This window comes from Microcebus murinus, chromosome 6 (assembly GCF_040939455.1).
Source record: "Microcebus murinus isolate Inina chromosome 6, M.murinus_Inina_mat1.0, whole genome shotgun sequence".
In the NCBI taxonomy this organism is placed as follows: Eukaryota; Metazoa; Chordata; class Mammalia; order Primates; family Cheirogaleidae; genus Microcebus; species Microcebus murinus.
The window spans coordinates 94005367-94216262 of record NC_134109.1 but is presented as its reverse complement, the minus strand read 5'-3'; the positions used below and the strand labels follow the sequence as shown (position 1 = coordinate 94216262).

Here is a 210896-nt window from a genome sequence, read left to right as displayed (position 1 = left end):
TTTAGCAGCTCATTGGGACCACATCATCTGTTAGAGACATCTGTGTGTGCCTGTCCCCTTTCCTTCTGGAGGGCAGTTTGGACCTCACCCTTCTCTGACTGCCTAGTGTGGCACCAACAAGGAAGATGCTGAAGAAATGGTGCTGAACAGAATTGCAAATGATCCTGTGGAACCCGCTCCTTTTGCAGATGAGGAAACTGAGGCCGGTGTATATAAGTGACTTTCCTAACGTTGTAGAGCCTGCTCTTCCCCATCCCCATCATCATCCTCCCTGCAACTGTGCCTGTGCTCTAAGCATTTTATATGCATTTTCTCATCCAATTCTCACGATTACCCTACAAGGTGATGCTGTTACCACCCCCATTTTGCAAATGAGGAAACTAAGGCCAGAGGCATTAGGGAAAGTGGTGAACAGCCAGGACCAGCTGTCTAGTCTTCTAACTTCAGGCCTGCTGCTTTTCACTACATCTGTCTCTGCATCCTTCCATCCACCCACCCCTTCCAAAAAGAGGTCATTCCTGAGAGGTTCCTTCCCATTCGACTTCCACACAGCCCCCTACTATTGGGGGAGTTTTGTAAGACTAAAAACTGGGTCTGCCTTTCCATAGAAAGTGGTCACAATGTGACTGTTGAAAGCCACCCTGGGTTAGAGACATCTGCCTGGTTACCTCAGTAGAGAGAGGCTAATGATTGTTGCTGTTTTGTTTTGTTGGCCTGAGGAGAAAGGAAATGGGCTGTTGTTTAGACAAAGTCAAAAGAACATGCCATGATCAATGTTTGTTTATGTCAGGGTGACCACCCAAGATGGAGTAAACATTTGAGAGGAAGGGTGGTCCATGGATTCATTTTCCTTCCATCCACCCAAGACTTTTTCATGTTGTTCACATAATCGTTTTCACACTGTGTTATAGTTCCTCACAAAAGCAGCAGCCTGCTCACCAGCTTGGGAGCCCTTGTCTCTGCCTGCCCACTACCTAGAGCAGGTAATCGACATGTGGTAGGTACCCAGTAAATGTTGAATGAGAGAAGAAACCGTATTGCACAGCAAGCTGTCAATGTACTTGTGGTCAAAACAGAAACTAAGATCCCTGCCAACCCAGCTTCCAGGGCGGGCCCAGGTCTCCAAGCAATTTGTCAGCTGAAGCAGCCAGAGCCCCAAGACTGTCCCAGCCAGGTCGGTTCCCCAAAACTGGCTGTCAGTCGCCAAGGGCTGTGGGTGGTGTGACCTTATGCCACTGCCCCTCCCTACCTGGCCAACTCTGAGTAGCTGAGGTCACAAGGAACTGCAAGAGAGAGGCGTGTGGGGACCCCCCGAAAGAAAGAAAGAGAGGAGAGAAGGAGAGAAGGAGAGAAAGAAAGAAAGAAAGAAAGAAAGAAAGAAAGAAAGAAAGAAAGAAAGAAAGAAAGAAAGAAAGAAAGAACGAACGAACATGGGGACACAAGTAAGATTGAGAAATCAATGGGAAGGTGGATCTGGAATGGAGAGAATAAAGTCAAAAATGAAATGACAGTCACTTGTTTCTATTAATATGAATAGTTCTGGGAGAAGAAAGTAAAAATGAAGGATTGACACTTTTTGAAAGAGGAATCAAAGGCTAAAAACATCTGCCCCAGCAAGAAGTCCTCCAGAGTCAGAGAGTGGGGAAGAGGTCCGAGAGAGAAGGACAGGGGTAGGGCTCTGGTGGAAAAGGTCACTGGGTTCCCTTTAAATGTGCCACATTTGCTCTGGGCCCTCCCTGAACATTGGTAATGAAGGGTTGCCACAGTGTGGGCTGGAAAGAATAGGAGCTATGACAAAACTGTCTTAGTTGTCATCTTTTCCTATCCATGATAATAGCCACATAGGCCTAAGAGCTGTCCTAAATTTCTCTGATGAAGCACAGGAGTGTAGAAAATTCCAGATGTCTGTATAAACACCCTTCATTTTCTTGTGATCAATTACTGTATAGTAACCCCTTCTCCCATCCGAATTCCTGGAATTCCCTTTCATATCCTACAGTCATCTGCTTTCTGAATTGTCTTTGTTGCTTTCTGCTAAATCCCCTCCAGACTCTACTGGCATCTGTAGTTGAGGGGCTTATGATGGGACTCATTTGTCCAGCAAAGCCCTGAGCAGCAAAGATTGTCACTATTTCTTGGCAGAAATAATCAGGAGCTGAATCGCTGGATGAGAGCACAGGGTAGGTGAGCCCAAGCCATGCCAGGCTTCCTGATATTTTGTGCCCTCTTCACTCTTACGTCTCTGAATCTTCCCTTTCTTCCTCTTCCATTCAGCTGTGACCACACCCCAATGTCCTGGCATGTTCCCCCATTCTGAATGCCAAGCAGACCCAAACATTCACAATGGAGAAAGGACACATTTCTAACCAAGGACAAGGGTATTGAATTACAAAGCCCCTTTGGGTAAAGTAGAACAAGAAACACCCCGCATTCACAGAGCATCTGAGAAAAACAAGGAACAAGGCCCAGAGATAAGGAAGGCAGACTGAGAGGAACCCAATACCCCAGCCAAGTTACCCAGATACACAGCATTTATAAGCCTGTCTAGACTCAGGAGCTGGAACATGCTGCCAACCCAACCTGGGGAATACAAGCTCTTTGAAAATAATTGTTAGCTCATCATTTAACCCAAATGAACAAACAAGCAACTGGCAGAGTTGCAATAAGCCAATTCATTGAATAAGTATGCACCAAGCACCTACTGGGGACACAGAGATGAGTCAGACAGTCCCTGTTTCCTAGAAGTTCACAATCAAATTGGAAAGAGAGACGTGCACTTAGCAAGTAAAATAATAATAGCTAACACTTATATGGCACCTAGCGCGTTCAAAAAGCTTAAAATGCATCAACACATTTAATCATCACAGCAACTCAATGACAAAGTTAGGTACTATTTTGTCCCCTAGTTTGCAAACAAGAAAACAGAGTCACAGGGAGGTAAAGTGACTTGCCCATGGTACCAACTCTAGCAAGTGGCGGAGCTAAGTTTCCACCCCAGGCAAGATGGCTCCAGCATCTGTGTACTTGACCAGTCAACTTCCATACTGGGCTGGGGCCAGACTTGAGGCATGTCCAGAGCATTATGGTGGGCAGAGGACAAGCTGCTGCTGCTGTTGCTGCAGACAGGATAAACAGGAAAGGCTTCACCCAGATGGTGGCATGGGATCTGGCCATGAAAAATGAGGAGGAAAAGGTAAGGAGCTAGGGGACCCAGGAGCTAGGGGAAACAGTGGGGTCGGAGTAGCTGGGAAACACCAGTTCAGTTTGAGCTCCAGGGCAGAAGGGAATGGCAAGACATAAAATAGGGTGGAGTTAGAGTGCAAACAGGCTTGAATAAAGTTGAGACTTGGTTGTAGATGATGGGCTATTGAAGGTTTGCAAGCAGTCAGTGACATGATCAAGTTTGTATTAAGAGTGATGGCAGGTGGCAGAGACAGCCATCCGTGTGGAAGGCAGGAACTGCAGGGCGAGTACTTTGGAATGTACTGGAATAGCGTTGATGTGACATAAAGAGGCTCTGAACTAGGGCAGAGCGTGGCTGTGAAATGGAAAGGAGAGGAGAGATTCAAAAGGCAGAAAATCAACAGATCTTAGTGATCAACTAAAAGCTGGAGGATTTTTGTGAATTGTAGGTCATCCCAGTAAATAGTTGACCAATACCTCTATAGATCTTGAGGGAAGGGGAATCAGTGGAGAAAATAAATGAAGTAAAGGATGAGCGATTACTTTATCAACCTTGGGGCTTCACCAAGCATCAAACACAGAGGGACAAATCATGAAGAAGAAGATCTAAAAGATCATTCTGACTTCTCCAAGTAGCTGCTACGATGAGCTTATAACAGAAAACCCTTAGATGCAAAGGCAGAGATTTTATGTATTTATTTTCTCAGGAAGACATCCTGGTGACTGTCTTTAAGAGGAAGCAGGCTCCACCCAATGTCGAAAAATAATAATAACAAAAGGAAAGGAGTAAGTCAGGTGAGAAATGTCAAAGGAATTAGGGACCTTCCTGAACAGTATGATTCAAAGATCAACTCGTTTTGTGGCCCATGTGCTTCCTTGAGTAATTTAGGAGACTTGCCCCCAAAGCTACTAAATTGTTGACTAATCAGTAATTGTCATTTGGACAAATTAAAATATGAGTTTGAATCTATACCAAAAATGAAAATAGGTAATCTATAAAGGGGAAAATTTTTATTTTAAAATAAAATAAAAATATTTTTCCTTTTCCTTTAAAAATGTAAAGCCCCGAAATGTTTATGTGTTCATATTCATGCAGAGCATCTGATATGTCTATATATGCTATGACTCTCATCTTAGATCAGTTTTTCCTAGAAGCAGACTCCAAGCCAAGGACTCACCTGCATCATACGTGTGATGGATATGTGATCACTCGCATGTGATCACTAAGGCGATGCTCTCAGGAGAAACCAGGAAGGGCGTGGCGGACACAGGAAGGGGAAGAAATAAGCAAGAGAGCAGGTTTACGTAAAGTTCCAGATTCTGCCTGATCCCTTGGAAAGCTCTGGACTGTAAATTGCACCTCAGAGCTAGTCCTGCCTTAAGATGAAAGAGCTGAGGCACTTATACTCCTACACTAGTCTGTCGCTGGCCGAGGATCCCTGGGTAGGGGGGTGAAGGTGAACTCCCAAGCCATTGCAGCACTCCTAGGGACAAGGAACCTGTATGTCCATAGCAAATCCTCTGGGAGGGAAAAAAAAAAAAGACAATCCTCTGGCAGTCATAGGTATAGACAATTAGCATCAAAGAACACAAAAGGTAGGAAACAGACACACAGAGCAGGTAACAGGGGGGATAAGGAGATTTGAGTGGTGCCCACTGTGTCTACTATGTCTATATCAGGGGTCCTCAAACTTAACAGGGGGCCAGTTCACTGTCCCTCAGACCATTGGAGGGCCAGACTATAGTTTAAAAAAAACTATAAACAAATTCCTATGCACACTGCACATATCTTATTTTGAAGTAAACAAACGGACAACAATAACTGCATGTGGCCCACGGGCCGTAGTTTGAGGACTCCTGGACTATATATTATATCTGTACACAAATATATCTCTATATAAATTTAGGTACCAATGGGTATGTAATGCGTCACTACTCAGAGTAAAATCCCTGGGGTAACAATGACCATCACCCAGGCTGCAGAGGCTGGTACTAAAGAGTGAGGACACAGACAGCCTGAAAGACTCAGAGGAAAGAACACTGCATCTATAGAAAAGGATGCAAGAGGCAGGATCCAAGAAATGAAGAGGCTGGAGCAGGAGCAGGACCTGACAAGATGAAATCTGGCAGAAATGAATGTACCATCCCAACCTTGGATCCGAAGTCAACAGTAGCACAGCATTGGACTTAGGAGACCCAGCTCAGCAGGATCACGTGCTAAAGATGCCTGTGAAGTCAGCATGGCCAGTAGCTCCAGAGAAACCCACCCTTCTGTGCACCAGAACATCTTATCTAACTTCACGTTGGATTCAGGGGAAGGCAGAGTCTAGAACCAGAAGGGAAGCAGTCCCTACTGTGGGGTGCTGGTCCAACTGTGCCCAGGCCTGGGTGCCACACTTTAAAGGAACATGGAACACCCAAATAATTTCAGAAAAAACATGACCCAGACGGTATAAGAACCTGACACTAAATAATGGGAGATGCCAATGACAGAACGGGGAATATTGTCCCTAGAGAAGAAAACACTGGGAGACATATTAGGTGACTTCGATTCTTGAACAGCTGTCACTGTGGCAGAGAGGTTGGACTTGTTTTGTGCAATTCAAAGCGTAGGAAAAGGGCCAGTAGGTAAAAGCTGCAGGGAGACGGAGTTCAACACAATCTAAGGAGCAACTTTAAGGCCAGGGCTAGCCAAGGAGAGGGGACAAAGGAAAGAAGTTGGGAAGCATGAGAATGATGGGCAGGGCCACCATGAGAGCAGGCAGGGCATTCCCCATCCCCCCTCGGCCAGGTTCCCAGGCCAGATTGCACACCAAAGCCACGTGAGGCCTTGTTCACAACACATCCTGGGCTCTGACCCACAGATATTCCAATTTAGTGGATAACACCCAGAAATATATATTCTAATAAGCCTCCCCAATTTTTTCTGATGCCGTCACCCAACACTTGCACTAGGCCCAGGGTCTGAGACCACAGGTGAAGATATCTCACCAAAGATGACTAGAGAGGACTTGGGCACCAGGTGGGGAAGGGAGCATACGGTAGATGCATTTATTCCCTTCCAATTCCAGAAGTCTGTAGCCCTGGGATTATAGGATTCTAGGTCTCACATCAGAGGAGCCAATCGGACAAACACTGTTTAACAGAGAGCCCAGGCTTTGGAGCTCAACTAACCTGGTCTCCATAGAGGCTCTGCCACATATTAACCGAGGGGTCTTGGGCAAGTTATTTCCATTCTCCAAGTCAGAATCTTCTCACTTGTAAAATGGAAAATAATAGTAGCAGTTCCCAGGGGTGTTGTGAGGCTCGAATGAGATCATAAAACATAAACTGTGTGACTGCAGTTGTCATAGCCCTCAAGAAGAGTGAAGCCCCTTCTAAGGAAAACCAGGAATTGCCTGCTCCCTTTTCGGTAGCAGCGAGTGTGAGAGAGGACAACATACTCTTTTCGATCTGGAACAATTTCTTCAAAGCGAGAATATAGAGTGTTCCGTACCAGTGCCAATGTAAGACATTTAGGAAAGAATGAAAGCCTTTCTATTCCTCTATTTGATTTGCTCCATTAAGACAGATTAAAATAGAGAATGCATCTATTCTTAGCCTGTAAGAAGAGAACCATGTAACTTCAAAACTTCAAACAGCATTCATGTTTTAATCCTAAGAAGACTATTTATACTCCCTAACATTATTTTTCTGTCTTTATGCCTCGAATGGACTCATGCAAACAGGCTTCCATGATAGCTGCCAAGGCATGCATGAAGCTGACCATAAAACACAGGATATGAACAATGGTTCTTTAAGCTCAGCTTGCTCTCCCCAAGTCCCCACCTGGTCCTGCCCTGGCTGGCAGGGGTCTTTCTGAGCTGCCAGTGGTCACTTCGGGCAGGGGCTCTGCACGGCGTGGTGGAGGTTGTTCACAGCACAAAGGCTTCAGGCTGGAAGAGCTAAGGTTCCTTCTGATAGCTGTGTCCCCAGCATGAGGCTGTGTCCACCAGAGGAAGTGGTGCCATTTCTCATCTACACAAAGCCTCATGGGCTGGTGGTGCTCCTGCTCTGGACGTGGGGGCTCTGTTATTTTTGTGCAAGATCCCTGCCCCCCATAAAAAAAACAAAACAAAAAAAAAAAACATCCTGTTCCTGCCACAGCCTTCCCCAGCTCAGTTAATGCAGATGACTTTCTTCTTGTAGCTCAGGCCAAAACCCCCGGAGTCATCTTTGCTTCCTGCCCTTACTCTCATACCCCACATGTTATCTACCTGGCTTTACCTTCAAACCACAAACCTTCAAACCAGAATCTAGGCCCTTTTTGTCTCCAGGGTTTAAGCCTCCATCGCCTCTCCCCTGGATCCTCGAAACAGCCTCCTAACTGGTCTCCCTGCTCTTGCCCTGGCCACCTCTGAATGAAATTCGTTTCCAGAACAGAGGATAGCCACACACAGCTCTGCCCAGACTCCTCTAATGGCTCTACAGCTCTTCAGATAAAAGCCCAAGTCTCGGGCTTTTGGTTTGTGTCCATATTCCCTAACTGAGAATCAAGGTCTGTGAGGCAGGGGTGTTAAAGTCTGTTTTGTTCATGACACTAATGCCAGCATCTACAACAGAGCCTGGCACAGAATAGACATCCAGTAGATCACTCCTGAATGAATGAGTCAGTGGTCTTTTGCCATGTCCCCAGGGCTACAGCAGGTTCAAATCGGTCCATCCAAAGTCCCAGCACCTCTGCACAGGGGACGGTGTGGGCTCCATTACTCACCAGACCTGAAAAAAACATCTACTTCTGGGCCAGACTTCCCTCTTGTCTGGCTACATCTGCCTCCCGCTACTCAACAGTAGGTCATCCCATCCCTCCTCTTCAAAAGCAAATGTCACCAATCTCTCAATAAGTCAGGACTTTAAAAAACAAAAGGAATTGCTGCCTTGAGACCTACACAAAAGGCCCTGGAGCAAAGGAACAGAAGGCTTGGGGAAAGGAGGAGGAGTAAGGAAACAGGCGTATGGTAGTAAAAACAAGGGACAAATCAATCACTCCATCAATTGTGCTGCGACACACCTTAGCGCTTTATTGCCCTCATTTGTTCCCATGTCACCCTCCTCAACCACGAGTGAGCCCTTGACGTCAGAGACTGCTCATTCATCACAGCAGACACCTGTGTGGCCCAGAGATGGGCAGTCACGATGCCAGGTGCCAATCCCCAAAGCTGGTCTCATTGCAACCGCAGGAGGAGGTGGGGGAGGGGCTGGGAGGCCGCAGGCTTCTGTCTCCTGGACAGGTGTATGCGCTCTCTCTCTCTCTCTCTCTCTCTCTCTCTCTCCCTTCTGCACAGACATGCCCCTTCAGCACCCTCTCAGCTGGGATCACCTCACCGTCACCTCTCCTGATGGCCACTTAGCTCCCTTGTGCCTGTCAGACTGAGAAGATCCCCTGGTGCTGTGGTTACTCGCGATGACTTGGGCAGATGGGGTGGGGCCAGGGGCTGCTCAGAGGGGCAGGAAGGGAACTTCAGGGTCTGCCCCAGCTGCGAGGGCCGATGAGGAGATTGGGTTTAACTGGAGAACAGGGGGGAAGTATCTAAGCAACTCCTGGTCACAGCCCCGACCATCAACCAGGAACAGGGAGTTTGAGATTAAATAGCTGCAAATTCCAACCGGCAGGCTGGGCCCTGCAAGAGGGCTGGAAGACAGGCCAAGGAGGCCAAGGAAGTACCAGCGTGCGCTGCCAGGCATGGAGCAGGGGGCAGGATAGAAAGACCGTGATGGCCTGGTTTGCCTGGATTCTCTGTTTTAACACTTTGCAGTCCCATGTCCTGGGAAAGCCCATTGGTCCCAGGAAAACCGGGATGGTTGGTCACTCCACAGCAGGAAGCAAAGCCACAAGAGCAAGGCCAGACTCTGATGTGAGGAAGGGACATTAGGAACACTTACAGAACAGTGACTCCAGAAGAGTGACCTAGACAGAAAGTCCGGGAGTAAGAACCAGGACGGCGGAGAGAAACCAGGCTTAGAAGGAGGTGAGGGTGAGTCCCTTCAAGGCGGTTAAAAGGTGTTCCATTAAAAAACAACCACGAAGTTTCTGTAGTCAAATAAAATCAGGAAAATATAGGTTATACAAAAGTAGGCAGGTTTAAGACAGGACTTACTGCCCCAACGTGCACAGAGCATCTTCAGAGGAAGAAAGCTACGCAGTTTCTCCAACTTAGCTGACGACAGGGCCCTCCCCAACCTCACACAATTTTTTTGGCACCAGGGACTGTTTTCATGAAAGACAATTTTTCCACGGGCTGAGGAGTGGGGGTGGTTTCAGGATGATTCCAGAGCATTACATTCATTGTGCACTTTCTTTCTATTATCATTACATGGTAATATATAATGAAATAATCATACCACTCACCATAGGCTGGGGACCCCTGCTACCGCATAGAATAGAACGCACTGCGAGCCTACCGGGGAGACGCTGCTCTAAGGCCACTTTTCAGGAAGGTGCCTAATCTGGAAGGAGAAGTTCACACGGAGTCTGATTGCGTGAGTTAATAATTATCAAGCTCAGAGAGCCAACTAGAGGGACAAAGTCTCAGCTTTAGACCTCATGGCCCAGTTGGAGCACTGCAGCGTTTATCTGGGGTGAAAGTACTGTGGATAAGGACTGTCCCTGGTAATACCAAGCGACCCAACTGAAGGTCAGCCTACCCGGTAACCCTCTCCGCAGAGAAGGGAGGGACCCAACGAGCCCAGGGCATGGGACGAAGAGACGCAACTCCCCGCACCCAGCACCAGCCCTAACTCTGAGCCGTGCCAGAGCAGGGAGAGCTGCCCCGATTGTGATTTCCTCTGTGGCTTCTGCACTTAGCTTGATCTTGGCTGGGGGGAAGCAGCTGGATTTGATCTGGGGTTAGGGGCTGAGTAGCAGAGGAAGTGCAGAGGGTTCTGGAACAACACGGAGCCTTGCTGTGCGTGGCACTGGCAACGTGGGCTCCCTGGGTGCACGGCCTGGTGGAGAATTGCTGGAACCTCTGGGGGAAGCTGGGCAGTAGTCTTCTTCAAGAGCAGGTTTGTGCTCCTAGGGACAAGTGCCCAGGGGAGAACAAAGGTGAGTAAGGTCATCAAGGGCTTACAGTCCTTGGTAGGTAGGATGTGCAGACCTGTCCCCGGAGTGGTGGAAAGACCACGGCATTGAGGCCAGGGAAGCTGGGTTCAGGGTTGGGGGCGTGCTCTGCCACTATTGGTGTTGACCTGAAGTCATGCCACCTCTCTGGGGCTTCACCCTTCCACATGATAACTGAGGTCCTTTAGACGGGATGCGCCCTAAGACTCTTTTTAGCTCTGACATTCCGAAAGCATCAATAAAAGAAATGATTCCCAAACAATTTCTTTGTTGTGTATTCGGGTGATTGACTGTCATTTCCTCTAAATCTTAAAGCAGTTTGCTCTGATAACAGGTCAAGTCTCTGTGCCACCGGGCAGAGTCGCAGGCTAGGTTGTCAAGAAAACTAGATATAGGTCCTGCATGGGGTGTTCAGATCAAACTGCAGGAGGAACTAACTGGACACAGCCTACAACGCAAGGCCTGGCCAACCTCGGACTATTTTGTCTTTCTGGAATATGCTATGTGCCTCCATGCCTGTCTTAGCTTGGATTCCCCGAGACACAGACTCTGGGGCAGGGACTTGAGTGAGAAGGGGTCTTGGGGAGCTCTTAGGAGTGTCCTGGAGGGAGGGAAGCAGGACTGGCAGAGGGACCGGCTGACCTGTGAGGCAGCCACACCCGGGGGCTCGGCCATCCCACGGGGCGCTCTGGAGCTGGGCGGCTCTTCAGAGTTGTCCTCAATGCACCAAAGGGGGCTGAGACTTTGTACCCACCTATTGACCAGTCCCTGGGTTCCAGCCTGCCCTGGGAGGGGACCTAACACTGGGTGAGGCAGCTCCCTCCAGTCAAGGGCAGTTCCGTGAGCCAGCGACATGCACCACTCCCTGCGGCGGGGAGAGTCACGGGATGTGGACACGGCAGATCTGCCGCAGGGCCTTTGCTCATGCCCCTTCCTCCGCAGAGCACCTTTGCTGAGACACCCACCGCTCCTGTTGTCGTTGTGCTTCTTCCGGCCTTTCCTTGCTTTCTGTGTAACCAGGAACTCCTCACGGCTAGGACTGCCTTCCACGTCACTGTTGCATCAGGCATTCACATGTCTGGCAAGTAGCAGGAAGAAAACAGAATATACTGAACAAGAGTGAGGCCTCTGCATCAGACTATGGGTTCAAATCCCACAGCTTCCCATTGTGAGAATAATCAATCTCCTTCCCTCAGCCCCAGTGTCTGGATCTGTAAAATGAGGGAAATAGTCACTATCACTGCCTTTTATTAGAATTAAATAAATGTTAGGATTAAATAAATGATATAAGTAAGACACCTGGTACACAGTAAGTGCTTAATTAAGGAGAGGAGCAGAGAGGCTGTCTCCTGTGGCCTTTCTTCCATGGCCTATTAGTGAAGATCTGATTATTCCATTTCAGGAGGGGAAAGGAGAGAAAGAGCCAAGGTTAAGAAGCTGTGGGTAGGCCGGGCGCGGTGGCTCACGCCTGTAATCCTAGCACTCTGGGAGGCCGAGGCGGGAGGATCACTCAAGGTCAGGGATTCGAAACCAGCCTGAGCAAGAGCGAGACCCCGTCTCTACTAAAAAAAAAAAACAAGAAAGAAAGAAATCACCCAACTAAAAATATATAGAAAAAATTAGCCGGGCATGGTGGCACATGCCTGTAGTCCCAGCCACTCAGGAGGCTGAGGCAGGAGGGTCAATTAAGCCCAGGAGTTTGAGGTTGCTGTGAGCTAGGCTGACACCACGGCACTCTAGCCTGGGCAACAGAGTGAGACTCTGACTCAAAAAAAAAAAACAAGAAGCTGTGAGTAGCTGCGACCCGTGAGTGGGCGTACTGGGGTCGCCATGGGCTCTTAGCAGTGCAGGGGCCTGGGGGAGAAGCGAGGCCAGTCTCACGGGGACCTCGGGCTGGGCATGCGGCAGCCTGGACAGCTGGAGGATGCTGAAATGGAAGGCAGGGACTCGAGCTCCGCCCTGGCGTGAGCTGGCTGCATCCTGTGTCATCAACGTCTCAGCCCTTCATCTGGCCGTTATCGTCACAGCGATCCCCGAAAACACTCTCTCCACAGTGTTTATTAGCTCCCGCAAATAGCATGCTCAGTGAATAAGCAGACAGGCATATCATAAATGCCAGGCGTTTCCTCCCTCTGCAGTTTAGATCTCAGGACAATGCGTTTATCACTGTTGCATCATGTGGGCCACCACATATACTTTTGAAAACAGAAAACAGCTGCATTCGACGGGAGCCTGGCCTGCCTGCATCCTGTCTCCCACGGCGCAGGCCAGACCGGATGCCCCACGGCAAGCAAGCCCACTTCCGCCCCTCCATCCCATCCCTGGGCAAAGCTATCCAGGAGAGAGGCAGTTTCCTGTCCTGAGTGGAGAGAGACCTCTGTCCTGCCTATAAGCAGGTGAAAGGGGAAGGCACACCATGACCAGACACTTGTCACTGCCCAGCCCTCCTTGAACATTGCCATATGAGCCCCTCAACGTGACTGTTTAACATGCTCATGTTTATTTATTTTTTATTTGTTTATTTATTTTCGAGACAGAGTCTCACCTTGTTGCCCAGGCTAGAGTGAGTGCCGTGGCGTCAGCCTAGCTCACAGCAACCTCAAACTCCTGGGCTCAAGCAGTCCTCCTGCCTCAGCCTCCTGAGTGGCTGGGACTACAGGCATGCACCACCATGCCCGGCTGATTTTTTCTATATGTATTAGTTGGCCAATTAATTTCTTTCTATTTGTAATAGAGATGGGGTCTCGCTCTTGCTCAGGCTGGTTTCGAACTCCTGACCTCGAGCAATCCGCCCGCCTCGGCCTCCCAGAGTGCTAGGATTACAGGCGTGAGCCACCGTGCCCGGCCCCATGCTCATATTTTTATTGTGGGGGTCTGATCTTAAATGTTATGTTATTTTTGCTAAAATTCTACAGAGTACAAACAGACACAAACATGGGTCAAAACCCCTTGGAGCAGTAGCATTTGTCATAAATACTCGACTAAAGTCAAACTTCCTCCATTCAGCTGGCTCAGCATGTATAACATTCTGGTTGGACAGTCTGAAATGAGGATCAGAGTAGAGTCTAACTTCAGCCAACTAGAAACTAAAATAAATTACGTTACTTGGCAGAACCACATGCCTTCGTTCATTTGTTTATTTGGCCATCTATTCATTTGCTGATTCGGTGGACATCCAGTTATTGAGCACTTTCGATGTTCCGAGCATTGTCCTAGGGCTGCAGGAAGTGCAAGGGTCCACAAGAGCCATCCCCTGTCATGGAGAAGCTTGCAGTTGGGAGGGGGTGGTGGAGAAGAGGAGCAGGGCTGCATGATAGAATTATTCATTTGCAGACCTAAGAGGGTAGTAGAGGATGTGAGGGAGGGAGAATGGCAGGGAAGGAGGCTGGCTGGCCCAGCGCTCATGGTTTTCATGGTTGCCATGACTTTTGCTGTGAAATTTTATCCCAAAGGCACTGGGAAGCCACTGAAGCATTTTAAGCAGAGGAATCCCCTGGTTCAAGGCTATAAGTGGCATCACCAGACCATGCACAAATGACGGGTGAAGGCAAAGATCATGGCCTATTCAGTTGTATGTCCCAGGCAGCAATGCATGCCACAAAACAGAGGCTCAATAAATATTTGTCGAAGAATGAAAGAATGCGTAAAGATGTTTCAGAATGGCAGGGGAGATGCAATTTCTGGAGATGAGAAGATGGGAGGGATTGGGACCTTTTGAAACCTGGAAAAGTTTTTTAATACCCACAATGGGTATTACAAGAGATAATAAGAAAATGATGAATAAATGATTGCCAATCTGCTCAACATTAAGCCATCAGGGACATGCAAATCAAAACCACAATATGGGCCGGGTGCGGTGGCTCACACCTGTAATCCTAGCACTCTGGGAGGCCGAGGCAGGAGGATTGCTCGAGGTCAGGAGTTTAAAACCAGGCTGAGCAAGAGTGAGACCCTGTCTCTACTATAAATAGAAAGAAAATTAATCAAACACTAAAAATAGAAAAAAGTAGCTGGGCACGGTGGTGAGTTCCTGTAGTCCCAGCTGCTTGGGAGGCTGAGGCAGGAGGATCGCTTGAGCCCAGGAGTTGGAGGTTGCTGTGAGCTAGGCTGACGCCAGGGCACTCTAGTAGGGGCGACAGAGTGAGACTGTGTCTCAAAAATAAAATAAAATAAAATAAAATAAAATAAAATAAAATAAAATAAAATAAACCACAATATGATATCACTTCACATATGCTAAAGTAGCTATAACCATAAGTTAATTACGGGTGCTGGCAAGATACGAAGAAATCAGAATCCTCCTGTGCTGCTGGTGAGAATGGAAAATAGTGCAGCTACTTTGGAAAGCAGTCTGGCAGTATATAGGACCCAGCAGTTCCACTCCTAGGTATACACCCAAAAGAAGGTCCCATAGGTCCACTCAAAAATGTGTACACAAATGCTCATGGTATCATTATTGATAATGGCCAAAAAGTGGAAACAACCCAAACGTCCATCAACTTTAATCCCTGAATAAGCAGAATGTGGCATATTCATACCATGACATGTTATTTAGTCCTGGCAGGGAAACAAGTGGTGATGCGTTGCACAACATGGGTGAACCTCAAAAACATTTTGCTAAGTAAAAAAAGCCAGTCATGAAAGACTATATATTTGCATGGTTCCATTTGTACGAAATGTCCAGAATAGGCAGATCCAAAGAGAAAAAACGTATATTCGTGGTTGCCCGGGTGTGGAGGGACTTGGGAAGAAATGGGAAGTGATTCCTAAAGAGAATAGGGGTTCTTTGTTAAAGTCATGAATATGTTCAGAAATTGATTGTGACGATGGTTACACAACTCTGTCAATATTCTATAATCCGTTGAGTTGTATACTTTAAATGGGTGAATATTACAGCATATGAATTATAGCTCAATAAAGCCATTACCAGCAAAAAAAAAAAAAAAAAGAAAAACAAAAGACACAGTGACACATATATTTGGGGATAAAACTTTTACACACACACACTATACACAGTGATTGTCGGGTCATGGGGAATCCCAGGGTGGGGCTGGGGGTGGGGGGACGGGTAATAAGTATCATACTTTGTGGCAGAGCCGATCAGACTGATTTTCTGACATTCTCTGAGCAGTCCCAATGGCCAAGGGAAGAAAGCAAGTGGAAAGAGTGAATCAATAATAACTAATAATAGGTAACACTTGCTGAGAAATTCCACGGACCAGGCACTATACAAAGCTTGGCCCACATTATCTCTCAGTATGTATCATATATGTATATGTGCATGTGCACATATATATCGTACCCTTCACAATGAAGTAGGTGCTCTCATAAACCCTGGTTTACACATAAGAAAATTGAGTTCCAGAAAGATCTAATAACGCGAGTATGGTCTCACAGCCAGCAAGGAAGGTGTATGGATGCGACACAGGTACCCTGCTCTGGATCAAGGCACTCACTCCTTCGCTTCAATGCCGCCTTCCCCGAGTGGGGGCGCTGGAGCCATAGGCTCAGGTGGAGGTCCAGGACAAGTGGGGTATTGATGCACTGGGCGGGGCCCAAGCACCTGTAGTCTCAGTGAGGATGAAGAACTAGTTCTGTGAGTGTGACAGTGGCTTGCAGCACTGCACATAGACTAAGGAATTTGTGGTTACCACTCTGAGTTCCCAGAGACGGGATGATTTAAAGCTTGGTTCATTCCGAGGTGTGGAGGAAGTAGGGCTGAACAAAAAGTGTGGCGGTTGGTCGTGGGGCTTTGAGAGCCGTGACAGGTTGCTCATCGTCCCAGATGGCGAAATGACCGAAGCCTTCCAAATCTCAAAATGCAGTGAATTTCGGAGGGGTGCCAAGGACACATCCCTGGGAGAACTCTATCACCCCTACCAACCAAACGTGGAAACAGCACACTGAAGAACCAAGACCCGGCAGAATACGATTGCTTCTGTTCATGGTTCCCAAACTCCCCGTTGCCAAGGGCATCTTTAATAACACTGCCTAAGAATAGCACATTCGGGGAGATTTTGCCTATCCAATTACATTTTAGTGAGTAATTAATTTGTTTTCAACATTTCCATTAATCAGGGAGATTCACAATCACCGACTAGAGCTTCTGATAAGCTGAGACCACTGATCTTGCTGGTTGGGTTGCCATTAGCCCCAAGCCAAGGAACAAGTGTATTTGTTCCAAGCTGTGTATTTTCTGTCCAGCAAGTTTTTCAGGGTAGTGGAATGACTGCAGTTCCCCATAAGAACATCTCCAGGCCCAGAAAGGTACATAGGGCCTTTTGTCAGGAGCCACTGTCCTCATCTTGTCTGCCACAGCGAGGCCTGGCCTGGGAGAGTGGCAGGGCAGAGTGTGGGTGGCACTCCGGTTTGGCGCCCTGGGGGACAAGGTGGTAAATAACATTAAATGTAAAGTAAGGCATTGAAATTGCATATGCATCTTTCCTTTCTAAGGTGGTGCCGAGCCCGTGGGATTTCGCTCTTTTCAATAAAGGCGATCCATTAGGTTTAGAGTCTAGACTGGTGATATCCAACAGAAATATAATGCAAGCCATTTTTGTAATTTTAATTTTTCTAGTAGCCGCCTTTTTTAAAAGTAAAAGGAAACACACGAAATTAATTTTACTAATATATTTTATTTAACCCAATATGTCCAAAAATATTATCATTTAGCATTAACACTAATAATGTTGCTATGAATAATATTAAAATTAGTGAGATATTTTACATTTCTTTCTACTAAGTCTTCAAAATTCAGTGTATATTTTACACTCACAAGTCATCACGGCTTGGACTAGCTACATGTCAAGCACTCAATAGCCACGTGGATCGAGGAGCTGCACAGCTAAGAAGAGCTGGATTCGGGACCCCCAAGAGGGAATGGGGACCCTCCTCAGACCTCCAAGTCAGTGCCATCCCCACTGCTGCACAAGCTCTGTTTTTGTTCCAACGCAAGTAAATGGCTTCTCAGAAGAGTCCCTTAAAGGCCACCCCACCCAGCCAGCCTGGAGTCTGCAGGGACCTCAACTCAGGAGACAAACTCCCTCAGGGAAGCCAGGACGCAAGAACCTAAACTCCAACTCAATGAGATGAATGCTAGCCCTACACGCAGCGTACATTTCCCATTGGGATCGCCCCTCTGACCTTCTAGAACTTGGCGCTCAAGCCAGGTTTGCGTATTCCCTCCCCACGCGTCTGTCTGCCTGGCTGCCCTATTCAGGTGCAATCTTGGGCTATTTTCCGCCATGCAGACCAGGATTCTGAGGGGCAAAGCTGACACGGGCAGGGGAAGCAAAAGAAGCAAGGGAGAGAAGGAACTTGCAGGGTTCCGACACACTCCGTCCCCGGTTCAAGTTCCCTGCCCTTGGGCTCTGTGAGACATCCCTCCAACTGCAGAACAAGTTGCCAGCTGAGCCTAACAGCCGAGACTCACCCAGAGGCCTTGGAGCACATTCCTGCGTCTAAGTTGGGCAGGAGTCTGTGGCCTTATATCTGTTTCCTCTTTGAGGTGGCAGTGGGGCCACTCCAGTTTGCCCTCACATCCCATCTGCGTTTCCTAGGACTTTAAGACTCATTGCGAGCCTGGTGCAGGGAGAAGGGCAGAGACTGACAGATAGATATGCAGCGCCCACCTCCCACCCAATGGTCTTCGGTAAGCGCAGGGTTTTATGTTCTGGGTCCTCCCACTCCCAGAGCCCTGGCTTTCTTCCTGTGAGCCCCAAGCTGCCCGTCACGGCGTCCCCGACCCCCAGCTGGTATTACACACTTTTTCCTCCCCACTCTCACACCCCTGAACATCCCGCAGGTTTAGCTGTTTAGCGCTTATTTCCTTCCTCCCTGGCCTCACTGGGAAGCTGATTGCATGCCCAGCTCCCTGCCCTGGTTACGGGCTTGTCCAAGGCAAGGACAACGTGAATCACCTTTTATTATCTCAGGTTTCTTCCCACCCACCTCCCCGGTGGTGGGAAGTAAGTTGTAGGGGCCCGATACATGCTCATTGCAGGATGGAAGGAGAAAGGCAGTGAGGAAGGAAGGAAAGGAAGGATCCTTAGGCCAGTGACTGAAAGTGTAAGATAACATCTAGTCAAGTTAAATTCTGGACCAGACTCTGCCTCCAGCAGGACCTCACCTACGAGAGCCAGCCAGCAAATGAACTGTAGCCAGCAGGGTACAGTCAGGGCTGCCGAGTGACGCATCTTTTTCAGGGAAATCAAGAGGCTTAAGCAGCGAAGTCCCACCATTCAGATCCTGAATTCTCTAGTCCGGGGGATCTCGCCAGTCCAGTTCACTTCTGCAGGTGCATCTGCCGTGGTGCTTGCATCCGTGTGCAGCACAGCCTGTAAGAGGAAACCAGCACATCGAGAGATTTAGAGAATGGATCTAATGCCCGGTAAATGTTTTTCCGAGAGGCTGGTCGTGTCCAGGTGCTCCACTGGGCACTGGGAGTACAATGCTCAGCAAAATCAGCACAGACCAGGCACTCAATGGAGTTTGTAGATTGTTGAGTCAATTGCACAAATCAGAAATTGACCAAAGAAAATCGAAGTCTAAAGGCAAATAAATATTAAACAATTTTTTTTTTTTTTTTTTTTTTTTTTTACTTTTTTTTTTTACTTTTTTTTTTTTTTGAGACAGAGTCTCCCTTTGCTGTCCAGGCTAGAGTGAGTGCCGTGGTGTCAGGCTAGCTCACAGCAACCTCAAACTGCTGGGCTCGAGCGATCCTTCTGCCTCAGCCTCCCGAGTAGCTGGGACTACAGGCATGCGCCACCATGCCCGGCTAATTTTTTGTATATATATTTTTAGTTGGTCAATTAATTTCTTTCTATTTTTGGTAGAGACGGGGTCTCGCTCAGGCTGGTTTCGAACTCCTGACCTTGAGCAATCCGCCCGCCTCGGCCTCCCAGAGAGCTAGGATTACAGGCGTGAGCCACCGCGCCCGGCCTAAACAATTATTTTGAGAGGTAAAATTGAGATCATCGAAAGGGGTTTGGATTCAGACAAGCATTGAGTTCAAACACTGATTCTGCAACTACCAGCTGCTAAATTTATTAAAAAGAGGCCGGGTGCGGTGGCTCACGCCTGTAATCCCAGCACTCTGGGAGGCCGAGGCGGGTGGATCGCTCAAGGGCAGGAGTTTGGAACCAGCCTGAGCAAGAGCGAGATCCCGTCTCTACTAAAAATAGAAAGAAATTAATTGGCCAACTAAAAATACATAGAAAAAATTAGCCAGGCATGGTGGTGCATGCCTATAGTCCCAGCTACTCGAGAGGCTGAGGCAGAAGGATTGCTTGAGCCCCAGAGTTCAAGGTTGCTGTGAGCTAGGCTGACACCATGGCACTCTAGCTGGGGCAACAGAGTGAGACTCTGCCTCAAGAAAAAAGAAACCAAAGTGAGTTATACGTATCCACAGTTTGAGAAGTCCAATGGTTCTACAAGCTTTACAATGCAAATTAGCATCCTCCTGCCCTGTGGTTCTCACTCTCTGAACACAGCCACTTTGAACTCTGCTAGCTATTTCTTCTGGTACTTATCATCATGTATTTAACCAACACACATATGCCTATACCTAGATCTTGTTTAAATTTTAGATCTTATCTATTGACCCTCCATTTGGAAGTTGGGGTTTTGGTCTCTTCAACTTCCCTGCCCACTTCCTCTCTCCCATTCTCCAAATTGAGCTATATTATGATTTTGGTTAACTCAATATTCAGTGCTTATACCTATGACCATGTGATTACTGTTCACGATTAGGCCATGAGGTACATTACATAATAGTCTTTTCTTTCTTATACAATTGTTTGTCCTGGAGCTAACAATTATCATCTTTTCTTCATTTATGTAGCTTGTTATGCATTTATTACTAACTCATCACTAGCTTTCCTTTAAAAGTGGCAATCTCTCAATATGACCAAACTCATCCAGTCATGCATGGATGGCATCTTTTCTCTGGAGACAGCCCCTGCCCCACTTCCTGTTAGGGCCCTCCAGACCCCTGCCCCAGCCTGGCCCCTGGTTCTCCAGCCAGCCCCAAGGGGCTGCCATGGGGCCTCCCTTGCATCACCCTGTGGATTCTCTGGGCCATCTCCTCCAATGGATCACCTGCTTCCTTTACCCTATGCCTTCTTCTTTCTTCAATAATTCCCTATTTTGGAGAAACACACCCAAGGGTAGATAAAAGTTAAAATTTTCAAGACTTTGCAATTCTGGAACTTTCTTGATTGATGGTTTGGATGTGCATAGAATTCTAGGTGTAGAGAAATAACTCTCTCTCAGAACGGTGAGACATTGCTCCATGGATTTTAGCATCTAATGTTGCTTTCCTCAAGGAGTCTGATGCCATACTGATTCCTGACATCTCCTTGCCTTCCCCTCGAAGCTTTTAGGGTCTCCTCTTTGTCCCTAGTGGTCTGAAGTTTCACAAATACGGCAGTTCCCCCTTATTCACAGTTTCACTTTTGCGGTTTCAGTTACACTTGGTCAACCACAGTCAGAAAATATTAAATGGAAAATTCTAGAGATAAACTATTCATAAGTTTTAAATTGTACATGGTTCCAAGTAGCACGATGAAATCTTGCACCACCCCGCTCCATCCCAGCCCAGATGTGAATCATTCCTTTGATCAGAGTATCCACACTGTAGACACTACCTGCCCAGCCGTCACTGACTTATCTAGGTTATCAGATCCTACGTATTGCAGTGCTTGTGTTGAAGGAACTTTATCTTGCTTAACAATAGCCCCAAGGCATAAGAGTAGTAATGCTGGCATATTGTTATAATTGTTTTATTTTGTTACTAGTTATTGTTAATCTCTCATTGTGCCTAATTTATAAGTTAAATTTTATCATAGGTATGTATGCATAGGAAAAGCATAGTATATACAGGTCTCAGTACTATCCTCGGTTTCAGGCACTCATTGAGGGCCTTGAAACATGTCTCCCAAAGATGAGGTGACACTACTCTCCCTGCATGGCTGTGAACCTAGTTCGCCAATTGTGCTTGTCACTCTGTGGGCCTTTTCCATCTCACATTCATGTTATGGAGAAATTTCTTGAATTACATCTTCCTCCCTCCACGTTCTCTGCTCCCTCGCTATGGAACTACTCTTATTTGGATGCTAAGCTCCCTGGACTGATCCTCTAATGTATTATGTTTTCTATCTTGTTTTCCATCTCATTTATGTTTTTATTATTCAACTCTCTGAGTGATTTCCTTAATTAACTTCATTTTCTAATTTTTTATTTAGTTTTTCTTTCTGCTTTCCAGCTTTCAAGTTCCAAGCATTATTTTTGTTCAATGAATGGTCCCTTATTATAACCTCCTGTGTTTGGGTGTGTTTTCTTTGAGGATCAATCTTAGGACTTTGTTGTTGTTGCTCTGATGGTTGTTTCCTTCCACTGCCTAGATTGCTTGTTTCTCCCCAAGTTCCTCTCGTTTTTTGCTTTTTCTTTGCTTTGGTCTATATCTTTGATATTAGGGGTTTCTCTCAAATGCCTGATGACCCTTGGCTGTCCACTCACAGTTGAGAGGGAGGGAGGCATTAAATAGCTGATGGGCAGCCCTTTGTGTGGCCAGCATTCATTGACTATGGAATTCACCAGAGGGTAAATGACTGGGCACTGTCACTGGGATATTCCTGGCCCTCAACACCTTTAAGTTCTGTGTCCTGAGCCAGCCATCTTGCCCAGAAAGGAATCCTCCAGGCTCCCACCTGGAAGATATTGACCCAGCTGCCAATACTCTTGGAGCTGGATTGCGGAGGGGGCCAGTGGTCTCACCATCCGGTGTATTATCACTCTCTCTCTCAGCCCCTGGTGTGGCATAGTCTTCTGTCCTCAGTTCTGCTGCTGCCCAAAGCCAGAAGCTCCGGGAAAGAAATGCCTAGTCTCCTACTAGGATGAGGAAGAGGAGCTAGGGGCATCAAATTGTTTTATACACAAACTTTTCACAAAACCTACTTTTAGCCCCACCTGTAGCCCCATTTTCACAGGACTCTGCCTACTTCAAGCTTCAGCCCATCTAGATAGTTTACACTGTTCTCTGGCCTGTTAAATTGACACTTGTCCATCTTTTTCCAGCTGCCCAGATTCCATTACTGTTGTTTACTCTGCTATTTTCTTTTATCATTGTCGTTTTATGGCTGTAAAAAATCCCTTTTAGTGTCATTTTAGTGGGGTTTCAGGAAAGAGCAGTGGCAAACAAATATGTTCAACTTGCCATGATTAACCAAAAGTCTATGACATCTTGCTGAGCTAGTTCATGTCTCTAGGCCTCCTATTCCTCATCTGGAAAAGGCTGCCAATAATACATACCTCACAGGACTGTCTTGAGAATAAAGTGAAGTATTTTTTGTAAAGCACTATGTATTAATATACGGTTTCTGGCATGCAAGACATAATGACTATTATTTTCAGTTACCAGATCCACTCTGAGAAAATGGCATGCAATGCAGCAAAAAACAACCATGTTATGATGAGGTAGAACTTCCAAAATTCATAAAAATTATAATAGACATTGCAAGTAATTATTTATCAAAGGTGTCATCTTGCCACACCCACACAATTTCAAGAATATGATGGGCAGTCACACCCTGGGCTACTTTATATATAATCCTTCCTGGAAGCAGGGGACTGGATGAGACGACCTCTGAAATTACAAAGTAGCATCCGTCTCTGATGAATAAACATCACAGGGAAATAGGGCAGTGGTAATATGGCAGCCCATTGTTCCTGGATATTAGAATTGCTTTATTTTCCAGGCTGGATGCTTGTTGGAATACATTAGAACTCTCTGAGTGATATAATACTAGGACAAGAAGCATGCAGATGGACTACACCAAAAAGCGCTGTAGGGTAGTATTGCAAGTATATATTTGCATTAGGGCTGGGAAATAAATTTGAATTTAACTGAGGAACACCCAGCCCTTAGATTGACCACAAGTCTTCATGAACCAGGATTCTGGACTGTTTGGGCTTGGAAAACACACAGCTGTCCTAGGAGTTGAGGTTTGAAGGAAGGTCATCCACAGAATCTGGTATCTTTTTTTATCTAGAATGAGTTGACACAATAAAAAGTTGGGAATTTATAAGCTTTGGCAGGGGGAGACAGAGAGAGAGAGAGAGAGAGAGAGAGAAAGAAAACACTTCTCTAAGGAGCTATCATGCCTGACGATTTTCGGAGGAAATTAATATACACATTGATGTTAATGTTAGGGGAAAACAGTTGTATGTAATTTATAGATGATGAAAAAACATTTGACAAGAGTCTTTTGCATAGGCTATGCTTTTAAAGGAGCAATGTTGTGGGGAATGTTCTCTCAGGCACAGAGATATGGTTTATAGACAAGAAGGAGTGCTCATAAATTGCAGCTGCTTTTGTGGAAGGACTGTAAACCCCAGAGGCTTCTAACTCCCTGGCTTAGCACCAATCCTTTGCTTCTTTTAAAAATTTTTAGTTATTATATGTTTATTCTTAAGAAAAACTGAATAACACAAGCAAAAAGAAAAATTGCTTAAAATCTGCCACCAATCTTAGCTTTTTCACAAATGGTCTTTGTATAGGAAGAAAGATCTAGAAAACCTTGTGGCTTGAGCAAAGTACTAAGTTCCTACAACAATGCCAAGCTTAGGCCTGTACACACAGGGGGAGTCCTTTGGGGCCAGATTTGAACAGGACCTAAAAACCCATCCTGCTCTATTGTAGGGCCTCTCATTCTCATCATTACAGGTTCGTTTACACTAGGCTCATATTAGGACGCACTGAGTGCCCTAATGAAACGCCAATATGTTACTGGCCATTAATACACCTCTGCAGGGATTACTTTGCTATAGTAAGGCCAACACCTTGAGAAGCAAAGGTGTTTCCTGAAGGAAAGAGAAGTGACACAGCGCTTTGTAAATTGCGAAGACCTGTACAGGGTGCTATTATTGTTGGTTCTAAGCAATGGGATTGTCAGTAAAAGTGTGATAGAGATTCTGCACTGAAGACATCCAACTCATAGATCAACATTGCCAAAAAAAAGTCGGGTAACAGTAGGGAAACCGAGTCACCAAACAAAGACAATTGTCTAAGCAAAGTATGCAACCAAGAGACATGAAGACTAGTCTATATACCTGCAAAGAGGGCTACACTTGTGCTGAGGACTTCCTCTGCACTGTGGGATTGTGAGCTGGACAGCCATTGGGCCAGTCAGCTTGTGACTGCCTGGCCTTCAGAGACTTCACAGTAACTCCAATTAAAAATGCAAGAAACCCTTATACACTGCTGGTGGCACTGATGCATGATGGAGCCACTTCGGAAAACAGTTTGACAGTTTCTCAAAAGGTTACACATAGTGTTACCTTATGGCCCAGCAATTCTATTCCCAGGATATACCCAAGAATATTGAAAACATATGTGCAAACAAAAACTTATGCACAAATGATCACAGCAGCATTAGTCATAACAGTTAAAATGTGGAAACAACCCAAATATCCATTGACTGATGGATGAATAAACAAAATGTGGTATCTTTTATACAATGGAATATTATTAGACCTTAAAAAGTAAGGAAGTGCTGATACATACTACCACATGGATGACCCTTGAAAACATGCTAAGTGAAAGAAGTCAGGTATAAAAGGCCACATAATGTATGATTTCGATTATATGGAATGTCTACAATAGGCAAATCCATAGAGACAGAAAGCGGATGAGTGGTTGGCAGCCGCTGGGGGAAGGGGGGAATGAGAATTGACAATAAGTATGAGGTTTCTCTTTGGGGTAATGAAAATGTTCTGAAATTACATAGTGGTGAAGGCTATACAACTCTGTGACTGTATTAAAAACCAATGTCTTGTACACTCTAAGTGGGAGAATAATATGTGAACTATTACTTACTAAAGTTACTATGAAAAATAATGCATGAAAACCCAGAGACTGCTTATTCTCTCCTACTTGGTGCCCAGAGAGGTTCTAGTATTCCCCGCAGTGTACTGAACGTACATCAGCAAACAGCCTGCAAGAAAGGGTACTACGGCCTGGGTAGGGGACCATTGCATTATAAAGCAGCCAATGCCATTATTCTTTAATAATTGACAATGAACACATCTAGGCATTTTCATTATTAGTGAGAACACCGGTTAGAACACACAGCAGAATCAGAGGTGCAGGACCAGCCCCCAAAGTTACACCTCTGGCTTTGGTTGTCTGATTCCAGAAGGAAATAGGCCAAGGCCACAAGGCCCCACCCTGGCAGGTGTGCAGAGCAGGAGTGGGGTGAGGAAGAGGAGCCCGGAGATATTGCTACTGATGGAAGAGCTAGAACCATGTCCACCCAGGTGCAGCCTTGAGTTCTCTCAGCTACGTGAGGAAGCAGAACAGAGAGATCATGGGCAGATGCCGGGATCCTTCCAAACAGGCCCCTTTCTCAGCCCAGCCCAGCCCACCGGCTGCTGACGGTGCCCCCTTATATGCATGGCTTCTAGCAAAACACCTGGCATAGAGTGGAAGTGCAAGGAATATTTGTTTCATGAATTAATAACAACATCACTTATGACAACAAACAAAAAAGCAACAACTTAAATGTTCTACAGTGGCCTGTTGGTTCATGCATATTTATGGTATGCCCATAATTAAGTTATTTACTATATCTACGCATGCATTTTTCTTTTTGCTAAAATGGAGAGAGTAACAGTACCTATCTCTAGAGTTGTTATGAGGATTAAAGAAGTTTAGGTGTGTCAAACATCTCAAATACTCTCTAGCATATTACAAAAATTACAAAATAAATGTTAACTATTTTTATTGTTATTCTATGGAATACCGTGCAGTTGTTAAAATTGTGTTGAGGAAATATATTTTTATACATGAAAAAATTCATGATAATTCAAAAAAACAGGTTATGTCATACTATAAACAATACAATTCCAAATTTTGTAAAATAAACATGCATATATAGGAAAAACCTAGACAAATATACATAAAAACATTCACAGCAGTTATTTCTAAATAGGGAAACCAAGAGTGACTTTCCCTATCATTATTATTATTAATTGCTTACCTGTATTTTTTAAAAATTGAGTATAAATTATTTGAGTAAGTTAAAACATTAAAAATCCATTTGAATGTAAAAAAAAAAAAGCATCCACCCTTTTATATAATAATTCCCATTTGGGAATACTATTCAAATAAAATAATCCCAAATTCCAAAGAAAATATTGCCAATAAGAATTAGGTAAGATGTGATTTTTCTATACATGATAGAATAATATGAGCCCTGAGCCCTGAGCACTTTCATAAGTGAGTTAGAAAGATTGACGTTTGGCCAGGAGAGGTGGCTCACACCTGTAATCCCAGCACTCTGGGAAGCCAAAGCCAATGGATTTCTTGAGGTTAGGAATTGGAGACCAGCCTGAGCAAGAGTGAGACCCCATCTCTACGAAAAATAGAAAAAATTAGGTGGGCGTGGTGGCTCACACCTGTAGTCCCAGCTACACGGGAGGCTGAAGCTGGAGGATCGCTTGAGCCCAGGAGTTTGAGGTTGCTGCGAGCTAGGCTGATGCCACAGCACTCTAGCCTGGGCAACAAAGCAAGACTCGGTCTCAAAAAACAAACAAAAAATTGATGTTTAAAAAAGACGTTCCAAAGTGTTCAAAAAACAGATTAATGTTTTAAAATATTAGAAAATGCTATTTAAATTAAATTAATTAGCTGGGATAAAAATAACTTATCTGATCTTAAGCATACAATAAAAGCGAATAAATATATACACAGAACACAGGAGGAAAAACTGGAGAACAATATTAACAGGGAAAATGAAGAGTCATTAGCAGAAAGAATGTTTGACTCCCTGCCCTTTGTTGATTCAAGTTAACCACATTCGTCACCTTTCGACCAGAACAAGGTAGATTCTTTCTCGGTGATTCACAAATGGACCAGAAACCCCTAGACTTATTAGAACCTCAGTTCTTCTAGAGGTGGAAGTTTGTCCTATGATATAAAACTAAAATCATTAAATCTATTCGGTCTAGGAGGAGAAAAGCCCAGAGGAAATATGCTTTCTATTTATGAAATCATAAAGTGTAGGTAAATATAGCCCCGTTCGTTTATCAAAATGGGAGGCAAATAAAAGTTACTTGAACTCTGTCAATATTTATCAGGTACCTCCTGCAAACAAAGATGAATAATGAGACACAGGCTTTGCCCTGGAGGAGCCCAGCGCCTAATGGTGTAGGAAAAAATAACTATTCATATATTCAACTAACTACAATCCGGGAGGGGATTGGAACAAAGGGCCAGGGAAGCCCAGGGAAGGGAGCAATTTGGATTTGAAGGGTCAGGGAAGGCTTCCCATGAGAGGCAATCTTTGCTCTAAGCCCTGAAGCATGAGTGCAGTTTTGGCCACTGGCGGGTTGAAAGGTCAAATCCCAAGGAGGGATGACATCCCTCATTGAACAGCTGAAGGCAGTAGACAGTGGGTGTAGCTGAGCACCCTTAGGACTCTGTGTTGGTGGCTGAAAGGGTCCATGTCGACCACAGAGCAAGTGTGTAGAGGCGGCCTCAAAGCTTCCTTATGAGCCCTGAGCACTTTCATAACCCGTCGGCTGTTCGAGTTGACAGCTTCTCGAGAAGTTGAGGCTATGACATGGAAGAAGATCTCAATAGCCCGGACCTAAGAAGCAGATATTTAAGAGAGCTGTAATATTAAAAAGCCAGCTATAGGCCGGGCCGGGTGGCTCACGCCTGTAATCCTAGCACTCTGAGAGGCCGAGGCGGGAGGATTGCTCGAGGTCAGGAGTTCGAAACCAGCCTGAGCAAGAGCGAGACCCCGTCTCTACTATAAATAGAAAGAAATTAATTGGCCAACTAATATATGGAGAAAAAATTAGCCGGGCATGGTGGCACATGCCTGTAGTCTCAGCTACTCGGGAGGCTGAGGCAGGAGGATTGCTTGAGCTCAGGAGATTGAGGTTGCTGTGAGCTAGGCTGATGCCACAGCACTCACTCTAGCCTGTGCAACAGAGTGAGACTCTGTCTCAAAAAAATAAAATAATAAAATAAAATAAAAAGCCAGCTATAGAAGTACAAGTGAGTGGGCCAGACTAAAAAAATGGCCCATTTAAAATGTTCTGATTGCACATGTGTAATAAGCCTGAACCAAGAGATAGACAAACCAGCTAACACAAGCCACCTCACCTTGCATTTATAAAGGAGGGGACCGGAATGCACACGTCCTGATAATTGAGCCAGTGAGAAGTGCCGACTATGTGGCAGGAGCTGTGCTGAGTGTGCAATTCAGAGAGCTCCACCCTGGGGTGGGAGCCACAGTGCACACTGTGGGCAGTGTGGCAGGACCCTTCCTGCCCAGGACAGCGCTGGCTGGCTTCAGCATCAGGTCCAGTCCCTGTCTGCGGAGACTCTGAGCAGCGGTGCCCTGTGAGACTGGTTTGAGGATGTCAGGAGGACCCTGGACCCCTGTGCCCTGGACCCCGTGGTTCCCTTTCCAAGCTCTGATCTACCCCAGCGCTGCTCAGGGCTCTTCCTCTAGACCCCACTGTCCACATAGGACCTTTAACCCCAAATCTCGTAGTACATAGCTCATTAGTGGAAACTAACTTCTGGAACTTAAAAATCAACCAACGGGCCGGGCGTGGTGGCTCACACCTGTAATACTAGCACTCTGGGAGGCCGAGGCGAGAGAATCTCTCAAGGTCAGGAGTTCAAGACCAGCCTGAACCTGAGCTAGACCCTGTCTCTACTAAAAATAGAAAGAAATTAACTGGCCAACTAAAAATATATATGTAAAAAATTAGCCAGGCATGGTGGCACATGCCTATAGTCCCAGCTACTGGGGAGGCTGAGGCAAAAGGATTGCTTGAGCCCAGGAGTTTGAGTTTGCTGTGAGCTAGGCTGACGCCACGGCACTCACTCTAACCCAGGCAACAGAGTGAGACTCTGTCTCAAAAAAAAAAAAAAAAAAAAAAAAATCAACCAACGAATTCTTCCCCCTGCCCCCGCCAAAAAAAAGCCCTTACATGGTGCATAACCTTCCCAACTCTCTCCAAGCCTGGGCTCAAAACGTGTTTCTTTTCTCTTTCTCTCTTTGAGGAAGTAGGGCTGTGCGGTCCTCCCAATCTCCTGGCCTCTTGTGTGCAGTTTCTGAACCTGCTCTGAGCAGTGATTGGACGCTTCCTCTTTGTCCTTGGAAAAACGTGCCTGCAATTTCCCAATCTGACCCGGACAATCTGCTGGCCATGCGGTTTCTTGCCAGTTTTACAGCCATGACATTACCCAGACAGAAACTTTGCCGCAAGTGACCTTGAAGGTTATCAAAGCTGCTCCCCCCTCCCTTCCTAAAGGAGGCCTGGCAGAGGGTGTCTGGACTGGGGCTGGGGTAATGACACCCTGGAGAAGGAACAAGATCCAAGCCACCAATCAGCCTTGCGTTTGGAAGAGCTTGATGTTGTGGCTGGTTTGTGTTGTCCTTGACTCACAGAAACAGCCAGGTCTCCAGCTTTGGCCACAGCGCAGAGCCCGGTGCTCTCTGCTGCCTCCCAGTGGATGTATTGAGAAATGTCAGGTGGGATGTTTAACCAGAGGTTCTCACCGTGGTCCCCTGAACAGCAGCATCAAATTCTTGGCTGTCCTGAAAAGTCTGGGAGTGGGCTCAACAGCCCACGTTGTAACAAGCCCTCAAAGTTACTCTGATGCACACTCACGTTTGAGAAGCCCTGTTTTATATTAGGTAGTAATTTGTACCCTGGGATGCATGAAATGGATCATCAGAGATTTCGCAATTGCGAGAAGCTGGTTATTTATTATTTATTTTGTTATTGAGACAGAGTCTCACTCTGTTGCCTGGGCTAGAGTGCCGTGGCGTCAGCCTAGCTCACAGCAACCTCACTTTCCCAGGCTCAAGAAATCCTCCTGCCTCAGCCTCCCGAGTAGCTGGGACTACAGGCATACGCCACCATGCCCGGCTATTTTTTTCTATATATATTTAGTTGTCAAATTAATTTCTTTCTATTTTTAGTAGAGATGGGGTCTCGCTCTTGCTCAGGCTGGTCTTGAACTCCTGAACTCCCATAATCCGCCTGCCTTGGCCTCTCATAGTGCTAGCATTACAGGCGTGAGCCACTGCGCCCAGTCAGCTGGTTCTTATTGATGATCAAGGAGCAAACCTTGACTAGGCGAGGTGGCTCACGCCTATAATCCCAATCCTGGGAGGCTGAGGCGGGAGGATTGCTCAAGGTCAGGAGTTTGAAACCAGCCTGAGAGAGACCCCATCTCTACTATAAATAGAAAGAAATTAATTGACCAACTAAAAATACATATACAAAAAATTATCCAGGCATGGTGGTGCATGCCTGTAGTCCCAGCTACTTGGGAGGCTGAGGTAGGAGGATTGCTTGAGCCCAGGAGTTTGAGGTTGCTGTGAGCTAGGCTGACGCCACGGCACTCACTCTAGCCTGGGCAACAAAGCGAGACTCTGTCTCAAAAAAAAAAAAGGAGCATACCTTTTTAAGAACTAATTTTCACCAGACACTTTAAAAAAATCATTCAACTCCTTCTCAGAAATGACAGGAAGGCATCGAACCCCCCTCCTCTGCTTTTTACCCGAATCTCCTGCATATAAACACCCACTGCTTCACTGTCATTGAGAATGGTATTTAAGGTCCTCCAAAAATACAGCCCTAAACCTGTTTTCCAGTCTCTCCGCCAATCATTCTTCACTTATCCTGGATGCTTTATTATTATTTTGTTGTTGTTGTTGAGATACAGTCTCACTCTGTCACCCAGGTAGAGTGCAGTGGCATCATCGTAGCTCACTGCAACCTCAAACTCCTGGGCTCAAGCGATCCTCCTGCCTCAGCCTCCCACGTAGCTGGGACTACAGGAGCATGCCACCACCATGCCTGGCTAATTTTTATATTTTCACAGCGATGGGGGTACCACTATGTTGATCAGTCTGGTCTTGAACTCCTGGCCTCAAGCGATCCTCCCACCTCAGCCTCCCAAAGTGTTAGGATTACAGGTGTGAGCCACAGTGCCCGGCCTATCCTAGATTCTAATGCAACTGGCTGGTTCTCTGAGTCCAGCTTTTATCCCTGTGTTCACTCTGTCCTTTCCTCCAGTCAAAGATGCACCCATCTGAAAGATCAAAATTTCAAAATAAAAAGTTCCAAAATATTGCACCACTTTTAAGGCCCTCTCAAATACCATTTCCTCCAGGAAGCCTTCCCTGATTGCCTCAGCAAATGATGACCTTTCCCATCATGAACCACCATCACGCTTCATCTGTACCTCTTTTCAAGCGCTTTAGATTCTACCCCTTGTTTTTTAATTCTTAGTAGATATTTCTTTTTTTTTGAATCATCAAAAATTTTAATTGTACAAATTAAGGTTATATTAATTTTTCCATTGTGTAAATAGCATTCTAATTTTTTTCCAGCATATTATGGGGCTTAGTAGATATTTCTGATCCCTTTGAGTCCAGGGACTGAACCTGTCTCATCTCAGCATAAGCCACTGCACAGCAGTGCAAGCTAATGCTCTTTGAAAGGTAAAAATGAATAACTTTGGTCCCACAAAATAGCAGCTAACAATACCTGTTGAAATTAAAATCATTGCAGTGCAAACATTGGGACAGGAGAACTGACATAAAGGTAACACTAACTAACTAACATAAAGGTGCACCAGATAACCTGGGCACCTTTATGCAGGTGGGAAGGCAAACCTCGGTATTGTCCAAAGTCCTCTTTGGAACTTCCGCACTGACGGGTGGGGCCCAGGAATCACAGGACCCACTAATCCACTGTGTCACATCTGGGCCAGAAGTGGCCGACAGCTCCCTCTGCTGGCCACTACAGCTGTTGCACCCAAGCTTTACAGGTAACCCTGTGAAGCCTGCCTGCCATCCCATAACCTCTTAGCCCCTTCAAGAGCCCCGCGGTGGTTTACACCTGTAATCCTAGCACTCTGAGGTGGGAGGATCGCTCAAGGTCAGGAGTTGGAAACCAGCCTGAGCAAGAGCAAGACTCTATCTCTACTAAAAATAGAAAGAAATTAATTGACCAACTAAAAATATATAGAAAAAATTATCCGGGCATGGTGGCGCATGCCTGTGGTCCCAGCTACTCGGGAGGCTGAGGCAGGAGGATTGCTTGAGCCCAGGAGTTTGAGGTTGCTATGAGCTAGGCTGACACCACAACACTCTAGCTCAGGCAACAGAGTTAGACTGTGTGTCTCAAAATAAATAAATAAATAAATAAGAGCCCACCTGAGAACCCAGGAGCCCTCAGAAAACTCCCCCCTGCAGCACCCCCAATACCTGGTTAGGAATGCTGCCTCCCACAGACCCTGAGCCTCCGGCCTAAATCTCCTGTTGTCATCTCAGGAATATGGGGTTGACCTTGCGATATCTCTCCTCCTGGGCCATTTCCCCACTGGTCCCCATCCTCACTGCCCTCCCCAGGAAGTGTCCATAGGTTCATGACTTCGACCACTGTGGGCCTGTTAGGGAAGAAAGACACACGTGGATCTGACACTGGAGCTGGCGCAGAGGGTACCCCTTAAAGAGAACCTGAAACGCAGGGGGAAGTCAGAGTAGGGACGCCAAAAGTATGTAGAAGCAGATGACCAGCAAACCAGGCAGCAAGACTTATTGAAGCCTGGAAGAGCACTTGGAAAAGGACAATCCACCAAGTAGTCCGGGGCTCACGGTGACAGCCTGGAGCTCATCATACACAGTCCCAGGCATGCCCAGGCACAAGGATTTTGGGGTGCAGTCCCAAACTGGGACATCCCAACTCAGCCAGACCTTAGCCCTGACTCTATCTGGGTCCACCCTCCCAATAATGCAGTTCAGTCATTGTGACATTTAGTCAAGATTGCCCTTGGGGGGTCTCACCACTCCCCAGTGTAGCTATTAAGGTACTGACTTCCTTTAAATGATTTTTTTTAAAAAACAACGTTCACTCCTAATTACATGCCCAGTGATATTTTAGTGTCTTGGTGGAATCCGAGCCCCCTGCAGTGTAGCTCCCAGCTGGGCCTGCACCCAGCTCCGCTCCACGGCATCACTCTGGGAGCCTTCCCGAGCCCACGGTCCCCACGGTCTGAATTCCACTATGTTCACTTTCAATTTCCAACTGCACCAGTGGATCTTTTGTTTTTAGAAATTGCTGAGTGTTTGGTCTTCTGTGTCTTGGTTGTTCTTCAATGTCTTCAAACAGTTGTTTTTAAATTTTTTTTTTTTTTTGTCCACCTTTTATAGTTGTTCTCAGTGTGAGCATTCAGTTTGATGCTGGCTACCATACCATGCCTGGAACAGAACTCAAATCCTTTTTGAAAGTGGATGGCATGTAAAGCAATCAGTATTTTAAAAAGCCAACATTCAGGCCAGCCATGGTGGCTCATGCCTGTAATTCCAGCACTTTGGGAGGCTGAGGCAGGAGGATCTCTTGAGTCTGGGAGTTTGAGGTTGCAGAGAGCTATGATTGCACCACTGCACTCCAGCCTGGGTGATGAGTGAGACCCTGTCTCAAAAACAAAACAAAACAAAAATTCCCTCAATATTCAGCATTTAATTTACCAAGAAAGTTACCATCCAAAAATAAAACAAAATGAAATGACTAAATAACTACATCAACAGGTCTCAAAAAACAATTTTGAATGTAAAAGGTTAGAGTAATATATACAAGGTGCTAAGACATATATAAAATTTTTAAAAACACAAAATGATACTATTTGATGTTCCTGGGTACCTATATGTAAAAATATTAAAATTTGAATGAAGAACACACCAGATTTGAAAATAGTGGTTGCCTTTGGGGAGTGAAAAAGGAAAGAGGCAGGGAGTGAGGGACAACTTTCTCTGTAATATTTGATTTATTTAAAAATGTAAAGCAGGCTGGGTGAGGTCTGTAATCCTAGCACTCTGGGAGGCCAAGAGTGGCCTGGGTGGATCGTTTGAGCTCAGGAGTTCGAGACCAGCCTGAGCAAGAGCGAGACCCTCGTCTCTACCAAAAAGTAGAAAAATTAGCCGGGCATGGTGGCACATGCCTGTACTCCCAGCTACTCGGGAGGCTGAGGCAGGAGGATCACCTGAGCCCAGGAGTTTGAGGTTGCTGTGAGCTAGGCTGACACCACGGCACTCTAGCCCGGGCAACAGAGCAAGACACTGTCTCAAAAAAAAAAAAAAAAAAAATGTAAAGCACGGATGGGTATGACCAATGCTTCAACAAAACAAACCAAAAGTCCTCACTTGGAAATTTTCGGAGCTCTGATGTCACACTCTGTCACCTTGCCTATTTCTGTCTTCCCCATGCTTGGTGCTCCCTAATGGTTCATGTTACTGATGTTGGCAGCAACGTCACAGGAACTAAGTCCACAGTGGCCTCTTAACATGTGGGAAGCAAGCTCTGGATACAGGTTCGCACTTTGCAGCAAAGCACGCGCCCACGTGACGACCGGCCTGCACAGGGGATGCACAGGGGATGGCCCACCCTGGTCACCTTGGGCACACCTAACCTTTCCACAGGACCTGGGAAGGCCACATGACTTTAGTAAGCCCAGAAGCATACTGCACCTTGATGTTAGAATCCAGCAGCAAGGATACACAGGCAAAAAAAAAAAAAAAAAAAAAAAAAATTGCCATGAAGAGGAAGTGGTAGTAGAGTGAGTTTTTAATTTCCTCTAATACTCTGTTTCAGAGAAAACGAGGCTGGTTTAGAAAGCGATCCGTGTGCAAGTCAGGAATGAGCACTGCCAGGAGGGCGGGAGCTTTGGAGGATGCCTAGGCCGGAGGAGGCGGCTGCAGGCAGGCTGGATGGAGGCCAGTTGTTTCCTAGTTCTTCATTATCTAACCACCAGGAGACGTGTCCCCAGGGAGAGCAGACAGGCCACAGAGAAGCCAGTAGCCCTGGAGGGAGATCCTTGTCTAGCTCTGCAGAGAGCCGGAGCCTGTCTCCCAAGAGCCCCAGGATTCAGGCCCGGTGATAGCAGGGGCTAGCAGGGACGGTGACAGGCAAGGTGGCCCCAGCCACTAAGCCCAGGAGCTGGACTGGCAGGCTTATCTGCGGCCCTTTCAAAGGCAGGAGGGCCTTAAACTGGAGGCACCTGGTTTATCTTAATCTCCAAGCCCTTTGCTGGAACTCAAGCCAGTCTTGGAAGGGCCAGAAGGCCCAAAGGTGGCTGGCAGCAGTGAGCGGGGGCTGGCAGCACGCCACAGGCAGGAGGGGATTTGGCAGACAGGAGACGCAGGCAACGGAGCAGGCCTCAGGCTCCAAGCGCAGACTTGCAGACTGGCCATCCCGAGGCCCCGCCTTTGTGCCTAGTGTCCTCAGCTAGGGAAGTCAGCAGTGACTGTTTTGGAGGGGCGGCAGGGTGAGAATGGCCAAGGTAAGGTACAGGGACACTCTGGGATGTTTACAGCAGCAGACCTGGGACCTTATCCCAACCCCACTATTTACTAGTTGGGTGACCTTGGGCCAGTTACTGATCTTTCTGCGTAGTCCACAACATGTGAAAGGGGGTAACACCACCCACCTCATGGGGTGCCGATTAAATCAGAGAAAGTGCAAAGACTCCAGTTGAGTTTAAAAAACACTTTGTAACTAGACTGTAAACTCCTGAAATTCCCAGACTGTGGCCGAAACCTTGTTCGCTGCAGCACCTGGCCCAGGCCGGCAGGTGCCACTCGTGGGCTGGCTACTTATTCCGTGTGTGACCGACAGCAAAATCCTCCACTTCCCCAAGTCTCAGCTTCCTTACCGATCAAAAAGGCCAGCATTTCTGCCTTTCTCTTAATACTGTTTAATTGTGTTGACCCAGCAAACCTCTGGAATCACACTTCACATCCCCAGGAGCTGTTGACATCCATTGTGAGACCAAGCGAGATCCTGCACCATGAGGTCTTTCTGCATTGCCCCAGAGCAGGCGTCCTCAAACTACGGCCCGCGGGCCACATGCGGGTGCTTTTGCCCGTTTGTTTTTTTACTTCAAAATAAGATATGTGCAGTGTGCATGGGAATTTGTTCATAGTTTTTTTTTAAACTATAGTCCAGCCCTCCAACAGTCTGAGGGACAGTGAACTGGGCCCCCTGTTTAAAAAGTTTGAGGACCCCTGGTGTAGAGCTTTCTCTGCCTTGATAACCCAGCCAGGGGCACACACTCCAGTGCTTCGTGGACGGAACCTCGGGTGGCGACACTCTCCAGCGAGGTGCATCTCGCTGCTGATCCCTCTGCAAAGAATGGAATTTCTGGATTTGGGGCTGTTAAGTCCCTGATAGGAACTTGCTGTGGAGCCAGAGCGCTTTCTATCATTTGCAAACTCAGAAGAGAAACTTTCTGGCTAAAGGAGAGTCTTTCAACAAAGACAGGCTCTCTCTTAACTATCCACAAGTTCAAAGGAGGAATGCCGGGAATGTGGAGGACACCAGCTGCAGGCCTGGGCCGGCTTCTTCCCTTTGGCCCGGGGCCTCCCCCACATTCCTCCCTGGCGGCTGGGAAGGTAGCCTCTCAGCAGCTCCTATTCCCAAGAGGACCCTGGCACAGAGGCAAGATAAGGAAGCCTAGTTTCCAAGCAAATGATACTAAACATGGAGACTTGTACTACAAATTATTAAATTACGCCTCAATATACCTGACTTTAAGAAAAAAAGCAAACCAATTTATGCAAAGACTTTGGGGATTTATTAAGATTGGAAAACCTCATTTACATTTGGGATGCGCCTGCTGGTTAGATGAGGGCAGAACAGCGGGATGGAGGGGATGTTGGCATCAGCCTGGACAGGGCTCTGGCCGGGAAACAGCAGTGAGCCGCAGCGGCTCAGCCAAGGGCTCGCGGGCAGGAGGGCAGCGTGGCAGGGACCCACCTCTGCAGGGACCCAGAGGAACAGAAGGGGGCAGCCGGTGCCTTCAGCACTGGAGGCTCGAGGAGAGGAGGGCCCCCATCGAGTGCTGGGCAGCCCACCTGAAAGTGCCCCACAGAGCAGGGAGTGACGGACAAATGCCCAGAGTGGCCATTGGTCCCTGAGGGAACCTGGGGCCATTACACAGCAGCCTCCAGGGGGCAGGGTGAAGGACACACCTGAGGACAAACAGAATGATCACAGCGTGTCCCTTCCCTGGAGAAGTTGCTTTGTTTCCCACAGATGGCACCCATGGTGCCTGCCTGCTGTGAGACCCAGAGAGACTGCATGCCACTGGAATTTAGGAGGAAAGGGCGGAACAGGTGCCTGTTTAGTCTGTCATTAGCATTGAACATGCTTCCTCTTTTGCCATTTTCCCCAGTGGGCAGTTTGGATTTCTCAGAACATTTACAGGCCAGGCGCAGTGGCTCATGCCTGTGATCCTAGCACTCTGGGCGGGCAGATTGCTCAAGATCAGGAGTTTGAAACCAGCCTGAGCAAAAGCAAGACCCTATCTCTACTAAAAACAGAAAGAAATTAATTGGCCAACTAAAAATATATAGAAAAAATTGGCCAGGCATGGTGGCACATGCCTGTAATCCCAGCTACTCGGGAGACTGAGGCAGGAGGATTGCTTGAGCCCAGGAGTTTGAGGTAGCTGTGAGCTAGGCTCACTCTAGCCATGTCACTCTAGCCCAGGCAACAGTGTAAGACTCTGTCTCAAAAAACAACAACAACAACAACAAACATTTACAAGCACCCAGGGCCACTGCTCCCTCAGCAGTCTCACCTCTGACCGCTTTGCACCCTTCCCTTTGAGAAAGTGTCCCCAGCCTGGCATGCCGGCCACCAAGTTCCACTTCCTCCAGAAGCTCCCAGCCACTCACCTGCACAGTTCCTTGGAGGACACAGAGCCAAGCTCTGGAGAAAACAAGGAAGTCAAAATAATGGAAGAGTTGAGATGCTCGTTGGGTGACAGCGTTTATTGAAAGTAAATCTTGCTTTATCCAGGAATTCACTCACATGGAGGTAGCTGCAACAAGAATGTCTCTTCCCCATGACAACGCAAAGCCACCAGACCATTCCCAAAAGCAGAAACCCAACAGAATAAGCCAACTGGCATTGCAGAATGATACTCAGAAGAGGGGGGGGGGGGTTGGGGGCGGAAATTATAAAAGATATATGATGATTGTCTTCTCAGCATTGCATTTGGCCACATATGTGTTTGTACATAAAATAATTTTTTTTCTTTTTAAACTAAAGAAAACACTCTTGAGCAGGGTTAGTTCTTAAAGCAATAAACAGGAAAAAAAAGGTACATATATTAATAATAAAATCAAAGAAGGATATCGCGTTAGATGTGGAAAGGACCTCTGGCCCTAATCCTCACCTCGTCCCAGGCAACCCATGGCTCTGAGCGTGAGCGAGCACCCCGTCAAGGTCACCAGGGAGGGGAGACCCGAGGGGACTTGAAAACCCCTCTCTAGGGACTTCCAGGCCAGTGTCCTTCCCGCCTGCCGCACTGCACGATCCAGCTCGCTTGCAGTGCAGGATAGCACTATCGTTGGAATTTACAGCAGCCTATTTTCAGGGTGATGACACAAGTGTTTTGAAAGGTGACCCACTCTTCTCTTTGCACAGATGGTTCCGCTTCCTGCAGCCAGGCTCACGGCTACCAGAATTGGCCGGATTGGGGGGCAGCTGCCTCCTCACCCAGCAGATGCTCATCCCAAAGTCCTGGACCTGCAGTGTCGCACATGTCTGTCTGCTTAGGGGCGGGGCTGAGGCATTTCCAGGCAGGGTTATTGGCAGACACACAATGACAGTGGGAGCTGCAGGCAAATAAAGAACATATTGGGAGAGGGGGTGTCAAAGAATCTCAGTGAGTTCCAGTGAGCCAGGCTTGTCGTTCGTGTCCCCAAGAGAACAGAGGGGCTCCAGGGCTGGGCACAGAGGTGCTGGGCCCGTGTCGATGTCTTTGATTGACATTGGGGTGATTCCTTCGCTATCACCCCGTCCCAGATGCAGCTCCAGGAGGGGGGCGTTTTTACTATTTTATTCACTGCCGTATTCCCAGTGCCTGACACATCATAGGTTCCAAAAAATACTTGCTAAATGAATGAATGGCTACAGGGAGGAATCTCTCCACACCTCCAGCAAGCGAGCAGAGGAAGAATCGTCCTCCGCTGTGGTCAGGGTGACCCTGGCCGAGGTGGAGCAGGGACTGGCTCTCGGGCTCCAGGCGCCCACCCTGAAACTGGGCTGGCCTCTCTGAATCCTGCGGGTGGGCTCTGTGACCCGGGCTAGGTGGGACCACATGGCAACTGTCATGGAGTTCTCTGGTCCACAGGCCTCGTGTCTACTGGGATGCTTGGGGACACTGTGACACAGCCATCTCTGCTCCATATGTGGAACCAACCCACAGGGTCCTCTCCCTGGCCACTTCCCTACTGAGCTGCCTGCCCCCTGCCCTGACCTGTGGAGGCCCAGCTGTGACCTGGCCTGTAACCAGGCCTGGGGACTGTCCTGCTGCAAGGTGACACAGGAAGGCCAGGAGGAAGTGCCAGGATGCCCCGCATCCTCCTAATGCCCACGGTCCCCAGCCTCCTGGCCTTGCCCCCAGACCACGCCCCTTCCCCCAGTCACATTGCCGCTGCTGGCGATGTCCCTTGGTCCCAGGAAGCTGGAAGGGGTCCCTCCCGTTTGCACAGACACACCTCTGCCTGACGTCTGTTTCTTTCCCTCCCTGCCTTGACAGAAACCCGAGATCCCACTAAACCCACCTCTTGCCCACACATCCTCCCCCAGCTTTCAGGAACTTCTCTGGCTTCCTTCTCACGCCCGGCCCCACACCCACACCTGCCTGCCTGCCCCCTCTCTCATCTCCCTTCCCCGTGACCTGCCCCATGACCCTCACCCCCCAAACGCTCCTAGCCCCCCATCCCGCCACCACCTCGCCAGGGGCCCCAGGACTGTAGCCGGGAGGCCTGCTGCGGGGAGGACAGGGCCAGCAAGACACGGCAAGAGGGCCTTGTCCTTCCAGGAACCACAGCATCGGACAAACCGAAACTGACAAGTCTCCCCGCTCCCCACCCCACTGTGCAACTGGTGACTGGGAATTGGTCTCAGCATCGTCTAGAAGTTATAACAAAACTCAGGATAAAATAAGCAACCGAGGCCATGGCGACAGCCAGCAGACAAGAGTGACCTTCATGCCTTCCTCTCCAGCTCTGCCAGCGAGTCGTGTTTGCCCGACCATCTGAACGTCTATCCTCGGTGTTAATTGTCCATTTTCACTACAATTCCTTCTCTCCAACTCCAGTTTCCAAAGCGATCTTAGCTCTCTCTGTCTCACCTCTGCTCCTTAATACTTAAAATCTAGTAGCTTTATCGTATTTTAAAAAAGAATACTTGATACAGACGCGTGAACTTTACAAACAAGCCACCCCGCGAAGCCTCTGTAACACTGCAAACGAACGGCAGCCGTCCGCGAGAGGGGCCGGTCTGAAATGTGTACAACCTCTGCACCCCTCGCTCCCCCCCCTGCAGCGGCTGCTCAGTCACGAGCTTTTTGGACCCTCTTTCCTGGCAGGAGGAGGGAGGAGGGGAGCAGGAGAAGCAATGCAAACAGTGACGCCAGACAGCCGTGCAGAACCAAAGCATGTTTTCCAGAACACCCCAACGGGGCAGCGGCCCCGCTGCTCAGACATCCGACCACTTTAAACTGCAGCAGCTCCGTGAGCCCCGCTGAGAGACGCCCCAGGAGGAAGGCGTCGAGGAGGACCCGGGAAGCTGCGTGAACAAAGAGGCGGTGAGTCTCCAGTCTCTGCAGCCAGTTGGTCGCTCCCTTCCTTGCCTCCTGCCCCGGCGGCTGCGGAGCTCCTGCCAGGAATGACGGCCACTTCAACGGCCCTGGAAGTAGTCTCAGATCTGGCTGATGGCGGCGCTGTCCTTGGGGAAGGTGTAGCTCAGTGGGGCCTCATAGAGGCTCCCCCCGTCTGTGCTGAGGTCATCGTCATCGTCCATGTCATCCAGCACTTTGCTGGGCAGCTTCTTAAGTCTGCGGAGACAAGAAGGGGTGCGTTTTGGCCCTGGGCTGGAGCTCAGCCCTGGTTTGCAGATGAAGCAAGTGTCTGTCCCTCTGCCCCTCCCAGGGGCATATAAACACATGGACTTCACAGGTGGCATCCCATGGTTGCTTCAGCCACAAGGAGCCAACTGCCCCCTCCAGCTGGTGTGGACAGGGTGGGCTGGGCCAGGACAGCATCAGATTCCTGCCTTCCTCTTTTGCCCAAGCTCCTTATGGCTCATTAGGCTGCTGTTTTTGATCATGCCAATTTAAAATTTTGATATCTTGCTCACTGTGGACTGGATGCATTCATATTTTTTTTAAGTATTGCATTAAAATGTTATCTATTTAGATTACTACTGCTGATCTTGGGGCCAGTTTCCCCATAGACAGGCCTGTTTTACCGAATTTTCAATGGGCTGAAGTTCCAGGTCACGGCTGGATGCCAAGAAAGGCTCAGCTCTCCGGGCATGAACCCCCTTGCTCTCTGGGAATCTTCACCCCCTCGCCTCAATGCCCCCAGGCCGTGGCCCTGGGCAGAGAAAGCAACCCACGCAACCCCCCCCACCCAATCCTCAGGACCATAGTAGAGGAGCTCTGGGGAGCTGTGGTCTCCTGAAACCAGGCTTGGGATATCCTAGTTCTCATGGGGATAAAAGCAAAACCACACCTTATTTCCCCTTAAGTCAGACAAAAGCAGGCTGGTCCAGGAACTGCCCCACCATGGTGGTGTGAGTTAGTTTTACCTGCTCCGAGCCTCAGTTTCCTCTTATCATTAATAGGGATAACACCAGCTCAGATGACACTGGGGCATTGGTACAAGGATGGCACGCGGGCTGACTGCGGTGGACACAGCCAGCTTCATCTCACTTTAGGGATGAGATGACCCCAAAAGCAACAACAGGAACTGGCCTGGGACAACAGGAGTGAGCCTGCTCTGAAAGCATGCAGCACGGCCCAGATGCCAGGTTACGCGCCCCTGAGGGGCCGTTGCGTGTGCCCACCTCAAGTCCTTCTTCATGGAGTTGAGCTGCCCCTGCAGCTGCTCGTTCACATCCATCTGCTCCTCCAGCTCCCTCTGCAGCTTCTTCTTAGAACTTTCCAGTCTGTCAATTTCCTCCTCGGCCTCCTCCACCTGCCGCTTCATGGCCTTCAAGCGCAGGCTCAGCTGCACGGGGAGGGGGGACGCCTGTGAGTGCCGGCTGCTGGCCCGGCATGCAGGTGCCCCCAGCCAGCCCCCTCCCCCCCAGGCAACCGAGACGGGGGCAACTAAGCAACCACGCCCAGGTGACTGTCTAAAGGCCAAATTCAGGGTTTAAAGTTTGCTGAAGTCCCCTACATAGGTAGGCTAGACAGCCCCAGTTCTACAACGTGACAGGTAAGTAGAAAGGGAGGAATCGGCCTCCCTGACTCCACTGCCTGCCAGGCAGGCCTGGACCCCCCCCCTTGCGTCCCCAGCCTGGGACACACACTGTCGTCTGGGAACGCACAGGGAAGCCCCACCTGGTCCTTCTGATCCGTCAGCGACAGGTGCTCGTCGTCCACCTGCATCACCAGCTCCTTCACTTTCCGCTCCAGCCGCCGGTTGTTGAGCTGCAGGTTGGCCCGGTCCCTGGAAGGCGGGGGAGGCAGAAGCGAGGACCCTTTCTCATCCCCAGCCTGCGATGGCCCAGCCCCAGCTGCGGAGGAGGGGAAGCTCCGGCCAGCTCACGGCTCAGGGCCAGAGAAACACAACAGCTGTGCAGGAGGACAGGGGCTCTGAGACCAGGACTGACTTGCCCAGGGCTGCAGAGCCAGCGAGGGACCGAGCCGGGACTAGAACCACCCTGAGTCTACTCCAGGCGGCTCTGGTCTATCTAAAAGTCCTACTAAAAAAATAAATGACGTGAAGTGCTACACGCACGCGCACACACACACCTCTCCTAGGAAGGCGAGCTGCCATGATGGTCAAGTTCAACCTGGTGCTGGCCTGTAGAGTTAGCTGCAGAGAATCAAGTGTTGGAAAGGACTGTGACCACCTGACTCCACACCCCTCTTCCTCGCTGTGGGGGGACCTGCCCCTCCTCTGACAGCAGCCAATCAGCCTCTGCTTAAATACACCTGGCCCCCAGGCAGAGTCGGCCTATCCTATTTAGGGGAAAGGAGCAGCAGGTCGAGTGGAAAAGCTATGGACTGAGGAGTGGGAGTCCAGTATGCAGCCAGACTCCAGTCACTTATTTTGATGGGTCTCAGTTTTCTCATCTGTAAAATGGACCCAAGAACAGCAAGGCCGTGCTTGCTGTGGCTTCCCCACAGGCTTATGACAGGTGAGAAGAGACACCAAACGCGAAAGCACTTTGTAACCTGGTTTCCCACAGCCTGCCGGGGCCTCTGCACTGCAGGCGGCCGGCTCACCTCTCCTCGCTCTCGAGACGGTCCTCCAGCTCCGCGATCCTGGCCTCCATCTGCACCACCAGCCCCTCTTTGCTGGATCTGTAGGAACCTTCCAGGTGGACAATGCGGCTCTTCAAGTCCTTGTTCTGGAATCAGACAAGGAGACTGTGAGGAGCTGGGTGTCTGCCGCACTCTCTGTGCAGAGCGGAGCAGAACAGAACACGGGGTGGAGCCAGGAGTCTGGGTGGTGCTGGTGACAAGGCTCTGTCCACACCAGGATGCATGGTCTGGGGACGTGGGGACGCCAGAGACGTTTCCAGGGGCAACCCGTGAACTGAGGTCCTTGCAGGCAAAAAGAAGAGATCCTATCGCATTCCCTCATAGGCCTGAATGAAATCTTTGGCATGTCCTAAGACTCCGGAACCCCAAATGGGTTTGGCCGCTGTCTTTTTACAGCGGACAGGAGAAACAGGCTCCTTCCCCGATCACATTCGGTGAAACATTGACGCGAACAGTATGTAAACGAAATACTGATCCAGTTAAGCTTCCTTAGCCACTCTTTTTCATTCTCTTCACATTAGAATTTAGCTTTCTTTAGGTTCTAGAACACGTGCAATTCCTCTTGCCTGCAGCTGCCAAACTTCCAAGCAGAATTAGTACCACTGGGAGAAACCTCTCTGGAAAAGGCCTTCGCCTCTCTCTCTCAGGTAAGTTACACCCCAGGGGTGTCAGGTAAAGGAGGCACCTCCAAGGGGTTTTGGTCTAAAGCCACAGGTGGGGGGCCGAGGAGTAGGGTGGAGCTTGAGGGCGGAGACCCTCACCTGTCGCTCCAAGGAAATCTTGTCGCACTCCAGGTCTTGCCTCACAGCTCTCTCCTGAAGCAGCTCGTTTCTCACCTGCTCCACCTGCAGCAAGAACAAGAGCCCAGAGGTTAGAGGGGTTGTTCCTACACCCTCCGTACTGAAATGGTTCCCAGGAACTGAACTCCAACCACCAAGTCAACTCCTCTCCATGAAGGGGGCCACCAGACAGGGTCTGTAGTACCAACTGTTCTTGGGTACAGGACCCGCTTCTTAGTTCTTTCTTGGTTTCTAGATGATTCTAAAGATAGTGACACACGGCCGGGCGCGGTGGCTCACGCCTGTAATCCTAGCAGTCTGGGAGGCCGAGGCGGGCGGATTGCTTGAGCTCAGGAGTTCGAAACCAGCCTGAGTGAGACCCTGTCTCTAATATAAATAGAAAGAAATAAATTGGCCAACTAATATATATAGAGAAAAAATTATCCGGGCATGGTCATGTATGCCTGTAGTCCCAGCTACTTGGGAGGCTGAGGCAGAAGGATCGCTTGAGCCCAGGAGTCTGAGGTTGCTGTGAGCTAGGCTGATGCCACGGCACTCACTCTAGCCTGGGCAACAAAGTGAGACTCTGTCTCAAAAAATAAAATAAAAAAAAATAAAGATAGTGACACAAGTAACAGTAATAGCCATAGCTAACCCTGCTCTTATAGGTTGACTTGTGTGTCTCCACAAAGAGTAATGCTGACATCCTAACCCCTATGCCTCCAGGGTGACCTTATTTGGAGACAAGGTCTTTACAGTGGTAATCAAGTTAAAACGAGGCCATTATGGGCCCTAATCCACTATGACTGCTATCCTTATGAAAGAAGGGGGGGATATCTAGTCTCAGAAAGAGACACACACAGAGGGGAGATCACCACGTGACAAGAGACACAGAAAGAACGCCCTGGGAAGATGGGGATTAGCGTGTGTGTAGGAGCCCAGAACACCGCAGATTGCCGGCAAACCCCCAGAAGCCAGGAAGAGGCACGCAAGGACTCCCCTGCAGGTGTCAGAGGCAGTAAGGCTCTGCCAGCACTTTGGTTTCAGATTTCTAGCCTCCAGAATGATGAGACAATACATTTCTGTAGTTTGAAGACATTCAGCTCGTGGTAACTTTGTTATGGCAGCTCTAGGAAACTGATATACCTGCTTAGACTCCACAAACACCTATGACACCCCTGGAACAACCCCAAGAAGCAGGTAATGTTGTCTCTGCTGAGGACATTAAGGCTTGGAGAAGTTGGCTGGGTGTGGTGGCTCATGCCGGTAACCCTAGCACTCTGGGAGGCAGAGGCGGGAGGATCACTTAAGCTGAGGAGTTTAAAACCAGCCTGAGCAAGAGCGAGAGCCTGTCTCTACTAAATTAGCCAGGAGTCATGTCACGTGCCTGAGGTCCCAGCTACCCAGGAGGCTGAGGCAGGAGGATCACTTGAGCCCACTTGAGTTTGAGGTTGCTGTGAGCTACAATGATACCACTGCACTGTAGCCTGGATGACAGAGCAAGACTCTGTCTCAAAAGGAAAAAAAAAAAAAAAGGCTTGGAGAAGTTAATCAAGTTAGCTCAATGCTAACACCAGGCAGATAACTTTCCAGGTTGAGATGGTCCCCCAGCTCGCCTGAGATCTGCATAACTTGGAATAGGAGAGCTAGGAGTCGCCGAGCTTCTGACCGCTGCATTACAAGTTCAAACTCCAGAAAGGGCTTCCCAGTGGGCATATCTCAGATACGGGTTGATTTCCCCCTTCTTATGCCAGAAACAGAAGCCACGAGAACACTGGGCCGCCTCGGGTGACCTGACTAAGGCTAAGCATTACTAAGGATTTCTGTGCTGGGGACAGGAGCCTAGCAGGCAGCGTGGGGAGGAAATCCCACCGCCCGGCTGCAGGCGGCTCCTTTTGCCGTCCCAGCGGGCTTGCGCCGGAGCCAGCACCGTCCAGCAGAGGGCGGCCTGGAGAAGCCAGGAGAATGAAGGAAGCCGGTGAAATAAAACCACGCTTTCTTTCTTAAAGATGAGAGAAACAAAGCCCGGGGTCCCTGGACGCCGGGGCCTTGGGAGCATTTGACACAGGCTCTCCTAGCCTGGCCTCCAAGTTGCATCTCGCCACCTGTATGAGCATCCTCGTTCTCCACCGTTCCCCTTGGAGAGCGAGAACAGGGGTCGCGGGGACAGTAAGAGGAGACTTCTCGCCAGCACATCGGGCCAGCCTGTGTTTGCCCCTTGGCTCCCGTGGTCCCGGTGTGCGCGGAATGACATCCAGCACAGCGCGGCTGGTGGCACTGCCGGGAGGAAGCTGGGCCTCTGCCTCCAGGTGAGGGGCAAAATGTGTGATCAAAAAAAAAAAAAAAAAAAGACCTGCTCGAATTTTTGAATTTCTGCCTGGCAGGCTTCCGAGGAGTCATGGAGGTTCCGAACTGTCAGCAGAGGAAACAGCAGCCTAAGGCGTCACGGAAGCCACCGGAGGGAGTCGTGCTAGAACCCAGGCAGAGCCTGCTCTGTCTCTGGAGCAACTAGGTGAAAAGGGTTCAAACAGGCCTTAGAGTTCGCACACAGCTGTGACACAAAAGCCACAGAGGGCAGGCCAGTCTGCACGGGGCGCCCCTGCGCAGGGTGAGCAGGCGGAGCGCGTGAACTCTGCCCGTGGCCACTTCCACCCTGCCGGCCGAGCCCGCCCAGATCACATGCTGCCAAGAGGGCACCGAATGATTCCTGTAAGTGTTAGGTAAGCACAAAGTGCAAGGGTAACGAATGCGGGCTCATAGCCCCGATCAGAGCACGGCTTGCCAACCAGCCACCGCCGCCCACGCAAGGAGGTCATCAGGATGCAGGGCCACGGGACAGGGACGCGCCTCCCAGGGAAGCTGGCCTGTTCCCACCCCTGGGGCAGAGGCCAGCACTCTGCTGAGGACTCCGTTAAACTTTCACTACTTTCACTATGACGGGAAGCAATTATAGGGACAAGCAGCAGCGGCCAGGCTCCTCTTGCTGGCTCTGCCATTCACTCGCCGGTGACCTTGTTCATCTCACCTCTGGGACGCAGGCTCCTTGTCCCTGAGCAAGGGACTTGAATGAGACACCTGTGAGGGCCTTCGAGCTGGCCTCTGACACAATGAAGACACATTCTGGTGTCTACACTCCAGGGCAAACCAGAGGCCCCTGCCTCTATCCCTGGGCAGAGTGGCCACCCCACCTCTCCAGCTGTTAGGGGTTTCCCCTGGAAAAACACACTTTACAAGGCGAGAGTATGCTTGTAAAGGTCAGACTGTATCATCAGTCCTATGCTGGACACTGTGATAAAGCAACTCAAACAGTGTCCTCCTGGCAGGAGACACACGAACAAGCCTGTACATGTGGCCAGTGTCACCACAATTGGGAGGGACAGTGTGCCGTGGCAGGGCATGCTGGGTTACAGCCCAGACTGGGAAGGCCAGCAAAAGCTTCCCCAAGAGAGAGCGGCACTAAGCTCAGATCCAAATGTGAGGCCAGCTGAAGCCGCAGGGCAGAGGAGCTCACCACGGAGAAATGGATGAAGAAGGAAGAGGATCCAGGACGGTGCCCTGCCCCTGTCAGGGGAGGCAGGGAGAAAACCAGGACGCTGACCTACGCCCAAGCCAAGGAGGGTGAGGACTGAGGATGGTCAGGCAGAGGGAGGACTGCGGGGAGGCATCTGGGCCGGGCGAGAGCAAGTTTGCTTGGGAAGACTCAGCAGAGAGGGGAGCCCACCTCTGGAGCTCGGGGGGCGGGAGGCAAAGGCGTCACAGGGCTGGAAGAGCTGCAGAGGGATGTTGTGCAAGAGAGAAGCCCCGCCCCCGACAGCAGGTGACAATGGGGCCACCGGGCAAGGGATCCATGCCGGTGCCTGAGAGCAGGTTGAAAACCTCTTTCTCTGAGCTGAGGAGAAAGGACACCCCAGGGCTGGCGGGGAGGCAAGCTCCTGCAGCTCAGAGCGAGGAAGGGAGGCCTCCAGAAGACAATAAAAGGCCAGCAGAGCCGAGCAAGCCTCTCGTCACAGGTGTGCTCCGGGCCTCGGGACCCAGTGGGGACATCCAAGACTCAAGAGCCTCCTCGAGCCAGGCAGTGAGCAGGAACTCTGAGGCGGACGGGATCCCGTTAGGAAACGTGCCTGCGTCAGAGTGAGTGGGCGCAGCTTTGGGATTCCACCCCAGGTTTTTTGAAAAATCATACATGCTTTTTCCCCTCGCCACTGCCTCTCAGCAAACCTGTGGCACCCAGGTCTGTCAGTGGAAAGGCAAACCCTACAAGGAGGGAGAGTTAGGCAGGGACTTCGGAGCCCAAGGGAGGAGGCACCTGCAACCGCGTGAGGCAGAGACGTTGAGAGCGGCCCTGGGCCCAGGTGGGGTTTCAGGACAAAGCCCACAACTTAAAGGAGGAGCCACTGGCCACAGTCTTGCACCCTCAGTGGTGCCACCGGCTGAAAAATCCGGATCCCACCAGGATACAGACCTCCCTGTGCGGAGGAAGCACTCAACATGGCAACATCCCCAGGGGCCCCTGCAGGTCCGAGACCTCCCTAGAGAGCCCCAGACAAACGGTGACTCTCCAAAGGAAGAAAAAGTTATTACTTAGACCCTACACCCCCTCAGAATGTGGCTATTAAAATGTAAGTGTACAATGAATCAGAGTGAAGAACAGGAAGGAATAACTGTGTAACCATAAAACTGAACAGTTACTGTGACCGGGAAGTCAATTTTTCTGGAGTCTTTGGAAATCAAGGCTTTTGGCAAACATAATAGGCTTCCTTTAGTACTTCCAAAGGGGCAGCCTGACACTAAATTTTGAAATTAATCCACCACAAGGAGCCTTACATAAGGAATACTACATGGCGTTATTATGGACCGTGAACAAGGCAGCCAGGTTTCACCGTAAGCCCCGAAGTATTGTACGTGTGCTGCCATTAGCTGATCTCAACACAGTCATCCCTAAGACTGGGCCCACTGACTTGGGAATATTCCCGATGAAATTCCTCTTATCTGGAGCCCACACTGGCAAGAAAAGAAACGAAAAAGAAAAGCCGCTGGCCTGGCTTGGCCAGCCTCATTTTCTGGACCAAGGAAGTAAACTTGAGGCTGGGAAAATATTTCTTTATATACGCTTAGTGCTCTATGTGCTGTTTATTTTTCAACTATATTAAATAGCCTGAACAAAAACTTTCCAGTCGAATTAAAAACAGCACAGGAGCTAAAGGCAAAAGTGTATCACACAGCTGGATTGGAAGAATGCTAAGCCCTGGGCATTTTGATCGGAAATAACAGGATCGGGTTCCAGTGGGTTTCATGTCAGAGATACCCATGACCCGAGCCAGCTCTCAGGATTAGAAGCAGCTGCCTTTTGGATTAATGAAAAGCCAGAGATATTTATGATGGCTAATAACAATATTTCACCCATCACCTGTGTTTATCATTGGGCTGCAAAGAGTCTGGCAAGCCTACCCTCCTGGCTGGCATTAAGAATGATACTTAATCACAAGAAAGGAAAATTATTTATCAATCAACTGTATACACTGGGTGTTTGAGCAGCCAATACAAGAGGAGGCAGTCCTTAGATCAGGATCATTTTAATTAAAAAAAAAAAAAAAAAGAAAAAAAGGAAAGAAAGAAGACGCCCTCCTTTGATCTTTCATGCGCTGGCTTGCACCTTCTCATTTACTGGCACCCTCGTCCCCCCCCCCCCATGCTGACAGAGGAGCAGGTGTGAGCCGGCCACTGAGGAGCAGTTCCCAAAAGTGACTGTAGGAGCCTGCAACTTTATCTCTGGGATTTATCCTGCAGTTGCCAAGGCAACAACAAGGCAGCTTTGCTTAGCCCCTGGCAAGACTGAAGCCACCCAAAGCTCAAGTTGGTATTTTTCCTGCTGCCTGCCAGCTGCCCAGGCTGGATGAATCATCTCTGCACGGGGCTGGGCCGTCGTGGCCTCCCTGTCCAAGAGAACGCCTCTCCGGTCAGGCCCGGCTCTGTTGTTAACTGTTTGCTCCCAGCCACCAGCCGTGACGAAGCAGTGCCCACTGGGCCGGAACACCAGCCTGCTGGGCACGTTTAGGACACACCAAGCCAGACCTCTGTTTGCCTATTTGAATTCTGTACTCTTGGGGAGCCAGGAAAGGATCAGGTGGACTTGAATCCTCACCCATTCTAAGAAACAACATGACATCATTTTTAACTTGAGAGCAGAGGCTCAAAGAAAGGTTCTTGGAGGGGTGGGCTTAAGACCCCTACATAGTCTGATGGGAGGCAGGGGACTTTGGGGTCAGACTGTGGCTCCACCTCTTACAAGCCGTGTGACCCTAGGATGTCACTTTACCTGACAACAACACAAAAGTACGTCAGGCACGCGGCACAGCGCCTAGCATTTAGGGCATCCCTGGTAAGGATGGCAGTTGTCATAAATAAAAGGAGAGGAAAAGGACTTCTCTGGATTTAAAAGCCAGTAAAATAGCCACTATTTAATTAAATTTTTCTTCAGCTTACAAGTCAATCAGAAACCATTCTGTATATGGTGAAACTATATTTGGGTGAGAAAACAAATACGCCTGACCTCTGTTTTATAAAAGAAGGTATCACTTTATCAAACCCAAACCCATCCCTTCTCCTTCATATTGGCCAGGGCTGGTACCCAAGACCAAGCATCCAAGAGGTCTGAAAAACTTTCCTCTCAATTAGAATTCCCTGAATAATAAACTATCCTGAACATGGATGCGGGGGGGGGGGGGAGCCTTAGAAAGGCTGGGAACTTATGAATAACGTGGTTGGCATTTGGTGAGTGTCAAAAAATGTATAAATGAGAAAGAGAAAGAAAAACCAGAGGCATGAATGCTCTATTTCACACTGCCTTTCCTATCCCCTGGGCCTGGGACAGCCCCCTGGAAGCCTCCTCCCGGTCTTACCTTTTCCAGTCCTTACCCCCGAGCCACCTTCGTCTTCTAGAACACTGTGTGTGCTTCACCGTTCTGCTCAACCTCTTCAATGGCTTCCCACTGCCTTCAGGATAGGGCCACTCAAAACTCTCAATCCGTCCCTCCAAACCCACCTCCTTTTGTTGATCCCTTGTGCAAAACCAGAAACTCAACTGAGCCACGCTCGTTCATTCACTGCTCTTCAAAATGCTGCCTATATTCCTACCTCCCAGGCTCTGTTCACAACATTCCTTCTATCTAGGCTTCCGTTGCCCACTCCTCGTAGTTTGTCCAAATCTAACTGTTTCTTCAAAGCAGACTCCAGGTCCATCTTCCTCTAGAAACTCTCCCATGGTTACTCTTGCTATTAATACTAATTATTAGTATTAATATTAATATGAGGCTTTCCCTCATACATTGCCTAAATCCTTCACTTGGCATTTAGTATCTGGTAAGTTTTGTTGTTAGTTACCCATTTTTGAGGTCTGGCCCAACTCCCCAAATAAACCATAGCGCTTCAAGAACAGAGAACACTTTGATCATTTTGTAGCTTACGGCAATGCCACGCACACAGCGGGTATTCATTATATTTTGCAAGCACTGGTAGACAGAGCACTGTCTTGGGAACCCAAGGCCAGCGCCGCAGCTAAACCACCAGGTGGCTGTGGGCCTCAAATCTCCCATCTATTCCCAGAAGTCTGAAGAGTTGAACCCTGAGGTCCTCGCCGGATCTGCAAATCCAGTGACGGGGTTGGCCATCTGCTAACATGGCTGGGACACCTTTTTTCCTGCCACCTGCACTTAAGCCCTATCACTAAGACTAGGAAAAAGAAGGGGACATGTTTGAAGGAACCAAAGATTCAGAAGAGGAGCTTGTGACACAATTCTGAGTTTAAAGTAGAGAGCGGTGAATTTAAATTTTTAACTTAAAGAGACCAAGATCCAGAAAACAAAATTCCCCCTGCCTTCCCTTTTCAGTGGTTAGCAGCAGTCTGCTAGGGATTCAGGACCGACACTATTAATCCGGTTGGAGATAAAAGTCGCTATTTCCTGTTCTTTAGGGGACATCCTTGTTCAGGAGGTGTCACAAGGTCAGCATTCCAGGGGGGCAGAGGAAAAAAAGGTCTTAAGCCTGGAATTTTCTCACTCTGATTCTGGCAGGAAAGCAACAGGCACGTGGTGGACTAAATGGTCCACTAAGTGGACTGAAATGGCTTCAGGATCAGGGCCCATCTGTCTACACCCAAGGTCCTCTCCGTAGAGCCTGCACTTTAAAAGGCAGGAAATTAAGTCTTGCACCAACCCCAACGATGAATGAGAATTAAATGCTTCCCAGGGAGGCAGGTATTGGGTCAATCCATTTCTTTGACCTCCCTTACAAACCAGGAGGCAGCAGAGGCCAGAGGAGAAATCAGGAGACATCATTTTATCTCAGGGTTTTTGTTCTTTTTTTTTTTTTAATTTTTAAATTTTTATGCTATTTTTTATTTATTTATTTTATAGAACTTTGCAAGCTGGACCATCTTAGGGTTTTTGTTTCATGGTTTTACCAATTCCTACGTCCATTTGAACATGATGCTTGATTTCTCCACTTACAGCAAAAACACCAGGCTTTACCCTCCCTATGCCAGATCACGCAGTGAGAAGAAAATAGAAGAGTTGGAAAGAAAACTAGTAAAGCAAAGAGGCTGTCGACATTTGTGGGACTCACACTTACAGGCATATAACGCAGATACAGAGAGAGAACAGAAGAAATGAAAGGCCGAATCAGACACTGTTGGTTGAAATCCTTCTCATAGCATTTCAGTGTTAGAGTTTAGAAAAGTCTCCAGAAATCCCCTAGAACAATAGCCTCATTTTGGTAGATTTTACAGACCGAGCTCAGGAAGGCTGGGGCCATCCCTGAGCTCCACGGGGCTAGTGCGGGAGCCAGGACTGGGGCTCCCAGCCCAGCGCTTGTTCCAACAGATCATGTGAGTTCCCTTAACTTCCTCCCTAAACTTACTTCAAGTTCTTGGCTCAGTGGAAATATTTTCAAGCTTGACCACATCACAGGCAGCAGCTCTATTCCCCCATGATCCAAGTGCTCAGTTGAGAGGAAAAAGAAAGGCCCCAAACAATTGTGGGACCAGCTATCTAAGTGATCAGTTCTCAGTGTTGGGCCGTCGGCCGAGCCGAGGGAGGCCAGCGCGTTCTGGTTCAGTGTGTCTGTGTTTTGTTTTTGGTGTAAAACGTGGGACTGAAAGTCTGTTTTAACTGCCCGATTACTGACAGGATAACATACTTTCCCACCATTCCTTTCTGCGTAAGTCACAAGAAACGCCAGCAAAACAAATCCACGGTCACTTATTCTGTCATTGTGAATGCTTAGCAGGTCCTGAAACGTCCTGTGGTAATGCAGCTACTTGGCCAAGCTGGCAGGAACTCATAACAAAACAGCTTTTATTCCGGTGAGAGAAGTTATTAGCAAACACACACTTTGGGGAGGACCTTGGCGGGGGTGCGGGTGGAAATGTCAAGGTTGAGTGCTCCTTGTGGACTTCTGGTTTTCAGGAAGGGCCCTTTCTAAACCTCTGCAGCTCAGCCTGCCACCCCTCCAGGGGAATGCCATTAGCACGGCCCCGGAACACGCAGACAGAACCCAGACTGGGGCGGGGAAGGCGGATAGAGCCTGGGGTTGCAATTTCCTTCACTCTCGGGAGCTCAGTGGCAGCGTGAGGATCACACTTGTTTGCAAAGAAAACTGGCAACGAGATACACAAGATACGGAAAGGACACCAGCAATTCACATTCAACTCTGGGTGGGGACTGCCAGCTCACATGGTGTTGTCCCTGTGCACTGGGATTTCTAGTTCTTGGTCACCCTGAGCAGAGGGAAACACAGTTCAGTGAGAAAGCAGAACGGAGACAAGGGGAAAGAGCCCTCGTGATTAGGGAAGATTTTGCCCAAATTACTTGTATTCCAGATTTTACATTTGAACCCTCCATCGGATGATTTCCTAATCTATACTCAGCAGCATTCCAAGGTTTTTAGGTTTTGTTTTCATTTTTTTAACTGGGAAAGTGCCAACTTGGTCAAGGAAGATGTGAAGGGTTTTTTAAATGTCAATGTACCATTCCTCAGGCACCCTTTTAAGGCCCTAGACGTCCACCTGAGTCAGTTGCCATTGAAAGCACATCCTCTCAGAAGTTTCTACAGGTGTCCACAGGCATCGTGTGTCAATGAAGGGCTGAGATTAGAGAATACAAATTAATTCTCTTCAAAACTACCACTGAGTGCTCTGAATTCTTGTCCCCAGATGTTTCCATATTTTATCTGTCAAGTGGCTTGGGCACGCACTGGGGACACGGAAACGAATTAACAGTGCCACCACTTTCCAGCAAAACGACCACTCTCCCCACCCTTGCCACTCCCAGCACATCAATCACATAGCCGCTCGGAACCTTCACTTAATTAAAAAGTGGAAACAAAATCCAAACACCTTGGGATGATAATGCACGTAGCTTGGGAAATCTGTTCTGTCATCTACGATGGGAGAACGAGAACTCTCCGACCGCCTCACGGTGGCGCCATAAAGATCAAACATAAGTTGAAACTCCTTTCGAAACTGCAAAATGCACTCTCTTGGAGGGTAAATCTGTCATATTGTGAATGCTCCATAGGTGTATGTATTGCTCAATAGCTTGTAAAGTTCTTAAAGGAAAAGGCTGTATCTGAGAGTTTACTTTCTGTCCATCGAATACAGTGCCGGCTAACCAAATTTGGCACGATTTCCTGTCGAACTAATGATTCTTGAGCCTCAGCTCTAAAAGCACTTTGCCTATTATTATGGCTAACGGTTATTCACAACCACTCCGGAAACTTCCACTTTCTGCTTCATGTTATTTATTATACCTCTCTCCTAGTGGCTCATTATGGTGAAAACTAGCCAATCTTCCATCCATTTCCGCAGTGCCTGAGCTTTCTCTTCCTGCTCTGACTGAATCCTCAGGTTTCCCCTCTCACGTCTCCTTTCCTCACAGGACAATCCGCTCATGGCCCAGCGACAGGACAGTACCTGTTCCCTGCTCCTGGAGATCCTCTCCGACAGCAAATCCGAGTTGTTTCTTTCTTCCTCCAGTTCCATCTCCAGCTGAGACACCTTGTCCTGGGGAAAAGGTCACAAACACAACCTATTTCACTTGCGCAGAGCCGGACTGGGGGCAAGGACAGCCCTAGGAAAGGAAAACCCCACGGACAAATGAGAGCTGAGTATCATCAGGGTCTGGAAAAATGATCTATCTGTTTCTTCTACTGCCCAAAGCAGATCTTTAAAAAACTGTGTGTTTTATATGACTTTTGCAATGTAAAATATAACCATCTGTGTCGAAAAACACATAAAAGAAGAAACAATATTACCCCAAACCCTGACACAAGCACTAAGGATATTTTAGCATGTTTCCTTCAGGTGTTTTTTTCTTTCTGTGAATCAGTAACTTCAAACAGATCCACCTATGCCTGTTAAAAGACAACGTGGAAAAAAAAATTTTAAAGTAAAACAAATATAGGACAGTGTGGGAGCTGAGACACCATGCAAGGGACATTTCTCTACATATGTCATGCTCAGGACACTGTTTGGCCGCTCTCCTGCTCAGGATTTCCAAGAGCCTTGCAGGAGCAGAGTCTACAGCAGCCTTTGGCACTTGCCTCTCTCTTCTAGGGAACACCATGCACTTCGCACTGTGAACTCCCAAATCTGCACTGGATTCACACACAGACAGGCTGACCAATTCTGCTAAACTCATCATTACATAAGAATAATAATTTGCGCCTTCCTCGATGGCTCCTAATGTAAAATAATTAAGTGTTAAGAGAAAAGTATTTTAAAGTAGTCTGGTATATGGAAAAAAAAGGCTTCTAACACAAACCACCTAACATAGAACTAGAGGGTTGTGGGGTTTGTGCATGTATTTCTCCTGTCATCAGCCAATTTGTCCTATGTCTGGGTAAACTCAGAGCCACTGATGCTAAAAAAGCAACTGGCATTCTGAGTTTTAAACATGCCCTTGCAGCATTTGTGTATAAATATTGTCTCTGCAATTGCCAAAGTCGGTTGACAATCAATGGATGCCCCTGCGAGCACCAAAAATAAAATGCACAGAACTCAGGTGAATGAGTGAATGTCTGTGAATGGCCTCCCTGGTCGTGATCGAAATCTATAGGGATGCTGCCAAGCTCTCTCCCGGGAGCCAAGCATCCCAAAGACCAACTTTGAACAGAGCCGGGTCCTGCACTGAAGCCTCCTATCTGTTCAGTGGTTCCCGATTCCTCCAAGGCCAATTCTACTATAGTCAGAAATCACAAGAGCTGCATTTACATATAACAGCCTCCCGAGTTTCTGAGTTTACAGAAAATGTCCATCCTTGGGAGACCTCTTGAGTCTTGAGAATTAATTTAAGTGCTGGGGAAGGAACAGGCTAGACCTTAGTCACAGCAAGGCAGCCCTGCCAGCTGCCTCTCAGGGGAGGAAGAAGACCCCTCAGGTGTGGCTGAGCCTTGAGAGCTATTCATTTTGTAATTCATGGAGGAATATCTGAAATATTGCAGAGGTGCAGATAAAGCTTAGCTAGGCTACTGCTTATAGACCTTAAGTCAGCCAAAGGAAATGTTTCTTTTAGTCAGGATATTCTAGAGGGAGATGATCTGACAACTCAGTCTTCTTCAGCTAATGGCAACTCTTCACAGGGCTCTCTTCCTGCCTAAAATCCGTACACACAGAACCCAACAGGAGCATTCAGGGGCCTGGCCAGAGCCCATTTGCCTGAAGCAGCTTTAGCTTGTTTTTAACTAAGCTGTTCAGGCTCCCAGAATCAGTCAGTTCCTAGTTAACTGGGCTGACCTTGGCTTGCCTTAAAATTACCTCCCCTTAAGAGATCAGAACAAGGACATCAGCAAAATATACAGCAATCTTGCAAAAGAGTAATAAAACTGTAATCAGGTTATTCCAGTCTCTAAAAGAGGCCCATCTAATAAAATCTTCAATGACTGAAACAGCACTCCCTAGATATAAACTGCTACTAAGTCCCCTCGAGGTTTTAAGAAGTTATTCTGTTTATTTGCAAAGTTGAATCAGGAATTCCATTGATTTTGAAAGCAGTCATCTCTCCCTGGCCTTGAGCACTATCTGTCTTTTATCAAATCCTTGACAATTTTAACTTCTCTCAAAAGCTGAAGGCTTATTTTTTAGTGTCTCTGTCTCTAAATTCCACTCTGTGTGCGCGCGTGCGTGTGTGTTTGTTTCTGGTTTGGAGCTAGTTTTGTTCCTGAAAATCGTTCTTTTTAAAAGTTGAAGTGGACATATTTTAAGGATCTTCCTGTCATTCTCAGCGGATTGTTCATACTTAGATTCTATTACTTCATTTACGTTTTTCCAGTACGTTGTGTTTTCAGTTTGTGAACAAATCACCCCCATCCAGTAACTGCACTGAGCCCTTTCCAATATACCGTCCCGGACTGTGTACGTATTGTATACACAACAACACACTGAGCCACACAGTTTGCTGCCAGCTCAGAGAAAGCCAGACAACCTGCAAGGGAAAATGGACCAGAAACAGGAAACGAGAATGGAGTATGCGCACCAGAGGGCTGATGACCGCTAGGAGGCAGGCGGTTGGCGACCAAGGCTCATCTCTGCCCCTCTCTGGACATGCGGCAGTCTTGTCGGAAGCACTGCTCCCAAAGAACAAGTGGAAAAGGAACCATCTCTGTGTCCTTATGCAAAATCCTAACCTCTCTGGGCATCTGTCCCATTCCCTCTTCATGACAAGGAGGACATCAGACTAAGTTATGTCCATCACTCCTTCCAACTCCCATGGCCTGCGAGTCTAGGAACTACCCACTTCTTCCTCCAATCAAGAAATCGCCTCCCTAACACCTGGCTGCTGGACAGAACAAAAACCCAGGATGCCCAAAGGCTGAGGTATGAGCAGAGAGGCCGCCTCCCCGGCGTCCCGGACTCGCTCTGCACTGGCCCCCCGGCTCACGCTGTGCAGCCCACAGACCTCCATCTGCTTGACGAGTCTGCCGCGGTCATCCTTGACGTGACTCTTGGCCTCCAGCTCGTACTCCAGGTCCTTCAGCGTCTGCTCCAGGAGCTGCCTTTTCGTGAGCGCTTCATCCTGCGCTCGCTGGTGGTCCCGCAACTCTTCCTCCATCAGACGCATCTAGGATGAGACAGAGTTGGGGGGGTTTTCTGGGGTACATCAGGAGCACAGGACCTCCACAGGCAGTGCAGAGGCTGACCCTGAAGAAGACCCAGGGGACCCCCACTATACGGGAGATCAGAAAACCCTGAGCAAGTCCCACCTCCTTCTGTGCCTCTTTCTTTCTGTAAAAAGAGTGGGTTTTCCAGCTACAGGTAGCAACCCATTAGGTTATAAATTCTACTTAATACATGTTGATCAGCATTTTTTTAATTAAATATAGAACAGGAAAAAAAATCAGAGCAGAGTATGAGCGAATATTGTTTTATGACTCTCTTATACTAGATATTCATATATTTGTGTGGATGTTTGTATTCCTGGGTTGCAACGCAAGATAGAATTCCTACTACGAGTCAGGCCAAAAACACTTGAAAGCCACTGAACCAGATAAGTGCTTCCCACCTGTATCACTATCACCTCGAAAGAGGTTTAAAGTTAGGGTGTAATAAAAAGTTAAAAAAAAAAAAAAGAAGCAAAACCTAAATTAATGACCCCAAAGCAACTTACAGGCACAAAATCTAACAATATAAAGATGCACATTAGGGGAAAACCACTGCTTTGTATAACCACAGTGAGCAAAATTTACAGTGTTTTTTTTTCATCCACAAGGTGGCACTGAACTAACAACTTTGAGGAAAGTGCACAGGACCAAACCACTCTATTCACAAGGGCTGGTCTCTGTTTAGAAGCCCTCTGGAATCTCCCCAGGGAGAAGAGCCACCTCTGTACTCCTTAAACACCTGTGTGGACTGATCCAGTGATGCCCAAGGCTGTCTGTTTTGTCCCCAATGTCCTCCCCTCCTGGAAATGGCCCAGCAGTCTTAGGAACAGAATACACCGGGGGTTTATTTCCTTCAGAGAGTATATGGAAGTGTGTGGCAAACTCCACTACAGAATATCACCCTCTGGGGGTGTTTGTCGCAGAAGAGTTGGGGAAGCCCCAACAGGTGAGGCTAGTTCAAGGAAGACCAGAGGGAAATTTCAGGCAACGTGCTCTTCTCTTGGAGGAGGCTGCAGGGAACACCTCACATTTCTGTGAGAGCAGCCCAGCCTTGAAGGTGACATCTGGAGATAAAGACTCTCGTCTGGTTTGGGTGTTCACCATTGGAGAAACCGTGCATGAAAGCACGGAGTGAAAACCATCCCGTGGAAAGAGGATGCTGGGGCATCCTCTGAATACAGAAGATTCGCTATATACTCCAGAGCATTAACTCTCTCCGTGACTCAGTTTCCTCATTTGCAACATTGGGATGATTATAAAACCAAACTCTTAAAGCTAGCATGAGAATCAAATGAGATGAAACTCTAAAATTTTTTAGAAAGTGGGTTTCAGAGTCAAAAGAATGACCAGCAAACAGACAGCCTGCGTTTCCTTCTTGGTATCCTTCCTACACCTGCCATGTCTCTCCCCACGCCTAGCTGCCCCTCACCCCACTGCTCAGTAGGTCCCTCCCAGCACCTAGCAAGGGCTCTGCCACACTGTGAGCACTTGGTAAGGACATGCAGAAGAGGATAACTAGTACAGTGTCTCAGATCAACTTCTCCCGAATCAAAAGCAAGCAAACAACTTTTGACCCTGCAAGTGCTACTTTCCAAGTAGTTAAAACCACCCTTGGCTATGCAAGATTTAGAAAACAAACTGAACAATGATGAACTCGAAGTCTCAATTCTCTAAACATTATCTCCAGCAGAGGCAGAATAGGTAAAAATGCCATAGCACTTAGAATGGACCCTGGTAGCTTTCTTTCTTTTTACTGAGAGCTTTAACTCAGCTCAACCAAAACACAGGCTGCGGGGGGCAGCGAAGAGCTGAGCTTGAGTTTTTTAAGCATCCAGAGTGATCTTGGCTTATCAATTCACTTTTGTTTTAAATAACTCCAAGACCTCAGCATCTGAATCATGGGTGGTCAATCTCACTGTACTTTCCTTCTAGCATAAATGAGGTATATAAGTCTGTTGTTCAAATGGAAACAGCATCTCACAGGGCTATACCAGTGAGAAAATCTGGGCTATCTTTATTTTCATTGTATGGAATCTTCTTTATTATTATTATTATTATTATTATTATTGGCCTTTTAAAAAAATACCGGTCTCCATCTGGCCTTAACTAATCACTATGGAGCTCAGTTTCCTTATCTAACTAGAAGATCTCTAAGTTTCCTTCCAACCCAAAGACTCTAGCATAAAAACCACATACAAAAAGCAGGGGGAAGTACTCTGCAGGAGTCAGTGTGACACTGACCTTTTGAAATCAAAACAGACCAGGTGTTTGTTGGTGTTCTGGCAAATATCTGAATTATTTTCAGATTTTGCCTCTGCTGTAGAAATGAACATGACTTTTTTTTTTTTAATGCCAAAGAGAATTGTAACATTAGTGTGTGATTTCAGTTCTTACTTGGAACCCTGTATGCTATGACCCTGAGCCAGAGGGGGGGGTCTGTTATCTGGGTCCTTTCACAAGTGTTCCAGAGGTCTGTAATAAATATCCATTGTTCTTTTACACAGTTTCAGCACTGACTCATGGGCGACGTTTTCTTTGATCATCAAAGAAATTAAAAGTTTGTTTTTTAAAGAAAAACTTGTTTTCCTGTGGAATCTTAGTGCTCTTGGCATTGTACACGAAAACAAAATAAGCCTTAAAATTAAAGAAAGGGAAACTGACATTTATTAAGTGGCCAGAATGTACAGACCCTCTGTGACTCAGTCTCACATGTTCCCTTGTTTAATTAAAGTCACTAATATTTCATGTGTGTTTTTTTTTTTTTTTGTTGCCCTAGTGGTTAGTATCATGTGTGTTTTTAAAGAGGTAGAAACAGATGCTCAGAAAACTGGGATAATGTTCAAAATCACCCGGCTGGCCAGAGGCGTAGCCCCAAATCAGCATACACTGTACTTGTATTTTAGAGCCTCCAGCTTTTCATTAAAACAATCAAAAACAGTCCCTTTATTTTTCTCAGTTCTTTAGAGGTCACGACTAAAGGCAGCTAAGATTTGGGTTTCTTTGCTCTATTATTCTTAAATATAAAACCAAAAATATGTTTTAATAGTTTCAGTCCTCATAAATTCCTGAGGATTTCTTTTAGTCTCCATTACTGTTCTGAAACTCTTATCCACCACTCCCACTTATAAAGTCTGTATTTTCTAAAATAAATGGCAAAAAAAAAAACCCCAAAACAGTCGGTTCCTATAATCCTTGTTGTAGCATTAAATTAAAACATGAAAGCAGATAAATCACTTGGATGCCACTGGCCACATCACTGCTGCTATATAAACGGCTGCTAAATTTTTTAGGCAGAAAATTTTTGATTAATCAAGAAAATGGTCAAGTTAAAATTGTGTCCATTTCACCTTAGAGTCGGTGAAGTCCTTTGTGTCTTAGAATGTCACCTGGCCGGGTAGCCCTCCTGAGGGTTAAAAGGAAAGGATCACACTCACACAAAAGCTGTCTTACAAACACCCCAAGTCCCTTCCAGAAGAGCTTCCAAGCCCGCTGGAAGGACACCGGGAATGAATGACAGAGGAGGGACTTATCTGGCCGGGCATTACCTCCTCCTGCATTTTCACGGCTGTCAGTCGGGACTTCTCTGCCTCTAGGGTTTTCTCCTTCAGCTGCCTTTGCATCTCCGCGAGCTCCCTGCGATTCTTCTCCTTGTACTCATCCAGCTGGTTCTGCAGCTCCAGAGTGGATGCCCGGGACGCTTCGACAATGTCGGCCATCTGGAAGGAGTGACAGGGACGTGAGCCCACCCCGCCACGCTCCGTCTCAGACCACGGAGCTGGGTTCGGGTCCCATTTCGACACGGAACGCAGCCCCTCTTCTCCAGTCTTCCACAGCCCCCGAGAAGACTGCCAGCCACCTGGTCCTGGGCTGGGTGGGGCTGGTCCCCTCTGACTTGGAAGCAGCGTGGAGGACTGAGCAGGCATAGCCTTTGGAGCCAGATGCACAGCCCTGCGGCGATGTATCCGCTTTGCTACTTGCCAGTATACGACTGGGCATGTTTTTTTTTTGTTTTTTGAGACAGAGCCTCACTTTGTTGCCCTGGCTAGAGTGAGTGCCGTGGCGTCAGCCTAGTTCACAGCAACCTCAAACTCCTGGGCTCAAGCGATCCTCCTGCCTCAGCCTCCTGAATAGCTGGGACTATAGGCATGCACCACCACACCCAGCTAATTTTTTCTATATATGTTAGTTGGCCAATTAATTTATTTCTATTTGTAGTAGAGACAGGGTCTCGCTCTTGCTCAGGCTGGTTTCGAACTCCTGACCTTGAGCGATCCGCCTGCCTCGGGACTGGGGCACGTTTTTAACTCTTCTGGGCCTCAGCATTGTCCTCATTGAAAATAACTGAAACCATATCTACTTTACAGGGTTGTTTGTCAAAACTAAAACAATACATAGATACAGACTGAATTCTAGGGAGAAACAAAAGCAGGTAGTAAAGCGCCTGGCCCATAATAGTGTCAGAAAATGAGCCACTCATGTCAGCTCCCAAGATACAGGGATCCCCCTGACCCCGTGTCTCTTCCCTTCTGGGTATTCAGGGAGAGGGGAGCAGAGGAACGGCAGTGACTGGGCTTTGAAACTGCCTTCCACACTCCTGGACAATAAATTGATACAAACGCACAGAGACATAGATTCTGAGTCAGGGGACACGGTGAAGTCTACATTTACACACCAGGCTTCTTCTGCTATTTGTTAGGAGGTGATTATGGTGCCCAGACTCCAGAGGCTACTGGCATTTGCTTTTCAGTTTCTCTACATCCGGGATTCTCGTCAAATCTAAAGAGCTGCTTCAGGGGGGTCTGCAAATCCCTGACACGTTTGTGCTTGGACCAAAGTGCAGCTTCCCTGGTTTCCACCAGACCCTCTTCTTCTCTGGCTCCCTCACCTCCTTTTGCAGTTTCTCGATGGTCTTGTCAAGGTGCCACCGCTCGCTCTCCATCTCATTCTTCAGCCTTCTCAGCTGCTCCTTCTGCTCAGCCTCATCTTTCAGCTTCTCTGACAACTGCTTCTGCTCCTGGGTGGTCCGAATCAGGTTCTTCTGCAAGGGCAGAAAAGGACAGGGGAGTCACCTACCTGCCAGGTAGCTGAAGTAACAGGTGGGGGGGGGGGCGGAAGGGGATTTCCTGGCCACACCACACAGCAACCAGACCTGTCACAGCCGTGGTAAGGAAAAAGATCAAAATAAAAGCCATGACAGGGACACAAGGACATTGCTGGTTTTGAAATTCAGGGACTGAAAAGGAAAGCTCATGTAATCAAAAACATCCACAGGCAGGAAGGGACACAGCATGTATTATAGAAACATGTGGGCAAGGCTGCTAGTGGTGTGAATTCAGGATAGTGTCTGAAAGCCTGAATGTTTGTGCTTGAAAACTGAGGTAAAGTTATATATTAGACCAACCTAAACCTACCTGGCAATTTATATGCTGTGATATCAGCATTGCGACTAATATTCTAGAATCTACTCTGCTGTGGAAATGGTTCTTACAGTTAGAATAGCTAAAAATGAACCAGGCACGGAGGCTCATGCCTGTAATCCTAGCACTCTGGGAGGCCGAGACAGGTGGATCATTTGAGCTCAGGAGTTCGAGACCAACCTGAGCAAGAGCAAGACCCCAACTCTACTGGAAAAAAAATAAATAAATAATAGAAAGAAATTAGCTGGACAACTAAAAATATATTAGCCGGGCATGGTGGCGCATGCCTGTAGTCCCAGCTGCTGGGGAGGCTGGGGCAGAAGGATTGCCTGAGCCCAGGAGTCTGAGGTTGCTGTGAGGTAGGTTGATGCCACGGCACTCTAGTCTGGGCAACAGAGTGAGAAAGAAAACACTGTCCCACAGGAAAAAGGTTCACTTGAGAGAGGGAGTTGCAATCAATAGCATCCATTTGCAAACATAGACAAAAAGGAAACCCACTGGTTGATGAACTGAATGAATAGAAGGCGTTAAACGGAAGAGACACTAGTGAGAAAAAGTACGTAACAGTGGTTCTTTAGTGACTCAGCACCAAATACTAGTGCCTATTATATAATAAAATACAACCCATCTTGGGTACAATACTCTCCCTGGTTCCCCTGAGGCTCTCATCTCACATAGTCACACAGACTTATGTCCTTTATGTAAAAAACACGCAATTCCAAAACAAAATCCTAAAAGATCTTAGGAAGGTTACAGTGGCTTCTTTAAATGGCCAGGTGTTAGGCCATCATTGTGGGGCTAACAGGAAGGGGCACAGCTCAGAAGAGAGTGACATGACCCGAACAGAGACTGGATCACCTGGGAAATGCCAGCAGGTGCCCAGGGCTGAGTGTGAGTGAGTACAGGAACAACTGAGGGCCTACGGGGTCTTGTGTCCCTACCGAGGCTGCGTGAGAACAATGGTTAGCATTTGTACAGTGCTTAACATTTACAAGCAGCTGTCACGTGCGGTAACTCAGGATCTTGAAAACACTCCAGATCACTTCGGGCTCTCCTGGTTTGCAGAGCACGGAACAGCTCTGGGCTGCCAACCACATGACGCGGGGCCGAGAAACCGCCCGTGGTGGCCTTCCGGCCCCCGGGCTCCGCTGGGCTAGCCACGCTTTGAGAAGCAGCCAACAAGGCCGGGCTGCTGGAGTTAATTGCTGCAGGGAACCAAGGCCACAAAAGCTCTTGGGGAAAAGGTGGCAAAAGGAAGGTAATCAGGGGTTCAGCGTGGGGGCAATTAGCAGGCATGGTCCCCACCACAGCCACAGCTGGGCATACACCCGACGCAGGGTCGAACCCTGGGGCTTCTGTTTATGGTTTATTTAGTGGTGTTAGGGGCAAAGAGTAAGAAGAAAGAGTTATGGCACCGGCGAGGAATGGTTCCACTATATGAGAGAAAGCTCAGAATGTGCATCTCAAAAACTTAAATTTGAGAACACAACAAATACAGATACAGAGGGCCAGCAATGGCTTCCTGCAGAACCTTCAGGGTCCAACTCAGCCTCCTGCCCCCCTACAGGTGCCCCCATCTCTCTTTCTCCTCCTCTGGGACCCCAACCCCACAAAAGCTCCAGGCCCACAGCCAAGCTAGCCCCAACTCCATTCAACCTACATACAGCGCGTTCATTGCTGCTTCACTCTGCTTAGACAAGGCTGCCCGCTCCTGTCCTCCTATGCCCCTAGAGATACCATGGACTCACCGTTCTGCACCCGGGGCCTGCCAACACCCCCCACATCCCCAAACATGCACTGCCTGGAAAGAGAGTTTCGCTAAATTATTCCTAACATATTCTCGTATGCTTGCCTCTACTGCCAGGTAGTAAGATCTGTAAAGGCAAGGAATAGATTTTCTATCTATCTGGGTATGTTCACTATTAGGTATATGTAAAAAACTTAGTGGTTTTACCTATTCCCTAAAGTGATCTGAAGACTTCCTATATCAGAATCACCATGCAAGGGTGGCGTACCCATTACTTAAAATGTATCATAGATTCTAGGTCTTTCTGATGGAGTTACAATTTTTCTTAGCCTGGGGCCCACAAATTTGTGTTTGAAAGTTCCCCAGATGATTCCAATATCTCCTAAGTTTTGAACATTGTTTCAAACAATATTCTGCCCCTTCAGCTATTCAAGAAATGTGTTCCAATGAGTCACTGCTGAGAAAACATGTCCCAAATTCACATGAAAAGAAGCTAACTTGGCAACTTTGCCCTTTTTTAACCCTTCAACGTGAACCACATTAGGAGTGAAATGCTCTCTAGCTACAGTGACTAAATGCCCAAGACCAGCAATACCAGCCCACTGACCAATAATGGGGCAGAAATTTGGAGAAAATGTATGGGGTCCGAGAATCTCAGACACAAGGTTGGTGGATGTATAGTTGAGTCATCCTGTCATGGACGCAGAGCCTTTTACTATATGACTAAATAAGGCCCCAGTTAGCCCATGTTAGCAATAACCAAGGTACAAGTGAGCCTACCAGGTTCAAGGCATGAGTAGCTTGACCAAAGGGAAGGTGGCCTTCTCAGAGCCCTTGCCGCACGGTATCTATGGGCCGCCACGGTGGAAACACTGGGCCTTTTTCCCTTTGTTGTCTCCATACACTAAAGTCCAATAGGGTGGGTGGTCAAGAAATGGAGAATGTGTACCATTATCCCTCCCCGAAGGAAAGAACTGTGGCTTCTCCAGAAAAGACTTCTTCACCTCCCCATCTGCACAAGGCACTTGTAAACGCCACCATAGGTGTCTTTGCCCTGAACGCAGTTCCGGCAGGCACGGACGGCAGCGTGGTCCTGGACCAACTGAGTCCGGGGTCAGCACACCAAGACTGGCGTCTTCATGACCCTCGGCCACGCTCTGACTGAGTCACGGTAAACCAGATGTAAGTTCAACTCGGTCTTCAGCTACTGTGTAAAGAAGTATATTTATCATGCATGCAGAGGCAACCGATTGCTGCAGGCAGAAAGATTTTGAAACCTATGATGTTTGTGTGAGAAAAACACCAGTTACTTTCTCTTCTTCCTCCGGGGCCGAGTTCCCTGCGGGTTGCCAGCTTCCAGGCCGACAGGCATGCGCAAAGAGACCCGACAAAAGGAGCTGACTCTCTGGTTCCCAGTTTTAGAGAAAGCACAGTATTGTAGAGTGATGGTGCACTTTTCCTGGCACCCCTTTTTGAGACCAGGCCACACGCCCCATGAGGCGTCCTGCCCTTCTCCATACCACTGGGAAAACCAGCTCAACAGAAGTACTTCCAAACAAGGCTAGAGATGGGGAGGTGGGGTGGGTGGGGATTACATTTAGATCTTTTGGCCTCGAGGCCATCATCTGTTCTATATGCTGAATTAACCAGGAGCTGCAGATTCCCAGCCGGGAAACTATTTCCATATGTGCAAAAAAAATTCTTGTTCGACCAAAGGAAAAGTCCTGAGAGACTTTCTCTGAGTCTGCTCCCAGCTGCACCCTGTGTTAGCTGCGGACATGACACGAAGGGGCAGATGTCTGTCCCTATAGAGTACCCATGTCCTTCCTCTCTGTCTGCCCCCCACTGGCTCACAAATTTAAACCCGACGCCTTGGCAGCTGGCTTAGGTAACAGTAGCCACCCCCGGCCTTAAATAACAGCATGGGGAAATTGCCATCTGCACCAAATCAACCCAACACGGTTTTGTAACAAAGATCTAGAGCTAAAGAAAGAAAAACATAGAAAGAAAAAGAAAAATCTAAGGGAAGGCAGTCAGACACAGAACTCAGAAAAAAACTTGACTATAAACAAAAACAACTTCCTTCCAAAGCCAGGGAGAAGGCACAGGCCTCTCTGATTTGGGGACGAGAGTCCCTGAGCTGTGGCTGATCTGTGTGACTCCCATCTGTCCTCTACACCCTGAGGAGACCAAGCCCTGCACCCTTAAGGGAAGGTGCACAGAGACCTGTACGAATCCGTGTCCTAACTCAGCTCCGTGCTTTTAATGTGCCCTCCCCCACCTATCCTAGTACAAATGGGTCCCTAATGAAACTTCGACAGCCTTCCTCTTAGACAACAGGCAGAAACGCTGGGCTTTTACCTCCTCAGAAACTCGCCTTGGGGTGCTTGGGTGCTGGTTCTTTAGAACCTGAGAGGCAGCGGCAGGAAGCACACACCTGGATGACACAGGGTCACTGTGTAAAGTCAGTTTAGCACTTCAGTGCAGGCTTTTCTTTATTTTCTTTATTTATTTTTGAGACAGAGTCCCGCTCTGTTGCCCGGGCTACAGTGCTGTGATGTCAGCCTAGCTCACAGCAACCTCAAACTCCTGGGCTCAAGTGATCCTCCTGCCTCAGCTTCCCGAGTAGCTGGGACTACAGGCATGCACCACCATGCCAGGCTAATTTTTTTTCTATATATTTTTAGTTGGCCAATTAATTTCTATTTTTTTTTTTTTTTAGTAGAGACGGGGGGGGGGGGGTCTCGCTCTTGCTCAGGCTGGTTTCGAACTCCTGACCTCGAGCAATCTGCCCGCCTCGGCCTGCCAGAGTGCTAAGATTGTGGGCATGAGCCACCGCGCCCGACCCAGGCTTTTCTTTACACTGTACTTCAAGTAATCTTTCTAACCTGCAAATAGGAAAATCTAATTCTCTAAGAACCTCCTGATTTTGAATAGAGATAGCTATCCAGTTTCAAGGGTTGACTTCCTCCTGCCCCTTCTCATAGCCGCCTTGAAGGACTGCACTCTGCGGGTGCATCTGCCCAGAGGAGAAGGGAAATTGGCTTCTGCCAGAAAGCCACCTCCATACTGCCTTGGGGACCAATCCTGCCGGCCTTTCACACAATTCGTATTTTTTATCTTTGGAAGGCTGTCAAGCTCTTTAATGTCAACGTCTCTCAACCTTGGCACTCCTGACATCCGTGGCCAGACAAATCTCTGTTGTGGGGCTGTCCTGTGTTTTGTAGGATTTTTGGCAGCATCCCTGGCCTCCACTGGCTACCTGCCAGTAGCACCTCCCTAGTGTGACAACCAAAAGTGTCTTCAGACGTTACCAAATGTCCCTTAGTTGAGAATCACAGTCTAAATGGACAGTTTGAAGGCCAGGGCGGTTACTATGGGTGAAAGGGAGGTACCTGGGAAAACAGGACCAATGACAATTTCTGCATGTCCCTCCAATTTTGCTTCTCTGGGTTTCCTTTATAACAGGATAAGGACAACAACCCTCAGTGTTACCTGAGCATCCTCCAATTCGCTCTCCAGGCCCCTCCTGGCTGACGCAGCTTCTTTTCCTTCCTTTCTGGCATGCACAAGGGCCTCTTCTAATTGTCGTATTTCTCCCTACGACAAAACGCAGGGTCAGTGTGCACTATGGTGTGTGCTGCCACCTTGAAGACGACTGACTGGATGGAATGAAATGAATGCAGAAGACACCCACAGACACGACAGTGGCTACAGTCACGACATGACTGTCATGGGCCAAGATGACACAACAGCTGTGTTCTTGGATGCGTGTGCCTGTCCTGCAGTTTCAGTGCTTAGTCAGATGTGAACATCCAGATACCTGGGGTGGTTTTATAAAACTGCAAATACCCAGCCTTACCCCTGGAGATCCGGAAACAGCAGGTATGGAATGGACCCAGGCGTGTACGGTTTTGCAAAAGGTATCCAGGTGATTCTGACGGATGACTGCTATACTTTGAATGTGTCCCCCAAAAGCTATGTATTGGAAACTTAACCACCACTGTAACAGTATTAAAAGGTGGGACCTTGAAGAGGTGATTAGGCTGAGAGAGCTCTGTCCTCATGAATAGATTAATGCCATCATGGAGCCAATGGGTTCCTTTTAAAGGCTGAGTTCAGCCCCCTTTGGTCAGTCCCTCTCCCTCTCCCTGCCCTTTCACCATGTGATACCTTTCACGTTAGGACACGGCAAGAACACCCTTGCCAGATGCCAGCACCATGATATTAGACGTCCCAGCTTCCAGAAGCGTGAGAAATAAATTTCTATTGTTTGTAAATTACCCAGTCTGTGGTCTTGCGTTATAGCAGCAGCAGATGGTCTAAGACAACAACCATGTTTGTCCCCCTCTTTTGTCATCAGCTGCCCTTTGTTACTGCCATCAGTGTGCATCTCTCCCTAACAGCTTCCCACTTCTAGAGGTCTAGCTAACCAGATAATGGGTTTGTTAAAACCTGTGTAACTTCAAAGATATCACCTATGTGCAAAAAAAGAATAAATAGCCTCGAGTGAGAATCGGTCTAATGTGGTGTCAACATACCCTTGTGTCAGGTGTTTGGAGGCCTCTGGGAAGGCTCAGAAGACTGAAGGGTCCTGACACCTGGGGGAGTGGGGCTGTGTTTCCCACCTGACTTCTTCGCCCCTGTCCCCCTCCCAGAGGAACAAAAGCAGTGGCTTGCACAGGGGATATATTCACTATAGCCCTGACCCTTCCTACTAAATTATGGTGCGAAATCCCTTCCCCACTTCTGAAACCATCTACACAGGAAAGAAGGATCTGCAGCTGCCAGGCCTGGGCTTGGGCCCGGCGAGCCTTACCTCGTACTTCTTGAGCGTTTCCTTCGCTTTGGCTTCCTCTCCTTTCGTGTCATTGATCTGCCTCTGAAGCTGGGCAACTCTTCGCTCCAGCTCTCCAATCCTTCCCTGCAGCTTCTCGTTCTCCTCCTGCAGAAGCTTCACGTGCGTTTCAGCCCCCACCTGGTTCTGCTCTGAAGCGTGGCTCCGGCTGGCCAGGACCTCGACATTCTGTAAACACACAGAGTGTGTGAGTAAGGGGCAGAGTCTGCAAGCTGGGAGAATGGCTGACGTGTATGAAAAACCCTCTACGTGTCAGGCCCTGTGCTAAGCCAGGGGTCGGCAAATGACAGCCTGCAGGCCAAATCCAGCCCGGCACCTGTCTTTTAAAAATGCAGCGTTATTGGAACACAGCCACACCCATCTGTTTGCAGATTGCCTATGGCTGCTTTCAAACTACAACAGCACAGCTGAGTGGTTGTGGCAGAGACCACAAGGCTTATGATGGGTCACAAAGCCTAAAAGGTTTACTGTCTGGGGCTTTATAGAAAAAGTTAGCCAAAACTTGCCTGTGTTAAGTTCTTTACAAGGGATTTCCACCTTGCAACAATTCTAGAAGGTGGTGCTGTTCTCATCACCATCTTAAATATGAGGAAACTGAGACATGGGTAGATTAAACAACTTATCCAAGACCACTGAAGAGGAGCCATGTTCACGCAGACTGAATCCAGAACCTGCCCTCCCAACCCTTGCCTTAGATATGGTCACTTCCCTGCCCCCTTTGCGAAGGCATGGCCTTTAATAGAAGCTCTTGATGAAGGGCGTCTACTGCGTACAGATTTTTTAACGTCCACATTAAAACTGGCTTAAATTGCAATACATAGAGTTCATAGTGTCAGCTCTAGGCACTATCATCTGAAAATGAGCTTATGCAGCACACCATTCACAACAGAAAAACGGCAACAATCACAGGATGGTTATTGTTAATTCTAGATGTCACATAGGCTTTGTATTCTTTGGTTCAGCAACTTAAAGTGCTAATAAGTGGTCCTGTCTAGAGGACCAACACTTTGGGCAGATCTCTTGCCTGTCCTCTATTTATTCACTGATACTTCTGCCAATATCAGCAGATCCCATGCCCACGAAACAACACTGCAGATGCTGCTGGGAAGGAAAGGCCCAGGGAGGGCAGGAATAGGCTTTGAAAAGCTATATCCCAGACCACTGTATCCCAGGGAGAGCTACCTGTTGAAATGGCTTACATAGCCTTTTGGGAAGATCTTTAAATCTTTTAACAGTACACTAAGTTTATCCTGAACTTAATCAGCAACTGAGTTAGAATGAGGTTGGGGGCACTGCTAGCAGAAAACTAAGGTGTCAGGCAGCTGGAATTTCTTAAACTACTTGAATATCCATCTCTGAATGAGACCGACAAGAGGATGCATCATGAAGATGAACAGAGGAGAAATAAAGTGTGGTTGAAAGCCTGAAGAGGAATTTAAAGATTCCAATAACTGGTCAGAGCAGGGAAAGAAGAGAAAAGTCTAGATTGCCCATTCCTGCTATTATCTTTTCCATTCAAATATAAGACGAGGCTAAAGTTATCAAGAAGGGTAGAAGTGGCATCAGGATAACCATATAAATCAATGGAACAGAATTGAGAGTCCAGAAATAAACTCTCACATTTATAGAGAATTGATTTTCAACAAGGGTGCCTAGACGATTCAATGGGGAAAGAACAGCCTTTAACTAACGGTGCTGGGGCTAGATATCCACATGCAAAAGAATGAAGTGAGACCCCTTACCTAGACCGCACACAGAAGTTAACTCAAAGTGGGTCACAGACCCAAATGGAATATCTAAAACTAAAACACTTTTAAAACATAGGAGTAAATGTTTGTGACCTTGGGTTAGGCAAAGCCTTCTTTGCTATAACACCAAAAGCCCAAGTAACAAACGAACAGATATAATAAATATGACTTCTTCAAAATGTAACCCTTTTGTGCATCAAAGCAAGTGAAAAGACAACCCACAGAACAAGAGAAAATATTTACAAATCATATATCTGACAAAGAACTCATACAGATCCAGAATATATAAGGAATTCTTTAACTCAGTAATAAAAAGATAAACAGCCCATTTAAAAAGGGGGCAAAGGATCTGAATATTCATATTTTTTCAAAGAAGATACACAAAACTCCAATAAGCACATCAAAAGATGCTTGACATCATTAGTCATTGGGGAAATGCAAACTAAAACTGTAAGGAGATACTACTTCACACATGCTAGGATGGCTATAATCAGAGACAGAGAGTACAAGTGTTGGGGAGGATGTAGATGAATTGGAATCTTCATAGATAGCTGGTGGGAATATGTTAATATGATGATTTAAAATTCGCAGTCCAAAACCGAAATTACTTTTGGACAAACTTAATAAAAGGGTATAGCCACTTTGGAAAATAGTTTGGGGTTCCTCAAAATCTTAAACAGACTTAACCTATGACCCAGCCATTTCATTCCTTGGTATATACCTAAGAGAAATACAAATATACAGAAATTTTGCACAAATGTTTATAGCAGCATCATTCATAGTATCCAAAAGGTGGAAACAATCCAAATGTCCATCAACCAGCGAACGGGTAAACAAAGTGTGGCAAGTCTATACAATGGAATATTTGGCCATAAAAAGGAACAAAATACTGGTGCATGCTGCAACATGGATGAACTCAGAAAACATTATTTTAAATGAAAGGAGCCAATCACACATGCAAAAATTCACATTGACATTTACATGAAATGTCTGGAATAGCAAATCTACAGAGACAGAAAGTAGATTAGTGGGTGCCTGGGGCTAGAGGGCAGGGCTTGGGGAAAGGGGAGTAGCTGCTAATGGGTATAGGATTTCTTTTGGGATGTGACGAAAATGTTCTATCACTGACTGTAGTGGTGGTTGTACAACTCTGCGAACATAGTAAAAAACCACTGCATTATATACTTTAAATCAGGGGTCCTCAAACTACGGCCCGCGGGCCACATGGGGCCTGCCAAGGATATTTATCCGGCCTTCTGGGTGTTTTTGCCGCTGCTGCCTGTCCTGCTTAGCAGCCGACTCATCCCAGGCCCACAGTGCACACTCTCCAACGGTCTGAGGGACAGTGAACTGGCCCCCTGTTTAAAAAGTTTGAGGACCCCTGCTTTAAATAGTTGAATTATATGTTATAGGAATTGTATCTTAATACAGCTGTTTCAAAAAGAGGGCGGGGGAAAGAGCCAGGGAAGCTGGGGGCTGGAGTTGGGATGGTGGGGAGAGAGGATGGGCGCACCCTGGTGGTCTGGGGTCTGGAGGCTCGCTGCGGTGTTAGCGAGCGGAAGAGGAGACTCAAGATATCCACCCAAACCTTTCAGTCAAGCAAAGAACACTTATACATGTGTGGTCAATGCTCTTTTTTGTTCACCCAGAAATCTCAGGAAGAACAAGGATACTGAAAACCAGGCCTGGCTCAGCCTGGACTTGTGCCTGACTGGCACGCTGGCACGCAAGATGAGGGAACTGGACCGTGGGGGACGGTCAGAATGTGATGTGCGGGCGCACTGCCTGGCTTACGGCTGGCAGGGGTCAACGCCAATCCTAACTTTCCCGTGGCAGAGGCCACTGTGACTGCAGGGGAGCTTGCTTCTGTGTGCTGAGGCACTGGGGCCTGCTTCGATTATTTGTAAAATGATCGCATGTTCTTCTCTGGGTCTTCACAGTGTGGTAGACCACATCATGTTTACAAATAATTCAACATAAGGCTCTGCTGGCAAATCCTCCCCAAAGCCCTCTTCCAGGTCCACGCCCACCCCCCCTTCCTCCCAACACCCAGCTCACCATTTTATATAAAGCCCACAACACAAACTTTCCTTTCCTGACACCATACCTAATTCCCCTGCAGCAGTCCTGGAATCTACAACATAAAATAAAAATCATATCCCTTTGTTCAAGGCAAGTACTACACACGCAAGTTCTACGTTATGACTTCCCGGGAAGAAAAGAAGATTGGTGGAGAGGACCTCTAAAGTCCTCCCACCTCTGCAGGGCTTTGGTGCTTGGATCTTTGCATCGTCTTTTCCAAATGCTTAAGTTTGTGTCTCGTGAATGCGGCAAGGGCAGCACAAACCACAGAAACAGAGGCGTTGAAGGAATACTCAGACGGGAGGTCAGTGGGGACAAACACTGCTGACCTCACTTAAGTTGCTGGTGCCATGCTTCTGCGAGCCTTTGATCTTAAGTCCCATAGGTCATAACAAGATTAGAGAGGATGCGCCATCATAAATAATACCAGGGCACACCACTTTTAATGATTCGCTTAGCCATTTCATACCACCTACGTAATGTCTATTGTTTCAAGGATTATATGGATTTGTTTTTTCAATGTTTTAACCATTATTTACTCACGCAGGCAGCCCCAGGTGGTCAAAGATCAAGTCCAATTCCTCTGCCACTATAAAAAGCTGGAAATGCCACACGAGATCATCACCCCAAAGGCAAAAGTAGCAGATGTGCTATTTTCTATTGTTTTTCAAGATTGGACCATCACTAAAAATTACACTGAGATTTTTTTTTTTTTTTTAAATCTATGAGGCAGCCAAGGTCAAAAGGTTTGATGATACAGTGCGTGGGCAGTGTGAGGAAACAGGCATTCCCATCCACCGCTGATAGGGCTAGAAATTGGTATGAGTTCCTGGAGGTCAATTTGGGAGTATCTAGCAAAGTTATAATGTACATTCCTTTCAACCCAGCAACTTCTCTTCTAGCACTTTATCCTACATGTGTGAAAGATGACATACAAATGAGATTATTCGTTTCAGCACTGTAATAGCAAAAGACTGCAAACAACTAAATGCCAATGAATTGGGCACTAGTTAAATAAATTACATCAGTTCAATGGTATCCTGTGCAGCTGGGGTAAAAAAAAAAAGATTGAGAAAGTAAGGGAAAAGCAAGTGACAGAATAGTACTCATAGCATGCCTCTGTGAGTATAAAAAGGTGAGGGGGGATAAAGATGTATTTATGGGCCACACAAGAAACTGGTAACACTGCCTGGCTATAAGGAAGGGAACTGGGGCTGTGGACAACAGTGGAGGGAAGTTTTCAATTGCAAACCTTCCTGTAATTTTTAAAATTTTGAACCATGGAAATGTACCATGTATTAAGAGTTTTAAAATAAATGTACGTTTGCTTTGAAAAGACTGACCATCAATGGTCATAGGCACTTGGAGGACAACTCACCTCCTTGGCCAAGTTCTCGCCTCCTCCAACCTCTAGAAACCCTTCCCCTGCCTGTTCACGGATACTTCTGGGCCATGCGAGATAGCGAAGCAGGAGCCCCAAGAGCAGCTGTACAAACAGAGCACGGGGCCAACTCTCCCACGCTGGTTTACATAGTTAAGCAATTCCTTTTCACCACATATAGCTGGGAGAGTGGAAAAGGCCCAGATGGCCCGGGACTTGCAACTTCAGGAACGCTTCCCCTACTTTTCCACTCCAGCAACACTGAGGCGGAGAAGTCCAATGTGGGGTGATGAGAGACATCCCCGGGACAGCAAAGAACTGCCTTCAAGGCTTAGGTTGATCAGTTAATAATGTGTGTAAATTTTGCATTCGACACCATAACATTTTTGATTCTGCAATCTCTGTTTTTATATTAAGGATACTGTGGTCTTGGTATTCTGGGAAGAGCTGTTGCTTTGCCCTGTGACTATGCCAAGCACTCTCCACCCCACATGAACATATATCTTATCCTGAGTAATAAAGACATAAATCACCGTAAGATTGGAATTCTCATTTTTACTTCTACAAATGCTACCCTAACCGTGCAGAGGAAAGAGCAGGGGCTCTGCAGCCAGCCAGATCACATCCAAATGCAAACTGTGCCTCTTGCTGGGGCCTTTTACTTGCCCTGGGCCCACAGAGCCTCAGTTTCCTCATCTGTAAAAGGGGGATGGACTTACCTACCTCATACATTATTGTGAATATCCAGTTAAGCGAGAATACAGCTCTTGAGGTAGCCGTAGTTATTACTAGGCCAACTGAACCTGCATCTGTTTCCTCATGGGCAGGACTTTGCGAGCCCACACTGTGGTTCTAAATCACCACACTTGGCTTCAGACCACAACCTGCAGATTTTTACCAGCTAAAAGTCAAGCCTAGACTTTTCAAAAGAGAGAATAAGATCTTCTAACAATCTTCCAGAGTGACTGCACTATTCAAATAAGATGACCTCCCCCACCCCATCTTATTTTAAGGGCAAGTCAGATTTCTTGGTTGGCTGATTTATTAAAAATTTAGCCCCATTTCCCAACCAAGGGCAGTCTAGTAAACTGATGGCAACTAACCAAAAATTCTTCTAAATCAGAGAAACAGGATGTTTGCTAAATTTCTACTACCTTTAAAACAGTTGACTTTTAACCATATGCTCCTATTATCAAATTTTTTTTTTAAGCCAGAGTCTTGTTCTGTCATCCTGACTAGCGCTAGAGTGCAGTGGCGTGATCACAGCTCACAGCCACCTCAGGCTCCTGGGCTCAAGCGATCCTCCTGCCTCTGCCTCCCGAGTAGCTGGGATGACAGGCACTTGTCACCATGCCCGGCTAATTTTTTCTATTTTTAGTAGAGATGGAGTCTCGCTCTTGCTCAGGCTGGTCTTGAACTCCTGAGCTCAAGGGAGTCTCCTGGCTCCCACAATGCTAGGATTACAGGCGTGAGCCACCGTGCCTGGCCCAATTATCAATTTAAAAGGAGGAGGAAAAAAAGGAATGTGCAATTGTATCACACACACACACACACACACACACACACGCTCAAAGAGCAAAATCCCAGTCTTTCACGGTACCACCATTCATTGCGAATAATGACTTGCTTACAAGCTGGCATGTTTTCATGATTTAACACCCACATTTAGAAACGTTCCCAATGGCCCCTAGAGCTAAAGGATTTAAATCAGTTGCAAGCACAAACCCCCAAACACGACCCCAACTGATCATGTCTGAGGGTTCTGTCTTATCAAAGGGGCTGACACCTGGGCCTGGCTTGCTCCCGATGGATAACAAGCCACCGACCCGCACAGGGCCAGGGCCTCCTGGCTTGTCCTGGTGCTGACCCAACACACAGACGCATCAGGTTTTACTAATTAACAAGGCCTCTGCCACCGCCGGCTTTGTTTCCTTTCTGTCTCCCTTTTTTGCTGAATGAGTGAAAACAGCTGAGGCGTGGACGCAGGGGCGTCCAGGGAATGGAATGTCAGTGTGTCAGTTCCACCTCGCTGGCCACCCCCACGCTCCAGGATGTGTGGAGGCTGCAGGATCCCAGCTGAGAGGCACCCAAAGTGTCCCCCAGGTCAGCTCATCTGCTGGGAAGTTTCCATCTTCTCGCCATCATGGCTGCCGACGTCCACTTTCACTTGCACAATGAAGGCCTGGGTCACAAATCACAAATGAGTGCCTCACTCTTGAGTGTGTAGAAAACCAAGTCTCCTGTATTGTGTCTTCAGCTTCCCCCTTGCCTGAGCAACTATTTAGGTCCAGAAACAGGATGTATTTTAGTCTTAAGTAGCTTGCTTCCTCCCTTACCCCAGCTATCTGTGAATTTCCCTAACATGAGGTCTTGACTCCAGGCTTCTCAAGTTTGAGTGAGCATAGAAATCACCTGGAGATCTCAGTAAAATCCTCATGCAGACTCAGGTTGGCTGGAGAGGGACCTGGGACTCTGCATTTCAAACAAGCCCCCAGGTGACGCCGATGATGCCGTCTGTGGACCCCACTTTGAGCAGTGAGGTCTGGGCTGATGAGATGCTGCTCAGTGCCTGGGACTAGGAAGCATCAGGCGCTTGGGTACCACTGCAGGCTTCCCCATGCAAGCTCTTGACTTCTCACTTCAATTCATATCCTTAAACAGAATGTAACAGGGTAATACTTGCCCTAAATGAGTCAGAATGGCAAAAAAGGAACAAAAGCTTTAAAAAGTTGAAATTCATATAAGGTAAAGTGATGGGTTCCTTCCTTCCTCCTTTTTTAACTCTACCTGCTTACCATTCTTTGGTCAAGATGGGGTTGAGCCATTAACAAACATCATTTTAAATCCCACGCTGCAAGACCTACATCAGAGCTTCCAGATTTTCTCTCATGGTATTTGCCAAACGCCAATACCGTTCCCTCCCCACATATTTGCAGTTCAGAACTCAATTAGTTATACAGTGATAAGCTCTCTTTGTTTGTTTGGTTTTGGGCAAAGGAACAGTATGTGGGGGAGACGGGGAACATGTGGCAAAGGAAGGGACAAAGAAATCGAGGTGCTCGTTACCAAGACCCCAGATATTTCCAAGGACGAGTGGGCTCCAAAGCCAAGAATAGTGGAGGTCAATGTTCAATCTCCTTTTGTTAGATGATGTGGTTTCTAGACCAGACCCCGCTAATAATTTACTATATGACGACGTTAGGCAAGTCACTTAACTTCCATCTGCTTTCAGTTTCCTTCTCTGTCACATGAAAGGGTCAGTCTGGCTCATCTCAATGTCCCTGGCCAGCACTAATGGTCTGGAATTCTAGAATGAACTTGAAGAAATCAGGCAGTCGTGGAACTGAATAAACTTTAAGACTTCTAGAGCTATTACTCGTACCATGTTTACATTATATTTTCATTACATTATATGACATTACATTATATCATGTTTACATTATATTCTCACATGCTGTCAGCTAAGCCAGATCATTTGTACCAGTGCTCAAGCCAGAGCCTCTAGAGCTGAGGGTCGTGCCTAAAGACAGGCAACTTCCTGCCACTGAGGCAGAACAAAGTGTCACTAGCTCATCCCTCCCTACGGTCACAACTTGCCATCCTCAAGGAGTTTAAATATAGCGTGCATAATGAAGACTGTCTTTACATCCTGTGTTTTCCTTGCCCTGGTGGTAATTTTCTTGCTTATAGAATCACCTAAAAGACATTCTCTTTTAATCATATTCAATCACCCAGTTTCTCCTTTAGAAACTCAAGTGATTATGTAGGTTAAAAATATCATTGGTTTTCTTCACCATTTCTCCTGTGAAATAAATTAATATGCTTCCTTTTAAATAGTCAAGAAACCAGAAAGATTTGCTCTCAGAGTGGCGCGTCACTCAGACATTGGTTCAAGTCAAAAGTCGTGGCAATAAAACTCTCACACTTGCTCACAGAATGCATTTGACACACAGGAAGTCTACACAGGCACCCAAAGATGGTGATAAAAATACCTACGACAGACAAAAATGCTCTGTACCTAAACAGGTACAGAGCAATTTAGTGATTTTCCCAAAAGGCAACATGTTCAGGCCTTGACATACAGTATGATTCTGTTTACAAGAAATGCCCAGAACGGGCAAATCCACAGAGATAGAAAGTAGACTAGTGGTTGACAAAGGATGGGAGAAAGGGAAAATTCAGATGAAAGGGGATTCATTTGGGGGTGATGGAATTAGACAGTAGGGATGGTTAAAATGGTGAATTCTGTGTTATGTGAATGTTATCTCAATAAAAACAAACAAACAAAAAAACAGATTCAGGCCTTGGGGTCAGCAGACCTGAATTGGTCCTGTTTGTTCTTCTGTAAACCTCAGATTCTCATTATTCTAAAAATGAAGTGAGATGTCACACGAAGCACTTAGCAATGTCTCAGGTGCACAGTAAGAACTCAGTGGACAACAGCTACATGTTAAGACCAGGTAGCTGAAAGTCACACAACCAAGACTTGAACCCAGCTCTCTGGCTCCTTGTCTGTGATCTCAGCTAGTTGCTAGTAGGTTCTTCCAAGAGGGGCGACAGCTGCAGGGGAAATTCCCCACAGAGAGTCAGAGAAGGGGAAAGGCAGATCCAAACCTGAAAACTCAGGGCTTTGGCTACATACATCCACACACTCATCTAACTGCATCTCGTGGGCTTCTCTGAAACACGGGCCCCGGTTACAGACTTTCAATTATGCTTCATTTTTGTTAACACCACTCCTTAAAAAAAATTCTTGCCAAATGTTTCCCAGTTTCCCTGGGTCCTCTCGGGTTCCAGGAGATAAAAAGAGCCCCATATCCATATTTATGACACCATTTCCCTATGAGAGCCACAGTCTAAACTAACCTTGTAACCAGCGTGTAAAAGTCCTGTTTATAGAACCCAACATCCCCCTGCTGTGTCGTTAGCCTTCAAGGAGCTGCTGGCTGGAGGAAGGGACTCCACCCAGCTGATGCCATGCTTCCAGAGCTCTGCGTCACCAGGAAAATATTGGGGGTTGGAACAGGAAAAATGTGGGGGTTAGTCTCCCAGTTGGATTCGCGACCACATGGCTTTGCAAATGGTTCCAGATTAGTCTGCTGTCAGCACACACATGTGCCCAACAGGTTCAACAGGAATTTTGAAGAAAGAAGATAAACAAGCAGGTTCTCCAGAGCACTGCCTCCCGGGGAGGCGTGGGGACCCCTCCAAAGTAAACCAAAGGCTCGGTCTGGAAGCCAACAAGACCTAATCGAGTCCACAGCTCTACACTGCTCCCCTGCCCAGAAATCGTGTTATTTGTGAAAGCTGATCCTTCGACTTTTCCATTTTGCTGCTACCATATGTCCATAAATGCTGAGCGGATCGACCCTGAATGGTAGAAATCATGCCGTTTTAAAAACTTAAATCAAAATGCTTAGACCAAGAACTCTTGACCCGATGTTCATTCTCACTATTGGTTCATTCTCATTATCTCATTGGGGGTGCCTCTTTGCATCCCCAAACAAGACCAAGTATCTGGGCAGACAACTGTCATTTTTCTCCCTTCGCCCCCCACCTCTGTGGCTACAGGAACAAAGCTAGCGGGGACTACAGAAGGAAAAGGAGGGCTGACACCACCTTGGCAGGCAAGAGGCCAGGCCGAGACTTACCAAGTTTTGAGGCTGACTCCCCCCAGCCCCCGGGTTAAGACACACAAGGGCGACCTTTATTTATTTCCTCCTTCAAAGCACTTGGCTGTTCCCCGAGACAGAGCGGAGCAGATCGGGCACCTACAAAGCCCACAGTTCCCAGGCCCCTCCTCTCGGGCCCGCCTGATGGGGTTAACAGCCAGTTCTAACTGACCAGCAAAGGGAACGGGGCCAGAATAGAAATCCTGGTACCGTCACCTGTCCATTCTGAGGTTTTGCCCAATTACAACTTCTCTGAATCGTGGTTTGGTTTTCTTAAAAACAAGGGCGGCTTTATGGATCCATTCACTGCACGGATCAAGAAAAATGAAAGCTAATAGTGCCAAATGTCAAAGCACTAGTCACTGTATAAATAGCAGTGTTCAGGAAGGAATTACTATGTACCACCCAGAAGTTATAAGACATAAATCACAGATTTCCTTCTAGACAGAGGCCTTAAAGGAGGCGTGGTGACTTTTTGGCCCCCGGCCCCTTGGACCAATTGTTCCCCAGCCCTGCTGCTGGCAGGACTCTCACTCACTCCCTCCTTTTCTAAATGAAGAGGAAAATGTCACCTTCCCCTCTGAAAAGCTGGGAGAGACAGAGGGTAAGGGATGGAGAAACCAAGTCTAATTAAGATCTACCCCAGGGACTGCTCTAGAACCAGCTCCCACCCGTTTTAAAAAGAAGCCATCGGCCTGGTGCAGGGGCTCACGCCTGTAATCCTAGCACTCTGGGAGGCTGAGGTGGGAGGATCACTCAAGGTCAGGAGTTCAAAAACAGCCTGCGCAAGAGCGAGACCCCGTCTATACTAAAAATAGAAAGAAATTAATTGGCCAACTAAAAATTTATAGGAAAAAATTAGCCGGGCATGGTGGCGCATGCCTGTAGTCCCAGCTGCTCGGGAGGCTGAGGCAGAAGGATTGTCTGAGCCCAGGAGTTGGAGGTTGCTGTGAGCTAAGGGGACACCACGGCACTCTAGCCCAGGCAGCAGAGTGAGACTCTGTCTCAAAAAAAAAGAAGAAGAAAAAGCCATCGTGGTGCCGACTAGAGAGGCCCCATGAATCACTGTGGTGGTCATTAGTGCTGCTCACCTAATATTTCCAGGTCTTCTCCCTTCCAGGTACCTGCAATGTGCTTCCCTGTCCCCTTGAAATCAGGGGTGGCCATGTAACTAGCTTTGGCCCATGAAATGTAGGAGGTGGCATGTGTATATCCGGGTACAAGCTCCAAGAGCCCAGCATATCTTCCCTCTACCCTGCTGCAGAGATCGCCAACACCTGGGTCCCCCAGGGACTCCCATGAGCAAAGTGACCCACCCCCACCTGCCATGACCCACACTGGAAATGCAGAGTGAGCAAGAAATAGGCTTTCCTTCATTAGGCTATTGAGGTTTGGGGGGCTGTTATTGTTGAGCATCATCTAACCTATCACATCCCATAAAGACCTACTACTTGCAGATTCAGCCCACCCACCTCAAATGCACAGAGAAACCTGGAGTACAGCACAAGCTTCGTCCCCAAGAGCCAGTGGGGCTGTAACAAGGAAAGAGCATGGGCTTCCAGAGTCCAACAGACATGAGTTCAAATCCTGATTCTGTCACCCACTAGCCATGTGACTCTGAGTCAATCAATTGCTCTTTATTGAGCCACAATCTCCTCCACCTTGAAATGGCAATGATGGCCAGGCGTAGTCGTTCACATATGTAATCCTAGTGCCATGGGAGGCTGAGGTAGGAGGATTGCTTGAGGCCAAGAGTTTGAGACCAACCTGGGAAACACAGTGAGACCCCATCTCTACGAAAAGTTTTTTTGAAAATTAGCTGAATGTGGTGGTGCACACCTGTAGTCCCAGCTACTAGGGAGTCTGATGTTGGAGGATCACTTGAGCCCAGAAAATCAAGGCTGCAGTGAGCCAGGATCATTTCACTACGCTCCAGCATTGGTGACAAAGCAAGACCCTATCTCTTAAAAAGAGATAAAAAGCCAAAAAAGATAAAGGAATGGCAATGATATCACCCACCACCTACCATACAGGGTCACAGTGTGCATGAATTGCAATGTGTGGAAAGCATGTAGCACCTGGCCAGGCATGTAGGGTGCACTAAATAGACAGGAGTGATTACAGTCACCCTCATCATTATCATCACCTTGCTTCTGTCACTGACCAGCCATGGAACCGTGGCCTCTGTTTCCTGCTCTGTAAACTGGGGAGGTAATGCCGTGCCCACTCGCAGGGTGGCTACCAGGGCTCAGCGTCAGAGTGTCTATGGAAGCACCCGGCTCAATGCCAGCACCGGTGGCAGCTGCTCAGTAAGCATGAATACCCCACACTACCCCTTCTACTCTAAGCCCTTACCCAGCCTGCCCTGGGAGCCCTAGAACACCCCAGGGCTCACAAAGCTGCAGCACCCACCCCATGGATGTGGAGGGCCCAGTTCTCAACTGGCATTCTGCCCTGGGCTTCAGATTGGCTTCCAGGCCCCGTATAATGAGAGCCCTACTCCCCAGTCCCCAGCCACATCACTGGCTGCCACTTACTGACCACTGCATCTGCTAAGGGACTCTGACTTTGGGGACCCTGCACACCAGCCTGACCCCTAAGATGCCCACACCAACCCAGGTGACCTATGAGTTTGACAAGCCCTCTTTGGTGTTATTCACAGAGACCCAGCTCATCCCCGGGCCCAGCTCTGCAGGAGTGGGGGGAGGTCCCCTGCCGGGGCTCCTATGAACCTATAGTTAAAGATCAGAGAGCCTGGCAGCCCTCCCAGCCCCAGCTTGGACAATTACGCTGCTACAGTGACTCTCTGAGGAACAAAAGAACTCACACCTAGGAAAATCTGCCATTTAAGACAAAATCCTTGGTCAAACGCTAAAAACCCAAACTAAGTGTCCCCTTAGGTGGTAGCTTAATGAAACGCTATCACTGGTGCTGAAATATCTCAAATGCAGGAAACCTCTGACAATGGCCTAAACGCAAGGAACCCTGGAGGCTGAATAGAAACCGGTGTCCTAGTCCCAGGGGAAACCCTGGCACTGTGAGGTCTGAGGCAGGCACAACTTTTCTGAGCCTCATTGCTATGACTATAAAACATCAGTGAAGGAGGGACTCCAATTAAGGACTGACGTGCCCACCATGGACTGTCTACACTCAATGAACATGCAGGCTGAACCAGATACAGGGCCACTCTTAAATAATTTAAAGTCCCAAAGTTTAAAGTTTAAACACATTCACAATAAAATGTAAACAATCAGTGCTTAAAGAAAGATTCATGAGCACAACTGTCTAAGAGTCTGCAAGGGCCATCTCTGTGATTGAGAATATGGTGTCCGCATGGCAAGTAGAGGTGATTTCCTCCCTCTGACCTACCAAAGTTTCCACTTCTCCAGATAAATTAAAACAGATCTCATTTATATCTCACTCACTCATAAAATCATAGAATGACTATTATTTGAGACAGCAAATTTCTCAGGTTCAAATTTGAACATCCAATACTCCCTTCCACCTCCCCCCATATCTCTGACAGAGAAACAGCCATCCAGCCCCAAGACACACCGCCTCTCAAAACGAGCCTTTCCACGTTCCCACCACTCTAGTCATGGAAACTTCTCCTTCCTGCTGAGATGACATCTGCATGCCTATGTCGTCACTGGGACTAACCAAGGATGGTACAATCCTTCTTCCAAATGATAGCCTTCCAAACATTTGGAGCCTACCCTCATACCATCTTACTTTGTTTTGTCTTCTTTAGGATAAACTTTCCAAGTCCTTCCTCACTCACTGGGATGTAGCCTCAAGTATTCTCGCAAAGTGTAGGGGCCAAAACCAAAACAATACTCCCTAAAAGCATCCAGCCTTGACCACCAACTACTCCAGGCCCCCCAGCCAAAGTTTCCAAGTAAATAAAACAGATCCCTCACAGATATGTGTCTGCACAGAGGTCAAAGACAAAACCCAGGGCTTGAACCAAAGCCCACCAACCGGAAAAGCTTGAGCCACGTGTAGACACACAATGTCCATTAGACCCTTCCCAGGAACACTCCCAGTGCCCCGTGAGCGATACTGCAGGATCCATGCATGGTGCATGTCAGGCATCGCTGCTGGGGTCCTACTCCAGCTTCATTCCCTTCTTTGGCTGCCACTCCCCTTCTTCCTCCCTCCCCATTCAGGTCCCTCCAGTGCCCTCTGGCTCCTTTGTATTTCTCACATAGCTCCTGGAGGTCACCTCTTGCTCCAACCCCATCTCTTGTGCTGGGGAGCTGTACCTTGACTTCTGGGGAAAAATAAGACAATGCCCTCTCCCCTTAGCCTCCTTCCCCAATACTTCTTCTCTCCCTTTATGGCCAACACCCCCCCTCCCCACATCCTCCCTACCCCATCCCTCCCCAGGGCTATGCCTGGGGAACCGGACAAAGAACCCAACTCCCCCGTGGCCCCAGGTGAGCTGCTGGCTCCCCCACCCGACAACAAGGTTCCAGACCAGGCAGGTATAACTACATCTACTGAAGACGCTCAGTCTACACAAGGCATCGTGCTAAGTGCTTTCCATGCGTCATCTCCTTGAATTATTAGGTCCTCCCCCCAGGAGGAAGACACAATTAATAACTACTATTATTCTTTGCCTATAAGTCAGGAAATGGAAACACGGAGACATATGTCACTTGCTTAATGTCTCATAGCTAGTAAGCAGTAGGAGCCAGGATACAGCGCAGACAGCCTTCCTCGAGAGCCACGGGCTGAAAACCAGATGCTGAGCTCTTCTGGGCAGGGGCTGCACCTCACTCTGCCCCGCCTAGCTCAGGCCCTGGACACAGAGCACTCACAATCCAAGTGTATTGAATCAATCAGCTTGCTATACGTTTTCAAGTGTCCAAGTATACTTTAAAGTATCCAGTGATATTCACCAGACACACACACACTCCCCTACCATATATTTATTTTTTTTATATATTTTAAAATAGCCAACACACACCATTTCAGCTGTGTCATGGGCTAAATCAACTTTTGTTACCTGGCCCCAGAACCTAAACCCAATTTGTAACTACGTCTCTAAGACAAAATTCTTTAGACTTCCAAACACACCCTACATAAAAATAAATTTAAATATTCCTAAATTGAGCACCCGATTAGCAGATTCCTTCATTAGGGGGCTGTTTACTGTTGCATGACTAAAAAGTTTGTCCTTCCTTGTTTTGCTGCGTCTTTGCCTCAGAAAAGATGCCTGATTTTCAGGGGAATGTGTGAATTAGACACTCTGCACATTTTTCTTTTACAAAGGCTCCATTCTCAATCAAAATTTCTTACAAAATTGATAGTTCTCTGGGAGGCACAGGGTCTTCTTACCCTGATAAATGACGGCCCCAATTCATGAACGCTCAGTTCTCTAACATGGCTGGAATTTTCAGCTGGGTGGGGCAGGGGTTTGCATTTGTTATAGCCTCTCATTTTCCAGATGAGCAAACTGGGGCCTGCACAGGTTAAGTGGCTTCCTCAAAGTCATACAGTGAAATTTCAGCCCTGGTGGAAACTTGATGGCCTTAACTCCGACTTAACACCCTCATTAGGCACTATCTATTAACCTGAGTAGTACCTGCTCCCTGACAATGGCAATGCCCTTCTGAACGCACATCCTCTCCTCCCTCCCGCACTGCCTGGGAACCCAAGGGCTCCAAGGGAGTCCTTAGCTTATCTGGCCTCAGAAAAACACAGATGAGTCTCTCCTGTTGTTCTGGGCTGCTCATGGTGGCCGCCTGCCAAGGGGAAAGGGTGTGAAGAAAAACATCTCACACTTCCCTCTCGGCCCCAAAGACGCATTCCCTGTTCCCACTCCCCCAAGTTCAGGCTCTCATCTACTTACTTCTAGAAAGCCAGGCTACATACAACAAATTGAATCCAAACTCCTCCTGGCCTGGCCTCCAAAACCTTCCTAAATTGACCTCAGCCTACATATTCGCCCTGACCTTGCCCAAGTCTTCTATGCAAACCCCACGTCAAACAGACTCCTCTTTGTCCTGTACGTGAGGCTCATTCCCAGTCACAGACCTTTGAACAGTACCCAGAACCCTCCGTGGAAAGCAGCCAAAGAAAGAAATTACGTAATGCAGTATTTCCCCAAGAATATTCCACAGAACAAAAGTATTGTGGAAGATTCTTTGAAAAAAAAAAAGGTTTGAGGTCTGATCATACACTTCTGAAAAATGGCTGAGTCCTTTCTTGGAGAATCACAATCCACATCTAGCCCACACGGTAAAGGCTCTGAGAAGTCCACCAATAAGAAAAGCCACTTAACTTTGTCTCAGGAGTTCCCAAATGTATCTCAGATCTACCCTCCTTCACCCACCTCCACTGTCCCCGTGCCAGTCCCAGCTGCCAACATCTCCTTCTTAGACGAGAACCTCCAGGCTGGTTGGCGCCCATCCCCTCTCCTGTCTTCTCCAGTCCCTTCCCCACACTCTGGAGCAGGAGAGAGTATTTGGAATCCCAAATCATATCACGTCATCTCCAGCTTACACGCCTCAGTGGCTTTCCTGCGCTCTTCAGCAGAGAGAAAACCCAAACGGCAAACCTCCTTCACTCCGTCCACGGGCCTACATGGTCTACCTACCTGTCCAGCCCCATGTCGCACCACACCACCCTTCCGCTGGCCTTTTTAAGTCCCCTCCCGCCACAGGGCCTGTGCACAGCTGCCTGGAAGACTCTGGCCCTGCTTGTCCACCACTGCTCACCTCCTCAAGGAAATGGTCCCCGGCCGCCCAGACAGGGCCAAATCCTTATCCAAAGCCATGAGCTTAGTCACAGTCGCAATTTTTATTTACTTGTATGATTATGATTTTTTTTCTTATATTTTCTTCCACCAGACTGTAAGCTTAGGTGCATGTGTCCATTTTTTTTGCTCACTAGGCTTAACACGGCATCTACTGGCCCCAACTGAATACTCAAGGGAAAAAAAAAAAAGGTTGTGCCAATCCATCTAAAGCAGGAGCAACCGATGGGAAAAAAAGACAGTACAACATAGTGCAATATACTCCACAATGGAGACAGGAACCACCTGCTATATGGGAGAAGCGGTGAAGGAGCCTTAACTCTACCATCTACCAGGTGACATGGGTATAGCTGCAAAGTGCTTGGTGCCATGCACAGAAAGGAAAGTCACCGCAGACGGAAGAAAACATAGCATGCCAGGGGACTCAAGCTGGCGAGGGCCGGCTGCTTTCTGGATGACTCCCTTTTACGTCTAGACCATCCCCACCTCCGGTTCCCAAGGGCAGGAAGAAGGGCTTTTACACTCTTCTCTCTAGCTTGAGGCTGAGGGCACCAGGAAGACAGAAGTGCCACTTAAGTTAGCAGGAAACTCGTCCCCAGACCACAGCCTTGCTTCTTCCCAACTGTGATGCTGAAGGCGCCGCCCCGCGCATGCGCATGGGCGCTAACCCGCATCTTGCCTGCACGGCGCGCACACGCTCACTCACCACGGCCTTGAGATTAAAACCTGTTTTTGCAAATTTCGCGGGCGGGCCTGCCCCTCTGCCTGGCCCACTCGCACCTACCATTCCTGTGGAACCACCCCATTTCTGAAAGCTACACCTTTCTTTGACCCCACTCTGTGGTTAGCGGCTGTCCCCAATAATTTCTCTATTTACGCCAAATAAGAAGCCTAGAGTCAAGAGGTTCAGGCCACTCGTGATTCTTGCCTATGGGCTTTTACTTTGCCGGATCATAGCTTAAACATGTGAATGTGTCTTTATGCTTTTTCCCCATCTGAAACTGGGGGACGCATGCCAGACGCCCGTCCTAGAGAGTGTTCTAACCAAGAGGAACCGTCCTGCCCCTCCCCCGCCACCCCCCAGCCCCTACTCCAATCTAACCAGGCCTGTTCTTTGTTCTGCAAAACAAACAGCAAGTTCCGCCTGCCAGGGCAGACAAGGTGCACACACAGGGGAGCAAACAAAGAGGCCCTCTTGCCCAAGGCTTTCTTTCCTGTTGCACTGAGGCTGTCCCCGGTGCCTTTTGTTTGAAGTCACCAGATGCACCAGGCACCCAGAGCGACCTGCCAGAAGATCCCTGGGCCTGCAGCAGCTGGGAATATCACTCCCTGGCCTTCTAATTTCCACTGCCACGGCTACACCACCAACACAGTAGGATATGGGGCCCCAGAGGCCACAGGGCCTCCTATGCTTGGGGTCTGCTGCTCCCTTCGGATTGCTCGTGTGCTACTTCCACAGAACATAAGCCCCACTTCCCCCACAAATACAAACACCCTGCTCACTCAGCGCTGCCCAGCAGTGGCTGTGCCTGGCCGCCCACCCTTCTCTCCTCCCTGACCCTAAGAGCACCCATCTGTTGGTACCTGCAGCATGCCAGATACTGCAGCGACCAACAGTGGGGAATCTACCGGCTTGTGTCTCCCCTCACCAAGCTCTGCTACCACCCCCATCTTAACTGATGAGAAAACTGGGGCTCAGACCTATTATAAGCCTCAAATCTCACAGCCAGGATTCAAGCTGAGTCTGACTGACTCCGGAGAGCACATGCTTTTACCCTCTGTAATATGCAGCCTAACAACCCAACTATTAGCTAAAAAACCACCAACCTCCTTTTAGCGGGTCTTGATAATTCCTTTATTAAACAGACTTGGAACGGAGTCCGAGGCAGTACTCGACCCCAACAGTAGGTCAAGCACAACTCTCGATCTGCTCAGTAGGCAATTCTGTTGAAAATTATGAGGATTTTCTTAGAAATGGTCGCACTTATTTTTAAGACCCTACAAAGAAGGAAAAAAGGCTGCCTGGGTTTTGTTTTTATTTTTTTTTAACATTTTTGTTGCCTCTGTGAGCCCATCCAGTTGAGCTTTAGAACAATCCTGTGAAGTTTTTCCTGAAAACACACACTTCCCTCCCCTTGTCTTTCACTCATTTATCTTATCTGGGAGTTCAGGAGGCTCCATTCCACAGTCATTCCTGGTTATCAGTTTTGCTTTTTCAAACGTTTATCTGGATTGCTAAGACATTCTTGGCCTTCTGGAAACATGCTTTCATTTTTCTTGTCAATTAGTTGCTTTATGTGCTTCCAAAGTTATGCTTTCATATGAAAATAGATGCCTCCCCAATCCCTCACCCTTCATTTGACATTAGCTGAAGTTACAATGGAACCAGAACACTAATACTTTATTCAAATGTCAATTTGTATCAGGGAATTGGTGCTGGTCATAATCAAAATCATGGCAAACATTTCCCTACATGATGTGGATTGGTTTAATGCTCTTTCTTGGTGTTTATAAGCAGCCCCCCCCCCCAAAAAAAACCTATTCATCAATACTTTCATATGTAGAACCCCCAAATAGTAGAGTGGCTACACCTTTGCATTTTCCTGGACAGACTGAGACTCCCTAGGGCTGATATTTACCCGCATCCTTTCTTTCTCTCCTTAAAGGGGTGTTCCTGGGTCAAAAGGGCAAAGCAAGGCTGTTTTTGAGAGTCATCACAGGTATGAAACCAGAAATTCAGGTTTTACAAGAAGTTAGATTTTAAAGAAGCCAGCTGGTGGTAAGCGTGAGGAATTCTTGACATAGAAGAGAGGCCTTCCCCCAAGTCAGGTTGAAGCAACCTCCAGGTCTGAGAACTGACAGGGGTTTGCGAGTCACCACATCTTGTAATTCATGAAGAAGCTGGTAAGGAGACCAACCCCAACTGGAAGGCCTGGTGGCAAATGAGCTAACTGAGAAAGCAAGAAGGACACTGATGACATAACGCAAATGAAACAGCTGGTTTCTGGGTTACACATGCGAGCTATTTCAGTGACTTCACGGGAAAAATTTCCTGTGCAAACTACAGGAAACATCCATGGTTTAAGGACCCACAGGGTATGGCCAAGTTACATGAACTGATCCTCTACCCTGCAGTAAAAAGCCCCAAAAAGGATGTAAAGAAAAAAATTTTTAAAGAGACCTGCCTTCGAGCAGTTTCTAGGAGAGGTGATGACAACCATCTTCACAGTTCCTGTGATACAAGGAACGGGTGACAAATCCCTAAGAAAGGAGCAAAGAGAAAGCTATTGCACGCAGAGAAGGCGAGCTACCTTCTGGCGCTACATCTGCATTACACACGAAGCACATGGAGATATTTAGAGGGATGGCAGACGGGCCAGTGTCTGAGCTCATGCCTAGACGCTCAAGTTTCCAGGGAACACCCTTGGCCAAAATCTGCGGTATGGGATGCCAGGTGAACAGTGCGCCCCAGCGCAAGCAGCTGGCGTTCAGGCATGAGCAAAAAGCCATAATCCGGTTGTTCTGGGATGGAAAATGTAACACACACCAGTAACCAATTAGTCTAAAATGAAGAATCAGGACCATTTAGCCCCAAACAGAAAGAACAGAAAGTTCAAGGGGTTGGGTCCTTTCCCAAAATAAAACCCATCCATCTTCATGCCTTTTTTTTTTTTTCCTATTTCTATTTTTAATGGCCTGATCGTATATGAGTAGTTTATTGTAAGCCGCTCACAAGTGAAGGGTGTTAAATGCCGAATCCAGGTGCAGAGGAGGAAAAAAAAGAACAAAGAGGAAGGGTGGTGGCAGAGGGGGACTCTTTCACACGCTGGATTTCAGCAGAACCGCAGCAGGGACCCAGAGGGAGCGCAGAAGAAAGAGAATTCCACCTTTGTATTTCCATCAGAAATACAGCTTTTTGGCGTCCATTTCCAAACACAGATCCTTCTCAACCCCTCCTCACTGACACGCTATCTGGTTACAAATATGCATTTCATGGCTACGCCTTGAAAACAAAAGTCACTAGATGAGCCTATAAATGTAAAATTTTTAAATTGGCAAGAGCACAGGCATATAAAAATGGTGGTCTTCAGAGCCTACATTCCCTGCCTTGAAGATTTATGTTTTTATGTGATTTTCAGGTTTATATCGCCAGTTCGTGTTCTCACACACCTCTGAGTGATTTTTGTTTATCTCATTCTTCTAAGTGCTGTGGGTTGCAACGGTGGCAGAGAACTTCCTCCTTCCCCCACACATATTTAGGAGAGAATCCTGGGTCTCTTCGGGATCCGGACCTTGTCTCATTTATCTTCTGAGCTACAGTGCCTGGACTAGAGTCTTGTATACAACTGGAGCTCAATAGATATTTACTATCTGTTGAATACCTTTGAGTGTGGAAAGCTACCAAGTACCTACTCTTATAGCCACAGCAGATAGAAATAACAGTATAGAATTTGAGAAAATGCAATCTCACTGAAGCTGTTAAATGGTAGTTCAGAGGTTGCTAAAATTCGGGAGCATGTGTACTTATGCACATGAGCACATCTGTGCTCCTGCCAGGACATGGAGCTTTTGGTCATCCCAAAGTCCTACTAAAGCCATGGGTCTGCCATCTACACTCCATCCCTAAAAATGAAAGAAAATAAGAGAGATCGTGTACCTCTTTTCAGTTTAACCAAGTTGGTTTTAATTCATTGTTTCTGCCCATTGAGATCATTTTGAATCATGGGTCTGCCATTCCAGGCTCTCTCTGCCTGCTGCGGGTCACCTACAGACAGGATAAGTGTGCGTTCTGTGTCTTTACGTCATGAAAAACAAGTTCCTGGGGCAGGACCAAGAGTCCTGGCACCTATCACTGCTCTGAGTCTCTCTGTGACTCCAATCTCCTTACCTAGTCACCCCCGAACAAGGAAGCAGCATGATTTGGGTGGTTTGGAATGAGGTTTTGCTGACTTCTAGGGATCAACTCTCTTCCTTCAGCTCTTACTTGAACTTTATTGTTCTCAAAAGAGTAAGACGAAAAGGACAAGACGATCGATATGATTGCAATTTATCACCATTAACTTCACTGCAAATGGGAAATCATGAACTCATTATTAAAAACATTAATTCTGGTCTAATATATTTATTCTCCCTGCCGTGTTCACTCCTGGCATCAAACCAGACCTCAGAATCACAGATGCTCATAGTCACAAATGGCTGATGTAACCTCATAGCTCACAATAAGGAAGTAAAATTTGGAAATACAGTTGTTCAAGACTGTGACACAACTGATTTGTTTCTCCCCCAGTGACACGTGAGCCTGAGGCATGTACAGATGACAGTGGCATGTCTGGATCTTAGCATGGACCTCCTCTCTCAGCTCCTGGGGTCCCCATACCTGAAACTAGGAGAGAAACTTGGGCATAACTTCCAAAACTATATGTCAAGAAAAGCTTTACTTCCCCTGAGGAAATGTTTTGGTTTTTCTCTTATGGACAAGAAAAATCCTGACGTTGATTATGTTTCCTTTTTCACTTTGATGGCCGGAAGTCTCGGAACCACATGTCTAATGCAGGGCCACTGGACTATATGACTAGGCTCTATTTTGCCCCCCCCCCACTATCCCCAAAATTTATTCTATTTAAATTTATGTCTTACATGATCTTTTGTAAATATATATATTTTATTATATGTGCTTTTGTGAGTGCTCTCAGATTCAACCTATGAAAAATGTCAAGGTATAAATGAAGTTGCAAAGCTACTGCTCACAGAAAATTCCCCTCCAAAGGAGAACCCAGCACCCCTCAATCTTTGCCCTGTGCAAGAGGGTAGAATGGGAGTGTAACTCTGAAACGTGTGTGATGCCTCTGAGGAAGCATAACTGAGGAAGTTAGGTCCGCCTCAGCTTTTGAACTTCAATTTCTGGGGGCACTGAGTGGACCAGACCCTCTAGCCTTCCTCCATTAGAGGTCCTGCTTTACTGCCCGGGGTCCTGGGGCAGCCTTCATCAGTGTGAGGAAACTTAAGGCTTTAACTGGTAAATCAAGTGTACCCCTCCAGGCCAGGCAAGGTGTCTCATGCCTGTAATCCTAGCACTCTGGGAGACTCAGGCAGGAGAATTGCTTGGGGTTGGGAGTTCGAGACCAGCCTAAACAAGAGCGAGACCCCATTTCTATTTTTTTTTTTTTTTAAAAGTATACTCCTCCAGATTAATCATCCTAACTGAGGCTGTCAAAGAGTAAACACCGTAAATGAAGAAATAAAGTCTCTAACTTGGCCGGGCGCGGTGGCTCACGCCTGTAATCCTAGCACTCTGGGAGGCCGAGGCGGGCGGATTGCTCGAGGTTGGGAGTTCGAAACCATCCTGAGCGAGACCCTGTCTCTACTAAAAATAGAAAGAAATTAAATGATCAACTAAAAATATATATACAAAAAATTAGCCGGGTATGGTGGCACATGCCTGTAGTCCCAGCTACTTGGGAGGCTGAGGCAGGAGGATCACTTGAGCCCAGGAGATTGAGGTTGCTGTGAGCTAGGCTGACGCCACGGCACTCACTCTAGCCTGGGCAACAAAAGTGAGACTCTGTCTCAAAAAAAAAAAAAGTCTCTAACTTTATACCTGGAAGTAAAGTTGATGGGGAGTGAAGTTGGTAGAGGAGTGGAGTTGGTCCCACCTATACCATTTGAATCCCACATGGGATAAACATATTTTTCGAGCACTTTTCTGACATAATCTCATTGAATTTCATACTGCTCTCTAAAGTAGACAGAGGAGGCATTTCTTTCTCTCACTGCATCATGGGCATCACTATTCCATTACTATGCTGCTTCCTAGCTACGTGAGCATCTGTGAACAGCAGGATCATAACAGCAAAAGTGGTATATGTGGTACATTTATGAAATACATGTTCTTGTGCTCATTCCTTCATTGCATCAGTTAACAAACATGTGAGCCCCTCCCTGTGCCAGATCCTGTGCATAAAGATGAATGAGGAGCTCACAGTCCTGCAGGTCAGATAAGAGAGTAAGTTAAGTGCCACACAAGTGATACAACAGAGGTGCAAGTGGTGCAGGGGAGAAAACAGTGGCACCGGAGCAGGAGGCTGCTCAGGGCTAACTTTGCAGAAGAGGAACCAAATTAGGTGTTAGGATTATTTCACCAGGTAGGTTTTTTTTTTTAACTGTAATTTATTTTTAGAATGGTTTTAGATTACAGAAAAATCGCTAATACACAATTCCCATATATCCCACACTCAGCTTCCCCTATGACTACATCTTACATGAATATGGCACATTTGTCATGATTAAGGAACTAATACTGATACATTATCATTAACTAGAGTTCATACTTTATTCAGCTCTCCTTAGTTTTTTTTGTGTTTTTTTTTTTTTTTTTACCTAATGTCCTTTTTCTGTTCCTGATCCAGGATGTCCTGACTCGGGATACCACGTTACACGTGGTCATCACACCTCCTCAGGGTCCCCTTGGCTGTGACAGTTCCTCAGACTTTCCCTGGTCTTGTGACCTTAACAGTTTGAGGAGTACTCAGTCAGCTATTTGGTAGAATGTCTCTTAATTGGGATTTGTCTGACGTTTTTCTCATGATTAGACTGGGGCCATGGGCTTGGGGAAGAAAGACCCCAGAGGTGAAGTGCTATTTATCCTATGATATCAAGGGTATATACTCTCAGTGTGATTGATCACCATTGACAATGAGCTTGATCACCCAGCTGAGGAACTGTTTGTCAGGTTTCACCGTGACCAAAACAAAACAAAACACAATTGCTCTATTTCCCCTCGTTCCATACTGTACCCTCTGGAAGAAAGTCCCTTAAGGAGTGGAGAGTTAACCTTTACCCACTTGAGGGCAACAGACTTAAATAGTTTGTGACTCTTCTGGAAGGGAGATTTTTCTATTTTTCCCCATTTATATATTTATTCAATTACTTGTTACATCAGTGTCCGCCCATGGGTATTTATTTTATTTCTGGGTTCTAATTCAATACCGCTCTATTGTGTTTCCCAGACTGCTCCACCTTTGGTCACTGGGAGCTTCTGCCTTCTACGTCCTGTGTCCTTTCACCAGACCTGTGTGTTTCTCTAGAGCACTTCCTCGCTTTCTGGCACTACTAGGTAAGTTTTCGTAATGTGGTTTCTAAACATCAAAGCCTGACCACGTTGACAACGTCTTCAAATACAGCAACATCATGGAACTTTAATGTCAAGAGAGGAGGCCCCAAAGGTCGTAAATCCAGGTCCCTCACTTGGCAAGGTTGAAGCAGTGTGTCTGACTGACCCACAGTTTTTTAATAACAGAGTAACAGAGCCCATATGAGAACCCCTGTTTTTTGTTGCTTAAGTTCATTTCCTTTTTTTTCCCACTATTTCATGTATCCAGTGTTGCACATGTGTGAAAGTCCAGCCTGCAAAAGAGAAACAGTGCCCACCACTGAATCTCTCCAGGTGACCAGGTTGCCATCAGTAAGGCTGCAGGCACAGCAGGGTTGAACATATGCTCATACGACCTTCAGACATCCAAGGGTAATGGCACTGTTTTTATCTTCTAGCAACTTCTAATTTTCCTCACTATCTCTCTAATTTTTCTCAAACTGCCTCACCCACCTAGGATGGCAGTTACCCTAACTTCAACTTAGTAGTTAGCAGTATCTTGATTCCTCCTCTTTTGGGTAAATGCTCTGATTCCCTAACATCCAGGCCTTAGCACCAAACCTAAAGTCTGGGAAACAACTTGGATGGTGAGGGGCCCGGGAAACATACTTTAAGAGGAACAGAACATACTAAGAAAATTAAATGAAGCAAAAATAGTTTCTTCAGCAAGTAGTAATAGGACAACCGATATCTACATGCAGAAGAATAAAATGGACCCCTATATGTCACACTATGTTAAAAAATTAACTCAAAATGAATCATAGTCTTAAATGTAAGGGCCAAAACTATTCAACTCTTATAAGTGTAAATCCAGGCCAGGCAAGGTGGCTCACACCTGTAATCTTAGCAATCCCAGAAGGCAAGGTGAGAGGATCGCCTGAGGTTAGGAGTTCCAAACCAGCCTGAGCAAGAGTAAGACCCAATCTCTACTAAAATAGAAAAAAATTAGCTGGGCATGGTGGTGCATGCCTGTAGTCCCAGCTACTCAGGAGGCTGAGGCAGCAGGACAGCTTGAGCCCAGGAGTTTTAGGTTGCAGTAGGCTAGGCTGATGCCACAACACTCTAGCTGGGGCAACAGAGTGGGACTCCGTCTCAAAAAAAAAAAAGGGTAAATCTTCATGACCTTAGATGAGGCAATGGTTTCTTAGATATGGCACAAGTAACAAAAGAAAAAATAAATAAACTGAACCTTATGAAAATCTTTGTGCTTCAAAGGACAGCAATAAGAAAGCTAAAAGACAACCTAAAGAATGGGAGAAAAAGTTTGCAAATTAAATATGTGATAAGAGACTTGTATCTAGAACATATAAAGAACTATTACAACTCAGTAATAAAAAGACAACCCAATTTAAAAATGCACAAAAGATCTGAAAATACAGTTCTCCAAAGAAGACATACAAATGGCCAATAAGCACATGAAAAGATATTATTATTACCCATCAGGGAAGTGCAAATCAAAACCACAATGAAATGCCACTTCACATCCATTATGATGACTATCATAAAAAAAGGCAGATAATAACAAGTGTTGCCCAGGATGTGGAGAAATTAGAACCCTCGTACATTACTGGTGGGAACGTGAAATGGTGCTATCACTTTGGAAAATGGTTTGGCAGTTCCTCTAACAGTTAAACCATATGACCTAGTGATTCTACTCGTGCGTATATACCCCAAAGAAATGAAAACATCTGTCCATGCATAACCTTATCACTCTGTATACTCTGAAACTATACTCAGAGACTGTAGAATACTGAAGACTCTTTTTGAGAATGGTTATCTAAAGCTCTTTTGCTTCCCATTTAGCATGACTGACGGCATTTGAACTTGAATAGCAACTCTGTTTCATAGACCAGCATATTATGAGACATAACAAAGCCAGTGAAGCCAAGATTCTCAATAACAGCACTATCTACAACGCTAGCAACTAACCCCAATTCTAATCACCCATATAAATAACTGCATCAACATGGGCCTTTTTAAAATATAAAATAACCTGAGCAAAAAGAAAATCTTAATATATATATTCATTTGGTAACAACCAATAATGCTTATATTATTACCAATATCAGAGAATGCCAACCCTTAAAAATTCCTGAAAATGCTTATGAGAAAAACATGTATTCTAATTCAGTATATCAATTTGGGCCAAATGTTCTCACCAACTATCATTCTTGCCCAGAAAAACAAAAATAAACCAACACTCCTCTTTAATAACTTTTTTTTCTTTTGTTAGCTCTGTACACCTGGAAATAAGTAATGTTGACTCAAAGTAAAATAAGTTAAGAAGGTAGAAGAAACTCAAGAAGAGAAAGAAAAAGTTGCTTTGGAACCCACTTACCATCTTGGAAGAATTCATCTCCCAAGAAGGACTCTTATTCTTCATAATAAATTTCAATTTGCAAAAATACTCACCCTCTATTCACCCTCACCAAAATACACACATATAATACAGTATCTAATGTTAGTCTTTCTACCAGCTGTGCAATTAGAGTGAGTGTGATTGTGCTTATATAAAGGCATTTTAAACCTGTCCATTAAAAAAGCTTTCCTCTACTAAAAGCTTAGCTTGCTTCAGGAAACAGTGGAACTGGGCTGGGAAAACTAGCACCAAAGAAGTGAATTATCTCCACAGTACCTCAAGCATGACTGGTAGGGCCGGGTGTACAATTACTGTGACATCTATTAAGAAGTTCTAGAACCCATTCTCCTAGTGGGAAAATAAAACTAGCACAGCCTCTTCCTTAGGACTATTTAACAATTGTAAGTGCCCTTTGGGGCAACCAAAATTTGTGGCTCCAGGCCAGCCTCTGTCTTGTGCCAGAGGCCCACCTTGGATGTCTCATAGACCCCTCACACTCAACACAGTCAGATTCAATGTGAATAAAACAGAAGTCCTCGTCCCACTGACCACTCCAAGACATGGACCTCCTCTGGTCCTTCTCACTGCCTCTAGAACTCACCCAGTCACTTAGTGTCAAAGCTGAAGGTCACTGTTGACCATTCTCCCTCCCTCAAGTCATATGATGGTTGTGAGCAGGGACCCCAGTTAAAAGGCTAAGATGTTGGGAATGAGATGGAGGAAGAGTGGAAAGACTTACCTGAGTGACAGAATCAACCAGACTTGGTGACAATTCTTGCAGAAGAGCCCAGTATCTGTCTTGCTTTGCAGCCCTGTTTCTCTCTTCCTCACTGTGACTTATTGGCCTCCCTCTTCCTTGCCCTCCACTACCTTCTCCCCGACCCTTTGCAAAGACAGCATTCCCATTTCCATAAAAAGAAACAAAGTCATAGGCACCCCTAAAGTTTGCTTTACATTTTTATGACAGGTAACCTAACACAGGAGAGGTGAGGAAGCTTGACCTGGGCCAAATTCCTCCGCCACATCTATCAGCTGAGCCCTGTGAGAGATGAGGTTTCTGGCTTCAACACAGTTGAGCCTAACCCTGCCCTGGAGCACCAGGAAGGCAGCTGATTCACCAAGGTCACTACCTCTGCTGTCTGAGTCAGCCTGGGCCCTGGTCTTGACTCACCCTCACTTCTGATTCCAGTCCCCTGACTCAGCTGCTCACGAATTCCTGCATTTTTGGCCCTTGACTGGTTTGCTGACTTACCTTGGCAGACTTTGATTTCTCTAGAAGGCATGAATGCTAGACTACAAGGAGAGCTTAGGGGCAGGTGGCTAAACTCCTCTTAAATCATTGTCCAATGAGCTGTGCTCCTGCCATTACAGAGTATGGGGTTAGTCTACATATGTTTACCTAAAAAGACCATCCAAATATATTGTGAGAGTGGAGAAATATGTGTTGTTAAAAGTGTGATCCAAAATACATATGTTTTCTACCTTATACGCTAATGCATTATTCAATTTAATTTAAAACAAGCTTTTTCTATCATTTATTTTTACTAAAGCAACTACAAAACAGAATAATTCTACAAGGTTACAATTTCAATGGAAAAAACTCTCAGTGGCAAATAATATGATCCTTCACATATCCTCTTACCACCAAATTTTAACATGCAAACAGAATTGGATTTGTAAACCACCAAAAAGGATGTATTCCCGTTTTTATATTATACAACTAAGGCTGGGAGTGGTTAAAGATGACTTATTCGACTATTAACAATATTTCTATTGCCAAACGTGAAAAAAAAAAATCTTTTTTATCCCTGAGGTGGATCTTAACTGTTTTTAAAGTCCCTTTCTAGCAAAATACACAATATTTTCAAGGTCTCAGGGAATATATACCAAGATAAACCTTATTTTGAGCCATAAAACAAAGCTCAGCAAATATAAAAGAAATCATACAGAGTGGTTCTCTGACCAAAATGGAATCAAACTAGAAATCAACAAAAGAAAGATACCAGGAAAATACCCAAACACTTACAAATTTTAAAAACATACTTCTAAATAATCTATGGGTCAAAGCCTCAAGGAAAAAATTTTAAAAACATATTAACTTGAATGAAAATTGTAATAAAATTTATAATACTAAATGTTTATTTTTTTTGGGGGGAAGTCTGAGTTCAATAATCTAAGCTCCCACCTCAAGAACCTGGAAAAGAGAAATATAAACCCAAAACAAACAGAAGGAAGGAAATAATAAAGAGAACAAAAAAAAATCAATGAAATTGAAATGAAAAACAATAGGAAAAAATCAATGAAACAAAAAGCTGATTCTTTTAAAAGGTTAATAAGATTGACAAACCTCTGGCAAGACTGACAAAGGGAAAAAGACATAAACTACAAATTACTGATATTGGGAATGAAAAAAGATATATCACTACAGACCCTGCAGATATCAAAAGGATAATAAACCAATATTACAAACAACTCTACACACATAAATTTGACAACATAGATAAAATGGACCACTTTCTCAGAAAGCACAAACTATCACAACATATGCAATATGAAATAGATAATCTGGGCTGGTCTGATGGTAGTGGGTTATCAGAATTTATTAACATTAGTGTCACTAAAGTTGGTATTCAACCCCCCACTGCTAAATTTGACTGCATTAAAAAAAAAAATAAGAAAGAAATAGATAATCTGAATGATCCCATAACTAAGGAAATTGAATTCATATTTTGAAACTCCCAAAAAAACGAATTTCCAGGTCTAAATGGCTTCACTAGAGAATCATACCAAACACTTATAAAAGAATAAACACCCAATTCTACAAAATCTTTTCCATAAAATAGAATAGGAAGAAATAATTTTCAATCCATTTAATGATCTCATTATTACCGTGATGCCAAAACCAGATAGACAGTACCCTCCCAAAAGTAAGAAAAAAGAAAAAATAACTACAGACCACTATCTCTTATGAATATAGACACAAAAACTCTTAACAAAATATTAGATAGTAGAATTTAGCAATATTTAAAAGAATCGCACAGTATGATCAAGTGAAATTTATTCCAGGGATGCTAGGCTGGCTTGATATTTAAAAACTACGAGGAAAACTGAGACTGATTGGGCAATTAATCAATCAATTGGGGGGGATCACATGATTATATCAACAGATGCAGGGACAGCCCTTGGCAAAACTTAAAATCCATTCATAATTTAAAAAACAAACAAACAACAATAATAAAAAACCCTCTCAAAACACTATGAGTGGCCGGGCGCTGTGGCTCACGCCTGTAATCCTAGCTCTTGGGAGGCCGAGGTGGGCGGATTGCTCAAGGTCAGGAGTTCGAAACCAGCCTGAGCAAGAGCGAGACCCCGTCTCTACTATAAATAGAAAGAAATTAATTGGCCAACTGATATATATATAAAAAATTAGCCGGGCATGGTGGCACATGCCTGTAGTCCCAGCTACCCGGGAGGCTGAGGCAGAAGGATCACTCGAGCCCAGGAGTTTGAGGTTGCTGTGAGCTAGGCTGACGCCACGGCACTCACTCTAGCCTGGGCAACAAAGCGAGACTCTGTCTCAAAAAAAAAAAAAAAAAAAAAAAAAAAAAAAAAAAACACTATGAGTAGAGGGGAACATTCTCAACTTGATTAAGAGCATCTACAAAAGATCTACAACTAGGCCGGGCTTGGTGGCTCACGCCTGTAATCCTAGCACTCTGGGAGGCTGAGGCGGGCGGATTGCTCGAGGTCAGGAGTTCAAAAACAGCCTGATCAAGAGCGAGACCCCCATCTCTACTAAAAATAGAAAGAAATTAATTGACCAACTAAAAATATATATACAAAAAATTAGCTGGGCGTGGTGGTACATGCCTGTAGTCCCAGCTACTTGGGAAGCTGAGGCAGAAGGATTGATTGCCTGAGCCCAGGAGTTTGAGGTTGCTGTGAGCTAGGCTGACGCCACAGCACTCAGTCTAGCCAGGGCAGCAAAGTGAGACTCTGTCTCAAAAAAAAAAAAAAAAAAAAAAAAAAAGATCTACAACTAACATTATACTTAGTGGTAAGAGACTAAATGCTTTCCTCCTAAGATTGGGAATAAGGCAAAGGTGTCTGTTGTCACCACTCTGATTCAACATAGTATTGGAAGTTCTAGCCCACAAATAAGGCAGGAAAAAGTAGCATAAGGCATACAGATAAGAAAGGAAGAAATAAAACTAGCCCTATGTGCATATAACATGACTGTTTATGTATAAAATCCCAAGGAATCTCCCCAAAACAAAAAATAAAAACTAATAAGTAACTTCAGCAAGGTAAATAAAGGTCCTGATACAAAATAAACATAGCAATACCATACATTTGTATCTCTGCACACTAGTAATGAATACGAGGATACTGAAATTTAGTTTAATAACAATTACAATCACTCAAAAAAAAATTAAACAAATAAATGCTGGCGTGGTTGCGGAGAGAGAGGAACACTCCTACACTGCTGGTGGGACTGCAAACTAGTTCAACCTCTGTGGAAAGCAATATGGAGATACCTTAAAGCGATACAAGTGAATCTACCATTTGATCCAGCAATCCCATTGCTGGGCATCTACCCAAATGATCCAGTGACACTCTACAAAAAAGACACCTGCACTCGAATGTTTATAGCAGCACAATTCATAATTGCAAGGCTGTGGAAACAGCCCAAGTGCCCATCAATCCAAGAATGGATTAATAAAATGTGGTATATGTATACCATGGAGTACTATTCAGCTCTAAGAAACAATGGTGATATAGCACATCTTATATTTTCCTGGTTAGAGCTGGAACCCATACTACTAAGTGAAGTATCCCAAGAATGGAAAAACAAGCACCAGATATATTCTCCAGCAAACTGGTATTAACTGAGTAGCACCTAAGTGGACACATAGGTGCTACAGTAATAGGGTATTGGGCAGGTGGGAGGGGGGAGGGGGGCGGGTATATACATACATAATGAGTGAGATGTGCACCATCTGGGGGATGGTCATGATGGAGACTCAGACTTTTGGGGGGAGGGGGGAAATGGGCATTTATTGAAACCTTAAAATCTGTACCCCCATAATATGCCAAAAAAAAAAAATTAAACAGATATAAATCTAAAATAACATAGGGCTTGTATGGTTAAAAATACAAAGTCAAATGATGAACAATGTGAAATAAAGCATAACAGAGCTAAGTAAATGGAGAGACATACAATGTTCATGGATAGGAAGACAACATAGTAAAGATGTCGATTGCCAAACATTTATATAAAAAGGTAAAGTAACTAGAATAGCTAAAACAATTTTGGAGAATAAAGGAGTAGGAACAAGTATACCAGATTTCAAGAGATTATATAGCCACAGTAATCAAGACTATGTGATATTGGCAAAGGGACAGAAACACAAGTCAATGAAATAGGATGGAGAACCAAGAAACAGATCAACATAAATATGACCAACTCTTTTTTGTTTCGAGACAGAATATTGCTCTGTCGCCTTAGGTGGAGTGCAGTGGCATCATCGTAGTTCACTGCAACCTCAAACTCCTGGTTCAAGCAATCTTTCTGCCTCAGCCTCCTGACTACAAGCATGTACCATGATGCCCAGCTAATTTTTCTATTTTTAGTAGAGACAGGGCCTTGCTCTTGCTCAGGCTGGTCTTGAACTCCTGAGCTCCAGCAATCCTCCCACCTCGGCCTCCCACGTGCCCAACTCATTTTTGACAAAGGTTCAAAAGCAATTCAACATAGGAAGAATAGCCATTTCACTAAATGGTGCTGGAACAATTGGATGTCCACAGGCAAAATAACTGAAGCTTGACCTTATACAAAATTCCACCTTATACAAAACTTCCACCTTATACAAAACTTATACAAAATTTCCACCTTATACAAACTTCCACCTTATACAAAATTTAACTCAAAATGGATCATGAACTTAAATGTAAAATTACAAAAACCTTAAGAAAAAAAACATAGGAGAAAAATCTCAGTGATCTAAAGTAGACAAAGAGTTCTTAGACTTTACACCAAAAGCACACAATCCATAGGAGGAAAAAGTTAGACTATCAAAATTAAAGACTTTTTCTCTTCAAAAGACCCTGTTTAAAGGATAAAAAGACAAACTACAGACTAGGAGAATAGATTTACAAACCACATATTTGACAAAGTTCTCATATCTAGAATATATAAAGAACATTAAAAACTCAACAGTGAAAAAAACCCCAAACAATTGAATTAGAAAATGAGCAAAAGACCTCTGACTTGAGGGGGGAGGGAGGGCATGGGCAATATACGTAACCTTAATATTTGTACCCCCATAATATGCTGAAATAAAAAAGAAAAGAAAATTAGCAAAAGACACAAATAAATATTTCACTGAAGAAGATACACATGACGAAGATGACAAATGAGCACAAGAAAAGATGTTCAATATTATTAACTATTAGGAAACTGTATTAAAGCCATAATAATATATCACTGCATACTTATCACAGTGGCTAAATAAAAAATATTGACATGGCCAAATGCTGGCAAAGATTTGGAGAATTTGGATCACTCATAAATTGCCATGGGGAATATAAAATGGTGCAGCCACTCTGGAAAATAATCTCGTAGTTTCTTTAAAAACTAAACATGTAACTACCAATCAAGATAACAATTGTACTCCTAGACATTTATCCCAGAAAAATTAAAACGTATTTGCACAAAAACATGTTCATAGAAGTTTTATAACAGCATAAAACTAGAAGCATCCCAGATGTCCTTCAGTGGGTGAATGATTAAACAAACTGTGGTACATCTCTACTGTGGAATACTACTCAGCAATGAACAGGAAAGAACTGCTTGATACAAGTAACAGCTTAGATGGACTCCAAAGAACCATGCTTAATGAAAAAAGCCAATCCCAAAAAGTTATATGCTGTATGATTCCATCTATATATTATCCTTGAAATAGTAAAATCTAAAATCTGGAGAAGAGATTAGTAGTTGGTTTAAGGGGAAAGGGGAAGGGACAGGAAGGAAGTAGGCATGGCTACCAAAGGACAACAGGAGGAATCGGGGCGATGTATATGCTCTATATCTTGACTGTACCAACGTCAATATCCTGGCATATTATAATAACAGTGTTATTATAGTATACATTAACCGTTTGTAATACATTACCTTTGGGGGAGATGGCATAAAGGGTACACTGGATCTATCTGTATTATTTCTTACAAATGTGTGTGAATTTACAATGATCTCAAAACAAAACATTTAATAAAAAAATTCATTCTTAAACTTTGCCCTCTACTTAAAAAAAAACAAATAAGTATTTCCTGATCACTGGCTCAGCTAACAAATACACTATTGGTTGAGCTGATGTTGTCTGGATGCTAACAGAAGGTTTTTAAAGTATACAAGTCATTGAGGAATGATTTGGGGGAAAATAATAGAAAATCTATGATGACATACCAAAGAAAGTTGGTTTCAGCAACACTTTGGATAGAATGGGAGACCATTGTCCTAAGTGAAGTATGTAAAGAATGGAAAAACAAATACCACACAGGCTCACTATTAAATTGGAACTAACCAATGAGCACGCATGCGCACAGAGGGAAGTAAAACTCAGTGGAAATCAAGCCAGGGGGAGAGGAGAGGAGGGAATGAGTGAAAACCTACCTAATGGGTACAGAGAACACTATCTGAGTGATGGGCACACTTATAACCCTGACTCGAGCATAACAAAATCAATACATGTAACCAAAAACATTTATACCCCAGTAATATTTTGAAATAAGGTAATATGAAAAAGGTAATATTTTAAAAACCGTGCAATGTTACTTCAAAATAAAATATATATAAACATTTGTAAAAAAAGAAAGAAAGAAAGAAATGTTGGTTTCAAAAGGAAAGGGGGTAGCCCCAAGCCAGGTGATAGGAATAACAAGGTCTCAGACCCACTAATAGCGCAAAAGTTCATGGATGGATCACTGGAAACCAAAAATGTACCTATCTTCTTTTTAGAAGGCTGTATACATTCTCAGCTACAACATACAATTTTCTTCATGAATATTAATTTCACTCTTAAGGATGGGATCTGGGTCACTTAAATTCTTCTATCAATGTCTTTCCAATGGTGTCTCTTCAAACTCCTCCTCAAAGACCAGAAGAAACTACTACAACTTATTAGACTAGGGTATTTTTGCCATAGACAAATAAATGATACTCATAACACTTTTTTTTTTTTTTTTTGAGACAGAGTCTCACTTTGTTGTCCAGGCTAGAGTGAGTGCCGTGGTGTCAGCCTAGCTCACAGCAATCTCAAAATCCTGAGCTCAAGCGATCCTCCTGCCTCAGCCTCCCAAGTAGCTGGGACTACAGGCATGCGCCACCATGCCCGGCTAATTTTTTCTATATATTTATATATTAGTTGGCCAATTAATTTCTTTCTATTTATAGTAGAGACGGGGTCTCACTCTTGCTCAGGCTGGTCTCGAACTCCTGACCTCAAGCAATCCACCTGCCTCAGCCTCCCAGAGTGCTAGGATTACAGGCGTGAGCCACCGCGCCCGGCCTCATAACTCTTTTTTTTTTTTTTTTTTTTTTTTGAGACAGAGTCTCACTTTGTTGCCCAGGCTAGAGTGAGTGCCGTGGCGTCTGCCTAGCTCACAGCAACCTGAAACTCCTGGGCTCAAGCAATCCTGCTGCCTCAGCCTCCCGAGTAGCTGGGACTACAGGCATGTGCCACCATGCCCGGCTAATTTTTTCTATATATATTAGTTGGCCAATTAATTTCTTTCTATTTATAGTAGAGACGGGGTCTCGCTCTTGCTCAGGCTGGTTTCAAACTCCTGACCTCGAGCAATCCGCCCGCCTCGGCCTCCCAGAGAGCTAGGATTACAGGCGTGAGCCACCGCGCCCGGCCTCATAACTCTTTTAAGTATTAAATTCAATGCATATTTTCATGCCCACGCTCAATGTTTTGGACAGAGAGGCCCTAGAAATAAGAGGCATAAAAATTCCCCATCTCAGGTGATGAAAGGTTCATTTATCCTCTTCTGGTCATATTTTATTTTAAAAAATTATCTAGTAACTAGAGCATATAGCTCTGATATTGCAATAAAATCAACACTGGCTGATTTGGGATAACTGCGGGCTGATATTCCTGGAGAAAAAAATCCCACCCAGCTTAATATGCAAGGCTTGTGGCTTATCCTCCACCCTTTCCTGTCCCCCTCTATACCTTTCAGACCCATCTTTTCTCCCTTGACCCTCTAGATCTTTGGCTCTAAGTCCTGCCTTTCCCCTCTGGGTACTGCCAGCTTCCCCGCTTCCTTCCACACCAGCCCGCACCCTGCTCACGATGTCCATCACACTTCAAACCGCTCCGTCCCTTCCACCCGTCTCTAATGCTGATTGCTCCTGTAGCTGGGCCTGGTTGGCCCCCAGCCCACTCCCTTCCAGCTCCCATCCTTCCTTTCCCACATCCCCCTTTTCCTGGCTGGCTCCCTCTTCTTCACTCCCACCCTCCGCACTCTCATCTCGGGCCAACCGCCTTCTCCAAAAGCACATGTGTGTTTACAGAGCGTGTATGTGTTGGCTGGATCAAGGTGCCGGCCGGTGTGATGGAAAAAGCAGTAGACCAGGAACCCAAAAGCTGGATGTTAGACCCACCCCCGACCAAGTCACTGCACCTTCCTGGAGGACGGGGGGGGGGGGGGGCAGGTGGACTTCTGCATGCTCTGCAGATCTGGACCGGCACTAACTGCATTCCCACTTCAGAGATCAACAAACACATTAATTTAGATAACTCCCTAACGAGACTAGAACTTTTTTTTTTTTCCCAGCATATTATGGGGATATAAATGTTTAGGTTACGTATATACTGCCTTGCCCCACCCCCCAGTCAGAGCTCAAGCGTGTCCATCCCCCAGATGGTGCGTGTCGCACTCGTTATGTTGTATATATACCCATCCCCGCCTTACCCCTCCCATCTGCCTGACACCCGATAAACGTCATTCCTATATGTCCACGTAGGTGTTGATCGGTGAAACCAATTTGCTGGTGAGTACACGTGGTACTTATTTTTCCATTCTTGGGATACTTCACTTAGTAGTAAGGGTTCCAGCTCTATCCAGGAAAATACAAGAGGAGCTATATCACCATTGTTTCTTATAGCTGAGTAGTACTCCATGGTATACATACACCACATTTTATTAATCCACTCGTGTATTGATGGCCACTTGGGTTGTTTCCACATCTTTGCAATTGTGAATTGTGCTGCTGAGACTAGAGCTTTTAAGCTAGCTTTCCACAACACACCACCAGGCAACTACTGCCCTGGGCTGGTTTCATTTCGGGGAAGGGAGGAGCCAAGTCTACAGCGAGAGTACCTCCTCCAGTTAAAGTGCCTTCCAGAGCAGCAGTGCTGTTGACTGTACCTACACCCCAGGAAGTTTCATCAGTTTAACCTGCTGGTAGCACCAGAGGGAAAAGATTCAGAACTGCTCAGGCAAAAGGGCTATGAATTTAAAATAAAAGGAGACTGGGGGACTGGGGCACCTCTTTCACCTACAACACCTACCAGGCCCAGACGTCGCTCTACTGCCTCTCCTACAGGACATCTTGATCACTGTGGCCTTCGTGTTCCCAACATGATGTGAAGCCAGGCCCCTGACCCTGTGTGACATCTTTGTCCCCTGAACCCCGTGGACAGCACGAGCAAACAGTTCTGGCTGCTGCATGCAGATGACTGAATGTGTAGGAATGTCAGCCGCAAACTCAGAGACAGGCTTAACCTTGAAACAAGAAGTTATTTCTGGGCCATATTATCCTGCTGGTTGAATGCCAGGCCAGGTTCTGACTAATTTCTACCAGTTTTGTCAAGGTTAACACCAGTGGCTGCACAGGGGGAGAGTAAATTATTAAGCCTGGTTCTCCACTGGGCCTGCACGGGCCACAGAGTTCACCAGCTGCCAGTCACGTTTTCCCTCCAGTTCAGCAGCAGGAAGCACACGGTACACAGCACAGGCATCTGCTTCTGGCTTGAAGGGTCACTAAGTCAGCTGCATTGAGTTGGACACTGAGTTGGGCCTGCAAGGGAAACTGTTCCCGACAGGATTGGTAGAAGGAACCACAGCAGGAGCCTGGCGTCCCAGCATCTCAGAAACCAAGTATCAAAGGAGCCATGGGAACCTTCTCGTGCAGGCTCACAGGCTTAGAGACATGGAAGAAAACAGCCTTGACCAGTCCCTGCAAATCAGAGAGCACATGGAGTCCAAACAGCAGACTGTTCCTCTGGACTTGGCACATGCTGGACTCAAGTTCAAGGTCATAGTTATAAACTCCCCAACTGGCTCAAAAGACTTCCCCATATGGACTCTACCAAACAATCCCACTACCTATTTTCCAAAGCTTATTGATGCCTTGGTTCTTGCTCCAAAGAGATGAAGAACTCAGTGTTTTCCAACAAGATTTGCCAGCCTCTAAGTCTTCCTGGCACTGTTATCCAGCCAACACTTTCCCTGGTGCAGAGCAGACACCTTCAAGCTCTTGGACAATTAGAGATGGACATGACAAGGTTTTAACAGCCCCCTATGCCACATCTGCCCGTGTGCTTTCAGACCCATCTCTACTGCCACCTTCTTTGGGCTCTGTCATTTATTTGCTTGACTTCTTTATCCCCAGCCTTGTTCCAAAAAGTCTTTGAAGCGCATCCAGCCTTTTATTTCTAACTGTAAGTGGACTCAAAGTTTCCCTAAAATCCAGACACCGCCAGTATTTCTTCCCTCTGGACCACACACTTAAGAAACATGTGCAGAAATTTAGCAAATAAAACACAAAGAAAGGAAAAAAGGGGAAGTGTTAAAAGGAGAAATATGTGTGCTTGGCCATATTCACTCCTTCATCTGCAAGGCCCCCAAGGATAAGGCCCATCCATGACTTTGGAATTTCCTGAGGAAAGGAACAAGCCTCTCCCAGTCCCCAACTCCTACTCACTGCTGACAAAATAGCATTACTTTATTCGTTACTGTGAAAACTGCTGCAATCGCCCTGCAGGAACTAAACACCTTGCCCTTCATTTTGTCTTTCATGAAACGAGACTAATGAAGCTGGCTCTGACAAATTCCGTCCCCTAGTCATGACTGGGGCAGAGGGATTTTCCATTGCATCTCACCCTCACTTGTCCCTACATGCATTTCCAGAATACTAATGTGTGGTCACCATAAACACATGACTTATTCTAGCCAAAACCTCACTAAACCACACTTAATCACTTCAGAGGCCACCTACCACTCTAATGGTTTCTATTGCAATCCATCCCCCACCAGCGATATGCCTAACTCCATTTATATCAGCCCAGTACCAGAAACAGACAAGCACTCAGAAATATTTGTTGAATGAATAAATACATGAACCCAAACAAAATGATTAACTGCCTGGGGGTAAGTCTATGGAAAGTACAAAAATGAATGTGGAAAATGGCTACCCCTAAAGAGGTGTTCGAGTCTCGGCAGAGAACAATACATACTTTGGCGCGTGAAGCTCCCTCTGCCTGGAATGCCCTTTCCCACCCAAAAGTCACCTGGCTAATTCCCACTGCCCCCAAGACTCAATCCAAGCCTCACTTTCTCTTAGGAACCTGCCCTGGCCCGCCTGCACTGAGCAACCACTGCTGAACAGTTAGTTAGCCCCTTCCTGAGCTATTCTATACATGCAAAAGCATATATGCGTGTGTAGCCATTTCTGGCTTGTTTTTTATAACACAAATAGCACCCGTTTCGAACAGAGGAAACAAAAACAGGGAAAGGCTAGGAGACTTCTATAAAGTCAATGGCCAAGCCAGGTTTAAAACCCTGCCATCTCCTTAAATGATGCTAGTGTTCTTTGTGCACACTCCAATTCATTCATACAGCAAATACTGTGCACTCTGCAAAGTATCAGGGAGACAAAGGACAAGACACTCCTTCTTGAAGACGGGGAGCATGACATTTCACCTGCTAGGTACAGCCCAGCATAACAAGGACTAGACCGAGGGCATGGCAGGATGCCGTGATTCCTGCTGCAGTTGATGGCTATCAGAAAATGCAGCATAAAAGATGGTTTTGTCAAAATGCTGTATCGGATATCTATTGCTGTATAACAAATTGCCCCAAAACTTAGCAGCTTAAAATAACTACCATTATCTCACCGAGTTTCTGAGGGTACGGAATCTAGAAGCAACTCCGTTGGGTGGTTCTGGCTGAGGGTTTCTTGTGCAGTCACAGTCCAGCCGCAGTCATCTGAAGGCTTGACTGGGGCTGGGGCATCTGCCTCCAAGATGGCGCACTCCTACGGCCACCGGTAGGTGGCCTCAGTCCCCCACCCCATAGGCCTTTTTCAAAGGCTGCTTGAGTACCCCCACAACATGGTGGCTGGCCTCCCCAACAGCAATAGATCCAAGAGGAAGCAAGGAGGGAGCTCCAATGACTTTTACGACCTAGCAACGGAAGTCCCACCCCATCATTTCCATGATGCCCTATTGGTTACCACAGATCGGCCTCTTCAACAAGGGAAGGGACAACCATGGAGCAAGAGTACCATGAGGCGTGGCTCCCTGGGGACCATCTGAGAGCCTGGCTGCCACAAATGCCTTAAATACCCTGATTTACTTTGCCATTATAGACATTCCTGTTTCCTTACTGCTTCTTATCCAATGGATTTAGAGCTCATGACATGTTCCATTTTCTGCTTAAAGTGATCAAATAATAATGCCAAAATTTTCCACTGAGTAAAGATCTACTTAATGATCTTGGCAAGTCTTTAGAAAAATAACCATCAGGCAGAGTTTAGAGGGTCAGAGCGCATATAATACAGATTGAATAGGATTTCCAATAATAAAATTAAAGCTTTTTCCCTTTCAGATGGTAAGGATTCAGCTGCTCGCAATATTACGGTGGCTGTGATTGTCTATTGGCTATTTAAAGTAGCTCCTCTCACTGCACTGCCCAGTTCTTGTGATCTGACCATACCCACATCTGGAAACACATCTGGTCTGGGGACCTCAGTGACTGGCCACAGCCACTTCCTCGCTCACACTCCTAGACGCTGGGCCATGTCCATGGATGGTTCAGAGATGTCAGAACCACTCCACTTGGGGAGACAGGAGAGCACCCCACTGCGTTATTTATTCTTGCTCTATAAACGTTCAAAGGTGTTTTCAGCACTGACCCATCATAACAGCCTTATTAGACAAGAAACAAATGAAAACCTACCTCCTACAAACTTCACCACCGACACACCGAACTTTTCCCTTCATCCACAAGCCCTATCGACTCTCATCCTCCTGCTCACAGGCGCATTTTACAAATTTGGACAACTGGCACTTAACAAACAAAGGGCAAAACCTCACCAAGAAAATGGGGGGCCCTACGTGATCCTATGCCCTTCCCTTGCTCCACAGGAACCAGCAGAGGGAGGGGCGAGCACTGATCCCAATAAAACTGAAACGGATTGCTGAAGAGACCTCAGAGAGCCTGTCCCTCCACCTTAAGCGGCAGCATGAGCAAACTATCCCAGGACGGGCCATCTCACCCGTAAACCCAGAGCAGGCTCATTTTCACAGAAGGAATCCGCCGGCGTCAAACACTCCCATGCAGTCTCTCTCTCTCTCTCTCTCTCTGTCTCTCTGAAAGTCTTCGGCAATTTCTAGTGCTCTCAGGAAAAAGAACAGAACCCTCAAGAGGCTCCCACGGGCTGCACGAGCCTCCGCACTTGCCTCTACTTCGCCTCACAGCACAGTGGCCATCGCCCTCCACAGCCCAGCCGTACTGGCCATCGTTCCGCACTGTGGACAGAACACGCTCCCTCCTGCCACAGGCCCTTTGCACATGCTGCTTCCTCTGCTTGGGCCATTCTGTGGGTTTGCTTTTTGTCTATCTAGTTAATTCCTATTCATCCGTCATACCTCCATCTTCCTCTTCCTCAAGGAAGCTTTCCTCCCCTCCCTCGCTCCCTCCCTCCCACTCTCCCTCCCTCCCTCACTTTTGAAGCACTCACCACGACCAAACTACACATTTACACATGTGATTATCTGAGTAACGTCTGTCTCACCCCTTTTGTCCATCTCATTCCTCCAACTCAGCACAGTGCCAGGCATAAATATAAATGGAGGTCTCCTTAGATATTTGCCTAATTAATCAATGACTATGAATGAACTATTTACTAAATGGAGACTCCAATGTAGCAATAATCCATTCCCAAGAATTAGAAATTGACGCTTTTTTTTTTTTTTGAGACAGAGTCTCACTTTGTTGCCCAGGCTAGAGTGAGTGCCGTGGCGGCAGCCTAGCTCACAGCAACCTCAAACTCCTGGGCTCAGGCAATCCTCCTGCCTCAGCCTCCTGAGTAGCTAGGACTACAGACATGCACCACCATGCCCAGTTAAATTTTTATGTTATATATATATATTTTTTTAAGTTGTCCAGCTAATTTCTTTCTATTTTTTAGTAGAGACGCGGTCTCCCTCTTGCTCAGGCTGGTCTCGAACTCCTGAGCTCAAACGATCTGCCCACTTCAGCCTCGCAGAGTGCTAGGATTACAGGCGTGAGCCACCGCACCCAGCCTGACGTTGACTACTGAACATCAAATCTGCTCGGTGGTTTAATCCGGTTCCCCTCATCACTCGTGATCTTGGGTGGGCAGCCTCAGGCAAGGGGTCTCCCCACTCCGCCCTGCGAGCAGGACCCCGGCGAGGCAAGGCACAGACAGCAAGACTCGACGACAGACCCCATCTGTGAGCTTCACGGCCCCCGCCTCACAGTTAAGTCTCAGCACATCCTCTTCACGCTGCATGAGAATCTGCTGTGATTTTCTGGGTCATCCGGGTGCTCGGGGGGGTCTTGGAAGCCCTGCCTTCAGCCCCCCCCATTGGAACTGCTGGAAAACGCCAGCTGCTAAAACGTGGTCACGAGGCTTCAAGGTAGGGTCATTAAAAACTACCCAGTTTTTCCCTGTGTGGGGAAAATTCCTAATGGAATTCTTCATAGCTCTTCTTGCACTGTGAGGGTAAAGCCAAAAAATCCTCTCCACCAAACAACAGTGGCCAAGTCTACTTGCCAAAGTCCTAATAGGAGACCTGGAAGGAGAGGTCCTTCTGTCATCCTAGCCAAGAAAGCCGGAGCCCTCCCATAAATATTTTATTAGCTCCTACGCTCTAGAAATCTTAACTGTAACCAGAATCTGATTTTTTCTAAATAAGTGAAATATATTTTAACTCATCCAATATTCTTTCGTTGTCTTGCATTTAGATGCAATTTAAACTTTTTGGCCACCCTATTAACCCTGAGTTTTATTAAAAAGAGGTGGGTACAAAGACAGCAGGTTCAAGGTGTGCTGGTGTCCCAAAACTCTTGGTTGGAGAGGTTCTTGGAAAAGGACGGTTCTTTTTCAGTTCTAACTCTTAAGTGCTTGGTACATAAAAGGGACTTAAGGTGTCAAATTACAGAACCAATATGGTACTTCGTTCCTGAATTTTGCCATCGAAAGCAGTAAGCCTGTCCAGATCTCCTACCTTGCACGTACCACAGCTATGGTACCTATAACTTGGTTGTCATTTTAGTTGCATACCTTTCTGCCCACAAGACCATAAAAGATCAGTGAAGCTAGAGACCACAGCTTACCTGCCTTTATATTCTTGGTGACTAGCATTGTGTGGCACGTAAAACACATTCAGGCATTTGATGACAAATGAATCGGCACATATGGGACACTCTTACTCTGTCTTCTATAACCCACAGCAAGTGACCGTGGGCAGCTCAGTTAAAATGCCGGGAAAGACTGGCAGGGACGCTCTGTTTACTGTTCACGGAGGTCCCCATCGAAGAGACTAATCTGTCACCTGACCCCTGGGGTTTTCACATGGCAGGCATGGACCCTCGGGACACAGGAGGTGCCTGGGATCAGAGCCACAGCACGGGCACCAGGGCCGTGAGGGAGCCTTCAAACAGACAAATCGGGACACCACGCCAGGCCTTTCATTTCTGTACTGTTTAATCAACACGGAATGCAGAAGAGCATTGCAATTATTAAAGAGCCATTTCTGGGGGAAGGAAAGAGAGAGAAATAAAAGAGATTTTTTTTTTAACCTTAAATCTTACCCACTTTACTTTCGCCTACGTAAAGTTCCATGTCATGGCACGTTTGAGTCTTTGCAAAAGATGTTTTCCTTTTCCTGGGTACCTGATTCTAATGCCTGCTGCTTGTTTCGCGTACACTAGCTGGCATGCACGGTAAGTTGACTATCTGAAGTTAAAATGCTGCGGAAATGAGGAATTTTTACAGTTTTCTTGGCTAACCTGGCTCGCCTGGAGAAGACAGAAATGAGATTTTACACCGAATTAGCCATGTCTTCTGGGAGGCAATTCCACTGATCCTGAGATTAGCACTGGTTTTACCACCTGACCCTCTGCTGACCTTACGCTTTGAAAAAAACCCATCCAGAGATTGGTGGGAAGGAACAAATCTAGAAGCATGTTTTTCCCTTCTACAGGACTGAGTGACGTTTCCAAAGTATTGGGTGGTAAACACACACCCAGCCAAAATTGGAGGGTGGTACTGGGGGGGCGGGGAGGGGGGGAGAAGCTTTCAACATTATTGAATTTGAATAAAATTCCTAGAGGGGTTATCGAATATAAAATGTGGGCAGAAAGAATTTATCATACAGAGACTCAGTATATAAATATATCGTGCAAAAATAATCTGCTTTTAGAAATTCCTAAAACATATTGATAATTAAGCCAAATGAAGTGTTCTTCCTCTGGCCCTCCTGTCACTGGACTTGGCTGCTTCTCCTCACGTCTCTGGGTCTTTGTCCCCACTTTCTCCTCTGGTCCTCAGCCCCTTTCTGGATCACCTTCCACTCCCCCCACCATGATGGCCAGATGGGCAGAGTAGCCCTGCCTGTCCCTAACCGTGTCCTCAAGATCCACTCATGGGCTTTCCCATCCCCCAAGCCACCTTCCAGACACCCAGAGGCGTCACCTCCTGCAGTCAGCTCTGTCCCTTCTTTCTTCCTCACACCAGTCAACACCCAGCTGTGGGGTCTCTTGACCCAGCCCCCACTTGCAACTCTCCCTCCTCACTCCTTACTTCTAACCATGCTCCGGCCTCGGGCCTCTGCTATCTCCAGGTTGCTCCACCACAAAGTGAAGTCCCTATTAGGTTCCTGATAAAAGTTGTCCCCTCGCTGGCCACCCATTAAAAACAGCCTCCACAATCTCACTTCACCCCACCTGTTCTATCTTAACTGTTCTCATGTTCTTCTTTAAAATACACACACACACCCCCACATACACATACAAAACGTTTCACTATAGAAAAACATCAAACATTTGTAAAAGATGGTGCAATTAACTCTAACTACCCATCATCCATACCGCACTCGCTCCCCCCGGACCACCACCACCAAAATGGGTTGTTTTAAAGCAAATTCCAGACAGCCTATCATTTCATCCATAAATCCTCCAATGTGTCTCTTCAAAAGACAAAGACTCTTAACAGTAACACTACTAACACCCCTAAAAAATTGTTTAAATAATTTCTTAATATTGGTAATTTAGAGAGTGTTAAGATGGTCCCAATGACTTGAGATGGTTTTTTTTGTTTTTGTTTTTCACAGCTGGTTTGTTTGAAATGGGATGCAAACCCAGCCCATGCACTGGATCTGGGCCCCAGTTCCTTTAGCCTCCTCTACTCTGCAGACACCTTAACCTCTGTTCTCCACGAGACCTAGCCCACACGTTTCACTTTCCCATCTGCAAGGTGCTGCTCGTGCTGCACTCAATACCAAGATGCCCTCGTGCCCAAATGCTGCTCCAAGTCCAACTCAAAGCATTGCCCCCTGCACAAAATCTTTCCTGACTGTCACCAGCCCTCCTCTCGGGGGATGACAGCCATGAGCTCTCCTGGAGCACTTGACCCCCACCTCACGTGGGGCATTTACTGTTTCCTATAATCAGCTTGGGAGCTCTATCTGATTTGTCTTTATAGCCTTCATAGAACCTAGCACAATACCCTGCACTTGGCAACTGCTCAGTAAATCAATTTGTAAGTGCTGTATTTAGAAATAATATAAACAGACTGGTGCAGTGGCTCGTGCCTGTAATGCCAGTACTCTGGGAGGCCGAGGTAGGAGGAGTTCAACACCAGCCTGGACCTGAGCAACACAGCAAGACCCCATCTCTCTAAAAAATAAGAAAAATTAGCCAGGTGTGGAGGCACGCACCTATAGTCCCAGCTACTTGAGAGGCTGAGGTGGGAGGATCGCTTGAACCCAGGAATCCAAGGTGAGCTACGATCATACCATTGCATTCCAGCCTGGGCAACAAAGTGAGACCCTGTCAAAAATACTACTACTACTACTACTACTAATAATAATAATAATAATAATACAAGCAGAGAAGTCAAGGATGGTAAGAGTATCTCACATGTCTTCATCCTCCCTCTTCTCCCTCATCCATTCCCTTGCCTAACTGCTGTATGTTGGGCACTCTGAAAGTGCCTAATGGCCCCAAAATCATATCACTTGGCACAAAAATAAAAGTGGCCCTTTCGCACCATCATCAAACTACCTGTAGCTTTTAGAGGCAAAATTAGTCCTTCCAAGATTAACATTTACATTATGACATTGCTCCTGACAGATGATATTCGTTCATTTTCAGAAGAAATAATTTTAATTTATAAATGAAAAGTAAAAACAGTCTAATGTCTGGGCTTGGGATGGTCAGGGACTGTAAGGGCATCTCCCCCTTTGTGTATCATTCCTCTAATCCACAAACATTTTTACTGAATGTCTATTAAATACCAAGCACAATGGGATACGCCACGTGGAAAATGAGGACAGTCCCCAGCACAGCAGGGAAGATAAAACCAAGAACAAATTTTCCAACAACACCAGGTCTCTGGAAAGTGTAAGGTCCAAGAAGCAACCAGGGAAATTCTTGGAGGAGCTGGAATATGAACTGACCCTACTCACTAAGAAATCTTAAGAAACTACACTGTGCTTCTCTCTTGCATGAGAGTGGACGATAGGAAGAGTTGTGTTTGGAAAAAGCAAACAGCTGTGCACAGTCTTCATTGCACTCACGTCCCCATTAAGCATCAATTTCCTCTAATGGGTTCCAGCCACAGCCACAAACCCAAGGAGAAAGAAGACATTTCCTTCTCAAAACTAGAAAAAGGAGAAAAGGACAAATAAAAGAAAAATGCATGTTATGAAATAAGGTGCCGAAGTACTTAACCATCTTTAAGAATGTTTGATACACAGAATCCCTTTCCTAACAAACTACGAAGATCTATTCCTTATAAGAAGAGAATTTAACTAGTTCACATCATAACCTACCCACCATGGCTCTGCGAGGTATAATTCATTCTACTAAGTGAGCGAACCCCACATCACTCAGGCATTCGTGAATTCTTGTCCATTTAAGCAATCACAATCTGGTCCTAAAAAGTTGTGGCTGTTTGAAATGTACAAAAACGCTATTGCAGAGTTATCTGTTCGGAATACCTGTATCATGTCCTTAATAAAATCTGACAGCTTTTACCAAATGTTCTAGTCATTTAAAACTCTTAGTGCTCAAGCTCAGGCCAGGATGAAGTGCTTGTTATTTGACAATGATAAAATAGCACTTTAGTGGTTTTTGGCCCCGGGGCAGTTACAAAAATAAGAGAAACTTATGAGATGAGGTTGGGCTGTCTCTCCTAAGACCGATCGGAAATTTTAATGCAATACAATTCCTTAAAGAAATGTCAACTTTTAGTCACAGTGGTAGGTGGGTCCTTCTTCTGGGGCAGGAAAAAGATAAATGCTGGTACACAAATTTAAGAAACACTCCTAACCAGATTTTAAAAAAAAAATTGTATTTAATTCACTCTCCTCCAAATATTTAATAGAGATAATCTTAAAATTCTATTCTCTAAATACCAACATGTAAATTATGTAACAAAAACTGTCTATTAAATTGACACTTTTTTTTCCATAAAATATGATGCTATCACATTTGTTCGACAGCCAGCTTAAGAAACAAAAGCTAATGAGGTGTGAAAGCACAATTATGATCCTCTTTAAGAAAATACAGAGAAACTCAAAGGCAAGGAACAGAAATACACGCAACAGCAGAGTTCCCTAAAAGACTCCCCACCATCACCACTGGAGAAAATCCAACAGGAAACACACAGCAGGGACTCAAAACCCAGCTAGGAGGAGGGACTTGTCCTCAACTGACTTTCACTCACCAGACAGATGTGACTTTGTGCCAGGCGCTGTGCTGAGCTCAAGGGGCTACTGAGATCACAGACTGCTGACCTGCAGCTTGGTTATGTTCTATCTGATTTTTTTTTTTTTTTGAAGCAAGTTTAATTTAAAAGTTGGGAGACCTCATAGAAACATCTAGGCATTGGGCTTCTCTTGAAAAATGGAAAGATCTAGCACCACAAGGCCCAGTATTCCCTCACTGGCCACTTTCAGCCAGAGCAGAGAAGCCACTGACCCCAAGAGCAAAGGGCATGCTCTCCAGCTTGCCACAGTCCCCCCATCATACCCGACTGTCACCCAACAACACACTCAGCGCTTCACGGATTTCCACTCCCTGCCTGTCCTCGGAGGTACTTGGGCTTATCATTACCCACTCTAGGAAAAAGAAAAGGGATAAAAATGCTCCCTGGGCTTAGGAAGTGCAAAGTCTAACAGAGGAGGCAGACGTGAAGCTAAATTACAACAGGTGCAAACTACAGCACAGGGACGGCGAGGGTTCAACAGAAACCCTAAGGAAGGTGCGAGTAACTCCACCAACAGCAGTGGAGCTACCTAGGGCACATTCGCAGGTGGGAGGACATTCGGGGGCAATCTTGAAGGAGGAGAGGAGGTTGGTCAGGTGGAAGAGTGGGAGCAAGTCACACTGCATGTGCAAAGAAGTGAGAGGTCTAAAGGAACGTGGAGTTTTCTGGAGATGGGGCTGGGTAGAGAAGGGCCTTCTACTCTCTACCATGTAAACAATTTTGAACTTCAATCTGGGGCAACAGGGAGCCAAGCAAGTTATTTAAGCAGAGGCTGATGTGGTCAGATTTGTTTTTATAGGGAAAGATGCTGGCAGCACTGTAGCACACCACCTGGAGCAAAGAGCCCTTGCTGGCTCACACCCCAAGGGGTACTAAGATGCAACCCCCTTTGTGTCCAGAAGCCTCAACTTCTCTGCCAGTGGTACATGTTTTGACTAACCCACCTGTTGTTTCTTTCTTAGACTGATGCGGGTCAATGCAGTTATCTTTCTTGAATTGGCATAATGAAAATTCAACGCAGACCTTCGACAGGGGCAGAATGCAGTGACTTAAGTCTCTACTGATGATCTCAATTCCATGCAACAAAGACATCCTCTCTCACCTGCCACATTTCCTTTCCCTACTTAAGTGTCTGTGGCAGTCCGGAACCTAGAAGCTTCCAATAAAATATCTCCCGTGCTCCATGTGTGGCACGAGTTTGATTTTCCTTACGGACAAATCACTACACACATACATATATGCCCAAACACTGTTCTCAACTCCCCTTCAGTGAGCCACCCAGACTATACCATGTTAACCTTGAACTTCAAGACAAGGTCTGAGGGTGATAAGGAAGTAAACGAGAGAACAAAGGAGAACCCTTTCACGCAGAGCCTGTTGGCATTAACCTGACGAAGCAACAGCACAGGGGTCAACGGCAAGGACACTGGGCTGTTGCACAGAAATGAAATGAGATGCAAAAAAACGCGCATGTCCCCTCAGAGCAATGCAAATCAAATCAGTTTCGCTTTTCTCTCTCAGATTCAATCAAATCTCAATAAAAGCTAAGATAGGCAAATCGACAAGAGGCTTTTTAAAACCGTCTCAAAGTTGTAATAACCCCAAACAGACTATTTCCCAGACTTTTTATTGTTATAACAAACAAACCCATCTTTCACTCCTTGTCATTTGCAATTACTGTGCCATAATTGAAAATCCGTGAATCACCATGGGGCTTCGGGGAGAGGGCCTACTATCTCTGAGCTGTCGCTGTAATCGTCACAGAATAAACAAACAATACCAAGAGTACATTTTTTCACCTATAGATTGAAGAGACTCTGAAAAACTTGTGCTCTGTAATTCCCCTCTTTCCCTAAAGATGGCATGATATTTCAAAGCATTTTCCCCTTCGAAATATTGTTTTTCTCTTCTTCAACAGCCAACAGGCCTGCACCAAAAGGCTCCAACATAATTTTCGAATCTATTTGTAGGAGCCAAGAATTCAATTAAGAGTAAAATTATCTTGTTAGGGTTTGGGCAATTCAGCCAATTAACCCTCTTGTGACTCTGTTGAAAAAAAGAACTCGAATTGTCTAACAAAAGGCTGCACAAAATCAAAAGGAACAGACTGGGGGCAAGGGTAAAGGGTTCCAGAAATCTGCATCCGGTCTGCAACTCTCCCCATCAGCAAAGTCACACGATGCCTTAAGCCTGTGACCTTTAGGAATGCCTGAGAGAGCGCAGCTCCTCACTGCAAGGGGCTGCAGAACTTCAAAAATTCGTTCGAGGGCCGCTAAATCTCCCGTCCTGCCATGGATGCAACCAACGTCTTTAACTATGTTGAAGTCTACAGACTTTGAAAGTCTACGGCAGAACCACTGAGCTCATTCCTCGTGAACAAGCTCTGTTTCCATGACTGGATGAAAGTGAGTTTCACTCTGCGACTAAAAGGAAGGAAGACACCCAGCAACAGGGTGGGAGAGGTGGTCCTACCCTCTCGCCTGCCCCAGGCCGGAGTCTCCCCCGTGCTCACCTTGGTGGCTTCCTCCACGCTCTCCCTCAGGACCTGCAGCTCCGCGTCGTACTGCTCCTTCAGTTTGTCCATCTCGCGATCGTGGCTGGACACCTCCTCTTTCAGGGCTCCCTTCAGGGCAGTGAGTTCGCGCTCCCGCTTCCTCAAGAGGTCTTCTTGCTCCTCCTTGGCGATCAGCAGGTCTCGAAGATCCTGCTTCGCCTGTAAGAGCTCCTATCGCGGGAAACATGAAGAAGGGAGGCGAAGATTAAACATCTCCCCTCCAGAGCGGCCGCCCGATGTACGGCCACCTCCCCTGTCCCCGCTGCTCTTCCTTCCTCGGCCCACACACCTGTGCAGACCATCTCTTCCTCTCCCCCCTGCACCTCTCAGAGACCATCATCCCCTTGGATATGTCTGTCTTGGCTTCTTGGAGATGCCATTGAATGTGAGGGGGAAAAAGGGAAACGGACGTAACTGTCACTGCCTTGGGGGGAACCATCTCGTCTCATTTCTACGTAACGGTCTGTCACCCTTGCTGTTGCCCTGCACCTGCTGCTGCTTCCCGGGGGACACGCTGACTCGCTGGCCCTACTTGCTTCCTGCCCCTGCGTGCGGGCAAACCCCAATCCACGCTCCTCGAGCTCAGGAAGACTTGGCGCATTTTCCCCCTATCTCATTTGTCCATCTGAGCAGAGCACAATATTCACCTTTTCTCCTCCTCAACTGCCAAGAGTTCATAAGGAAAGTCTTACAAAACTGGGGCAACAAGTTCCACTGCAAATCACTTTGCCTGAACCCAAGTGTGTCCTGCCAAAGGCTCAGCATTCCCCCCACTTCAACACCTTTGCCCGAGACTTTCCTGGGGCCCCAGCAGCCCAGGGCTCACCCCCACCTGCAGACTTGGTGGAGGCCTGGGCTGTCCAGCAGAGCCCTCATCTTCCTCCCACCTCCACGCTGCGCTCCGGCCCTCTCCCCACCCGGGTCACCGCCCCTGCCGGCCCACTCCCAGTCTCCACTCCACCCGTCAATTCCTCTCGCTGCCATTTGGGTCTTTTCTGTTTTCTTCAATCTTGGCTCCCCTGTAAGCGTTACCACCAAACTTTTTGAAAGCGTGATTTTTCTTTTACGTGGGCACTAAAGCCTTCGTTTTTAAATTTTCTTTTGCTTATTTGTTTAGAGATGAGGACTTGCTACGTTGCCCAGGCTAGAGTACAAAGGCCATTCACAGGAATGATCACAGCTCACTGCAGCCTCCAACTCCCAGGCTCAAGCGATCCTCCCACCTCGGCCTCCTGAGTGGCGGGGACCACAGGCATGCGCGCCAGCTTAGGTTCACTGTCTTGACTTCGTCACTACGTATTTACTCCTTAACCTCTTGCTATCTTTATGTCCCTACTCTACTAAGACAGCTCCCTCTCCAAGGTCATTGTGACCTCCGAGTCGCCACAACCAGGGGCCCTTTCTCAGTCCTCAACGTTCCTGAGCCCTCTTTGATCCTCTCTGCCCATCTCCTTAAGAGTCTCTTCTTCCTTTTAATATAAAGACGACACACTCTCCCGTTTTCTCCGACAGGCCACTTTTTCTGTGATAATCTTTTCTGGCTTTTCTCTCCCTCTTCCTAAAAGCTACAATGATCCCCAAGAATGCAACTCAGCATTCTTTATTCTCTTTCGGCAGACTCCTCTATTTTTCTCCAACTACTAATTCTATGTAACAGACTCCCAAACCTTTACGTCCAGCCTTTCTCTGAGTTCAGACCTGCGCTAACATTCAATGACCCCCCACACGAATCCACCTGGATTTCCCGCAGGAACCTCGGACTCGGTAGGATGACACTTTTAAGTGAATTCTGCAGTGAATTCCTTCCTTTCCTCTCCCTTTGTTCATTATTCCTGTCAACAGCACTACCTGCCCCCTAAGCACCTACGATCAGAAACTTGGCAACAACTTGGACTTCTCTCACCCACGCCCCTCACAACCGAAAAGTTCTGAGAAATCGTAGAACCTTTTCCTCACTTCCCTGGGTTGGGCCCTCCTCACCTCCTGTGCAGCCAACCTGAATGCTCCCTGCAGCCTCTATGACAACATCCACTCAGCATCCTCTGCCTGGAGTGGCCTTCTCCCCCCTCTCAGGCCCTCCTGGCCCTGCCTTTCAGAAGTTCTTTGAAGACTCAGAAACAATACGCCTCCTCCAAGAAGTCTTCCTTGAGGTCCCTTCCTGAATACCCATCTCATTTTAGCCACTCTTCTCACAGCATTTAACATTTGTATCTTGCATTCTATATATTTCGATCATTCTTCTTATCTCCCCTACTAGACTGTCAGCCTCTTGAAAGGAGGATATAGCTCTGATTCATGTGTTTGATGCATGGATCAATGATATTGATCATGATATTAATCAATGACATTGAGAGCGCTTGTCTGTTCTGGATGTAAATAAGTTAGCATGTGCAGAACAGCAGGAGTCTGGAGATGTCAGCATTCTAAACTACCATATTCCTTCACTTGTGGCTTCTGAATAAGAACAAATCCTCTTCTTTTGGAGATCCCGGGGAAGCGGAAGAATGGCTGCCACTTAGGGACCCGGGGCCTCGGAGGAGGTAAGCTAGTTTCCATTCAAGAATGGTGTCGCTGAAGAAGGGATGAAAACATTTGTGTTGATTTAAGAATAACTGACAATGAAATCTCTTTTTCTATAGGACATGCACCTCCATTGAACCAGGGAACGTCTACAATCCCAGGGTGGAGCTGCACTGCATAGACCAAGACCTTCCCCATCAAAAATCTCACTAGCAGGCATCAGCGAGCTCGAATGAAACAGCAAGAGGCCCATCCAGGTAACAAAGGAAGCTCTGGCTCTTTCAAAGCAGCAAACACAGAGATTTTGCGAAAATGCATCATGTCCTGCTATTTATCGACGGGGACACACTGCTACCCCTGCCCAGCCTCTCCCCAGGGAGGATCAGAGCCTCCCCCCCCCCCCACTGCTGCTACCGGCTACCCCTTTAAGGCTTCCTGGAGCCTCCCGCCAGCGTCTTCCCTTGATTCTGACCCCTGTTTCCTGCTTTTACTCTCCCACATTTCTCAATTGTTTTCACGATAAGATAGTTCCTCTTCGCACACTTATCTTTTCCAGGATATATCTGTGTTTTGTGTTGCCTTTCGTGTACTGCCGCCAATGCATGTCAAGAAGTGAGGTTTTTAGGGTCCATTCTACACCGACATGCTGTTATCTGTGGCTGGGGCTATTGCCTAAGTGGACCGTGGCGCGCAAATCCAATCAGATTACACCTCGCCGTGTCGCTTAGGAGCGCCTGAAGTTTTCCAGAGTGGAGACCAAAAGGTACACGAGGTTTCAGAAACTTCACTCCACCACCCCAAGTTTAATTGCAACAAGAAGGGAGGGAAAAAATACATAAACTTCAAAATATAAGTAAACATCCAGAGGGGTGAACATGCCTCTCTGTAGACCCCAGTGAGAAAGAAAACAAGGGAAAATGTTGGCTATTTAGAATCGGTGCTTTTAAAACCTTTCGGCATTCAGAATTACTGCCTAGATGGAACAAGTAGCCAAGAGATAAAAAACAAGTGCGTAAATGTGTGTGTGTCGGGACCAGGGGAAGTAGAAAGGCTGACTGTGTTTGGCACTTAATGCATAACAAGAATTGCTCTAAGCATTTCCAAAAAATATTCGTGAATATTTGGTGAATATTCGAAAAGATGAATAATATTATTCTCGTTCATAAATGAAAAGAAGTCAGAGCTCTGAGAGGCTAACATGCCTAAGATGATCACACAGCTTCCAAGCAGTAGAGCCAAGACTGGGGCCCAGATCGGATCCCAACACCCTCCGTCTTTTCACCATACGGTCACCACACACCTGACCTCAAAACCACACACATGCGTGAAGGCTGAAGAGCAAATAATAATTACACTGCAACCGCCTGCTAGATGCAAACGGAACGGAGCACTGTATGGCTGGAAGTACCTGGAAGGAGGTCCACTTTTTTAAACTAAAGCAAAGAAACCTAACCAGAGCCTGAAAAGACAAGAAAGAAGGAAAGCTGAGAGCAAAAGGAAGTATACAGCCCGGGACTGGCTCTTACCAGCAGCAGCAGGTGGCTGCTCCCACAGCACGGGCGGGGACCTTTTCTGACAGGCACCAGAGTGTCCCGAGTGGCAACTTATTTGCCCACAGAAAGCTCTGTGTCACCTGCCACCTCTTGACAGGTGCTCCACATCAACAACGAGGAAGACACTGCCCCAGGCCCTCATCTGCATTCACACTTCGAGAAAGTTCTATAGGGTCCCTATCTCTGGCCCAAGCTCACTGACAGGGTGAAAGGTTTTCCATCAAAACTATAAGGTTTTATATCAAACTCTGTAATTTTTTTCCCATAAGGACTGCCTAGGAAGCATCACACAGCTGAGTAAGAACCATGATATTTTTAGTTGCTGTTTAAATTGAAATTTGCAGAATGTTCAGTAACATCACTACAAAAGAAGTTGTGGAGACCCAACTTCTAAGCACAGTCCATCCTCAGATCACTGCAGTTTTATAACCTGGGTATTTCAGCGTGACTGAAGTACACGCATCTTGGCAAGAGCCAGGAATAAACCACCGCCCGACTACGTTGGAGTGAAGTCCTTATCTCAGCACCTCGGGCTCCCATCAAAGGACACATCTGATAATTAGAAAACGAATGCCAGTATCCTGGCAACTTGAGAGCTGTCTCACGTTGACTCGTCACCCTCAAAACAAAGGGACAAAGGAGCTGAAAATTTGTTCTACGATCATTTTTGCAATTTGAGTTTTAAAAAAATTTCAAAATCCTCAATTTAACTAAGAATAACAACAAAGTCGGCCGGGCCCAGTGGCTCATGCCTGTAATCCTAGCACTCTGGGAGGCCGAGGCAGGTGGATTGCTCAAGGTCAGGAGTTCGAAACCAGCCTGAGCAAGAGTGAGACCCCGTCTCTACTATAAATAGAAAGAAATTAATTGGCCAACTAATAGATACAGAAAAAATTAGCCGGGCATGGTGGCGCATGCCTGTAGTCCCAGCTACTCGGGAGGCTGAGGCAGCAGGATTGCTTGAGCCCAGGAGTGTGAGGTTGCTGTAAGCTAGGCTGCCACCACAGCACTCACTCTAGCCTGGGCAAGAAAGCGAGATTCTGTCTCAAAAATAAAAAAGAATAACAAAGTCATCCTATTGTTGGTCAATTATATGGCTCATCCTAAGAAAACAAAGTATTTTCTACTATTTCTTCCTTTCCTTCATTTCTTTTTTTAACTATTTTATTCTCTCTTAACTTTACCAATTGCAAACAGGAATCTGATGTTATTTAACGCAATGTGAAATGTTAACAGAGATTTCATGAAAAATCTGGTCTGTCCTGCAGGTTTTACAAAACTTGGGCCTTTAACCTTTTTCAAACATTCAAAAGCTGGAGTGTTTAACGTTCATGGAGTTTAAGAGCCTGTTCTAGGCTGGGCACCGTGGCTCAAGCATGTAATCCTAGCTCTCTGGGAGGCCAAGGCAGGAGGATCGCTCAAGGTCAGAAGTTCGAAACCAGCCTGAGCAAGAGAAAGACCCCATCTCTACTAAAAATAGAAAAGAAATTAAGTGACCAATTAAAAATATATATCCAGGCCGGGCGCGGTGGCTCACGCTTGTAATCCTAGCACTCTGGGAGGCCGAGGCGGGCGGATTGCTCAAGGTCAGGAGTTCAAAACCAGCCTGAGCGAGACCCCGTCTCTACTATAAAAATGGAAAGAAATTAATTGGCCAACTAATATATATATATATATATATATATATATATATATATATATATATATATATATATATATATATATAAAATTAGCCAGGCATGGTGGCTCGTGCCTGTAGTCCCAGCAACTCGGGAGGCTGAGGCAGGAGGATTGCTTAAGCCCAGGAGTTTGAGGTTGCTGTGAGCTAGGCTGATGCCATGGCACTCACTCTAGCCCAGGCAACAAAGTGAGACTCTGTCTCAAACAAACAAACAAAGGGTCTGTTCTAAGCCAGACGCCACAGTAAATTTGGCCACAACTATAATCTTTTATCAACTCCCCCCAGGCCACTTTTTATTAAGATATGAAGAATAAATTGAAAGTGACAGGAGATAGGGTCTATTTTATTAGTGATGTAGAAACCATGGATCACGTTTTAAATGTTGCTGACACACCAAAGGAAGCTGATAAAAACAGAGGATGATTTTTCTGGAGGGAAAGAAACCCACTTGGGCAGAGAGAAGCTAATTGTGCCCTAACTCATCCTGCAGAAAGGCAGCAGTAAATGATATAGTTCCTGTTATAAGAAAGGAGCCATTCACCAGAAAGACAGCAATATCAGGAATGTTCTTAAGAAAATACATGCTGTGTCGTGTTCTGGTATCTCTCATTATCCACTCAACACACATCATCAAAACTGAGGCTCACGTCCTTATCCTATTTACCAATGGCAAAAAAAAGAAAAGGAAACTATTTAATTAGTTTGATTTATGATAATAAATAATTAGTTTATTAATGATAATTAGTTTATTGATCTGATAATTAATTTATTAATAATTTGATTAATAGTGCTATACTTTTAATATATGCACAGCAGAGTGTATTTAAAGGGGCAAAGACATATGCACTTCATTTTTTTTTTTTTTTTTTTTTTTTTTTTTGAGACAGAGTCTCACTTTGTTGCCCAGGCTAGAGTGAGTGCCGTGGCATCAGCCTAGCTCACAGCAACCTCAAACTCCTGGCTCAAGCAATCCTCCTGCCTCAGCCTCCCGAGTAGCTGGGACTACAGGCATGTGCCACCATGCCCGGCTACTTTTTTGTATATATATTTTTAGTTGGTCAATTAATTTATTTCTATTTTTAGTAGAGACGGGGTCTCTCTCAGGCTGGTTTCGAACTCCTGACCTTGAGCAATCCGCCCACCTCGGCCTCCCAAAGTGCTAGGATTACAGGCGTGAGCCACCACGCCCGGCCTGCACTTCATTTTTGAATTACTCCTTTTTCAAAATGGTGACATTTTAAAAATAATTTTAATACTAAAAAGTATTTAGTCCTTTGCTCTGTTGCTTGGCACTGTGCTAAGCATAAAATGGGGGAAGAAGCAAAGATGATATGTCTTGAATTAACTAGCTAGTAGAAGAAAGAGATAGGTACAAAAATAGTGCAAGGTCAAGTGTGTTAGTTAACATAGAGAATCTAGAAGGACAGAGGGTATCAGGGAAAGGGAAACTAACAACTAACAAGTTTCAGTTACTAGGGGGAAATCAGTAACTCAAGAGATTCCCAAGGACTAAAGTAACATCTTTCCCTTTTAGAACCAATAAAATGTCCACACAAGGAATCACAGAATATGACAAAGTCACATCTTCTACTCAAATTTGTTTTGTGAAGCTACTCTTTTATTAAAAGCCATAAGCTGCTCAGTGACATTTCTGGGAACTTATCTTTAAGAAATTTTTTTAAAGTAGTAAAAATTTATATGTAAAAAATGTTCACATTTGTTCATAATTTCAAAAAAAGAGAAACAAATATACCAAAATGGTTAAATATATTACGGTTTATCTCCTTAAAAAAAAAAAGAAAGATGAAGACTATAAAGCATAATAAGGAAAAATTTTTCTGACATATCAACTTTTAATAGCAGGTAACAGACTGTAAAGACACTATGATTTTGTCCCCGTACCACTTATAAATGGGTGGATAAAACCCATCGATGGGCCGGGCGAGGTGGCTCAAGCCTGTAATCCTAGCACTCTGGGAGGCCGAGGCGGGCGGATTGCTCGAGGTCAGGAGTTCGAAACCAGCCTGAGCAAGAGCAAGACCCCGTCTCTACTATAAATAGAAAGAAATTAATTGGCCAACTAATATATATATAAAATTAGCCGGGCGTGGTGGCGCATACCTGTAGTCCCAGCTACTCGGGAGGCTGAGGCAGAAGGATTGCTTGAGCCCAGGAGTTTGAGGTTGCTGTGAGCTAGGCTGATGCCACGGCACTCACTCTAGCCTGGGCAACAAAGCGAGACTCTGTCTCAAAAAAAAAAAAAAAACCCCATCAATGCATAGGGCGGCAAACAGAAAATACAGAAATAAAAATGGTTGTTTTTTGGGTTTTTTTTTTTTTTTGAGTCAGAGTCTCGCTTTGTTTCCTAGGCTAGAGTGAGTGCTGTGGCATCAGCCTAGCTCACAGCAACCTCCAACTCCTGGGCTCAAGCAATCCTCCTGCCTCAGCCTCCCGAGTAGCTGGGACTACAGGCGTGCGCCACCATGCCTGGCTAATTTTTTGTATATATTAGTTGGCCAATTAATTTCTTTCTATTTTCTATAGTAGAGAAAGGGTCTCGCTCTTGCTCAGGCTGGTTTCAAACTCCTGACCTCTAGCAATCCACCCACCTCGGCCTCCCAGAGTGCTAGGATTACAGGCGTGAGCCACCGCACCCAGCCCAGAAATAAAAATGGTTTTTCAGGCATTAGGAAAATGTGTGTGTGTCCTCATTTTAAAATTTCATTTTATATTGCTTTAATATTATTTCTGTGATAAATACAATCATTTTCAAAGCCCCATTCTAATGTACCTTGTCTTTGCAACTCTGAGCCCTAAGAGAAGGCAGAGTCATGAGAAGCGGCGTAATTCCAAGAACAGGGTGGTTTTTAAGGAATCGTTTGATAAAAAGAGAAATACTAAAAAAGAACAGGCTTAGGCTTTCTCAGGAGAAAAGGTCTAAAGAGGGACAAAGAGGGTCATGTGGGCAGAAGAGCAAAGTGCTCTACTCTGCCCATGTAAAAATCGAATTCATGAGAACTCCCATGCTAGGTTGCCACACTCTCCTCTCAGCTCTGCCCAAGTCCTGGGGAAGAGAGAGGCGAAGTTCTAAAAAGCAGGAACTAAAATCCTTCCTGGGCAATTATTTCAAAACTAAAGGAGGGCTGGGCGAGGTGGCTCACGCCTGTAATCCTAGCACTCTGGGAGGCCGAGGCGGGCGGATTGCTCAAGGTCAGGAGTTCGAAGCCAGCTTGAGCAAGAGCAAGACCCCGCCTCTACTATAAATAGAAAGAAATTAATTGGCCAACTAATATATATAGAAAAAATTAGCCGGGCATGGTGGCGCATGCCTGTAGTCCCAGCTACTTGGGAGGCTGAGGCAGAAGGATTGCTTGAGCCCAGGACTCTGAGGTTGCTGTGAGCTACGCTGCCGCCATGGCACTCACTCTAGCCTGGGCAACAAAGCAAGACTCTGTCTCACAAAAAAAAAAAAAAAAAAACTAAAGGAGGAAGGGAGTGAGAAAATACTTTACACAACTGAGACTTAAAGAGAGCCCCAGAGATGTAAGAGCCAGAAGCTTCCAACCCCAAACAAGGGACAAAGAAAACACTTAAGCCTAAGGGGATGAAGTAAAAAATTAAAACTAGCAAAGTACCTTTATTTTTTGACTTTTTTTTTTTTTAGCTTTCTTTTAAATGGTGTATCATGTATTTTTCAGGCTGTTCCCATAAACCAAAGCATATAAAGAAATAAATTTCAAAACTATTCCCAAAATACAGGTGTTGATAATGTTATAGCAAGTATATCAAACATCTAAACAGGTACAAGAGATAAAAGTTCTTTTTCTGACCCTCGATTATATTTATTTCTAACAACAACAAAAAATGATGTTCAAAACCAACATTCTTGCTTTCTAAACATTTCACACATGTGTACGTGACATCTCAACAGGATATAACCGGATTCAGGGACCAGATAGTAACAGTCTATGAAAAACCCCATCATAGTTAACAAATGCTAAGCAGAGAGGAAAGAGTCCAGCTTATCCACTGACTCATAGATTAATAAGAGTGAAATATTCAGTGACTCTTATGGGCAGAAACCAGACAGGCAGCCTGGGTATACAGCAAGTCGAGTATTTTCCTTTATTCATTGACTCATCCTTGATCCATTCAATAGTCCACCAAATATTTCCCGACTGCTACACCTCCCAGGCATTGCGATAGCCCCTGCACATACAAGCACTGAGCCAACTCTGCATTTATGGAGCTTATGGTCACGTGGGAGCCTTAAACAAGTAAAACTTAACCTGCAGTAAGTGCTTGCTGCTTGAGCAATAATATAATCGTCATGTCTCTAAAATGTTTTTCCATAAACAGCATACTTACAAACTAGTTTTGTCCAAAGTTTACCTCGAATCTATTAGTGTTTAGATCTAATTTCCAATTTACTAGAATTACAGGGAATAGTAGAACTAGTTAGTGGACACCATAAGGGAACAATCAGATAAACCCAGAATGTGCGGCCCTGTTCCGGTCTCGTCAGAAGGTCGGTGGGGTGGGAAAAGGAGCATGAAATGGGATGGGGGTACATACTATGCTAAATGAACTCAGAGAGGGAACAATGACAGCACTGTGCCATTCCTGATTGGATCCTGGCTTGGGGAGAAAAAAAATCAACTAATAAATACACAGGGCGGGGGGAGCCAGAAAACTGGGAAATTCCGAATAAGAACTGAGTATAAGAATTATTATTGGCCGGGCGCGGTGGCTCACGCCTGTAATCCTAGCACTCTGGGAGGCCGAGGCGGGCGGATTGCTTGAGCTCAGGAGTTCGAAACCAGCCTGAGCAAGAGTGAGACCCTGTCTCTACTATAAATATAAAGAAATTAATTGGCCAAGTAACATATATAGAAAAAATTAGCCGGGCATGGTGGCGCATGCCTGTAGTCCCAGCTACTCAGGAGGCTGAGGCAAAAGGATCGCTTGAGCCCAGGAGTTTGAGGTTGCTGTGAGCTAGGCTGACGCCATGGCACTCACTCTAGCCTGGGCAACAGAGCGAGACTCTGTCTCAAAAAAAAATTATTATTATAGAAATTATTAATTTTTAGGTGTGATAATGGTCTTGCAGCTAGGTAAGAAAATTCTCTAATTTTTCAAAGAAATATGTAAAAAAAACTTAGGAGTGAGGTATGCTGCTATGCGTAATTGACTTTGAAATGGTTCAGTAGTAAACAACAACAAAAATAACAGAAGGATGAATGGAAGGACAAATGAGAAAAACAGAGTAAATATGGCAAAATATTGACAACTGTTGGATCTACATTGGGGGTCTATGGGTGTTAATGTGGTATTCTTTATCCTTTTCTGTATGGTTGAAATTTTTCCTACGACAACGTTTAAAAACTACATGCGACACACTCACAGAATCTAATCACAGGCACGGGTGGGGCAAATGCACACAACAGAAAATGGCTCGTAGTAACTCAATCCCCTGACCCCTCCTCCCTCCCCATGCAGGTGGGCCTCGCTGGCCCCCTGCCCCCACAGCCCCTCACCTCGATCAGAGCCCCCTTCTCCCTGTCCTCAGATCGCTTCGCGCTGTCCAGTTCGTCGTGCATCTCTGAGAGCTGGTCCTGGAGGTCGCGGATCTCGGTCTGGTGCTGTTCCCGCTCCATCTTCACCTGGAACAGCCTGGCAGGGAGGAAAGCCCGTCAGAGAGGCTCTCCTGGGCTCTGCTCTTCTTCATCCAGTCTGATTTCAGACCCTCAGCAGAGTCGTCTAAAGCCCCCAGGAGCCTCCCACCCTCTGTTCTGCACTGAACAAGGAATCGCCAACCGGAAAAGACACCTGGTAAGAACTCACAGCTTCGGTCCAACTCGCTCTAACAAGAGGACGAGTGAGGACTCCAACCAATGAACTGGAGGAGGTTATATAGGACGTTTTATCCCCAAAAGGATACCATAGGGTGCTAGAATTTGGACAAAGAAGAAGAAGAAATGACAAAAACCAACACTGTTGATTTTTTTTTTTCCACTAAAGCCACCTCACCCATCCACCCTCCACGAGCCCTGTCTTCCAGACAAGGACAGTCAGCAAATTACGAACTCTGGGCCAGTTCAGCCCACTGCCTGGTTTTGCAAATCAAGTTGTCCTGGAACACAGTCATGCTCATTCATTTGTGAGTGGCATGTCCACAACAGAGTGGCAGAACTAAGCGGTTGCGACAAAGACTACCTGGACTGCAAACCCTAAAATTATCACTGACAAGAAAAAGGTTGTGAAACTCTCCTCTAAACCAAACTCACAACTCTAAATTTTCTAACTTTTTCCCTTACTAACCTTTCTCAAAGAAACCTCTATGAATGTTTTAAAAGCAAAAATTCCAACACCACAATCACAAGGGCAATTGAACGCCCTATTTTTCGAGAACTTCCCTCTAGATTTCACTCCTGCTTACCCTTCCACTGCAGGCTTCTGTTTTTTTTTGTTTTTTTTTGTTTTTTTTGGAGACAGAGTCTCACTCTTGTTGCCCCATCTAGAGTGCTATGGCATCAACCTAGTTCACAGCAACCTCAAACTCCTGGGCTCAAGCGATCCTCCTGCCTAAGCCTCCCAATTACTTGGAACTGCAGATGCGTGGTCACCATGCCCGGCTAACTTTTTCTATTTTTAGTTGCCCGGATGATTTTTTTTTTTCCTTCCATTTTCAATAGAGACAGAGTCCCACTCTTGCCCAGGCTGGTCTCGAACTCCTGACCTCAAGCAACCCTCCCTCCTCGGCCTCCCAGAGTGCCAGGATTACAGGCCTCTTGAGCCACCGCGCCCGGCTGACCCCTGCTTTTTAGAAGCTGGGCCCAGGCTCCTTGAAATCTATCTTTCGATATTACCACTCAGCGTTCCCCGCTTCCCACTTACCTGCTATGAGATCCACGTCAAGGGCTGAAACTTTGTAAGACACCCTTCGAGGTGTACAAGGAATTTTAATAATTATTAACCTTTCTGCTTATCATCGGTCTACACCCGTTGCCAGCCTCACGGTTTTACAAGGATAAGAAGGGTGGGCAGCCTCTACAAATATCTGGAAAGCTGGGTAGTGTTAAAAGGGCAAAAGCGCTCTGGCTACCGACGACAGGAGAAGCCAGGCGGGGTAACGGGCTCTGGGCCCAGAACTCACTCCTCCAGGCTCTTGCGGAGCTCCCCTTCGCTCTCCTCCAGTCGCTGCTGCAACTCGGAGTTCTCTTCCAGCTTGGAGTCGTGTTGGCCTCGGAGCGCCTCCAGGCTTGCTCTCATTCTCTCCCTCTCTTCTTTGATGTTCTGTTGATTCTGTAACGTGAATCAGCGTGATTTTTAAAGCACCTCGGCTGGTCGTTCGCCTACTCCCACAGAAGCCCATTCCAGTCTCCACTGGACGCCGTGTCTTTGCACTTACATGTTATTAAACAACTTAATCAAAGTACATCGTTAAGGCGCAGGAGTTTGTAACTGGAAAGAGTATTAAATATTTATATTGAATGAACTGTAATCGTGTAAAAGGAAAAAAAAAACACAGACACAGCTAAACCTCATTCTGCTGTGTCTATTATTTAGTTCGGATATGTTTTATGCACATTTCGTTTCCTATTGGCCTGCCTGAATGCAGCAGCATTTCTTATACTATGTAAACGCTGTGGTGACTTAAAAATAAAATTTGTTTAGATAGCAGCAGCCAAACACAGAGGAATGTACTCAGTGATGAGAGGAATGTTTCTTTTGGAAAATGGCTTTCCCTTCACCTGAGGCCATTCAGGTGAATGAGGCCCTTCCCTTCACCTGAGCCATTCCTCATGGGCATAAAATATTCTTTATCAACCAAGACAGAAATGGATAAAATAGCATAAAGGAAAAACCAGATACCTTGACTTCTAGTTGAAGCTGTTGCTGAAGCTCAGCCACTTCTACAGTCAACTTGTTTTTCTGTTCCAATAGATCTTTGATTTCAGATGAGGAATTAGAAGCCTATAATTAATTGCAAAAAATATCCTAATTTAAATGTTCATCAGGATGCTTTATTTTAATTCTCTTCTCTCCCCAAATATAATCCATGCAGTAACAGATGAGGCATAACATTAAACATCCTAAGACCCAATTCAAATGTCAACCGCTACAGAGAACCTTCCCTGACTTTATAGGCAGAGCTAATCATGCCGGCCGGCCCCCCTGTGACTCCACCGAACTTTATTTTACAGCATTTACCACAGCCACAAGAATTATTTCATCAGATATCTCAACACTAGTCCAATGTGACTAAAACTTGCATAGGTAGCATATTTATTAGAAGTCCTTAATGTGTTCTTTAGAATATTATAAAATATTAACGTATTAAATTTAGGATAAGTAAAACTTCAAAAGCTTCTCCACAATAACTTCTAGATTCCAGTCCATAGAAATCAGCGGTTAACAAAAAATCAGCAACAAAACCTTCCTGTAAGTAAGCTGGGGAAAGACATTCCTTTTTCTATTTTAATGATAGAACACAATTTAGCTTCAGTGTTTCTCAGGAGTAGTTTGAGACTCACTACGTAAGATTATGAACTTTTGGAGGGCAGGGACCATGTCTTATGCCCAACTCTGACTCTGACTCTACAGAACCCAACACTTCTCCTACATTTAATCAAATGTTAATAAATGATTGTTGGGATTCCGGTTTTGTCATGATACAGTAGCTAATATCAGATTTACCCTCCCAGCAAAAACTACAAAAGCCAGATAAAATACATAAAACAATTATTTGCAGGCACTAAAAAACAACCAATGCAGGGCTATAATCTTTAAAAGGGAAACATGTGAGGTAGTCCCCCATTCATCCTGGGTTTTCCCTGACTGCATTTCCAAACCACAGCACAGTAAAATTTTAAATGCCCAAACAATGTCATGAGGGAATTGCAAACTATAACAATGAGATAACGCTACATACCTATTAAAATGGCCAAAATCCAAAACACTGAAACACCAAATGCTGGTGTTTTCATTCATTCATTATTTGTGGAAATGCAAAATGGTACAGCTACCTTGGAAGACAGTGTGGCAGTCGCTTACAAAACTAAAAACATACTCTTACCATATGACCCAGCATTTGTGCTCCTTGGTATTTGCCCAAATGAGCTGAACACTTACGTCCTCACAAAAAATCTATTCATGGATGTTTTATAGCAGCTTTATTCATAACTGACAAAACTTGGAAGCAACCAAGGTGTCCTTAGCAGGTGAACGGATAAACTGGGACATCAGGTAATGGAATATTACCCAACACTAAAAAGAAATAAACTATCAAGCCATTGAAAGGTATGGAAAAGAACTTAAATACATATAACTATGTGAAATAAGCCAATATGAAAAGGCGACATACTATATGATTCCACATATATGACAAACTGGAAAAGACAAAACAATGGAGACCATAAAAAGATTACGTGTTCCAGCTCAGCCAAAACAGAAAAACCTGGATGGGCATCCTGGCATTCATTTGAAACCCCAAAAAGGAATATGAGTCATGCTGTAGAAGTAAGGCAAAAATTTAAAAAGACCCACCTTAACAATGCCAAAAACAACCAAGCATGCAGAATCAAGGTGGTCTATCAGTAATTTATAATAACTGACTGCCAAAACAAAGCTCAACATTCTTCAAGGGGAGATAGCGCAATCCAAAACAGCTATAACTCGTCATTCACTATGTCTAGCATACAATAAAAAGAAAATTCTAGACATGCAAAGAAGTAGGAAAAACACTGATCAAGGGATGAAATAGACAATAGAGGCAGAGATGACCCAGAGATTGGAGTTATCAGATAAGGACTATCAGAATAACAAATATTATTTTTTTAAATAGAGAAAATGATGGACGGACAAAATGGATTTTAAAAATGGAGTTCCACAGATAACTAGATTCTGTAAAAATATAATCAAGTAGCCATTCTTGAGTAGCAACACAAAATATCTGAAATTTAAGATCTCACTCTTTTAAGAACTGCCTTTAAAGAAGGATGAAGAAAAAGGTTCTTTTAAGGACATCTTAAAAGAGCAAATCTTAAAAGAAGGCTGATATAGCCAGAAAAGAAGATTAATGAATTTGAAAAATCAATAGAAAACATCCAGAATACCTGATATACCAAAACACATACACACACACACACACACACACACACACACACACACACACAGAATAGAGCCCAAGAGATATAAACAACATCATCAAAGTTTCCAAAGTACATGTAATGGGAATCTGAGGAGAGAATGTGAAAAAAGCAATATTCAAAGAAAGAACAGCCAAGAATTTTTCAACGTTGATAAACTTCAGCAACCTGTTGATTCAAGAGTTCCATGAACCCCAAGTAGGATGAATACAAGAAAAAAACATGTTTAGGCACATCATAATCAAAATTCTAAAAACTTAAAAATAAAGATAAAATATTAAAAGCAGACAGAGAGAAAAGACACATTGCTTTCAGGAGAAACACACTAAGGATGATGGCTATCTTCCCAATGGAGTCCATGGGATCAAAAGACAGTATCTTTAAAGTTATGAAACAGAACAATACTCACCAAACTAGAGTTCCTCACAAATGAGAGTGAATAAAGGACATTCTCAGACAAACGACACTGACAGAATGCACTGCCAATACAAAAATACTACAGGATATAACAGAAAAGTTCTTGAGGCTGGAAGAAAACAGTCCTAATAGAAATGCAGAGGTACAAAAAGGAATGGACAATACTAGAAAAGGAATAAATCTAAATGAAAGATGTGCAAGACCTATACAACAAAAATCACAGAATATTGCCGGGAGAAGTTGAAGATGTAAATAAATGGGGGGAAAGTTCCTGTCCACGAATAAAAATACCAATGATGTTAAGATGTCAGGTTCACCAAACTTACATATACAGTCAGTATAATTCCAATCAAAATGCCTGGAGAATTTTTCTTGGTGGAAATTGATAAGCCAATTCTATAGTCTACATGGAAAAGCAGAAGACTTAGCATAGCGAAGACAATCTTAAAGAGGAATAAAGTTGGAGGACATATATTACCAGATTTCAAGGCTTACTACAAAGTTTCAGGAATTAAAACTAAATGGTATTAACGCAAGGAGAGACAAGCAGACCAATGAAACAGACAGTCTAACTTTCACAGAAGATATCACAACTGGAATTGGTATGCATTGCTGTTGGGAGCATAAATCATTTCAACCACTTTGTAAAATCATTTGGCAATATTTAAGACCTAAACATATGCCTACTTTACAACCAAGCAATTTTATTCCTAGGCATAGTCTCAAGAGAAATGAGTGAATGTGTTTACAAAAAAAAAAAAAAAAATGTACAATAATGTTCATAGAAGCTTTATCCCTAATAGCCAAAAACTGGAAATGTCCACCAAGAGTATGTACTATGGTATATTCATATAAAGGAAAGCTATATGTCAATACAAAATAGCTACTGATACATGTAACATTAATGAATCTTGCTGACATATGTTAAGGAAATGAAGAATGAAGCTAAACATACAAGAGTACATATTGTAAAATTTTATTTGTACAAAATTCAAGAAAGATAAAACTAATGTAGATGATAGAAGTCAGGATGTAATTGCCTCCAAAAGGAGGGGGTATAATTAATTGGGAAGAAGCACAGGAAACCTTCTAGGTGATGGGAGTGTTCTGTATCTTAATCTGGGTGGTGTTTGCATGGAAGCAAACCTATATTAAAAATCCAGTGAACTATACAGTTGAGATTTGTGCAACTTTACTGTAAGTTATATCCTAATAAAACAATATAAAAAATAAATATTTGTTGAAGATTTATCTGTTGCACGAAGTTATACCCAAAGCCCACATCTCTGTGTTCTCTTTGTATGTACATTTGGTACAGAATTTTCATTACTTGGAGACTATTGATCCATAATCACCAATGGGATGTTTATCCCTCGTTCTCTGCACAACCTGTATGCTAAATTCGCTTTCTTCTTTTAGATGTTACATTTCCATAATGAAGAGGGACCTGATTAAAGAGAATCTATTAGGAAATAGCATCTCTGATCTGAGTATGAATATTAATGGATCTCTTATTTTTTTCTTCCATGGAAGTAACAGGATGATGCTCTCAAAAGGATTTGGCTAAAACCCTACAGAAACGTGATTCCAAAACCACAAATAGCTGAGGGGAAGAGATAAAAGCAGGAGTCAGAGCTGGAAAAAGCAGCATGTTGGCTCACATGCCCCTGAATCCAGGTGTGAGTTGCATGTGATGAACTTGGAACAAGGTACTTCCCCACCTACTGCTAAGAAGGAGACTGGAACCCAACTGCACAAACACAGGACTTCCAGTTTTCTTGGGCAAAATGAAAACATTCCATTTAGAAACTGAAATCTAACCCCATGGGGGACTTGTACATTGTTCCTTCGCAAACAAAAACTCTACCTGCCTTGCGGTTTTCCAACACCGTCTCAGTCCGTAAGGCAGAGGGGTCTCACATCCTCTGCTAAGTAGTCACTTAACTGACACCAAGACGATAAAACTTCAAAACTTTTGCCAGCAAATAATCAGATTCAGAACATAAGAGGGAGGAAAATGTGGGCAATTAAACAGCAACAGCACTGTGATTGGAGCCAGACGACTAGAGTCTTAATTCACCTTCTCATCATCTCTTGCCTGATTCGTCCACAGCTTCTTAATTAGTCTCTTGTTCTCTAATCCTACCTCTCTCCAAAAGCTCCAAAAGGAATAAACTTTTACAAATACAGTGGTATGCTCCAAAAGGAATAGGCTTTTACAAGTACAACGGTATGTGTGCTGTATAAAACCCATCAATGGTAGCCCATGCCCTTCAGCCTGAAATGGAAACTGCTTATGTGATTCCTTCCTCCCCACAGCCTGGCTCTGTGTTCCAGCTATACCGACATACCTCCAGTTCCCTAAACCCGGCAAACCCACACCTCTTACATTTGTTTGTGCCGTTCCCTTGACCTGAACACCCTTCTTCTCACAGCGAATTCTATGATCTCTTCTTTAATCCTTTAACAAATCTCTCCATATCCCTCCCTTCACCCTACCCTCCCCAGCCTCTGGTATCCTCTGTTCTACTTTTTACTACAATTTTTTTAGCTTCCACATGTGAGTAAGAACACGCGGTGTTCAACACTCTGTGCCTGGCTTGTTTCACTTAACAACCTCCAGCTCCATCCACGTCACTGCAAATGACATGGTCTCATTCTTTTTTATGGCTGAAGGGTATTCCACGGTGTATACAGACCACATTTTCTTTACCCATTCATCTGTTGTTGGACACCTAGGCTAATTCCATATCTTGGCTACTGTGAATAGTGCTGCAATAAACATGGGGTGCAGATGTCTCTCTGATATAATGGTTTCCTTTCCTTTGGATAAATTCCCAGTAGTGGGATTGCTGGATCATATGGTAGTTCCATTTGTAAGTTTTTGAGGGACCCCCACACTGTTCTCCATAGTGAGAGTACTAGCTTGGATTCCCACCAACAGAGAATAAGAGTCCCCCTTTTTTTGCATCCTTACCAGCATTTGTTATTTTTTTTCTCTTTTTCATAATGGCCTTCAGTACTAGGGTGAGATGATTCCTCATTGTGGTTTTCATTTATGTCTTCCTGATGATATAGTGACATTGAGCATTTCTGCCTATATTTATTGGCTATCTGTATGTCTTCTTTTGAGAAATGTATTTTTAGACTGTGATCTTTTGGGACACCATTAGTGTCACTGTCTCCAGAAGGACTATTCTGACTTCCCCAGTTTGGGCTAGTTGTCCCCAGTCTGTGACCCACAGTGACCATCTTAACATCAAGGCCAATGGCTGGGTTCTTCTTAAGAATATGAAGGTAAACAAAAAGCAAGAATCATGATGATAATTTAGATTTAAGAGTTTTAGCATAAAATATTGAACTAATTTTAAAAACTATGGAGAGCTCCTAAAGGCTGCCTATAAAGCAAGGTGCGTGATTTAAAGATTCCCCAGTGGGAATTGTGTGTGTCTGTGTACACACACACACACACACACACACACACACAGCATTGTTCTATCTAAAACCAGAGTAGCAGTCATGGGTCAGCTAAGTGCTGGAATACTAAGTAGTAAAGAGAAAAGAGGGTAGTTGATGCCTAAAAATACTCTCTATACATATGTTTCCAAAGTTGGGACAAAGCTATAGACAAGCTTGGGGTTACCTGCCTCTGGGTATCTTCTCTTTGCTGCCCAGGCAGAATTCCCCTGGGAGGTGAAGGAAGTACACAAGCAAGAAATGAGTCCTAATACAAGGTGGTGTAGAGTTGAGGAGCAAGTGTTTCTCAACATCCTTTTAAGTGCTACTTCCTTTCAGGGCACGAGTTATGTCTAGCATATAGTAGATGTTTATCCAATATGAGATGATTCCTTCTTTAGCCAAAAAAATCTCTAAGTACCAACTCAAATTCAGCACAATCAATGACACAAGCAGTTTTTAAACAATAACCTGGCACCAGTCCACTCCTTCCTTCCCCTGCACCAATGCTGGTCGGCTTCACCAGTCTCTAGTCCTCATTCTCTTTCACACCTGAAGTCCCAGAGCTGGGGTCTAAGCCTATAACAGTGCTAGAGTTTTCCATCCACGATGTCATTTCAGTCTTCCTATTCTTATTTACCCCTTGTAAATCTCACCACCTATTTATATCACTTGTTATAGTGTATGTATTTTTAAATAAAATATCTTAAAACCTTTCTCAACGAAAGGCCTGATGCAAATGAACAATATTTAAAACATGATTAGTACTGTTCACTATTTAGGAAACTTCCCACCAAATATAAACAAACAGACTGAAGAAACAGCAAGTTTTTTTTTTTTTACCATATTCCCTGCTCAATATACTCTGCAAAACACAAAACTTCAATTTACTTGGTTATTTCCTTGGGCATTCCCTGCTGCTCGAGACTTTAAAGTCTGGATTTTCTCAAAGACCAAGTTGACCTTCCTTTTAGTAGCATCATCATTATCGGTGCTTCTGAAAAAGAAGCAGCAGAGAAAACAATGAGGGACGTGACCATTGGGCTCCGAGTATTTTTTTATGCCATGACACATATACAAGCCCTTTAAGAAGACAGATTGCAAGAGGTATGAATTAATTAAGGCTGCAAACAAAACCAGTGTGAGAGGAGCAGGCTGGATGGTATATTTTTCTTCAAATATATTGTTATATGTTACTGCTCAATTTGGAACAAGGGTTTCATTTTCAAATATGTGAGAGACATACCACATTCTAAATAAACTTGGGGAAAACATACAGTGAAAATTTAGTATTTGCTATTTGACTCAAATGCCTCATGTTCATCCTAAAAGGAATCTTCTTTTGTTTGTTGTATGTGTCTCTCTCTCACTTCCACACGTACATACTTTGCTTTAAACCTTATACTAAGGTGATCTGCAGTATTCTTCACTTGTTTAGCTTCTGTTTAAAAAATAAAACCCCTGAGCCAAGACTGTCCACATGGCAGCCCTTTGTCTGGACTTCCACAGGTAACAATCAGATAAAAGTTTTATTAACGTCTACCACATGCCCAGCAATTAGAAGAAAAAGATTGAAAATAAATTTTTTAAACAGGCAACTCCCACTATAGTCATGTGCCAAAAATGTAAAAATAAAATAAATAAAAGAGTTTAAAGAATTTTAAAAGCTAAAAGTTCTTCCACCTTAATCCCTTCACAGAGAGATACTAGTAACTGTTAATAGTTCTTAGCTAGAAGAAGTTTTTTGGTTATAATACTGGCAAATATTAATAATTCTAAGGCAAGATACAAAAATATAAAATGTTTTCATACTACTAATGAGTATTTGCCAAGAGGCAGGTTTTCACTCATGTCAGGCTATAAAGGTTTTTCTCTTCTTCTTAATCATATCTGATGAGAGAAGTGAAACAGAAACTTCAAATTCCTCGCCTTAGAATTCCAGCACAGTATCTAAGTAAGGACTGAAACCAAGATTATTCCAACAGCAACCCCCAAGATAAGTATGGAAAGTGCTGCTTTTAAATGACTCACACATGCTTTAGAAATAATGGAAGCAGGGGCTCCTGGCCAGTGTTCACTCTGAGGAGGGGAGGGGGGTGTTTTCACTGGCAACTTCTAATTAGGGTTGGTTGAGAACTACTGTGCACAAAAGAACTCAAGGTGATGGTAGACTGTGATATTCAAGCCTGAACAGCAGACATTCTTCTTATCTTTGAATTTGCTTTGGAAACAGTAAAGAGTTGTTTAAAAAATATAATCATTTTTAATCCTAGCACTCTGGGAGGCTGAGGCGGGAGGATTGCTTGAGCTCAGGAGTTCGAGACCAGCCTGAGCAAGAGCGAGACCCCGTCTCTACTATAAATAGAAAGAAATTAGCCAAACAACTAAAAAATAGAAAAAATTAGCCGGGTACGGTGGCACATGCCTGTATTTCCAGCTACGCAGGAGGCTGAGGCAGGAGGATTGCTTGAGCCCAGGAGTTTGAGGTTGCCGTGAGCTGGGCTGACGCAATGGCACTCTAGCCCGGGCAACAGAGTTGAGACTCTGTCCCCCCCAAAAATAATAATAAAAAATATAATCATTTTTAGCTTGTAATGTATGATGCCTTTTACTACACTCCCCTCCCCCAGCCCCTACCACCCAAGACTTGAATGCTGTCATGAAAACTTCACCCACGGAGTCTTTACCCTCCAATGGCTCACACAGGGCAGAAGGAAAGGTAAAATATACAAGGCCTCAGAAAAGGAAATTAAGAGTCCCACTAGAAATGGCAATGCTTTGCTCTTTAAGGAAAATCACTAACCCTTCTTTGAGGTAATTGTAAAGTATCTGCTTGGCCGTCTCTTCATTGGTTTGCTGAGTGAGCTCTTGTTGGCCCTTTAAGAGATCCGGTGTGGCCTGGAACAGAACATCTGCTATTAGATCACTAGACATTTCCGGGAAGGCGGCAGAACCCCCGAAGCAGAGGCTTCTAAACACATTCCTACTTTCCAAAAACAATGCCCCAGGTAAGCATCCTCATTATAGCCAGTAACAACACTTAGCTCTGTCACCTTAGGTGAGTCCCTTAACTTCTCTCCTCATCTCAATTTTCTCACCTGTAAATGGAGGTTAATAGTACCTATCTTCATAGGGCTGATGTAATCCTATAATACACAACAAATAGTGCCTGGCCCTTAACCAACCTCGTTATCATTTTTATCAATATCATTATTTTTTATTGTGACTACCCAAACACTAAAGGTGCCACTTACATTCCATCGCTTTACATACAATTAACCTAAATTAGGATTAACCTAATTTCTCAGGCTAGAAATTAACCCGGTCCCCTCAATTTCATGAGGAAAATTAATACATCTACATAAACCTAACCGTTCAAGCTCTGTGCGGAAACAGTTTCTGCATACTTTCAGATTTCACACACACACAAACAGAAAACTGAAGCCTCTCTGGAGAGTTTGACAAGCTACTTCACAGAAAGACCACACAGGGAATCCAGCTGTGCTTAAAAGAACCCAGAAAACTACACAACTGGCAATAGGACATCGTTGGTAGGGCATAAACTGATCCTAAAAAAAAATCAGATGTGCAATTCCTGATTCAAGACTGAAATCCCTATGACCTCCTCCTGCAGCACGAGTACATGATTTAGATCACTCAGAAAGAAAAAAAGCAAAACAAGACAGGAACCACACTAGTGTTTGTTACCTGAGTGCTTGAGGTGGACGAAAATGTCTTCACAGAAATTTTCTTGGCACCAGAATCAGGTGAGGTGGTTGGTACGGCCCGATTCTGTAACAGCAACGTAGCGGTGGCTGTTTTTATTTCCTCCTCCTTTTTACTCTGTGCCGGGAGGGAAGACGCACCAGTCGATGTGCTTTCCTGACTACCTCTGGTTTCCGGAACTTTCCCACTTTTGTTCTGCTGGGGAGGCCTGGGGTGGGCAGCCCCCTGCGCCGCCCCCTGCAGCTTGGCAAAGGCGCGGCCCGCGCTCTGCCTCCCGCCGCGGTGCTCCCGACAGGGCGCCCGCTGGGGACACACCTGGGACGGCCGGAGCAGGTGCTCGCTCGACTTGCCCAGGTTCCTGCTGAATTCCGTCAGGTACTCCGAGTTCCCCTGCAGACCAAACGGAAAGGCGCTATCCACGCTTCTGGACCTTTTCCTGTCGTCTGGGCTGATTCTGTTCCGCTTCCCAGACCTTCCTCTCCTCTGAAGTCCGGGTTTTTGGTCGAATTTTTCAATTAGCTGATCCACACCCGGAATGGGTCCCGTGTCGATGTCCCGCCCGGTTCCCGGCAAGAAGGGGATATACCTTCTGTTTTCATGACGGTTGACGTTGTCGGCATGGATGGCGCAGTCCTGGTCGTCCAGCAAAAACCTGTACAGAGAGGTGGCTGAGGTGGGGGTTGTCGATGACGAGGACGACCTCCGGGACCGGGCTCCGTCCAGGACCGGCCCTGCGGAATCCTGTCGCCGGAAGGGAAGAACGTCCGGCCTGGTTCTCTTGGCTTCGGGGTGGGCGTGTGGGCTGTGGGCAGCCAGGGGCCTCCCGCCAGGGCAAAGGGCCTCTTCTCCCGCGCCCTCCTTGGTGCAGCTCTGAACGTTCACGCACACCGAGGTCTGCTTTTTGGGGTCATCGATGACCACGGAGCTGCACAAACGAATGGCCGTCACGCTGGATCTGGCCAGGTCTTCCGAGGCAGGGCTGGTAGGCTGGGAAGTGCTAGGTTTGGGAAAGCAAGTCCAGGGCTTCTTGTTGTTGGTATTTTCTTCCGTTAAAGTTTTTAGCCAATGACTCTCAGGAGGTCGGTGGTTTTGTAAGCTCAACTCACTCTTTTCGGGGTCGTAAGGCTGCAAAAGCTCTGGGTGTTTCTGAAAGTTCAGCACGTGGGATGTCTTCACTGGCCCATCTTTGCCATCTAGAACTCCATTCTTGCCCTCGTGGAGAGAGGGAGGCTTCGGGTTTTTTATTTGGCTGGGTTGGGCGTATGGGTTTTCTGGGAGCTGCAATTCTGCGCTGTTCCCGGTTAGCACGGGACCGTTGCTGGAATGTAGAGGAAGGTTATTTGTCACTGGAGGTGGAAATGGTGGCCCATTTTCAGAAAAAGATGTGCCTGCTAGACACCGCTCCGTGTTATTCAGGACTATGTAGGGGTGGCCGTCGATGCCCTGGACCCTAATACTGACGCCATAGGAGCCCGCCTTAGCGTGCTGCGAATTCCTCGACCTTTTGGTCTCATCACTTGCAAGTCTCAGGTGGACCCCGTATTCCTGCTGCACGTGTTGATATTCTCCAAAATACAGCTCCATGGTTCACTGTTCCAGCTACCAGGGGGAAATGGAGACATTAAGTTAGAATTACATCTATTTAAATCAAGATTGGAATAATCATGAGGGGGAAACTTCAAAGTTCAAGGAAGACAAGACACTTTAAACAGCAAAGACACTTCAGAACCAAATGCTGAGCTGCCACCCTCCCCTGACTCAGCCACACAGGCTCTTCTGGTCACCCTCGAGCCCACGTGACCACTGTGTTTTGTCAACTGTGAGCTTGAACCCTGGCCTGAGGGTAGACAACTGGTGTAATGACCTGACGCCTTTGGCATAACTTCATTATTCTGTTTCCAGCTTGTGGCTGATTCAGTTGCTTTCTTTCCCCCTTAGTTGGTTTCCTCACCCTTTGTGCTATTTATTTTTAACCAATAGGACGTTCCACTTACCAGCATTTGAGAATTAGGTAATTTTCCATGAAAATAATTAAGAGGTAAGGAATTCTGATGCTCACCATTCTTCTCTTTTTCCTATTCTGTTCATTTTCCTCTCAAAACACTTTTAGGCCTTTTTTAATGGACAATCCTGCTTTGGAAGTTTAACCCCCTAGTTATTTAAATACAATGTTTAAAACATTTTGACTCTAAGGAATCAGTTCAAGTAGCATATTGATCTGAAAAGTGTTTAAAAAAAAAAAAAAAAAGAACACAACTCAGAGCTCTCCATGTTGTGATAGGTCCTGATGCCACCTTCACCTTTCTGGCGTGCGGCCAGCCTTGTCAGATGACCGCAGACAGCTCACCAAGCAGGATGTCCACCCTACCCACGCTCTGAGGTCCTCCCAGCAGAAATTTACCTCTATACTCTGAAATACTCCAACAGCAAAGGAGACCCAGGAGCAACAACTGGTCAAGATAACAGCTGTCTCATTTCTTTGACTTTTAGGAGCCTTTTAGAGTTTTCTTTCTATTCTGGACTCAATCTGGTGGCATATTTTCCAAGAAAATCAACTGTTTCATCTACATTTTCCAATTTATTTGCACAATAAATTTGTGCAAAGTATAAATCATTTAATTTCTTCTACATATATTTCTCATTATCTAATTTTGTGCTTTCTTCAATTTCTTGATTAGACTAGTAGAATACATGTATATATTCTTTTAATTGCTGTTTGTCTTAAGAACTAGCTCTTAGATTTATCATTCTTTTTTAATTTTCTATGTCACTGAGTTCTGGTTTGATCTTTATGATTTCCTCCTGCTTTCCTTCATCTTATTCTGTTGTTCTATTTCCAACTTCTTGACTTGGATGCTTCATTTGTTTATTTGCTTTCTTTAATGTAGTCACATAAATTGTGGTATGTAACTGTGTTACTTGGGAATTATATCAGCTCCAACTAACAAAGAGACCCAAAAGAGCAGCTTAAGACTGAAGTTAGGATTTTTTGCTTAGAGGTAGGAAGTCCAGGGCTGGAACAGATCCCAGGATATTTACGAGGAACACCTCTTCTATCTTTCCACTCATCTTTGACATATATTAGACACCTTATGATTACAAGATGGCTGAGCCAGGAACACATATACCACCAAAGGCCAGATGAGCCAACTTCCTTTTCAAGGAGCTTTCCTGGAAGCCCACCCACCAATAACTCCTTACATCTTATTGGTAAGAACTTTTTTTTTTTTTTGAGACAGAGTCTCACTGTGTTGCCTGGGCTAGAGTGAGTGCCGTGGCGTCAGCCTAGCTCACAGCAACCTCAAACCCCTGGGCTCAAGTGATCCTCCTGCCTCAGCCTCCCAAGTGGCTGGGACTACAGGCATGTACCACCATGCCTGGCTAATTTTTTCTATATATTTTTAGTTGGCCAAGTAATATCTTTCTATTTTTAGTAGAGACAGGGTCTCTGCCTTGCTCAGGCTGGTCTCAAACTCTTGACCTTGAGCAATCCTCCCGCCTCAGCCTCCCAGAGTGCTAGGATTACAGATGGGAGCCACCGTGCCGGTGAGAACTTAATCACACAACCATCCTCAGCTGAAGGGAGGCTGGGAAATAGGGTTTTTTAGATGGTTTTTGATGCACCAAACAAAATCAATATTCTATTAGTAAAAAGAGAAAGGAGAATGGATACTGGGGAGGCGGCCAACAGTTTCCGCCACAGTAATGTTTCTATTACTATTTTATAGATAGTTTCCATTTGGGGTTTTGATTTCTTCTTTGATCCAAGAGTTGGTTTTGAGAAAGTTTTTTCATAGCCAGTATTTCGTGTTTTGGCTTGGAGAGTCTTTATTTCTAAATGTTGTTAATTTCCACTTGCACTGTAGTCAGAAAATGAAGTCTCTACTATTTCTTCCTTTTACAATTTACTGAGGTTTCCTTTGTGGGCAAATATATGGACAATTTTTGTCAATGTTTCACAGGTTCTGGGTGTACTTTCCATTTTAAGTTACAGCATTCAAAATCTATCCATTAGGATAACCGCAATAATTATTTACTGCAACTATACCCATGTCATTACCTATTTTGCTTCTCGGCTTTGTCTGGGGTCTTTCCGGATACATTCAGTCTCCTACTACTAGCATGGTGCTGTCAGTCTTGCTTGGTGATTTTTCTTTTAAATATAAAACATATCACCTCCTGTTCCACAAATAAGAACAACTTGGAGGGGTACGTTCATCTGCAATATTTATCATCTCAGCAATTCCAAATATTTCGCTACGTCTACTTTCACTTTCATCAAAGTTATACTAATATTTGTAAATAATTGGATTTTTTTTTTTTTTTTTGAGACAGAGTCTCGCTTTGTTGCCCAGGCTAGAGTGAGTGCCGTGGCGTCAGCCTAGCTCACAGCAACCTCAAACTCCTGGGCTCAAGCAATCCTACTGCCTCAGCCTCCCAAGTTGCTGGGACTACAGGCACGAGCCACCATGCCCGGCTAATTTTATATATATATATATTAGTTGGCCAATTAATTTCTTTCTATTTTTATAGTAGAGACAGGGTCTCGCTCAGGCTGGTTTTGAACTCCTGACCTTGAGCAATCCGCCCGCCTCGGCCTCCCAGAGTGCTAGGATTACAGGCTTGAGCCACCGCGCCCGGCCAATAATTGGATTTTTAGTTAGAGTAAAACAAGATATAATGAAAACCCGTACTCTCCAGCTTCCCTTCCCCAATCTCAAACACATTCCCCAGGAAAAAAAATAATAACTGCAAATTTTAGCTGTTTCTTCTGGTACTTACCTCCATGTTGCTAAAGAATACTCCTATTTCTTATCAGTTTTACATGTGATAGGTGACGCACCATACATGTAAATTTCTCATTCTGCTAGCTTCCCAACAATAAAATCAAGAACCAATTGTTTACATTATTATGTTATATAAATATTATTCACTAAAGAGCCAAGTTGTATGCTATGGTCATCTTTCCTTTCTCACAAAACTTTTGCTGGCGTTAATAACTTGTCTTGTTCTCTATATACCTATTCTTAAATCCTTCCATCAGCTACATCATATCTATTAGATGCTCACTGGCATTCATTTCCAAATGATCAAAACATCAGATAATGTGCTAATCTTCCCCCCTACTGACCTCCCATCCTCCTGCCCTATATTAGGGTCTCTGCTCTCTTCCTTTCGTGCTAATGTTGTTTCCTGAGTTTCATGGCTTCCTCTTCCTCAGTTTACCCAACTGATCCGACAGAACATACTTCCAACAGAGTTCCAAGTAAAGTAAATTTTTTGAGCCCTTGTATTTTGAAAAATGTCTTTATCCTATGCTTACTTTTAAGTGATAGTCTAGCTAGATTTAGAGTCCAGATTCGAAATCATTTCCCTCATATTTTTTATTCCATTACGTTCTAGCTTCCAGGGATGCTGTTAGAAATTCTGCAGCTTTTATGAAATCCTTTCCTTTGTGTATGACCCACTTTCTTTTCTCTGAAAGTGTTTAGGACCTTTTCTTTATCACTGGTGTTCTGAAACTTCACGATGACATACCCAGGTATGCCTTTTATAAAATTGGGTACTTTTATAAAACATAGGCACGTAACATATTCTTTCCATTTGGAAATTCATGTCTTTAGTTCTTTCTACAACATGTGCTTGCATTCTTTCTGTGACAATGTTCAAAGAACCATTTTATTCCATTCTTGGTTTTTCCATCTACTATAATATTAATAGTAATGTTGAATCTTTTAGACCAAATTTCAATTTTTTTCTTTTCTACTTTTTAACTCCATCTTTTCTACTCTTTTTGAGAGAGACATCCTAAACATTTTTTTAAATTCAAGCATTTAATTGGTAATTTCCAATAGCTCTTTCTTGTTCTTTAATTGTTTCTCTTTCATAAATGCTATTCTTATTTTAGATATGAAAAAGCTTCTCTCTCCCTCTGAAGATAACTATAACTTTTTCCAAAAAAACATGTTTTCTCTGCTTTCTGCAATACTTCCACCTTCTGCAAGATTTTGCTTTTTCTATTTGTTTTGGTCCCTGCCTTTCATATGGAAGGCTTTCCTACTGTGAGTGGTAATCCTTGGCAGCCAGATCCTATTTAAGAATGAAGTACCAAAGCAGACTGGAGGCTCTGCAAGTGTGCAGAAAGAAATTAATGGGGGGTGGGGAGCTTTCCACTAAAGAACCCACAAATTTCAGTATCTGGGGGCATTATTCTCTGGAGCCATTCACTGTCTTAAGACCCCTGGATCCCTTGCTGGGGCTATACATGCCTGGCTGCTAGGACTTTTGGGACAGGGCAGAAGGGCCACGAGAGGCCCCAGCTGCCATCAATGACCCTATTTTCCATTATTCACCATGTGCCTTCAACACCTTCCCAGTTCCATGTCTCCAGAGAACAGACCTCCAGGTCGCTGTTGGGGTGGGAGAGAGGGACAGGGCCAGGGTGCAGAGAAGAATGTAGACATCTAGTTACTCCAGTCTCAAGGCTCTTAAACAACTCCCTGGATTCCAGCCTGTCTCCCCAGTCTTCCACAGTGACAGATGCCCTAGCGCCTTGGTTCAGTGCCGCAGGCACCTGCGGTATGGGTCCCTCTCTCCCCAGCCCAGTGGTCATGCTTCGATGGGCTGGGGAACTCTCCACTCATCTCCACTACCATTCTGTGCCCCGTGTAGGTTTAAACATCTTGTATTCCTTTACTACTGACTGGGATTTTGAAAAGGAGATCAACTTTTAAACTCATCTAGCTTGACAAGGCTAATGATACTGTAAAACACCTTAGTCCCAAGGACAAGTCTGGCCGGCGTGCACAGATGGAGTGATGCCCAAGGCTGAGACTAAAACGACCGGGCGTCCTGACCTCTTTTCTCTGAGCACGGCTGCCTTGTTATATTCTCGATCTCTGGAAGTGTTTGTGTTTATTAAAGTTTATAACGATTTTTTTTTAAAACAGAAGTGCTTCTTTTTGTGTGGGAGGGGATTTACTAAATGGAGTTGTTTTGCTCACCAATAATCTTGTTCTTGTGCTGACAGCTTTTCAATGAAAATATTTCCTCTAATATTTATTAATAAAATTCTTCTCTAGGGTTTTATAGTCCTTTTCAATAGCTGCTGCTACTACAGTCAACACTAATTACATTTCAATCTTTGAATAAGGCCACCTTGGCTTATTATAATCTTAGCTCCCTGTTGGTAAATTAATCCGCATATTTGAATTTCATGAAATGTCCACAATTTACATTTCCTTGACAACAAACCTCAATCCAGTATTCTCAGGGAACAATATTTCTCAGCTGGGCACTGGTGTCTTAAGCAAATGTGGATTTCCTTCCCAATCAAAGTGTAAACACTGAATTAATTAATGAATTTAAGGACAGCTGTTCCTCACTTCCAGGCACTGGGCCACGTTTACAATCCTAATGCACAGCACAGACACGCTTGGCATTGGGGACTAAGCCCAACCAAGGGCTTAGATAATTTGGCAGTAAATGCTGATCAATTGCCAGGATGCAACATTGTGGCGCTTGGCAAATAAAAGTGGTGTTTTGGAGTGGAAATAATACTTTATGAAAAGACTGCTAAATGATGATAATTGCTTTAGTTAGCGAGATCAATGAGTGTGTTTATAAGAACAAAGAGCTTAGCTCTTGCAAGAACTACGAACATATGCCCGATAAAAACATTTCCTCTCTCTGGGCCATCACATGTTATCAGCTGAGCATGGAGATTAGTCACGTAATGCTGGTCCACACACACCCACCTCACTACTAATTCTCAGTGGCACCTCCTGGCCCTGTGTGCATATTCACCAGCCATTCCAGGGCCCTCATGGCTACTAAGGAATGCAACCAGGCAATCTGAAACTTTTATGCCATGGCTTGCCCCTCCCTCCAAAAGAAGATGGTCCACAACAGCCAAGCCAGGCTGGCCCAAGCACCCAGCAAAGTACTCCACGTACATTTGCTTTCAGGAAATCACTCTGTTTTATCACACCAGTCATTTAAAAGAGCATCTAAAGCAGGTGCAGGAAGCTAATGAGCTTCAGCACAGTCTTGAGCTTAATTCCAGGAAATAGGTGAGCCACCATCCAAAAAGTAATTTTCCCAAGTGGGACCCTGTGGCTGCCTCCTGCAGAGGGAAGCCACTGCTAGTCTGATGACAAACACAAGTTCAAACCTCTAAACAGTGGACAAAACATTTAATTCTAAAGGATTTGTCTATAGGGCCAGTGGGAAGACAGGATTTCATGTGGGAAATGCACAGAACCTCAACTAGATAAATGTGAAAGATCAGCGTGGAAAACCCAAGATAAGCAAAATGCACACCGGTTTCAATGTATTCCTTGACAGAAAGAGGCAGCCTTATGTTCTACCTGTCTCTCTCTTTCTCTATTTATATGTTTAGTAGCACAAATGTTGGAAACTGATCAAACTTTTAAGATTTCAAAGGAAGTGTCTTTGCACACAAACTTTCAGAACTCCCTGGGAAGGAAAACAGTTTCAAAAATAAACCTGAAGTTTGAAAATGAAAGCAGAGCTGCTGTCTACTTTGCACAGTCTGAATCTCTTTAAATGAGCCTGATAACCAAAACTTTCCTATTTTGGGGAAAAATAAATAAATGTTTAATATTGAGTGCTGCAGATTCTCCTTAAACTCAGTTTGTACAACAAAGGATGGTGGCAAAAAATAAAAGCCAAGCCTGTAGAAAGGCTCCTTTTGCTACGGTTGGAGACCTAGGAGAATCATCCAGGCATCTGAAGATTAGGAGTCACTGGGACTTTCTCATCTGACCATGTGTGGCTGAGCCCTGGGAGCACAGACACTGAGCTGGCTTTCCTCCCAGGACCCCCCACTTCCCTCTCGAAGTTTGCCTTCCTCCCTTCCCCAGCGGTGGGTCTCCAGCCATCCCACTTCACCCGACCCCATGTCTCTTAATTGGTTAGCAAGTATATCACCACTTAATTTATGGTGCTCATGTGTTCCTAATTTAATGTATATTTTAATAATTTATATTATTTTAATAAATCAATGATTAATATTAATTAATATTTTATATTCCTCACAGTCCCTGAAAAAAATGCAGAATTTACATCCAAAAATAGAATGTAAGATATGTCATTCATCCTTTTCATCTCTTGACCCTTGAAATGATTTCTCCCAGCAATATAAAGCTAAGCAGCATTCGTTTACAGTTCTGAGGATAAATAATAGAGATGTAGGGAGGGAAACATTGTAACATTTGACTCAAGTCAAATACCGGCTCTGGACAAGTTCTTTAATTTCTCTTGAGGGTTTTCCTATCTCTAGAGTCAGATTATCAATGATGACCTCATGAGGTAATGGGGAAAATTAAATCATACATTGTATTCTAAAGGAAATGACAGGGATCTGGAACCGAAAAAAGAAATTCAATGTGGCATTTATGGCCACATGAAAACTGACTTTGTTGATAAAATGTTTTTAAAAATTTACCAGGCAGGCCGGGCGTGGTGGCTCACGCCTGTAATCCTAGCACTCTGGGAGGCCGAGGCGGGAGGATTGCTCGAGGTCAGGAGTTTGAAACCAGCCTGAGCAAGAGCGAGACCCTGTCTCTACTATAAATAGAAATTAATTGGCCAACTAATATATATAGAAAAACTTAGCCGGGCATGGTGGCGCATGCCTGTAGTCCCAGCTACTCGGGAGGCTGAGGCAGAAGGATCACTTGAGCCCAGGAGTTTGAGGTTGCTGTGAGCTAGGCTGACGCCACAGCACTCACTCTAGCCTGGGCAACAAAGCGAGACTCTGTCTCAAAAAAAAAAAAAAAAAACTAGAACCAAACCCACAGCTTCGCTGTGGCTTTTCTTCCCACCTCCAGTCTCCACATCACAAGGTGTGTATGTTCCAAGAGCAAAAAATAGGCCCTGGGGTTATCAAGCATCTCGTAGAGAAGGGAAGGGACATTGTGGAATTCCAGCAAAGCTGGCTGTAACAAGCCTGGTTCTCAGAACATCCTCCAAGAAGACCTTTGCAAAGTGAATTCCAAAGCTAAATGTTCTCCCCTGGAATATGTTGTGCTTTCTGCAAAATATCTCTGTTCTTGGTCACTTGTAAAACAAGAGATCCAAACAAGGAAGCCTGTCTCTCTGTCCTCATCAGGGAAAAGGATGAGGGAATTTGCATCATAAGTGAACTGGGTCAAATGAATGCAAAATCCAGAACACCCCCCCACCACCACACCAAGCACCCACACGATGCAGTCCTCCCAGTTCCCTGCACATGTCGTCCCAGAGAGATGACACTATAAATGACAGGCACCTGGATTTGTTCACAGAAACCTACTAAATATCATGTAGTGTGTGGCCCTTAAATAGAACGTAACTCTATGTAGTCACCCAAAATACTAAAAAATAAAATTAAAATAAGCCTTCTAAAACAGAAACCTACATGTGCAAATTCAGGTTCTCTATTGCACGAGACAGTTATTACCCCAAAGTTGATGATACCAGGGACCTCACTCCCCAGTAAGATCTTCCTCCCCAGAATCCTCTCTGGTGGGTGGCCGGGGAAGGGACTACCCAAACACAGACCTCAAAGTCACCCCAAACTCACTGCACCTTGTTCTTGCAAGTCACTCAGGGAACTGAAGAACTGGCCATGCATTCAGATACTGCAAGCATTTCCATGGTCCCTTGCCCCCTTTCTCCTTCCTAAGTAACCCCACCCCAGCCCAGCCATCTTCTTCTGCCCCAGGGCCCCCCGGGATCATAGGTCTATATAGCTGGGCGGGCTAGCCTCAAACTGTATCTGGAAATGACCAGGGGGAGAAACAAACACATACAGTCAAATGAAATGTGTGAAGGAGAAGGAGCACTCAAGTCTCCTTTCAAAGCAACAATATGGGCTGGGAGAGGTGGCTCACGCCTGTAATCCTAGCTCTCTGGGAGGCCGAGGCAGGCGTATTGCTCGAGGTCAGGAGTTCGAAACCAGCCTGAGTAAGAGCGAGACCCCCGTCTCTATTATAAATAGAAAGAAATTAATTGGCCAACTAATATATATAGAAAAAATTAGCCAGGCATGGTGGCATGCCTGTAGTCCCAGCTACTCAGGAGGCTGAGGCAGGAGGATCGCTTGAGCCCAGGAGTTTGAGGTTGCTGTGAGCTAGGCTGACACCATGGCACTCACTCTAGCCTGGGCAACAAGCGAGTCTCAAAAACAACAACAACAACAACAAAAGCGCAAAGCAACAATATGTCTCCCACTCCAGCCCCATTTCCCAAGCACAGAATCCCTTCCTCCCTGATGTCTAGGAGCCGGGAAGGCAGGGCCTGGTGCACGAATCAGCATTGGGGGTCCCAGCCTACACACCTCCCTGACCCACGCCCTAGAATTGGTGGGTAAAAGCCATCCACTCTATTATTTTTATTTTAGATTTAAATATCATTATCTTATATATCTATATATCCTCAGCCACACCTTCAATATTGCTTAATTCCTATTTTAGTCTTTCACAGACTTGCATAATGTACAGATGCCTTTAAAGAAAAAGATTCTCAAAGACCTTCAGCGTTCATTTCATGTTTCTCATACAATGTACAAACATAAAACTATTCTAGTTGTGATGTTACCATAAAACCAAAACATATCTGCACATTAAATATAAATACAACTATAAAACCAATACAACTCAAACTCACAACACTAATTTCAGATGCAGGGCAATGACATTGCAACTGTATCACCACATGGTGTGAACAGGACCTGCTACAGCACAAGTTCTCACCAGGTGTCTCCAGCAAGGAAGTTTCACAATACATGATGCTTTTCAATAATGAGAAATTAAATCAGCTGGGTGTGGTGGCTCACACCTGTAATCCCAGCACGTTGGGAGGTCAAAGTAGGAGAATCACTTGAGGCCAGGAGTTTGAGACCAGCCTGGGCCCTACCTCTACAAAAAAATTTAAAAATTAGCCAGGCTCGGTGGTCTGTGCCTATTAGTCCCAGTACTCAGGAGGCTGTGGTGGGAGGATCATTCAAGCCCAGGAGTTCGGGGTTACAGTGAGCTAGGGTGGCTCCACTGCACTCCAGCCTGGGCTACAGAGTGAGACCCCATCTTTAAAATAAAAATAAAAGAAAAACAGAAATTAAATCAGTAGTCCAAAATCGAAGTGTCAATTATGTAAACAAATGAAACAAGGAATTAAACATTTTAGCCTTTTAAGGTTTGTCAGTATATTCTTTTGAATTCATATGAACATGGATATTTTTAAATTTTACTCTTAAAAAGCATGCTAAAACTTAATAGCCCACTCAGAGCCTATATTATCCTCATTTTGTTAAAAATAGCTTTTCACAAGTGCTTTTGGAATTTAAGGCCTTTTCCTTTCCCTGTCCTCAGCCACACCTTCAATATTGCTTAATTCCTATTTTAGTCTTTCACAGACTTGCATAATGTACAGATGCCTTTGAAGAAAAAGATTCTCAAAGACCGTCAGCGTTCATTTCATGTTTCTCATACAATGTACAAACATAAAACTATTCTAGTTGTGATGTTACCATAAAACCAAAACATATCCACACATTAAATATAAATACAACTATAAAACCAATACAACTCAAATTCACAACACTAATTTCAGATGCAGGGCAATGACATTGCAACTGTATCACCACATGGTGTGAACAGGACCTGCTACAGCACAAGTTCTCACCATTTCCTCGCACCTGTGTTCCCTCGTGCAATGGGATGCCTCTATTTCTGCCACCTTTTTTTATTCAAACGACTATGAAACCTTCATTTGTCCAGTCTGCCATAATACTACTGGGCCTTCACATGGTGTGAAAGCATGTTTATGTGTTGTATACGAGTCAGTTCTATCCAATAGTTCACCATAATTAAAATACCATAATATACTCTGATACCCCAGCCATTATAAACTCGGACACTGGATTTGAGTGGCAGTGTTGGCGGTCCTCAGCTGCTTCAGGATGTGCTGATACTAATGTTTTATTGAATTACTAACAAGTTCTTACCAAGAGCCTATTACTGTGCTGGGCACTCTTGGAGAGACAAGGTCCTTGTCCCCGCAGAATTCACACCGCAGCATGGAGAGAGGATGAACGAGGAACTCATTAGACTGGTGAGTGTTCGGAAGAAACGGAAGTGGGGGAGGTGACAGGGAGCAGTGGGAGTGGTGGTGAAGAAAACCCTCTCTGGGAAGAAAACCTTTAATTTGAAAGAGACGATAAGACCTCTGCAAACTGTGTGTTCACCCAGTGCCCGGTAGTAAGAAGAGCAAGTCTAGGCCAGGCACCATGGCTCACACCTGTAATCCTAGCACTCTGGGAGGCCGAGGCAGGCAGATCACCCAAGGTCAGGAGTTCGAACCCAGCCTGAGCAAGAGCAAGACCCCATCTCTACTATAAATAGAAAGAAGTTAATTGGCCAACTGAAAATATATATAGAAAAAATGAGCCGGGCATGGTGGCGCATGTCTGTATTCCCAGCTACTCGGGAGGCTGAGGCAGGAGGATTGCTTGAGCCCAGGGGTTTGAGGTTGCTGTGAGCTAGGCTGACGCCACGGCACTCACTCTAGCCTGGGCAACACAGTGAGACTCTGTCTCCAAAAAAAAAAAAAGAAGAAGAAGAGCAAGTCTAGAGCTCCCGAGGGAGGGCGAGGCAAGGCAGAGGATGGCAAGAAAGCCGCCCCAGCCCGGGCATCCCGGGAGACGCAAAGGGCAGGAACAGTTGGGGTCAGAGAAGCGAGTGGGAGCCAAAGCGCAGGGTGTCATGGGCCTCAGGGAGACTCTGGGGTGCTGAGAGCTCACCCGTAAGAGGAGCTCCTCTGAGAAATAAGTGGACAGAGAGGCTGAGCCGCACGGGTCACACCAGCAGTGACAGCTTCACCTGACAGCGTGTTAGAAACACAAAACACTGAGCCCCACCCAGACCCACTGAATCCTTGTCTGCCTTTAACACAATCAACCCCAACAGCATCTACGCTCCAGCACTCCAGCGAGGAAGAGTCAAGCAAAAGAGTAGAGCGGGCACAGACATCTGAGAAGGGGCAGCCAGTGCAACGGGAGGACACCAGGGGACCAGAGAGTGGCGTGGCCTGGAAGCCGAGAGAAGCTGGTGCCTTGGGAAGGAAGGAGGGGTCAGCCCGGGCAGCAAGCACTGTGTTAAGGCAGGATGGGAGAGAGTGATGGTGACCTTGGTGAGAACTTTGACCCTGGGGTGGAAGGCAGAGAAGTTCCATCAGACACCAAAATAAAAGGCTGTCACAGAAAACTGAGATGTCTCCCCTGGCCACCCCACAATCTCCCCTGCACACCCATATGAAATCTCTGCTATATTTGTTTCTTCTCTCCAGGGATGTGTTTGCAGCCTGGGGGGGGGGGGGGGGCACAAATAAAAAGGCGTAACCTAATCCTAGCACTCTGGGAGGCTGAGGCGGGTGGATTGCTCGAGGTCATGAGTTCAAAACCAGCCTGAGCGAGACCTCGTCTCTACCAAAAATAGAAAGAAATTAATTGACCAACGAAAATATATATATACAAAAAAAATTAGCCGGGCATGGTGGCGCGTGCCTGTAGTCCCAGCTACTCGGGAGGCTGAGGCAGCAGGATCGCTTGAGCCCAGGAGTTTGAAGTTGCTGTGAGCTAGGCTGATGCCATGGCACTCACTCTAGCCTGGACAACAAAGTGAGACTCTGTCTCAAAAAAAAAAAAAAAAAAAAAAATTAAAAAATAAAATAAAAAGGCGTAACCTGCTCAAAGAATTCTGAGCTGAGCCGTTACCTGATTTTATAGAATAGTACTGTTTTCCTCCCTCTGGCAGTTGCCTGTCTTCCTGAGTTATAGTTAACAAAAACAAATTGTAGAAGCACATAGAAATGCTTTTTTTTTACCATGGGAATACCTTAAAGAAAAAACACACTGCTAAGAGAATCCAAACAGAAAAAAAAGACTCACTCCTGTTCCTTCTACGCTACATGACCCCTTGAGCTATCAATACCCATTCCTGCCCCATCCTACTCCAAGTGGATGGGAACCTCCATACAATCACATTCCAAAGGCAAAAAGGCTTTCAGGGACCACCGAACACACCCCTGACTTCCGTTGGATGAGCCATTATCAAGATCCCTAGTTCCAAGTTTTTAGACCCAAACCTCGGCTCCGGGATCCATTTCCGTCCCTGTCATCACTTTTCTTGTACCAGTAACACACAGTCACAATTCCAGTTTATTTTCCTCCACCTAAACCCAAAACTGACAGTCCATCCCTCATCTTTACCTTACTAGCCCACAACATGCAGCATGGGAGCAATTCTTTAGTTTGCAATAATAACAATAATAGCATAATTAACTCTTAAATACCTTTACTAGGTACTATGTACCAAGTACTCATCTAAGTGCTTTTTCCATTGAACATTAACCTACTCTGAACTGTAATGTCCCAAACAATCCTCTGGACATTAACCCAGTGTTGAACATTAACGCACACACTTCATTTTGGGTGGTTAACACACAGCAAATTGCAAAGAGAGAGAAAGCATTTCAATGTCTTCGTTTTCTCCTAGGGCCTCAACTTAGGGAGGTCCTTGTATTAAAAACCAAAGTGCAATTTATTTTCCTGGATATATCTCTCCGCTGGGAGACTCTGTGAGTCACTTCGGTGGAAATCGTGGGGTGAAGCCCCAGACAAATTTACCCTGTTCTCTGACTGTCCTGGGGGTGGCAGGACGCAGACACTGCTACCAAAACAGGTGCCAGAGTTGTGAAACGAAAAAGGCAACAAAAGACAGGGAAAAAAATCACTACAAAGAAAAGAGAAAAAACTAAAGAGGAAAAAGGAAGAAACACAAAAGGGAAACAATGAAAGGAAGTTCCTCCCTAGCAGTTAATAGTTTTGGGTTTTGTTTGTTTTTTTAATCACCCATCTATAGGGTATAGGGCCTGAGCTGGGCTTCATTTTGTCACCTAGGTGGATTACAGCTCTAGCTACTTCTCTACTTGTAAAATATGAGCTGACAGTTGTGGGCAGAAGACATGATGATCAATCTAAACACTGAGCAAGAAAAGGAGAAACATTAAAAACCCACAATGGGCATCCCAGAGGAGAATCTGCCTCTAGGAAGCCTCGAACTCAGACCTTTGAACAATCACTCACCCACTCACATCCATATCCAGGATCCCCGCTGGGTCCCCACTCCTGGCCACACAGGAGCACCTGCTGCCTGGTGGCTGGGCACGCTGAAGAGCCAGGACCTGATCCAAAGCCGTGGCAGCCCTTGTCACAGCCCTCACCTACCTTTCTCAGCGTGCTTCCTGCTTTAAAGCCAGGCTCTTGGCCGTCTGCGGTGGCTCACGCCTGTAATCCTAGCACTCTGGGAGGCCAAGGCGGGCGGATTGCTCAAGGTCAGGAGTTTGAGACCAGCCTGAGCAAGAACGAAACCCTGTCTCTACTATAAATAGAAAGAAATTAATTGGCCAACTAATATATATATAGAAAAAATTAGCCGGGCATGGTGGCGCATGCCTGTAGTCCCAGCTACTCGGGAGGCTGAGGCAGGAGGATTGCTTAAGCCCAGGAGTTTGAGGTTGCTGTGAGCTAGGCTGACGCCACGGCACTCACTCTAGCCTGGGCAACAAAGCGAGACTCTGTCTCAAAAAAAATAAATTAATTAATTAAAAAAAATAAAGCCAGGCTCTCCTGCTCTTACACAGGCTCAGAGTATTTAGGAAAAGGGTTGGTTTTTCCCTTCACGCAGATGATGATCTTTCCACTGAGAGACATCCTCCCCTGATCCTCATGCTTGTTTTAGCTAAAAGTGTCTCCTCAGACCCTTAACCTGGTGCTCTCGCCTCTAAATACACCACTGAGAACATTGCTTGGACCTGTCTCCTACCCCAGGTGCACAAGAATAAAGGGGAGGCAGGCGCTTGTGTTGTTTAAAGGTAGAAAGAGGATTCGGGAATTTGCTTTAGGAAAGGGCCCCTCAACAGTCCACAGGTGCCTGTGCTTTTTCTATGTACAATGGTATATTAAGTCACAGCTCGGGCTTCCATACCAAAATACCACAGATGGAGTTGCTGAAACAATAGAAATTTATTTCTCATGGTTTTAGAGGCTAGAAGTCCAAGATCAAGGTGCTAGCCAATTCAGTTCCTGGTGAGGGCTTTCTTCTTGGCTTGCAGACAGCTGTCTTCTTGCTATATCCTCACATGGCCTTTCCTTGGTGAGAGCACATAGATTCTCTCCCCTCCTTTCCTTATAAAGTCAATAATCCCAGCAAAAGGGTCCCCATCCTTATGACCTAATCTAACCCTCATTACCTCCCAAAGATCCCACCTCTGAATACCATCATTTGGGAGATAGGACTTCAACCTCCAACATGAATCTTGGGGGACACAAACATTTGGTCCACAGCAGATGGGTGAGAACAGAGACAAGCAGAGGAGTGACGATCACAAGAACCCTGCCGTCCAGCCTCAGGGAGCCACCACTCATTCGGTAGCTACAAGAAAGTGAACTGTTCATAGGCTTTTTCTAACTTAGGTCCCTAATGCCTGAGTCTTCGTTTTCCCACTCATGTCTATTAAACAGCCATGAGAGGCCGGGCGCGGTGGTTCACGCCTGTAATCCTAGCACTCTGGGAGGCCGAGGTAGGAAGGACTGCTTGAGGTCAGAAGTTCGAGACCAGCCCGAGCAAGAGCGAGACCCTGTCTCTACTAAATAAGGAAAAAATGAGCCGGGTGTGATGACACACACCTGTAGAACCAGCTACTCGGGAGGCAGAGGCAGGAAGATCACTTGAGCCCAGGAGTTTGAGGTTGCTGTGAGCCAGGCTGATGCCATAGCACTCTAGCCAGGGCAACAGAGTGAGACTCTGTCTAAAAAAAAAAAAAAAAGAAAAGAAGAGAAGAGAAGAGAAGAGAAGAGAAGAGAAGAGAAGAGAAGAGAAGAGAAGAGAAGAGAAGAGAAGAGAAGAGAAGAGAAGAAGAGGAGAAAAGAAAAATATGAGATAAATTCTGTCAAGGTCATCAAAAACAAATAACATCTCAAACCATCACAGCCCAGAGGAGCTTGAGAGATGACAACTAAATGTCATGTGGTATCTGGATGAGATCCCAGAACAGAAAAAAAGACATTAGATGAAAACTAAGAAAATCGGGATGAAGTATGGACTCTAGCTAATAATACCTCATCACAATGTTTTCATTAATGTGCCAAACCAAATGTATGATGTTGATGACAGGGGATACTGGGTGTGGGGTATATGGGAACTTTCTGTACTTACCATCTTTGCAATTTTCTTGCAAATCTAAAACTATTCTAAAATAAGAAAAACATAAAATAAAACATTTGTGTTTTTAAATGGTCACCGGGCGGTCAGTCCCACTGCTGTGGGCAGTGTGGTCACTCCAGGGTTGCGACTCCTGACAGGCCCTCCACCTCCGGCACGTTGGGCGGCCAGGAGAGATCTTCATGCCCTTCAACTGCTCACCTGGCACACACGCTAGTTAACTCTCAGAACACTGCTCCTAAGGCCGGGCGCGGTGGCTCACGCCTGTAATCCTAGCTCTCTGGGAGGCCAAGGCGGGCGGATTGCTCGAGGTCAGGAGTTCGAAACCAGCCTGAGCAAGAGCGAGACCCTTTCTCTACTATAAATAGAAAGAAATTAATTGGCCAACTAATATATACAAAAAAAAATTAGCCGGGCATGGTGGCGCATGCCTGTAGTCCCAGCTACTTGGGAGGCTGAGGCAGGAGGATCGCTTGAGCCAGGAGATTGAGGTTGCTGTGAGCTAGGCTGACACCATGGCACTCACTCTAGCCTGGGCAACAAAGCGAGACTCTGTCTCAAAAAAAAACAAAACACTGCTCCTGGATCGCACCTCCGCCAGGAAGAGCAGGACAAACGTCTCCCAGGGCCAGTGAACGCAGAGCATCACATCACACTTCCCCGAAGAGAAGCCCAGCAAGTCCCCGAGCTCAGGGTTTGGGGTGTGCACAAGGTGGGGTGTCAGCATGAGCATCGTGGTGATAATTTATGAGCTGCGGACAGTCTCTCACTAGCCAAAGAGCAGAACTAAATGACTAAAAACCTGCAAACTGCATCCGATGGAAGGAAGAAGGGACAGGCAGAGAGCTGGGCTCACACAGAAGACGGACGTTGCTCCCCAGAGAAGGTGACATGGGAGCTTCTACGAGACAGCCCCTGCCATGTCCTCCTCCATCTCAGCGCCAAGGAAAGACACGAAAATTGGACGAAAAGCAGAAGAGCGGATTTCACTGAGCAGAACAGGAGAAACCAAACAGGAGGGAAAAAAAATAAATAGAAAGGGATTGAGGGCAAGAAAAGAATAGCAAAAAATGAGAGATGAGGTGGAGGCAACTCTACGGAGCAAGATATTAATTACTCTTGCTTGGCCACAGGAAGCCACGGTGGGAGGAAACACGGACTGGAGTGTTATTGTGGCTGAATACAAGGGGTGGCCAAGTTCAAACGTCCCTAATAAGCACCCCCTCCCCCCCGAGAGCCGGCTTCTCTGACCTGAATGCAGCCGCCTCCTTCCCTCCCAAGCAACGCCCCTTCCCAGCTATTCCCCTCTTGTACATGCTTCCTCCCTAACCAGCCACCCAGGTGTCTCTGATGGTGTCCCCAATGTCACAGACAACTTAAACTGTCACTTGCTGGAACCCAGGCCACCACCACCACCAGCCCCTAAAGGCTCAGGCTACCCCTGCCCCTTTTGGATGTGAACCCACTGCTATCACAGCCCCAAGCCACTTAGCTAAGGACAGTGTCTGCCACCCAATGACACAGACGCAAGCCAGAGGCCCACCAAATACCCGAGCAACTCTTCCCTAGATGCCCTGCCAGCACTGCTCCTTCACAGCTGCAGTATTCTTGCATTTATATGATTTTTTTGTTTGTTTTAATTAATGTAATTACATCCCACTGTAAGATCCATGAGAACAGGGACTATATTGGTTTCTGCTCACCATTTTGCCCCCAGTACTGCACAGTATATACTGCGTGATGCAATTGTTTATGAATTGAATAAACGAATGAATGAGAGAGACTCCTTTCCCCCAGCAATTTGAGAGCCCCAGAAGGAAAAAAAGAACATTTCTTTTTTTTTTTTTTTTGAGACAGAGTCTCACTTTGTTGTCTGGGCTAGAGTGAGTGCCGTGGCGTCAGCCTAGCTCACAGCAACCTCAAACTCCTGGACTCCAGCAATCCTCCTGCCTCAGCCTCCCGAGTAACTAGGACTACAGGCATGCGCCACCATGCCCGGCTAATTTTTTCTATATATATTAGTTGGCCAATTAATTTCTTTCTATTTCTAGTAGAGACAGGGTCTCGCTCTTGCTCAGGCTGGTTTTGAACTCCTGACCTTGAGCAATCTGCCCACCTCGGCCTCCCAGAGTGCTAGGATTACAGGCGTGAGCCACCGCGCCCGGCCAAAAAGAACATTTCAATTCTGAGTGACTAGTACAGAGTTTGACCTCGAATCAGTGTACCCATAAAAATGGCAATATAAATAGTAATTAGGTGCCTGGTACTATTAAATCAACTAGACACATATTAATAGTGCAGTAATTAACAATACCAAGCATTTACTGAGCGTTTATCAAGGGCTAAGTACTATGTGGAACACCTTATATACATTATTCAGCAACCCTGCCATGTTGGGAGGCAATGAGCTCCCCATCAGTGGAGGAATGCAAACAGGGCTTGGCTGCCTGGTCACAGGCACGTGTGAAAGGATTACATATCACGATTTTGCAGGTTAGGCAGCTGAGGCTCAGAGGGGTTCCCTCACTCGCCCAAGGTCACCCAGAGAGCTGCAGCAGCACCAGAAGTCACCTAGGCGTGTCTGACTCCACAGCCCATTCACTTCATGACTCCAGAGAGCAGCTACACAATAGGTGCAAGAGACGCTGTTTGGGGGCCTTGGAACCTAACCACCGTTTATGACACCAAACCCCCAGGCAGATGCATCCTAGCTCCAATCAACTTAGTGCAAAGTAAGGTTTTGTAACTCATCTGGACTGTAGGTTGGGGACCCCCTGCAGAGGATCATGCAGAGAGAGGAGGCTGAGGATGTGGCTGCCAGAAAACCGGCCACCCAGCGCTGACTGCGCATGTGTGTGTGCATCCCGGCTGGAGAGATGGGACAAGCTCCCAGAACACCCTGATACCAAGTGCCTTGTGAGAGCAGCATGCCCATCTGGGAGGCTTCCTGGAGCATCTCAAATCCAAAACAGAAGAAAGACAGCCAGCGGTAGGCCCGTACAGTAAGTAAGCTATCTTGAAAGCAGGGATAGAGGGGTCACAAGAAGATGCTGGCTTAATCAAAAGAAAGAACAGGACGCCAAGGCTTAGCCAGGATTCTAAGGGGAAAAGGAGAATGTTCCCGATAACTTAGAAAAGGTGGTGAGCTGTGGTTGAACAGTGCTGGAAACAGAAACATCTTCTGTCTACACAAGCGGTGAGACTTTGAGCAAGTTACCACCCTGCAACTCTGACCCATAAAAAGGGGGATGGTAGGTTTCTGGCCCCCTAATGTAAATAGCTCGAAGGTCAGGTCATCACTCCCAGCCTCATAAGAAAAAGCCAAACAAGTTCAAAGGGGGTGGCCACTTCAAGGGACTAAATGAGGATGCAGAAGCATTTTTCCAACTGCAGTACATTCGAAAAATAGAAGGTATCGAAATTGTATTTCTGCAGTTTTTCAATCCAACCTCTGAAGAGCATAGATACGTAGCAACAGTTCAGAGAGCAGGTGAACTTCCCACACACAGGCTCTAGAGCAGGGTCCCAAGAGAGGTGGACGGAAACTCAGGGAAGTGGCGGCCACCTCTTATCCCACTTGAGGTTCGCTGGGAGGAAACCACAAGGGACCGGCCTCATTCCCTTTTCCAGCAGGGCTACCAGATAGGGAGGACAAAGAACTGTAAGTGAAGGCCGGGCGCGGTGGCTCACGCCTGTAATCCTAGCACTTTGGGAGGCCGAGGCGGGCGGATTGCTCAAGGTCAGGAGTTCGAAACCAGCCTGAGCGAGACCCCATCTCTACCAAAAATAGAAAGATATTAATTGACCAACTAAAAATATATATACAAAAAATTGGCCGGGCATGGTGGCGCATGCCTGTAGTCCCAGCTACTCGGGAGGCTGAGGCAGGAGGATCGCTTGAGCCCAGGAGATTGAGGTTGCTGTGAGCGAGGCTGACGCCACGGCACTCACTCTAGCCTGGGCAACAAAGTGAGACTCTGTCTCAAAAAAAAAAAAAAAAAAAAAACTGTAAGTGAGCAGCTGGATCCCTGAGAGGCGTCACCAGGTTTCTCTGGGGGTCTGCGGTTCCATGGAGACTCACGAAGAGCACAGGGCATGGAGGGCCTGAGCTGGGCACGGAGGGAGACGAAGGAGGAAGTGGGAAGGCAGAACACACAACCCTACCTCCAACGGGGCACAGAGGTCGCTGGGGAGCTCATTCCTGCAAGAGGGTGGGTGAAATCTGAAGACAGGAAGGGAAGAAGTCCTTTGCAATTTGGTGACTTAAAATGATATGAACAATCAAGGGGGCAACAGCTGCATTCCTTGTTTTGGGGAAAATCTGGAGGCCACCCGCACTTCTTCGCTCTTGGTCCCTTCCTCTGTCTTCAAAGCCGGCAGCATCACACCTTCTCTGACTTTGCTTCCGTCACCACATCTCCTCCTCTGATTCCGACTCTCCCGCCTCCCTCTCTCGCTTGTAAGGACTTTTGTGGTCGTGCTGGGCCCCCCTGAATAATCCAGGATAATCTCCCCAGCTCCAGGTCCTCAATTCAATCATGTCCCTTTTGCAATGCAAAAGGGAAATCCACAGGTTCCAGGATTGGGCCGTAGACATCTTAGGGGGACAGGAGGAGCCAGCCTCCAGAAAGAAAAAGAGGGCGTGAATGTTCAGAGAGAAGCAGGTGAGGAGATCGTTCTGTTGTCAGCTTTCCCGGTCCTCACTTCCCCAGGCTGCTGCTTCCTGCCCGTGGGTTCCATGGGACACCACCACTCGTCCGGTCCATCAATTGCCCCAGGACATGCTTCGCTGTGCCATGGTCCAAAACCATTATGACCAGAAAGTGCTCGAACTGGGATTTATACCCATGTCTCTCTCACCATGAAACCTGTGCCTTTAACCACTGGAACCCAGGAAACACACAATGCATTATGTGAGCCACACAGATGAGCAGACTGGAATGACCGGTCAAGTCTAACAAAATGAAGTTCAGTGGGCAGACTCAAAGGCCCCAGACCTGGGCCTAAGAAACCCACTATTTGACTGCAGTATGCTCGAGGCATGGAAGCCTAGTTTTGGGGGTTTTGGTTTTTTAAAAGGCATGAAAAAATCATAGCTGCCAAGTTGGCCGTGAGATGGCTGTCAAAGACCACTACGGTCCCTGGAGGTGACATACCCCGTGTCACCAGGGCAGCACAGCAAACCACACCGCAGACTCTCCTTGGATCAAGAACAGCTGCCCCAACTACTTTTAAGTGGCGCATCTTTTCACCCCAGCACACGGCCTCAGAAGAACCAAAGTGTGAGACGCAAATCTACCCCTCACTGTTACTGTCGTCAGGGTCAAGACAGACCCGCAATGTCTGTTCTGTTCTGATGACTCGAGAGGGCTGGGGGAAGAAATCTAATTAGCTATGTTTAGCCTCTAAATAAAATTTGCTTTGATTAATAAAACGGAAAAAAGCAAGAGTGCCCAGGATGGTTTGAGGACTCAGCTGCTGAGGAGGCACCGGGTACAGAGGGGAGCAGGGTTAGGAACACCACAAACTCTCGCCGCAGACACATACCAGAAGGGCTGTCATGTGCAAAGGAGATTAAACTCGGTCTGTGTGACTCCAAAGGACAGAACAGGAAACAATGGGTGGATGTGCCAGGGACACAAATTCCAATTCAATCGAAGCAGGCTGGGCAGGGGAGCTTTCTAAGAGAGATGTCTAAAGATAAAACAGGCTGTTTGGGGAGGCAATGAGCTCCCCATCAGTGGAGGAATGCAAACAGGGCTTGGCTGCCTGGCACCTGTGAAAAGGGAATCTAGTGTTGGCCCCTCTATACAGGCAGGTTCTTTCCAAGTCTCAGAGTCCTGGCTCCATCTCATATTTACTCAGTAACAATCATCCCCTTACATACACGGAGAACATCAAGATAATCACACCAAAGATAAGCACAGAGGTGAGCTCAGGGAGCAGTATTTAAGAAGGAAGTATGGCCAGGTGTGGGCGTGGTGGCTTACGCCTGTAATCCCAGCACCTTGGGAGGCCAAGGTGGGAGGACCACTTGAGACTAGGAGTTCAAGACCAGCCCGAGCAACAGAGCAAGACCCTGTCTCTACCAAAAATTTCTAAAATTAGCCAGGCATGGTGGTGCACCTGTAGTCCCAGCTAGTGGGGAGGTTGAGTACTCCAGCCTGGGAGGGAGAGAAGGGAGGAAGGGAGGGAGGGAGGGAGGGAGGGAGGGAGGGAGGGAGGGAGGAAGGAAGGAAGGAAGGAAGGAAGGAAGGAAGGAAGGAAGGAAGGAAGGAAGGAAGGAAGGAAGGAAGGAAGGAAGGAAGGAAGGAGAAAGAGAGAAAGAGAAAGAGAGAGAGAGGGAGAAAGAGAGAGAGAGGGAGAAAGAGAGAAAGAGAGAAAGAGAGAAAGAAAGAAGAAAGAAAGAAAGAAAGAAAGAAAGAAAGAAAGAAAGAAAGAGAAAAAAGAAAAGAAAAGAAGAAAAGAAAAGAAAAGAAAAGAAAAGAAAAGAAAAGAAAAGAAAAGAAAAGAAAAGAAAAGAAAAGAAAAGGAGAAACAGACAGACAGAACAACCAAAGGACAAAGAGTTTTCTCCAGATCTTATCCTGAGTCTTTGATGTGACTGGTGATTTTTTTTTTTTTTTTTTTTTTTTTTTTGAGACAGAGTCTCGCTTTGTTGCCCTGGCTAGAGTGAGTGCTGTGGAGTCAGCCTAGCTCACAGCAACCTCAAACTCCTGGGCTCAAGCAATCCTGCTGCCTCAGCCTCCCAAGTAGCTGGAACTACAGGCATGTGTCACCATGCCCGGCTAATTTTTTGTATATATATTAGTTGGCCAATTAATTTTTTTTTTCTATTTATAGTAGAGATGGGGTCTCACTCTTGCTCAGGCTGGTTTCGAACTCCTGACCTTGAGCAATCCGCCCACCTCGGCCTCCCAGAGTGCTAGGATTACAGGCGTGAGCCACCGCGCCCAGCCGTGACTGGTGTGATTATCTGTGTTTTTGTCTGTACAGAAATCTGACTTGAGAGTAGGTCCTCAGGTGAAGTCGCTCTTGCCTGCAGGTAGGCTGAGGGTGGTTCTGGCCCACCCACCAATAGACTGCCTAGGAAACTCCGGCCTGGACCAGAAATAAATGAGAATCTGGACAATCCCTTCAGGCACATCACCAACATCTATCTTATCCAGACACAAACTCCCAAAACTGTCATCAGCTGGCTGCCCTCTTGGCAGAAGAAGGAAGTCAAGTCAAGGAAAGCTGGGAATGTCACAAAAAAGGGTGTGAACACTGGTGGGGCTTTGGACGCTAGCTGGGCAACCGACGGAGAACACAGAAGATAGGAGCCTTGGTGGAAGTTTCCAGAAGCATTTGATGCCCTTGGTTTAAAACACATAACCTTTCAGTACTAGGGAAAAAAAGGGTGGAAAACAGCCTGTAGACTCTCAGTGAGGTTTTGAAAGATATCAAGAAGCTCCTTACAGAGGCTGAGCCAAAGGCCAATGAAATCATCCACATCACAACAGAGAATGAAGAGAACTAGCAGGACCTGAGCAGTCCATGGCAGAAATGCCAGAATAGCTAAACTGTAAGTTCCCTCAGGGCAAGGACAAGCAGATCTAGTTTTGGCCTCCCAGAGACACACAGAGAGAAGGTGTGAGTGAACACGGTCTGGCGAACAGGCAGCCTCTAGACAGCTTTGATGATCTGGGACTCTTGATTCTGGAGAAAATAAGTTCATATTCTAAAAAGGAACACTGAGAAACTGGCTCGTGTCAGAAAAGTATCTGTGCCTACAGACGGAGCCCTCATAGAATACTCTTCAGTAGTATTTTGATACTGAGAAAACAGTGCCAATGTCACCATTGAACAGGGCATAAATCTGATAAATTTTAGTAAGATCCTTCAAAAGTTGGGTTTTCTAAAAACCTGGTCTTTGTGGTACAATAATAATTATGTTCACTAAGCTGGTATAGTTTATTTTCAGACTCTTATATTAAAATGCAAACACCACACATTATCTTGTTTTTAAGCAAATCTGATTTTTTTTCCTCCACTGAATCTGATAAGACATAAGCATGATAAACTTCACTCCCCTATTAAGCATTGCATTTTATCCTTTTAGCAAAAGAGAAAAGAAGCTGAAGTGACATAGACACATCCTATTTAACACAAGATTTGAAGCGTACCCCCTATAAGCCATGATAAAAATTAGGGGGCAGAGGTTTAGGAAGTTGAAAAAGGAGTTTGCTACGTTCTATTTGCAGCTTCACCAATAGTTAGCATAAGACTTTTTATAGGTCTTTAGCAAATAACATAGTCTCAGCTATATGTAGCCTGGATTTGTTTTTTCTCTTTCAATTGTTCTTGAGCCTCTTCATACTTCCTGCCCACCCTATACACACATGTACACATCTTGGGACCACGCAGACACAATCAGAGTCCCGTCCGGAGAGGGAGAGAGGTGATGGAGGACTCCAGGGTACTCCTACCAAGCTAACCAGCAGCCTGGAGTAGCGAGAGAAGATGGCAATCTGCCCAAGGGTCAGGCTGCACTCAGGTCATAAGCAGAAAGCCGGGGACAGGAAAGAAAGCCAAGGTTGCTATCCAGTGGCAGCATGAACTGCCCTCCGCATTAACTGAGGGAAAGGGACTATTAATACAATTTACTGAGGACCATGGGTCAGGTACTGTTTCGTGCACGCTGCCTAGGTTCACGTTGAATCTTCCTAACCACCTTGTAAAACAGGAAAACTGAAAGACATGTAGTGTGTAAGTGATATGGACTGGACGAGGTTACAAAGCTCACAGGGGGTCATGATGGAGTCTGTCCCGTGGCACGGTCCTTGCTCGGCCACTTTACGAGGCTAGGTCACCTCCCGAGCTCAGTCCCACACTGCAGGCAAAGAACCCCTTCCCCAGCTAACACAGGATCGCCCTCACTCAAAGCCGTGAGTTCTCACTGGCCAGAACCCAGAGCCGCTGGGCTGCAATACCTTCTGGGCTGATGATTTGCGCCTTGAACCTTCCAGAGTGGAAAGGATCGTTGCCACCTGTCAAGCGCAGAAAGGGCCAGGACTTAACGCAGGCATCACGCAATAAAGATAATCTGAAGGGAACTTTCTGTTCATAATTCCCTTCTGGTTTGGTTTTTTCCAAACCAAACAGACGTCTTATTGGACTTATTTCTCTACACTTTTCTTATAAGAAAAACAACTCCCTGCTTAGAACCACACCTACTCTTGCTTCCAACTGTCTAAAAGCCCTAACAGCTCCAGGCCCACCGGACTCTTCGGGGAACTCCTGGCTTCCCAGGACTGTGTGGCATCAGTGTCAACCCCATCCCCTCTCTGCGACCTGCAGGCGTCCTAGGCTCTCGTCTCCCTCACGTGCCACGCCAGTCAGCGCTGCTCCTGGGCGACCCTGCCTCCTGCCACCTCTCGGTCCCTCTCCGTCCCACACCGGCACCCTAATTTGGGACATGTGCATCTCTCACCCAGATTCCCACGGGACCTTCTAAGTTGTCCCTCGGCCTCCAGGCTTGTGTTCCTCCAACCTGTTCTCCCGGTGACCAGCGTGGTCTTTTCAAATGTGTCTGCTACATGTGTACTTCAGCTTAAAAAGTATTCAGTGGTTTCTTCCTGGGCTCTCAGAACGAAAGCACGAGCTCCTCGGTGTGGTGTACAAGACCAGACCCTGACAATCCCCAGCCCCAGTGCCTCCCCGCACAGGCTCTGCGCCTACTGCGGGTCTCTGAGTGCTCCCCTTTGCTCCCGAGAGCTTGCCTGGCCGATACCATGTCCCGTCCCACTGTCCTCGGGCCCCACCGTCCCCTGACTCTCCCCCTCGACCACATGTGGTACCTTCTGTCCCTCTCCACTCCCAGCCACACACACATACACCACCCCCTAGCGCCGGCCTCTGCCCAACCACACACTGAGATTGTCCTCTTACTTACTGACGTCCCCGTTACAGATGCCACCTCCCGCAGGCAGAGCCCTTGCTCATCTCTACGACCTTTAGTTCCTGGTGGTCCTCAATGAACACACACGTGAGTGGGGAAGGAAGTCAAAAGGCAACGTTAAGAGGATAGCCCCTCACAAAAACGGAGTCTGAGAAGGTCTCTGGCTATTTCTATGCTGACGGATAGAAAAGTGCGTTAATATCCAGAGATTTAGCTATGGGAAAACCATCCAAATTTTGCTTTGGGACTTGAAAGTCACTTCCTGCATAATTGATCCTGTGACTCCACAGGGAACAACTGGGCGTGCCCATTCGAGAAAAGAGACCCATCTCCCAGTGAGGCATTCAGGACGAGGGCCTCTATCAAAGGAAATGATTTCAGTTCATGAAAGTGTGTGTTCATCCTCCTTGATGTCTAGAGCCCTAGAGAAACCGAACTCTGCTGCCGCTCTTCCAAGATAAACAAAACAGGGAGTGTTCTGCCCTCCGCTGCTTGTGGGAAACGGCTTCTTGGGATTTTCTTCCTGAGCCCCCCACTTGCTGTAGGAAGTCAGCGGGACATGTTTTTGTTTTTTTGTTTCTTATGTTTTTTTGAGACAGAATCTCTCTTTGTTGCCGGGGCTAGAGTGCCGAGGCATCGGCCTAGCTCACAGCAACCTCAATCTCCTGGGCTTGAGCGATCCTCCTGCCTCAGCCTCCCGAGTAGCTGGGACTACAGGCATGCGCCACCATGCCCGGCTACTTTTTTCTATATATTTTAGTTGGCCAATTAATTTTCTTTTCTATTTTTAGTAGAGACAGGGTCTTGCTCTTGCTCGGGCTGGTTTCGAACTCCTGACCTTAAGCGATCCTCCCACCTCAGCCTCCCAGAGTGCTAGGATTACAGGCGTGAGCCACGGCCCCCCCAGCCAGGGACGTTGATTTTGAGACAGGTCTCCATCACTCCTAACGTGCAACTCCACTCACTCATAAACATGCCCGCTTAAGATACCAGGCTAAATACTTTCAGACAAGGAACGAACTATCAAAACCTTTTTCGAACTTAAAAATGTGACTGTCATCAAGAAAGAAGGGGCATTTTGTTTTCCAGCAGCAAAAAGGCTCAACATTATTCTAATGAGCTTTCTGATAAGAAATCTTATCTATGTGAGGCCCATAAATCTTATCCACATGAGGCCTATTTTTCACAATTATATCTTTACACATCTCTGGGGGTGGTAGGAATAGAAGCAATTCAGAAAAAGAAACAGATGAGTCTTTTTTCGCATTCTATTTAACTAAAAACAAACAAACAGAGGCCGACACCTGAGGTTGCTGTAAGTTACAGAATGTCAGGCAAGACCTCCTGTAAATACTAAAACTCAGTTTTCATAGCCTTAGCGGGATGCCTTGAAACTCTTTACTCACACAAAGCCATTCCGGAAGGCCACCTCCCAAGAGCAGGAGCAAATGGCTAGACCTCTGTCTACAATAATCGGATGATCCAACAGCCACCAACTCTACCCACATCAGACAGAAGGAAAACTCATGTCAAAGGGACAGATGGCCCAACCTTCCACTGGCCTGTGGCAATCGTCATAAATCTAAGTTAGTATCAACAAGTACAATAAACTCATATTTGGTAAGCACTCAATATTTGGATAAATAAATGAATGCAAGAAAAAAATTATTTGTTTCAGAACATATTCACAGCCCAGCACTATGGATCATTCTGGCAACTAATTTAGTATATACACTAATAATTTTTTAGATTCGCACAGCACTTTCAAGTGAGTTTGATTACTGTGCTCTCGTGTGTCTGACATTTTTAGACACAGTTTTGAAATGAGGAGCCTTTGGACCAGGCGGGCATCTGGTTTCCTGAGATAGTCACTCCAGGCTTTCAGTTCCCAACCTCAGGGACCAGTAGGCACCACTAACCCGGCTCCTCCTCTATGTCACGGCCACCTTGCCAGACTGCAGAACAAGGGCCACAGAAAGTCCTGGGTTACTTACTCCCGTAGGCTCCTGGCTGGCTGCTCACCTCCACCCTTCCCGGAATGCTTAACTGGCATCAGAATAAAACCTTTAGGATGGCCTGGGAAGTCCAGCAAGCTCTGCCCCCATCCCCACCCTCCTCTTAGAATACTCCCCCTCCTACCCTCCCTTCCCTCCCTCCAGCTACTCTGGCCTCCTGGCTGTTCCCAGAACACACCCTCCTGCCCTTATACCTAATGCCTCAGGGTCTTGACCTGTCCCCTCTTCCCAAGGCCTTTCCCCCAGGTAGCCAGCTCCAGCTGCTCCTTCAGCTCTCAACTTCCTGTTGATTATCAGAAAAACTCTCCCAGACCATCTCTTGGAAAAGGCCAAGCTGAGAAGGGAGGATTCTCCAGGCCCCTCTTCACAGCGAACCTTATCTCACCTCTTAGCTCTTATCACACACTGTAGTGCCTTCCTCTGTCCTGTGTTTATCCCTTTGATCTGCTTACTGCCATATCCCTAGGGCTAAAGTAAGGCCTGGCACTTAGTAAATGTCTGTATTAAATGAATGAATGAATAAAAAGCATTTGTAGGCCTGGCACAATGGCTCATGCCTGTAATCCTAGCACTCTGGGAGGCCGAGGAGGGTGGATTGCCCGAGGTCAGGAGTTCGAAACCAGCCTGAGTAAGAGCGAGACCCCATCTCTACTATAAACAGAAAGAAATTAATTGGCCAACTAATATATAGAGAAAAAATTAGCCGGGCATGGTGGCGCATGCCTGTAGTCCCAGCTACTCAGGACGCTGAGGCAGCAGGATTGCTTGAGCCCAGGAGTTTGAGGTTGCTGTGAGCTAGGCTGACGCCACGGCACAAACTCTAGCCTGGGCAACAAAGTGAGACTCTGTCTCAAAAAAAAAAAAAAAGCATTTGTATTAAATCTAAGTTGTATTCTCACTGGGTAAAAAACAGGTCACCTTCTAAGAGCTTTTCTGTCTTCTTCGAGCCCTAAGGAGAGGCTGAGCATCGGGCCAAGGAAGGTGAACACAGGAGGACACAGAAAGTCCTATTAATGACCAGCCTTCTCAAGGGGCTCCCTGCTCACTGACCTCACCACACACCTTGGACAAGGTAAGGACAAGCGGAAGATTGCACATGACAAAGCAAAGAATGCTACAGAAATTAGGAAACTTAGGGTCAGAGCAGAAAGATTTGGAAAGAGAAAATCTTACCTGAGGGCAGAAAGAGGGAAAACTCCTGAATCAGGAACAGCAGGTAGCAATGACACAGAGGCACCATCAACAGGAGGGCTCAGACACACCGCAGGCCAGAGTGAGAGACAAGGAGCAGCCCGTCCCAGAGGAGAGAGCAATGTCACCACTGACGATGGGGGCAACGGAATGAATGAAGTGAAAAAAGGAGCCATCATCTCAATGGCTAATGTGGACACAGCCCTTACAGTTCAGAAAGCACCACGACAGGCTCAATTCCACAGCACAGATACTAAGACTGGAGCAATACGGAGAAGATGAGCACAGCCCTTGCATAAGGATGACATACAAACATGCAAATTCGGGAAGCATCCCATATTTTTAAAAGAGAGAGGAATAGTACAGGAAAAGTGTCGATACAAATGTGACTTTATGGATTCACATAAGACGACAATAGGGTGGGCAGTACAATGATTAGCATGTCCATTCTACAGGTAAGGAAACCAAGGCTCAGGAAGGTCAAGGGATTTCTTGCCCAAGATCACAGAGCACACAAGTAGCAGAGTTGGCATTTCAGGGGTCTTGTGGGTTTCAAGTACTCCCTTCCCTTCTGACGCTGAAATTCCACATGAACTTGATTCCTGAGTCCCTGCTAGATGTTATTAATGGGGCTTTGGCCATGGTATGCTAATAACTACCCAAAAGCAGGCTGCCCCTCCTGAGTACCTCCAGGGATTTATTCCATGACCTCTTTACTTGGATAAAATTTGGTGTTCTCTAAGCCTTCCTAGGGTGCTTAAAAGCCAAAGTGACCAAAGAGAAAGTCAAACTTAGGCCTTTAAAAAAGTTGCCGCAGGGCTCTGTAAAACCACAGCCAAGTAGCTGCAGAATAACTGAACAAAAGTGCTACTAAAAGCATTTTTACATGAAAATGCACCCTTTGCAAAAACATTCGCTATAAGGGCCCATATTTTTCAATAAGTTCCTCCAAAATGTCCTTAGCATAGCTTTTTATAGAAACCTGGCTTCAGAAAATCCATGATAGCTTCATTGGATTTATTACAATTGCATTCTTCACTTGAAAATATCTTATATGCTATAAAAAAGAAAAAAAAAATGGACTCATAAATCCATGGAGATGCTGTTCTGCTTTTCTCACCAGTGAGTAGATGCAAAATTGAAGAGGGGATAAAAGGCAAGACTAGCCCTGGTGTTGCAGGACGTCCAAAGCTGAACCCTTCCAAGCTCAGCAGGGGGAAGGGAGTACAAGAGATAAGCCACTTCCCTGGAAAACACTGCTGGGCTTCCAGCTCCCTGGACCTCTGAGCACGGTTAATAAGAACAAGCACACAGGAGGGAGGCTGCCTTGGGAAAGGGCTGCGGGGGAAAGACATCTCTAACAGTCTAAATCAACACCTCCAACCGCACTGGAAGCAGATAGGAAGTTAAGGCTGATACCCCAGGCAGCAAACACATCTCAGCTCTGGGGGCCAGCCAGTGCTGTGGGAGGCCCCTTTTCCTCCAGGGAAGTCTTGGAGGGGGGTCAGGGGAGATAACTGGGTTCTGGGGCAGTGCATATGGCTTCTAGAAAGGTGGGGCAACCCCCAGCTCTGGGGATGGGGCAGCGGTGCCTCTCTGGACACAGCTACCACCAGATCTCACCGGCCATTCCCTCGGGGTAGTTCTTTCCTTCTGCACAACGTCAGAACTCCATCTATTTAGACTGAGCATTTGCCAGCCTGCCTCCAGCCAGCCAGATGTTGCCTTTCAAGGATTGCGTATTTCTCTAATTATTTCCAGGAGAGGCAAACACTCCTGAGCCACTGAGGTTTGCCATGGAATTCACTGTTCCCCGCAAAGGGCGGCAGGTTGGCCCCTGCCCGTTGCTTCGAGCGGGCGCACTATGGGGTGGCCCATCCAAATCCCTGCCGTCAATCAAACTGCTTTAGCATAAACTCCTTGGCCCCAGAGAAGAGTTAATTCACCTCCTAGGTTTTGCTTTCTGCTTTTTGGATTGGGGAGTGGTTAGCCCCGTATTTCTTTGCAAGGAGCGTCACTGATGAGGAGGAAAGCATTTTAAACACACTCCCATACTTGCAAAAACAGTATCATTTTCTTAGCAGCAGAGTCTTGGCCTAAACGCTTCCAGGAAACCAGCATGTTGTCCTGGGCCCCAAAGAGGGGCGTTTGGCCTGGCTGACAAATCTCAGCATGAGTCAGGGGCGGGCTGGCCTGGCCAAGACCACCTCGGAGGTTGCCACTGAGGAGACAGACCCCTTCGTCAACAGCTGGCAATCAAGGCTCCTTAATAGTCACTTTCGCAAGACTCCCCTGGCATCAAGTTCCTGGCAGGCACTGTGGAAAGTACAGCCTCGAAACGATAGCAAAGGGTTCGATGGTGGCCTTTTCTGACATCATTCGAATCACCACCTCCAATCTCTTGAGCAGACTCAGAAAAGGGCCCACCCCTTAGATTTTCATTTGAAAATATTGCATGCATGCACTTGGAAGCTTGAATGCCTACTGCCCTCTGCCTTGTCAAAATGCTTGAGCCTGTAGCCCTCAAACTCTGCACAAAGAACTGGGAAACCTTCCTGGGGTTTGGGGTAGCAAAAAACAAAAGGTCCCAATCAGCCTTTGCCCTCTCAACCACTATGCCATTGGGTATTTAACCTGTCAAATGCTTACCAAGCACCTACTATGTGCAAGTGGCTGCACCTTCAAGGTGGTGCTGAAGACACATTGTGAAACCAACACACAGCAGGGGTGTCAGCTGGGTTAGGTTCAGCTGCATGTAATGGAAAACCCCCAAATAACTTTGGCTTAACCAATAGGAAAGAAGTGTGGAGTAAACACAGTCTGGGGCTGGTATCATGGGTCGTTATGGATCCAGGCTCCTCCTTTCTTTGTGCTCCACTTACTTAGAGCACGGCTTCCATCTTCACGGTTACCTCACAATCCAAGAAGGCTGCTGGACTTCAGCCATTGTGTCCATGTTCCAACCAGTAGGTAGAAGAATAGAGAAAAAGCAAAAAGGGTACATTGCCCATATAAGTCAGTCCCTGGAACCTTCCCGCAAGACCTACACATGACACTTCACCTTTTCTTATTAGAGCTTAAATCACTAGCCCATACCCAGAGGAAGAGGCAGCTGTAAAATACAGTCTTTTAGTTTGGCATATTGTACTCCCTCAAAAAAATCAGGCTTTTGCTGACTGAGGAAGAAGGGGAGAAGGAGAACAGATACTGGATATAAATTAGCAGGCTCTGCCACAGAATGCATAAGAAATGTGGACAAGCCAATTTGGAACTCTGCTAAGTTCAGAAGAGCTGGTAGTAGAAAAAAGAATAGTTATGGAGGGATGAGGCCTCAAATGACATTCTTCAGGGACAACTAAAAACTTTATGAAGTTGAAGGTGTTTTGAACAATTTTCCAGAATGATCCACCTTTGAATTAAACATATGTCATGAAATATTAAAACTGGTAAGGAAATTTCTCAGGTGTCCTACAACTAGGGCTCGATCAGAATCAGTTGGAAACTTTTTAAAAATACAAATCCCTGAAACCCATTCTTGAAAATTCTGATCGATGGTTTTAGATTGAGGCCTAAAATTCTGCATGTTAAAAAACAAACAAACAGGCCGGGCGCAGTGGCTCACGCCTGTAATCCTAGCTCTCTGGGAGGCCAAGGCGGGCGGATTGCTCAAGGTCAGGAGTTCAAAACCAGCCTGAGCAAGAGCGAGACCCCGTCTCTACTATAAATAGAAAGAAATTAATTGGCCAACTGATATATATATAAAAAAAAAATTAGCAGGGCATGGTGGCACATGCCTGTAGTCCCAGCTACTCGGGAGGCTGAGGCAGAAGGATCGCTGGAGCCCAGGAGTTTGAGGTTGCTGTGAGCTAGGCTGACGCCACGGCACTCACTCTAGCCTGGACAACAAAGCGAGACTCTGTCTCAAAAAAAACAAACAAACAAACAAACAAACAAACAAAAAAACAACAGGTAATTCTCCTGATGGGTGGTTTGATTTAAAAGAGACACTTCATCCCACCCTTTATCATTTAAGTCATGTGACTTATCCAGGCTCCCATTAGATGTTAGGCAGAACGAAGACTAGAATATAAATCTCTTCACTCATAATCTAGTAATCTATTTCCTAAAATCACCTCTCTGTGAAATCTGAATTTGGGTTTCCAGGCTGCCAAACACAATGATTCAGACCATCTGACCATCCCACCCAAGTCTTCCAGCTGAAGGGTCTTTATCAGTTTCCAGGCAACATCAGTCTCCAAATAAACTATACTTCCCTAGCCGCCAGCAAACACGGTACAATCAACCGTCTGCTCGAATCCCAACCCTTGCAGTTAGACCCAACACCTTCAGGAAAGTGTGCCTCGGTGCTACAATGCCACCTGGAGTTGGGGACATAAAGGGGTGACTCAGAATTGGGCATGTAAGTATAAATATGTGCGCACACATCTGCGTCTATACACCGACATCTACAGCCCCCTCCCCTGAGATCTCAGAGACCCTGGTGGGGAGACAAGAGGGATCTTCCAGGGACCAATGAAAGAGAGAGATGATCCACATCTTAGTCAGCATCTGATTAAAATTCCTTCCAGCGCCAAGGAATTCTCCATAGTACACAGGAGTTTCAAAGTGAGGCAGCGTCCACCATCGGCGGGTAGAAAGGAAAAGGCCAAATTCTCACCTCTGCTCCCAGAAGCTAGGGTGTGGGCCTAAGTCCTGAGCACAGCGTGGTCCCTGGCACCCTGGCAGCATGCCCCACGCAGAGAGTGACCTTGGTGGGACCAGGCTGTGGTCAGACCTACCCAGCTTCCCTTTGTCCCTGCCTGGTCCCAGAACCCGGTCCCAACCCTACCCAGCAATCCTACGAGCCTTACGACATCCTCACGGGGTATTCTCTCCGCATAGATCCACTAAAAACTGACATCAGGCCGGGCGTGGTGGCTCACGCCTGTAATCCTAGCACTCTGGGAGGCCGAGGCGGGGGGATTACTCAAGGTCAGGAGTTCGAAACCAGCCTGAGCAAGAGCAAGACCCCGTCTATACTATAAATAGAAATAAAGTAATTGGCCAACTAATATATATAGAAAAAATTAGCCGGGCATGGTGGCGCATGCCTGTAGTCCCAGCTACTCTGGAGGCTGAGGCAGCAGGATCGCTTGAGCCCAGCAGTTTGAGGTTGCTGTGAGCTAGGCTGACGCCACGGCACTCACTCTAGCCTGGGCAACAAAGCGAGATTCTGTCTCAAAAAAAAAAATTAAAAAATTAAAAAAACTGAAAATCAAAAATATCTCATTTCTGACTCTCAATTTGTGCTTTGAAAGCACCAGGAAACATGCAGAAACAGCCTTTGATAAGGGTGGAGGAAACGGAAGTGCAAATTAGTGCATTTACAGCAGATAATATAAAATTTTAAATGTACACACCTCCAACCCAACAATTCTTTTTTTGTTTGTATAACTTATATGTATAAAGATACAGAAAAATCTAAAACAAAATGTACCAAATTCTTAAAGAGTAGTCATTACTAGGGATGATAAAACAGGGTGCTTTCCATTTAAACCATGCATTTCTATAATGCTTCGATTTTGATTACAAACATATATTATTTTTATAATAAGAAAAAAGTAAATGGACGTCAAAATGATCTTTGAGCACCCAAAACTGTGCGTGCTGTGACACCCACGGTTTTCTTTCCAAGTAACAGGCAGCCTGAAGCCTGGCACTCGGCACAGAGCACAATTCTACACCAGCTTCCTTCTTCCTTTTCTTCTTACACACAACTCCACACGGGTGGAAGTTACGAGCCCCAGCCCCAAGCCAGGTAGAAGCAATAAAACAAAAGCATGAACTGCTACAAAAGCAAACAAGGCAGTTACAGAAAATGGCTGCAGAGGCCAGGGCGGTGGCTCACGCCTATAATCCTAGCACTCTGGGAGGCCGAGGTGGGTGGATCCCTCAATGGCAGGAGTTCGAAACCAGCCTGAGCAAGTGTGTAGACCCCCGTCTTTACTAAAAATAGAAAGAAATTAATTGGCCAACTAAAAATATATAGAAAAAATTAGCCAGGCATGGTGGCACATGCCTGTAGTCCCAGCTACTTGGGAGGCTGAGGCAGCAGGATTGCTTGAGCCCAGGAGTTTGAGGTTGCTGTGAGCCAGGCTGACGCCACGGCACTCACTCTAGCCTGGGCAACAAAGTGAGACTCTGTCTTAAAAAAAAAAAAACACGAAAAAGAAAATGGGTTCAGAACCATAAAAAGCAGTCATAAGAATTAGAAGCGCAGCAATTTCCACAACTATTTAGTGTAATGCCAAGGAAACTTACACACATAGAGTCTCTAAGGAGATCTCCCAGTGATAAATAAGAATGAAAATGGTAAATTTTATTTAGTGCCTTGAGTTTTACTAATGCAAGGAAATGTGTTCCTATTTAAAACTGCAATTAAAAAGCTAAAGGTTTAACCTTTCCATTTGAAGAAATTAGCTTCAGAAATCAGGAAAATGAAGTAAGAATAAAAACCCTAATTGCCTGACATGCTCTATAATTAACCTATTATTTTTCTTTTGGCTGTATTTACTAAAGTTTTATGAATTCTGGCTTTATGTTTAGGAGCCATGAGATTAAGTATTTATAATTCTCAAAAGAAATTCCCCCAGACTCCCCAAATTAACATTTTACTCATGAGAATGTTGTCCTAGAATAGCCATCCTCAGTAGAAAGATAACAATACTCTTTCTTTGCTCTTAGGACAAAACCCAGAGATCTCCACTGATTGTCATGAATATGCAAAGTCAGGACTGTAGAATTGTTTATTTCCTGTGTCTTTCTTACAGATTTTTTGTTTTGTTTTGTTTTCTACTTTCGCCCACAGGAATTTTATTGGCAGCAAAAATAAGTCCTGGGTCTTCAAGAGATGACACCTGGCTTCAAAAAATAAGATTCCACTTTTCAGAAAATAACCAAAATTTTGGTCAGTAATGCACATTATTCAAATATAAATTACAGGGAGGGGGGGAAAGGGCATTTATTGAAACCTTAAAATCTGTACCCCCACAATATGCTGAAATTTAAAAAAAAATAAATAAATCTAAAAAAAAAAACAAATATAAATTACAATTAGGATTTTTGAGATTAAATTCAATGTTAAAGAAGTAGAGAGTAAAATCAGAATCTGGGAAGGATGGGAAGGGGAGGAAAGAGTTAACAGATACAGAATTACAGCCAGATGGAGGAATGGGGTCTATTGTCCTATACCATGTAGGCAACTGTAGAGAACAGTATTGATTGTATATTTTCTAAAAGCTAAAAGAGAGGATTTTGAATGTTCACAACAGAAAGAAATAAATGTTTGCAGTGATGGATATGCTAATTATCCTGATTGGATCATTATACATTGCATACGTGCATCGAAATATCACTCTGTATTTCATAAATATGCACAATCGTTACATGCCAACTAACAATAAAAGGGGAAAAAAGAATTGTGAGAGCAAAATAAAAGTGTGCCTAGATTTTCAGAGAAATAAAAGATAAATTCAATGTTGAACAACAATAAAAGCATACTGAATGCATTTAAAGGAAACATGGGGCAATTGTAGTTAAAAATATGAGGCCAATGCACTTTAGTACTGTACTCTCCATTCAAAATATTGTTCCCACCTGTTACCATTCAAGTGGGTTAAAACAATAGAGGTGCATGTGCCTTCGCAACTGGGAAAACAACCTGCCGGTTTGAGCAAACTCAATTTATACCATGACGCCAGCCTGGTTTTCCAACATGCTCAGTTACTAGGTTTGAAATAAGACTGGATTTTCAAACACCATGCTGCCGCACTTCCCATGGTGCTATCGACCCTGGGAGCAGAGTGCACAGCACTTCACAGTGCCAGGCCAGGTGCAAACAAGGCAGGAGCACAATAAGTTCTGGTCCCCTTTCCCTCTTCCTCCAAATAGAGCAGGAAAGTGCTGAGATGATGCAAACCTGGAATATCACCAAGTCTTTATTCCTGGGCATTCCGTTCATGGCTTTCCTATTTCATTGGATTGGCCACCCAAAAGACCCCATTAACAGTATCTTGCTTGCACAAAAGCACCCCAATTTTGTATTCAAAAAACAAAAAAGGAACGGAAGGCATGCTCAGACATAAATAAATGTGGGGGGAGAGGAAATACACTCAAATATCAATACTTCTTTATCTTGATAGTAGAACTGAAATTTTTAATTTTCACCTTATACTTTTCTGTATATTCCAGATATTTGACAGTAAGCATCAATTGTTTTTTTCAACAATACAAAAATGAAAAAAGAGCAAAATTTAAATGGTACAAGGTGTTCTGGTTTATGGTCTACAAATAGCAAAAAAAAAAAAGTCATGCAGACTATGTACCCCCAAAAAAGCTCATGACATATTAAGTGACCCAGGTATAAAACACAAAGAATCTACACCCCCACAATTAAAACCCTGTGGGAATAAAATGTTCATGGGGGTTTGTTCTCCATTTTCTGTAAGATGGTTCTATTACTTTTATAAGCTAAAATTTAGCTTATAAAACATTACAAAAGTTAATTTATAAAATAAATAAGACCTCTTAAGAACCCTCTCTTAGTAACTTGCAGGAAGAGAAATCAAGAGAGTTGTGGTCAGGGGCCTCCTAGTTCCAGGGTCAGCGATACCATTTCTCCAACACAGCCGCTGCAGCAAACGGGGGTAACCGCCACAAAGGCCTATGGTCCCCTCTGGGTCATAGGCTGAGGGCAGAGGAGAACACGGCTCTGCTTCCAAGCCATTGGTGGTGACAAATGCCATGGACTCCAGGGTTCTCTGGCCTCTGCCCCCATCACCTGCTCACCTCCTTTCTGAAGCTTCACTGGTCAGTTCCTCCCCACATGCCTACCTTTGCCTCCCCCTTGGTGTCAGGTTAATGTCACCTTCCCAGAGAGGCCTCCCCTAAAAAGTTCACCTTCCATCACACCTCCTCCTCTTTATCCCACTGAGCCTCTCTCACAGCCGACCTCTGATCTCCCCATTGTTGAAGATCGGTCCCCAAACCCTCTCCCAAAACCCCCCTCCCTCTTCTCACCGCTCTGGGCATTGCTCATACCAAGGCACGAGCTGGTCACCAGCCCAGGGTTCTACACTCCGCTCTGCCAGGCCTTAGCCACCTGACTTTGAACAAGTCTCTCCAAGGCCTGGTGCCTGCTTCCTCACCTGTAGAACAGACGGCTGGACTAGCTGAGCTTGAAAACCCATCCTAGTTCCAACATTTCCACACTTCATGATTCAGAAAATATCATGGTGCATGTAAGCATATACACTTTTAGATCACAGAGAAAATAATTTATTAAGTCATAACATAGCAGTAATGCTTAAATTTTTAAATAGAAGTTTCCTAAGTACGTCACAGCCAGCAATGCATTATCTCAGTTTCCTGCTAAATCGAGTTAAGGTATGTTCAAATGGCACATTTGAATGGCAGAAGTGTAAATTCCAGACAAAGAGATAACACAGCAGGGATAAGGGTAGAGACTTCCTTCCCACTGCTGGCCCAGTGGACTCCACTTCCCCCCCTCCTCTCTAGGCAAAGGACAATGGGCTCCTTGCCCCATTACAGGGGCTGTTCTAGCCAAGCTTCTCCCCTCCCCCAACAGGCCACACTCAGAGCCTTTGTGATAGCTCCTTCCGTGTGTTCCCAGAAGCCATAAGAATATGGCCATCTCTGCCCAGTGGACTAATGGTTTGTGCAGCCAGGATTTGAGTTCACATCCCAGAAACCTGACTTCTTCCTCCAAGACTTTATGGAACCCTGACCTGAACCCACAGATTGAAGCAGTCTCTCTTAGTCTTCCAGAGGTGCTCTGTGCATGGCTTCTCCATTAGACTAAAATTGTGTGATTTCTGGGTCCTTCTCCTCCACTGCACTGTGTAACCTGCCACTCCCTGAGGACAGAAGTTGTGTTCACTATTATATATCCAGCACAGCGTCTTCCATATAGCAAGTGCACTATAATAACCATTAAAGTGGCTATCATCAGGGTTAAGCACACAGGATATAGAGTCAAAACCAAGTTTGATACAACACAGTTCTACCACACACTCACCAGAACAACCAAGGTGCAGGTGACAGGCAATGCAAAGCAGTGACAACTGGAACTCACATACTGCTAGGTGGGAGAGTAAATTGGTAAAACCACATTGGAGCCTGGGCGCGGTGGCTCACGCCTGTAATCCTAGCACTCTGGGAGGCCGAGGTGGGTGGATCCCTCAACGTCAGGAGTTCGAAACCAGCCTGAGCAAGAGCAAGACTCTGTCTCTACTATAAAAATAGAAAGAAATTAATTGGCCAACTAAAAATATATAGAAAAAATTAGCCAGGCATGGTGGCACATGCCTATAGTCCCAGCTACTCGGGAGGCTGAGGCAGTAGGATTGCTTAAGCCCAGGAGTTTGAGGTTGCTGTGAGCTAGGCTGACGCCACAGCACTCACTGTAGCCTGGGCAACAAAGTGAGACTCTGTCTCAAAACAAACAAACAAACAAAAAAAACACATTGGAAAACAGTTTCACAGTATTGACGGTAGCTCCACCATAGTAAGACTCAGCAATTCTGATCCTAGATATATACCAAAGAGCTACACATATACAAGGCATGCATGTACAAAAATGTAACATGACTAACAGCCAAAAACTACAACCAACCAAAAGCCTGGCAACAAAACAGAGAGATAAATTACTGAGGCATGTTTACACTATGAACTATACAATGAGAAATGCAGCAATACTTTTAGCAATGAGAATTACTGCTACATGCAAATCCATGGATGAATTTCACAAACATAATATTATGTGAAAAATGCCAGATACTAAAGAGAATATACGGTATGAATACGATTACATTTTTATGAAGTTCAAGTCAAAACTTATCTATGGTGATGGAAATAGAATGGTAGTTACCTTTGTTGAGGAATAATGACTGGGAGGAAGCACAAGAAATCTTCTAGAAGATTCTGTACAATTATGATTTGTGTACTTCTTACTTTAAGAAAACAACAACAACTAGGTTTGTGCCATAACTCTGCCCGCTTACTGGATGTATGGCCTTGAGCAAGTTTCTACTTTTTTTTTTTTTAATATTTTTTCATTTCATAAAAGCCAGTCAAATTTAGCAGTGGGGGGTTGAATACCAACTTTAGTGACACTAATGTTAATAAGTTCTGATAGGCCGGGTGTGGTAGCCCACACCTGTAATCCTAGCACTCTGGGAGGCTGAGGCAGGAGGATCATTTGAGCTCAGGAGTTCGAGACCAGGCTGAGCAAGAGTGAGACCCCATCTCTACTTAAAAAAAAGTAGAAAGAAATTAGCTGGACAACTAAAATAAATAAAATATATACATATACACACACACACATATATATGTATGTATATATATAAATTAGCCGGGCATGGTGGCACATGCCTGTAGTTCCAGCTACTCGGGAGGCTGAGGCAGGAGGATCGCTTGTGCCTGGGAGTTGGAGGTTGCTGTGAGCTAGGCTGATGCGCACAGCACTCTAGCCGAGGTGACAGAGTGAGACTCTGTCTCAAAAAAAGAAAAAGTTCTGATCACCCACTACCATCGGACCAGCCATTGAGCAAATTTCTTAACCTATCTAAGCTTCAGTTTCTGTATCTGAAAATGAGGATTAAAAACAAAAACATCACCCACTTCATGGGAATGTGATGAGAATTAGGCGATACATGTAAAGTACTTACTTAACACAGTGCCCGGCACATGGTGAGCCCAACACATGACGACACTCGGCGGCAACCATCTACTGAGTCTTGCTTGGTGCCAGACACTGCTCTAAGCTGTAAGCTCTCAACCACTGTGCGATAGCATCTCTCCCCGTTCCTGCTCTTATCTGGTGCTCAAGGCCAGAAGCAAAGGCTGTGACCTGGGCACTCAGGAGTCCTCCGTGCGTACTACCAACCACAGCATTTATTTCTAGGAGGAGGAGGAATCACTAGTTATGTCACTGCTGAGATTTCAAAGGAAAAAAAAAAAAAAAACTGGCAGGAGGCACACATCAAGATTAATTTCAGACCATTGAAGAGAAAAACAACTTTAGCTTCTGAAAGCAGCAGCTGCTTCTTGCGAGAGCAGAAAGAGTATTTTATTCTGGTGAAATAATTCATGTTAAATCGAGGAGTCATTTGGGAACTGAAAGAGCTCATCCTTCTTGCCTAAGGAAAGACAGGAGACAACTAGCTCTCTGTTAAAAGTTTTTCACGTTGACTAGCTAAATTTACTGTCCTTTAATGAATTGCAGATTTACAACCAAAGTAATTTTTTAAAGTACACGCTTGCTGTGTAAAGTAATGTAAAATGCTGGTCATGAAGCGAGGGACTCAGACTATATAAGGTCATTTTAGTGAAATGAAACGCCATCGAAACGGATACAATAGTCTCCAATGCACCCTGTGAACCTGCTGATTTGGGAATGACTCCCTTCTCATGAATTTTGGCTTCAACCAAGGAAAGGCAGACTGCCTGGGTTCGAACCTAGCCCCACCATTTACTAGTTGTATCACCGTGGGCAAATTCCTTAATCCCGCTGTATCTCAGTTTCTTCAGTAAAATGGGATAATAATAGGGTTATTAAAAGAACTAAATGGGTTAATACATGTTAAGTACTTAGAACAGTATCAAGCACTGTTGAAGTGACACAGAAATGTTAGTATCATGAAGTTTTTATATTTTCCGACGTAGACGCAGAAAACGACACGATTTAATCACAAAATTTGCAGACATAACATAGACCATCTGAAAACCAGGGGAGGATGTATACCAAGATTATGTCGAGTTAGCGTGAACACTTGGTTTTATAGGTGTAAACATGCACACACACAAACATGGACTTTCTCTCTTGCTCTCTTAAAAAATTTAAATCAAGTCAATTCTAGAACATAACGTACCAATGATCTCAGGTTCTTTGGATCCCAAAACGATCTCCAGAAAGATGTGAAATATTACTCTTCTTCCAGATAGTTCTAAGGACTCATTAAAAACACACACACACACACACACACCAAAGAGGTATATTCACTTTTTGTACTTCAAAAATATGCTGGAACCTTTCCATCGCACATTTGAGGAGCAAAGTGGATGATGTTCAAACATGGACTCTTTTCATCCTGTAGCAGAAGAGACCTACAAAACTTTTACATTTTCCTCCAATTGTAAATGCTTGAAAGCTTTTCATTTTGTTCCAAAGGAAATGATCTTACCACAGCTCGACGATATCATCATTGTCTGAGTAGAGCGGGTATCCGGTAGCCATTACTGAAGGGCTAAATGCTAAAACCCAAGGGTATAAAAGTTAAAAGCAACTCAATGGAAATGTCAGCTACAACATTCTCTCTCTTGATTTACAGGAGTCAAACTCAGAAAGAGAGAACTCTCCAGCAAGGGAGTTATGAAGAATACGAGCACGACATAAAGGGTCATACTCTACTTCCCCTTCCCCCAGCCTCACCAGTGAAAAGGCTTTCAATACCCACACGCCTTTGCTTTTCTATGTGAAAGAGAATTATATTTGACAACACTACTACAAATAATTCTTTCATCTGACCAATAGGCACGTTTACACTTTTCTACTAACACTGGCCAATCAGGTTGAAAATCCCTACCTCACGACTATTATCTGTGGGGCTTCCCTGTTATCAAAGTGACATCATTAAGATGGCAATTTTTGATGTATTAGTCCAAGAGTATCAAAGAACTTTATTTTGCTTTAAAAAAAAAAAATGCTCGGCCAGGTGCGGTGGCTCACGCCTGTAATCCTAGCACTCTGGGAGGCCGAGGCAGGAAGGAATGGTTGAAGTCAGGAGTTCAAGATCAGCCCGAGCAACAGTGAGACCCTGTCTCTACTATAAATAGAAAGGAATTAATTGGCCAACTAATATATATAGAAAAAATTAGCCGGGCATGGTGGCGCATGCCTGTAGTCCCAGCTACTCGGGAGGCTGAGGCAGGAGGATTGCTTTAGCCCAGGAGTTTGAGGTTGCTGTGAGCTAAGCTGACGCCACGGCACTCCCTCTAGCATGGGCAAAAAAGGGAGACTCTGTCTCAAAAAAAAAAAATGCTCATTCTATACTTAACAGACTTTAAAACATCTAGATATGTCTCCCTTGAAGCCACACACTACAAACACAGCTAACACCCAACAGTGGTTCTTGCCTTTGCTCTACCCTCCGTTGTAGAAACCTCATGCAGCTTTATTATCCAGAACTTGGCATGGTACGACGCTTCAGTGGGAGATGGATGATGAACAGAAAGTTTCACACTCAGACTGATTCCTTAGCAATTAATTAGAGTTGGGGAGCTCAAGGAGAAAGTAGGAAATGGCAGCCGTATTTTTTTTAAGATAAATTTCCAGCAGAGTCTACTTTCTTGCTTGACTTGAGCTACTTGGTTGGGTTTTAACAATTCATAGCGCTGCTTTGAGTCTTGACCTAAACATTCATTCACTCTCCAAACATGTATTTGACTCCACTAGGTGTAAGACACTGTGCCAGAGACCAAGCAGGACAAAAAAAAAAAAAAATTTTTTTTTTAAAGAGCTTATTTCACTGCTGGACTTTTTCTTTTCTGCAACCTCCCTGCACACCAATCCCTTGCAGCTCAACGGCACTGTGTCCTCTCCAACCACGTTTCTGATAAGGCCCATGTGCGGGCCCTGCTTCTCCTCTCCTGACCCTCCCCCTCGCCCACCCTTACCCCCACTCCCCACTAGGAAAGCACCTAGCACTTTTCTATTAGAAAGGTGATACATACAGTGATTTTTTTAATAAAATCCGACAGTCAAGAAGGGCATGAAGTGAAAAACAACATTTCCCTCCCAGCTATAACACTAATCTCAGGGCCCAGAAATAACTGTTTCTTGGGACTTCTTTTAGAAATCCATATTCACAAGAAAAAATTAAGACTTTTTTAAAATAAAAATGGGATCTCAGAATACATACTGATTGCCTCTTGCCTGTTTTTAAAAAAAAGTCCTTAATAGTATATTTTGTGAATTTCTCTGTATCGGTACTTACAGAATTGCCCAATTCCATAAGGCGAGTATACATGAATTTATACCATATTTTATTTATACCATAATTTGTTTACCCTGTCCCTTGTTGAAAGGCATTTAGTTTATTTCCTGTGTTTGACTACCATAATGTTGCAACGAATATCTTCCCATATTTGCCAGTACACTTGTACAAGTGTAGGCAGAAGATAAATGCCTAACTGCACAAGAGCCAAGTCAAAGTACATACATTTTTAATTTTGAAAGACAATCCTGTGGATGACACCGGTAGTTACCCACCCACAACCACTGCCCCTCTCCTCCTGGCCACAAAACCCTAGTTTTGACCCCTCTCCTCCCAATGCCCATGCTCTTCATGGAAGACTGGGCCCCTATCTAGCCGTGAAACTGGCCTAGGTAAGCTGCTGGACCCCTATTTCCCCCATGGCAGTCATTGGTTTAGGTATGAGCATCTGACCCAGTTCTGCCAAAGAGGCATAAAGAGTTGTTCTGCCTTTGTCTCAATTGTTGGATATAATAAAAAATAAAAATAAAATAAAAAAAAGAGTTGTTCTGCCGGGAGCTCCTAGCAAACATTTTCTCTGCTGTCCTCTTTTCCTGCCTCTGGACATCACATTTAATGAGGATATGATGGTTGGAGCAACTGCAGCCACCTTGGGACTATGAAAAAACAAACTTGAGGACAAACATCAAACACTGAGGCTGAGAAAGGACATACCCCTGAGTCTCCAATTAACCACCAAAACTGCCCTAACTGTGGACTTCTTGTTCACATGAGGTAACAAATGTCCTTTTTAAATGTCCTATTGAAACCACTTTTAACTGAGTTCTGTTTCCTTGCAGGTAAAAGGAACCCCACTGCCAAACTGCTCTCCAAACAGAAGCCTGCTGAATCTGTAATCCCATCCACCGCCCGTGTGAGAGCACCTGTCTCCTCACCCCCTAGCCTTCACGAGGCTTCAGTCCCCATCCATCCTCGGTGCATCTTCACCAACGGCCAGAGCCTCTTCTTCCTAAGGGAGTCTCACAGCTCTTCTCTAAAGAAAGGACACGTTGCAAAATGGTAACAGAAAGGCTGCTTATCCTCGGCCAGTACTTCGTTCTCCTTCCCCCCATCCTGCTATGTGAGGCGCAGGAAAGCAGATGCTGTCCGTCATCATGGGGCCAGGATACGCTGCAGGGCCCAACACCAGTCACCACTCTCTGCCTAGGCTGAGACCATCTCGAGGTGCAGAAAGGCAAACTCGGCTGGGAAGCGGGTGGCCTGGTTGCCATCTGCTACTTATGAGCTGGTTGGCTGAAGAGAAGTCACCTAACCTCCGGAAGCCTGTTTCTTTGGATGTAAAGGGAGGGGTCTGGAAGCCAAGGCCCGGGGTCCTTATGAGGATTGGGACATGGTGCACCAAGGCCCTGATGGTAACTGTCACTGGCTATTACAGGTGGGATTTAGGCGGACTTCCCCTCGGACCCAAGCCCCTGGCCTCCTTAAACACTTTGGTCCTTCTTTGTCCTCTGTGCCCCTCCCAACTTGTCACACTCCTGCCACCACACAGTGGGCAGCCTGTCAGGTCATGATGCTGACCAGAAGAAAATCAAGCCCATCGTTCTGTTGCTCCCACAGATAAGCGGCAGTCCCAGGAGCACCATCGCAGGGAATGAACGTGAAACCATGTCCTGCCAGCTGAGGGTCAGAGCAGGCCAGGCCAACTTACAGTAACTGTCAAGGCCTGGGCTGATGCCCGCACAAAACACGTAGGATTTCTCGCCCAGCCGGCCTCACTTTAGCAAGCTCCCGAAAGGCTGGTTTGGCCCATAATTCCCTCCTCCCTCTCATCCATTCTCTGCCATTGTGGTGAACTGAATCATTGTGCCCAGTGCTTCACTCCTCTGTCCCCATCCACTTGCTCTGCCATGTGACTACATTACCACCTACTAGAATGAGCCAAGTGGACGTCCCCACCCTACTGACATTGGCTATGTGATCTGTGCTGGCCAATGGAATGGCAGAACTGTCAGCGGCCCGTTGTGAGCCAAAGCCTTAAAGAGGCATGGAGCATTTCCACTTGCCTGCCTGTGCTTCTGTGATCTGCCAAGATGTGAGCATGCCACGCCCTGCATATCTGCTGTCCCTTCAGCCTGGGCTCTACACAAATACACGTGGAATAGACCTAAACCTAAATGGAAGCCTAGAGTCTGGCTTGGCCCAGCCAAGCCCAGCCTAGATCAACAGAACCACACCCAGCCCACAGCCAAGTGGTGGGAAATAAATATTTGTGGTTATAAAACGTTGAGATTTGGGATTGCTTCTTACACAGCAATATTATGCAGCAAAATCCAACACAACCATCATAAGAACATAGATGATTAAGATTGCCTGGCACATAATAGACACACAGTGATAAAATATGTATGCTTATTTTAAGGAAATCTGAATGCATTTATCATTCTAACACATATTGAGCACTCCTACACATGAGGCACACAGGAAGCTGAGTGAAAAAAAAAAAAAATACACTTGGAAGGCTGAGGCATGAGGATCGCTTGAGCCCCAGGAGTTCGAGATCAGCCTGGGCAATATAGCGAGACTCCATCTGTAAAAAAAAATTTTGTAAATAAAAAATACAAAGGCAACTAATTCCTGCATGTATGTGTTTTTTGGGGAGGGCAAGGAGAACAAGCAAAATTCTAAGCTCCCTAAATCCTCCTGGGGGAGAGAGAAGGGTCTGTGTTCACAAAGCTACTTCTCATTTCATTCATTCATTTAGTTCCTATTCCCACATAAATCACAAAAGGAATGAAATTCAGCATCTGTGCACCTAAGTGATCTGATTCTTACCTTTAATGATGGTGGAATCTACCTCTTTCTACAAATGTACTATTCGCTTAACAGACAGCTGGGAACTAGAAGTTATTTTCTAAAGGACAGAAAAAACTTGAATTATTTTTCATGAACTCCTTGGTTCTACTAACCTTCACTCAACATCCATTTCTTGAGCACCTATGACGCCCCAGGCATGCGATTCGTGGCTGTGCTGGAGAGCAGTACCCACAAATTCCCAGTCCCAGCTTATTTAAAAGTATAGTTGGCCGGGGACAGTGGCTCACGCCTGGAATCCTAGCACTCTGGGAGGCCGAGGTGGGTGGATCGCTCAAGGTCAGGAGTTCAAAACCAGCCTGAGCAAGAACAAGACCCCGTCTCTACTATAAAATAGAAATTAATTGGCCAACTAATTATATAGAAAAATATTAGGCGGGCATGGTGGCGCATGCCTATAGTCCCAGCTACTCAGGAGGCTGAGGCAGTAGGATTGCTCCAGCCCAGGAGTTGGAGGTTGCTGTGAGCTAGGCTGACGCCACAGCACTCACTCTAGCCTGGGCAACAACGCAAGATACTGTCTCAAAAAAACTAAATATATAAAAGTATAGTTGACATGTATAGTTGACAAATATATAAAAGTACAGTTGACAAGTAGTGTCTAAAATTTAAATTTAAAAAAACAAAAACAGGCTGAGTGCAGTGGCTCACGCCTGTAATCCTAGCACTCTGGGAGGCCAAGGCGGGAGGTCTGCTCAAGGTCAGGAGTTCGAAATTAGCCTGAGCAAGAGTGAGACCCCGTCTCTACTATAAATAGAAAGAAATTAATTGGCCAACTAAAAATATATAGAAACAAAATTAAAATCAGCCAGTCACAGTGGTGCATGCCTGTAGTCCCAGCTACTCAGGAGGCTGAGGCAGGAGAATCACTTAAGGCCAGGATGTTTGAGGTTGCTGTGAGCTAGGCTGATGCCACGGCACTCTAGCCCAGGCAACAGAGTGAGACCCTGTCTCAAATAAATAAATAAATAAAATTTAAATTAAAAAAAGCTTCCTTCCAATGTCTTCCCATTTTACTTTCAGAGGAATTCCGTTTCATCTGCAAATGTGAAGGTTTCTCCATGCATTCTCCTCCTCGGCAGGACACTACCAGTTTGGCCATACTCCTTCTTACATTCCCCTACACTCAGAAAGCTGAGATGCACACATTGAATAACCAAAGCCAGGAAGTCCAGAAGTGTCCAGAAAAATCTACATCCACTGGTTGGCCCTTCTCACATTTATTTTCTCCCTCCTAGAACTCAGATTTGTCAAGCGTAATTTCTCCATCTGCCGGTCAGGTTTTCTTCGGGGCCCAGTGACATCAGCCTGTCCCACGGATTGGACACTCTTGCTGGGAGTGGAGAATTAGCTCTGATAACAAGCAGCATGGCTGTGATCTTAATTGGGAATTCACCAAAGTGAAGTGCCAGTCTGGTAATAAGAGCGAACACATACAGCTCGGTCCCCAGACAGGGTCCCAAGCACCCTATCTGTAGGAACCCACATAATGGAACCCCAGAGCGGGGATCTGGACCCCGCAGGCCAGGCTCAGAATCTGGGCTCTTCTGCAGCCTCTGTCAAACCCCAACCTGGGCCAGCAACTCTGGACTGCCCTTACCCTCCTGTCCTCGTCCCGCACAATGAGGGTCCCCAGAAAAGCAGCACAAAGAAAAGACCCTCCCAGAACTTCCTTTATTTCAGGACACAGCTTTTCCCCGGACACTCCTCTATGACAAATCTGAAAGTTTTCCACAGAGCTACCAGCAGCCTGCTTCCTCTTCGCAGCAGCGCCGACTCACCCTCTAGAAGTCAGAGACAAAAGGAGAGCTTCCTCCGGCCATCAGGGCACCCCGCAACACAGGCACAGCTCAGAAGACTGGCCCTGCTCTCCTGATGCCTTCCTCTCTGCCCACTGACCCCTGCCCAGAGGGTCAGAAGGCAGGAGGAGAAGGGAAGTGGGGAACTGCCCTTCCCAGGTAGGGAAATGCTCCCCAGGTCCGGTGAGCTGGTTTTACATGTCTATGCAGCTTTAGCTAAGAAGGGCAGGATACAGTCAAGAATGTCCTCCACCCCCTGGCCCCACCCCCCTCTCTGCGTCCAGTCTGGGTCAAAGACAAGCTACGATCTGGCCCAGGCCTCCACCTGGAAAGCTAAAGCAAAGGATATTATTAAAGTCACAGGTTAAGGATCACTCACTCCACAGCTCCTCATTTAGAAGCCTGCAGTGGCGTTAAATGTAAACACTTCCCAAGAATGCTTTAAAACAGAGGGAGGTTTTTATTAAAGGACTTAATTGAGGGCCACTTCTCATTGTGGAAAGCTCTTAAACCCATGAATAAAAGGGGCCTGGTGGGTGTTTTCCAGACACTTGTTTTTTAAAATCTGCCACGCTGTCATGGGGAAATGAAGCACACAGCTCAGGCCCCTGTGTGTGCTCCTGCTGCTAAGTCTTCGGCAGAAATAAAATACCCAATAAGACCTATTCCCCGGCGGCAGCAAGAACCTGGCATGAGAGCTTCATTCCAATATTCATTTCAAGGGTCATTAGAAGCACTGGGTGGGAAAAGTGGAAAACATAAGGCTGGCCACAAAGGACCGAAATAAATGGAGAAAGGCATGCATTTTAAAGTTTGAAAATAAAACACAACTTGGGACAACAACAGGCCTAATGAAACTGAGGCTTGGAGAGCTCTGCAAAAAGACACCGAGTAACAAGCAGCGAAGTGCTGACACAGGCTGTTATACAACGCACAGACGAACCTTGAAAACCTCAGGCTACGTGAAAGAAGCCAGATGCAAACAGTCACCTATTGCATGAAATTCACTGATATGAAATACCCAAAAAAGGTAGTTCTAGAGAGTCAGAAAATGGACGAGTGGTTTCCAGGGGCAGGGGGAGAGAGGAATGTGCAGTAACTGCTTTAAGGGGTACAGGGTTTCTGTCTGGGGGGAGGGGAGGGCATAAAAAGTGTTGGAATTAGATAGTGGTGATGGTTGCACAACACTGTGAATGTACTTAATAGCAAGCACTGTGCACTTTAGATTGGTGAAAATGGAAATTTTACATTGTGTGTATTTTACTGCCAAAAAAAAAAAAAAAAAGACCAGGAACTCCAGAAAGATCCTTTTTCAGCTCCTGAACCCAAGTACAAATACACATGCTACAGGCCAAAATATTGATGAAATAAATGGTATTTTACTAACAACTCGTGTATTGAGCTTTTACCTTCACCGTGCACTTCACAAGGACAAGTCACTAAATCTTCACACCAATCTTCAGATGGACATCACTGTTGTCTTTATCATTATGTTTATTTTACAGGTGAGGAAACCGAGGCACAACGAGGTCAAGTATCTTGCCCAGGGTCACACAACAAATACCAAAGAAGCCAAAGGTTGAATCTAGACACGTAGGGTAGCCAGGTACCTTACGCCATACTTCCTGCTGCCAACCACTGGGCCACACTGCTACCGAGTCACACTCGCTGCTACAGGAACTGTCTTGGGGGCCTAGTTTACCACTTTGCCCACGACCCAGATATTCTTTCACCATTGAGCCCTTATCATTTGTTAGTGGCCCTGAGTGATCACCTATGAGCTGGGCCCTCTAAAACACACCTTCAAAAGGCATGCCTTAGGAATCACGCTAACACCTTCACGTGTGTAGAGCTATTTTCATATGTGCAGAGTCATTTTATGTAGTCCTAGGCACAACAGGAGATGGGAGGGTCAAACGATTGCCTGTCCCTTCACAGAGGAGAAAAGCTAGAGACTTGCAGAGGCTGTCACTGGCCCCAGACCTGGGACACCCTGCTGGAGGCTTCCTCAAGGGCTGGGAGTGACTACCAGAGCTGTTAAGGGACTCACAGGTTTTAGCACGGTTATTTACATGTGAATGACGAAAACAATTGCAAATGCAGTTAAGGCACACTTAATGGAGAATAAAGTGGCTGGTCTCACTTCAGGGGCACCTATGGGGCAACCCAGAAGCATCAATAAAAGGTTAAATTCCATTCTTCCCACCCTACTTAAGAAAGGAGGGATCTTTGTCACTGGCCTGTAGCTCCCTTTGATCAGAGACCTTTAGAAGAGCTACCACTGTTTGAGGTTCCACCTTGCCAGGGTTTCTCAGCCTTGGCACTACTGACGTCTTAAGCTGGATGACGCTTTGTCATGGGGGACTGTCCTGGGAATTGTAAGAGAGTTAGCAGCATCCCTTGCCTCTACTCGCTAGATGCCAGTAGCCACCACCACCACCCCCACACACCCACCAAGAATACCTCCAAATATTGTCAAACTTGTTTGAGAACCACCAGGCTATGTCAAAGAGATGTGGCCCTGACAACGTCACACTCCCATTTTGCAGATGAGGAAATAAACCCGAAATGGAAGAGGACCTTGCCCAGAACCACACTCCCGGGGACAGGCACACGGGGCTTCCCATCCATGTAGGGGAGACCCACGGTGAGGAGGAGGAGGAATGAAAATACCACGGAACTACTTTCTCCTGGTTCGTGTATTTAAATGTGAAACTGTACCCTCACCCTGGGAAAACGGATGGTGGGCTTGAACCTTACCAGTGTGTTTGTCCTCGACTCCAAAGAAAAAATACATCCGCAGGGCCCGAGGGCAATGCCCTCCAAATAACAATGCCTTAAGCAAACACTGGCAGAAAACATTGGCCATCAGAACTTGAAACGCAAACAAGAACTCTCTTATTTTTGTGAAACAGTCCCCACCCTTCTCAGCACCCCCAGTCCCCAAAGTTTACAGATGGCCCAGGGCAGCACAGATAGTTAGGGCTGAGCTGGTCTGGCCACATCTGGGCACAAAGGTGCTCAAGCTCCAAACCTGAAACTCACAGGTAAAAGAAACCTTAAGTTTGGTAAACTCTACCCTGCAGTCCCTTGGCAAACTATTCTCTCCCCCTCTTATCTCTCCCTCCATTCGTTATCAGTTCCTCTCTAGCTCCTAAAGCTTTCACAGTAATCACTACTGGAAGTAAACTTTCCAGGTTTTGATACTTGATTAGGGCAAGGAGAAAGGCTAATCAACTTTTAAGCTGCTGCTGTAATTCTGAGTAAGTCACTGTTTTTAGAAAACAGAATAAAAAGCACATAAGCCCAAAATGGTGGGGAATCAAACCTTTTTTTTTTTTTTTCTTAAGCTATCAAGACAGCTTCAATGAAGTTCAAGGATATATAGTAGTTCATAGGATATACCAGAACTTCTTCATGACTTTGAACACTGGGCCAATTTCTCTTTCTTTAGTAATCAGGTCAAAGGACCCCAGATGTTGAGCGTCCGACAGTGCACGCTGGAATCCTCAAATTCCCACTCGGTACCTGTCTCCCAACCTCATGGAGCCAGCTTCCTTACCGGGAAAATGGGGTTCTGGGGAGCAATGATCACAGCAGTTCCTCTGCCCCGTATGCGCTATAAATTTGCAAGAGGAAACAAAGAAACCGTTTCAAATGCAATCAAACATGAGGATAGAAAACTAAGGGAAGAGGTCAAAACCAAGAGAATTAAACATTGAGGCCAAAACTAGAAAATCATGGTCACCTTACCCCAATCCTCTAGCAAAGAGATAAATAACAGTGAAAGATATTTTAATAATAAAGAGGCTTTACAGACCTAAAAAGAAGTACCAAGCAGTGACCTGAACCATTACATACTCTACCTAAGGCAAGCAGAAATCCCTGTGATTGGGCCGCAGGGAGTAAACTCCACCCTGTCAACAAAGAGGCTTCCGGCCAGGCTGGCAGAAATATTTCATGTTCATAACAAATGCCCTGTGCTCTAATCCCAAACATTCTAACTCCATGACGACCCTCCACTAAGTACCTGGAAATGGTCCCTAGCTGATCCTTGCCAGGTTGAAACAGGCTACGGCCCACTGTAGTAATGGACACTCATTCACTGCGTGAAACTCATCGTCACTAATGATATAGCTCCATATGGCCTCTAAGCCCCTACCACCTGTAATTTTGAGAGCTCAAGGTAATTACCATGCAGCAAAGTTTTGTTTTTGCCAGGAGTACCACACAAACAGGACTTGGATGTGCACAGCTTCGTTTTGCTCCAGAATGTCTAACGCTGAATTTTGTTTTTAATCTCTTACCCAACAACCGGTTATCTACAGAAACTCAGAAAGTTTGCAGAACATGAAGAAATGTGGAGATAACATATCTCTAACCTAGAATATGCGACTCATCCAGAGCCTTTCCGAACAGCCTGACTGACCACCGTCTCCTTTAAATTACCTAGAAAAGTGGGATTCCATAAAATTCCCCTTGGAATCACACGGCCGCAGAATGGTTTTTAGTCTACTGTTACACCTCATCTGGTAGAGGAAAACAATAAATCAGCCCAGATCTAAGGAGACCTTGATGTTAAAAAAAAAATAAACAAAGCACTGAGAACACAATTTCCTAATCAGCTCTGCTTAAGAGGCACAAGAAACAGTGGAAGGAACTTAGTTTTGTGTTCGGACAGACCAGAACACTGTTGAACCTCAAACTCTGCCTCTTTCCAGCACTGTGAGCCTCTGCAGGATCCAGCGCTTCTTTGAGCCTCAGTTTCCCTACCTGTAAAATGCAGTCATTGCCACCTGCCACGCAGGAATCTAAGCGTTCAGAGCAATGGAAGAGAAGTGCTGAGCCTACTACTTGGCACTGGTATGGCGGTCAATAAACAAATCGTAACTATTCTTACAACTCTGGGGTTATTGGCCCTATGGCTCAGCTCTTTGGAAACCACCTTCCCTCTCCCCAGTAAGAAATGTATCCAAAATCAGTCATTTAAAAGTTGATGTGGGCCGGGCGCAGTGGCTCACGTCTATAATCCTAGCACTCTGGGAGGCCAAGGCCAGAGGATCGCTCAAGGTCAGGAGTTCGAAACCAGCCTGAGCAAGAGCGAGACCCCATCTCTACTAAAAATAGAAAGAAATTAATTGGACAACTAAAAATATATATAGAAAAAATTAGCCGGGCATGGCAGCGCATGCCTGTAGTCCCAGCTACTCAAAAGGCTGAGGCAGAAGGATCATCTGAGCCCAGGAGATTGAGGTTGCTGTGAGCTAGGCTGGCGCCACGGCACTCACTCTAGCCTGGGCAACAGAGTGAGACTCTGTCTCAAAAAAAATAAAAGTTGATGTAAGGACTTAATACGCTGTAATTTAAACCCAAGTAAAGTGTTTCTTATGGCTACTGTGCCAATGAATGGAGGCATCTACCCAGGTGAGGTCAGCCAGGTGCCCCACAGCACCTATGGTCTCTGCGTTTATCTCAATTATAGAAATTCCTAACTTACTGCCACCCACAGTCCCCATCCCCACCTGACTGCGGGCTCCTTACTCAGGGACTGTAGCCTCAGCAACTCAGTGGGTAACACAGAGCTTTGCCAGCTGTAGAGGCTTCATAAGTATTTGCTCAATGAGTGGATAACGAGGAAAAAAACACCCTCAGCATGAATTGAAGGTGAAGTACTCTCTCTCCCAAGGCTACTGGTTTCGGGGGTGGAGAAGGGGGGTGAGGGAAAGGGGTTTGGAACCGGAATGTTTGACAGAAAAACTCCAGCAAGCTTTCCCTCCTCCGTGAAAGCCAGTCAACCCTGGAGCTACTCCCATCAAGTCCCCCTCCCTGTTTCTTTTTCTTTTCCATTTTTAGGGTTTTCATGTCATAATTTGTTTCTTGATAAGAGCAATGTCACATGCCGGCATAAAGTAAGCACTTGGTCATCCTGGGAAAAGTTACCCAATTTTCAATTCCCCTTGAACTTTGTTTTCCTGCTCCGATGCCAACTTCTCAGCCATTTCACTGCCCTTAAGTGCCAGGATCAGAGGAGGAAAAGAAAGGAAAAGCACAAAATTGGTTGGCTTTTTAAAAAATATCAATGGCATCTCTAAATGGGTTTCAAGGGGGAAAGTTAAAGAGGTCATTGAATTTCTCTCACCATCCCTCACCCCATCAGTACAGAAAATTAATTAAAAAAAAAAAAGAGGAAGCCGACAGGGCAGTCAATTCTGAACACGAATCAAAGGTCTCTTCTGGATGCTGTATACCCTCTCCCTAAATGAAGAAGCCCCTCACTAACTCTTCATATTTTTCTTAACTTTCTTCTAATCACTTTAGAATATTAGAGCTGCTACTGCAAAGTGAGAAATTTCAATAAATCTGTTTAGGTCCATATTTACATATACTTTTTCTTTTCCTTTTCTTTTTTTGGGGGGAGGATCCAGAATGTATTATTAATATTATATTCCCAGGCCGGGCGTAGTGGCTCACGCCTGTAATCCTAGCACTCTGGAAGGCCTAGGCGGGCAGATTGCTCAAAGGTCAGGAGTTCGAAACCAGCCTGAGCAAGAGCAAGACCCCATCTCTACTAAAAATAGAAAGAAATTGGCCAACTAAATATATATAGAGAAAAAATTAGCCGGGCATGGTGGCACATGCCTGTAGTCCCAGCTACTTGGGAGGCTGAGGCAAAGGATCGCTTGAGCCCAGGAGTTTAAGTTTGCTGTGAGCTAGGTTGACACCACGGCACTCTAGCCCGGGCAACAGAGTGAGACTGTCTCAAAAATATATATATATTATATTCCCAGTATAACTATTGCTGTTCAGGTGCAACTTTTCAGACACCAAGAGTTCAACAGCAGCCTCAAAGAAACATTTTTTTTCCCAAAATTGAGACAAGATTTTCAAGTTAACAAACTATGCAATAATATGGCTTTATTTTGTTGGCATGGTCCAAAAAAAAAAGTACTAAAATACTTTCCATATGGTCTTGTTCCCCAAAGGGTGAGGACTGGGGTCAGAGGCCACCCTGCGAGACCATGCACTCCATGTAACCTCCATTCTCCAGCCAGAGCCAAGACAATTAAGACGTCTCCCAGAGTGGGCACACTTCCAGCAAGTGAGTACAGCGATAGGAGCAGAGCACAGTAAAGAGAAAAACCAAGTGGGCAAAATTATATAATTTTTTTTATTTTTCTAAATGAACATTCTTTTGACTCATGTTAGGAGATAGAAATGAGCACAAACATTCCTTCACCTCTGGAGGGCATGAAAGTATGTTACCCCCTGCTAATAACAGGGCCAGCACCTAAGAAAAAAATTAAATCCACTGATGTGTGGCCAGGTAGCAACATTCAGGTTGGAATCTTATACAAATATCATACTTGGGGCACAATGGTAAATTAACCAAGCTCCCCGGGGACTATCATGTTAATAACAAGGACAGTGAAAACACACTTTCTTAATAGGATCTAATTCAGGCAATATACACTTAAGTTCAAAGTTTCCCTAGTCCCATTTCCCTATCATTTTTAAGATCATTTCACAGGAGTTTTGAGATGTGCCATTCCATTGTAAGGCACTAATTCCCTAACTCAGATATTATTCTGTCAAAAAGAAATATACACTGTGTTACATCTGCAGGGCTTGATCACACATCAAGAATTTAACCTATTAACAAATGCACACACATTAACACAAATATCAACCACAAAACCTAAAAGAGCTTGTTAACTTTGCTTCTCAAAGGAAAATTCCCCACATTTATGCAAAACCATTCTCTCTGTATGGAGGGGCGGGTAATCCAAGAGCTAACCAATTCCTCAAGTATTTGCACTCCTTTTAAAGCTGAAATCCTTTCCAAATATGACAAGTCAAACTATCACCTGGTTTTCCCTGAATAAGACAACCTTATCTTATAACCTTGACCCTCACAAGGACTCCCTGGTCCTAATACCTACAACTCCCAACTCCTTGGCAGAAAGTGCCTGGCAATACTTACTGTAAACAGAGAGGTAGAAACAAAGGGAACTTCAAAAAGGCACCATCTGCAGCCTAAGGTCGGAAAGCACCAACCAACAAGGTGTCCAGGTGGAGAGGTGGATTATAGAAGACTCTGGGGTGCCTGACATGTGTTCTATATCAGGATTGATCTTTAGTGGTTCAAAAAGCGGCCAGTGGGAGCAATCCCTAAAGCAGAGGTTCTCTAACTCGGTTGCACGTTAAAATCACCTGGGGGGGGGGAAGCTTTTAAAAATTCCATTGTCTTGGCGGCAACCCCCACCAACGGAATCGGGATCTCTGGAGGTGGAACACAGGCACCAGTATTTTTAAAAACTCTCCAGATGTCCCCAAAAGAATTTCCAGCGTGCTTTGGGGAGCACAAGCAGCGTTGGAAGGGTACTGCTTCCTTGCGGGGGCGGGGGGTGGGACACACGCATAGCAAATACACAAAGTTTCTAAAATCCTGTGCAACTAACTCCAACATGACAGCCAAGCTACCTGTCTGGAAGCCAAACAGTGATGCAACTTGGAAAAGTCCCTCTGAAAGCTAGGATACTCGCTCTCAGTGAGTCAGGGGCTTTTAGGGATGACCTGCCCGGCCGGTGCAGCGGTGGACACGGCCGGGGACAGAGAGGAGGTCACAAGCCCCTTTCTTTTCATGGGACGAGCATGCCGAAGAATTAAGTACAAGACAGGACAGGGACTGCGGTGCTCCGCGAGGGTCGCTCCCAGCTGTCGCCGAAGCCCGAGGGTGCAAGTAGGGGTGCGAAGGCAGCCAACCCCTCTCCACTAAGGGAAGGTCCTGGAGACGCTCCTCCCTGCCCCGCACCGACGCGAGTCCCCCAGGAGTCGCCCTGGTGCTGCACGTCTCCGGGCAGGGCGCGGCGCGGCGCGGGGGCAGGAGCGCACCTTCCAGCCCCGGGACCCGCGGGCGCCGCGCCGCTCCGAGGGCGGACGCGCGGGCTGGGCGCAGCGCACCTGGCGGAGCCCGCGCCTCGCGGGGTCCCGCCGCCCTGGGTGGCTCCTCGGCCCCGGGGCCCGCTCCCCTCGCACGCACGCACTCCCGCTCTCGCCCCGACCCACTCACCGCCGCCGCCACCTCGGGGTCCCGCTCCCGCCACAGCCCCGGAGCCCGGCCGGAGTGCAGGGCCCGCGCCGCCGCCGGGAGGCCGGGCGAGCCCGCGCCCCGCCCCGCAGCCGCGCGCCCGCCCCCCGGGGGAGGGGCAGGCCCAGAGCCGCGCAGACGCCCCTCCCCGGCGGCCGGCCCTCCCGCGCCCAGCCTGGCCCCTCCGGACAGATTTCCCGGACTCCGCCCGCACTCGGCCTCGGGTCCCCGGCGCGCCCTCCCTCCGCCACCACCGGGCATTTTCCTTCTGCCAGCCTCGACCTTTCCCAATCCCCCGTCTGCGGGAAGCCCTCTCTGTTCCGCGCCCCGCACTGCCCGGACTCAGTTTCCCCCTTGCCCTCCGTGCCGCCTTTTCCTCCCCAACTAGTCAGAAACTTAAGGTGTAGTCCTTTTCTTCTACCACATGGAACCTACGTGTATTTATTGAGCACCTACTATGTCTAGACGCTCGTGGGGTGGTACAAGATTACGGTCGCCTCGCCTGGTATGGTGGCGAGTGCGCCTGTAAGTCCCAGCCACTCAGGAGGCTGAGCCAAGAGGATCGCTTGAGCCCAGGAGTTCAAGTCCAGCCTGGGCAACATAGTAAGACCACGTTTGTGGAAAAGAAAAAAGACCAATGTAAATCTCTGTCAGAGAGGCAGAAAAGTGACTTGCCTACGGTTACAGAGCTGACAGTAGCAGGGCTGGGACTAGAAGCCATTTTTCAGGTTCTAGTCTAGGCCCATCCCAGGGGAAACTGTGACATGCTGCTCACTAGTTGAGAACTTGGGCAAAAACGTTATCATTTCTTTTTCTCTCTTTTTTTTTTTTTTGAATTGTTCCTCTCCACGGAAATCTTTAATAAAAGGCGAAAGATGTATACGATCTGAAGAGAAACCAGAGTATACGTTATCATTTCTGAGCCTCAGTTTCCTCATCTGTAAAGTGAGGGGCAGGCTACTCCACCGGGTTGTGAGAATTCCCTGAGAAAATAGATACAAAAATGCAACACAACCTGTTGCATTTAACAAGTAACTGTTTGCTGACGTAAGAAATGAAATAGACACTTGGAAATTCAATAATTCAAAATAACAATATGAAAGGACTTCAGAAAGTAATAGTGATTCATGGACAATAAAGAAAAATAAAAGGTGCTAGGTAAAAGTCCGAAGGAAGGAGCATGGCCCAGGGAGCCTTTCTGGAGGAAGTGGGATTGAGCTATTCTGGAGATAATGGGGCTCAAGGCAGTTGAGCTGATGAAGACAGGAGGAAGGTGCCTGGGGCATGGACCCCATGCTAGAAGGCGGGAGGAGGCATATCAGAGAGCAAGAATGGGGCCCCATGGTGGAAAAGGCTTCAAATACCAAAGTGAGGTGGCTCAAGTCAACCACACAGTTCCGGGAACCTCAAAAGGGTTGGAATGGAACCTGCATTCAACAGAGAGCTCCTAAACAGCCCTGGAAACGTGGGATGGCAGAAACCCGCAGCCTAGGAACCAGCAAGGTAACAAGGGGGGATGATAGTAAGGAGGGGCAGGAAAGAGAAATTTCCAAAGAAGGCTTCTAAGACTTGATGACCAGATGGGTGCAGTGAGGGAGTGGAAATGGCAGAGACAAAGCTGGTTCCGGGGTGGGTGGCTTGGAGCACCGGAAAGAGGGGCTATGGGGAAGGAGAACGTTGGTTATGAGAGCTGCCGAAGGTTCTGTGGAGGGTGAGGTAAGGGTGGAGCTTTTCGGTAGGAAAGCCCCCGAGGGCTGCTGGGAAGTGGAGGGACGGATCTGGGCAGCACCCAGGTGCAGGGTGAAAGGAGAGTGAGGGGTTGACCAGGTGCCAGAAAGGAGAGTGTGAAGTGCCTTCACTTAGGGCAGAGGAAGCAGAGGGCATCAACCCAAGGAGAAAGAGAAACGCCCTTGAGAGCTGTTGGGAAGAACCACAGGGGTCTTTGATGGAGGCCAAAGGGTGAGGATCCCTGAAGGAGCCGGCAGTGTCCAATGCCATTAATCCACTTCTCACATAGACCCTTACAAGGATCTATGCAGAGCGTATGCACTCAGTCAATATTTAACTGTCAAGAAAATTTCATCAGCAATGGCCCCTCTCTTCCAGACGGATATTCTGCTGATAACAAAAATAAGAGGAGCAGTGGGGAGGGGGGCAAAGACAGAGGCAGAGGAGGTCAGTTATCAGAGAAATTGCTTCGATGCTGCCATTGTCACGATGAATGCTCAAGCGACCCCAGCCCCAACCTCAGGCAGACACTTCCAGGCAAAGCTTCTGAAATTTCGAAGAGCACCTTTTCCTTTATTTTTTTTATTTATTTTTTTTATTTCAGCATATTATGGGGGTACAAATCTTAAGGTTATATATATTGCCCATGCCCCTCGTTTTCCTTTATTTTTTTTCAGTGTAAGTCTTGCTCCCTTCACTATGGTTATTGAGCCTGTAGAAAGTTGGGTTTTGTTTGTTTGTTTTTTATTTTTTGGCAACTGCAGCAACTTGCCAGAAGAGAAATTTTCAGGAGGAAGAACAGAGAAAAATAATTTCTTTCTCTCCGCATTTTATATACATGAACTACGTGATACAAAAATATTCAAATGGAATGCCACAGCATAAATGGCGTCCAAGTAGTGATGCAGAATACAGGAAGGGCCTCGTTTCCCTACGGCAGCCAGCAGCTCCTCCCAGCGCTGTGCCCCAACCCCAGGTTGTTTCATTAGTGGAGCGACTCCACCAAGACACTGCCCCCCATGCACAGCTTCCCCCAGAACCCCAGAGGTCAGATTTCCAGCAGGTTCCACAAGCATGGCACCATAGCAACTTCTCTGCCCTCCAGGGAGACCAGCCATGTCCTCTCCAGCAAGGCCTGCCTCTGAGCAGGGGCAGAGGGGAGCGTATTCCCCGGGTGCTCAATCTCGTTTTTGAACCATCCATGCTTCCCATGTGAAGGTAAGAATCTCAGTCTTAAGCTATTCACTTTTCAAAGCGTTCACTCCTACAAGCGCTAGGGGAAGGGACTTAATGCAACAAATAACTGTCTGTTGGAAGTTCTAGAGTCCCTCGGGCAGGCAAGCATTCTAGGCCTACAGAAAGAAATGGAAGCCCTTGGCAAGGCATGGAAAGCACGGCACCACCTGGCCCAGACTGCCAGATGACTCCACTCGGGGCCACACACCTGTCCACGCACCCACACTCTGGGCCCGCTGTCCAAGCTCCTTCATCTAAAATACCCTTTCCACCGGGCGAGGTGGGTCACGCCTGTAATCCCAGCACTCTGGGAGGCTGAGGCGGGCGGATTGCTCGAGGTCAGGAGCTCAAAACCAGCCTGAGCAAGAGTGAGACCCCGTCTCTACTATAAATAGAAAGAAATTAATTGGCCAACTAATATATATAGAAAAAATTAGCCGGGCATGGTAGTCCCAGCTATTCGGGAGGCTGAGGCAGCAGGATTGCTTGAGCCCAGGAGTTTGAGGTTGCTGTGAGCTAGGCTGACGCCACGGCACTCACTCTAGCCTGGGCAACAAAGCGAGACTCTGTCTCAAAAATAAAATAAAATACCCTTTCCTCTTGCTCTAATCTGTAAATGTTCTGTTCAAGTCCCTCCTCCTCTGAGAAATCCTCCTCTGTCCTCCCTTTCTGCCTTGTGGAGACTATCTTATCATAGAACCTATTTATTTATAATTCAGCCCTCTCACATACTAAGCTCCTTCACTAGAGAGACTGGGTCCAATTCCTCCCTGAGTCTCTAGCCACTAGCACATAGCAGGTGTTCAGTAAATGTTTGATGAATGAACACATACAGAGCCAGTCAGGAAATGCCACTGGAGAACAAGTTCTCAGGCTTATCACGGGAATGGCCTAGCCCATCTAAATTCCAATAGAGACTTGCCCCACGGCCTTGGACTAGTAAGCCAATCTCTGTGGCCTGAATGCACAAGGCAGGAAAGGGAGGTGATATTTATGTGACCCATAGCAGAAGAGTGGGGCCTAGTTAGTATTTAAAGGTCCTAAGTAGCTTTTGGAAAAATCATTGTGTTCCTGTATAGTATGGAGGAAGGTAATGAAGCTGAGTGTACCATTAACATAGTCTTATTCTGTGGGAGACAGACAGAAAGAGAAACGACCACTTAATTTTTTTTTATTCATTCTTTTTTTTTTTTTTTTTGAGATAGAGTCTTGCTTTGTTGCCCAGGCTTGAGTGAGCGCCGTGGTGTCAGCCTAGCTCACAGCAACCTCAAACTCCTGGGCTCAAGCAATCCTGCTGCCTCAGCCTCCCGAGTAGCTGGGACTACAGGCATGTGCCACCATGCCTGGCTACTTTATATATATATATATATATATTAGTTTGGCCAATTAATTTCTTTCTATTTATAATAGAGATGGGGTCTCCCTCTTGCTCAGGCTAGTTTCGAACTCCTGACCTCGCCCGCCTCGGCCTCCCAGAGTGCTAGGATTACAGGCCTGAGCCACTGCACCCGGCCTTTTCA

At 45.8% G+C, this 210896-nt stretch overlaps 1 protein-coding gene, 1 non-coding gene and 1 pseudogene across 3 annotated transcripts; 1 reads left to right on the top strand and 2 right to left on the bottom strand.

The window, feature by feature from the left end:
- Positions 1-38139: 38139 nt before the first annotated feature.
- Positions 38140-206478, bottom strand: CGNL1 (cingulin like 1). Of its 2 annotated transcripts, none has more exons than XM_012783044.3 (19): positions 206395-206478; positions 146130-147746; positions 145225-145319; positions 143313-143418; positions 136273-136374; positions 135554-135702; positions 133935-134070; positions 122602-122814; positions 70587-70793; positions 69263-69367; positions 63489-63641; positions 62149-62319; positions 58402-58563; positions 55419-55508; positions 44435-44518; positions 43635-43759; positions 42744-42852; positions 42245-42408; positions 38140-41231 (listed from the first exon to the last, which is right to left on the bottom strand). In XM_012783044.3, the coding sequence occupies exons 2-19, from the start codon at positions 147729-147731 to the stop codon at positions 41096-41098; spliced, it is 3909 nt and encodes a 1302-aa protein (XP_012638498.2). In that variant the 5' UTR covers positions 147732-147746; positions 206395-206478; the 3' UTR covers positions 38140-41095. The 2 variants fall into 2 exon arrangements, with proteins under 2 accessions (XP_012638498.2, XP_075860524.1); XM_076004409.1 differs by lacking the exon at positions 206395-206478 and adding an exon at positions 205306-206174.
- LOC142871676 (uncharacterized) lies at positions 177810-177924 on the top strand (annotated as a pseudogene).
- Positions 206479-207204: 726 nt separating the features above from the next.
- Positions 207205-207317, bottom strand: LOC142871606 (U5 spliceosomal RNA). The gene has a single exon (XR_012919844.1). It is a non-coding gene; the product is annotated as a U5 spliceosomal RNA (small nuclear RNA).
- Positions 207318-210896: the final 3579 nt, after the last annotated feature.

Excerpts from the sequence above, each read along its gene's own strand:
- CGNL1 (XM_012783044.3), bottom strand. The coding sequence starts at position 147,731 with ATGGAGCTGTATTTTGGAGAATATCAACACGTGCAGCAGGAATACGGG. Across the intron at positions 136,375-143,312 it reads ATGCCCAAGGAAATAACCAA|GCTTCTAATTCCTCATCTGA; the intron begins GTAAATTGAAGT and ends AATTAATTATAG. Across the intron at positions 43,760-44,434 it reads AGATTTCCTTGGAGCGACAG|AACAAGGACTTGAAGAGCCG; the intron begins GTGAGGGTCTCC and ends GTCTGATTCCAG.